Source organism: Sesamum indicum, linkage group LG8 (assembly GCF_026168435.1).
Source record: "Sesamum indicum cultivar Baizhima isolate 11 linkage group LG8, ASM2616843v1, whole genome shotgun sequence".
NCBI classification, from domain to species: domain Eukaryota; kingdom Viridiplantae; phylum Streptophyta; class Magnoliopsida; order Lamiales; family Pedaliaceae; genus Sesamum; species Sesamum indicum.
Window position 1 is genome coordinate 3,279,095 of NC_142664.1, and position 237,751 is coordinate 3,516,845.

A 237,751-nucleotide genomic window follows, 5' to 3' on the forward strand; every position below is an offset into this window, starting at 1 on the left:
TAGCTGCACTTTGTCTAAAACTAAATAAAAATCATAAATTATTTTTATTTTATTTTTAAAGTGTAAACATATAAAAAGTTGAAAAAAAAAAGAGAAAACAAAAATCAATAAATGAGAGCACCTAACGCCCGGGGGGGGGGGGGGAAGGGGGTAAAGAGAGAGACGCTTGTTTGTAAGACATCCTCGAAAAACTGCATGTCTCGACCACGTGGACGACCGCGGAGGCACCTCCTTCCACCACGTGTCCATTTTCTGACCATTTTACGTTACACTTCCCGATCCATTTTCGTAATTTCGCCCACCGCCCCCATGAATGAATTAATTAAAATCCACCTTCCATTTCAACTCTTCTACTGCAGTTTTCTTTAAGCAACTCTTTTTCCTCTCCCTCTCTCTCTCTCGACTTCTCATGGCTTTCTCTATTGCCGGCCGTTTCTCTCTTGCCGAGAAGCCCAGAGAAAACCCATAATTCAGTTTCATTTTCTTGAGAAAATTCACTGCATTGAGGGTTCAAGGAGTTTTTAAACTTTAAAATTGAGCAAAGTTGTGTCTTTTTTTCTTTTGTTTTCCCGGGAAAAAAAGAGGAACCTGTTTGAGTGTTGCCTCAAAGAGTTGTTACTGTTTTTTTGTTTGATTTCGAACCGGGCTTGTGTAAATTCGATCTTTTTCGGGGTTTTCAAATGGCTGGAGCTGAAGGAAACAGAGAGAAGCTCAATCTTTCTTGGCCCGTGAATGGGGTTTCAAGAGATCCGCGGCACAAATTCATGAACCAAAGCGGTTTCCCGAATGAGAATGAAGCAGAAGGTGATGAAGAAATAGAGTTGAATTTGGGGCTCTCAATGAACGGTAGATTTGGAGTCGACCCGGCAAAGAAGAAGCTCCGGCGTTCATCTTCCGTATCCAACTTGGTTCTCCCTGTTGGTTCCTTTGACAACGGGAGCAGCAGCCACCAAGCGCGTGGGGTGGCGGGTGAGAGTTACGCGCCGCTGACGAGAGCATGCTCCCTGCCGATCGAGACTGAGGAGTGGCGCCGCCGGAAGGAGTTGCAGTCGATTAGGTGTATGGAGGCCAGGAAGAAGAGAATGGAGAAGTTGAAGAATGTGAGGGTGAAAGATAAAGAGAACAACAGTTCTGAAGATCATGCTCATAATGGGAGTGGATCGCATGAAGGTGTTCTTAATGGATTTCAGAACTGGAATTTGATGCAATCATCACAAGGCTCAATTGGATCAACAAGTAGTGGCTCAGCTAGAGTTTCTCATCTCCAGAATCAACTCATTGATGGTATATATATACTCTCCTTCATCTCCTAATTCCATATCAATAGAAAATGGCACGTGTGTGTGTGTTGTACATGTGTATGTATGTGCATGTGTATCTATCACACACACACACACACACACACACACGGAAAAAGAATCTTCTTTTGCCTTGCTGGTGATTGATACATGATCTTGCATGTCCATGTTATGCAGCAATTTTAATGTTCTGATGACAATGGATTATTGATAATAGTTTAAAAATGTTGTTTACATTTATAAGTATGTCTTGTTCTTGCATTTGTACTGTCTGCCTAGGTTTTTTTAGGTTGTGGGATACAGGATTATTGCTTCTAGAAATTGCTATCTGAAGTGTGCAGGGTCATTCATGAGTTCTGATAAAATTACAGTATCTTGTTGCAGATAATCTTTTGTGTTGATATAGGCCATGTTCTTGCTACTTGTACAAGTCTAAGTATGCTTAGTGTGGCTGTGCTCTGAGTGTTGTCATGCTTCTGCCCTGCATTTTGTCGGCTGCCTGCCTTATATAGTTCCCCGGATTTGGTCGTTTTGTTAGTTGTCTGCTTTTAATTGAATGCTTCTCCTGGCTGCGCGGAGAATCTGTTGTCCCTCCGCATTTGGCTGTTTACTTAGTTGTCTGCTTTTAATTGAATGCTTCTCCGGGCTGCACGGAGAATTTGTCGCCACTCTTGCCAGGGCGGTGAGTAGTCAAGTATCTTGGCGGCGTTGGTTGTCGTCTTACAGCTTTATCTACATTACGTATGTTTTGGTTGTCGTATTAGATTGTGCTATCCGTTCCCGTGTTAGCAAACACATGTCATCCTGAACTTTGTTGGCCTTTTCCGTTTTAAATTAACTTCTTGCGTAGGTGTCGTCTTGAATTTATTTGCTTACTAAATTAAAGAGAGTATAAATGAGATTTCAAATTTGCCTTTTTGTTGTCCGTACATTGTGTACAAGACGGCACACGTGCAGTAGCACAAGAATAATCTATTATGCGGGAGCTACAGTAATAGTCCATAAAGGCCGTTCCTTTCCATGTTTTCATTTTTGCATACACATTGAGGCAATGATTGCCATGTCTACTTGATACTCTTTGGTGAACAGAAACTTAGAAGTGATTTAGGTCATGTCGTCCGAGTGTAGGTAAAGATGGTATGGGTAGCCTGGAAGATACATCGGATGATAAACATATTATCACTCATAGAAATGTGTTCTTAAAGGATTCGCCTGAAATGGATCATAGGTGTTGCATGTGTATTCAGACCAGTTGATCAATGCAGCACTCTACTCTGTTCCCTTTATGTGTGTAGGAAGTTATGGCATGACAGAACTTTCATTTCTTAAGGTCTCGGACTTGGAGAAAATCACGGATAGATAAAACAGCAAGTTCGTTTACATATTACCGATATTTAATCTGTTATTCTCTGTGCTCATCTCTTGGTTTCCAACAGGAGGAAATCGAATCTCCACTATCAGCAGCTCCGCCAGCCTTCCAATTCTGCCGGAGCAGACCATCCAGATACCTGCCGTCAAGGGTGCTGAAAGTGATCCAATTGGGGTCGATGAAGTGCAGAGGACCGCCTTACTGGATATGCCTTATGTCTCAACAAGGGGATCCGGACCTAACTTTAGAAAGACAGAGGGATTCTTGTACAGGTATAAGAGGGGAGACGATGTGAAGATCGTCTGTGTTTGCCATGGGTTGTTTCTTTCACCTGCGGAATTCGTCAAGCACGGCGGTGGTGGTGACGTAGCGCAGCCGTTGAAGCACATTGTCGTGAACCCGTTCCCCCTGTTTTAGTCGTAGTTTGTCCTTAGTTTCTTGGACAACCATGCACCCCTTAATGGCAGGATTTAGCTGCAGACTCTAGATTAGTTTCAGGATGCTACTTTCTTAGCTTTGAATGTATTAAACGAGAAAACGGGCGTTGCAGGAAATTTTACCTGAAAACTTGTATGGTATTGTGAATGTGTTTGCTCTTTTCATCTGTTTATGTGTCTAGGATGCTGCTTCTTGGTTATTTATTTCTGTGATCTTGTCCGAAAATCTTTGCTCAGGTCAGAGGATTATCATGTGGCCCAAGGAGTGAGTTTAACGTAGTAATCCTGTACTTGCTATGCGATTGTAGTAATTATGTATTTATCATGCCATTTACATGCTCACTGAATTACCAAAATATTTATTTTTATGGGTACTTGAATTTAATGTAAAAGTATTGAGTTTGAGTTTAGGTACAAGCTATTATAATTATAACATAAAACACATCCATTGATTTAAAAATGTTCGAAAATAAGGCTAATTAAATAATAAATTATTTACACTAGCTAAGATATATATTATCTTGATTCAATAAAATCAAATATTTTCGACTCAAAATTCAAGTATGTTTATATTTGTTCACATGCGGAAGTGAAAACATCGAAAAATATTTCATAAGCTGTGATAAGCGTACATAGTAGCTGAGCTGAATTTTTTATGATTATAAGGTTATGGGTTCAACAGATAAATTGTTATTCTACTTTAATATTAGAGTAAATACTTGTGTTTATTTTATTAATAATAATTGATATTTGATATTAATATTCGGAATATTAATTTTTGTAATTATAAGTTATTTCTGAAGATAAAATTAAAAATAAGCAAAGGACAATAATGGGAATTCCGGCAATGAGCAGCAATGCATGATGCATGCAGCTTGTTACAGACACAGACATTTACATATATTCTGATGCAATTGGCTAGAAATCGAAGCTGGACAGAATGCCCGAAATGGGCGCTCTGCCTTCCTTTCAGCACAAAAATTTCTTCCCACAATAAACCCTAACATCAACTCCTGGGATCCTCCCTTGCCCTAAAATTTTTATCACAATTTTAATTTGCAAAATTTGGGAATCTCTCGATTCACATATATCTTCCTGTGGGTTTTCTTGAAGGTTTTGCTTTGGCATGATCCCTTCATTTGGATCATAGACAAAAGGGGGGGGAGGAACCTTATAATTCTGGTGACAGGATTGTTGGTTCTTATGATTTAGGTATGTTTGTTAACTTTTCATGTTTTTACATAGATATTACATCAGGGTCTTAAACATTTATGTGCGAGGCATCAAGATTTGTTTGAGATCAGAAAATATCCCTGATTTTCTTGATGATTTTCAAGAACCCCACCCAATATGCATTTTGTTCGCTTATATGCAATGTTGTTTTGAGGGTTTTTAACTCTTCATTGTCTCAATGATCAATCATCTTTTCTGATCCTAGCTATTTTCTTTGAAGAAAGAAAGTGTTATCTGCAACTTCTTGCTGCAATTTGTTTAAATGCTTAGTTTTAGGGGCATTTGCCTTTTCCGCAATAGTTTGGATCTTCTGTTGTAAATTGGTATTGCATTCCAGGTGCGAAAACGTCATCTGTATATTTAAGAAAATCCGAAGTTTAACTTAGAATCGAGTTAAGACAGGCTTCGTGTGCATGACTTTTAATGACAAGATGGATCTACATGGGAAGTATGTATGTCTTCATTTTTTCCGCTGTTATTCTTTTGATATGTGTTTTTCTAGCATGTTTCAGAGCAGCTTTCTGCTGGTTCTTGAAATGATAGTTTTGAACAAATTGACATAAAATCTTGGAAGACCATAAGGAAATTTGTTAGCAAATGACAAATTCTCAACAAGTACTATTCTATTGATTGAACAACATCAGGTCGATGCTCGTTGTTGTAGTTAAATTAGTCTTGAACTTATTAATATGTACCCTCCTTATGCAGTGCTGCCATCAACCATCAGCTCATAATATAGATATCCTGAGGACTTGAAGAATCAGATGAGCAATGGAACCAGAACATGTGAAAACAAGCAGTGAGAATGTAAAGAAAAATCCTCAAGATGGAGCACCACCTCTTGAATCAAACAATGGGGACGCCTCTTCTTCATCCGGTTCCTCACTGGAATTCAGTATTGGTGAACAGGGCAACCTTCAAAGGTCCTCTGTCAATGAAAGTCCGTCATCTTCGCCAGAACAGTCGACTGGTTCTCCTGACCAAGCGCAAATGAAATCTCCCCCTACCCAAACGATGGGGCAGCCTCCGGGTTATGATCCAAATCGTATTCCTGCATCTGTTTTTTCAAGTAAATCTGGAAATCCCACAGAGTGGAGTGTTGCCTCAAATGAGTCCTTGTTTAGTATTCATATGGGAAATAATAGTTTCTCTCGGGATTATGCTATCTTGTATGGGAAGTCAGGAGAGTTTCCCAGACCTGAAGATTGGAACGGTGCAAATTCCAATCTGATGGATCTCCCCAGGCTTGAAGAATGGAACAATGCACCACCCAAGAGTGAGTTGAGCAGCCTTCCTCCGGTTATGGAAGTACCTACGCATGAAGAAATTAGTGTACCGTCAGGCGGGGATTCAAGAGCTGAGAAGAAAGATGACCCTAGAAGCACAAATGTTGCCCCTGCGGGGGAAATTGTGGAGAATCATGTAAAGGAAAGTCTGGTTCCTGCTCCTGCTAATATGCCGGATGTTAAAAAAGAACCGCCTGCTGAGACTGCTGCTACTTCATTAAGTAACCCTTCAACTTTCCCAAGCCCGCCTCGCCTTTCTAATGAGAGTGGAAACAGCAGCACCTCATTTGCATTCCCAGTGTAAGACATTTGGGTTTAGCATTTAATACAGTGAAACATGTATGGTAGTGTCTTAAGTATTCAAATTTCGAAAAATTATGCACATTAAAGAACTTGAAGGATATCTGATACTCACCATCTTGAACGAGGTTGTTGAACTGACCATATTTCACGTCTGAACGACTGTCATGATGTGCCTATTCAATGATCTTGGGAATCTGCTATGTTTTCTGGCCTGCAGTCTCTGAAGATAAAATTTATCCTGCAGCACAAATTCAGCTGTTAAGCTACATATAACTGACATCTATCCTTCTTGCCAATATGTCAAGACCAATTTTCTTAACTGAATTAGTTCTCTTGGCACCTTTACCCTATGCTCACAACGGTGCCACCCTTTTTCTTTAGCTATCTATCTTGATCCAACTTACCTCTTTTCTTCCGTTTCATATTTTTCAGTACAGTAATCTGTTGTCTACCGTAATAGCATCGCTCCTTAAACAACACATATACAAAACCCCATGATCCTTCATGAGTGTCTGAGCAAGTTGGCTTCATGTCTTCTGCTAGAAATACGAGTGTTTGAAATTTGACGCCCCCTTTTATTCTTTCTTTCCCTCTCAGATTGGTGAACGACGGTGGAAAGAGTGCCAGCTCATTGAAGGTCGTCCCGGAGAAGCCCGAGCAACCGGAGTCTCAACCACAAGCTCCCAAAGAAACTCCTCCTGCTGCAGCTGCCGAGACATCAATGTTTTCTTGCTTCCCCTGTTGGCCTAAATGCTGTTAACTTTGCATTATTTCACTGGCTGGCACGTTCGATGATGACGTCCTTAGCTTCATCGAAACTGCCTGTTTATCTTTTAGTTAGCCACAAAATCTGGTCTGGTTCTTTCTGAGGAAGCAGAGTTCAAACATATGTTAGAGTTTTGGTTCCATAAAAACAGTGATGCTTCAAGTCTCAGATATGGTCATTGTTTTTCACCCTCATAGTTTGTGATGCAGTAAAGATTTGAACGAACTTGTTTGAGAATTAAGCACTAATTTCAACAGTGGTAGATGTATCTACATAGATTTTCATAGGGGCCCCAAGAAGAAAATGCATCTGCTGACTTCATAATATAGTTCTGTGAACCATTGATTCATTGTATTTTGCTCAAGATACTATTAAGTAAATGACCAAAACATGCAACTCTAATTTCTCCTTTTTTTTCTTATTATGTAGATAAAAAAGAAAATTCTCGGGAAATTCTCATTTTCCAACTCATTCATAATCTTTCAAATAAATAGAATTACTGTCAAATATCGGGAGTATTTGTGTAAGTTTTGTCTACGAACAAAGGTTGTGTAGCTGTAATAACGGACTGAGTTCTTATGATTGATTTGTCTCCCAATAATATTATAAAATACAATTATAGAGTCAGTTTCGATAATCAGATTCTATATTCTAAACTTGTGGAGATAGAATAAAAGTAACATTTCAAGAGAGATTAGGAACCAACACACCCTAATAGGGGTGCAAGATGAATTGAGTCGGCGAGCTCGACTGAAGCTCGAGCTTAGTTCTTTCTGTTCATGAGCTTGCGAGCCTTTTTTTTTTTTTAAAAAAAGATTTTTATTTATAAATATTATTTAAGTACATATTCAATATTATATCAAGTTTATATTCAAAACTCACTATATATTAGAATTATTAGTCAATATATCTCATATTTTAATTTTATATAATAATAAAATACGAGTTATTGTTTATATTGTTTAACAAATGCTAAAAAGCAACAATTTAGTGAGTTTTGATACTTTTTTTTGTAAATAAAAATTTAAAATTCACCATAAATTAGAATTATTAGTTAATATCTCATATTTAATTTTACATGATATTAAAAATGGTATTTTAGTTTGTATTATCTAAAAATAAGTTTAATCAATAATTTAGTACAATTTGATAATTTTTTGTAAATAAGTATTTAACATAATGCATATGAATTTTATTGTTACAATTTCAATATCCATTAATCAAAATACAATTATTCACTATATATTAGAATTATTAGTCGATATCTTAGATTTTAGTTTTAGATGATATTAAACTATGTATTTTAGTTTATATTATCTGAAAACAAGCTTAATTAATAATTTAGTATATTTTGAAATTTATTTTTATGAATAAATATTTAATATAATTCATATGAATTTTATCATTATAATTTCTATATCCATTAGAACAAAATGCATTTATTTCAAAATTCACCATATATTAAAATTATTAGTCAATATATCATATTTTAATTTTAGATGATATTAAAATATTGTATTTTAATTTATATTATCTAAAAATAAGCTTAATCAATAATTTAATATATTTTAATATTTTTTATAAATAAATATTCAATATAATGTATATGAATTTGTTGACGTTAGTTTAAAAACTGAGTAGTGGTGTGGGACTTTAGTTATGTCTCATTAAATGATCGGAACGAATAATTTTTTATAACTGCCAATTTTATTTCATTATATTCTTTCTTGTTCGTTTTCTTGTGAAAATTTTCTTCTTGATTCTCATTTAAATTTTTGAATAATATATTTCAAATGATATAATAATTCATATTTTTTTTTAAACTCAAATATTTGAAAAATAAATTAATTGAGTTCGAGCTCCAGCTCGTGCTCGTTCAAATTTTTGGCCTAGTTGGCTTCGTTTGCATCCCTACACCCTAATAGACTAACATATCCCCTAGACCTCGCCACGTGTCAACACCAAAGTTGAGTAATTGAGGCCCATACAGTCAAAGTCCAGAACTTTGTGGGCCTAATTTTTGGGCCAACACTTCCGACCCCAATGATGGGCCGGTGCATTAATTGGCCTGGTAATGGGTCCTATCCCTCATATAAATATTCGAATATGGGCCCCACCACCACTCATCCAACCACAATATATATATATAAAAAAAAAGATAAAAATGATGCTAAATACTACCTGTCTGTCCTGTGGTTATGGTATGTCACTTCAAGGGATCTCCAATTGTAAATAGTCAACAAGAATTAAGATTTCATACAACTCATCTATTACACTAATTACTACTTTATTGCTAGGTATCTTATTTATTCTATTTTTAAAAACATATCTATACTAAAATATTATATTAAAATATATTATCGAATATTTCGTATGATGGGAGTTAATAAAATTTAAGGGCTAAAACGAATTCAAGAAGAGTCACGTAATATTGAAGACGTGTGATGTTATCATATTGTAATTATGTAGTTATGTGAATGGAGCTGGAAGATAGATAAAATAGTAAATTTATATTAAATAGAGGAATAAATGATTTTTTTTTAACTCATAAGTCATATATGATCTGTAAGTTATTTAAGGTTTTAAATACTGTAATATACTTTAATATGTTGAAAGTTAAAAGGAAATTATTAAAAAGAAAATAGGTGTTATCGACATAAAGTGATGATTTTGACACTGCTGCATTAAATTTTTGTGAATTTAAAAATATCTTTTTAATTAAGAAGGTAGTTAATTTATTTGACTCATAAATTTTATATTTATTTAATTGTCTAAATAATATATTTTATTTTTATTTATATAATATATTTTGAAGTATGATAATATATTTATTATATGCATGTAAAATTAGTAAAGAAGACCTATTTTGGTGATATAAAATTGTGTGGAATTAAATTGGTAAAAATAAAAGAGAATTGAATTGGAAAAGGAAAAAAGAGAGAAAGAAAGAGAGAAATGGAAAATGAAATGTGAAAGAGCAACGCGTTTTCTCAAATAAAAACAAAGAATTGGAGGAACAACTCTTGTGTATACTTCTCTCTCTTTCTCCTCTCTCTACTCTTTTGTAGACTCTTGTGTCACGAAGTATAATTGAAAAGCGAAAGCAAAGCTCAAGATTGGGGTTGGGTTTAGGGTTTTTACGCTCTTCCAAGAGAGAGAGAGAGAGAGAGAGAGGGAGATGAAAAGGGGTTTGAATTTCTGAGGACCCTTTCCCGGCGCCGGTAATGGGTCGTTGTTCTTTTCTCATGAGATGGCATCACCTTCACAAGCCGTTGAAGCTCTTGATTTTGCTGTGTATTCTGTTTCTAGCTCAAAATGAAGTGGTTTGGGGCTCCGATTCGGATAAATCTGCGCTCTTGGAGTTCAAGGTTTCGCTTTCGGACCCTCATGGAGTGCTGAGCAGCTGGAATTCGGATGGTGGGGATCACTGCTCGTGGACCGGGGTTTCTTGCGATGCGGGTTCTCGGGTAGTAGCCTTGAATATTACTGGTGGAGGTAATTCGTTGTCTTGTGCTAGAATTGGTCAATTTCCACTTTATGGGTTTGGGATTAGGAGGCCTTGCTTGGGTGGAAATAGTGGCGTTAAAGTCTTGGGTAAACTGTCCACAGCTGTTGCTAAGCTTAGTGAGCTTAAGATTTTATCACTGCCTTTCAATGAAATAAATGGTGAAATTCCTGTGGAGATTTGGGGAATGGAAAAGCTTGAGGTTCTTGACCTTGAAGGGAATTTGATTTCTGGATCTTTACCTTCTCAGTTCAGTGGGTCGAAGAATTTGCGAGTTCTTAACTTAGGATTCAATGAGATCTTTGGGGGAATACCAAGTTCATTGTCGAATTGCGTAGGTCTTCAAGTTCTGAATTTAGCTGGGAATCAATTTAATGGATCAATTCCAGGGTTTATTGGTGGCTTTAGAGGTTTGATTGGGCTTTACTTGTCGTTTAATCTACTCAGTGGATCGATTCCAGTTGAGATTGGGGACAATTGTGGGAAGCTCGAATATTTGGAGCTTGCAGGGAATTATTTGACTGAAGCTATTCCCGGAAACCTTGGGAACTGTAGAGGGTTGAAGACCCTTTTGCTGTACTCTAATATGTTGGAAGAGGTTATTCCGAGTGAACTTGGTCAGTTGAGTGAGCTTGAAGTGCTGGACATCTCAAGAAACAATTTTGGGGGTGCCATACCATCTGAAATTGGTAATTGTACGAAGTTATCGGTTCTCGTGTTGTCAAACTTATGGGATCCTCTTCCTAACATTTCGAGTTTGCGAGGTGGTTATTTAATGGAAAAGTTGGCAGTTACTGCTGATGAGTACAATTTTTATGAAGGGACAATACCAAGTGGAATTACTAGTCTCTCAACCTTGAGGATGGTGTGGGCTCCTAGAGCTACTCTGGAAGGAAGCTTCCCTGCTAGTTGGGGTTCTTGCACCAACTTGGAAGTGTTGAATTTGGCTCAGAACTATTACTCCGGGAGAATCTCAAAGGGATTCAGCAACTGCACGAGGCTGCAGTTTCTTGACTTGAGCTCAAACAGACTTACTGGAGAGATCACTGACAAAGTTCCTGTACCTTGTATGAAACTGTTTGATATCAGTGGGAATTATCTCTCAGGTTCAATACCAAAATTCAATTACAGATCTTGTGCCCCTATCCAGTCCCTGCATTCCGTATGGCCTTATGATCCTTCTTCTGCTTATATATCATATTTTGGATACAGATCTCAGATTGAATCCCCTTTTCAATTTTCCGGGGATGGTGATAGTTCCTTGGTATTACATAATTTTGGTTCTAACGACCTTACTGGCCCAGTGCAATCTATGCCTATTGCATCCGAAAGACTAGGAAAACAAACTATCTATGCATTTCTTGCTGGCAGAAACAGGCTTACTGGATATTTTCCTGGAGCTTTCTTCGAGAAGTGTGATTTAGTGAGAGGTATGATAGTAAATGTCAGTAACAATGGGTTATCTGGTCAGATTCCAATAGATATGGACTCAGTGTGCAAGTCCCTGATGCTCCTAGATGCTTCCAGTAATAAAATTTCTGGAACTCTTCCTCCCAGCATTGGCAACTTGGTTTCACTTTTTGTCCTTAATTTAAGCTGGAATTCTTTGCCAGGTTCCATTCCCAGCAACCTTGGTCGGATGAAGAATATCAAATCCCTCTCTTTGGCTGGAAATAACCTGAATGGTTCAATCCCTGCGAGTCTAGGGCAGTTATATTCCCTGGAAGTTCTTGACTTGTCTTCAAATTTGCTATCTGGTGAAATTCCAAAAGATCTTGCGAATTTGAGGAACTTGTCAGTCCTCCTCCTGGACAATAATAAACTATCTGGGCAGCTCCCACCTGAATTGGCAAATATATCCACTCTCTCAGCATTTAATGTGTCCTTCAATAATTTGTCTGGTCCTCTGCCTCCAAACAATAACATGATCAAATGCAATAGCTTTCTTGGAAATCCTTCGCTGCACTGCCCCATGTTCTCTTTATCTTCGCCTTCTGCTGATCAACAGGGAAGAGTAGGGGACTCACAGACTGATGCTTCTTCTCCATCATCAACTCCAAGAAAAAAAGGAGGGAATGGCAGTCTGAACGCAATTGAGATTGCTTCTATAACGTCAGCAGCAGCTGTTGTGTCGGTTCTTCTTGCCCTTATTGTTCTCTTCTTTTACACAAGAAAGTGGAAACCGAGGTCTAGAGTAAGTGGAACTGCTAGAAAGGAAGTGATTGTCTTCACTGATATTGGGTTTCCACTGACATTTGAGAATGTGGTGCATGCTACGGGGAGTTTCAATGCAAGCAACTGCATCGGGAATGGAGGTTTTGGGGCAACATACAAAGCAGAAATTGCACCTGGTGTCCTATTGGCCGTAAAACGGCTTGCAGTAGGACGATTCCAAGGGGTTCAACAATTTGACGCAGAAATCAAAACACTGGGTAGGCTTCGCCATCCAAACCTTGTGACTTTGATCGGGTATCATGCGAGTGAAACAGAGATGTTTCTTATATACAATTATTTGCCGGGCGGCAATCTGGAGAAGTTTGTACAGGAGAGATCCGCTAGAGCTGTTGACTGGAGGATACTGCACAAGATTGCGTTGGACATTGCACGTGCACTTGCCTACCTGCATGATCACTGTGTCCCTCGTGTTCTGCACCGCGATGTGAAGCCTAGCAATATATTGTTGGATGAGGACTATAATGCCTATCTTTCTGATTTTGGATTAGCTAGGCTTCTTGGAACTTCAGAAACTCATGCCACAACTGGTGTGGCTGGGACGTTTGGATATGTTGCTCCAGAATATGCAATGACTTGCCGTGTCTCTGACAAGGCTGATGTTTATAGCTATGGGGTCGTGTTGCTCGAGTTGATATCCGACAAGAAAGCACTGGATCCCTCCTTTTCTTCCTATGGGAATGGTTTCAACATCGTTGCTTGGGCATGTATGCTATTGCGACAAGGCCATGCCAAGGAGTTCTTTACCCCTGGGCTGTGGGATACAGGCCCACATGATGATTTGGTTGAAGTGCTACACTTGGCGGTGGTGTGCACCGTTGACTCTCTTTCTACACGGCCAACCATGAAACAGGTGGTGAGACGGCTAAAGCAACTCCAGCCTCCGTCTTGCTAGCTATAAACAAGAATTATTTGATTTGACATAGCAACCCATAGAAAGAAGGAAAGCCCAACTGTAATTTGTGACTCTGCGCTTCTATGAGCAGTGCTTTCGGTTTTCTTTATTGGGCTGTCATTGGTCTTGTACCAGTAGCTACTTGTAAATTGTAGTATAGCATTGGCCCCATTTTTCCCTGCCATGTCCTGGATTGTTAGGGGGTTCACTAATGTTTCTGCAGAAGAATGCAGATATTTGTTTCTGATGCTGTATACTTGTATCTCTTTCCTATTTGTTGTTGAAATAATAACAAAGAACAGGCTTCTTGCAAGAATTTTCTTCAAGACGTCTCCTCGACAGGGCAGGCAACACAGGTTTCTACTTGTACAAAAGCTCCATTGTAACCCACCTGAAACAGACGCTGCATTTCTTGATATGTTGGAGGTGAGTTCTATAAGCCTAAGTAAATTCTATGTGTGTGGCATTGTGAACTCTCTCGAGCTTTATCTTATAACTTGAGAATTAGAGTGAAAAATCATATGTAAAAACATCAAGATACTGGAGCTCGACTTGTTAAATAGTTAAGCGAATCGCAATACAAATATTTTAACAGTTGGTTCATTTGAACTCATATTTATCGGCAAAATGGAAACATTTTGTCTTGTCTTTTTTTATACCACTGATGCTAATTCTCCTCCTCTTTGCCTTTTGATGCACAGGTGCAAAGATGGGCTTTCTCGACAATTTGTTAACGAACAGAACTGCCTGCTAGTGCACAAGTATCTTCTTCTGATGCTTCGCTTTTTCAGGCAATGCTTGTCATCCTCGAAGCTCTTAGCTGGAGTTTTTGAGAAAATATCTTTCTTTTGTTTTTCTTATTTCTTTAGTTATATTCTTGTAGCTCTCTCGTGCAGCACCGGCGACTTGAGTTTGAACAAAGCTCTCTCTCTCTCTCTCAGTACGAAGACGACTGGAGTGGAGTTTGAGCGAAACTCACTCTCTCTCAGTACAGAGATGTGGTTGAAGGTATCATCTTTGCTAGCACAATTGATTCAGTATGAAAAGTCTCCCTGCATATTGTGATTGTTGGACTACTTTGAATAAGATAAAATTCTCATATAGTCTTGCACATTGTCAATCTTTTCAACTCCAGACCTTCAATGTCCATACTTCTTTCCGCTTTGCAGCTAGAGGTTGTCTTGGTCTGACCGTGACAACTGTGGATTTGGCTTGGTCACTTGCACATCGACTAAGGCTGCTTCTACTGCCATCAAGGCCTTTGATGGCCAGGTACTACTTATACTATCGTCGAAGTTACAGTAAGCCAAGCCAGTTGTAAATAAAATTAACCAGACGACGTGGCATCTTAAGTTTACATCTAAGACTTTGATCATTACAGAGCAACATATGAAACTTAGTAACAGCTAAGTTCTTCGATGCCCGGATGAAGCAATAAGCACTGCTACTGCAACAACAAACATGAGCAGCATGCTTATTAGCAAAACATAAGTCCTCCTCGACGATCTCCTGTACTCCCCAAAACATAGTATACCCCAAAATGTGCTCACAAGTGGCAGAGCCTGCACATATTACATATACATAACATATGTATCCCGATTATCGATCAAATTCAGAGAAATTACATGTGATTAAATAGAGTACTGGAGAAAGACCTAAGCAATTTATTTGAATTATTTTGACTTACCTGAACACAGTCGGCAGCTGCATAACCTGCTGCTTGCCCTCCCATGAACTGCAGGCCATTGCCTATGCCGCAGCATATGCCGGCCAAGACTGCCCAGTTCCTTCCCTTCCAATCCTTAAGGTATGATGTTATGGACGATTTTGGCAAGTTAAGAACAGGGTGGTACAAGAACCAGACATTTAGCACCAATGCAATGAAAAAAAATGACAGCGAAAAGTAGAAAAACGCCGTGTAGACAACCAAGTCGGGAACCCCCCGTTTCATCATGTGCCATTGATTGTTGGTAGCCAAGTTGAACGTCGGTGAGAAGAGAGAGTAACACACGCCAGCGAAGAAAGTTATGCTCAACCCTAACCAAATACTCTTACCGAAAACCTGTGTAACATAACAATGGTTTCATTAGGACATATGTACAAGATATGAAAGTTCAGCAGACGTCTTAGACGACCATCAAGACAGAGGAGCATCAACCTTAATTGCTCTGTTGTGCTCAAGCTCAACAAGGTAGTCCACTGATCCGACTCTTACTTTTTCCTCTTTTTTACTTCCATGTTCGAGGTCCGTCGCATCATCTATGGTAGACAAGTCTTAGAAAATTGTACGGTAGAAGTTTGACTTGTTTAATTTTAAAAAAATGTTGGGATACAGATCATATACCCTTATATGAAACTATTTCTCTATAATCAGATGAGCCATCAGCCCTGATAACCATAACAAAGCGTAAACTTGTATTAGAAACCAATCCTTGACAGACTGTACAAGAATTAAGCAACGACAGGTCTTATGATCGTAAGTACCCTGATATGTCTTTGCAAGAATCGGACAAGCTGCTGAGTTTTGCTGTAATATCAGCTGCGTTGGAAAAATGAACAGCAGATCCGAGAAAAACTGCAACGAGGAAACATCCAACTCCAGGAAAAAGTATCTCGGCTCTGTTGATGCGATCGTCGAGAAAATAGTTCAAGGTTGTCCCTGTCACATTAAAACCTTACTATTACTTCATCATTTGTAATGCAAACTCATTTCTAGATACAAAGAACACTTATGGCTCAACGAAATCGTGTTCTTATTTACCTAAAACCACTGCAATGCTGGAGGTGATGACCTCAGTGACAGAAAGCCCAACAAACGCCCAAGCATATTGTGTGGACAAATTCCCAAGACTGAGAAACACTCCTCCCACCATGGCCATCAAAACACAAGGCCAATTATCCTGCAATACCACCATTTCTCAATATCACAGTAGACATTGCTAAAGAAACAAAATGTAGCAAGTGAAAGTGCTAAATTGATACCTGAGAAAGTTGAGTGATGAAATTAGGCATATTGACCTTCCCATCACCAATCTGACCAACTGTTAAAGCTATAGCAACAGCAGTCAAGAAATTAGTTAAAGAATAATCAAGATAAGTGTGCTGAGGTAGCCTCCCACGCCGCTCGAGATGGGCCAAGATTGCCGGCCATGTCCCCAGAAACACAAGGGCCAGCAGCATGCAGATTATCGCTGCTCCCTTACTCTCAATCACATACATTTTTCAAGACTATTCCTCCTCACCCCCACCAAGACACCTGGAAAATGTTGCTAGAATTGAGAAAGCAAGTAACTAAAACCACTCACTCAGGGTTGCCACACACACCCAGGTGTGTTTGAACTGAATTCAGCAGCATATGTTTGTTTCTGAAATTCTTGAACCCAGTTCTTGAAACAAATCCCATGAGCAAGAAAAGAAAAAATCCCATGTTCATAGAGTCAAAAACTATAAACACAAAGGACAAGATACCTGTTATGATGATGATACTGCGATGGATTATCCTTGGGATTGATCCTGATTTGAGTGTTATAACTATGTCAGCAAGAAAAGAAAGAGTGGGATGAAGAGAAATCAAAGGGAGAAGAGACATAGTACTTAAATAAGTAGTAGGGTGGTGAAACTGGAAGGAACGGAAAATGGGGCCAGTGTCGGCTGGGAAATGGGAGGTGGTGGCGCTGAATTTTCAAAACAGATGGCAATCAGAGGGCTCACCGTTTGAAATTCTTCTGAGCTGTGGCTGTGTTGCCGGGTATAGTCCTTCCACGTAGTTTGTGGTGCAAAGAGTGGAGGTCATTGTTTTGGCATTTTCTTCGCTCCTTGAACAGAGGAATTGGGAGCTGTCAGTGTCAGCTGAACCCCCGGAAACGCAAAAGAGTGAAACGGAAAAGCCAGACAAAAAAATCAAAAACTAAAGGGGCATTCCGAGAATTGAACTCGGGACCTCTCGCACCCTAAGCGAGAATCATACCACTAGACCAAATGCCCTTGTTTGTTATACATTCGATTTATTATTTATTCTGCAAAATGACATTTTTGGTCTGATAATTTAGGGTCTTTCTATTTTTGATTCTATTGGTTATAAAATTCTCACTTTTAGTCCCCTAATCTTTAAACAATAGTATTTTTGAACCCATGACACATTTCTATTAGATTTTTACCAGAAATATCACGTAGTCGTTAAGTGCATGGAACCAAAATCTACTTTTTGAAAGTTATGTAATCAAATTAAGAATTTCGTAACCAATTAGACAAAAAACGTAAAGGCACTAACAACCACGTGCTAAGTATATAGCATTTTCTGTTAAAAAATCTAACAAAAAAGTGTAATGAGACCAAAAGTACTACTTTGTAAAAATTATGCGATGAAAAATGAGAATTTCATAATTAACGAGACTAAAAATGAAAAGAGCCTAAGTAACGAGACAAAAAAAAAATTGTTATTTTCCTCATTTATCATGCATGGAAGAAGTTGGTTTTTTTCTTGTTCGTAGTTTATAGACCACTCAATAGTATTGAACATGGGGTTGTTGCTTGCGTTATTCAAGCTCATACCCAGTAAAATAGATTCATAGTGTTTGGTTTTATTTTTGGCCCATCTCTGAGATGGACTAAAATATAGATAATATTTGTTTTGGAAGTTTTGATGATGTTTTAAAACAATGACTCATTTATTTTTTATTATTATAAATTTACATTAATTATAGACCCTACAATTAAAAAGATTATATACATATAAATATATATAAAAGAGACATGATTTGACAATGAACAGTAATTTTTATCTCCCACTAAACAACAATCCAAACATACACACTATCTCTAACACATACTTATTTATCTTTCTTTTTCTCTCCCTATCTCCACAAAACACACCAAAACAAATTAAAAATAAAACCAAACATAGTGATTGGTTTTCCAAGTATGCTATTTCCACCGAGAATTTATATTATAATGTGAGTATAATAAAATTTAAAATTAAAAAGTTAATTCAATTATAGATTACTTACTAACCCATTTTTTGTATCTAAAACAAAATTAAACTCACAATTTTCTAATATCAAGTGAACCTTTTTTAGCAGGCTAAATTCCATTTTGCAATCCAATTTATAGCGCTTTTTATTTATAGTGCACAAAATTTAATACTTATCCCACTCAATCACTTTTTGATGAAAAATTCCATTAAAAAATGGTCGCCTGCCATGCACATATTGTTTTATTAGTATTATTATTATTATTATTGACGCACATACATAAGATCACCAACTCACTATATGCAATCACCACAAAATCACGAAGTAGCTTATATCGCAATCACCCGTCAAATCCACAACACAATATATCCAAAATCGTTGATTATTTCTTAGGGCCCTACTTATCCTAATTGGAACACATCAATTAATGAATTTGTCGGTCATCGACATCTTAATCAAGGTCATAATATACAACACAAGGTACCCGTCGAGTGTGATATCTTCATACCATCCCAGTGTAGCAATATCACCACATGACATCACAACGAACATGACATCCCCGCTTCATTCCAATGTGTAACTATCAGCACGGGATATTTTCCGTTACCCGCAGTACCATGTACACCATGGTGCCCAACTATATAATCATATTTTTTCTTAATCAAAATATTACATAATCATTGTCATCATTCACAATATCATAAACCATTAGATATGTTGATGAGCATCTCTTCTATCTTAATTTACAATATTTCCATCAATAAATTATCATTCGGTTTTATTCAAAAACGTTAAAAGAAAGACTTGGTTGTGTAAAGCGTGAAGAGAAATATGAAATTGCCAAAACTAGGAAACTGGTTTTGTTACCCACCTTTTTTCAATAATAGAGCGGACATGCGTTTGACGCAATTCTGTGGTGTCAGAGAGTATAAACTCTTGTTGGGAAGTGTCTGCTTTTTGTTACACACACCTCATAGTCATAGGTGTACTGTGTAAAAATGGTGGTGGCACTGGGATTGGGATTTCCGCTCCATCAATGTGGTCCAAGAAAGTTGCTGGGGTTCAGAGTTTCCGGTGGTGCTCGCGGCGGCGGTTGTGGTGCTGATGATCTTGGTGGAGGGTTTCCATCTTTTCTTCCCAAGGAGGTTCACAATATCAGAGACCCTTCTGCAAGATCTTTGGCTCAGAGGATTCAAAGACTTCCTGTCCAGGTAAAATTGTACCAAAGATGTACATTTGCATGTACATATTACTCTAATTTATGTCCCAATTCACGACAGCATGTCCATGAGTAACACAGAACTGCAACAGGGGTTGTTCTCATCTTCATTTTTATTAAATCTTTTTCGTTTTCTTGGTTACAAATTTAAGTTTTGTTTATATCAACTTAATCGTAAGGAATTGAATTTTGTCAAATTGTAAATGTGTGGAGAATCCTGTATGTGATTGCTCAGCATCGGTTTCTACTAAAATAGATTCGTTTGAATTATAATAAAAGATCACGCGTCAATTACTCGGGCGCACACCAATAGAGCATTGTAAGGTTAGAATTTTATCCTTGACAAAAAATTACAACTATTTATAGTGTTAATCCGTAGTTGCTGGACATGGATGTAATGCTGGGGTGAGTTCCATACTCCAAAACAACTAGGAAATAATTTACCGAGTGATGTTTCCTATTTTCTGTTTGACTGTTTCCGTATCCTGAATCCAATGTTAATGCATTTCTGCAAATGAATAGAAGTTTGGAGGACAATCGTATAGTTTGTTGGTTCGAGAAGTGTTCTGTAGATTTTAGCTTTCGGTTTATAGACCTTCAGATAATAGGTTTAGTTACAGAAGTCTGTCAACAGCTCTGCAACTTTTTACCATTTTGATTTTGAGAATGCATTTTGAAATTTGTTGGACTCATTTTCTAGTTTAAAATAAAGATTTAAACTTAAGACATGCTAACGGGAATTAGTAATTTTGTAGGTTGGATTTTCTGAGAGTTGCATAATGAGTAGCTGTGTGACACCAAGAGTTTGTCGTGATGCCAATCCGGTGGTTCTTCTTCATTGCTTTGACAGGTTTCCAGCACGCAATCAAACACTTCTTATGCTGTTTTCTTACTTATTGCATTGTTGTTACTTCCCTTGTTGCTGAAATTCGACCACGTCCACTGCATCTGTTAGCTCTTGTTTAGAATGGAGAAGTGCATATCCATTGCTGGAGGATGCTGGCTTGGAGGCTTGGGCCATCGATATTCTTGGATGGGGTTTCTCTGATTTAGGTGCATTTCCGGCCTTAACTACACAGCTGACTCTTGTTTATACCTAACTTCCTGCTTATCATTCACATATTTTATGATTCTTAATTGCACTAGAAAGACGTCCACCCTGTAATGTAGCATCAAAGAGAAACCACCTTTACCAGGTATTATACTGATACGCTTAGTAGTTCAACGTGATGCTGCCGTATAACAGATGAGATTAGGCTCAGTTCTGAACTATTGAACTGTTTGTCATTTTGTGGGGTGATAGCTATGGAAGTCTCATATTGGAAGACCAATGACCTTGGTTGGACCGAGCCTTGGTGCTGCAGTTGCAATAGATTTCACAGTCAATTTTCCTGAAGCTGTAAGATTTTTCCCACATCGAATCTTGTAGACGTTGGTTGTTCTGGCAGGTTATTTCGTAGTCATGTCAACTTTGTTGTCCTTTTCCTGAATGCAAGAGCATTAATATTGTCACTGTCTGTATGATTGTACTATGTGGTGCTTTGCAGGTTGATAAGCTGGTTTTAATAAATGCAAACGTTTATGCAAAAGGAACTGGAGTTCTGTCAAACTTACCCAAGTCGATGGCATATCCAATGGTAATTTGCGTGTATTTTAGCTGTATGGGAACAACTGATGGATGGAAATCAATTATCTCGCACTAGAGTTTATGTAATTATTGCTTTTCCGTCTTGCTATGTGTTCATTTCCGGTTATCTTGGCATATTTGCTGGTCTGTTGCAAGAGGCATTAACATTTGTTGAGGAATTTATTGAGCTTGCCTCCTCAACCATTTCGTGTCGCAATTTGTTTCCACTGATTATTTTCCTTTCTCTGTGCCGGTAGTTTCCAGTTAATCAGAAAGCTTTTTACTTCAGTTTTCTACTGCTTACTCTGTTTTTAGGCCTCGCTGCTGAAGAGCATCCCAATGCGGTGGTACGCCAAGCTCCTCATTTTCAATGGCATATCATTATCTAGGATAGTAGATTATACCAACGTAAGTTGATCTTAAGCTAACTTTAAACTCTAGTTATCAATCCTGCTAGACCAAATGGCGGTATTTGAGTTATACTTTAAGTCCGATGCAACTTCTCTTTACCAATCAGGTGGGGCGCCTTCACTGCCTATTGCCGTGGTGGGAAGATGCCACTGTAAATTTTATGCTCAGTGGAGGGTATAACGTCGCTGGCCAAATCAAACACGTAGGTGAAACTCTCACCTTCCACCTCAAAATACTTCATATTACCCTTACCTTTCAATGGTTTCTTTCCGCCTCAAAATACTTTGTATTACCATTACCTTTCCATGGTTTCTTTCCGCTTCCCATTACCTTTCCATGGTTGCTAAAATGAGCAAATTGATCAGTGCCAAAAGTGCTTATGAAGGAAATAGTGCAACGTTCTCTCATTGCCCAGAATTTGTACACTCTGTATTTCTTCTCTTCCAACAGCATCCATGTTTCTGAAGAAAAATGAATAGTTTGATTGTGCTCGAGGTTGAAAGTATGCTTTTTGGAGACAGGTGAGGCAAAAAGCTCTTCTCATCTGCAGCGAGCGTGACAATATAGTCAGCAACAAGCTCGCCGAGGTCAGTTCAATTCTTTGAATTTCTCTCCTACATGATGAAGTGGCTCACGGGGATGTCTGCATTCGTCGTTTGCTTTTCTCTACGACTTTGTCTAGTTCTTGATGGTTTCTCTTCTTACATTGGTTCTTCCGTTTTGAAAACACAAATGCAGAGATTGCATAACGAACTGCCAAATGCGAGCATGAGAAAAGTCGCGGATTGTGGCCATATGCCTCACATTGAGAAGCCATATGTGATTGCTAAGCTGATTGCTGATTTCGCCCAAGGTGCTGCTGCTGCCCCGGAGGCCAGGCAACATTCACAGGGCGTCGATACCATTTCTTGCAAAAAGCAGTATATTGCATAGATGCTACTGTCTCTTTCACAAATTAAGCTTGGAACGTCGCACATTATGTTCATGTTAACGAATCGCCTATTCATGCCACATTTGCATTCATGGATTCGAAATATTTTATTTGGATTTTTTTTTGATAATTTTTTAATTCAATTGATCTCGAATCCTTAATCGATGAATTTCAAATTCTTTTAATATTGAGTCATCTAATTTTTTTTAATCAAAATTCTTCTTATAAATCTAAGGATGAATTATAACGAGTTCTTCTAAAATTTAATATAATTATAAATATTTTTTATTTTTTTAAAAAAATTATAAATACCCCCTAATGAAATTATATAATCATTAGATGGAGGTTTGTAATTATTAATTTTGCTCTTATTGTGATCTTTTTTAAAATAAAAAATATGTAAAATAATGGACAAAATGGATGAAATTTTTTGAAAAATTATAAAAAAAAATTATTCACTCAGTGCATAAAAAAATTTAAAACCTAAGTATATTATAATTTATAGTCCACAAATGACATTTTGATTAGTTACAACAAGAAATGGATAGAAGCCTAATGGAAACTAATGAATTAGGCTAGTTGTTAGATAACTATTAAAATCACGTGGATATTAATAATTTTTCAAATAATGAGGGATATTTATAATTATGTCAAACCTCAAGGAAGTTTGTTGCGATTTACCATGAATTTAAGTATTTCAATTCAGATATAGATTTATAAATATCCATCGTTGTTTGAGAAATTATAAATACCCATAGTTTACATGAGTCTAATAGCGAGCTCATTCCATTAATTTTTTTCATACTTTCATAAAAAAATCATAAAAAAATTGTGGTGTACAGGCCAATTTTTTTTTTTTTTGAATTATAAATTATAAAATTTTTTAAAATATTTTTATAAGATGTTGAATCTTATTGCTAAAATGACTAAAATAGACATGATACTGTTAGAATCAAATTTCTTGATATATTTTGTTTTAAAAAATTTTAAAACTCTTTTATAAATAGTACATATTAGTTTAATTCTAAATAAAAAATTAATAGATAATTTTTTTAAAATTAAAAAAATAACGAATTATTACCTATATATTTGAATAAAAATAATATATATGTATATTCGTGCTAGTCGAATATTACTATAAATATATAATTGATATTTTCTCTGTTAATGTAATGATTATTTCTAGTGGTATAATTTATAATGTTTTGATTTTATATTTTTCAGTAAATATAATATCAATATCAATCTTGTTTTATTTAACTATAATAATTTATTATTAAATAATGGAGTATTTTTTTCTTTTCTAATGTTCGAAAAATTAAATAGTGAAAAATATTTTTTAAATTCTAAATAGAGAAAGAGTGTGTGTGAGAGAAAGAGAGAGAGAGTGAGGAGAGTGTATGTGGGCGTGTGAGAGGTAGAGTGTGTGAGGGCATGATTATGAATATTTTTGTTTTATAATATATTATTTTTATATAGCTTATAAGATTTTATAAAAAAAAGTTAGAAAATTATTTTTTTTTAAAGAGCTTATAAGATTCAAAACATTGTATTTTGAGACCTTATAAGCTCGCTTAGAAAAAAAAAAAATAGCCAAACACTTTATTGAAATTTATAAGCTTTTAAACAACTTATAAGATTTTTTGAGGAGCTTATAAGCTTAGTCAAACACATTCTAGTCTCCCTCTGAAAATTTAATTATACTTTCCCCCAAAAAGATTTTAAAACTATGCTTAGACCCCCTAAAAAAATTCTCTATTTACATTTAATCCCTTTTTGTCATGAATTTTGACAAAAAAATGCTGACATTTGTGTTAATATTATTATTTGTATAAATTTTAATTTACTCCTCATTTAATATTTCTATGTAATACTTTATATTTAGTAAGGAGTAAATGTAATATATATATATATATAACGTTAAAAAGATAAAATTATAGTAAAATATTATTTTCGAATTATAACTATTTGGACAACAAGTAGCCGATTATAAGTGAAAAAGTAGTCATTTTCTTGTAGTTTTTTACTTTTTATACGGAGTAAAGTTAACATCATTATTGTATATATTTGCTGAAGTACTAGATGAAGTACTTGAACAAGATATTTTCAAGAAATAGATACAATCTTACTTCAAATATAGAAAGTAAAAAATATAAAAAAATTAACTAGTTTTTCCATTCATTTATGAGTACTTTTACATCCAATGGCCATTTGAAAGCAATATTTTATTATAATTATAACATTTTGATGTTATATACATTATATTTATCCATTTATAAATATAAAAATATTTAAGGAGATGTTGAATGATGAATAAAATTAAAAATTTATGTAATTTTTTTACATTAATATTTTTTATTTAAATTATGAAAAAAATAGGATTATGTATAAGTAAAGAATTTGTATAGGAGATGCAAGCGTAATTGTTCTAAACTTGAAGGACCTAGTTATAAATTATAAAGAAAAAGTAACGCACAACTGTGTTCTGTTGTCGTCCTAAAACCTTGCAAAAACCAATCAAACATTAGGGGCCTTTGCTATCTAAAACCCTAAGAGCTCTTCCTCCGGCAATCTCGCCGTTCCCTCTCTCTCTCTCTCTCTCTCTTTCACAGGGAACACCCGCAGTCGCAGTAAGGAAATGGATATCGACGGAGGCGCAGCAGCTGCGGAAGGGTCCACGAGGCAAGTGCAAGTCCGTTTCGTAACTAAGCTAAAACCTCCGTACAGAGCGCCGCCGGTTTCCATTTCCATACCCGCCAATCTTACTCGCTTTCGCCTTTCTGCTCTCGTCAACAATCTCCTCCAGTCCGGTACTTTGTTTGTCCTCATTTTTTCTGTTTCTCTCTCAAGCTCTCTCTTTAAATTTGGCACTGAAGTTGAAAGAAATTGAGTTAGTCTACGGAGTTTTGATTGTTGAGTTGACTTTCGACACTCGACGCTGATTTGCGTATGATTTTGATTCTGCTTTCATTTATCAGCAAATGCTGATTGGAAACAGGAGCCTTTTGATTTTCTCATTGATGACGAGCTGGTCCGGATGTCTCTTGAAGAGTTTCTTCTTGCCAAAGGCATATCCGCCGTAAGTAATTTTGCCTTTATTAAGGCAATGGTACTTTTAGATTTTCAAGTTAAGATGAAACGTCATTTATCTAGAAATAACTAGAGTTTGATGATGTTTTAATTTACCGGACGACCTAGTTATAGCACCAGAGTTGATGTACTCGCGTGCCTGGGAATATAATCTTCTTTGCTTCTTTTCTCAGTAAGTTGTTTTTTGAGTGGGCAGGGAAATAAATTTCTCAAAATGGAACCAGCACGATGAAATATTATTTGCTATGGTTTTTGTGTGTGGTTGACATATATATATTTACCGACAATCTGTGACCTTTTACAGGAAAAAGTACTTGAAATTGAATACATTAAAGCTGTAGCTCCTAGGAAACAAGAAGAGCCTTCTTTGCACGATGACTGGGTTAGCGCAGTTGATGGTTCTGATGATGGGTATGCATTAAGTCTTCAAGAGTATTCATGGCATGTGATAATTGCATTCTTTTTTGGCTCATGTGAATATTAGCTATCTCATTCCACCTTAATTGATGTAAATTTGTTTCAGTAGTTAACTAAGTCATGTCAGTGGCAAAGCTGACTTCTTGTTTATCTGACAGGTATATTTTGACAGGATGCTATGATGGTCTTGGAAGGTAACTCCATAGAGTTGTCACCTTCTTTCGCCGTTTCTCTTTATTTTTGCTGCAGAAATTCCCTGATAAAATGTTATTTGGTTAATGCCTCATAGGATATGGAGAGCTGCTGGAGTTTGTTCACATATATTAGATGGGCATTCTGGCCCAGTTACTTCTGTTTGTGTCTTAAAGCCAAAAGGTAGGGATGGGTTCTATGTTATATAAGATGAAAGCTTCTTTTGAATTATGGGTGATGTTACATAAAATATCTTTTTGGTGTGGTTTTTTTTCTTTTATAAATATGTAGTTGCTGTAAAGTGTTCTATTGGTACTTACTACAAAGATCTTTTCTAGTGCTATTATTTAAACATATTTGCAGGGGGTAAAAATAATGCACTTGACAAAAAATTGAAAAGCTGGCGTCCTAGAATCTAGTTAGGATTTTCTGTGCCTTAAATTTACTTACTCGAAATTCATCCTCATTGATAAAGTTATGAGCACTACATCTTTAGCTTAAATCTTAGGAGACAGATATCATATGGGATGAATCACTTATCAAAAAGATGTATGCACAAGTTATTTTTCAAGATAAAGTTTGGAATTTTTTTTTATTTATATGCATAAGGCCTAAAGCTTATTTGTCTAATTGCAATCTTCTTTTATGACTATTTAATATGTTATTTCCTCAGCATCTGAGAGTGTCGTTGATCGAATTGTTGCTACTGCTTCTAAGGACAGGACATTAAGGTTGTGGAAGGTACATGCTGAAAATTTCTTTGTTGATGTGATAGTTTTCTGTTTAGTACGAGTACCATTTGTACCGAAAAGTTTGTCCTGATATTTTTTTCCACTCTGAAAGTTTGGTGCACAGGAGTCACTAGATCAACCAAATAAGATTAGAGCATTTAAAATATTACGTGGTCATACTGCTGCTGTTCAGAGCATTGCAGCAGAGCCTTCGGGTGATATGGTAGTTACTTTTGCTCCTTAAATTCTCATGCACGACATTATAATTCTTGTAAAGGAATTTCAGTGCTTTCTCACACTTACCTATTTCTCATCAGGTGTGTTCTGGTTCTTGGGATTGTTCTATCAACTTGTGGAGCGGAAATGCTTCCGACACTGAGAGTGGTTTAGTTTCAGTAAAGAAGAGGAAAAAGGATGGTGAAGATGAGGAACCTCAATCTGAGGTACCCTTATTGCCTATTGACTTAAGAGTTTCAAAGGATTATCAACTCGAAAACAGTTTATGGTGGCAAAATTTGCCTCAAGTTGCAGATGTTGGTGATCTCTAACTGATTAGCCATCTTTGCCCGCTGCATTATCTAAAAGAAAGTTGGCCTTCGCCTGAATAATTATATAAATATGAAGAGCAGTCCGCGTATATAATGATGGGATTTTAGCGTGATCATGAAATTTTAATCTATATCTCAACTTGTTCTGTTTGGTATATTGGGTGGAGTACCTTAGTCCACAAATAGACTGATGAGATTTATAAATTGTTTATATTTGCAATTCGATGTCAGGAAAAGTATTTGATGTGCAGCAGTCAATTTAGTGCTATGGTGGATTGAGAACAATGAGACTAAAACTTGTTCCAATGTGTGAATTGGTTTGTCAAAATGAATTTTATGCCTACAGATCCAACTTAGCTTCTCTGTGAAGAGTAAAGAATGGTTTTGGTTTTCCATGAAATACTTTCTTTGCTTTTGTTGATTGCAAAATTGTTGTAACTAAAGGGGCATATTAACAAATGTTGAATAACATCACTATACATCGCTGTGGTTCCTTTCTGAAATCGAAAAATAAATTTGAACCTCGTATATCTTTTATGTGGAACAGTTATCCCCTCCCTCAGTATTATATATACATTACATAGTTGTCATATTTGTTTGCAGGGAGAGGCTTTATCAACACTTGTGGGTCACACACAGTGTGTTTCTTCTGTCACCTGGCCGCAACGCGGAACAATTTTCTCAGCATCATGGGATCACTCTATTAGAAGATGGGATGTTGAGACAGGCAAAGATTCTCTAAGCATTGTGAGTGAGATTTACTATCCTCCCACTCCTTTAAACACTTCTAAAGAAAATAAAGCTGTTTATCTCCATACAGCACTTCCATTCATATGTTAGCTTCCATTAAGGGCCTGTACTTTGTTTTGCGATCCTGTTTGACGATGGTTGATATATCTACTACTGGAATCCCCTATACTTCTCACGTCAGATAAAGATTCTTGTTAGTTTTCTGATAAATTTTTTTTTTAGGGATAATGACATTTACTTGTATATATTTTTGCGCTATACCTATTGCGGGCCTAATGGAGCAATTATTTTTTCTTAAAATCAATTATTCTGTCATCATGGCCTCTATTTCATCTCTAGAAATATGATGTGAAAACGGTCTCAAAATCCACCGTAATCGGTCCAAGTTTAAAAAAATGTTGTAAAACATACATGTACATAATTTTGTCCACATTTATTTTCCATAGAAATTGTTTGTTGCAATTAGAACCACATATCAGATGCAATGGCTTTTGATTATTTTGATTATTATTTGGCCCGCAAACAGTGTTATCATTGTTGGTCATTAACAGATTTTGTCTTTCTTCACTTAGTTCTGTGGCAAGGTTATCAACTGTCTTGATATTGGAGGGGAAAGTTCTGCCCTCATTGCAGCTGGTGGTTCTGACCCTGTTCTTCGAATATGGGATCCTCGCAAGCCAGGTCTCTCTCTCTCTCTCTCTCCAGTCTATTCCATGGTACCAACCATCACAATTTACCTGTATCTTCTGAATTCTTTGAGCAGGAACCTTGTCTCCTATCTTCCAATTCTCATCCCATAATTCTTGGATATCTTCTTGCAAATGGCACCATAAATCATGGTTTCACCTAGTCTCTGCTTCATATGATGGAAAAGTGATGCTATGGGATCTGAGAACTGCGGTATATAGTTACTTCAATTCCTAATTATGCATCTATATTCATACTCTGTTTCTCAATCGTTTCTCTTTCTGCAGTGGCCATTGGCTGTGCTTGACACACACAAGGACAAGGTATCCCTCCAAACCCAAGGTCTCCAGATTGAGTTTCCATTTTGAATGTAAATAGCTTTGTAAATAATATGATACACACAATCTAGGTATTATGTGCCGACTGGTGGAAGGATGATAGTGTGGTCAGTGGTGGTGCGGATTCGAAGCTTTGCATTTCTTCTGGAATATTGGTACAGTGATCAATAGGTAAGCTCTGGCTCATGTCTGATTTGCATATTCGGAAACTGTATTTGTATACATTTTATTGAGTTCCTAACTAATCAAAGATTTAATGTTGATCAGGATTGAAAGAGTTGTCTATGCTTTGTGGGTGGTTATTAATATCTACCACATACCCAAATACTTAACTGAATGGTCATCTGCACCTATATGAGAAGCAATGGCAATGTGATCTGCTGGCTTTTACTAGGTGTAATGCTTTGTGGAAAGTTTTGATCTCGGCAATTTTGTTGCTGGAGCAAATGAGGTTCAATTTGAGGAAATATTCGAGGGTGAAGGCATGTTTCGGCTAGTGAAATAGATGGGTTCTTCGGATCAGCATACTGGAGTCGTTATTGGTGGTGTTATTCTTGAGACAATGAATCATAGAAGTCAGACCGTTTTCTCTAAAATTGTCTATCTCGAATCTCCTGTTTTAAATGACATTTTGAAGCAGGCTAACTTACGACATACATCCGGAAGTTCCGGAGCAAAGTATTTTACTTATTGATATCTTTAGCATTTCTGATTTAGACAGGCAGCAGGTGTGTGTTGTTGAATTCAATCATAATCAAATAGTTCAAAGATAAATCAGTAACCTTTGTTGCATTGCGTGATTGGGTTTTTGTTCAGAACAAATAATTCAATTTGAAGTTGTGGGTTTAATTGTCTCTCGGAGGATAGTCGCATGATGTTCTGGCTACCACTTGAACAAAGGAAAACAACGCATCAAGATCAGACCAGCTGCCATAACACATACACATAGGATGCTGTGGATGGTTAAGAAAGGTGTGTAATTGGATGGCTGGAAAAAGCATGCAGAAAGATAAAAACTCAAAAGGCACAAAAAATGGAGATGCGGGGGATCGAACCCCGTGCCTCTCGCATGCAAAGCGAGCGCTCTACCATTTGAGCTACATCCCCGTGTTAGAACTTAGTCCATTTGTCTCAAATAATTTGAAAAAACCAAATTCTTGTTAAATAGATTGTAATGGTAATTTTTTTTCTGAAAAGAAATTCAATATGAAAATAAAGCTTGTTTGGCGATTTCTTGGAAAGGAAATTTAATGGTTAACTCTACTCACTTCCACCAGTCCAGTTTAACGTAGGGATAGTAACGGAATTGGGTTTGGGGCGAATTTGATTCAAGAATCTCTTGCACCTGATATGATATCTATCTCGCTCCGGAAATGGGATTCCACAGGTTGAACCCCTGTAACCCACTATTTATTGAAATAAATTCCTATGTGCCTATTTTAATCTTTAAAATTTTAAATCTTTCAGACTATATATTACTTACATATACAATGAAACTACAAAGTATTTTAATTTGTAAAATATATACATATTATTTCACATATATATATACATATACTTCATATAATATATAGATATATACACAAAAAATATTAAAATAACCGAATTCGCTTTGAATTTAGGGTCAAAACACCAAAAACTTAAAACCCACCTCAAGACCCGGTTATAATTTTCTGAGCCCCAACCCAAATGGAGCGGACCCAGGCCATTGCCATCCTTTTAATTTTAATGTCTATTCTCCATTCATACAGTTCTAATTCACATAGGATAAATGTTCTCATTTTATTTAAAAGATGATATGGGTTATACCTTCGGTTCAGGTACCATAAATCATGAATCCAATGAGTAGAGAAAACACGATAATCAAATTACAAAACTTACAGTTCATCAAATAATTTCAGTAGCCCCAATTTCGACTTTACAGGTGAATACAACAAGGCTACAACAATTTGTAGTTCTTATTCAACTGTAGAATGACAAGAAGTTCCAAATCATAAAACAGTTGTTAACATACACAGCTAATCCTACCACAGAGCGTTTGAATCCTCGGAATAACTAAATTGACAAGACGAAAACCACAAGAACTTGCATTCGCCACACCTCAATAACTATTACTTGGACAATTTGAAGTACAAGATCACAGCAATAGCAATAACCAGGACTGTGATTATAGCACCAATAATCCACTTGTTCCGGTCCATCCTTCTTGAAATGTTGCTTATAATTTTCTTGCTCCTGCTTATATTGTCGTCCACGCCATGCATCTGGAACAGAAAGGTGTACACTGAGGCATGCTAAGTAGAACTTGTCCTAGATCTTTTCTACAGTCTAATATGACATTGCATCTTCAGATTGAGGACACTGAAATATGGTAAGAAAACGATAAAGATGAAGTAATACCGTGTTATTAGCATGTAAGAGAGACTGTCTCTGTTGATGTAAATCGTGAAGAAGTGACACGCCAAGCTCTTCTGTCTCCAGCATGACCTTTCTACTTTCCATGATCCGGTTACTGGAGTTATTCAATCTTTCAGTTGACATTAACAATCTGTCCCTTTGGTTGGCAGATACCTGTGGCAATCACCATTAGCATGTCAGCAAATTGAAAATTAAATTATCAGTTATAGCTCACTCCCAAGGAACTTGAACAGAAGAAGGGGATTCTTTTTCTGTATTAAATATCTTTGGATCAGAATTACATCATAAGGCCTAAAGTCACTAAATCCACAGGAAAAGACATAAGATCATACTAACAGAGAGTTGATATAGGGCAAAATGTATGTATTGTGTCATGGGCAATGCAATGCTGTACTTGTTTCAAAGGTTATGCATCACTTGAAAATGCAGGTGCTGAGTTAGAAGCAAGCACTGCGAAGTTGAGACATAAAATACCAAGGCACACTACTTTGCTGAAATATTTTGCAAGTAATCATCAAGGTGGGCGGGGGTGGTTAAAACTGAAGTGGATAAATGAAAAGCATAATGGAGAGATGTCATTCTGAAAGGCACAAACATACTGCCAATGTATCAGCCATCCCCGCCTCCAGCAGATCATCTCGGGCAGCCTGGTCCAAGTTTGTCGATGCAATTTGCTTTACCTCACTTTTCAAATTATTCAAATCAGATTTATACTCTCTCAGCTTGGCAAGAAGCACTGCCTTAATGTTTGGTTGCAAACCTCGGGCCTCAAGATCCATCTTCCGAATCTGTGAGAGATCATCAGCCAATCTCAGAAAGAGAGAGAGAGAAAATGTGAAAAGAGGAAAGAGAAAAATTTTCCGCAAAATGTTGGTCTGTACCAAAGCCTCTGCCGTATCCAATCCAGATTTTATTTCAGAAATCTTTTGCTTCTTTTGCTCTGCAAAGAAATGGGTTTTGATATCTCATGCAATCAACTTTATAGGAAGCATAAGAAAAATAACATAAATAAATTCAGAACTACATGGTACATAGTGAAAGATGCTAAGCAATATTGATGAGCATGACAAAAGAATCAAAATCATCCATCCAGCAACCAATTAATGATGCATACAGTAGGAGCAAGCACCTTCTCCATGTCCGAATGAAGGACATAAAATATTCTATCAGACAAGCCATATGATACCAGTGCAAGGGTTTGAATCAGTCCTCCTCAAAGTCGCTAGATGTAATCTTAGACAGTATTCTAACAAAGTGAGCGATCCATAGATAATTAACCCACAAGCAGTCGTGTACAAGAAATGCGAACAAGAATAAGTTAAAATTCCCCCCACAAATAGGCAGCTCCGTGACCATCACATCCCATAAATTTAGCTTCATGAGTTGGTAGCACTATAAAATCTGCAAAGCAAATTTCGAATTCCACTGGCGTCCGAACAATTAGATAACAGCATTTCGTCTCAATTCTCTGTTCAACTAATACCCACATTTAACAAAAAGCAAAAAGATGCCTAAACGAATGCAAGAACAAGCAAACATTAAACAAAAAAGAAAAAGAAAAAAAGCAAAAAAACATAAATTAAAAAGAAAAAAAAACAAAAAACAAAAAATGTTGGATTTCCACATAAAATTAGGGCTTGAGGTATTGAAGTAACCTCCATCAAGTAGACCAGCAGACGAGCACTTCTTCGACAAATTCGCAGAGAGCTCGCAATATTGCTTTTCGTAACCTTCAAATACCGCGCTCATGGTGAACTTTCTGATTAAATCGGCAGAAAAAGTATAAATTGACCCCCGATCGACCTTTTAATTGTGAAAATGACAGCACTATATCCGAAAACTCAACGATCTCGCATCGCCGATTAGAGTTACAATAATGGAACTAGACAAATTCAACAGAATCAAAAGAGGAAAAAAAAATGATCGCAAGAACCTGGTGGAAAATCCGGTTTTGTAATTTGAACAAATTGGGACAACGTTGGTGAGATTTCCGGGAGTTCGCTGTCAAAAGAGGACGCTCTTTTCACCAAATTTGTGGTTTATAACGAGTCAATGATCATCTTTCCAAGGAATTACTTTTCTACTACCTTCAAAATAATGTTCATATTTCTTTTGGACCTAATATATTTTTTACTTTATGATAATATTATTTAGTGCAAATTACGGTCTGTTTTTTTTTAAATTTATTTTAATTATTATATTTATAATTATTTAAAAAATTAATGATAGATATCACACTTTATCATAATACCGACCACTACTCTGCATCAAATTACTTTTAAACGTGTCCACGCACTAATACATATAAGCAGATTCACTATTATTTTGATAAAAAAAATTCATTTAATCAGAAAATAATTAATAATAAATCAATTGAAATAAAAATAAATTTTTATATAATATTTTTTATTAATTATCGATAAATTTTAATTAATAAAAAATATTTATTAAATAAAAACTTACATTCAAAATATTAAATATAATTTTCAAAGTCATACAGAATTCACGTGTAATCAGATCAAATTTTGTGAACTAAACTGTATAATTATCTCTTAAGATTATTACTAGCAAAGGCCCAACTTCTCTTACGACGTCGTCCGTTCTGGGCTCTGTATTCGACACACTCAACTCAGTGTGGGCTAAGTATTTGGGCTTTAGCCCAAATCATCTTTCAGCCTCATCAAAGGCCCAATTGAGAGGACGTTTGTCTGAGTTTATAAGTTCTTTTTAAAACATCTTATTAGATGCTTACGAGCTTATAAGATGCTATAAAATATTTAATAATTTTTTTAAAAGAAAGTTTATAAGTTCTAAAACTAAGATGTTAGAACTTTATAATTTTATTTTTTTAAAAAAAATATAGTTGCGGACTTATTTATGAGATTTTAATAAATTCATTTAAATTAAATACAAATTTGATATAACTTACATTTTATAAAGTTCATAATTTTATTTTATTCAAACATTTCACGATGAATTTATTTTAAAAATAAAATTTAGCCTAAAAAATATATTACAAAATGTACGAGCTTATAATATTTTTTAAATAAACTTAGCCAGAGATACTCTATTTTCATTGTTATTTAAGTATTTTAGCGTGATTAAAAAGCGGGTTTTGTGTGTTGACAACATTTGGAGGATTTTTGATACCCTATAACTGGCTTATGCTTTTAAGTCTTAATTAATTAGCTTTTTTATATATATAAGTTTATGTTTGAGAGAATTATGACCGTTGATTTCTTCCTAAACCTCCACGTGGAGCAACAACAATAGCGCATTGACACCTTCTCTTGACACTACACTATACACTACTTCCACTTTTATATTAGACATCTCACAGCCGATAATTAAAGCACACTCGATACGTGTATATAATTTAAAATTTTATTATATTTATTTAAATAAATAAAATAGATATAAAATAAAAATAATTGATCGAAACTGATAAAATAAAATTATTCTAAATATGTATAAAGAAAAAGCTACTGACAGAATTAATTAATTAAAGGGAAAATTGTTTATAAAAGAAATAAATATAATTTCAATTGTTTTAATGAATGCAAATCTTATCGATCAAACTCAGTGACTCTAAAATCTTGAACCTTAATAAATCAGCATAACAGACTGAATTCCAGACACTGAAAATCTTACATGTCTCTTCTTTTGTCAATCTAACGGACCATTATTTTTTGTGTAATTTCAATAAAAATAAAATAAAATTGATGTAAAATAAGAGACAGCTACATATAGAGAATGGTTCAATCGACAGAAACCCGAAATAGAGTGCATGAATTGTGTAGTTTGACGGTAGAATTTCAAACGATCATAACTTTTGATCCGAAAGTCGATTTACTTACATACGTGATAGTCTTTTCAAAAAGAACCCAACACTTCATCACTATGTCATGAAGGTCTGAAAATGTCACTATATATGCTGTTTGGGTGACACACAAAATCTGACGAAATATAATATATATATATATTTATACTATTATAAAAATATCTTTTATCGTATTAATTTTTGAACATTCAATTTGTTTTTTCATTTAAAACAATTCTGGTCATAATAATGATTTCAATATTTTTTTATTAATTTTATAATTATATTTTTTTTCCTCTTAATTCACTTCTCCACATTTCTCTCCCACCTTATTTCTTCATATTTGTTTTACAATTAAAAATTGATTATTTTCACAATTTTATTTTTTCGTTTTGTACCATATTTTTTTTTATATGCTCGTGAAGATCACACATAACAATAACTAATATATATATATATATATATATATGTAATGCAATATATAATTGCTGTGCCGGTTACCATCTCCGTCACCTTTGGAAAAATCGCTTACTTAGCTTTCATCAACCAACGACAAAAATTGACTTTTTAATAGTGAAGTGCTCCATTTTTATATAATAGTACAATATAGGAATAATTACACCCTCCTTCTTTAGAATTTGATGTAATTATATGTAAATTTTTTTGTGGTTTGAGAAATTACATTTAGTACCCTTAAAATTTGTTTTTATCTAACAAATAAATCCCTTCGTTAGTCAACATTTACCGAATTTGCTGATATTAACAAAAAAATAGGAAAAAATATCTATATTTATCCTGACTGACTTATTACAGATTTATTATAGGTCAAATAAATATTTTATGATCAAATTACCCTTATATGTCTTCATGTATTAATGCATGTAAGGAGGTATATCTTCATTGTTATAAGGGTAGTTTAGTTATAAAAAAATTGTTTGACCTACAATAAGTCAATCGAAGATAAATATCAATTTTCATTCAATTATTTTGTTAATATTTAGCAAATTCAGTGAATTTGGCTAACAAAGTGAATTATTTGTTAGATGAAAGCAAACTTTAGAAGTGGTAGATGTATTTTTTCAAAGCATAAAAGATTTATGTGTAATTATACCAAACTCCAAGAAAGAAGAATATAATTATTCCTATAATATATTATAACTTAAGATATTTAAATTATTAATGTAATTAATGAAGTTTGGACATGTTTTTGAGAAATTATATGGTAATACAAACACTTTAGACTTGTCGCAAATTCGACTGTTTTAAGCCTCTAAATGAAGTGGGTCTTGGCTGGGGTTAAGTTAGCCAGACTCATGAAAATTCTTATCTAAATTAAATTTGATTGTACTAAATAAATTACAAATTAAATATAATATATTTATCATGTGATTGACTATATTCCTAAACTGTATATCAATCACACGTCAAGAGTATTATACAAACTATATAATTGATTAGATTCGACTTAATCAGGTTTGAGTTAGAATTTCCCCCGACTTGTTGTCAAGTCTAATAATATCTTAATTTTGTTAACAGGAGACATCATTGGAAGCAAGAAACTCACTGTTTGGCTAGGTCAAAGCATACACGGAATGGATTTATTATATTTGATTCGTCGTTTTTAATTATATCATCAATTTGATACACTTGTCATATAATTAAATTAAATTTGACTGAACGACTAAACATATTTCATGATTAATATAGTATACAATGGAAGACCATTTCAGCTCTAAATTCTTATCCTTTGACAGGATCTTCCTAATTTGCACATATAAAACCAACCATTCCCACATCAAACTAACATGATCAGCAAACAATCCACAAGCCCAAGAGACACTCTTTAAACTTTACTAACGCAACCCCCCCGACCCCGAGATCATCAACAACTAAAATGGCTAGGAAAAGAAAGGCAGTGGAGGAGTTGAAGATCAGCCCCGGTGAACAGACGGCCGATGAGATGGTGAAGGCTGCAGCATTAGGGGGAATTACACGAGCCCGGAAGCGGTTCGTGGGGGTTCGGCAGCGGCCGTCAGGGCGGTGGGTGGCGGAGATAAAGGACACCATACAAAAGATAAGAGTGTGGTTGGGGACATTTGACACGGCGGAGGAGGCGGCCAGGGCCTATGATGAGGCGGCGTGTTTGCTTCGTGGGGCGAATACAAGAACCAATTTCTGGCCCTCTTCTTCCAGTACAGTTCTCCCTTCCAAAATCACAAACCTTCTCCTCAGCAGGCTCAAGGCAAGAAACGATAACACTAATTCCAGTTCTAACTCATCCTCATCATCAGTTTCTTCTTCAATTCCTTGTACTGATGAGAAGCAGAGAATGGACTACGCAGATCGTGAAGAGCCTGAATTATTAGAATCCAACTTCCCTGATTTTCTCCACGACCCTGATGAGGATTTTTCCCTGGAGAATAACAGCAGGCTGATTAATGACTTCAGTAGTTTCGATCCTGGCATGCCACAAACTGAGAGTGATATGTCAAATGATTTCCCTGGAATCGTGGAACTGGAGAATGAAGCTGAGGAAGAAAACTGTGCAAGCTCGGAAGTGGTGGACTTGCAGTTTGTTGATGACATCATCGGGTCTTCAATTGAATATTCACCTTTTGAAATTGCTGAGGAGATCTCAGGAGGAATGGAGGACGAACCCCTGACGCTGACTGAGGCCATGAAGAGGATGAACTACGAGAGGAAGTTTTCAGCTTCGCTCTATGCCTTTAACGGGATCAGTGAGTGCCTGAAACTGAAGCTGAAATCGCCTGTCGACAGGTCTGATCAGGTCTCCAGGCTTCGGAACGCGATAAATGAGAAAGTTGAGCAAAAAGAGAAGATGGAGAATGAGGATGACAATTGCCTTAATCTTGATGGAGAATTGTCCCTCTGGAGCTCCATCGATCTTCCGCCTATATGCTTTGTTAGTTAATTTGCCGACACACGGATGATTCCTGTCATGATGACAATGTAATAGGCTTGCAACCATTCTTTAATTGTATTGCACCGCCAATATAAGTTTGGAAATTTTGATCATTTATGAAAATTAGAGACTAAGTTGGTGGACTTAAATTGGAGTCCTCGAGCCCTCCTGTGTTTGCCTTGTTGGTTAGAGAATACGTGACTTCAGACATGGCTGGATAAGGTGCTTTTTTTGTCCAAAAATAATCTGAGGGATAGACCGTTTAAAAATGATAACATCAAGATAAATTTAAAGGGATAAAGTGATTCTGAAGGCAAATTTTAAAAACCAACTATAATATTTATCCAAATTTATTATATATATCCAAACTTCATGGAGTGTCAGCGTAATTCTCTGACAATATTAAACATATTTTCGCCTAGCAAGACATAACCTTAATACTGAATCAGAAATTAACATGGAAACATCAATAGTATGCAAAATCATCTTCTTTCATTGGTGGGAAGTATGATAAGGACCCTCACCATCAGCAGAATATTGTGCGAACTTGGATATATCTAAGAACAGAAGAACAAAATTCTGATAACCATCGAAGCATAGATGGAGAGGAGAAAGACTAGCAGCAAACTGCACAAGATGATCTTTGATTTAATTATTTTGCATCTGGCAAACTGCAGCTGACTTAGCTTAACTATCAGAATTTAAGGGTTGGAAAGATTCCTTTCGGATGCATAAAACTATGATAAGCAAAGTTAAAACAGTTTATAAAAGGAGAACTTGTCGTTGCAGGAAACCAAGTCCAACAAAAACATCGGCTTGGCACGACGTTCATCTCAAAGCCAGGGGACTTGGCGCTTAGCTGGTGACAATTATATATACAGCATCAACTTCTAATCCCCCACCTGGATCGATACGAGCTCTGACACAGAAACTTAGAGGACGCGAAGCTGAGCAAGGAAGGCGGCACAAAGATCAAGAAAAAGGAACTGTGGCCCCTGAACTCTCTGCAGATCAAGCAAATATTTGTCTTCGCGGGTTTTGTAAAGCTGAAATAAGATTAGACAAGTTGGGCCAATGACCATTAGAAGGGAGCCATTTAAGTAAAGAGTAAAATGGATTGCGGAAACTGTTACCTGCACTTCAAATTTGACAACATTCTGTGGCCTAATACTGCCATCATTCTCAATGATACCAGATTCATCACCGTAATAGTTACTGTCGAGCATCGAATTGTTGAGTGTTCCTTTACTGTGACCAGGACTGCCACGATTCCATCTGCATTTCATGTTGTAGTGTCCAATCTTTTTCCAGTACACATTCAATTCTTGCAGAGCTTTGAGAACTTCTGTCATTATCTCACGAGGATGGGCTCGAGACTAGTTCATCAATCAGATGAATAGAAATAAATATCATGATCAGTGAAGGCTTAGACTATTGCGACAGGGAATGGTATAGTGAACAACAAATACACCAAGTCAATCTTGAATTCTCAATAGGGTTAACAGATGAAAGTGAACATTCTTGTGCGAGTTTTTATGAGATATTTTTCAATCCAAGAATCACACTATAAACCTTACCCCTCTCTGATTGATAGCTCGTGTTCTTCCAAGACAAGCTCAATTTGCATATACTCATACTCTTGAGAGTTAATTGCAAAAGGCAAGGCAACAAACCTGGAGTCCAAGCGCCCATTTTCTGTCGACTGGAAACTGCCTTCCTCCAAATTGCTGATAATCAATGGCTCCAGGAAGCCGTTGCCCAACAGGAGATGCTACAGTCTCACTTGGATTCATGCGATTATACCCAAATTCCTACAGAAGCAGAGAATTACTCAAACATGCCACATTTGGAAAAAAATTTTCATATGAATATTAGTGGGCCAAGATGATAAAAGAAGTTTGGAAGATAGAAATCACAATGACATGATCTATGGAACCCATAATAGTGAAAGAATGGACAGATGACAGAATAGAAAAGCTAGCTTTTCCTTTATGAATATAAGAAAGAAAACCACAGCCTTAGTCATCAGCAAAAGTTAAAAAGCGCACCATGGTCTCCTGAAATTCAGATCCAAGGTAGCCACTGGAAACACGAAAGCGATTGTCTAGCAGCAAATAGTATGTGACAGTACCCTGAAATAAGCCAGAAAATAAGAAAACTTGAAGATCAGGATGTATATGATACAATCACAGCATTCACCTCATTTTGAACCCTGTTTCGAAGAGAATCTGAAAGTACATTCCTGTCAAATCCCATCTTAACCACTTCCTGGAGAATCTCTTCATCAATCTGCGCATATGAAATATATATTTAAATTAAACCACGACTTAGTTACTTGTAACAATTGGTTACCGTAAACACATGCCACCAGAGAATCAGATCAAAGAAATAAGCAGAAGTTTGCCAAATTAAGCACAGTCAACACTAGGTACACATGCACAGATGAAGAATGGAGATAAGAGATTCAGAATTTTGTACATTTTTTTATGTTCCTGGAATTGACTACATGCAGAGAAGACTTCTATTACTTTTAAGGATCTAGATATGGGATTCAAAGTCCAACATACCTTTTTAGCTTGCTGCGCTGTATCAGGTGGTGGCACTGCCAAATAGCGTGGCAGATGAGCTTGGAACCATGGGTGTGCACGAATCTCAGGAATAGTCATTCGCTTCATAGGATCAACTATAAGCATCCTCGGAATCAAATCTCTAGCACCGGCAGATAAATGGCTTGGAAGAGTATATATTCCACCCTATAGATAAATTAAACAAGAAAAGATGGTGTAGTTCAGTAGTATCTGATGTTATACTTTTGACTAAACATAAACATAAACATAAATTAATAATAACTATTTTCTATGATGCGTAGATGAGATTGAGAACATGGGCAAGAATCTATAAATCGCCTGAGAGTACCTTAATTTTCTTGAAAAGGTTAGGAATGTTTTCATCATCAAATGGAAGGGTGCCACAGAGAAGTGCATAGAGAATAACACCACAGCTCCACACATCCACTTCAGGACCGGCATATAGTTTACCAGATATAACCTATTCACGAGATGCATAACAAAGCCTTTCAAAATGCTGTACTGATTATGTTCAAAGATTCTGCAATACACATTTCTTCTAATGCTCTAAGTACCTCTGGCGCAGCATAGTTGGGGCTTCCACAGCTCGTCTTCAGGAAATGACCGTCACGCATGATATTACTCAAACCAAAATCAGCAATCTTCACATTGCACTTAGAATCCAAAAGCAAGTTCTCAGGCTTCAGATCTCTATGAACCACCATATTCCTATGGCAGTACTCCACTCCAGAGATTATCTGCAATCCCAGCAAATAGTCAAAGTTTAAAGACAAAAGCATTGACATACAGGCTTAAATAAAAGAAACACAGCGATTTCTAAACAAAGGGCATCTAACCTGCTGAAAGAAGATGCGGGCTTCCTCCTCATGTAGTCGGCCCTTCTCGACAATATAATCAAACAACTCACCAGACTTTACATATTCCATCACAACGTATATATCTGTATTCGTCTCCACGACTTCATATAGACGTATGATATGGGGATGCATAAATAATCTCAAAATTTTGATTTCTCTTCTAACTGCAAGAAGACACCAACTCTTAAAAGAGCTCAGCATGGTTTAATATAACTTCATTCAGCTAACTTCTGCACTACTCTAAATAGAAAAGATTGCAAAATAAACCACTCGAACATTAAAACGATGTACATACGTGGACACCTAAGTTCTGCTATGCTACTCAAAGAAGTCTTCCGCGGTATAATGTTTGTCTCACATGTACATTAAAAGAGATTGAAAACCCATTTTTTAGGCAAAAACTAGAACCTAATATTTGGAGCCTCACAAACTGAAATACTACTACTGGATTGGGGCATCGAAAGTCATCAGCTATTCTCCAAAAGAATTGAGCAAATCTCCACACAGAGTGAAACCAGAGTAGATGTATACCAAATATAATCTAATACGATAAGAAGGAATCATAAAATATTTTCAGTTTTAGATTGCTGCAAAATGTTTGTGGGGAAGAATTCACCTTGAAAAGCGTGAAGCAACTGAAGATCCAGAAGATATAACAAATCATTTCTCAACAATAGGCTTCAAATGGAATTAGACAAGTCAAAGAAACATAGTTTGCTTGTTAGCTTGCTCACCTTTTTCTTCCATATCCATATTCTTTATTTTCTTGCGGTTAAGGATCTTGACAGCAACCTTGTGCCCTGTCAATGCATGTTCAGCAATTTTAACTTTACCAAATGAGCCGATTCCAAGAGTTTTCCCTAGCTTATAGTTCCGCATGAATGAATCCACACTACTACCATCTTGGGTTGATCCGTCCATCTTCCTGGATCCATATCACAAATGGAGTTAAAGAATAAAGAAAAAATCAAACCCCTCAAACCTAAAATCAATATGTAACATCTTGATAGCAGCAAGTCATAGGTTCCAATTTTCATTTTCCAAACTCAGTCATATGATAACAAATGAAACCACAAGTAAGCAAAAACCAAAGCATCCATCCTCATTGCTGATGGATGAATTTAGCAATGCCCATATCAACAAGTGCCTTCCAGCTGATTGAAGAGAATGCAATACAACCAACCATTTTGGGGCTAAAACTATTCTGATTCAAATGCTAGCACAAACCATCACCAGGTTCAAATTTTTGAAAGCAGACAAATTTCCCATTCGACACACTAAGTGAATTTGGGGCTAGATTGCGCTTCATTTTTACAGCGAAATCTAAAATTCCTTCTTCCCCGAATAAACGTACTCCAGAAAATAGCAATCAAATGCAAATTAAACAATAATCATCTATTTTAACTTAGAAAACCAGCAACCCAAAGTCCAAATTCACAAACTAAAACCCACAAGCGAACCAATTCATCACAATATCCTAATATTTATCAAAAAGCACTTCACTCCATACCCGAAAGCTCAAACCTTTAACACTGGAACACGAGATTTTTTCCCAAAATCGCAAACTCACAACTCCATAAACTCGCATGAACCCACTACAGATCTGGACAATTCATGTAAAATATTAAATGAGAAAGCTAAACAATCACATAGAGGAGAGACTAATACGTACACTCTTCAATTCCTTCACTTGAAAAATCACGAGCAAGTAAGCTTACACAGAAACAAACGACGACGAAGAGCAGCAGACAGAATCCCAAATGGAGAAGACTGAAGCTGGGGGGGCAGAAAAAGAAATTAGGAAAAATAAATGTATGTGAAAGGAATGATACAGTGCGGACGAGGGGTACGGGGATTGATTGCCTCCTCCAATGGAGGTATGAGGAAATGATGACGCAGAAAGCGAACGCCGGTACTTGGGTCTCTTGTTATTTGTGTTGGAATTTTATTATATATTTTTCTTTCTCCCTTGGAGTTGTAACTATTATTATTTTATTTATATTGCAATAACTTATGCTAATGAATATAATGACAATTGAGATATTTGTCAATGGAAGTTAGTATTTTTTATTTCATTTTTTTAAAGAAAATTAGATGTGTTTGATCCCAAGTTTGACATACAATACTAACAATATTTTTGTTTTTTTTTTAATTAATAAGGCATGTTATAGTTAACTTGGGCTCCACTGCTATTAGGTTATAAATTAAAATTCAACAACATATAAGTTTTTATTATACTCTAATATCATTATATTTTGACTTTGATAATTGTTAAATATTTCATATCAAAGATTTAAACGTTAGTAGTTATATTTATCTTCAATTGAAATCGTAATCTACTTGAAATAGATTGCTAAAAGGAATATTTGATTTTTCTTTTCTCTTTTGCATTTTGTACAATAAATTGACTACAATTTGTTAGTTTACACCTTTGCTTAAGTGATGAAGGTTTAAGCCCAAATTTTCAGAGTTGAGATTCCAAAGCTCCTAAAATTTTATATTTTGACAAAATTATTTTTAAAAAAAAATTCAAATGATCGCATATGATAAGAATTTTAAAATCTATAGTATTGTATAAAACAGTTCAAAATTAGAGTTGTGAAATGTAAAATCCCATGAAAAATTTCAAACTATTAAAAGATAAAAAAATTGTTACTGGAGATTTGAATTTGTAGCTTTAAATCCATCAATATATAGATAGATAGATAGATGTATAAGTTTATGTTTTGGTTTCTCTTTACAAATTATAAACAAAGTGGTGTTTGCGCACATGCAAGTCTTCCTGCAAATGATTCTTTGCTTTCTTTGATTTTCCCTCCAAAAGAAAGGAATCACTTACAACTGATTAGAGAGTATTATCAGCATTTCTACGTGCCACTTAGTTTGGACAATGATGGAACCCCACCCAAGCAGCAATCTGCTAGAAATACACATAATAATGCCTTGAGAGAGGGATAGAAAAAGAGGTGGGCTCTTTAGATAATAGTATCAGAAGACTATCCTTTTCAAGAATAAATGCATAGGTTTCCTCCTTAATACTACTCCATAATTCTCATGTCATTAGCACTTAAAACTTCAGAAATGTCCAAGTACAAATTCTTCCTATGCTTTCGGTTCAAAACCCGTTTCTACAAACGCATATATTCTACAACCAACAACAGGATGCAGATTTTGACAGCAATAAGCCAATCCCTCCTGAATTTCTAACATCTCCATTGTCGGGTTGCTGCTATTAAAAGGTTCGACCAGGATCACGTGTATTTTGCAGCATATGGAACCGGATTTCTGCTGAACTCAATGGAAAAATATACAAAGCACTCGTTTCTAGATATACAAACGGAGCATAACGATAATTGTTCTTCAGAAAGAATCTTTAAGCCATAAGGAAACAAAAAGGAAATAGAATAAGGTTGAAACTAAACTGATTAAACACCAACGAGCAGTTGAAACAACCAGACCTCAATAGTCAGGAATTGAGGCAAAGCGGTATCCTTGGGCACCTCTCCAGGAGTAGTAAGCAATCCGAGTCTCGTAGAAGCCTGTGACCAGTTCATAAGAGTTAATATAAAATATGGCCGTTGCTCAAGCAAACTACAGAAATAAATATATTAGTATTGATATATAAATGAAGCATTGGCAGATGCTAATGTGTCAGATCAACGGCCTATAGCTAAAATGACAATACAACTAATCAAAATGAAGAGCTTCAATTCAATATAATGCAGCATATAGATTAATCAGTGCAACATAAAAGAGGCCCATGTACACACTATATAGTAACTTTAATGGTACTAAATAATAATGAGGACATATTGGGATACCTGGCACAAAGGTAAGTAGCCCCAGTCCTAAGAGGCCGTATGCTTGTGAGAGCTCCCCACCCATGTGACCAGTGAAGATGAAAGTTGCAAGCAAAAGAAGCAGGCATCCAAGGAGGAGCAAAAAAAGTGCAAGACATATCGACTTCCAAGGAATCTTGTCATAGGTTCTGGGTGTATAATCGAATCTAGGATCATGTCGGCTTTGGCTGCTGTCATTATAATAATCATCTTCATCAACAGCAAGACGACTATAGCGGATATTTCGTTTAGATGCCATATTGTTCAACTCACTCCGAGTTATGCAAATCTCACTCAAAAACCTCGTGCTGGAATACAAATAACAGCTTCAAAACAAAAATAGGAAAGAGATTAGTCTAGAAAAAGCAAAACTTATCGACTAACAAAATGAAACCTCCAATAAAGAAAAGTCTGTCTGATAACTATTTCATTAGCTAGGCATCTCTAATGATCCCATGAAATCAAGACCTCCCACCCTCACCTCTCTATTTCCCTAGCAAAAAGTTCAAAAGGGAAGACCTTCAAAAGTAACTTTCCTCCATTAACTTACGAAAATGTATTCACTTCTATTGAGACTTGATGCAGACCATCATCCTTAACTCCATGGTATAAACTTTGTATTTGTATTCAACCTTTGCTATTTTTAACCAATTTGGGTGATGGAAACTTTATTTTGCATTATAGACCTATAGTGAGTGAATTTTGAACTCTGCAAATGGATCAACAGGATGCAGTCTCACATTCAGAAAGCTTCAGAAACTGCAGTAAACTAATGCATTACACCAAGACGTTAGGTAAGCAACAAATTAGAGCCCTCAAGGCTTAGTCACCAGTTGTCCAGAAGCCATAGACAAAGAAACAAAGCTGATAGACGGACAAGCAGACTAGCTGGCAATGGATATAAAACTTTATAGCTTCAAGTACGATCTCAGAATTTTGATTATTGAGTCATCTGTCAAGAGTGAAAACTGTTCTAATATTTAGTAAAGTAGTTCTTGCGTCAAAGGGTTATAATTGGAGCCAATAGTGAAGAAATCACCAGAGATGTTTGATATGTCCGAATTATGAAAGCTTTCCATTCAACCAACAGAGAAGTTCCTACATACTTGTGCTATAGGTTGCATTATCTACCTTCAAATGACACTCAATATCAGATTCCAAGCCGTCATTCTAGAACCTGAAATCCCCCAATTTTCCTTACATGGTATCCTCATTTACACATCAGAACACAGAGTATTAGTATTAAACTTCACAAAACCTCGTGAATCCATGAAGATAATCCTTTCCTTCCCGGACGCATACCAATGTCCAAACAAATAAGAAGCAGAGCTATTATCATTTATCATCAGAAGTAATAGTATTTCCCAGCAAGCACGAACATCAAAATTTTGTAAGATCTCTCAAATCCACAACAATAATCCTTCCACTAAGAAGCTAAGAGCCTAAAACTATCCAAAAAAAAAAAAAAAAAAATTAAGGATTTCAGAAATTAACCATAAGATGCAACACTATTCACCACAGAAACGGAGAAGTCCCTGCCGGCAAGGGGAACTGGGCGACCAACGGCGAAAGGTCAACCCGTAGAAAAGTAGCGGCACACACCAAGAAAGGCGGCGTATCGAGATAAATTGGATCAATTCTCTGAACTATCAAGTATTGGAAAAGAGAGTAGATGTCAAAGTTAAACCAACGGTCAGCGGCGGCGACACCGTGTGGGGGCGGATGTGGACAGGTGAGGATCACGACTAGCTTGGATTACAGTGAATAGATTTTCGACATAATCAAAAGATGTAATTGGGCCTACCGTGGGCCTTTCTACTAAGTAAGCATCTCTGGATCAGGTTTAACTTGCTCTTCTGGGCCTGGGGATTGGGGCAATCAACCCATGGATAAGCCCTCATACACTTCACCCAATGTAAATAAATCAAGTCCAGTCCAACAAATTAACATACATGTTTCTTTCTAATTATTATTATTATTATTATCAAATTTTATTTTTTTTTATTTCAACTTGATTTAATTATTCGAACTTTTAGTTTCTTATGTACGCCAGTATTTTATTATATTTTATTTATTAATCGAATCAAATTCCAGTCGAGTCTAAAATCTTATTGAGTGAATGTTTAAATTTAATCTGTTAAATTCAATCGATTTTGGAACGAATTATGATTAATTGACTTTAATAGAATATTTAATAATTTAAATTCATTTTAATCCCAAATGTAGCATCAAAATATTAAATATCACAAAAATAATAAAAATATATAAGAGGAATAACTCCTCCCCCTCCCCCAACCCAAGGGAAAAAAAAATTATTTTTTTAGTAATTTTGGTAATATTAAAAAGGATAAATTATAATAGATCCTCCTGAGATTTGTTATAATCACAAATACTCAATTATTATTTAAAAAATTATAAATACTCTTAAGGAATTACGAATACCTTAACAAATACCACATTGTGACAGCTCATTTTAAGAAATTATATGAAATTCAGATACAAAATGAAATACTATAAAAAGGGGGGGGGGGAGGGCAAACTAAAACAAACATAGCATTTATATTCAAATAAATATTTATATGTTGGATGGCAGTACGCTTTCAAGATGGACTCAGCTCGATTCGAATAGTGTAAAAATAATAAAAATATAATTAAAAATATTAAATTATTCAAACTCGACTCATGTGTTTGATCCAATTAAAACGTGTTTCAATTAGATTTGAACATTAATCACATCAAATTTGAACATAATTTTTTAAACTCGATATTAATTTAAATAAATATAAATAAAAATATTTTCGACTCGACTTAAATTATTTAGTGCAGGAGATCCTGAAGAAGAATATAACAACGTGGGAATGTGTCTGATTTACAATGACGAGGAGTTTGTCTTTCATGAAATTGATGAGAAGTTGTAAAAAGGTGCAACGAATGTCAACTTTGAACAGTGAAGAGAATCGGCTTCGCGACAACAAGAACGAAACAAACATATTGTGAGTGTTTCTTCTTTCAGTCACTTCACTTTAACGGGAAAAAGTTTGAAATAAAAGAAATTTAATTAAAATGAAATAAAAGTGTAATTGAGATCATTTATACTTTTTAATTTAAATAAACGATCATTATCAATATTTCTTCAGATTATACATTTAGGGGATAACTACGTAACCCTCTCTTAAAATTTGATGTAATTACACGTAAATTTCATGTGGTTTAAAAAATTTTATCTGATACTCCTGACATATATTTATGTCTGACAAGCAGACTTCCCAATTGATCAAAATTCACAAAATTTGTTGTTATTACCAACAAAGTTGAACGAGAATTTTTATTTGTCGTCAATTGACTTATTACTGACCCATTATAGGTCAAATAAGTAAATGGGTAAGTCAATTGGGGGTAAGTATGGATTTGATTCAACCTTTTCGATTTGGTGAATTTTGACTAATGAGTAGATCTACTTGTTGGATATAAACAAAATAATATAAGTACTAAATATGATTTTTCAAATCATATGAAATTTATATGTAATTACAACAAATATTAAGAGAGGGCAGTGTAATTATTCCTTCGTTTAATTCGATAGTTTTGGTGTTTAGTCTAAAAAAATAAAACAATTACAAAATAGCACAACATTTTGTATAAAAAAAACTATCACAAACTATTTTAATACAAACACATTATCGTTCTATTTTGTATTTTTGCAAAAAATAAAAATACAAAAGGCTATAATTCAAACACATTTCATTTTATCACCTCTTTTCATAGAAAAGATAAACTATTACAGAACATGCTAATCCAAACATATTCTTATTTTTATAGCAAAATCATTACAAAACCAAAAAAAAAAAAATGAAAATTAAAAAATAAAAACAAAACCAAAGAACCCCTTAAGTTTTCCTTAATTTTCTTTAAATTTTTCGAATTATATCATTTTTAACTATTTTGGGCTGTTTTTGAGTATTGTTTTTTCGTTCTAAATTTTACTGAATTTTTTATTTCATTTATCATATATGCGATATGGGTATAAGATATTTTTTCAAATAAAGCATACGACTTTATTTTTATACATAGGAAATCGAAGATACAACGTAGTCTTAAATTGAAAATCTAATCCAATTTTTGAGACAGTGGAAAAATGAAAACAAACAAACCTTTGTCTTATTGAAATTTTTTGCCCAAATTTAAATTGGCCGAACAAATAGTAATTTATTTGTGGTGATGAAAAATGAAGGGAGAGAGGAAGCAAATGACCACAAGACAAGATTTTGTGCTGATGAAACAATTCGGGGACGTTAATGATGGTGGAAGGATGAGTGATAAAACGACGAGATCTGATAAATCATCAATCAAGAACCCAAAAATGTAGGATTTTATGTTGTATGAACACGAATAAAGAAGAAACTAATCATTGCCTGTCGTGACCACGAGAAAGAAGGGGCGACACACCAATTAAACAGGGGAAAGAACGTTGTTTTGTCCATCTTCCCTTTTTCTTCTCTTGTCTTGTGCGACTATAGATAGATACACAAGATTTATGAAAAAAGAGGTAAAGGAGAAAGAGAGACAAGAAGAACAAGGTTTGGAATTGCAAATCGGATCCCACACTGTCGGACCCACTTCTCCCTTTGTGCTAAAAAGCCTTTTTTCGAGGTCCCTTTACCTTGTACATGCACACACACACACACACGTACACGTATGTGTTGTGTGTATATGTGTATTTTTATGTTTGTGCAGTGTATTTGTTTTGATGATTGTGCTTTTTATTGAGATGGGGTTGGTGATGGTGTAATCTTTAATTGAGGGGTAGAATTTACAGCTTTTGTATTGGAGACATTGCTTTCATTTGAGGTGATTGATATACTGCATGATAATTTGTTTATTCTGATCCTTGTCTGATATGAAATGAGGATTTATCTTTACCTTTTGTCTTATTGGTATGTCTTTCTGCGTTTCCCATGATACATGTTCTTGATAATGACAATTAGTTTTGTTGTGTTTGAATGTAATGGTTTGAAAATCTTTGTATTTGTTCTTACACATTTTGTCTGAAATTTATCATGTATTGTTCATGTGAGGGGAGATCATCATCTTCTTTTCCATCATACCGTATATTTTCCATTTAATTTGATCTTTCGTAGACGTTGCGAGTTCATGTTCTCCCCGCTCTCCCTTTTCCCTTATCGGCACTTCCATAAAATACATATATTATAGAAAGGCGTACTGAAACGCAGTATACATCACGGCCCGAGCATACATTGTCTCAAGTTTGACTTTCTCCAGTTTGGTTTTATGTAATTACATGGAGCTGTTTAATTCATATCGTATGGTTCACCATTGATTTATCTTTTTGGGACTTTTGGAATTGCTTTCTGTTACTTTGATAGGAAGAATTTTTCAGTAATTGAATTTTATGTGCTTCATACCTTCTGTACTCTTGATGTCTTTGCCGTTCCGCAGGGGAAGTGGAGGAAGCAGTTTACGAATCATTGAGTTGAAAATTTGTGAAGGGATTCTTGCTTTTCTGTAAATTAAGAGAGGGGACCTCAGTAGTTGCAATTGCACGGCATCATTCTTGAAAATCATGCTAAGGTATGCTCATTTTGTTCCAGATGTTAAGATGGCCTACTTTTACCGGACCTCCTTTTGCAATGAGATAGAGTTCCGGTCGTGTTCTTTTATCATGTTATAATGCATGCCAAGATAGGAGTAAGCTGTGATCACTGTTTGATTAGCTATTAATTGCATTTCTTATTTTGCTGTGGATTTGGATTTTGAGGATTTGTAAATGTTTGCTCTCCTTTGTATTTGTTAAACTACTTACGTGTTTGAAATATTGTGTTTCAGAAGACATCAGTAAAGCCAGCACCGTATGCTATAGGGATATAGAGACTGAGTTATTACAATGGGTGCTTGTGTATCATCACCGGCTATGGCGATCAAACCTCCAAAAACCATTAAAGTGAGGAGGAAGCGCGGACACTCCAGAAAGCGACATTTGAATTCGGCCGTGGAGGGAAACAGAAGAAAGAGCGGCGATATAGGAGGTCAAGTGACGGATTTTGCCGTCAGTGAGTTTGTTCACACGACTACTACCTGCAGAAGATCTGCCGTTTCCAATTCCACTTACCATCTAACTCAGTTGCAATGGCACCATAGTCAAATCGAAGCTAATGGTAAATCTTCTCTTAAAAATTGGAATCTTCTGTCGGGTTAACTGACTGGAAAGAATCATACAACAAAAGCCAGCAAAAAGAAGTGACCCTATAAAAGTATTGACAATATTTTGTGCAGACGTCTCTATTAAATGCTTAACCAATCGAAAATAATGCAAGATATTTGTGTGCTTACAGGAATTTACCAGGAAGAATCGTGGTTTGACACCCTCAGCATATTAGATTCCGACTCTGATGATGACTTTGATGATAGTGTACATGAAGGTAAACAATCTCCAAACTTTGTTCATGCTTTATAATTTTCTAGCTTTTCTTTTCTGTAGCAGTTAACTTTTTGGTCCACATATGTGACAACCTTTGAACGGACCAGCACCTTAATTTTTATTTTCGCTGTCTTCTTCTGTAGATTACATCCCAGTCGCAAATGGGCAAGTGCTTCAGTATGAAACTTCATCATGCTTTATGGATAGCAAGTGTAGTTTCCAGGAATACCACGAAAAATATCTGAAAATAGATAATAGCAAAGCAGAGTTGTTATTGAGCAAAAGTGGAGTCAAGGATTGTAGTGGAATTACGTTAGTCGATACCCAAAGAAAAGCACTTCCAGGTTTAGTGAAGGCTGACGACACTATCGCCAAGACGGAAAGGAAATTAGACCAGACCTATTTAAGTTTTAACGGTGTGAAAGTTGATACAAATGATTGCGAAGAAAAAACTTCAGAGAACTTATTGAAAACCATCTTACCCCAGTTGGTTCCTTCTGTAAGTTTCAACGACAAGATCCACTCTACGACAAGTTCCGGTGCACAAAATCAAAGGAAGACATCAACTGTTGTCAGGCTCTCCATCACAAGGAAATCTATTGATGAACCAGACTTCAATGATTTTCGTGAGTGCCCTTTAATTAGTGTGTACAATTAAAAGGGAATCCCTATTGCATTTGATTGTAATCATCCCCAATTTTGATGTAACATTGATCAATCCAGGTTCGTCAACAAAGTACCTTTATCGTCCTAGAGCCGGCCTACTGATCCCATGTTCAGTTGATGGGAAGCCAACATGTGGAACATGGTCCGAGATTAGTGCCGCTACCTTTAAGCTCCGTGGAGACAACTATTTTAAGTATGCTCTTTTCTCTATGAATAGACCATAGAAAATTTCAAGCTATTTTGGTATATACATTCTGCTCTAGTTTGTCGACTACCTGACTATCAAGTATTGCAGAGACAAGAAGAAGAGTCCTGCCCCAGATTTCTCTCCTTACACTCCAATTGGCGTTGATTTATTTGCATGTCCAAGAAAGATTCACCACATTGCACAACATCTTGACCTACCTTCTGTAAAAGCATCAGGAAACGTGCCTCCGCTGCTAATTGTTAACATTCAGGTGATTGTTAGCTCTACTCACAAGTAAGAAGTGCACTAAATTCTAACATGTCTCCGTCTGATGCTGGCTCGTTCCCTTTGTTTGTCTCGGTGCAGCTGCCCACTTATACACCTGCTATGTTTCTTGGTGATGGTGATGGTGAGGGCCTGAGCCTTGTACTGTATTTTAAACTCTCTGAGAATTTTGAGAAAGATATATCTCCCCACTTCCGGGAAACTATTGAGGTAAATACACCTGTTTCCTAGTCGCAGCATTAACATGTCGATTCTCTTACATGCATGAGTGAACTTGTGTAATGCAAACACTCACTCTGATGAAGTAAGTTGAACTACTCACTCATGTCTCTACTCTTTTTGCTCAATGATTTTAGTTGTTGAATGACATACCATAAATCCATATCTTCAAAGGAGAAAAGATGAAATGTTATTCTTTTGAGTTTGTTTTCGTTTTTGTGCTGCAGAGATTTATTGAGGACAATATGGAAACTGTTAAAGGGTTCACCAAAGATTCAACCATTTCTTTCAGAGAAAGATTAAAAATTATGGTTGGGGTCGTTAATCCAGAGGACCTCGTCTCGACTGCTACTGAGAGAAAACTCCTCGTAGCATACAATGAAAAGCCAGTTCTTTCCCGCCCGCAGCACGAGTTTTATAAGGTGAGGCATAACTTTCCGCTCCCGCGATATATAGTGAAATCTTGCATCCTAAAACAAGTTTCTCTTTTTCCGTTTTGTGCTCGAGTATTCTGTCTGCAACAACCTTCCAATTTTGTGTTGTAAAACGATGGTTGTTAATTCTTATAAACGGCATTCTCCTATATACATACAGGGTCCCAATTACTTTGAGATCGATCTTGACATTCATCGTTTTAGCTACATAGCGAGAAAGGGACTTGAAGCATTCCGAGAACGCTTGGCCAATGGAATACTCGATCTTGGATTGACAATTCAGGTTCACAATCTTTCTCTTTAGGAACACTTTCATCGCTATTCAGATACAAAAAGATGTATAACGTAATTATTCAAACAGCAAGGGTGGTATTTGTAAACTAACCATAACTGAGGGAACGTAAAAGTAGTCGTCTCGCAATTGTATTACAACATATTGACATGGAAACTCTTGCACTTTGCTAACAAACAGGCACAGAAGCAAGAAGAGCTACCAGAAAGAGTTCTCGGCTGTGTGAGACTGAACAAGATTGATTTTGTGAACCATGGGCAAATACCCAGAATTGTCAGGCTGGATGACGATTGATGCTAATACAGACAGCACCGTCTGGTATTTCCTCCAGGAAGTTCCGCCCGACTTTGTCGTCCCCTGTGCCGTGCTGCTCTTCGAGGTCGAGGCAATCCCACAACCGTCTTGCATCGAGCAGACAACGCGAAATTTAAGTAAAACACTGTACCATAATGCATTGCCATTGGGCAAATGTTAACATGAAAATGCTTAGGCACCGGATGTAACATGTTGTTGTAGCAACTCATGGCGTGCTGTGTAATTTCTTTTTTCTTTTTTTTTTTCAATTTTATAAACTACTGATGTCAGTAGTATTGTGGTAGGACAACTTGTATCTTATTCTTGCTACTTCAAATATATTTAGTTTTCTTTTCTCTTTTATGAATTTTTACGAGTCTCCTCATTTATGAGAACTCTTGGACCATATGTTCAATATTTATATTAAAAGCACTTAAAATCTGTAATGTTTTTCACTGAAATGTTACGAGTTTGAATTTTACTGATATTATTTATGAAGTGCGCGGACCTCAAAATAATTAATATTTATAGAGAAAATATGTGTTGATAAAAATACCCTTAAATAAATAAATAGACACACATATATATATATATATATATATATATTCACATGTTCATTGTTCACTTCCTTCTAATCAATTCTTTTCACAATAGTTTTGATAAGTTTTTTTATGTATCTTATTTCTCTTATAATGTTTATTTCAATAGTAACTGAACTTAATTTTTTAGTGTGTAGGTGAGATTACAGTATATAAAATTAACTAAGTCTCAATAAAATTAGATAAAGTGTTGTGATTAAATCTCATTATAAATCGAATTTACTCTGATATAACTCTTAATCATTCAAAAATAAAATGGGAGAATTACGCTGTCCTTAATTGACGTTTGGTGTAATTACACTTAAATCACGTGTGGTTTGAAAAATTATATGTAGTCCCTGTAACGCTTGTTTTCGTCTAAAGAAAAGATTCATTTGTTAGTCGAAATTCATTGAGTTTGTTGATATTAGTAAAATAAAAAATATAAAAAAATCATATTTACTCTTGATTGGCTTATTACTGACTTATTGCAGGTCAAATGAATCATTTTTATCCAACTCTTATAATGGTGATGACATACCTCCTTACATACATTAGTGTGCGAAAGTTATAGCGGTAGTTTGGTGAGGACAAATTATTTGACCCGCAATAAGTCAATAATTAGTCAATTTAGAGTAAATATAGATTTTTATTCAATAAAATCTAATTTTTTGTTAATATCAATAAATTCTATCAATTTCGACTAATTGAGGGATTTATTTATTAGACGAAAATAAATATTAAAATACTAAATCTAATTTTTCTAATCACGAACAATTTATATGTAATTACATAAAATTTTAGAAGAGAGCAACTGTAGTTATGTTGGGGGGGGGGGGGGGGCGGGCTAAAAGTGCAATAAGAAGAAGTACCGGGCTAAAATTAGTCGATATTCGAAATTAATTTCACTCAAACTCCAACAAATCAAATTTAAGCTTATTTTTTGTTTGATTAAAATTTCAGACTCGTCTCAATCTTGATTCAAGTAGCAACAAAATAATAAAATATATCTGAAAACACCAAATTGGTCGAGTTCGACTTATATTTAATTTAATTAAAGTTCTTTCATTATATTGATTATTAATCAAATCAAACTTAAACATCAATTAACAAGCTCGATAGCGGTGCAAACAACGATGTATTCCACTCGATTCGATTAATTTACAATCCTACTGAAAATAGTCGGAGGGATTAATCTTGTGCAAAAACTAAAATTTAGGTATACAGTTACTTCGAAGAGGAACTAAAGTGATACTAAACGTAAATTTAAGGGATCAATTTTAATAATTATTATTTTTTAAAAATGAAACAAATAAGATTATTTAAAAGATCTTAAAAATTCATACATTTGTTTATAAAAGATGTTTGGATAAAATAAAAGGGTGTTTAAGTGAGTTTATAAGTTTTTAAAAATAGCTTATGTGATAATTTTAAATTTATAAAATATTGTAAGGTGTTAATATTTATATATATATATATATATATATATATTTTGAAGAATAGCTTATAAGATTAAAAAAAGAAAACATGTTAGAAGATTATAAGTTTCTTTGGAAGAATGAGAACTAACACTGATAATATTTTTAGCTGATTTCAAACTAATTTAAGTGTCGAATGATTTTTGTTGGGCGCCGCTCAGCGAACCCTTACTATCTCTTCTTTTTTCAGTTTTTTCCGAACTTTCTATCCGTACCATTCTTGAAGCAAACTCGATTTCCAATTCGGATCATATTAAACGAAAATTACAAACATCATACTTAAAAGATCTTACATTAATCAATGACAAAAAAACTCCAAAATCAAAATATATTTTAGTCACGACTAGAACATGATGAAAAAGCACAGGCATTCATAACATACAAACGTAAGATAACTTCAAATCAAGAACAAATAAAGAAAGAATTGGTAGGTCTGGTCTTGGGACTAATTCTATACAACGAGTGAAGTTGGAAACTTGAAGACTTCAAATCAAACATGTATGTCTTGCTAGTAGCTTTAGCTGATATGCTGATGATCGATCCATGCAGTCAGTACTACTGTCTTTTAGCACTCTTTTTCACTCTAAATTCTTCGTACATCTGCCAGATATATTGTTAGACGACGCCAGAAAAAAACAAGAGCTCGTTGAAACCTCACGAACGTTGCTTCGTTACAAATGATCGGTCGCTCTTACAACCTTAGAGTCATGAATCTGCGCGGATGTAGCGTAAGTAGTCGTTCTGATGATTGGAGTATAGATTGGATTTTCTATTTCGAATTCTGTTGCATTCTTTTAAACGGACTAGAAGATGCAATAGGATTTGAAACAGAAAATCCATTCATGAAGAGAGAATATGTGTAGTTTGATCGATTATTCGTTATTACCTTTGGCGAAGCGGGATCTGTTAAGAGGTTGACGGTGTTCGTCGTGCTGTCCTGAAGTTGATTCCTGAGACTGATATATCAACGGCCCTGAGAAGACAACTCTGCCTTTCTTCTTCTTGTTTCCGTTATCCTGTTGGAATCCAGATGCAAAGTTCTAAATCAGTTAATGACAGTAGGGTGTGTTTGTTCCTTTTTTAATGATAATGAGGACACCTGGATTTGAATCCGGAACCCTATTCTTCATGGAGAAGAATGATGCCAACTCAACTAACAGATTGATGGCAATTACATTGGTTGTCAGTATGGTTTTTCACGAAATTGAGTAATTCTATATGCGTACCATGTATAAGTCGTGAGGCTCGTATACATCGGACAGATGAAAAGAGTCGTCGGGCTCATGCACCCGATCTGCTTCCCAACGTACAGTGCGCTTTGGAGCCTGGTTTCTTTGGACCCCTCCTGAGGGATCATCGACTTCGTGCTCGTCCGAGTCCGATGATTCGGTTGCATGCAACACATTGGGTGGTTCCAATGCATTGTATTTTTGACCTCTTGAAGTATGAGGACCGTGCAATCTTGTGTATGCTTCTCTCTGCATTTGCCTTTTAGCCCATGCAGAGCCGTTCGATTCTGAAGCCTCCACAGGGACCGAACGGGTGGTGGATACGAGGGATCCTTGAGATTCCTGTGTCAATTGAGAGGCCTCGGACACGGTATCATAGGATTGCTTCAACGATGTCCGAGAAGCGAGGCCACTCCTCCTCCTATATGCATTCGTACTCCCTCCGTGGCTCCTACGAGAGACTAACTGCTTGCCCTCAGCCTCCTTCAAGAAGCGAAACCGAAACATGGATAGTGTTAATATTTTCCCCATACTTTGATCAGAGAGACAGAGAGAGAGTGAGAGAGAGAACCTCCTTCGGGACAACTTTAAAGAAGTCCGTTGATTCTTGCAAAGTTTTCCGGACTCTCCTTGGATTTCTTGAACCTCCTTGTGTCTGTGCTGCGGAAGTCCTCTTCCTGTAAGAATTGGTAGTTCCCATTCAAGCTTTGAAATAGATAAAATAAAACACAAGTGATCCATAGAGAATCATATGTAGATAGAGGATTCATATAACTATGATGTTTATATGTAAGAAAAAAGAACAGAAATCTTGCCTTCTTGCTTCTTCACGGTACTTAGCATCGATCTCTTTGTTCGGTGGGTACTTAGGCAGGCTTGCTGGATCGCACGCAAATGGTTTTGTAGTGAAATACTGTAAAAATCACGACGAGGCTCAGAGATCATTAAACGTGCATATCATGACGCCAACAGCTGGCCGGCACATATTAGAACGACTGGACAAACTATATTCCAATGTTACCTTAGAGTCGAGAGCAGAAGCAGCAGTCCCGCGGTTGTAAGGTTCGATAGAGAGAAATGTTTCTATAAGGCTTACTGCACTTTTGGGAAACTCTTTACACCTTTCTCGCAGTGTACTTTCATAAGGATGCTGCGGCTTGAACATGTTAGCTAGAGGAAGTTTCGACCTTTTCCAGTAATCTTCCGGTGGAGAACCGCAAAGCTTGAAGATCTTATGCAACTGTTCGACCTGCAGAGACGAGAGACGGAATTTTCATACAGAAACATACAAGAAACATCATATTTAAGTCCAACTCCAGTTGTCCGAGACACACAAAATGTTAAGAATGTTCCAACCTCAGTTCTGCCCTTAAGTATAGGCCTTCCAATGAAGAGTTCAGCAAAAACGCAGCCTACGCTCCACAGGTCGACGGCCTCCCCATAACTTGTTGACCCCAGGAGGAGTTCAGGAGGACGGTACCACAGAGTCACCACACGGCTAGTCAAAGGTTGTTTGTTCTTGGTTTTGAGGAAATTCGCGAGCCCAAAATCCGCTATTTTCAATATCCCTTCGTTGTTTACCAAGATGTTGGACGTTTTAATATCCCTATGCAGTATACCTCGTGAGTGGCAATGTTCGACTCCGCTCAATAGCTGTCGCATATAGCATTTGATCTGTTTTCCGGGGAGAAAATGAAAAGAGATTCAACTTTGAGGACAACGTTGTTGATTTTGCTGCTGCTGTAAATTACAGAAGAGATGGAAACACACCTGTGAGTCTGTGAATTTGATGTCGGGACACGACAGCAGCCCGGCAAGATCATGTTCCATGTACTCGAAAACGAGGTATATGTGACATGACAATCGAGAAGTAATTATACCCTCCAGCTTCATGATGTTTGGATGATCGAGCCTGCGCAGAATCAGAATTTCGCGTGCCATGAATCTTACACTCTCTGGCTGAAAGTTGTCGAACCGTACCTTCTTCACAGCAAAGATTTTGCCGGTTTCCACCTGACGTGCACGGTAAACATCGCTGTACGTGCCTTGTCCGATCTAAACATGTAAGAACATGGTAAATAATCTTGATCAGAAACATTCTTTCGCGAAATTCTAATTTGTCAACATATATATGCTCTTTACAGTCATCACACAATCAACATGCATCAACCAGACCCCCTATTCTAAACCATCAAATTTTACCTTCTCTAATCTTTCGAATGAGTCTGATCTCAACGGCACCCATCCTTCGATGGCTTCCCCAGCCACGGCGGAGAGCCAGGCCGGCCAGCCGGCGGCAACGTGCTCACCCTCCGTCAACCTCCCGAATTTAAAGCTAAAAACAGACCTTTTATGAGAGGAGCCTCTCTTCAAGGCCCTCAAATTCCCGGAGTGGCTGGCGAAACGATTCTTTTTCTTGACGGACTCCTCATTCTCATCCTCCACCCCAGCCTCCTTCTCTGGCTCCTCCTTTATCTTCTCCAACGGGCCGACCTGCAACAGGGAACCGGAAGTCAAGCGGCCCTGCCCATTGCTGCTGCTGCTGCGGCGGCCTGAGGAGGAACGGGCAGCAAATGGAGGTGATTCGGAGCCTGCCTTCTTGGAGCTGATGCAACCCATGACCGGCCACTAAAACCACCCATGAAAAGAATTCAAACCCGCGGATATCCGGACCGACCCAGATGGGCGGATGGGCCGATGCTGGAGGGGTGAGACGGAAAACAACACCCCTACAACATCAGCTTCATCAAATGTAGGAAATGATCAAGAGATAATCCGTCAAGAAGTGAGCTGTGTTATCCTTTTGAGAGAGACAGAGAGAGAGGAAAGAGAGGTCAAGTGTGTTCTTGCCATTTCTTTGTTTCTTCCATCCGAAGTGCTTTTGTGTCGCGGGATGTTCGGAGGACAGAGGTGGGAAACATTCGTTTGCATTTTCGTGGCTGTCTTGCTCAGATCAGATCATGCTTTTCTTCTTAATTTGGTCAAAACTTATATCAAAACATGTAATGCCATCGTATATTATTAAAAAATTTAAAATATTTTTTTAAAATTTATTATAATTATAAAGATTTTTTATTATTTAAAATTATTATAAAAAGTATTTATCAAACGATCATTAATTTTATAAATTGTTCATAATTTTTAAATAATAACAATAACTTATAATTAAATCAAATTTTAAAAGATTTTGTGATAATTCACTCGCAATAATTATTATTATTGTTATCCGATTAAAATGTGACCGTTGATGAGTTGGGATTCGAATTTCAGTTAGTTGACGACTGCAGTTCATGAATTGAAGGGCAACTGTCAACTGCTGAAAAAAGGCGGGTATTATGATCTACCAAAGGGTAAGACATGTCATTCCATCCTAATTTAAATTGGTGAAGTTACAAATACTTCATGCTGGTAATTGAATTTCTTTTAATATAATTATAATTAATTCACGATGATGGTGGTTGTCATTAGAAGGGCTTTTCTTGATAATTAAATTGGCTTTTCTTTTTCTCAAAAAAATTATGTATGGCATTTTTGGTCACACAATTTACGAGTTTAATACATTTAATTTTATGGGCTAGAAAGTTGTACTTTGAGAAAAAAAATGCCACAATTGTTAATTTTTTATTTTATGGGATTAAAGAAAGATGCTACAAATTTTGATACTATGGGATAAAAAAAGTTACATTGAGATACATCTTTTGACTGGATAAATTATTCTAAAAAGGTAATTGTAAAATTTTTGAAATTTCAATTGAAAATAAAATCATTTTAAATGATTTACAAATTGAGTTTGGTTCTCTTAAAACCGCAAATTTGGAAAGCTGCTTCTAATTCGTTTCGTGGGACTTTTGTGGATAATTCCATTATTACATCCTTGTAAACTATGGAAACAGGAATTTAAACTTGTTGGGATATACAAAAACAGCGTACCCCTTCTATATTCTTACAGTATGACTGAAGATTTCAACCTGTTGAGATGATCATGACTCTTCTTCTGATTCAGAGATATCACGCTGCAATCTCTTCATCTTTGCGCTGCAGAGTCATTGGAATTTGGTCTTTGTTCCCATAATCGATCTCTTTACTTAGCGAAGGCTTTTGGGATGCCGTCTTGTATTGCTGAGCTGGGGCGTTGGCTATGCCATGGCTGTTATGTCACCTGGTCGGGATTTCATGATTATGCTTGCCCTCGTATGTAGTAATCACTGATCTGGGGTCTGCTGAAGATCGTTCAACGTGTTTGCGGACATTGCAGCCAGCATATGTACATCTGTAATAACTCCTGCAGAAAGGAATTGGATGCTTAATTCAAATTTGTATCCATGAAAACATTGGCGAGGGCGAATTTGAAAGATCAAGTAAAACCAGCATCATTCATTTCCAGATTATTTTTAAAAAAAAACACAACCTTGGATAAGGGTTCCCCTTAACCACTTTCTGCCCGTATTTTCTCCATCTGTATCCGTCATCCAAAAGGTCAACTTCGCTTCTTGTCTGCAACACAATCTTTGATTCTGAAACAGTTTGATGGGACGAAGCTGGAATGGGCGGTCCAGTTTCCATGCTCCTGCATTGCCAACGAAAACATGTTCCAATGAAATCATTAGACAAAAAAGGAGAACACAAGAGTAGATGAAGATGTTAATACCTTCTTTTGGCAATTGGTTCGTTGTCATTCTCCTTGTCTACTACTACTGCACTATCTTCCGTTTCACAATTATGACTGGAGGCAGTCAGATGGCGCTCAAATTGGGTGGTTGCCTGGAAATTCGCAGACTCAGAACAGAGAGGTGTAGCCTCATTTAACCTACTGTTTTCAGTTTGACCTTGTGAGGCGGAAACAGGGTTCACCTGGGAGTTTATTGTTCTATCCCTTTTACTTGGCTGAGGAGGATCATGGTTGTGCCGTCCTTTATATGTAATCTCTGTTATACGACCATCTAAAGATCGTTCAACCTTCTTCTTGACAGGACAATTGAGATGTGTGCATTTATAGTAGCTCCTAGGACATTCACTTGCCTTGACATGCTTCTGCCCATATTTTCTCCAGTTATAGCCGTCGCTAGCTGGCTTATCACCAGCAACATAGGTGGTCTTTTTCTCAGATTGAGAAACTTCAGAAGACTCCATATTCGAACTCTCTGGCTCAGGTGCCAATGGATTTGTCTGCTGCATTGACGTTTCAGTTGGCGCAGATGATGACTGCTTAGCCAATGGTTCGGCAGCATCGGCAGACGAGAGATGTTGGAATTCTGCTTGCTGCATTTGCATGAAAGATTGGGACAATGCCGCCTGAGCAGTGACGTGCGCTAAGGCCTGCTGGTGGGACATCCCGAAAGGGCTCTGCAAGAAATTCAAATATTCATAGCATACCAAATCCAAATTCTAAAGGTGCTAGCGAATTAAAACTGAAATCAACCCAGCAGTACTAATGATTGTATCACTCCCAAGCTTATTTCCATCGATCTTACAATAATTAGGGGGTGTTTGCAAAAGCTTAAAACACTTATGAGTTTATTGCTAAATATAAGTTGAAAAAAGTGCTTTCGATTTACGTTTTTTGTTTTTTAACTGATTCCTTGCCAACTTTTGCAATTTATTGATAAAATTGCAAAGTATTAAACTATTTTCCAAACAATCCGACCTCAACTTTTTTCCACTTTTCACTTCTGTTTTCAAACACCCAAATTTCCCCTTCCGCTTAATTTACAAGACCACCAAAACAAAAGCTATTGCAAACACCCTGTTAGAGTTGGGACCTCAATTCTCAAGCTTAGCTATGTCAAAACATAAACCCGCAAAATATCCAACATTCTTGTACAGTCTACACAAATAGGAGCATTCGGCAGATAAAAATGAGGAATGTAAATTCTGAGATTTCATGAAACCTACTAAAACAGGATTAAGAAACTAAATGAAAGATATGCCTCTTCAATAATTCAGCTTTCTCCATCCCTTAATCTGACAAGCAATATTAGCACTAATTAGTGTGAGTTCCATGTCAAGAAGTGGCTCAGATTTGCAACAGCCGCATATGCAAAGCAAAAATAGAGACCAAAGAACTGTAAAGTTCCATAATTGTGAAAATTCCAAATTCCAAATTCCAGACTTCATCAAATCATTTTTACCTATTTCAGTTTTCTAAAAAGACAATCTAATACATCGGCTCCACGAAACCTGTTCAAAATCAAATGGATTTTTACCATCCAATGCTTCAGTACCTTCACAACAAATACTTAGTTCAGACATAGTAATTTCCAATTCTAAACTGATGAATTATAAAAACAAGAATCACAAATACTTGACTCAAAACTCAAAGATTTTCATCAATTCCAATTCCCTGAACAACATATGAATCTAAGCACACTCTCAAGAAAATTCACAAGTTACGCAATTTAACTGAAAGCTTACGTGAAGTGGAGAACAAAAACCAGGTGAATTCAGCAATCCGGAGGGGCTCAGCCCCGGCGGAACCATGAACAGAGGGCTCAGACTCTCCAGCGGCGGCTGCGGCGAGGCCACCACTAGATTAGTCGGCCTAATCTTTCCATCACTAGAAAAATTCCCTTCTTTCCCAGAAGCATTAGTCGGCAAAGAACCGGGCTTCGCCGGGAGGGGGGAAGCCATGGCTCCTGCCAAAAGTTGAGAGAATGAAAACGGGCCCTGCTCCGGAAAGAAGCTGGAGACCAGCGTCATGGGGCCCGGGCTGAACCATGGGCCCGACCCGTTAGTAAAGAGGAACTCCATGGAGGCACGTGGAGGCACCAGGATTGTGGGCTTGGGTTTTGGGGCCGTGGAAGCATCTTCTTCAACAGTCCCACCCATTTCTTGATTCTTTCTTTCACCACGAAATCAGAGAAGAAAAATTGAATCTTTTTGGTGATAATTGCTCTGCAAAGATTGTGGGTTCTCCCCTCCTACTTCTTGTTCGTCTTCTCACATACTCTACTCATCAGTGTGCGTAAATGCGATTTGTATGTATGAGGTATGAGGGAGAGGAGGAGCCCCTATGGCGGTGGGCTCCAACGCAATTTTATTACAGTCCTCTAAAATCCAAAATCATGAATCATTACAGCAACTTGTTCTCTCTCTCTCTCTCCTCGTCGGTCGTCGATGGCGTGGAGCTGTTCGTATTATCTTCAATGAAAAAGAAATAAATAATGAGAGAAGGTGGCTACAGCCTACAGCAAATGATACATCTCGAGAATACATTTCTTTTTTGTTTATTTAAAGAACGTGTTGTAATAATCTTTCCAAATTAAGATTCCCTTACTTTGTGGTGGGTCATAACATTTATCACATGTTTTGGTTCATACTACAGAAATTGGGTTTGTGCTGAAATTTATGTTACCCATGGGCACAGTGCAGTGCACTCGGAGATTTCTAAAACATTTTTACTTCTTTTTTCTTTTTTCTAGAAAATTTATCACAGGTTGAATTGAGTTGTCTTGATATTGGGTGGAAACTTTTTAGTAATGTGGAATGCTAAAGATGATTGGTCCTCATCAAGGACCAAAAACAATGTTGAGATTTTGAAGTATAAGAAAAGATAAAATGGCACCAATGCTTGAAATTTGACTAATAAATGGTTTTTGAGAGCTCGAGTTTCAAACACGCTCACCGACCATTGTAATAGGGTCTAATAGAAAATTATGTAGAATATGATATAAAGCTTTGCAAGTGTTTATTTGAGATTCGTGAGCGCAATACCAATGTAGGATTGCGTATCATTTCAACACCTCGCCGTCCTGAGATGGTCTACGAATTGAGAACAATGAGTATTCTTGGAGAACCAAGATTGGAATTCCCTTATCCATCTCTCACGCCAAATGTATTCACAGCAAGAGGCGGAGGATCATTCTATAGTGAACCAGTCCAACAGCATCTTATTTTGCTGCAAACCACTCCGTACACTTCAAAGAGTAAAACTTTTTTACAGAAAGAAACTATAACTCATTGTTTGGTTTCGAGGAAGTATGTTGATGAGACGGCTAAGCCTTCCACATCATAAGTGCGAACCAATCTCTGCCTTTTGCCAGGTGACTCGAGCCAGCAGAATTCCAAATGGAACGACTTGGATTCTTGCACACTCTTAGCCACATCAGATAGGCATCCCATGTACATGCCTCCAGGCAACAACGTTAACTGGAAACCACCATCGAAGGTGACCAAGTTGTTAGAGATGGAACCCGACCAGTGTACAGAGGTGGTAACGTCACTGCCACCTGATGTAGATCTTATATCCTGTGTGCATTTAAGAAACAAGGAAAAATTAATATACGGATGAATGGTGAACAACTAAGTTGGAAAATCTGGAAGTCACTTTACAAGATGAAAGAAAGAACAAAACTAGTCAACAGGTCAAGATTGCGTGAACTAGTTGAAACTTGGTGCAATGTTGATTTGCAGAAAATAATGAATTGAACCCACACAGAAGATGAATTTCGAGTAAAATAACAAAGAAACACTATTTGATGATATCAACTTTGTAACTTTTGCCAAGGAACTGGTGAACCTGGATGAGCTGACCGTCCTCATTCATTTCAAGTATAGCAATTGTATCAGCTTTGGCTATTGTGGCTCCATAAACACCACTCCTTTTGGTTATAGAGTGACCCTTCCATGTCCCTAAATGTGGAGCCATCCTATTTGAATCCTAGAACCATAAGATTATATCAAGTAATTTATTATCTGTCAAGAAAGCGAACGTAATAATTGTCAGTAATTGAGCTAAGATACCATAGAATTGTCAAAAGAAGGATGAGCAGGCACTTCCTTTCCTCTTTCTTCCAGAAATACAAGTAGCATTTCTAGTATGCCCTGAGGATCCATGATATGGAAAGCTCTTACTCTTGCATCTTTTTCCAATGAATAGAGGCAGTTCTCACATACAATTGCAGGCCGTCTAGAAGGAAGTTTCAAGTTTCTGCAGAAGAAAATCAAGATAAACAAAGAAGAGATTACGTGAGACAGTGGAGCTACCCAGCATAATGAGTAGGCATGAAAGTAAAGAATATAAGCACAGTGAAGAATTCACAAAATTATTATACATCACAGTAAGTTTAATGCCTATATCTTTTTACATCATCCTTTTTTAATGCAAACGTTTAAATGTTACTAACTATTGTTCGGAGTCTTCAAAAGAAAATTCAGCGGGTATCAAATTTTATTCTATTCCTTGCAATCATACTGACATTTCAGGAACTTCTTGCAAATCAGTGACTTCAACCTATGGAATAAGAAAGCATATATATGCAGCAAATGATTCCACTATCAAACCTCAAATTTTGGGACTATCAAATCCAGGCCTGCAAAAGCAATAAATCCAAACATTACACTCACACTTTTCATAATTGGTATTCATGATTCATCAGCCAATGAAGTGGGACTAGATGCAAATAAAAACACAAATACCACATATAGACATATTTTCACAGTAGAGATGACAAACCAGAAAAAGGATGCTAATTCAACTTTCAGGAATTATCAACTCCTTCATCCTAAGTTGCTGTTTAATAAAACTAACACGCACCTGGGAGATTCTTCTCCAGTATCGTCTTCACCTAGGACCCCTTGTCTTATCACAGTTTCTAACATTCCAGCTGTCTGGTACCGCAATGCAAATGCCTTCTCTTCAGGGAAAAAGCCAATCTGCAAACTAAATTCAATAGATGATCAACTAAAACAATTAAAAAGTCGATTCATGAAAACCAATAAACTCAAAATTTTGCAGCTAGGATTTACCATTGACTAAGCAAAATGCTTCCAGGTAATAAGAAGTCTCACCTGCTGATACTTGTCCACTGTGAAAATGTTGGTTTCTTTAATCTTGTACTCAAACCATTCTGACTCATCTTCAGGGTCTGAAGTGCTTAATGGAGGCTGCTTGATGTATAACCTTATATTATCAAAAACAATAAAACAAAAAGTAACAGAATTTAGAAACAAAATGCAAGAATAGATTTCTATGATGCAACATAGCATATGATGAGGTGTTCTGTGGCACTTACAAGGCAGTTGTTTTCACACAACAGAGACATTTAATAAATCTCAAGATAGCCATCCTCATAAGTATGTTGCACTTTCAAAATTCTTACAAAGAATATTAGAATTCATTAAGTTCCAGAAAAGAACAACAAGTACGAGCAGTATTGGACATGACTTGTTTTCCACGAAAGGATTCATATGGATATCACCCTTTGTGGGCTCAGATCTTCTCGAACCAAAGGAGGATTTAACAGACTTCAAAAGTCTCCAATCTCAAATGGAGGTTATAATTTCTAAATTGGACAAATTCTAGACAACAACGCAAATTGCATAAGCGAAAAACAACCTATATTGAAAAGAACATATAAAAACTCCACTCAAGTAATTTTAGTGATAAAAACTTACGATTGAATCAAACTCGTGAGTTCAGCTTCCCCGTACGAGCTTGCAGAAAGCTTTGTACTAATCTTATGCAGCAAATTCCCATTACAATCAAATTGCTGCAAGAAATCAACCAAAAATCTTAGAGTCTCCTTTCTAGAAGCCCATGCTATGTAGATCATAATAATAAACTTCGCCGACTAAATCAAGCTTCTTTAGTCCATTAAATTTCTTAAACGAACTGTTTGAGATAACTTGTCTCGATACAAACTCAAACTGAATGCTACATGTAAAAAAATTATAGGACTTACGGGTACTTTATAAATCATCGCAAAAACCTAAGAAATCGTTACATGCAAACATGAAGTTGTGCACAAAGTTCAGAAATTGCTGCCGACAAACATAGGGAGTAGGATTACGGTTTCCCAACCACAATCTAGAAATCTCTAAACGTCAATCCTTTTTGCTCTGAAAATTTAAGAAAACAACATATAAAAATAGCTCCCCGCAAATATCGACTAGTACAAAATGCACCCACTGGAAGAACTAATCTTACATGAAAAGAGCCGGTCCAGATGCCCAAGTTGAGGTCGATGAAGCGGTTAAGAACGTCAATGCTAATCGGTAAGTCACCGCTCTGACGACTATCTTCAACCGCCGCCGCAGCGCCATTGGAGGAGCACGGCGCTGAAAATGGTGATTGAAATTGAATGGAAGGAGCTACGGGCCGTACAAATGGTTTGGTGGTCCAGAAAGATGGAGGAGGCTTGTGGGCTTTCCACAAGGCGAAAGTATTGTGGGCCGCCGGCGCCGGCGGTAATATGGAAGAGAAAGCCGTCGCCATTGGAGGGAACTGAAGGCCAATATTCTGGCCGCCCAGCAAAGGTGAAAAATCTTATCCCAAAGCATTGCCCATTGCACACGCTTTTGTCTTCAGTCCACTGGAAAACGCATTGGCTTCTAACGCGAGCTTGGGTTTATTCTCTATATTGTGGAAAATGATCGGAAAAATAACGGTATGATCAAGTTAAATTCCAAGAACCATAAGGTAAAAGTTGCAAGTCCAACCCCATTCTTGATATTATTTTGCTTCAATTTTACTTTATAAAGAATTATCCTTTCAAAAATGACATGTTTGCGAAATTAAATCTTCATAACCATAAATTGATGGGTTGGAATCACACCAAATTCAGGAGTATTGATCTAAGGTTGTCAGAGTACTATAATAATAAGCATTGATTTATAGTAATCATTAATTAATTATAGATATTTGATATTGACAATTACTATTTTTTATGATTGCAATTTTTGATATAATTATATATGATCACTAAAGAAAACAAAATTATGCGGATGCATCGAGCGTGTGTATCTCAAGAGTGAAAAGATCATTCCAACTCATGAGTAACTGCACAATTCTTGAATCCTGTGGTGACATGGATTTCTTCTTGCCCAAACCAAAGAATGCTACAAACAATCAAATTTTAGCCAAAATTTCCAACTGAAATAGCCATTACAATGATTCTAACATTGTACGGCACATTTAAGCTAAGTTTCTTCTGAGCAGATGAGAAAGTGAAAAAGGAAGAAGAAGAGAGAACTTCAAGAAGATCTTTATGTTCAATTCAATCAAGTCTTCTCAATAGATACTCAACCTGGACTTGCTTTGTTAATGGCATGATCCAGTCCCCATATAGCTCGGCAACAATGGTCGGGTCTATTTTGTACACTGGTTCGGTGTTACGTTCAACTTCATTCATGTTTACTTCTTGACCATACTTCCGAGTTTTCATCTCCACCCTCTTTGTAATTGCCTCCTCAACTGCCGGGTATGTGAGCAAATCCATGATTTGGGCTGCGTCCTGCAGAATTGCAAACAAGTTCAATGAAGAGAGTTGGACACATTGAGATCCTGCTTAAACAGTCATGCAATTCTGAAAACTACTGGTATCAACTTACTTGTGCTCTAATGGCAGCTTTATAAACATCAGGGGAGGCTCGGAATTTTGCTTCAGCTACAAATTTACCATAGTGGATTCTCTTTGACAGGGCCTACGAGTAGACAATGAGCAGTCAGCCAGTCTTACTAAAACTAAGTAAATACCAAAACAATTGGAAATTATATATTTGTTCAACGGTGAGGTTGAGTATGTATATTCTTGACAGTGGTAGAAGAGATCATAAAGTCTGGTTTTGAAGGAGAAGCAGCATTAAGAAGCGAAGTTATTGACTATTTAACACATGATGGATGGGAAAACTGACAAAACAGGCTGAAGCCGTTTATAGAGTCTAACTCATAAACTCTGCCTTTGTTGGGCTTTATTTATATGAAATGAAAATTCTGACACTTCCGAAGAAGGGTATTAGTTATCTCACAGCCACATTAGACTTTAGCCGCTTTCTATTTTATCCATACTTTATATTTGAATGCACAAACAAAGGTAATGCATTGCCCCAAATCATTCCTATTACTTATTCATTTGAGAATTTATTTTGATTCACAACAAAGTCGTAAAGCACATACCTGCAAGCAAATCGTGTCGCAACTTGCAGCTGATCCATAATTACCATCATCACCGTTTTTAACTAATCTTGGGAGGAGATTCCTGAAGTACATGTCCCATACTTTGACATTAATATTGATGAAATCAGCTGCTGGATGAAGAACCTGCAAGAGTTTTAATAACACCAAAAAAAACAAAAGAAAAGGAGTGTTAAAACACCCTCTTCTCATCTCAAAAAAAAAAAAAAAACCTCTTCTAAGTGTGTTTAGTAATCATGAAACAGTAAGACCAGCAAAACTAAAAATTATGTACATATTTAGACGCAAAGACAGTACTAAACATGAACTTCATGTCGTTGCACTTTTTAGCTATCAAAATCCTTGGTGCATTTACATGCAATGTATGTTAAGGTGGAAAGACAATAGTACCAAGGCTTATTTGATTTTAACTGGAGATTTGGATTTGCAAGAGCGATTGATCACAAGGCATCTGTTGTGTACCTGTGGGTACTCCATTGGGGGCAACAGCGGCTTAGGTAAGTCGTTTGGGAAGAAAGGATGCTCGTCGGGGCTTTTGTATCTTCCAACCTAGATCAAATAATACTTATAAAAGCATATTATTAATAGTCAAAATTCGAGGAAAAGTTCAAAGCTTCAACTTACCTTCGCATGAAGCTTTTCAGTTCCTTTAACCATGTACTCAACGAGAGAGCCATGGAAACCATCCATGGCAAAAGCATCAGGATCATATGTCTCGGCATTGTAACAAAATTGAGCTCTCTCCACTAGACTGAATATAATGCTATCCTCTTGCCGTATCAAGGAGTTCCTAATACCCTCAAGAGTGTAGCTCTGAGTTTCATCTACTCTTCTCTTCCGAGCCAATCTGCCAGGAAATAAGATTGGCCTAAGTACAAGTCTACCGACTTGAGCACAACATGAGAATTTTTTGTGGCATTTCCTACTATACGACATTAATAGACTCTTTAGAAATACGTACAACTAGTAGTCGTTTATTCAGCATTGTGTGGCCTTCATGCCAGAATAATGAGAATGTCCAATATATCTGTAACTGTGGCTCTCCTAATTTACTGCAACTCCTTGCCATTTCACTCTAAGCAACAGTAACTACATGTAAGGTGTCTTCCACAATAGCATTAGAAACCTTAATGTTTCGGCATATTGCCCGAGCATTCAGCTTATAAAACTGTCTCTCTAAGATCAAATTTCCAGGAAATGAAAACCCAAAAGAAAACTTCAAGAATCAAACCCCACCATCCAATTAAGGAGAAATATTTGAAGAAAAACTTATATCTAATACTCTACACATCATCAACACTGCACATCCAATCCAAGAATTTAAAAAGTCATAATTCTACTCAAAACCATAATGCTCATTCAATCAGCAATTCTTGGCAGTAACAGAAATCAAAACCGACCAACACTGCGCAGCGAGAGCAAGAAGCAAAATCCAAACAAGAAGCAAGAATGGCAAAACCCAACAAAACAAAAGATGATTAGCTTTATACCCAACGCTGGAAGCAGAAGCCCGAATTGCCGGAACGCCATTACTGGAAAATCTCCAAGTGGGATATCGAAGGGTAGAACAGGTTTGATGGGCAAAAGGGTTAGTGGGTCTTGAGATCATGGAGTTGGTAGGGCCGAACACGGAGGAAGAGGCGGCCCCCAACAGCTTCGCCTCCATTTTTCCAAGGCAAGTGAAATCAGAGAAGAGAGGGGCCCGTTTCGTAGACGGAGAGAATCAATTTGGGGGCTTTGTAGTTTGGGGTGTAGTTGAGATGAGATGTAGTTAGGTGGGCTACATGCAATATACATCATATTAATTTATGTTCAACATATAAATACTATGTTTTTGGAGACTTTTACTAAGCATTGGTTTGTTTCGTCCGCCAGTTCATAGTTTGATAAATCCATCGTGTTTGACTTTGAATATATATTTCATTTTTATTTATTTTTTATGTTTGATATTTAATTTTTAGAATTTTACTAAATGCTAAAATATTATTTTTATGTTTATTGTTTATGCTCCTATTTTTTATATATTAAATATTTAGGAAAAAAGAATAAATAAAAAGTGTAATTATTATTTTTAATATTTAACACCTCTATTTTAATTAATTCTTTTCCATCCATTATCCTCTCTATTTTATTTTACTCAACTGTATTTTGATAATAAATCATTAATTTAATAAAAATATTATTGTACTTGCACACATATTGAGTGTGTCATTTTTTCGTCTAATATATCTTAAAAGTATCTGGATTTACATATCAAGAATTTGGGTCATACCAATTTTACCTAAATCCGATTATACACGGATTCATTAAAATTCCATGAACACGATTAAAATTGCATCGATAATTCATATATAATCACATAATTTGATAATATCTATAAATAGATGGCCAAAATTTTAGGTATAACTTTTTCTTCGTTAGTTTTTTGTACAATCCAATTTTCGAATAATTTCATTAACTTAAATATTGAAGGGCTGTAGCCGAAAGTGTCAGCATTTTTCTCACCAACTCTATTTTGCAGGGTTATTTCAAAATTATTTAAAATTTTATTGGACCCTATCAATGATTATTGACAGGCCAAGATACTAAAAATGGATTGCTCAATTATATGTAGTATACATCACATGATTAGTGTCTAATTTCTTATTGTGAGTGTGTTTTTAAATGGTAATTACATATATAATTATATCAATATAATAATAAATCAAACAATAGATTAATTCAATCAATATAATACAGTAATTCATGTAAAATGAGATAAGTACTCATATTATGTAAAATAAATATAGACACGTTTTGTGGGATTAAAATTCATAATTTCAAATTTATTCGTAAGATATAGTTTTAATCACTGGACTAAAATATGATGTGTGATTTCTTATTGTGTGGATGATCATAAAATGATGATTTTCCCCAAAAACTTGTTGATCCAATGTTTACAAATAGATGAAACGTGTTGCACATGTCCAATTAAAACATTACACGTTAGTTGGTTATTTCAATTCAAGTACTAATAAATTGAATTCAACTATTCAACTACTTGGGAGTTTGGTAGAGCCCATCTTTTTGGAACATACAATATTTTTTTAAAAAATATAATGTGACATTATTAATATATTGTTACTATTTTTAAAAATAATCTACACTAATATATATATAAAAGAAAAAAAATACATTTTTTACTACAAAACGACGATTTGCGACCACTATATAAATTATTTTGTTGTGTCGACGATAATTTTGAATTAGATTTTTTTTTAAATGTAGCATGTTGGTTTGTATATTTATTTTTATTATAATATATTTCAAAATTTGAAAGATTATTTTGTTGTGTTGATAAAGTCCTTAAGTTGATTTTATTTTTTTTTATTAAAATGTGATACGTTGATTTATATATTTTACTTTAGTCTGTAATATATTTTAAGATGTAAAAAATTATTTATATTATATAACGGTAGTATTAGATATGAGGTGCGGCTGCATCATCCTGCCCAGGTGGTGTTGGGGCGGCACTTGCAATTGCAAATGAAGAAGTACCAAAAGGCAGGAAGGAAAAGGTCCCACCGGGAGTCGAACCCAGGTCGCTGGATTCAAAGTCCAGAGTGCTAACCACTACACCATGGAACCTCTTTTGCCTAGACTTTAAAAGCATTATAATATCAATGCGTTGTCATTGAATGAGTTATGAATGCGAGTAGATAGAAGGGCTGCTGTAGGTGTAGGGTAGTGTAATCTACACCTACATGCAAACTTCAACTGAAACCATAATCACGCTTTCCAACACATATTTCTTCTCTTAAATCAAAATTTCATTCAACTAAATTAATCACATAATATATTAATTAATTATCTTTCTTAAATTATACACTAGCTAATTACAGAATGATTATATTATATTTGTTATATGTTTTAAAATTTGGAGTGTAATATATGTGTATATATGGACGCACACATTCCTCCGGTAAGGTCTCTCCAGATCAACTCTTGTTTCTCTCAAAACCCTTTTCAAGAATGTCCCACAACAGCGTCAACCAAACCTCCAGCCCCGCTCCCAAATTCTACGACGCAATAATCCTCGGCGCCTCCGGGTTCACTGGAAAGTACGTTGTCCGCGAAGCTCTTAAGTTCCTCAACGCCCCCAACTCGCCTCTCAAGTCCCTCGCTTTAGCCGGGCGGAGCCCCGGGAGACTGGCCGAAGCCCTCAAATGGGCTGTCGGTGCGGATTCGCCACGCAACATCCCCCTCCTCACTGCAGATACTACAGACCCGGATTCCCTCTCCCGGCTCGCCGCCCAAACCAAGGTTATACTGAATTGCGTCGGTCCGTTTCGGCTCTACGGGCAGGCCGTGGTCTCGGCCTGCGTGGATGCGGGCTGCGATTATATTGACATTAGCGGGGAGCCCGAGTTCATGGAGAGGATGGAGGCCTTGTACCACGAGAAAGCAGTTGAGAAGGGGTCTCTGGTGATTTCTGCTTGTGGATTTGATTCCGTTCCGGCGGAGATGGGGCTGTTGTTTCATTCCAGGCAATGGGCCGGGCCGTCGGCTCCTAACCGGGTGGAGGCGTATTTGAGCTTGGAGTCGGATAAGAAGATTGTTGGGAACTTTGGTACGTATGAATCAGCAGTTCTTGGGGTGGCTAATGCTGATAAGTTGGTGGAGTTCAGAAGGTCCAGGCCCAAAAGAGCCCGGCCCGCGGTATGTATTATTCTCTCTTTTTCTCTGTTTTCTGTTTGCTTATTACATTTAATGTCAATTGTCATGTAATAATCCCAAGTATGCGAAATGGTTCGTATTTGCTGTACTAATAAGTTTATTTCAGATTCCGGGACCGGCACCTCCGAAAGGATCACTCATAGAACACCACCAGCAGCTCGGCCTGTGGGCTCTAAAGCTCCCATCAGCCGACTCCGTTGTTGTACGAAGAACGCTAGCTACTCTGACCGAAAATCCCCACGGCCTACCCGGTGTTAACGAAACTGCCGACGACCTTAAGAAGAGGGAGGCATTCTGGTCATCTGTGAAGCCGGCTCATTTTGGTGTGAAACTAGGTTCAAAGTCATTGCTCGGTCTATTTCCTTACATCATGCTCGGGATATTCATCGGTCTCTTATGCAGGATCGCCCTGGGTAGACGGCTTCTCCTGAAATACCCCTCCTTCTTCAGCCTTGGAGGGTTCAGAAAAGAAGGGCCTTCCGAGGAGGAAGTGGCGAGCGCTACGTTTAAAATGTGGTTTGTCGGGCATGGTTTTAGTGATGCTAGTCTAGCATCAAAAGGAAACAAGAAGCCCGATACTGAGGTAGTAACGAGGGTGGCAGGCCCGGAGATTGGTTATCTGGCCACTCCCATAATTCTAATTCAATGCGCGCTTGTTGTGCTGAGCAAGCGTGGTAGCCTGCCTAAGGGAGGTGTTTTCACGCCCGGGATTGTGTTCGGCCCAACCGACTTGCAAGAACGGCTCCAGGAGAACGGAATATCGTTCGATTTCATTTCAAAGAACGCCCTTTCTGCCTGAGTGCTGCAATGTCCTTAGACCGCGCTGTCGGTAAATGTCGAAGTGCAATTACCATCAAGGTTGCAATAATAATGATAGGTTGTTTTAATTGTTGGTCTACGTTAATAATAATTGTTTTGATCTTCACGATCATAGTTCGGATGTTGTTTAATCACTCTATGTGTGAGGTTGCTCATGTATTACAAGTTCATTTTATTACAAATTAACATACCCCGTATATTCTTGATTCATATATGATCAAGTTAAAATCAATTTAATTATTACACATTTTGTTTTTTTCTTTGAGAAGTTAATTATAACACATTTAAGTCTATAAAAATAATCGATCATGCTATAAGTATAACATATGTTGTTGTACCTATTTGTTTCCATTTTCATCAATTCAAAGCTATATGAAAAATGAATTTTTCATAAAATTATATCAAATAAGTCATAATCATGAAAAATAGAAAACAAAAGATCATTGCTCATTCCTACATCGACCATAAAGTCAAATTCATCTTTCCTCTTTTCTCCTCAATTAAAATTAAACCCCCCCAAAAAATAATTTATAAATATTAATGGGGTGTTTGCAATTGCATGCTTAAAACAAGTTTTAGGGCTAAACTCCATCTCTTGAGGTTTGGTATAATAACATGTAAACCTCTTGTAATTTAAGAAATTACATACAGCACTCCTAATATTTGCTTCCGTCTAACAAATAAATCGCTATGTTCGCCACAATTCATAGAATTTGCTAATATTAACAAAAAAAAATGAATGAAATTTGATATTTATCCTCGACTGATTACTGACTTATAGCAGGTCAAACAATTTTTTTATAACTAAACTATATTTATAATGATGAAGATATGCCTCCTCACATTCATTAATGTGTGAAGACATGTGAGGGTGATTTGGTCATAGAAATATTTATTTAACCTATAATAAATCACTATTAAGTCAATCGGGGTAAATATATATTTTTTTGTTTATATAAGCAAGTTCGATAAATTTTAACTGACGAAGGGACTTATTTATAGGCAGAAGCAAACCCTCAGAGGGTACTAGATGTAATTTCACAAATCCTAGGAGATTTACGTGTAATTACACCATAGGGAGAGGAGTGTGATTATACCTAAGTTTTATGAGATAAAGTTGAAAAGGTATTTTTCAATTTTCGATTTATGTTTTTGAAATGTTTAAATTAACTAAGTCAAAAATCATAAATAACTCCCTATAAATTCCCCAACTTATTAAAAATATTATCATATATAAATATTAAATTATTTTCAAACATTCGATCTTCCATTTTTTTTTTTTTGTCACTTCTTAGTTTTAGTTTCAAACATTGTCGACTTTCACTAATTTTTTATATTTAGTTTTCTTATTTCTAAAACAACATCACGTAAAATTAAGTGCGATATGATAAGAAAAAAAAGAAAATTAAGTGGTAACTGAATGTTTGGACTCTTATAATTAATAAATGAAAGTAAAGTAGACAATTTTTAGGACAAAACTTGAAAATACATATCTTTTTTTTTAATTTCTTTAATTTAAAGGGATTTTATTACACTTATTTCCATTTTCAACTATATATATGTATAATGCATATTGAATTTAATTATATTCAAATTAATCATAACATAATAATATATATAAGAGTAAATTATCATCAGCTTTTCTAAATTTTGTTATAATATAAATACCCTTTATTTTAATTATTATTTAATAAATATCTCTGCAGTGAGTTGTTATGATGGAATATTTGTTAAGTGACAGTTCATTTTAGAGAGTATTTATAAATTTTCAAATAATAAAAAGATAATTACAATCCCATAATGTTTGGTGTAATTATATATAAACCTCACGTGACTTGAGAGATTACATCTAGTACTCCTCAGGTAATTTGCGTCCCTCTAATAATAGGTTCCTCCATTTGTCAAAATTTACTAAATTTATTAATATTAATATAAAAAATAAATAAAAATCGATAGTTAATATCGATTTACTTATTACTGACTTATTGGAAGTCAAATGATTTTTTTTCTGACTAAACTACCCTTGTAGTGATATTATTATTTTTTAAATGAAGATAAAGATATACTTTCTCACATGCATTCAAGTGTGGAAATGTATAAGGATGATTTAGTGATGAAATGATTTTGTTTGACCTGCAATAAATCAATCAGTGATAAATTATGAATTTTTATTTATTTTTTTTTTCTATATCAACAAATTTAGTAAATTTTAACTAACGAATAAATGCATTTGCTAGATAAAAATAAATATAGAGATATTAAATATAATTTTTAAATCATAAAAAATTTAGTGATAATTACAACTTTAAAGATGGAGAGTATAATTACTTCAATAATAAAAAATAATTATAATTATGACACATACTATTGTAATTACAAAGTCGTTCACCTACTGTAATCCACGTGGCCTCACCCTCCCTCCCTCCCTCCCTCCCTCCAGTTTAATTTGCAGCATACGGCTCACTTCTCTTTAATGCATCTTTTCCACCTTGATTAATTACATCAATCTCAATCCTCTTCCCAATGCTGTTCAGTTCCCATGTCCAGACCGCCATGTCCAAGTTCTTCCTCATCAATCTCTTCAATATGATTTTGATTTTTCACTCCTTAATTTCATCCAATGTGAGTTTTAATTTTTATTTCCTTGATTGATTTTCCTGATCAGGTTAATAGGAAAGCTTTTCCGGAGCTCCGACGATGATTTTACTGAGTATCCGACCGATTGCTACGCATGCACACAGGTGGGCGTCCCCGTTTTCCACTCAACCACATGCGACCCAGTTCACAAGCCCGAGTGGGAGGCCTCCGCCGGTTCTTCCCTTGTCCCCATCACGAGCCGCTCCAGCAGAAACAGCTCCGCCGCGAAGAACCGGCGGCTGATTGTCGACCCCCGCAGCACAAATGTGCAGCGGTGGAACCGGTTAATTGTGTTGGCCCGAGGCGTGGCGCTGGCCACTGACCCTCTCTACTTTTTCTCTATATCCGTCAGCGGAGGCGGAGGTGGAGGTGGGAGGCCGTTCATTTACATGGACGGTGGCATGGCGACATTGGCTACAGTGGTCCGGACGTGCGTGGACCTGGTGCACATGTGCCACCTCCTGGTCAGGTTCCGGTTGGCGTACGTGTCGAGGGAGTCGCTGGTTGTCGGCTGCGGGAAACTCGTGCGGGACCCACGTGCGATCGCCTCTCACTATTTGCTCTCCGCCAATGGGTTTTGGTTCGATGTATTTGTTGTATTGCCCATTCCTCAGGTAAATATATACGCATTCCTTATTTTTTGTTAATATTGCAAGAAATCAGACATTGTAGAATTAATACTACAAGAAGACCCCTTTAGCATCTGCCCGTGTGATTTTCAAATACTTGTCCGAACTGTAACTCAGAGATTATACATGTATCATGAACTATTACATTACATGTCATTTCTGACATACTTCATGTATTTGGTGAAAGATAAAGTCTGGATGGGCTTCTTTTTGCATTTATTTTGGTAAAGATTGTTAAGTGGACGATTTTCGAGTACTCTGATTATGACTATGAAATATGACAGAGCATCGGACCTTTATCTACTTGTTTCTAGTTTGCTATAATTATTATCTTCCTTTATCTACTTGTTTCTAGTTTGCTATAATTATCTCCTTTCTTATCGCGGTGGAACTAATCACACGTGTTTCGAATAACTACTCTTCTATGAGAGAACAACACAAAACTACTAAGTGGCATTTCGATGTTGTTTTTACAATATGGAATAAACAACAAAGCGGAACGTGAAGTTTCGTGTTAACTTATCATTAGTGGTTCTTCTCAATTCCGACACTCTATAGCTTATCATAGTCCTATGGTAATGATTAATGAATTTACCATAATAGTTCATGGATGCTATTTTGGACAACTTTTCTCATGTTACGTTTGAAATTGTTGCATTCATGCCAGGCTACGTATTGGCTTCTAGTTCCGATGCTATTAAGGGAAAATAGAATTGAGGAGTTGACAATAATTCTTCAGCTAACGTTCCTAGTCCAGTTCCTTCCCAAGGTCTATCATTGCTATTGTCTAATGCGAGGAATGCGCAAAGTTACAGGATACATCTTCGGCAGCATTTGGTGGGGCTTTTGTCTTAATCTCATAGCATACTTCCTCGCATCTAATGTACGTGGAATTCACGCCACCTTAAATCTCCTAAGGTTATGTTTGCTCTGGATTATATGTTTGGTTATACTATTATATTTATGCTAACTAAATATTCTTTTATATCAATGAAGGCCCATGATGTTAAGATAGTCTCATACTGAACTGCGGAAGTATTAGATAAAGAATTCGACCCAAGAGTCATTTGATCTCTTGTAGATTTTTATTGAAAAGACCATCTTGTCCCCCAATTGCTTAAGTATTGACGAAAACATATCATTATGTGGCCAATTACATTAAGTAAGATGGTTTTAAGATATGTTAATTATAAAATGTACTCTTGTTATGTTTGGCAAACTTGATTACTTGAGATGTTCATATTAGTTTCCGTGAAATAGCCTTATAACCCAAAATGTTTGATAAGTTCAACTTGTTAAGAAGGTCGTATACGTTTTCCTAAAATAGCCTTAGGCAAAAAATTCTTTGAATAGCTAGCAATAGAGGGGCAAGATAATCGTTTTCAAACAAAATATGAAATACATGTACACCTACTCGTCTCAATTATTATATCACAATTTTTGGGTTTGATTCTTATTATATATATATATATATATATATCTTGGAATTTTTACATCGGGTCATCTCCAATGGGCGTTATCGGTCTATTAGCCTTAGACATAATAATATATCATAACATATCGGACAAATTGAACAAGTCCTAAGAATTCCTCATATTTCAAGTTCGACTATTTAATAATCTGTTCAAGATTCTTTTTGTCAACTTCTTGAGTGACAGGCATCAGGAGGATACTGGTATATCCTAGCTGTCCGACGGATAGCATCGTGCCTCACTCAAAACTGTGACACAAGAAGCTGTAATCTCCCACTATCTTGCTCGATGGAAGCTTGTCGTCCTACATCCACAAATCCTCATGGTAACAATTCACTTATAGTTGCTAAAACTCAAATGTGCTTGGATAGCCTTGGACCTTTTCCCTATGGGATTTATCAGTTCGCCCTTCCTCTCATGTCGACCGATTCTTTCACTGCTAAAATTCTCTATTCGAACCTTTGGGGCCTAATGGCTCTCAGGTAAGCATTATGATCAACCGAACGTTGAGGGTCAGACCTTACCTGCTCTTTTGTAATGAGAATGTTAGACGGGGTTAACGCTAACTTTTCTTGTGGGGTTTGCTTCAAGCACTATGGGGAACAATCTTGAACCGACAAGCCAATGTCTAGAAGTGTTGTTTTCCATATGCATGGTGCTAGCTGGTTTGCTGCTATTCACACTGTTGATTGGAAATATTCAGGTCTTTCGTGATTCCTTATTCGACGTTTTATTTACAATTTTTCGAGCTGTTAATGACTGCTGATATGCTCTTCTATGCCGGCGGGTCAAGGTTTTTCTGCATGCTGTCATGATGAGGAGGAGGAAAATGCAACTACGGTATCGCGACATGGAGTGGTGGATGAAGCACAGACAATTACCGTCTCAGCTCAGACGAAGAGTAAGGAAATATGAACACCAAATATGGGAGATGATGGGAGGACAAGATGAGATGGAATTGATCAAGGATTTGCCGTCAGGCCTCAGACGAGAGATTAAGCGCTATATTTGCTTAGATCTGATAAAAAAGGTTTGGACATTCTAGTCTTTCGTCTTCTTGTCATAATTATACAGAATTCGGTTTGTACATGTAAAGAATTCACTTCACAGGCACTCCAACATTTCAATCTTAATGTATGATATGATCCGTCACAGGTGCCACTGTTCCACAACTTAGACGATCTTGTCCTCGACAACATTTGTGATCGAGTCAAGCCTCTATTGTACTCAAAAGATGAAAAGGTTCAAAGGCCTTTCTATAGTTCTGCACTCTTGACTTTCTACCCCACTGTTCTTCAGACTAAATTTTTGCTTTGCTTAGAATGTCTCAAGAAAACAAGAATCTCGTAAGTCAAAAGAGTTGTTATAGAAGATCCTGACTAACATTGTCCTAGGAAAACACACTTATCAATCTCTTCTTCCATTGGCAGATCATCAGAGAAGGAGATCCAGTGCAGCGGATGGTTTTCATTGTCTGCGGACGAGTCAGCAGGAGTCAAGGTCTCATAAGAGGAAAAGTGGCCACAAGCATACTAGAAGCTGGAAGCTTTCTCGGAGATGAATTGATCTCATGGTGCCTTCGCCGGCCGTTTCTTGACCGCCTTCCGGCATCATCAGCAACATTCACCTGTACTCAACCAGCAGAAGCGTTTGCTCTTGAGGCAGATGATTTGCGATACATAACAGATAACTTCCGTTACCATTTTGCAAACGAGGGCCTGAAGTGGACGGCAAGGTACTACTCGTCCAATTGGAGGACGTGGGCTGCTGTCAATATACAATTGGCCTGGCGGCATTACGCGAGGAGGACAAGGAGTGGCGTGGTTGATCGTGTATCAGAGAATGGTGGTGGGGATAGTGATCGTCGGCTCAGGAAGTATGCTGCCATGTTCTTGTCTCTTAGGCCTCATGATCATCTTGAATGAAATCTAAGTTCTCAATTAGTTTTTCTTTTTTAGTGATTCAGTAAAGTCCCATCTTTCGTTGAAAAATATTATTGCGTCTTTTATTTCATTCAATATATACATGTCATGGTCAAGTGTAATCTCTCTAACACTTTATATGTAGCTGTAAGAATCTGGAGATTTGAGAAAGTAATCATTACATAATAAAGATCACATTGTTGTTTATGAATTTGAATCATCTTGGGCGAAGTTGAGAAATCGGCGTTGATCCTAATTTTTTAGAAAAAAGTCAGTTCTCACAAAATCAGAGAAGCCTCAACACGACAGGATTATCAAATATTACTTTCTTACATAAATGAAAGAAATTCTCAATATTTATACATCTGATGCCACTTGAATTGAATTACCCCTAAAAAGAAACGTAGAGGAACTCATTAAAATTCTTCACAACAATGAAAGAATTCATAAAAAAATACGTACTGAGAATAGTAATGCCCGGGAGGTAAAAGATATGCAGAAGAATACGTGTTGAGATCATAGTAATGCCCGGGAGGTAAAAGATATGCAGAAGTTGTTCTCATTCAAGATGATCATGGGGTCGAATCGACATAAAGAACGCAGCATATTGCCGGAGGCGCCGATCACTATCTCCATTATCTGAGTGAAAGCTCACTGCACGTCTCGTCCTCAGAATATATCGCCGCCAAGCCAATTGGATGTTAACAGCAGCCCAAGTCCTCCAGTTGGATGAATAGTACCTGGCAGTGCGTCTAAGCCTCTCGTTTGCAAATTTGTAGCGGAAATGCTCTGTTATGTACCTGAGATCGTTTGCTTTTAGGGCAAACGCTTCTGTCAACTCAATGCAGGTAAATGTGGCAGAAGAAGCTGGAAGTCTGTCTATAAAAGGGCGGCGAAGGCACCAAGAGAGGAGTTCATCCCCAAAGAAGCCACCAGGCTTCAGTATGTTCGTTGCTACTATCCCTCTGCTGAGGTTTTGGCTGCTCTTCACACTGCCACGCATGATGAATATAATCCGCGGCACAGGGTCACCTTCTCGTATTATCTGGTTTTAACAGGGAATTTGCAAAAGTAAACCACGAGGTCACCATTTACAGGGTCAATTGTTAAGACAATTGTTTTAGGAATCCTACCTTTTCGTCTTTGGAGAAAATGAGGGGCTTCACACGGTCGCATATGTTGTCGAGGATGAGGTCGTCCAAGCTGTGGAACAGAGCTACCTAAAGATAAATGTACATCCAAGTTAGTGCAAGAATTCAGTTGTTGATCTTTCACTACAGTTGAACAAGTAAAAGTTCATTCACACCTTTCTAATGAGGTCGAGGCAAAGAAAGCGTTTAATGTCCCGCCTAAGTCCTTCAGGCAAGTCTTGAATCAGTTCCATCTCGTCGTCACCGCCCATAACTGCCCATCTTTGGCGTTCATAACGGCGAACTCTTTGTCTCAGTTGAGACGGCAATTGCCTCCGCCTCATCCACCACTCCATGTCCCTGCACCGCAGTTGCATTTTCCTCTTCCTCGCCATGACCGAGTGCAGAAATACCTGTAGCAGTAGAATTTTAGTCACTAGGCGACTCAATGCACCATCTCTACTTCAATTTCAACACCAAAACATACAATAATCGTACCTGAATGTTACCAATTAACAGAGTGAATAACATTAGACCACTGAGCACAGTGCATATACTGAACATCACTTCCAACCAGTGACTCGTTGGCTCCAAGTCGTTGCCGAAAGTGCTGAAACCAAATACAAGAAACTTTTAAATGAAAATCCACGGCAAACTCCTAACCTAACGAGCTAACAACGCGTCTGTCGTATACAGAGGTAATTACCTCAGAGTCATCAGTCCCCAGAAAATGGGGTACAGAATCTTGACAGCAACAGAATTGCTGGACACAACAGGAAGAGCCCACTTATAGATTCCATAACGAAATGGTCCATTGACATCCAAACACAACGGCTTCCTAAGCACAACCGTCGAGTTACCACCACATGGATTGTTCAACGTCCCGGACGGCAGTAAAAACTGATAACAAACCTCCTCCGAGCATGATAATGACAGATTGCAAGTCCCGCTCCTCACACACTGCTGCTTCAGGCACGACGCGACACGGTTTATGGCAAGAACGTACCAGCAACCACCGGCAACCTAAACATCGATCACGAAGGAAAGTTATCATCACACCACTGATTTTGAATTTGATAAGGTACTGAATTTGATTATATACTTACATGAGAAGCAATGAAGTATGCTATGAGATTAAGGCCGAAACCCCACCAAATGGTGCCGAAGATATAGCCGGTCACCTTCTGCATTTTTCTCATTAAGCATATGCTGTGATAGACCTTAGGTAGGAACTGGAACAAGAAGATGAGCAGTAGAATCGTCATTATCAGCTTTATCTGCTCCTCTTTTATCAGTCGTGGCACCACCAACCAAAATACTGCCTGCAAATCGTTTTTAGGAAATATTTAGGATACTGTGTAGTAAACATCAAAAATTGCAAAATCTTTCTTCATAGTAGGTTTGTCAGAAACTATAAACTCCATAATATTTCAACTCTGCCATGAAATCATTTCCTTTTTTCCTAAATTTCTACCCAATATATAATCTATATTCCACGTAGGATATGTCTGGACATGAATATTAAAAAGTGAAACTTTAATACTATTATCACGTGTTAATTTTAAATTACAAAAAATAATTTTACAAGGAAAAAGATATCAACATCAGTCAAAATACATTTTTTGGTAATTAATTTACATTAAAATTTTAATTAGTAATTAATTAAGGTTGGGATTAAGACTCTGAGGACTGTCACCTGAGGTATGGGAAGTATCACGAAAGCATCAAACCAGAACCCCTTGACCGACCGCAAATAATGAGCAGCAATCGCACGCGTGTCCCACACGAGTTTCCCGCACCCCACGACCAGCGACTCCCTCGACACGTACGCCAGCCGGAACTGCAGCCACAGGTGGCATAGGTGCACGGCGTCCACGCAAGTCCGAAGCACCGTCACCACCGCCGCCAGCCCCCCGTCCATGTACAAGCACGGCGAGCCGCCGCGGCCAATTGACAGCGCGTAGAAGAAAAGTGGGTCGACGGCCAACGCCATCCCACGCGCGAGCAATAGCGCCCGATTCCACCTCTGGACGCGCTTGCTCCGAGGGTCCAACACGCGGGAGCGAAAGGAGGTTCGGTTCTTGGGTCCTGGGCGGTTTTTTATGGGGAGCAAGGAAGAACCGGCGGAGGCCTCCCACTCCGGCTGGTGTGCCTTGTCGCAGCTGGTGGAGTGGAAAGCCGGGACACCGACCTGAGTGCAGGCGTAGCACTCGCCGAAGGTGGAGAAGCGGGTGTCGTCGGCGTCGTCGGAGTCTCGGCGGAATAATCCAAACCACCTTGGGAGGGAGAAATGGAGGTCTGGACTCTGATGAGAAGACATCTTGGGGAGAGGGAAACCATGGGATTGGAGAGGAGTGTGTGTGTGGATGAGGAATTGGAGAAGGGAAATCGTGGAAGAATTGTAGTATGAAGGGGGTGGGGTGATGGGTTTTTGTCACTGGATGTCCATGATGTTGCTGTTATAGCATTTGGTGGTGATGATGATGATGATAAGTGGAGTGAAGATAGGAGCTGGATGTATATATAGATGGATTGTGCTGTTGTTCATATGTGCAGAGCTGTGCCACTGCCTGCTCATTGTTTCGGCCAAAATTTTTCGCTCCAATCAACTCTAAGCAATTACAAAATAAATATATTTATAATATAATTAATATATAATTTAAAAATAATGATCAATCACATTAATAAATATATTCTGTGATTGATTTCGCTCTATCAAATTTAATTTTTAAAAAACCCTTTTTTTAAAACGAGTATAGAGAAAAACTAACATGACAATTTTAAAAACATCAAATGTGAACAATATTTTATTTAAAATTTTCAATATACTAAAAGTTAATCACATTTTCCAAGTCCGATAGAATTTTTTTAGTTGAATTTTGTGTATTTCTTAAAATTTTGGGGATTCAATGCGATAGTGTTCTCCTGATTTGATGTTTAGCATGCAGTTCTATGAGGCTACTTTCTTCTTCAAAATCTAACTTAAAGTCGCGTTTTACTTTCTATCAAATGCGACGTTCAAGGGCAGGCCATTTCCCTCTAAGAAACAAGGACAATTTTGGTATTTAGCTTTTAAATCTGTAGTGTAAAAAATTCTAGCTTACATATATCAACACATATCTCGTCATTTTTCTTACATTACTAACAGAGTTAATTTTTTAATCGTTGACCACCAACAATCAAAGTGTCAGAGGTAAATTTTATATTTTAAGAGTGTTTTTGTAATATGAAAGTCGCATTTCTACTTTGATGCAGAAATAATATATTTAATTGATGTGATCCTTTTAACAGTTTAATTAATTATATTATTTTTGTTCTTTTGTTTCTTTTTCCTTATTTATTATGGAACAAGTAAACAAAACATAGGAAATGAAATCAAATTAATAATTATTTGTGTTTATTTTAAGACATATTTTGAGGAAAAAATAGAGTGGATAAGTCCAGTTATAGCATGTGAGTCTGACTACACATGTGCCTCCCATATCACTTGCTCATACAATTTGACCCTACACTATTGCAAAGGTGCAATTTTCTCTACCACAATATTTATATAGTATGAATATATTAAATATTAAATAATTATACCCTTCAAAATAATATCTTAGTGTGACTAGGATTGGTAACAGCGCGGATTTTGTCGTGCCCAAAACTCAACAGATCTTGTTTTGGATCCAATGGGTCTAACTCGTAAAACTCGATTATTTTTTTTATTGTGTTTACTAGTCGATATACGCTTTTTTCTTTAAAAAATGTGATTGTTGTTTATAGACATCTAACAAGTTATTATTATGTCAAAAAATATAATTTATTTTCTACCATTATATTAAATAAAAATCATATATACTTATAAATATTATTTTGAATTGCGGGTTTATAAATTTGTTCAAGACCTATTTCAAACCCACTCGGTTTCAGCAAATAAGAACCGTCCCAAACCCTAGCATGCCGCACTTATCAACCTTGAGCCGGACCAAATATGAGATACTGAATTTGAATACTGCGCCACATATTTCTAATAAAACAGTTTTGCCAGCTGAGTTTTACTTAAAAAGAAGAGGAGGATAATTACATTTACACTCTCTGATCAATGGCTTGTTTACAGAAATCACCCTATATTTTGTGAAATTATATGTACAATCACAAGAAAGTTTAATATTATTTACACAAAACCACCCTACTTTTCAAAAAAATTACTTATACACTCCCCAAAAACGTCAACATCATTACAAAAATTGTTCTTACTTTCTTTTATTGCTGGAGTGGTTTCTATAATTATACAACGGACATGAAAAGTTTGTACGAACAAATCATAGGTCAAGGAGTATAAATGTAATTATTACAAAAACAAAATAAAAATACCACCTATACATGAAAAACATAATATGTAGAAATATTAAATATTATGTAATTCTCTTCTCTAGTAATTTAAATTTTTTAATGAGATAGTTATTTAACACAGACACACACACATATATATTCATATATACGATACGTGTGAAAATTACACTTTTAATCGAATAGCTCAATACTTTTGGTCCGCTACTTTACAGAATTCTTAAAATAATCCCAACATTAAAAAAACTCAACACATTTAATCCAATAAAGTAAAAGAACTAAATTCTATCGATTTTGCTGAATTTTGAAAATCCCATAAAGCAGATAATGAAATGTATTGAGTTTTCAAATCTTTGGTTCAAAATTTTCGTAAAATATAACAGTAAAAAATGTTGAACACCCTATTCCATGAAACACACAATATAATTTTTGAGATATATAAGGGGAATAAACAAGGAAGAAGCAAAAACTTCCATTTGAAGGAGGACACACTAGTAGAGTACTATTAAATAAAATATGTAATATCCTGAATCCAACAAACACAATAATAAGAGTGGTAGGACCATTAAATAAATAGGGATTCCTATGCTGTCCATAAAATTTCATGTCCTGGCAGATGAGAGTGAGCTTAAAACCATTTAAGTCTCATCTTCAACTGTCCTAAACGACAAGGATCACTCTTCATTCATACCAACCATTCATTCATCTCCCAACTTGCATGATTGCATTCAATATACCCACCCACCCACCCCCCACCCCCCAACCCAAAAAAAATAAAGACAAGAATGTGTATGATTATAACCTAAATTCGCCCAAAAATAATAGTTCAAATTTGTAGTTTTTTTTCGTGTTTTTATTACCATACGCAAGCACGTTGGCCAATTTAGTGTTGTTTACTGAGTTTTCTGATCTCTCCTACTATATATGACAGTAATATCCTACTATGACAAATACTTGCAGTGCTTGAGTTTCGCACTCAATACGTTAAAATCCCTTAAACTCATGCAAGAAAGCTTCGTTGCCCTCCGCCTCTTCCATCTACATTCTTTTGGAACTCAAATCAACATCTGATTTGACCCAGTGTCTCGTAGCATGAAGTGTTAATGTATGTTTTAATTTTGTATGAATTTTTATATTTTGTTCTGAAAAGACACATCGCTAGAAAAATGAGAATTAATGGCTTATATACTGTCCAAACTTTTCATCTGTAATTAATATGGAACACTTACTTACATCAATAACTTCACGAACAAAGAATTTGAGACGGGTACATCCCCTCATTGCCACACATGGCACCAAAAAGTTGATGGAGAATAAATTGAGAGTTAGTAATCATTTTTACCCCCACCATTAATTATTTACATATGAAATATTACATTTTCTTGCCAGGGTTAATATAGTAAATATGTGGACTCTTTTCATTCTCTTCTTGCAGAGTACCTTTTTACCCTGCAGTAGATTTTTCCTCCATCAATATGCATTGTTACAAAATACCTATTATTAAAGTAGACAAATAATAATTATTAAAATAGACATAAATTCACACACTAACATAATTTGAACCCATAATTTCATAATTATGGGCCCTCAACTTTATACTTATAGCTTGTCTCATCGACTCATTTCCCGTTTTAACGATAATTTTTTTTAGATAATTAATTACATCGACACCCCCTCAAATAACATTATCTTTTGAAAAATAACATACATTCACACTAAAAATATCATCATCATTTATGCAAAAAATCATCCTTGCTTTTCAAATAAAATTACACATAACCACTCTTGCTCTTATGAATATTATACATATATTCACAAAAAACGTTAACATCATTACACAAATTATTTCCATTTTGAACTGTTACATGTGATTTTTATAATTACACAAAAAATATAGATAATTTATGTACACAGACCATACATCAGAAAGTATACATACAATCATTCCCCCCAATTTTTTTTCTTTTTAAGAAAAAACTCTAGAATATCCCATCGAAGACACGCTTTTGCTTGTGATGGCCCATGAAGTTTGTCCAGAACTCAAGAGTCGTATGAAGACTGGCGACTATGGGACAGCTTGGATTGTGATGTGCATGTGATCGTGGGTTGAGTGCTTAACCTCAATAATTCATTTGATATTTGTCAAGATTCTCGAAAATCCTATTTATTGGTATCTATCACGTCATATTTGGCACAATTTCATCACCCTTTCTCCATTTGGGAAGATATGAAAATGTTAATTACCAATTTATTAAAACACTCAATGAGTTTTAAATATTTAAAATTAATAATAGTAATGTTCATTGCTAGTATTGAAAAAAAAACTAATTTTTCCTCCAACAAAAAATACTTAACATCAAATGTGCTAGGCACGTAATCTACATTGTTAAATTGCCGATGAAAAAATACATGAGAACCAAAAGTGTTAAAGTTTTGTAAGTTATGGGATTAAAAGTGTTAATCCTACAATGAATGGAATCAAAAGTGACATGGGCCTAACTTATAGCACTAAAAATGTTATTTCTCCTGAATCATATTTACACCGATGATCTATGATCTATGATCTATTTACACAAATAACCCCCATTTTTTGTGTAATTACATAAAACACTCCAAATAAGTCAAAAAATACGAATAATTTGTGTGATGTGGTTGATGTTTTTAGGGGATGTATGTCTAATTTTTTTAAAAAAAAGTAAGAGTAATTTGTGTAAATGATATTCACGTTTCATATGGGTGTATGTGTAATTTTTTAAAATATAGAAGTGATTCGTGATTTTGTATAAATAGACCGTAGATCTAAAAGTATAAATATAATTATATCTAAAGATTAAACCATTTTTCCAAATACTACAATTTCAATAGTTTTTTCACTTTTCACTTTTTTTTTTTTTCAAATACATTCAACTTTGATCGCTGATCAACTTTCTGTTTTTTTTATAATTCATTTCTATCAAACAAATAAAAGCTACTACAAATGTTCCTTAGTACTAAATTTATCGGAGTTGAAAATATTGAGGATGATTGTGGTGTCAATTCAATGTGGATTTACGAGGTTTTTAAACATAAATATTACCTTTTAATTAGAAAATAATAAATAAATAACCATTAAAATTATGGATACTTCCAAATTCGAGAAATTATTGATATATATGTTTATCACGAATTTATTAAAAGAAATTGGGAATTTGAGGGAGGTGAATGATTGAGAAACGTTAATGACAGGTGGGGTCCATGTGACGTGGAATTTGCAGCTTCGAACAGAGTGGTCGGTTTCTCATTCCGTACCCCTCATAAATGTTTACGTACATCCATTTTTTCCATTTTTTCCTTAAATTCTAATTATATTCACTTTTAATGAGTGGACATGAAAAAAATAAAATAAAACAAACAACGGAAGCTGTTGCCTTCTAGAAGAAACTGGGGATGGGCCGTTTTCGAGTTGATTATACGTAATGTGAGAATGGAAGCTTCCAATCCAATTATTGAGAATGCTACAAATTAAATAATCTTCTTTTATTAATAATTTGAAGTTTTAAATTGAATGATTATTTAATATAGTATCATATTTAAAATAACTTACAAAATACCTTGAATTTAAACCTGTTAAACATGAATAAGAATTTCACGTATTATTTTTTTAATATAAACTTAAATTAGTATGAAAAGCAATTATTAAAGTTTCGATTAGCTTGAAGTCATGGTTTGACGCCAATTATTGAACTTTGATTGATTTGATGATACGTGTCCGTAGACAATGTTGACAGGACCAACTTAAAATAAAAAAAATTTAGAATTATTATCATCTAAAAAAAAAGTTTAGAATTACTAATATACAATAATAATTGATACCCCTTTAATTACTTTTTCAAAGTCCAACACAAAAAGTGGGTTTGGGTTTGTCAGCATGGCAGGCTCAAGCTCTGTTGGCCTAACAACAAAACGGATTAAGCTTTGATCCGGTTCGAAATATGCGATCTTTTTTGGACAATATAAATCAACTATTTAGTCTCCCCAGATTGTTAATGGGTTCTGATGATTGAAACATGTACGTTAGGCTAGTTGAGTTCATCTCCAACTAAGGTCCTCCGACGCTCAAGTTAGTTCAGGTCGAGATAGAAATATGCGATCTAAAGGCGTACGGTCGAAAGTAATAAATGCAAGTTACCTCAAATGATTTGTATCTGGGTATTTATAAGGCTCAAATGTACAGTATTAACTGGGCCACGTGTCACAATTTGGGTGACCTTAACTTTTATCGTGTGGTGGAGAGTCCATCCTGCTATTCGGGTTGGTTTGCGGATTCTGGCATGGGTTGGAGCTCCGAAAATCTGACCTGCTCGCTGGTCACGCGGATCCTGCTGGTTTTATCTATTTTACCCTTAAATGAGGGGTTTTTTTTGTCATTTCGGCATGAAATAAGGGTAATTCCCATCAATCTTATTATCTAAATTATGCTAATATGGTAAGATTCAAAAATAAAGTCCAATCAGTAAGTTCATGCACAAAATATTCTTGTCTCAATTAGGTTTAACCGAATTAGATCAATTACAGAGCAAGTGTATCACACTTGTTATGTGATCAATCACTTTTTATGAACCGTAGATCAATTAACAATAACTGTATTGTACTTGCCATATAAATAGCTCAAATTCGATTGAGTGCGGTCCAGGTTAGAATATCCCGTTCATGCACTATACATTTGAGATGACACATCATCTAGATTGAACACATCAACGACTACATCATCCTAAGAGATCTTTAACTAAATTCCTTTTATATTAGTGGGAACAGTTGGCCAAAGCAGCTAGTAACCACTTTTCCTACTTCTTGGGTCAACAGGCAAGCCTCGTTCAAACAGCTATAACACCTAGGAGATAAATCCAATTAGGTATGGATGATACTGTTTTGAAGCTAACATCTAAAGCTTTCTATTGATGTACAACTTGCCCTAACACATATGCAGATCTCGTCCCAATTCTCTCTATAAATAGAGAGTTTGTTGCAGGTAAAAGTTACTTTGATCCTTCACACTTTGTATTTTTTCTCATGTGAAACAGCGCCCTACTCATTTTCTACGTTCTACAATCTCAATTTAGCTTAGGAGTGTTCAAAATTCGACTAACCGGCTAAAAATCGATCGAGTCGAAGTTTTGATTCGTACTGAATATCGAATCGAATATTTATTTTTTTAAAAAAAATCAATATAAGTCAATTAGTACGATTTTTTCGATTCGATTAATCATACCGACCAAATTTTTAAATATATATTTATATTTATATTTAAAATTTATAAATATATAAATTATATTATAAATATATTATTATATTATATATTACTTTACTGTTGACTTTATTATATTATATATACATTATATTATAAAAATTCTATCATTTTATGATTTTAGAAAAAAAAAACCCATAAAATATCAGTTTTTTAAAAGTTTGCTTGTTCAATTTTTAGTCGGATCGAACAGAAAAAACGTTCAATTATAACCTAACCGATTAATTCGAATCGGAACGACGAATCAAATTTTTGGTTAATCAAAAAATCAAATCATGTTCGATTCTGTTTGGTTAACCGAACTAAACTGGCATACTTTAGCTTTCATTTCTATGCTCAAGTGCTCTACATCACTAATTTTGACATTATCTCGTGTTATTTTAAATTCTTCTTATTTCTTTTTCAATAATTCAAGTACTTGGCTTAAGAATCAGAGTACTAATATCTATTTTGCAGGTTAGCTCCAATTTGATTTTAAGACTTTTGAGAAGCTTATTCGATCGTTGTGGTGTTGTTAGACTCTGTACATATCAATGATATTTTATTTATTAATTTAATTATTTTTTAATTAATCAAATACAATAATCTGTATCTCTTGAATGTTTAAAGTATGAAAGTTTTAGCCAATTATGATTTTTTGAAATTAATTATATCAAAATTATCATTTTCATATTACCCATGGAATTTAATAAAATATTTTCCCTAATTAGTTATTTTAAGATTATACGATACTTAAAATTTATAAGATATTGAAAAATATTTGGACTCAATGTTTAAAGAATAATCTTATAAAATAAAATTAAAAAAATATTATGAACTTATAAACATTTTTTAAAAATATAAAAAAAAAACTCCTAAATAATACCAACATCTATATGCTATATAATTTTATATATCCAAATAAAACTTTAAACTAAAATATAATAATTTATAACTTTTACAAATATTTTATAAAATTTATGAATTTATAAGATATTTTAAATAAACTTTTACAAAAGATTCATAGTTTAGTGAGATGGACTTGGACGGTCCACACTTTCTTTGTTCTTGCTCCCGACATGTTCACACGATCTTATGCTAATGGTTGAGGGGAAAATAAACCTTGTTCATCTTAATTCTACATTCATGTCCCCTCATTTATTATTTATTTACATAAATTATTATTGTCTCTTGCATTATTATAAAATGAAAAATATATTATTTTGATCTGCTAAATATGTCTGATTTTAATTTTAATCTGATAATTATGTCTATTTTTGTTTAGATCCAATAACTTACGAAATTGCTTACTTTTATTCATTTGGCAGATTTTCGGACAATTTTACCCCTATGCAACTTTTGAAAGGCAGTTTTTTAGTGCACTCATAGGGATAAAATTATCCGAAAATCTGCCAGATGACTCAAAGTAAGCAATTTCGTAAGTTACTGGACCTAAATAAAAATAAACATAGTTATCGGACTAAAATTAAAATTAGGCATACTTAACGGACTAAAATAATACTTTTTTCTTATAAAAATCACTCTTGACAGTAAAAAAATATAGATAACGGTTTGAGGGTGTATGTATAATTTTTTTTTTTCAGAAAATAAGAATGATATATGTAAATAGTGTTATCATTTTTTATGGGTGTATATATAATTTTCAAAAATAGAGATAATTTGTGTAAATAAGACATAGTTCAAGAGTGTAGATGTAATTTGTGTGAGGATTTGTATACTGAATAGTAGGTGTATTGTTTCTATTGAAATAGTAGGTGAAATTATTTAAAAAATGTGAAAAAAAAAGAAAATTAGGAATTTGGTGTGTTTTAGAAAGTATTAAATTTAAAAAGCTGGGCAATTTTCTTTCTTTTTTTTTCATTTAATTAAATTTTAAATAATTAATTATATAATTTCATTTAATTATATATAATTAACATTTTAAAGTTATCGTTGTATTAATTAACATATTAAAGTTATATTTATATGTAATTATATATAATTAATTAAAATTATATTAATTTAAAAAATTATAATTAACTGTAGAAATGTAATAATGTATATTTTTTTGTAATTATAAAAAATATAATAAAATATATAATTATTTGTCAAACAACCCGATACCGACACATCTGATTGTATAAAAGAATTTTTGAAATATTTTTATGAATTTTTTTTATCAATTTATCGTTATTATATAGTTTAATTTAACAACAATACATAGAATTACGTATTTGGTTAAATATAACAAATCTAATAATTTAATTAACCAACTATATTATTTTTATATCAAATGTGATGTTTAATTGAACATTAATAGAATAGCCAAAATCATAAAATACTCCGGTTAAATAATACATCGCTCAATATAAACTATATTTACTCTGAGAAAAACCATTCCTGTGTTTAGGTCCCTACTAATATGCAAAGGCTATTTTCATACTTTTGAAAAAGTTTATAGCAATAAAAATAAAAGGACTAATTAAATAATATAATTTTATAAATTATTCACAACGAGATGGATTGGGCGCAAACGCGTGTAAGGCAACAATTTCAACAAAGAAATTCTTCTACACAATCAGATGTGCTGGTATTGGGTTATCAAAAATAATTGTATACTTCATTGTATTTTTTACAATTGTACAAAACATTATACATTATTACATTTCTACAGTTAATTATAATTTTTTAAATTAATATAATTTTAATTAATTATATATAATTAAATAAAAATATAACTTTAATATGTTAATTAATACAACGATAACTTTAAAATGTTAATTATATATAATTAAATGAAATTATATAATTAATTATTTAAAATTTAATTAAATGAAAAAAAAAGAAAGAAAATTGCCCAGCTTTTTTTTAAACAAAAAATTTGCCCAAATCTTGGGCTTGTTTTTTAAAACAAACAAATTATTAAATTATTATGCCACCGCGGTGGCTTATTTTAATATTTTTTTTTCTTTCATTTTGTCACTGCGGTCAAAATAATTTTTTTTTCTTTTTATATTTCAAATCGTGGCACCGCGCTTTGTGAGCGCGGTGCCACTTAGAAATTTAACATTTTCTAAAACACACCAAATTCCTAATTTTCTTTTTTTTTGTATTTTTTAAATAATTTCATCAAATAGTAGGTATTATTTATACTGTAATAGTAGTTGGTGATTAGATTTTATTTATTTAATATTATTGATATAATTGTTGTAATGATCCGACAGAAATTATTATAATCAATTTATTTCAACTAATAAATTCATCGCTTTTACTTCAAAAAAAAGGGTTAAATTGATATTTATTTCTTACAGAATTATTCATTTTGTTAAAAATGAAAATTATATATTATGTAGGCTTTTCTTTAAAATATTAGTAGTTGTTCTTGCAAGTAGTCCCTACATGCATATAATAAATATGTTTTATATAAAAAATATATTATAAATAAAAATAAAATATATTATCTGGACAATTGAGTTAATGTAAAATTAAAGATTTGTTTTGAATAAATTAATTATTTTCTGATACGGCGTCGCTTCCGCTCCTGTTTCCGGTCAACAAATTACTGATGAACGCCAAATTGCAATCTGGATAAAGATGAAGGACCAGTAGGAAAATAGAATTCTACCCGACCCGACAAAAGAAGCCCAAGTGAGCTCGAGTCAAGATTCAGTTGAGGTTGGTTGAAGCTCAGCCTCATAACTCACACTGGAGCCCCAAACACAGTGTCAACTTGGGGGAGAGAACGATTTTTCTGAGTATTTTTCGTCACTTTCCTCTCGATCTCGCCTCGATCAATCGGTAAATCGGTCCTTCTCGCTTTTTTTTTAATGCGGTTTTTGGGTCATGGATCTCATTATTTGATGCTTGGTGTTATGTATGTTATTTGATTTGGTTTTGTTTGTTGATTCTGTGCTTTTGTAATAATTAAAAGTCGCGATAATAATCTGTGGAAAAACGGTCGAATCGATTGTTTCTTTCTGGTCTTTTAGACGTAAATTGGTATTTTTGCCCCCTGCTGAACTCAGTTGTTAATTTTTTAGATTGAGATCAGTATGCAAGTGTTTTTTTTCTGAAGAATTGATCATCTGGTGTGGATTATGGCTTCTTGGAAAGTACTGAAAAGGCTGGTCCAGATAATGAGTTTTCTGAACTTGGAACTCATATTGCGATCTTTCGATCTAAGCTAGTAAAATGAGTGTACTTAGCTTTAGTAAATTTTGTTGGAAGTTTGGCTCACTTGGGTATAAAAGAGCAAGTGATAAAGAAAAGAAAAATCCGTGATAGCTAATTGTCATCAATTTTAACCTTCTCGCTCTCAGTGTATTCCATGCTAAGGCAAGCATGGATTATGTAATAATTTCCAGCTTGCATGTGGCTGATCCACGTTAGTTTTAGGTCATCTCATAAGCATGGAAGAGTTTACTTGCTTCGTCAAAATGGCCGATACTTTTTCTCTGCGAACAACTTTTAACAGTCTGTTTGGATCTAGAACTAAGCTGAGATAGTTGAAACGGAAAGGAAAAACTTCTAGAAATTAAATTCGTAGTGTTTCCTTATGGACAACAATTGTAATTAAAACTCTATGAATGTGGTTGAGTATCAGTCGGAAACTGAGAAGTTATTATTTCCATTGATAGACGGAAACTGAGAATACAAATTGTATTTTTGAGTTTTCAGTTCTCTTAGGCATTCCAAATGAATTTCAGTTATAACGCTAAGAAACTTATGTCGTATATGACAATTCGATTGTGGAGAAGTTGGATTGCACTCTGTTTTTGTTTCTTTCATGTTGAGCACCCATTTTCTGAAATTATGAATTTGAAGTTAAGAACTTAAGACAGGAGGACGTTTAACTACTTTCAGTTAGTGTATATGGCATCAGAAAATAAATAGCTCCACATTTTTCTTTTATGTTGCATTTGAATTTGAGAGAAGGATTTGGAGAAATAATTTCAAATTACTTTATATTAAAAACATTTGAAATCCATTAGTATTCAACAAAATATAGTTCAAAATTAGAGTTGAAGGATTTGAAACCCTTTGAATTTAGGATTATCTAAACAAATTGAAAATATTTGTTATTAGAGATTTCCAATTCACAACTCCAACCAAATGTGACCTTATGTAACTTGTGTATTTTCTGTCGCTTGCAAAGGAATATATTAAGTATTTTGATGACTGAAGTGGATTATATATGGTTCATACGTTTCTCAATGACTATGCCGTTCACTTTCTCTTTGCCTTGACCTCTTAGGAGCTGGAGCCCTGATGTGGAGGTGAAACGCTCATTTTTTAGTGGTCTTCTAGCTGCAAGATGTGGAATTGTGCATCCAGTTATATAGCTGGAAGTATTGGGTTAAAGAATGATGTTCTGAAGCCAAGAAAATATTCAATAGATTGCTCAGACGATGAAGGGTCTTCCGTCACGAGCAGAGACGAGGGCTTGGAATGCCCAATATGCTGGGAATCATTTAACCTGGTCGAAAACATACCTTATGTTTTGTGGTGTGGGCATACATTATGCAAACACTGTATCCTAGGACTTCAATGGGCTGTTGTCAAATTTCCTACTTTACCTCTTCAGCTCCCACTTCTCATATCCTGCCCATGGTGCAATGTTTTATCACTCCGTTTGGTTTATAGGGGGAACCTGAAATTTCCTCGTAAAAACTTCTTCCTTCTCTGGATGCTTGAGAGCATGAACGGCGACAGAGTGAAGTCTCATTCTGCCATCTGTGGGGATCATCAGGCAGGTTGTCAATCAAGCATGAAAGCAGCAGGAAACCATACAGGGAATAACCTATATTTTCCTCATTCTGAAGCATCAGGATCAAGTGATAATGGTAATCAATTTATTAACAGTTATGTTGCCACCATTGAGAGAATGCATCTCTCTCTTAGAAAGTCCCTCATTTTCTTTGTCCATTTGACAGCCAAGTTCCCACTCGTCATAATTCTACTCCTCATAATTTTGTATGCAATTCCTGCCAGTGCAGCCATCTTGGCCCTGTACATACTCATCACATTCGTCTTTGCGCTTCCGTCTTTCCTCATTCTATACTTTGCCTACCCGAGTTTGGATTGGCTCATGAGGGAGATCATCACATGATCTCATTTTCCCGGGTGAAAGTTACCTTGTCTGATAGCTCCTTCCATGCAAGAATCTTTATTTGTATTTTTCTGGTAAGTTGGGATATGCTAGTGATCTATCTATTCGTGTTGTGCCGAGTACAGCTCAGTTCTGCCAAGAAATGTCGTCTTCCTATGTATAAAACAAGGTAGCGTGGCATGTTAAATCTCAAGTAGGATAGTTTTGATTTTTTGGGTGGCAGAGGATGGTGTAGAATCCTCCTAGTAGTTGTAGTAGTTGTCTTGTCCCTCAACATTTGCCAAAGACAGGAAATTCTGTGCTAAATGAAATTGTCCTAACAATGTGGATCATAGAGTAATTATACAGAGTTGCATTTTTAGCAGGAGAACAATTAGATCTTTGGATTATCTGAAAATTACTTTACAGTACGCAAACTTCCCATTTGAAAAGAAACAATCATTCATTTTCCAACATCATTACTTTGCCTCCAATACATAAATATATTATACTCAATTATCAACTCATAATACATTCACACAATGTTTGGATTCATAATTTTATAATTCATTGTACCTAAATTTTTTAAAAATAATCTCATTCTGAATGTTAATGAATAAATAAAAAATTTATATTTAATTAGCATAATAAATAATTAGATGAAAAATAATTATATGCGGGTTAAAAGCACCAACTATATAGTTTTAATCAAATGTAATTTTAATATAATTTAATCTCAAAAATTACTATTAGAAACAGGAACTAAATGACACAAGAAATTGTATTTGTACTCGAAATAAAGATTTGATCTGCTAAATCGTAAGATCATTCAAAAGCTGAAGCAGTGTACCATTGTTGTGGTGATATTATCTGAAAAATCATTATTTCAAAGACATGGTTTTATTTTTGATAATGGGACAGACTTAAAATAGGAGGGGCAGGAGGCAGTTCATAATCACTACATATATAGTTCAAATTGTGATAGAGCTGCTGCTATTGATGTTGCTGTGGCAGCAGATTGGCATTGACATCTCAGCAAATCTATCAATAATTTTAAACAATCTCCAGTCTTTCTTGTGCCCTAATGCTCTGATATTTATAGATATAGCAATAACTGAACCAACTGTTGCTCAAATGTCTCAAACCAAATCCCAAGAAAATTGAACCATTTTCAAAGCTTACTCCACTGTCTTCTTCTTCTATTAGGTGCAACAATTTTAGACATTAAAAACATTTTCTAAAAGGTTCTTAGAGTGTATAAGATGTTAATATTTTCGACAAATTATAACGATTTTTTTTTAATATTTGGTATCACAAATAATTTTTCATTATTTAAAAAATTATTAATATATATTTTTTAATTTTCACGGTAATTTAATAACATGCTTGTTAGATTTCATTTATTTTTTTGTGGTGAACTGACAATATGCTCTTTTAAACTGTGAAGGATAACTTTACTCATTTTTAAATTTTTTTATGGACTAAATGAATAATATTTTTTTTTACATTATTCCATCCACCAATGGCATTTTTTTCTGTACTATTTTTTCAAAATCTTTTAAAAAGAGAAAAATATAACAAGACAAAAGTTGACAATTCTAAATCTTCATCCAAGAATTAGATAATTTAATACAAAATTAGGGGTATTGATAGTTTTTCAAACAATGAGTGTGTATTCGCAATCATGTTAAATCTCAGAAGAGCTCGTTGTAATTTATCCAAAAAAATTATTTTTTTTTTAAAAAAAACTTTCATAGTGTTTAAAATGGATAAACTTTTAAGATATTAATAACGATAATTTTATAATTAATATAATCAAAATTAAAATTCTTTATTAAAATTTTAAAAATAAACTTTATTAAAAAAAATTTTAAAAATGAACTTATAAATTTCTAACATCTTATTATTTGAACCTTTTAAGCTCTGAACCATACTGCAAACACTCTTCCACTAATTCCGTCTTGGAGAAATATTCCTTCTATTTTAAATTTAATTGTTTTCTTATTTATAATCCGAACAGTATAATTTTTTTTTTTAAAAAAAAAGTGAGAAACTTTTGGTTATAAGAATTTTACTTTTCACAGCAGTAAAAAAATAAGTAGTATTAGAATCATATTTTTTAATATTAAGAAAAAAAAAAAAACAAACCTAATATTTTGCATTTAAACTAAAATTGGAAACAAGAGATGAACAGTGAAAGCGCTTTATTATTCACCTACACATGTTCATGTAGTAGCGCTTTCTCTCTCTCTCTCTTTTTCTCTCTCACACACACACACGCACACAATAAACCTCCCTCTACGTGGCTGTGGCTGTCAGCCAAGCAAAATAACAACTTTCCCCTGAAACCATCGATCTTCCTCATGCATGTATATGAATTCTGAAAGGAACTGTTAAGAATGGAGATCATAGACAACTAACTGACAGAGGAAGGTGGCTGCTTCTTCTTCTTCTTCTTCTTTTATATATATACGTATGTAATAAATGTGTATGTATATGCCTATGTATGTATACATATAAATCTGGTTTTGAATATTCATTTCCTTGTGAACGCTTACGCTTTTCCTTCTTTCTACGGTGAAGCAGCAGATAGAATCGAGGCTTCAGAAAGAAGCGTAGGGGGGGAAAGGTGCGCCTAGTCTTTTAGTTTCTGTATGCCTTCATTTAAATGCAGAGTTACAGGCCGTTTTTTCTCGTGTAATATATAGGTTTGGATTATGTGTTTTGATTTGTTATGGTATGTGGGTTTGTAGATGTTGTCTTTAGGTGCAATCGTAAATTCGATTTTTATTTGTGGTGTTTTCTCTGTTTCGAAACAGGGGTTTTAATGATTGGTATTCTTATGATTATTCTGTCATCGTTGGGTGATTGAATTATATCCTTTTTACGACCCTTTGGTGGATTTTTGTGCTCAGATTTAAGTCGATTGTTTCCTCATTAATTTGCGATTGGTTTCTCTAAGGAAAAGTTCAGTCTCGATTTGTCTCTTGTTTGTTTCAACGTTTTCTTGCTTTGGTTTCGAGAAATTTTGGAATGCTTGTGTTGTGATCGCTGGATGAATGATGCAGGATGCCGGTGAGGTTAGACGTGCTGAATGCTTAAAGATTCTGTGGATGTAGAACGATTGTTTTTTTATCTGAACACATGATTTTGCCATATAATTGTTTCTTATGAAATCATGTTTCTTTCACTGTATTTGATTGAATCACTTTTTTTCTTCTCTGGAATAATTATGTGAAGGAAAAGAATTGGTAAACCATTTAAATCGCGTTTAGTTTACTTTCAGTTTGAAATGGAACCGAACCAAGATGCATTCTGGCACTTGTCTAATAGTTATGATTTTCATGTTTATCTATCTGCCTTTTGCCAATAAACTTCTTGTTCTCAGTTGTTGCTTCTTATGATTAAGTGTCAGTTTGTTCAATGATAATTGATGGTTGTCTTTCCACTGCAGGAGTTTGGGTTTTCCAATTTTCCTTTATGGTCCAGTTTCATGGCTGAAGAAAGTAGCGATCCACTAGTAACTTCAGAAGAAAAGGTCTTCAACAGCATGAACCTGGGCATAAACTCTGGTGGAAATCCACGTTCTCTCAACAATGTTTGTCGCAGAGCATCTGTTGGTTCCTACCGTGCAGGGAACAATGCAAGGAGAAGGCATTCTGCGTGCTCCAATTCTGAAAATGTAAGTCGTCGTGTGGTTCCCCGTTATCTCAGAGCTTCAACTGGTTCTTGCCATGATCTCTGTAAATTCGGAAGAAGACAATCATGTGAAGAGAAGGTGAAGAAACCTCTGAGAAGAAGAACTGCGAAAATTTCACCAAATGAGCTGCTTCCTGTAGTGATTGTAGCTGCGGGTAAGCAAAAGACCGAAAAAGTTATCAAGCATGAGCCTCCTGCTGACTTGAAAAAACGTTTGCGTGTGGTGAAGCCTTCTCCAGATGCCAAATCCTATTCATCAAAATTCAAGGCATCGATGGATGCAAAAGTTTGTTCCCCAACGCAAAATGCTTCATCTAGTAATGAGACTCGCCTTCCAAATTCACCTACTAAGAAATCCACTCCATCACATCCCACTGCAATTATCAAGAGGGGAATATTATCGCCATATGAGAAAGTTGAAGTTCCTTTAAAAGAAGCCAACTCTATTGAAAGAAAAATATCAAGAACAGGTAAAAAGACATATGATCAGTCCCTGAAGTGTACTTCTGTCAAGTCAGAATCAATTAATGTTAAACGATCACCAGCTTCTGACAATTTAGACGGTGTACTTGGAAAAGGGAGACGAAACAGTGTTGTCAAAAGTAGTCGAGGAATGACAGCATCCACAGCATCAGCAAGGAGAGCATCAGTAACTCCTGCTGCACCTTTGTTCCCTAAATCTTCTCCCAGTAAGACAGCATCCATTATAGCAAGAAAATCTGGAAGAGTAAAATTGTTGTCTCCTCTGAAAGTTCGGACTAGGATACAGAGGACTGCGACTGAGACATCCAATAATGAGAATTCTGAGAAGACCTTACTGGTCATCACCATGGGAACAGAGAAGTTGGAAGATATCCCAGATGACCATGCCATTGCATCACTGTCATCTTCATCATCACCCAAGTCTTTGTCTCATGCAAAGTCTGCATCTTCGTTGTCTTGTGAAGTAGAAGAGGAAGAGGTCAAGTACAGTGGTCATAAGGCAGATGAACTTGTGTCTGACAACACCGTATCTAATGAGAATGGCAGCGTACTAGCTGTGAAAGAGAATCAAGACAAGACTTCTAGAATGGGAACAGAGAACAATTCTTTGGAATCCATCCCAGATTACCATGTCATTCCAGCACTGTCATCTCCATCATCACCGAAGTCTTTGTCTCATGCAAAGTCTCCATCTTTGTTGTCTCATGAAGAAGATAATGAAGAGACCAAGAACAATGGTAATAAGGCAGTTGAATTCGTCTTGGAAAAGACCATATCTGTAGAGATAGGCAACACACAAACTATCAAAGAGAATCAAAACAAGATGCCTGGAATCAGAACAGAGAAAAGGGCATTGGAATCAATCCCGGAAGACCATGCGACTGCACTGCCATCTCCATCATCACCCAAGTCTTTGTCTCATGCAAACTCACCATCTCTAGAAGAGCATGACGTGATCAAGCACAATGGTAATGAAGCAGATGGATCTGTCTCTAACAACATCGTATCTGTAGAGATTGGCAATGTACAGCCTCTGATGGGAGATCAGAAGAAGACTATGAGAAAGAGTAGGTTGGTTCTTTCTGAAGATAAATATTGCTCACCGCTGAAGTTAAGGTTCAGGAGTGGGAAGGTAGTGGACCTTCCCTCAGAAAATAACACTCCCAGGAGACTCATATTTAGGAGGTCTCGATCCAGTGGTAATAAAGCAGCAGAAGGCTTTGTCTCTGACAACAAGAAGTCTGTGGAGATGGGCACTTTAGAACCTGTGAGAGAGAATCAAGACAAGATTTTAAGAAAGAGTCGGGTGGTTGTTTCTGAACATAAACCTCGCTCTCCAGTGAAGTCATTCAGGAATCAACAGGCAGTGGACGTTCACTGGGGCAATAACAGTACCAGGATACTCAGATTTAGAAGGCCAAAAGTCGTCTGGCCTGAAGATGGCAAGGTTGATTTGAAGAGGAGAATCTGTAAAAAGACTGGAGACAAGGACGATGCAGCCGGTGCGGAACTTTGCTCTGGCAAAGTTATCTTAAAGCACCAAGATGTGCAAGGGAAGACAGATGTTAAAATCTTGTTGAATAATGTCCTTGAAGAAACAGCAAGTAAACTTGTTGAAAGCAGGAAAGGCAAGGTTAAAGCCTTGGTGGGAGCATTTGAAACAGTGATCTCTCTGCATGAGCGTAAGCGTACTTTAAGCGTTGTCAGTTGAGTGGTGGAAACTTCTTATCCTATTTCTGAGAGTTCAGAGGAAAATAATGAGCTTGTGAATGAAGAAGTAAACATTAGCAAGCGCCTAATATTGCAAACAGATATGCAAGTAGATTTCTTCAGCAGAGGTTTTAATTAGAATTTTGACATTACAAGGTTTTTGCAGTTTCTCTTGTTTCTGGATGCTTTGTGTTGGTATGGATACAGTAACAATTTTGGTATTGGTTTTGCTAGACGCTAGTTGGTATGTTAGGTATTAATCTGTCCCAGATAACATATAACTCCTTGACACCTGAGCACTTAAGATGGATCTGATATCTTACATTAAACAGAGGATATACACTCCCTGCCTTGTGTTGCTTTCAACTATACATTCTTTCAATACGTCGGAGGATGTCCTAGTTATCATCGTAATCTTTCAATTTGAAATTCCCAAATCACTACAGAGTGCACTTGGGTTTACCAAAACCTTCCAGTTCAAGAATGCTTTAATTCCATTCTAACACTAACCTTTTGTACAGCTTGCTTCTCCGAGATTTCAATTTTACATGCTGCTTTCAAGACATGCCTGTCCTTGTTGAGTTCTCTTGCAAACTGACTTTGCTCTCATTCAGTGTTTAACTATGTCAACACTTTTTCAAAATTGAAACCAACTTAGATCGTTGTCCTTGTAATCTTTCAAAATGGAAATTTTCGTATCATCTCTGAAGCAAGAAGTTTCAAATTTAGAGGATGAAGTTAGGTCTGTTTTGACAAGAATATGCAGGGAGAGGTGTACAGGGAAATTTACTAAAACTATATAACTATACTACATATGAATGTGTAGCCCAACACATGTCCAATCAATTGACTAGGACGAGTCATATCTTGTCCTAAGGTTATGTAATCAATCCTCTTTCTTTCTTATAATGCTTGTACTATACACTAATCTGTAAATGCTCCAGAACAACATAGTGGTAATTGTTGGCATGTGAGAGAGTTAGTAAAGTTGAAGTTGTGAATGTGCAATGAGAGGTGTAAATTGATGAAGTTAAGACTCAACTAACCAATGGCCCACAAAAAAATCTTGTACAGTACTACTTCAAATGTCACAAAACCACATTCTTTAAAGACAAGTGTGAGTTTGATTATGATACGCCGCTGCTTAACAATTATTCATCATTATTTTCTTGTAATTAACAAACAATTGGTTTACATAATTACTTCTCTGTATTATTATCCTAATAAGAAATAAAATTACTTAGCAGTCTTTTTATTACAAACATGTGGTAATTAATGTAAATGACAACAGTATTTGCAATCGCTTAAAATAAATTTTCTTACCTAATTGTTAGAAAATAAAATGGAAAGGTTTTTTCTTGATTTTGAATTGTTTAAAATAAATTAATTTAAACAAAAGTTATAAATAGCTTCCTACTAACTTTTGATAAAATTTTAAGTATTTATTTATTTTTTCAAACGCTCCAACTTCAAATTATTTTGACCTTTCAATTTTATTTCAATCATTCACAATTTTCACTAGAGATAAACTTACATCTTTTTATGTAATTTTATTTTACCACAAAGAAATATTATATAAAATCAATATTACATCTTGTATTATATTATATTATGTATATATATGATGTCTACATGAATTTTTTTTTTCAATTCTGTGATGTGTATATATAAAATATAATATCAATTTATAATAAAAAATTAAATTTATATTATTAATGAATTACCAAACCATCAAATGAGACAAAAAATAGGAAGGCTGTTCCTTGGTTGATATTTGGACATAATTAAAGGTATTGTATTTGTGAGATGAATAATATTAAAAACAAGAATAATAGTTTTAATTTATTTTCAACAAATGAAGACAAGCCCTTATTGTTGTAGGGGGGCTGTTTGCTTGTCTAGCATGCATACTGTCCTCATAATAACACAGCTGTCACCAAAAAAATTGAACAACCAATGGCTGGACAACAACGCTCAACAGATGCCCACTATATATTCCAACTAGGCCAAAAAAATAAATCTATTACGTCCACAAAAAATAAGTGGTTTGTCTGTTTTCCAGTTTAGATGACAGCTGAGTGGTGTTATCATTCAACTGAAATATATATTTAGAGGCTTTTTCTTGTTCTAGATATGCAACTCCTAAGCCCAGTTCTTTACTCCAGAAATATATTTGCTTTGCGTAATCTCTGTGCTGGAGATCTCCAAGCTCAAGATTGATTCTTTCTTTTCTGGGACGAAACTGATTTTGGAAAGAGGTAAATTTGCAGCATTTTCTTGCATGTTGTCAGGTGTTTTTTTCTCAATTTTGTGCTCTTCAAGATTTGCCTCTGCGGATCCCTAAAATCTTTGTTTTTCTTGTTCATGCAGCTGAACTCGGGAGCATATGCTACAAGGGAACTGGAGTTGGGCTCAGCTTAGAATTTCCGGGTCTTGATTTCAAGTTTGTCATGATCTAGTGTGTTTATTTCTTGCTTTTCTTTGAAGTGAGGCTCTTTTCTTTCTATTTGTGTTTAGTTGAATTTTAGGAAAAAAAAAAAAAAGAAAAATCATGGAATTGTTGGAATTGTTTTGGATGATAACTTGTGTGTGAGTGGGTTTTGTTTCAAAGATATTTTAGGCTTTGTGCTTGTGGATTAGCGAGTCTGTTGCTATGAATGTAGATTGTGTCGACTATTGCATGTAAGTTAAATTTGATAAATTTGTTGTTTCTTTCGATGATTAGTATCTTACTTGAGGATAGGTTCTTCTTGGTTGATTATTTCCGTTTCTTGCTAGATTTCTCGACTTTTCCTTAATATTCTCTAATTAATTTGTGATTTCCATGTTGATGGGCGAAAGTAAAAAGGGGTTATCTAAATGTTGTGTTGAAGGTTCTCTTGCTGCTGATGTTGGAGTGAACCAAATAGATCTGCTCCCTACTGAAATTAGTGCAGATTTGATGTGTGGTAATATGGAAATGTGTATTCCTCCACCCCTTTACCTGCTAGTTTTTCTTTTTTGGTTTATATCATGCAATGGATTATAGATTTCTTCACCTGTGGTCCATCCACAATGGCACAATCTACAATCCTAGTTTTGTCCTTCTGCTAATGCATTGAAACTCTTTAAGGAGATCAGAAATTCCTAATACCAGATATAACCTCTTGTTGCTGATTTTAGAAGATATCTCTTGTTTTCTTTGTGTCTTGTGGGTGTCTCTTAGTGTGCATGTGCTTATGTGCTGGTTTTGCTTCTTCTTTATGAGATCTTCTGGGAGTGAGTAGGTTTGCAGCTACTAAGTTCTATAAATTAGTTAATTAAATCATTGCTGCAATGTGGTTAAGTTGTAAGTATCACCATATTTGCATCTTCCTCATGAGTTGCTAGGTGGATTGTGAACTTTCGTTCTTGTTATCCATATGTGTTGCCGAGGTGCCTTTTTATTCTATCCTCTTGGTCTAATTATTATCTGTTCCCTTAGCTTACAAGAATAAATGAACTACAAAATTTTATATAAGCTGTTGTACAGCCTTTCTTATCAAAGAAAGTCTTTTATCTCCTTCATGTACTCCTACAATGGATGTTCAGCATGCAACTAATACTTGCCTGGTTGACAGTATGGGTACTGCTGAAATCTACAAGCATGAGATACAGATGCTTAACATAAATCTGTTTCTGTTGCCAGGTAAAAGAATGATTCTCACAAAGCAATACCGGTGTATTCACTCGGCAAGTTGTGTTTGTACAAAAGGGCACCTCACTGAAGAAATCATTTTCTTAGTTTTCAACCATTTGAATTGGAACCCTAAATTGATCGCGGCACTTTCTTGTTCTTGCAAATGGTTTGATGATCTTGCCAAACGAGTTCTTTGGAAAGAATTCTGCAAGACACGAGCTCCTAAGATGATGCTTGATTTGCAGTCTAGTGGAAGTCATAGTGTAGATGGGAACTGGAGGGCCCTTGGTAAGCTACTCATATATTGCTCTGGATGTAAAAAGGATGGGTTGTTCAACAGTACTCACATCCCAGGTCACTTTGTCTACCGAACACGGTTCTCAAGGACATCAGGGAAGAGCTTTCTATTACCACAATGCAGAACAGATGTCTTATATGTGTCTGATCCTTGTGAGCATCTAGACCAAGGGGATGAAGGCGATATTGGATTTTTTCGTGGAATATTTAAATCCTTTGCGACATCAAAGGTCAGGAAAATGCTTATAAAGAGAAGCGCTCCGCTGCATCCAACAGAGGTGTGCCCGTATTGCAAGGCAAAGCTGTGGAACATGCTGGCAGCAAAGATGATACCATCAAGTGCCAGCTGCCGGCTGGGTGCTTATGAAGATTGCATTGAGTATTACGTGTGCCTTAACGGCCATGTACTTGGGATTTGTACCCTCTTGCCCTTGTCTGATACAGATGAAGCATCCGAAGATTGACAATTTGGTAAAAACCAGTAATCATCTAATTAGCCTCGGAATTGTTTTCTATTTTTTGTGTTCTCATTCTTAGAAGATAGCATTTGCATTTTGCGTCCGAAAGTATCAATACAAGATGTTCGATTACAGTCACTAAGAGAATACTTCTCGATGGACGTAACAGTACCTGGACGATACTGTTGTGTGTGTGTGTTGGCTTTTTTTTTTTTTTCGCATGTCACCTGATCATAACTACTCTTGTTCATCAGCCACTGCATTTTATCAAAGAATTTGATGCGCAATTGGGTTGTGGAATTGTGGTGGATGCTGCATGGAGAACAAAAGAGAGTGACTCAAGATGACAGGCAGTTTAGTAGGACTCACTCCGGCAGATGAGATTCTATTTACTCCAAGGTGCTGCTGTGGAAACTTTTCTTCCTATTAGCAGGATGGCAAAGTGTTATTGTCTTCACCATTGTTTTTGACAATGTCGTGCTGTAAACCCTGTACCTATTTTGTATGATGAATGAATTCCAGTAATGAACTAACCTGCAAGAAGGATATGTAATACAAGACATATTGATTTGTTCTCTATTAGTTGACATCATTTGACTTCAGACTTGGGAAGTCCTCTCTTCCCTGTGTCCGATGGATATTGTTTCATGTTGACTTCTACTAAGATTGATTCTCGTCTACCAAGATGTTTCCTTTGACAAAATTACCTGGAAGGCCATGTCCAAAATTTTTCTCCTCTCTTCCTAGAAATGCATCAAGATTTCTTCAGAAGCAATGTATTGACAATGAAGTATTCCAGAAACACGCAATGATACCAAAGGATACTCAATGAAATGAACGAATCAAAATTTATTATTTTAAACTTCTAATTGAAAGGCTGTGTACAGCCAATTTATGAACAAGTATATACTCAAATAGGGTGTTATATATTCCCTATCTTGCCTAAACCAGTTGGAATAGAGCAGACAAGAAATATCGCATAATCTTTACACTAGAAGCGCAGGTGTTCTCAAGTTGTCTGTGGAAATGGTTCTCGGGTTTCAGACGATATATCCGAGCCTGACCCCATCTTTCTGAAGACAAGTTTCTGCTGGGGTAGCTGACCATTGGCAAAAGCTGTGACTTCAGTGTCTATTAGAACACTGTCCTCATCCTTGAAGTCACCTCTCAAAATTCCCTTGGCAAGCTCGTTTTCGACATATTGTTGGATCACCCGCTTCACTGGCCTCGCTCCATAGTTTGGATCATAGCCGAGACTACCTAGGAGTTGAACTGCAGCATCGCTTACCTGAATCTTCATCTTTCGGTCTGCTATCCTCTTTTGCACCCGTTCCAACTGTTGAACCACGTTGAAAAGATTAGTGGGGCTAACACAATTCCACTAGACAAACTTCTTCAAGAAGTTAACAATTGGATTCAAAAGGAAATGAACCACAAGGAGGTATAGGCATGTTAAAGTTAAAAGGGACTAGAAAAATCCAGAGTATTTAACTTGTGATAACTTGAAACAATTCCTACAAGTTGAATCACTCTGAATCTCATTTTAAAACTTAAAGAAGGCAGAGAGTCCAAGGTTCATGGTTCAACATTGTTATTATAGCCGTCAACTAAGAGATTATTGTAATTTGCTAGTGGACATTGTGCAGCAGATTGTAAAGTTGATAATTGACAACTTCATGACTGAAGAGGAAAGACTAACCTGTAACCTAACGATACTGCTGATCTGATCACGATCAAGGGGTTGGAATACTATGTACTCATCAACACGATTCATGAACTCAGGTCGGAAAATTGATCTTGCAGCCTCCATTACCTTTCGCTTTATAGTTTCATAAGCCATCTCCTTAGATGCCTCATCATCCTCTGTGTTTAGTATGTATTGCGAACCAACATTTGACGTCATAATAATTACAGTATTGGTGAAGCTCACGGTGCGCCCCTGTGAGTCAGTTACTCTGCCATCATCCAGGATTTGAAGGAAAACATTGAATACGTCTGAATGAGCCTTCTCTATCTCATCAAATAAAATAACTGCATAGGGCCTCCTACGGACAGTCTCCGTTAATTGTCCTCCCTCTTCATATCCAACATAGCCAGGAGGTGCTCCTATCAATCGTGAAACTGCATGCTTCTCCATGTACTCACTCATATCAATTCTAACAAGAGCTTCTTCAGTGTTAAATAAATAAGAAGCGAGTGCCTTAGCTAGCTCCGTCTTTCCAACTCCTGTAGGACCCATGAACATAAAACTGGCAATTGGACGGTGAGGATCAGAAAGGCCAGCCCTTGATCTTTGTATAGCCTCCGCCACTGCTGTTACTGCAGGATCTTGGCCAACAACACGCTTATGTAGTTCTTGCTCCAAATGCAACAGCTTCTCTCTCTCTGATTGTTGTAGTTTGGAAACAGGAATTCCAGTCCATTTGCTAACTATCTCGGCAATGTCATTCCCGGTAACTTCCTCTCTAAGCATGGACTTTCCGGACCTCATATACTCATCTAGTTCCTTTTCTGCAGTTTCGAGCTGACGCTGTAAAGAATTCAGGCTCCCATACTTCAACTCAGCCGCACGATTGAGATCATATTCTCGCTCAGCCTGCTGGATCTCCACATTTACTCTGTCAATCTGTCAAAACTTGTGTTATAACTGCTAAAATAAATTCCACCAATTGCTTGAATCTACTTATAATGACAGGCATTAATTGATATTTGAAGTAAATACTAAAAAGAACCTCTTACGTAAAGGATACAAGATAATATGCACATACCTCTTCCTTAATAGATTGTATGCGTGTCATGACAGTTTTTTCATGTTCCCACTGCTCAGTCAGCTCAGCTTGTCTCTGCTTCAAGAGAGAAAGTTCAGCCTCAAGGCGATTCAACCTATCTTTTGATGCTTTGTCAGTGTCATTTGTCAGAGAGAGCCTTTCCATCTCAAGTTTCAGAACTGCACGGTTAATTTCGTCAAGAGCTGTTGGCTTTGAAGTTATCTCCATTTTCAGTTTGGCAGCTGCTTCATCAACCAAATCAATAGCTGCAATTGGAATAAATAAATTCAGGAGTCAGTAACTTCTGCAACTCTATGAGAAAAAAATAAAATAGTGAGATTCACCACATAAACACATTTATAAATATCTTTTCATTAAATGCACTACTTAGGTTATATAGTAATGCACCATCTGTGCATTCAGCAAGCATCAAAAGTTAATGTTACTGTTTCGATGACTACCATCTGTACCAAACTATATTAGGCCACGTGGACCTAACAGACTTGTTGTGTAGCCAGCAGAAGAAGATTGAAGACATGCAACTAATTGATATGAGAACTATACAACTAAACAACTGAACCTTCTCACTATGAAAACATTTGCAGCGATAGAAAAAAGAAAAAAAAAGGTCAGAATGTGAAATGATTGGAGCTTGTTTTGAACTACACAAGCTCAAAATGGGTAGAGAATAGACATGCACCATAAGTGTTTTTTCTTGAGGAAATTAACAATGGACACCTGGTTCAAGCTTTGTACCTTTGTCAGGAAGGAAACGCCCACTGATGTAACGATCTGATAGAATTGCAGCTTCAACAAGGGCACTGTCTGAAATGCGGACTCCATGGTGCAGCTCATATCTTTCACGCAGTCCGCGAAGAATAGAGACCGTGTCTTCTACTGTAGGTTGGTCGACGTAAACTTGCTGGAACCTGCGCTCTAGTGCTGGATCTTTCTCAATGTATTTACGGTACTCATCTAAGGTAGTTGCACCAATGCACCGGAGCTCACCACGACCAAGCATGGGCTTTAAGAGGTTTCCAGCATCCATTGCACCATTCGTCGCACCTGGTGTACATGAAATTTTTAGAGCTTGTTTGGTTGTGTTTTCAATGAGATTTTTTCTACTTTTCACTCTTGGGTAGGTGGGAATTTGTTTGGTCAAGTCATTTTTAGTGAGAATGCATTCCTATTTTAATTCTCAATTTCAAATTTATATAGGTCACATGGGCTTGTCATAGTTGTCATTCTATCACATCAAAAATACATATACCTATATTTAACATTCTCACACCTATATACCTATAGTTGGAAACAACTAATCCAAACATATTCTCAATTTTCGCACAAAAACCTAAAGCATTTCTACACATTTTCAATTGTTGGAAACTGAAAATGAAAATGAAAACACAACCAAACGGGCTTTTAAAGTCTCAGAGAGTACTGAATCAGGCAAGACAATTTAAAAGTAGAACGATGAACTGAATCAGGCACCTACAACTGTGACTAGGAGGTTAACAAACAAACCTTAGAAGTAGGAACGTGCTAGAAAATGGAGCAAGACAGTAACGGAAGAGCCGTACAACAAAAAGTTGAATGCAAATCGGTTAACTAACAAAATCTTTACCTGCACCAACTACTGTATGAATTTCATCAATAAAAAGGATTATCTGGCCATCCGAATCAGTGACTTCCTTAAGCACAGCCTTCAGTCTATCTTCAAATTCTCCACGGTATTTTGCACCAGCAATAAGAGCCCCCATGTCAAGAGATATCAACTGCATTAAGAAAGGGGATCAACTTTAGAAGTTGTACAAGAAGAAGATGAGGAAGGCACAGCTACAACACACACAGCGAGCGAGATGCCTGATCAATATGAGTAGTTCGACATTGAATAGTTAGGCATACACATTACTCACCCTGCGATTCATCAAAGCCTGAGGAACATCTCCTTGCACAATTCTCTGGGCAAGCCTGTCATTGAGCATAGTATTAGAGCTAAGAATTGAAATAATTCAATAAAAAATGGAAGAGTGCTGGAGGTAGGATTTGAATAAAAACAAAATCAGGTGAAAACTTATGAACTGCATTTCTCTGATATGTTTGAAATTCATTTAGTTCTCGAAAAAGACTGTTATCCGCGAATTTTGTTACTCTATGCTGATAGGCGCCCGTGCCTCATTTAAAGTGTTATGTCAATGCTATGTTTTATCAATTAGCAAGGACTGAAAGAATTTATGACATACAAACCAAATACTGCAAATTGGTGAACCGTCCCACTCTAAGTGACACTACATAGAAAAGACCATGCAGCTTACCCTTCAGAAATTGCAGTTTTCCCAACACCTGGCTCACCAATTAGAACAGGGTTATTCTTGGTTCTCCTTGAAAGAATCTGTATGCATCTGCGTATCTCATCGTCTCTTCCTATAACAGGGTCTAGCTTTCCTGCTCTTGCCATGGCTGTTAAATCCTTTCCATACTTTTCTAGTGCTTCATATTTTCCTTCAGGATCTGTGGAGAACCATAGAGATAAATTTGCTCAATGCCATACTCAATAGAAAAAAACACATATCTCCAAAATAACACCACAATCTGGGAAAAAAGAGTACTTCATAGTGCAGCACAATAAATGAGCTCTGTTTGGATGCAACTGCAGGAGTTATAAATTTTATTAAAGAAATAAAATCAGTTTCAAAAGAAACAAGCTTGGATGTAACATGATTATTTTCCACTTTCAAAAATCATCAAAAAACTTAAATAAGAAAATTTTGAATTCTAACAGAATAATAAGCTACGGTTGCAAATTACAAGTTTCCCAACCTTTTGGACACAGGCAAGAAAGCTGAATATCATCCCCAACCATAAGAAATTACTGATCAAAACCTCAAAATAGATGAACGTGGCCAAAGAAAGTTAGATGAAAGCACTAATGACTATTATAAAGTGGCAACTATCTTCTTCCCATGTGGATATAATGGTTGCACAAGCTATATGTTAGTTTGCTGCACCTCAACAATCTGCCTTTGTGCCAGCGTGACAAATTTACTATTGTAGTAAAGACTGTATTATCAATAGCAGCAAGGAGAAAAAACATGTTACAATCACAGTTCCCTTCTCAAAGGGATGCAAGAAGGAAAAATAAGCAAGGGAAAGTACAAACAAAGTATATAAGCTCAAAGAAAGGAAATCATTACCTTGGTCAATAACTGTTTGGTGTCCCCTTATTGCCTGAACGGCATCTTTCAGCATTTTGGGGGAAAGTTGAAAATCCTTAAATAATTGCTTCCCAAATCGGTTATCTTGCATAAAACCAAGAACTAAATGCTCCACTGAGATATATGAATCACCAAACTCTTTCTTGTACTCCCTGGCTCGTTGTATTAGCCCTTCCAGATCTCGTCCTAACATTGATCCAGCTGAGTCACCCATAACCTGGTTGTTTTACAAAGATCATATATTATCAAGTCACTTAATATCATAATCGGTAGAAACATAGATATTAACCCGAAATGTTTATAGTAGGTATACCACACATTCTTTGCAATTTTTCCACTCTTTAATAGTAACACCATTTCAACTGACAGCTGCTAGCCCGTATAACAAACCACTATTTCCATATGCAAATCTTAGAATAGTCCTGAACATGAGTGTCAACTGACAATGAATTTTTTTAGCAGGAAAGGCAGGCAACAATCACAGACACTTTTCGAACTGCATTGCTGAGCACACATGTTATGTTCAATAAGGCAAACATTTTTACCCAACGGTGATAGAAAAATAAAGAAATGGTGGAAGCATGTCAAACGAAGTAATTGTATAAAACGGATCAAATAATGAACACCTCCATTCCGTCGACCCAATTTAAGCATAAGCTAGATAAAAAGTAATAACAGTAGGAGCAAAATCAACAATACAATAAACTAAATGAACTACCTTCGGCTGGCGTTGAATGTACTTATCCGTAGCTTCAAGAAGTCGAGTATTATCCACGCCTGCCTTGGAAAATATTCGTCGAGCAAGCCCATTCTTCTGCTCCAAAAGAGCCTTCATCAAATGCTCAGTCTCCACTATCTGATGCTGCTTGTCCTTCGCCACTTCCGGCGAAGCAACGATCGCTTGCCATGCCATTTCAGTAAATTCCGTCTGCGTAATCTGCAGTAACTTGAATTCAAAGCACCCAATTACGGAAATCTGCTTAACAAACAAATCATAAACGACAAAAGAAAAAATTAAAAAGAAAATCAACAATCAACTCACTCTTCCACCGGCAGAGGCTTCGCAACGTATACGGAATGAGCGCGAACTCCTAGTAAATTTATCCGATCTCCTTGCAAAACCCACATCCCTACGCCTCAATTTCACCAAACTAAGGGGTTTTAAACCTCCTGTTTTGTTGGAGAAGTGGACACACACCGGCGGGCGAGAGAACAACGCGGTCCCAACCGCGCAATCCGCCGGCGGCACATTAACCTGAACCGCGGCGAACGACGACGCCAAGGCCATCAACAAACAGAACTCACTACACTACAGCAGGTTTTCGGGATCCTCGGACGCAGACTGAGATGGAGATTTTGGGGATAGCCGCAATGGGATTGGCGAGATACTACACTACACTAGAATAAAAGGAGGACAATAGCGTATTCTGGGAGGTTCCAGGGAAACTAACACCGTATATGAAGCTAAATTAGATTGTTCGGGATGTAGGAATTTTGGTTGGGTTACACAGGAGTGGACGGTGAAATTGGTACTGCTGTACCATGTTCATACACGTGGCGGCGTGTGAATGTCTCGGTTCTCCTAGATTTTGGTCTTGTGAACCGGTTTAAGTGAACGTAGTAGAGTATTGTCCGCTTCCATCTAACTGCAACCATATCTAACACTACTCAGGGCTTTATCAAAACTTATCCCTAAATTTTATCTCACTATAAATCATTAAAATTGAGATTTCGTAAATAAATTAAAAGTTACGAGACTTTAAATTTAAGTTAAAATTGAGATTTCGTAAATAAATTAAAGATTACGTGCTTTGAATTTTATTGAAATTAAATAAATTAAAAATTACGGGCTTTAAATTTTATCAGAGACATTTAATATAAATTTATTGTATAATGAGTTTATTGTGTTGTTTCTATAAAAAAATTATAATTTTAAGGTTGCTTATTAGAAATAGGGTTTTGAAGAAGTTAAATCTTATGAGGTTAATATGATAACTACAGTTGGGGTATTCGAATCGACTAAATACCTTTGCTTATAATTTTTATATGTTAATAGGTTTTGAATGAGTGCATAGAGAGAGCACTGGTGTTGTATTTATACAGACTACGGAATTAAAGTTGTATTAATGATTGAGGTGGAATCATAGAAAAATATGCCCTCCGTGCTTAGGAGGTTGATGTTTGAGTGAAGAAGATAGATAGAATAGAGGGTGTAAAGGAGGTAAATTTGCTGATGGAAGCAGTGCTTTAAGGTTGATTCCATGTCTCCACCCGAAAGCAACAATCTCTTGTTTGTTCCAACTGAGAAACATTCCATGTGGAATATATCACTGCTTACCACTTCATCAGTCTTTCTTCAACAAAGGAAAAAGCAGCAACTCAATGCTTCACTTCACAGCATTTTCTTGATACAGGGTAGAAATCTTTAATTGAAAAACACACCCATGGATTCAGCAATATAAGTTGTCAAATGGACAACGTGTGAACCTGGAATTTGTAATGTGCATTTCCACACTTTCTTTGCATAAACAAGAATCTACCGCTCACCCGCTGCATTTGCCAATCCCAGCACTTGATCAGGAAACAATAACCAAGTTCGTTTCCAATCAACATGTTCAAATAAATTGAATCAAGCAACCCCTTGTCATATTATCACGCATCGACACCTATCCTGCTCAGGACCACCTGCCTGTTTTTTCTCTGTTCATGTAAAAAGATCATCGCTGGTGAACAAGGGGCAACATATGTGACAGGATGAAACCAATTAGATACAAGGGTGGTCACAGGACTCATAATCATCACAGATACACAGTCAAGTTTGGTAATAAATCAGACCTTTTTCCATTGGTGGCTGTTGAACAACAACATGCATGGTCGTGACTCCTCCCGGAATATCACGTAACGAGTTCCTACATTCCCCTACTGTTCTGTTGTTCTCCAGTATTCTTCCTGCACTAATTAACTTGATGTCTTTTATAGTTCGTGGGACGTTTCCTTTCTCTGTTTAAAAGACGTATATTAGGATCTGTAGCATAATAACTAAAAGTAATCAGAATAGCACCACTATCTTGTATTTACTCCACTGCACGCCAGAGATAACACAGTAGAATGCAAGAAACATCAGATTCTGAGGAACCTAATCAGCTAATCTAGGAATTGACATTCAAAGTGTTTGCTCATGTTCATCATACATGAATCATGGCTACAAATTATGTTGCATCAACAACTACACAAGGAGGGAATCAGATTTAGGCCACTGAGCTATGATATACTCCTTCAAGCTTGCTATACTCGTGGCCACGGGAAAGCTTTTCGGGCCAATAACTGATCCATCAGTCAGCCTAAACTTGATCTCTACTCGATCTTGCGCTTCAGACATCTTCAAATTTGTCCAGAACTATCGTTCAACAGAGACCTCCTCGAAGAAAACAATCCTCAATCCCTCACTAGCTTCATGCAAAATCAAGAATCCAAGCAATCATGAAAAGCTGTTCTGTGTGGTTATTCAAAGTAGCCATCTACGATTCATTTTATTTTGTGTACCTGATATATGATTTTACATTGAACTCAACCACAATATGCCAACATAATGATAAATTATTTATCAAGAATACATTGATAAGTTGATAAAAAAAAAAAAAAAACCACTTTGATACAAAAAGACAATGATATTAAGGAAAAAGAGTGACTGTAAAGTCTTAGTATCTAACCTCACCCCCAACCCAAAAAGGGAGAAAACTCCAAGATGGTTTCTTATTTGTTTTTAGACAATTTAACAGAACTCATTCAAACATTTATTTCCACTAACAAATAAATCAGAGCCAAAACCCATCAAAACAATCAAGAAAGCCCATTAAAATTCCTCGTTGGTTTTCATATTTCAGTAAAATCCAAAGATGAAAAATCATGTAAGATTAGACTTACTTGAACTGGGATCCTCTTCCTTCTTCTCCTTTACAAGAATTTTCAAGAACCCAAAGACAAATGAAAAGGAGGAAGAAGAACAAGGAGGAGCGGCTAAGGCGTGCAATGCAGCACTACAAATGAAACTTTGATTCAACACATAAATTAAATGCTAATGAATTAATTAAGGAAAGTCGGATATCATCATCAGAATAAAGAATGCTTTTTGGAGGTTTCAAAGTCTTGGATGGTCATGGGAATTAATTTGATTTTGCCCTAACTCTAACTCTATGCACAATTTTATTTAATTTAAAAAAGAAAAAGAAGATGATTTTTAACCGGCAGTAGTTAGATTGGTTGAAATAGTTACTGGAACTCTCTCCCCTTTTTTATTTTACTTTTTTGTTGTTTATTTTCATCTTTAAAATTGGTAAAGTAATTTAGGCAAGATATAGGGTTTTTCTTTTTCTTTTTTTTTTTTTAAAAAAAGGCTGGAGATATTGGTTTAAAAATCTTCATCACTTTTGCAAATTGATTCATATTTGATAGAGTGAATGATTATAATGAATTTTAATAGTTAAAAATTTAAAACAATCGAGAAAAAATAGTTGGGGGAATTCATATAAAAACTAACATTGTATTATAATAATTGATTTGCGATTGATTGATTATGAATAAACTTAAAGTCATATTATTAGGAACGGCAATAGGTCGAATTTTATGTAATGATTTTGGGAGAAAACTGTAGAAAAACAAGAACTGGGGTGTGAGAAGAAGAGAGACAAAGATTGAGGAAGAAAATAAACTTTAAATTTCTTGATAATGAACCCAATTACACATCCTTGGCTTTTTTACACGAAATTGCCACAAAAATTAACAAACGACAAAAGCTGAAAATGACAATAAATTCAAAAAACAATATGCTCGTCCTTCGTTTTCAACTTGCAGTTTGGTTGGCTCTTTTGTTCTGCAAAAAGGTTCAAAAGGGCAACTCCACAGTCCCCCAGCTAGACACAAATCCTCGTTATCCACGTGTTTTGTTGTATGCCCAGCTGAGAAATGGGCATCAGAGCTAAATTTTCCAATAATCTGCTTCCGTCCTAATTTCCTCAAAACGATGTTGCTTTTGCTTCTAGTTTTGAATCCGCCTCCAAAATCAATCGCGCCCTTTTTTCCAACTGTTCAAACAAGCCTTCCCAATCGTGCAGTCTTCTAGTCGCCATTTGGCTGGAAAACACGACATTTAATCAAAACCCAAGATTCAACCCGTCCAACTATTATTGATCCAAGTCCGGGTATTACTACAATTGTAGGTTGAAATAAAACCTCATCTTCAACACAACTTCCCAGTCGCAACCATTTGAGGCAAGACAATCTTTGGCTGTTTTGCACAGCCAAGCCACGTTTTATAATTAAAATGTAATGCATTTGAAATCCACAAATGTAATTTTATGTTAGTTTGTTATTTTCTTTGTTTCGTTTCAATGAAATAATTAATTTGAAATTATAAATGTAATAGATTAATTTTTTATATTGACACAGGCGGAATAATGTAATAAATCGTATTCTTGGGAAAAAAAAAGAAAAGAAAAAAAGGAGGGAGGGGGGCAACGACACAAGCACTACAACAAGAAAACAACCATAAATAGACCATGTTAACTCGTTGAGAGAAGTGAAGAAATCAGAGAGCAATTTAAGCAACAAATATGTATACAAGATTGATATTGAATTTCAAAATTTCAAAAAAAGAATAATCTGCACATCTAAGAATGTGTAGCAACACAGAATCATACACAAGAGATATAACTGACATGTAAAAACTATCTTGTTCCCTAACTCAAATCAGGTTTCTGTATTAACCTCCACAACCTACCTGAGAGAGAATAGCCAGTAACATATAATATCAGCAGAACAACCATTGAAAAAAAAAGAAGAAGAAGAAAAATGGGGAATTGCAACAAAAATCTGAACAGGAAATGAAAACAAATAGAGGGAAAAGAATAATCTATATGGCCAATGGGGCCAGAGTGGGAACCTTACAGAGGACCTGAATCCTACGTCTCTGTTCGTCCTCTCGTGCAAAATACCATTATTCCCTTCTGAGCTCTAAGAAACAGGTGAGAGACCCCATGATGAAGGTCAAAAAATAACGTCAAAGATGAACAACTGCTACTTTACAGACTGAAAGAATGATTCTCATGCCCAGCCTAGCAATAAGTGACGTCTTCTTCAGGAAATGGCGACAAGGCAGCAAAATCCGGATTTCATATGTCACCGTTTGAACAGGTTTTTGAGTTTGCGGGAACCAAATATTGAGATATCGATACCTGCCTAAGAGACTTAAAGCATAGACCATAGTATTACATCCTTTGTCCCATAATTTCAATGGTGCACATTGGCATTGGTTGATAACTACTCCAAGACGTGGCAATTCCTAATAAAATCATTAGAGTAGTTAACGTACTTGGTCCAAAATGGGCGGAGATGCTCAAAGCCAATCTCCAACCATGGTTTTGACTGGCCGTTGAAGTGAATCACCGCCGCATTTTTCACATTTTCAACTTTGGTCTTATTCTGATAGCCCAACCCAAGCATGTGCCAAGACGGATCGATTGGGTGAACGTGACCCTTGAATGCAATCAAAGCAGGAGGAAGAGTTCCAAGTTTCCATAATGTCAGGTTTGATTTTAGATTCTGCGATAACAAAAAACTTCAGTAAGAAAATACAAGCATAAAAGGTAAAGGGGACAAGCAGACATATTTCAATTGGACTCATCAACAACGAAGGACTTGTTAAAGCAGCTTAGTAAGGTGAAATGGCACACATATGGACAAACACGCAACTTGAACCTCATTATTGATTGTAGGGTTCAACAGGAACCGGGAGTCTAAAACTTAAGAAAGCCATATATATCTTGTCCAGTGCCAGTACAGAAACCAAAACACAAACAAGGACGTGACCCTCCTTTAGCACATATTGATAATGTGATATACAAGAAGTTGTTGCACAATAGTGACTATAATGAATACGCAGGAAAAAGCTGCACAAGGGTCTGCAATACTATTGTACAGAAACCAAAACACAAACAAGTACGTACCCTCCTTTATCATATATTGATAATTTGATATACAAGAAGTTGTTGCACAATAGCGACTATAATGAATACACTGGTGAAAAGCTGCACAAGGGATCTGCTTTACTATTGTACAGAAACCAAAACACAAACAAGTACGTACCCTCCTTTAGCACTTATTGATAATTTGATGTACAAGAAGTTGTTGCACAATAGTGACCATAACGAATACACAGGTAAAAATCTGCACAAGGGATCCACATGCTTGCAGATAAAGATGGTGAATCTTTATTATAAAACCCTTTTTTGAACTAAACAATAGTTATATGTAAGTAAAAACCATACAAAGAGTAAGACAGATAACTGACTAAATATATTAGATGGGGAAACTTAATGTACCTCCTTTAGCCAGGAGTGATAAGTATCTCTGATATTTGTCTTTCGCCATGCACGCAGGTCAAAGATATTCATCCCATACGCCCATGCACATTCATCTGGATTCAGATTCTTTGATATAAGTGGATGGGAGAAGTTGAAATAATTCTTGAACCGCTTAGACATAACCCACTCATCTTCGCCTTTACAAGTTTCAACAGCTCCATTAACTTTTCCATTGAGGTCAATTTCCCAAAGAGGAGTCAGATCACGTTGAATTACAACATCATCATCTAAGAAAACCACCTTATCAAGGTTTGGAAAGAGCTGCATAACATAACAAATATTCTCAGATTTGAATAAGAATGACAAGTACTAGACACTAGACCAAGTCAGCAAGATAAATATGGAACCAATTCTCAATCCCAGCTATAACCTGACAAAATACACTAGTTTGGAATATGAAACCACACGCAGCATGTGCCAGGAAAATCCTAGTTATTTACACAAATATGAAAAGCATAATCTACTTAACCAACAAGGTTTTCTCCATAAATCATGGATCAATCAACCTCTTCTGATTAACAGGAAAAAAACTCTTAAATAAGAACTTGCAGTTCAAATAAATAAATAAGTTGAAGGGCAAATTTTTCATTAAAACTTCAGAACCGACTAAAATATCAAAGTCCCAGGTTCATCTGAAGGAGCTCATTATTCGGGGAACTAAATTATTTGTGTCAATTTACTCATATAATTGGAATACAATTTTACCCCCTGCTAGCTGTGGCTTTCCAGTGAATTATTTGTTTCTATACAGGCTGAAAATGCTAACAGATTGAAGTCTGTCAAATGGCATATCTGCATTTTACCGTTGATGGTTTCATAATGTAGACAGTAGACATGTTCAACTATCATAAGCCATTTCAAAATAAATCCAAGAACAAAATTATAAATAAAAAGAAAAGAATAAAAAAAGATACAACATTGATATATATACGCTCAATTCCAACTGATTACCTCTGGAAGGTATATGCGAAGATGGTTGAGCAATGAGATATACTTTGGACTTCTAGCCTGTAATTTTGAAGCAAACGTCCGCGGGGTTGTATCACTAAGATTGGCCCCTGCAATGTGATTTCCATGGTAGTAATTCCGTATCCCATTGTGGTTCTCAACGGCTTCAAGAACTGGGACATTCTCTCTTGTTAACCAATCAAATTGATGAATACCTTTAACTTCAACTATAGCAGGATACATAGGATTTAGGGCAAACCATGAGTGCATGCCTGCATAAGTTTTCTTGTCGGTTATCACATGGAAAATAATCTTTTCAGGGTTTAGAGATGACTGGACAGCAGATGTCACAACAACTGAAGCAGCAAGAATGTTGTCTGTTGACAACACAAAATGATGGTAGGAGTTGTCCGAAAGCAAAGGAAGCAACTCCGGGGAAGGTAACTGCCTGCGTGCATGAGCATTGGAAGAATATTCATCGGTCAACCTCAATGAGAGACAATGAATAGACTTAGGAATTGCACTTGCTGCAAAGTGTTTATTCATTAGCTCTGCGAACTTGGACTCCCGGATCTCCTTTTCAGATCTCTCCATCTGTTGGGCAAAAAGATGATTTTCAAACTAAGAGAATTACTTCTGGAACAAAACTTGCCTAGGAAAATCTAATAAGTAAGTAGACTTAATATTGGGGCACACAATGATTATGACCGTCTCTGTAAGGCAATAATCCTGTTATCGCAATAGCAGAAGATGTTGAAGACAAATTTGTGACTTCAACAAAACATGATGAAGGGGGAAACACATCTTTTTCTTAAGCCATAAAATTATTGCTTTTTAGAAGCATCTATATATCACAATTATGAGAGGATCACACTTTTCCACTGCACATTTCATTTCTGTCTCGTCATAGCATATCATCTGAGAACATAAACTATCTGGATCACCATAATGGTGCAGCTGCTTTAACTTCAAGTAAAGTTTTTTAGCCTTCAACTTCAGCTCTTTCCAACAGCCAATTCAAGTCACTGGAGAAAACACGTCTATGCCATAGCAAGACAGATTAGGCCATTAATGTGGAGTGTGCATTGATCTTTAACTACAGAACTATGAAGTACATGAGTTAAATGGTAAAACAAATTTTTGTTTCATATAAACAACTGGAATTGCTGAGTAGAGGATGTACATGATGTCGGATTTCCAACTGAATGACAAATGGCCTATTAAGACAAAAGTTTGATCCACCCCATGTTGTATTCCTACATTAACTTCTAGTATGCCTGAATGAAAGGGGCTGATTAACAATTAGTTCAAAACTGCGGATCCAGCCCTCGCTTTTTCATAAATTTATTCAATTAAATATATGGTTTATCATAAGAGGTCAACATGGAAAGTTAACATCAAACAAATGGAAAAGTTACTATACCAGATGGATCAGGGTTGAGTCTAGGAGATCAAAGAGAAAGCTCAGAAGTAAGAAGCATTTTCCCCCCACAATCCACATATGTGGAATGAGCTAAATAATGGACATAAGGGTAGTGAAATACAACAAAATATACGTGAATTTATCAACAGAGACAGAGGACAATGATCAAAGAACACATACCATTCCTTTCAAAAGTATTGCAAACTCCTTTGCACTGTACTTGTTGTTCTTCATTTCAGAAACAAGTTGACTAAAAGAGTCTGGGAGCTTTAAGTTATCAGGGACCTTCTCAGAGTTCACTTGATTCAGGACTTTAACAAAGTCCTTGACCAGCCTCTGTCATAGCAACAACAATAATAAAGTTTCAGGGTGTTGCCAGAACTGTATTGTTGGTAACTAATTTTGTCAGTAATGCAGTACAACATAATCAAATTGATACAAGTGTCAAAGAAGATAACAATAGAATTTTACCCCAGAATCATCCGTTCTACCAAGAAGCTTTGGCCCCAACCGTCGTCCTAAACAATCTGAAATAGATAGTAAAGCATATTTCAAACCATAAAATTCCAAATATGACAACTTTTTCAGTGCACATAAGAAAAGAAAGAGCTACGAATGTTGGTGGGCGACAAAACAAGACTAGTAAGTAGGTCCATACACAAAGCTAATGATTCTCTTATCAGTTTCTCTCAGACATTCATTCGCGTAGAAACTTGCAATGTAGCATAATATTGAAAACAAGATCGTAACAATATGCTCTAGAGATAGTAAACTATCATAAGTCATAAAAAATAATAAAGAATTCTTGTAGTGAACCAATGCAAATGACAGAGAAACAAACTGAAACAAGAAGCAAACAAAAGTATTTAATTCTTGTATGAGAAGAAATTTTGCCCAGGTATTTCAGTTTCAGAGCATGCACAAAGTAGCACTCAAGATGAGAGCTAAAGGAGAGATTAATATGGTCCAGCACCTCTAGCTCTCCCAGAAAGCCATTGCAGGCAATTGATTTTGAACATTAGACAATTCTCAAAGGCAAGAAGGTGATTCGGAGGAAACCAAAATCTTTATTGTGTTGGCAAAATAACAAAAGGACAGGTTGAACCAAAGAGTGGAGAAACATTAATTGCAAAAGACCGAAAAGTTACAAGCCCATAATTAAGAACCAACGGCAATTCCAAATGAAAAGAGGAAAGACTACACTAATAGGAAGAACTTGATGGAGCCTTGTAACAGTCTCATGTGGCGGCATAGATAAGGGATATTCATAAGTTTCTAACGCATGATTGAGAATTATACTGAAGTTCCACAGTTTGTTCCTTTTCTCTTGTATTTAGTTGCAACACAAACCATAATGTTCGTAAAGGATCAAGAGAAGTTTGCTTCTAAATGGGTCATACATCTGTGGTAGTGCTTTAAACATACCCGCACAGACAGAAGTTATAAGCCCAGATAGCACATGCAAGTTAGCAAAAGAATCAGCTCGTCTACTACTGTATGGTAGATCAGTACAGATATTCCAGCTTTAAGCCATTAGCAGAAATTCTCATTTGGTGTTCAATGATCTGGCGGCTTGCCCCATCGGAAACAAAATGCTATATCCTAAAAGTAAAACCTATTTCAAAATATTTTGGAAGAAGAAAATGAAAAAGGCTTGCTACTCCTGAATTGAGAAAAATTGCAGAAATGAGGCAGCAAATACGACCCAAAAGCACAACCTTTCCTGCTCGTTGGTTGATGTAGAAACTCTATTCACATCAATAAGTAGCTTCTTTAAAACGACTTCAGATTGCCTATTATAAATAGGCCCATAAGAATCTCAGCGTCTACAGCACAAATCATAAATCAAATCCCACATAACCACAAAACTTCAGAAGTTGCAACCAAATTATCAGTTTAAACCAATTGCCGGAAATAATCCCAATTTATGTAAAACTAAATCAGACGGTAAAATCATTTATAAACCCAATCATGTCAACAAGATATCAATAAAAACTGCTGGTGAAGGAAAATGAGGGAAAGTACCGAACGTGGAACACTTGTTGACACCTTCAAGTGTGACGAGGGCGGTGAGAATGAACACAAAAGGTAACAAAAACGCAAGTATCAGAATGGTGTGGAAGAGCGTGCGATAAGAAATGTGGCGAGCTGCAACCTTGATCTTCATCAAATCTCCGACTCCCCCATTGCCATTTCCTCCATTGCTGCTCGAAGATATTGTTATACTTCTCATGCTAGGTGAGAAGTGCAGCTGCATCTTCCTCCTCCGCCACTACCCTCCTCTTCCTCCTTCTACCCTCCTCCAATTCAACAAACGACCGCTCGCACCACCACCGCCACCCCTGCCCCCAATATTATCAATGCACACACTCCTTGAATAAAACGGGTCTAAAAATTTCCTACGAAATGTCAACGGACTCTTCACCATCAGATCCCCCACCAAGGCTATTCAACAATCCTGATTTTCCCCCGGAGCGATGCATTCCACCGCATTCAAATTCCTATTCCACAAAATCCCGAACAAATCCACTAACCTTAGGGTTTCCGGTTGCTTCCCCCATTCCTGTATCTATATACATGTACGATGACTTTCTGCAAATGAATCAATGAAAACCATTGAATGAGATTCACGCATCAGTTAAATCATCGTAACAAAGCAAGCTAATTCTGTCTCGCTCTCTCCCTCTCCCTCTCTCTGAAATTTTTGCCGCTTCGTGTTGATTAAAATGGCTGATGATTGAGTTTCTCTCTCTGGATCGGAAGTCGGAGAAGTGAACGTAGAGAGAGAAAGTATTTCGTGTTATTGCGAGCTCTTTAATTTTGATTGGCTGATCGGTTCCGATCTGTAATAATATTCCCTTTCTCTCCTTACACTATATTCCCAATTATGCATTCAATTTGACTAAAATGGTCGGGAAAGTATAAAATTTTCTCTAAATTTCATTTTGCCCCCTCAACTATATAGAATTACTATTTGGTCCTCCTAAATTATTCAAAATTAAATTATAGGGTGAATAGCAATTTATCCCAGTGATATTATAAATAGCACTTTAGCCCCTTATGGAAAAAATACAACAATATCCCTTGTACTCTTTAAGATGAAATAATTTACCCCCTTATACAGTGAGGTAAATTACTTCATTTTAAAAAATATATGGAGGTAAATTGTTATTTATTTTTTTATAAATAGATAATTTGCTCATTTACAATATCACAAAGGGATTACTTGCATTTTCCCTTTAAATTATATGCTTTCACAACTAAAAGATCTAATACCATATTATTTTTTTATTTTTTTAAATTTCAATTTTATTTAACTCAAAAATACAAAATAATCTAAATTCAGACCAGATATCAAATAACGTATTTCAATTTACACTAAAATAATAATTTTAAATAATAAATTAAGTCAATTAATTTTAAGGTAATTGATATTTTAGAAAAATCTCAAATGTTATCTCGAGATGAATTTTTTTTCTTTGGTTTGGTAAACGTTATCTATAACTTGGTATAATTATTGTAAATTATCAAAATAAAAACATACATATAAATATGTGAATCACATTAGTTTATAAACATTTAGAAAATATTAATTCAGGATCACATTTTTTTTATTAAAATTAGAAAAAAAATATAAAATATGAATTATGATAGAGAATATTTAATCTTTTATAACACTAGTTGATTAGATTGGAAGTTAATTAGAATTTCATAAAAATAGGTAGTTGAACTATTTTCATGTACTAAAGAAACTGTGGTGACTGTAATTGGACGATTTTGCATTTACGCCCCTAGGTATTCACCCATGACAAGAAAACCCCAAAAATATAACAAACTTTGACAAATGACCCCATTAATCAGTCATTATTTCATGTATCTTAAAGTTACTAGCCGTCACTATATGCAGTCCCTGTGAGCATATAAAAAAATTGTGATGTAAAATAGAGAGGAAAAAAATTATAAAATTGTGAGATTATTAAAAAGAATTTGAAATTACTATTATGACCAAATTTGTCTGGAAAGGAAATAAATGAATTTAAGGATAAATTCAAATATTTAAAAAATTGTACTACAAAAGGTTTACTTTTATAATAGCGTGGTATGCACGGACTAAGATATTAAATTAAATGCTAAATGAAAAATAAAAACTAAATTCAAATTCATGAATTTCAAATCTTGAATTCATTAGATTTGTTTGGATAAATTTTAAATTTAAAAAATTTCAATTACTTCAACTCTAATTTTGAATGTACTTTATCGAATATTTGTATATTTCAAAAAGCAATTATATGAATTCATGTGATTTTTTTTTCTAATTATTTTTTTTAAATTTAAATTCATCGATTCAAATATGCCATAAGGGATTGTTTGGCAAGTGGAAATGATGAGAAGTTGTAGATGCTGAAAGCATCATCTAAATTCTAATCAAATATGGTCTAAGCCACACACGATGTTAAAAAGTCTCTTCTGGTAACTGAATCGATATTGTGTTTGGGCTGATAGGTTTGAAGGTAGAAATTTCAAATCTCTAGTAATAATTACTTCATATCATTAAAGAGGACTTAATAGTTTGTAAAATATGGATGAATTTCAAATTTTTCCCGTCTTTTGTCTGGAGATATTTGAAATCTTTTATTAATCATTGTCTCGAATTCAAATCGTTTCATCCAAACGAAACCTAAGTTAAATCTAAAAGGCTTACAAGAATTATGACTCGACCTGCACAGAGAGCTCAAGAGTGAAATCCTGTAACCATTCTGCCTCAGCTACCAGCAAGACACAAACTCAAGGGAATCAGAAATGGAACACAACACTCATCTTAACATGTGCTTACTGTGCCTGCAATAGTTATCGCAACTCTTTGGGTGAAAACGGCAGCCACTGGTGTAGTATCGAAGGACCCTTTCGATGCTCTAAGTCTTGCTGAATATTGAGTATAGAGGATGACGATAAACTCAAATGTCATACAAAGAGCAGCCAGTACAAAAGATACAGACATTAAGCTCTAAACTTCAAGAAGCTAATATTATGTGCGCAGAGGAAAAGAACATGTTTATCACCCAACTTCATATTTTGAAATCAAATTCTTCCCACACTGTCTGATACAAAGTGCAAATTAATGAATTATTTCAACACTCCGAAACAACAACCTGGCATGGTTTCTTCAAGTCACAACATTACGCAAGACACTTTAATCAACTAAATGTTACTTAGCTATCTTCAAAATCACAAGCGTATGCAAGAAAGACACTGCTATGGACTAAATGTTATTCAGCAATTTTCTTCCTTTTGTCGACTGAGTCACCTCTTATTTCCATCTTCACAGGCAATGAAGCATGGAAAATGAAGTCATCAGTGCCATCCTGGTCATGCCGCTTCCTTTCAGAGTTACCTTTGCTCTTTGGGCAATTTCTTGGATTTTTCTCATCATCACTGCTGGGCAAAGAACCTTCATTTTCCGAGCGTACTTCCAGATCATCATCGTCATCCTCAGCCACCTTTGAAGATACCCCAATATATTCAATTTCTCGACAAAGATCATCCTCAAGCTCTTTCTCAGCATCAACCAAATTGTCCCTATCAATTGTGTCATCGCAGTACTCCTCCAAAAACGGCTCATGATTCCTCCTCATTACCCTGTAAACCTTCCCATTTTCTACAAAGCTCACATTTTTCTTCACTTTGGGCTGAAACCGACTATGCTCCTTCACCAAACCCCCACTTCTATGTCCTGGAACAGCATGTTTTCTTATCAAAGAGTCATTGTTAGGGACTTGGAGTACTTCACCTTGCTCCTCATCAAGCTCCTCAGCTAATTTATCAATTCTTTCAACTAGACCTCTCAGTTTCTCCACATTAACTCTCTTCAAATCCCCACATTTCACATTGCCCAGTTTTCTTTCAGAACTGGAAACCCTAGATTTCAAATCATTCCCTCTGTACCTCATATTTACTCCACTTGAAAGCACCCTCGTTTCCAAACAAAACCCCTGAATAGAATCCAAAAATCTATTCAATTCTCTGGTTATTGAGCTTTTTCCATCCCTAATCATTGGATCACCACCCTTCAAAGGACAAACACAAAGAAAAGAGAAACACATCAGATCCGACCTTGATTGACCTCATACGAAAACTAAAATGCGGATGTTATATATATATATATATATAAAATAAAAAAACTCTCTTTTTCACCTGAATGGTGTCGAGTTTGAGAAGCAAGTTCATAGCTTTACGATAGATGGCGTCATAATCGAACTGGGTTCTTTCAGAAACTGAGGATTTGAGAATGCCGAGAGTTGACTTAATGGAAGCAAGCTCCTTGAGCTGCCGGAGCGTTCTTGATCTGCGCACTAGGAAGGCTCTAAAGTGGGTTTGAATGGTGCGCGCAGCGGCGTCACGGAGGGATTGGGAGGAGGAGGTCTGAGAAGAACGGCGGCGCAGGGAGGACTCGAGAGCAGCGATCCGGTGGAGGAGGGAGGAAACTCTGGGGTGGGTCTGTCTTCCTTCTTGGAAATACTGTTCTTGAAAATGGTCATGGTACTGGTTTAAGTTTGGTAGGTGGGATATGCCTGAATAGAGATTGGGCTGATACGGCGGATGGTGGAGGTGGGAATCCGGCGGCGGTGGAGGATGGTGGAGGCACGGAGTGTAGGTGGCGTAGCAACAGTGGCAGTAACAGGAGGCGGGGCTGGCGGCGGCTGGGAGGTGGCACGGGTGGTGGTGAGAAGCCATTACTGTCTTTCCGGTGGAAATCTTTGCAGAGTTGAGCTGTTGTTCGAATTTGATGGTTTTAAGATTAAGGGTTTTGATTCTTTTCTATTGATGTTGCCGTTTATTCCCAAGGGACAATGACATTGAACTGATTAGAATTTATAAATGTTTTACACGTCACGTTTACCTTGTAAATTTATAAATATTGTTTTATTATTTAAAATATTATAAATACTCAAAATTCTTTAAATTTTAATTGATGTTAAATAATTTGTGCCATTCATTAGTCTTCATTAATTTTTTTTATCTTTAAAAAATTATAAATTAAGTGAGTATTTTACAATTACAGATAATCGTGTTTTTTATTATATTTAAAAAAAACAGAAATATCAATTTCAACCATAATTGAAAAATTACATTATTCTATAAAATATTAAAAAAATATTTCTAATTTTTAATAATTATGCCACGCCTCATAAAAATTCATTTTGATTTACTCTCAATATTAATACATACTTAATACTACTATAACGTCGAAATCCGTTATTATTTACTGGGCCTGGGCCTGGGCCAGGGATTCGTGGATCTGTATGAGCAATGCAACATTTATTTTCCCTTTGTTAACAAAACCAGACTAGAACACTTTCTCAGCCCATGAAGCTGCTCTGTTAGAATTGGATGGGGTGTTGTCAAAGAATTTTCCTAGTGTTTATTTCGCTTTTTTCTTTTTGAGTACAATGAGTGTGGGATCGGGGGCGACCTAAATTTGAGCTCAAAATCCTCTCCTTCGTTAAGGAAGGTAAATGTCAAATTTGATTTAGTTCAATTTCTAATTGATTTACAATACTCATTTTTATTAACACAAGTAATTTTTTTTCTATGGAAACGGTGAGCATATGTTATATTAATAAATTGACAAATACACTGATCCAATCAATAATTTCATTATACAATAAACTCACATAAAACAAACAACCGCATATTAAATAAGATAATTTATGTATTTATGTGGACTATTATGTGGTAAATTTGAGGGTTGAAGTGCAATTAATCTTATTTATACAATGGGTAGGTTTGGAATATTCTTGGGTAACGGACAGCATTAATATGAAAAGGTAGTTAGGTTCATGGGACGTGCTTTTGAGACGTGGAAAGGAATTGGCTTTTATATTATAAACGGACTGGAAAGAGTAAAAGAGGAAGGCCGAGGAAGAACACATGTTAACTAGTAAGATTCTTAAAAAAACGTGGTTAAGGGTCCTAAGTAGGCCACTTAATCGAAAGTTTAATGACACTAAAATCTCAAAAACAAATGAGTAATATAGATTCTAATATTTATAAACCTTACAGCACAAACAAAAGACCGAATCAGGTCCCTGAAGAAAGACAGGTAATAGACAAGAGTAATGTCGTCAATACAATATAAGAGGAAACATAAAAGCTTCTATGTTTAAGCCCAGATAGCAACACTCGGATGATCTCTACTACAGAGGGCAAATGAGAAAAATCAAACTAACCCCAATATTTAAAATGACAAATATATGTGTAGTAAAAGAATAGAGTGCAGTAGTTGCCTGCCTCACGGGTATATGCTGTTTGGTTCGCACACCAGGCGTTCTGATCAAATACAATGCATTTATGCAACGGCCGGCATGTCCTTGAGCCAGGCATCGAGTGGCTTGCCAATTGAGTAAACAATGAAACCAATTTCCCTTAGCTTATTCACATTGACGACGTTCCTACCATCGAAAACAAAGGCTGGTTTCTGCATGTTGTCATATATCTTCTGGTAATCGAGCTGCTTAAACTCATCCCACTCGGTGAGAATGCAAACAGCATGGGCATCCTTTGTCGCGTCATAGGCGTTCCACACAGTCTGCACTTTCTTCACTGTCGTGGGGCTCATTGGCTGCAGATGAAGAGGATGATCCCAGTCGAATTTGTTCATTGAAAGGTCCCTCTGGATCTGGTCGTCGGTGACCTGAGGATCGTAGATGCTCAACTGGGCCTTGTCACCCAAGAGTCCTTGGCAAACATCAATAGCAGGAGTCTCCCTAGTATCACCAGTATCCTTCTTGAAGGCAAAACCCAGGATAGCAATTTTCTTGTTGGCAACTGTGTTAAACATGGATGAGACAATTCGGTTGACAAAACGGTTCTTCTGATAGTCATTAATCTTAATGACCTGTTTCCAGTATTCCGCAACCTCAGGAAGGCCGTTGCACTCGCAAATGTAAACTAAGTTCAGAATGTCCTTCTGGAAGCAGGATCCACCAAAACCAACACTGGCATTAAGGAACTTGGGACCAATTCTTGAGTCCTTACCCACAGCGTAAGAGACTTGGGAGACATCTGCTCCAGTGGCCTCACAGAGAGCAGACATGGCATTGACAGATGAGATTCTTTGAGCCAAGAATGCATTAGCAGCAAGCTTTGAGAGCTCTGCAGACCATAAATTGGTGGTAAGGATGCGATCTTCAGGAACCCAGTGAGCATAAACGTCCTTCAGCTTTTGAACGGCCTTAAGGCCTTCTGGAGTTTCCCTGCCTCCAATAAGAACCCTGTCTGGGTTGAAAAGATCTTGAATTGCAGTCCCCTCAGCAAGGAATTCTGGGTTAGAAAGAATCTGATAATTAATTCCCTTGCTGTTGTGAGTCAAAATTTTTTCAATGGCCTCAGCTGTTTTGACAGGAACAGTTGACTTCTCAACCACAATCTTATCAGATTTTGAGACATCAGCGATCATGCGGGCAGCACTCTCCCAGTATGTCAAATCTGCAGCTTTCCCAGCTCCAAGACCCCGAGTCTTGGTGGGAGTATTGACTGAGACAAAGACTATGTCAGCCTCAGAGACATGTTTCTCCACATCTGTGCTGAAGAATAGATTCTTGCCACGGCACTGCTTCACCACATCATCAAGCCCTGGCTCATAGATGGGAAGTTGATCGCTGTTCCAGGCATTGATACGAGGAACAGAGATATCAACAACAGCCACTTCAATCTTAGGACACTTGAGTGCTATCACGGCCATGGTAGGGCCTCCCACATATCCTGCTCCAATACAGCAAATCTTCACCATACTTCTTGCCTTGTTTGAGTACCCTGAAAAATTTACACATACAGATCTTTCATATTACCTTCTGTGGCAACTTTAACACAAAGAACCACCTATAATCTAAGTTGTATGTGGATATCAGGATAGCAAATTTCATCCACATCAACACCTCAGTGAAGTTTGATAACATTCTCATAACACGAAATAGGATCCTTTCAGATCTATAGACAATTTCGTACATTGCCACTCATCAACATATTCATAATGAACCATGAAGATTCTGGGAGTCGTTATAAATTTCATTGGACAAGATTTAAATCCAGCAGCAAGAAGAGCAGCTAAAGTGACTATTCAATCCTTATGTCTACCATCCACAAGATTATTCAGTTTCTGCCATGATTTAATTAAGTCACCGTCCAATTAGAATCATACTATTCAGCCCAACATCAATGAGAACAAGCACACCATAAATTTATAGCATTTTTTGTAACTCAGATCTAACTTGTTGCACTCAGAACAAGAACTACCACAACCCCCGAAGATCAAAAGCTTATTATCAGACCAACAGAACACAAGTTCAAGAAAAGATAGTAAACTGCTGAGTAATCTTCAAGGTATCTTTTACAAGATCTAACGCACTAACACTGTCGGCTTGCATGTAATGAGCTCCCAAAACCACTAGCCGCAGTTTAAGTTAAATCATAATCATAAAGACGGAAAAATTCGAATCAAATGTCATGCTTCAGGAAACTGAGATAGATCTAACAAAACTCAAGTAATCAAACACTAACACCAAATTACGCTTCAAATGATAGATCAAATCAGTTAAGACCTAAATCACTGCGATTACCTAAATTGCCGACAATTCCGTTTCAGATCAGACACAACTGAAAAAGACTAAACCACAATTAATTCATTGAATGCAAGTCTAATCCATTCACCACCAACAAAACGCAAAAATTTCCACGTACACATAAATTCACACACAAATGCACATCTGCCGACACATAGCTTGCTCTCTAGATGATTCACAAAAAAAAAAGAGATTTAGCATCCAAAGAAACAATGAAGCTTCCAACGCGAAATCAAAGCATTTTACCTCTGGATCACGCGTTCTGATCTCTGAAAACCACAACGAAGAGAGAGAGATCTGTGAAGGAAATATGCGTGTATGCAAGCGAGCTTGTATGAAAGCTGAAAGAGCGGGCAGCTCCATTATATAGTCGTCCGCGATCCAAGATCTACCCCCATGGACTTGACTGAAAAGACGAAAATACCCCTGCCTTTAACAGGTCTTCACTTTCTTCCAATTATGATTTTTACTTGATGACAGCCGGTTACAAGTCGCATTTGTTTTAGTAGAAGCAATGATAATCTGATGCATTAATTAATAACTATTTAGTATATATTAAAAATAAATTAATTACAACGAGCTCTTTAAAATTTATCATAATTATAAATATTTTTTATTATTTAAAAAATTATAAATTTTAGCAGTCGTCTAACAATTATCCTAATATGTTAGTCTCTGTTAGGTTTTAACAAATTTTTTATGGTGAATTAATAAAAATATTTTTGTGAACTATAAATCCTAATTTTACTTATTTTTTAAGGTTTTCTGAAATTTTTTGGCACTAAGTGGACAAATTTTTATAAATTTTCTTACTCATTTCATCCATTTTTTACAATTTTATATTTTTTAAAAAATTATAGTAAAGACAAAATTGATAAATTTAGGCCTCCATTCAAAATTACATAATTTCATCAAATTATCGACCGAAATTTTAATTGTTAGGCTAACATAGATGGTAATTCTTCAAAAAGTTTGGTATATGGGATGTATTTACTAAAAAGAAACAAATATTATGAAAAATAAATGTTATTTTTTAAATTATAAAAAATATATGAATAATTATACTAAATTTTGGAAGAGATTGTATATTATGCAAAATATAGAGGGTAATTTATACTAATATAAAATAAAAATTTCTATTTTTACCCACAAAGTGTTGTTCCTTATAGCGTGATACCGATTTTTTGAATTACAAAAAAATCCTTTATATATTTTTTAACCATCCCCAATTCAAAATTCTGTTTTCATCTATTATATCCATGTTATTTAGCTATGCTAATATAAAAAATATATATATATCGCTCACAAACAAAGATTTGTAACATCGCGACACCAAATTTGTTATATCAATAATATTTCTAAGTTAAATTTTTTTATTTAGTTGTTTATTTATTTTTTTAATATAACATATCGATTTATATATTTTATTTTTATATTATTTATTATATACACGCAATAAAAATATATTATAACACTTAGTTGGGTAAAAAGTTGACTAAATTAGATGAGAGAGTATTGAAATGTCGAAAATGCCCATCCATACCAACTAAGGAAAGATGGTGAGTGTTTGGGAAGTGGAGAAGGAATGAGATTTTGATATTCCACGCGTCTTTTTGTCTGCGTGAGGGTGCATGCACCACTGACAAGCACGTACAAACAACCAGGTGTAACCTGCGCCTCCACGATGGTCACTTGACTCATGAAAACTTGAGATGGGAACAACGAGCGGTGGTGATTGGTGATGAAGCAAAGGAGCATGTGATTAGATCAGACGTACTCCCTTAAAATATGATTTCCATCTACTTTAAGTGCATTTTACTTCAAATTTGGTTGTTTTGCTCCAATGATGGTAGCTAAAAAATATATATGAAATAAATATATTTTTAAGTCAATTTATGCATATTAATATTTTTTTTTTATTTATTCGTATGCACAAACAACCAATAATACGAATAAAAGATGCTTAAAATCAGGAGGTCAGATGAAAGAAAATAAGTAGGATGCCCAAAAGTATGCCAAAGCGACAGCTTCCACTCATTGCCTTACTCCACGTCTTATTTATAGGAGTTGGTATATTTCTGAAATCACATGAATTTCTTTTTACTATTAGAAAATTGGGAACAAATTTTCTTATAATTATACCTCTGACCAATGATTTGTCTATTAGATAATTACACATACACTTATCAGAAACTTTAACTGCACATGTTTATTCAGAAAATTACATATACATCTCTAAAAAAATATATTAATATCATTAATACAAACTATCCATACTTTTTAACTATAAAAAATAATTTACGTAATTATAAAAGAAAAGCCATAAATAACATGTGTAAATAAATAATAGATGAGGGGTGAAAATATAATTATCTAAGATGAATGTTAGATGTTATGAGGTGATGCAGGTGGAATTAAGCATGATTTCCACGCATGAGATCTAACTTGGGAATTAAGAATGTGTCTCATTTCTGAAATTGACCATCCTCACAAATTGGTCCCTTTTGAGTGACCTTTAAGCCACTATCATATCATGTCTTCACCCCATACAAGAAACCCCAAAAGCCTCTCATTTTCGATGATGATTCACTTTTATTTTTTATTTTTTATTTTTATTGATTGAGAAAATAAAATTTTTATTATAAAATATAAATTTGCAGTACCTCGTTATTTGAAAATGTTCGATAAATGCAAGTTGAATCACAATCACTTTACGATTTTAAATTATGGATCTAATAATGAGGGCGAGTTAGTATTTAAATCAATTTACAGGATAATATGTCTGATGCGAAAATATTTGATGTAGTTTGTTAAGGTGATATATGAGAGAAATACTTATTTGGTTATAAATTAATTATTGACATATATTTTTTGATACTTTTAAATAATATTTTTTTAATTAAAAAGTACCGTTTTAGGTTAAAAGTATGAAGCACCACTGATAAATTTTAATTATTATTTTTATTTAAATTTCTCTGATCTTTTTTCCTCTCAATGTTATATATGAATATGTTTTAATAAATTAATATTTATATAAAAATTATCATTTAATTATTTTATCCATTCATAAGCATTTAATAAAAAATTACATATAAAAATCTTATTTTTTAAATAATTTTAAAAAATATTATACATGTACGTTGAGTGTGGTATAAATTATTGATCAGAATTACAGGCAAGTAGGTGTTGACTATTCCCTTTGGGTTGGGCTGATTGGTACCGAATTGGGCCTGGGCCTCACTTTGACTTTTGAACTTCTCTATCAAAGCGGCCCAATTCCAACCATGGGTATTTTCGTGATTAACACCTAATCCTTTGTTCTTTCGGGTAATTCAAATGAATCAAAATCATTGCTGATCATAACGGTAATCAATACGATTTAATCCGAATAGTCCAAATAACACATGAATATTCAAATGAATAAATAAGACGCTCCAAGACCCAGCGCAGGAAAACTAGCCGTTACGAGGCCGAGCGTCCTAAGCTCAACGTTCTTCTTTTTCTCCACCTTTCTCTTCAATCATCACTCTCCCTCAAATCATCAATGAGATTCAAGGAACTCTTACTGTAATTAGAAACGCTCTCTTGCTTTCTCTCTCTAAAAGAGCGAATTTCCCAACCAATTCTCCGGCGATCTTCCCCATGGAATCGAGTTCGAAGTTTGCCGGAGGAGTGGTTACTCCGACGAAAGAAAAACCCACTTCAGATCGATTGAAATTGAGCGAAAGGGGGAAGTGTTCCGAGAATGTCAATCCAAATGTGTCGAGTCCTGGACTGAAGTTCTGCCATTCACCATCGGTTGTCAAGTCCGGGAACAGCGCCAAAAAATCCGCTTCCAGAAAGCCAAACCCCAACCAAGTGGCTACTCCGTCGCCGAAAAAGAAGATTCGAGAGAGGAAGTTTGTGGTTGCGAAGAAGAAGTGGAGGAAGGAGGAAGTGGATTCTTCAGCCGCTGCTGTCGCTTGTGGGAAGTGTAGGAAGGCGAACGGGAAATCCAAGTGTTTATGTGTGGCCTATGAGAGTTTGAGGGCTTCTCAGGAAGAATTTTTCAAGAATCGCAGTGAAATAGACCATGAGGTTGATTTTGATAAGGTAAGGGAGTGCGACGATGGATCTGAGAAGGACGGGACATACGTAAACCGCATAGTTCAAAACCCTGGGATCGCGAATGAAGGGCAAAAGGACGACAATGATCCTTCGCCTGAAAGTAATGGGGAAAATGGTGAACTGGGCTTGAAAAGGAGCAGGGATCGGCTGTTGGAAGAAGCCAGACAGAGCGTGCCGGAGCCCGGATCTGGAAGAGTGATGCATTTGGTGAAGGCGTTTGAGAAACTCCGTATGATGCCAAAATTGGGTGATTCTGAAGAAAAAGAGGCGGAGGAAATGGAGGATGATAAGAAGGGGATGAAATGGGCATTGCCTGGGCTGCAACAAGCTCCTAAGGCTTCAGAAACGCGGGTTTCTTCTTCTTCTTTATGTCCGTCAGATTTTTTTCTTACATCAGAGAGCTTAGGTCTGGACTCCTGTCGTTCTTTTTCTTTAGACAGCAGCCAAGGAAGGTTAGTGAGGAACAGCTAACATATTATAATTATGATGTTACTGGATACCGCTTTTTCATAATTTCTTTTGTATTGGCTCTGAACCGTATGTGTGTGTCCCTGAAACTTCAGCACAAGAACTTCTGCTGGTGGTCGGAAAAGCAGGCGAAGCGTGAGGACTCTTCACTATACTTCTCTTTATCTGAGATGAACTGTTTCCATTGATATTATCTGTGTTTTCAAATCTGCAGAGCAGCGAATCATCTGTAACCGTCACTAGAAGACATGGGAAGAGGAAGCAGCAGAAAGCCACCTCTCAAAAACCTTTCATGCTCAGAACAGAGGTTTGTTATATGGAAACCCAGTTTCCTGTCTATGTTGTGCTGTGGGCTTTTCAAACCGCATTTTGTTGTCTGTAGGAAATTGATCACAGTATATCTGTAGGGAACATTTTCAATTGAAGGCATTCTATTTGTACAGTATAACTGTAGGGAACATTCTCACGAGAAGAAAACATTTGCAACAATGTTATGGCAGACTTGTTATGGTAGAGGGAAGGCCGAGATCATGCCAATGATTTTATTTATAAGAAACGCTATCTTGCTTGTCGGCATAGGCAAAATTAGCAGTAGACTATTAAGTTAAAACCTTGTATTTGCAATTCATCATATATTCGTCAGCCAATTAGTCTTAAAAGTTAATTGATATAGATGATCTTCATTGTTTGGTGCCTTTAACTAATCAATATTTTCAACTGGTTAATATTGGACTGCACGTGATTGAGCAATTGCTAATTGGATTCTTTTGGACTGATAACTCACTAATGTTATGTCACTAGAGGTATGATACTGATGAACCAGTCACTTTAATGCTGGGTTGCTTGTATCTTTCTTAAATTTGGCAATTGGTCCTACTGCAGCAAAGAGGAAGATACAAGGAGGAAGAGTTCACGAAGAAGTTGCAACAAATGATGGAGGAACAGGAGAAACTGCGTGTACCAATTGCTCAAGGCCTTCCTTGGACAACTGATCAACCAGAGGTATGTTGTAGTGTCCTAGAGAAAGCTTTTGCTATTAAATTTATGCTTTCCATCATATAACTCTTCATAGTATCCAGGTTCATTTTCCCCAGTGTTATTTGTTTTCATTACTTTTACATGTATTATTTTGCTTTATTGTGGCATTGGATTGAAGCTTTTGCTGTGTTGATGTGCTATGCTGGTTAGATTCTGGTTTTTCATGTTAACTACCTTTAAAATTTATTGGAATTTAAGTTATTGATAAATGTACTTATATTCTAGCTTTTCATGTAACTGATGTACCATTACTTACATCAATATTTAACATTCTTTTGTTGTGTGTAATTGTGTGTATCTTGCATTATTAAAATCCCATGCTTGGCACAACACTATTCTGAACTTTTGATCGTGTTAAGTGATTACATTTAAAAGTTACTTTCTTTGTTAATTGGACATGGCAATTGATTGCAAATAAGCATGCATAATTTCATCAATTGCAGCTGGAACGATTGAGTCACAATTCTTGCAGTTCCTATAAGGATGTTATGCTCCATTGCAAATTTGCTAAAGCTAAGTAGATATCCAACAAATCCTATTTTAGCAGTTATAGTCACAAGGGTTTGGGGCTTGTAAATCAAGAAGCGTTCACGTCTTGTTTAAGACGGAGATCATAAATTTATTGCCTTGACATATTCAATGTTCTCTTAAGCAAAGAGTTTGAATAACTTGTCATTCACTAGATTCTAGGGTGATGCTGTTGAAGGAGATGGCCACCAGGAATTATAGGCACTCGTAGACATGTCATAAAGTTGTTGAGAACCACGGGTTCTTAGTGGAGAGTGTGCATAAGCTGGTGTTAAAATGTTGCTTGTCACCATTTTATAAGTTGTATGTGTTCAGCCAGAAATTTCTGTGATCTCATTAAAGGTGTTCCATTTTTGTTAAACAAGTCTTCCTTTCTGCTTCTTCAAATATCTTGGTTATGTATACACAATTTTAGCTCAGGAAAGAATCCTTTGAATAATTTGGTTTGTGGTATACCAGTGTTTGGTGAAGCCTCCAGTTAAAGAAAACACAAGGCCTGTAGACCTGGTCTTGCACAGTGATTCAAGGGCTTTGGAGCGTGCAGAGTTTGATGATCAGGTACAGCCTTTCCTTGTCGAATAACCCTGTTAAAATTTCATTTCATGAGAAATGTAGGTATCTTTGCTAATATTACTGACTACATTACAAGTCTCAAAAACAAAATTGTGTTCTACCAGCACGTTCTGGGGGATTCCATGAAAAAACCCAGAAATCCCCCAAACGCCCAATCATTACTATCAATGCACACTTAAACCAACTTTCCTTGGAAAAAATCATAAATCAAAGAAAAACTATCCAACATTGCCATGATGAATCCAAGCTGCAAAGTGCCCAAAATGGGTTTTGGTCTTTTTCATTGATTCTTTTTGAAAATATTTCAGCAAATATATTTTTCCGGGTTGAATATCTAGTATTCTTCTACTCAATTTACTCAAATATAAATTTTTTTGTTTAAGTTTTTTAGTCTATTGTTGTATGTTTGTTGTTCAATTTGATTTATGTTGTTTAATTTGCTTTTTTCATATATTTATAGGATAATTACACTCCCTTCCCTTGAGGCTTGGTGTTTACACGTAGATCCCCTATGGCTTGGGAAATTTACATCTAGCACCCTTGATGTTTGCTTCTGTCTAACAAATAAGTCCCTCTGTTAGTCAAAATTTACCGAATTTGCTGATATTAACTGCAATATCAACTATCTTGCGAGATTATCAAAACTTATACTCCAAGGTTGCCCTTAGGCCCAAGCCTTGAATCCCAATGGAAGAGATGGCTACTTGGGAGTTAAGGATGGGTATATTGCAGTTAAGGATGGAGGGAGGAAGATCGAGAAGAGGTAACAAGGTGGATTGGAGGAAAAGATGGAACAAAGGCGATGTTAGGAAGATGAGATGGTTGTAGGGTGGCAATAGAGAGGACAGATATCAACTGTCTTGCGAGATTATAAAGACTTATACTCTAAGGTTGCTCTTATTCAATGAACTTGACCAAAAAATGCCCAAGCCTTGAATCCCAACAGAAGAGATGGCTAGTTGGGAGAGGATGAGAGAGACAAAGGGGTATATGAGGAAGGGAGGAAGATCGAGAAGAGGTAACAATAAAAGGTGGATTGGAGGAAAAGATGGGCCAAAGGCGATGTTATGAAGAGAGTAGGATATGTTCACTAGTGGGGAAGATGAGATGGTTGTAGGGTGGCAATGGAGAGGACAGATATCATCTAGCTTGCGAGATTATCAAAACTTATACTCTAAGGTTGCTCTTGAATCCCAACGGAAGAGATGGCTACTTGGGAGTTAAGGATGAGAGAGACAAAGGGGTATATGGAGGGAGGAAGATCGAGAAGAGGTAACAACAAAAGGTGGATTGGAGGAAAAGATGATACAAAGGCGATGTTAGGAAGAGATCCATATTCACTGGTGGGGAAGACGAGATGGGTAGGGTGGCAATGGAGAGGACAGTTCAGAGAAGGTAAGGTTCTAAGGTAGCAATCAAGAAAGTACTAATAAATTATAAGAGACTTGACGCCCTACTTAAATCAGTCCAAAGATTAAAAAAAAGAATTGGATGGTGGATAAAGAGTTTTGGAATGCTTTTTCTTTGTGTTTCCCAATGAATGAATCTTAATTGGAAGACTTCTGATAACCAAAAGGCTCCTCCCTGAATCAAGCAGTATGTGGTGCAGAGTTGTGAAATTCTATGTTTTCTTTCCCTGGTTATTCATCATTTCTTTCTGTTTCTGTTAAGGTGGCCAAGAAAATGAATCTAATTGAACAGTACCGGATGGAAAGGGAGAGAGAACAGAAGGTAACCGCTCTCTGTGAACTTCAACTCAAACACTATGTTACCGGTCTTGGATTCTACAAACATATGTTTGCTTTTTGCAGCTGGCGAAAGAAGAGGAAATCAGGAGACTGAGGAAGGAGCTGGTTCCAAAAGCTCAACCCATGCCATATTTTGACAGGCCCTTCATTCCCAGAAGGTAATCAATCCCACTTGCTATTCCACAATATGAAATGAAGTGGCACACTAAAATCAAAGTACAAAAAAAAGTTATGACATAGTGATGATTGATATGTGCCTTGGTTCGTATCAGGTCTACGAAACAACCCACTATGCCTAAACAACCGAACTTCAGTGTACCTCAACACAAGAAAGTCAAATGTTTCGTGTCCTTGGATGACTTGTATACACAACTGGAGTGAACCACAACACATAAAAGAGTAGATCTCGGTTTTGTTTTCAACATTGTATTTATATTCTTTACCTTTTGTATATGTTGCAATATTTTTTTCCGGAGATTTGCAATTTCTGGATACACAAACATGGTCTTATGCCGGCACAACGACGTGCCATGCCAATGTGAATGGATTCCCCTCTTTATTGGTTACAACTTCCTCCAGTTCCGATTTGCTATCTTTTCCACAGTGTGTTAGTATCTTATTGCGTCTCAGTGCTCACTCAGATTCAACATTTGCTTTTTGCGTGGTCACTGCTAGTGTTAATCAAAAAATTTTAAAATTGTCCAAATCAAATCGAATTCAATCATTTTCAATTTTATATTTAGTGTAAAATTGTACCGCACTATTTATTTGGTTTTAATTTACAACTTAAAGAAACAGTAAAAAATTGAATTGTACCACTGAATATATAATTAAAATTTTAAATTATATATACAATAATTTGATAAAATAATATTTTTTTAAAAGAATTTCATATTCGAATTATATAATTTCAAAATTTATATGTTATCAATCAAAGATGCATTACAAAGTTCATTTTTGTAAAATTTATATTTGGATTTAATGTTTAATTCTTTAAACCCTTTTAAGTTTTAAGCGCATTTAATGATTGTTGCTATTTTTCGTTCATTTTTCCCCCTTTTCCTCTTTTCTTTTTTCTCTTTTACTGCTTTCTTTGTTCTGTCTTTCTGTTTTTTTTTTTTTTATTTCTGTTTTCTCTAAAATGGACCATTGGTCTTTGTTGAATTAAGTGTTTCCTTGTTGGATTAATATATATGATTTTATATTTTAATCCACTTAAAGTTGTGGAGAGTATTGTTGGTCTACGGTGCATAATATTGATTCTTTTTTCTTACACTTGTTTCATTTATTGATTATTGTTAGTGTCAATGTCTTATTTTTGTTATAAGTATTAAAACCATCAAATCACCCGCAACTGTCCGAAAATCACACAAAATTTTAGTAATGACAAATTTTATAAAATTGTCAATAATAATTTAATTTAAGAAAAAATTTAAAAAAAATCAAAATCACACCATAAACACCCCTAATCAATGCAATTCAGATCCTGGGGACATGGACTTTGGTGAAATGTAACAGGACTTCTTCCATGGAACGACTTGCGGTTTTAGTGAAAAGTAAGAGTGAGATGTTGAAGGCAGAGGAAAATAAGAAAATTAAAAAGAAAATAGAACGATTCAGAAGAGACAGAATTTTCATTTCTATTTTAATATATATATATATATATATAATATCCGTGGCACTCACTCACTCTTCTTCAGTATGCGGATCAATGTTAATGTAAATTTATAGTGTATTTTAATAGTAAACTGACTATAAACTATAGATTATAATTTGATTTATCTTTTAACAAGTTTTTGAATTTTTTCATGAACTATAATACTCTTATAAACTATAGATTATGATTTGATTTATCTTTTACAAGTTTTTGAATTTTTTTATGAACTAAATAGACAATCCTCTCAACAAATTTTCAAAATTTTCCATCTGCTGCGTCCATTTCTTAATTTTTCTTAGAAAAATATAGCAAAACACAAATTAACAATTTCAGAACTTTATTTAAGAATTAAATAATTTCACATGAGGAAGATATTCCCCAATATCGTTTAAGTATTTGTAATTATGACAAAAAGACTCGATATACCCACAAAATAGTATACGAACACGTCTCATCAAGCAAAAAAGAGAAAAGCAGATGTACCATAGCCAGTGGAACCACATCCCCAAGTAGCAACCATGTCAAAATATGACTCAGTAATCCAAAGTACATCTTGAAATTTCAGGAGCCAAAACTAAAATGTCAAAACATACTAACATGTTCAACCAAAATCTCTTACAGATATATCCTTAAAAAATTCTCAACAAGCTAAGAGAAGTGCCAACAAAATTGATCTATGGTGCAACCACAACAATTCTTCCAGCAACTTGATCGAGGTCCCTTTGGCCACTAGATGTAATTTTTCTTCCACTGCAAAAGAATCAGGAGGCATTGTAAAATAACAGCATGTACCATCTCAACAAATATACAAATACAGGTAGTTGAAAACTCACCCCGTTGTATCCATCTCAACAATGTTCATATTCTGCAACTGTTGAAGAATGTGTCGAGCAACAGAACCACTGCTTTTGCCAAAATGGGGTGGACGACTCCCATTTCTCTTGCTCCCACCATAAATTCTCCGGAAGGCACCAACACCAAGACCTCCCCTCAAATAGATCTTCCTAGCCATGGAAGCTGCACCATCCGGTGGAATATAAGATACAACACTTAAGTCTATAAATAACATTGTACTGCCATTACAAGTATGTGACTTAATACTATATGCCACGCAATCTTATGAAGATGCAGACAGAAGATAATGACTAGAATACCGGGGCCAAAAGAATGAAACTATTAAAAATTAATCTTTAGATGTTCTAGTAACAGTAAAATAGAAAGGAAAGTGGATTACCAGCTCTAATGTAGTACCAATCAGGATCATATGGAGCAAGTTCTTTAAGCACACCGGTTTTCACAATATCAGTCCACTCAGGAAGCTCCATCTATTGTTTCAACAAAGTAAAATATAGTAAATAAGGAGCCCGAAAAGGCAAACAAATAGTTCCCCAGTCTTGCACACCGGTTTTCACAATATCAGTAAAATATAGTAAATAAGGAGCGCAAAAAGGCAAACAAATAGTTCCCCAGTCTTATCAAGAGTTCTGATTGGTGCTCTATAGCAAAGTAAATGGCGCACAAATCATTTATATCAATACACATATCGATACAATTCAGCTATGATGACAACTTTTTACCATTATAATTGCTCGGCCATTAAAGACAATGCTAAAATTCATCACTCATCAAAGAACACACAAGTTCATTACCATAATCCTCAACGAGAAAGTAATGTACAACCATCTCCTTCCAATTCTGAACAATCAACGTGTACATTCAAAAACAATTACCAAATAACACAAAAATAATCATAAATCAAACGCTAGACGCGGAATAGTTCAAACAAGGTCACCTATTTCAAAGGGTTTTACACACCACTAAGATAAATATAAACCACCGCAGAAACAATCATAAAATACCTCCCACTCTAAAGAAATAAACTTTCCCAGCATATATAATTGCACTAACACGAAAGCCAGAGAATTCCACAAGCCAGAAAATTAAAATCTACGAATATGACAAGCCCTACGACTTTACCTTGCCGGAGCGCTTGAGGTGAGCGGCGTAGGCTTTCACGAACTCGTGAGGAGAAACATCCTTAACAGTTCTCGCAGATGCCGCCATTGGTGAAGAGATCTCAAGTCACGTGCAGCTCACCAGACCGCCCTCTCTCAGGTGATTGTGAGTTGCGAAGCAGCGGTCGCAGAAGTAGAGGAAGACGAGCTATATGTATTAGGGTTTTAGTGAAATTAGGGTTATTGCGAGATTATATATTCAGTAATATGGACTCTGACGGGCCTGTTTTGTAATTTTAACTTGTTGGGCCAGAGTGGCCCAATACTTCCATGAAAATGGGCTCTTTTTTGTGTTCTGGTCTTGGACCCATTATCAGCGAAGACGAAGTGAATTGGTAAAACCAACTACGACGCCGTTTTCGGCCACTACAAACTGTCAAAGCTCGCTCGTCTCTTCGTTCCACTCGCCTCATTTCTCCGACCAAACCCTAGTCATAACAGAAAATCCACCCCCCGGAACTTCGATCGCTTCAGCGACCGGCAGAGCCGCCGCAGCCATGACGATCCGCCAGCTGATAAACCTCGGTCGACGCACTCGAAAACCAATCCGTCCTTTCACCTCGGTCCAGCCACTCTCCACCGCCGTGGCCACCGCTTCCGAGGCCTCCCTCCCTTCTCCTCCTCCACCAACCGCAATGATCTACGACCGATTGGCCGAATCCGTCAAGGAAAAGCTCAAAAAACTTGAAGACCCCGATCCTCGATTCCTCAAGTACAACTCACCTCATCCGGCAGTACATTCTCACACTGAAATCCTCTCCGCTCCACTTACCCGAGTCACCACTCTCCCCAATGGCCTCCGAATCGCCACCGAGTCGACTCTCGCCTCGACAACCGCCACCGTTGGTGTTTTCATTGACGCTGGATCGAGGTTTGAGAGTGATGAATCCAATGGCACAGCACATTTTTTGGAGCATATGATATTTAAGGGGACGGAGAGGAGGAACGCGAGGGAATTGGAGGAGGAGATTGAGAATATGGGTGGCCATTTGAATGCTTATACTTCAAGGGAGCAGACGACATACTACGCCAAGGTGATGGATAAGGATGTGCCCCGTGCACTGGATATTTTATCTGATATTCTGCAGAATTCCAGGTTTGATGAGCAAAGGATTATCCGGGAGAGGGATGTTATTCTCCGGGAGATGGAGGAGGTATTCAACCGAGTTCTATATTTTCTTGCTTGATTGATTAATTATATATTGTTTTTGTGGATGTTGATTTGTTTGATCTTGTTGTTTGATCATTGTATTGTGTGTTTGATGGGTAAAGCTTGTGGCGCTTAGGTTTATTTTTGTGTTTGTTAGAAATGTTGTGTCCCTGTTGATAGTGCTTATCGGGAACAAAGATACTGGTTTTATGGTTAAATCAATTAGTTTTGGTGGCAACGTTGCCTCTTCTCTTCTTCTGTCCTTTCTTTTTTTCTTGGGGGCGGGGTGCCCCTTGTACGTCGGAGATCATGCTATTCTACTGTAGTTTTTAAGTTTCGGTCAATGATTATGATATCTTTCTCTGGTTGGTTTTAATTTGTAGAATATGTCTATTTAAGCTGAATGCATTTGGTGGATAATAGTTACTCCTTCAAGCAATTAAGTTTTCATATCAGGCTTGTGTATGTAATGGGTTTGTCTGGACTTAAGAAGGCAGGGTAAATAGGTTACAATTTATGCTGGGAGGTGACTAGCAGACATCGCAGGACCATTCTTGTCCTTTATGCTTTACATGCCAAATTCAGAGGCATCTTATATTGGGCAAATATTTTAGATTTTCTTTCATGCCACGTTTTTTTAGTAGTATTTGTAGGTAGAACGAGATGGTGGAATGTCATGAGCATAGTTATAAATGGCACCCCTTGGTGTATGGCGCAAAAGGCACAAGTCTGGTCCATTTTTTGAAAATCGCTGGCTTTCACCTGGCACAGCAATGGGGCGCGCTAGGTGCTTTCTATAAGCCAATTCCTAAAAGGTGGGGCTTTCTATAAAATAAGGAAAAATTGGCTGAACATTAACAAATTTTGCTTTTTTCTTGAATCTTTTGGCTAAAAAATTAAACCTAATCTTGAACACAACGAGTTTGGTAAAAATAGCAATGGTATAAAAATTTAAATTATTTATGCAAATATGTGCTGTGCGCCATGGGCCAGAGCACCTTTGCACCATGCGCCTTTAACAACTATGGCCCTGGGTCGATCTTTTAGTATAAGTCTCGTTCCTGATTCCGTTGTGTTTGTGATCCTTCTCATTGCTAAATGTTACACACTTAGAGAGTATGATCTTGATCAAATGCTGACTAAATAAAGTTTCTATGCAGAACACTGGTGATTTAATGTGATACATCCTCTTCTAAAAAAGTGCTGTATGTACTAATACAAGTGGCTCTTTGCTATTCAATTTTTGAAACCATATTACATATATTCTGCTAGACACAATCTTTATTAGAAGTTAGAACTTACCCTACTCTTGGTAAGAACCATCAAACTCTTGATATATTGGAAAATGAACTTCTGTTCTATTCACTGCCATAATTCTGTTTTTTCTTCCAATGTTTCTGAGAACTATCTGATAATTTATAATTACCGTGCTCACTGTGTTGCATTTCTGGACTGGTTGTAGGTTGAAGGACAAACAGAAGAAGTTATATTTGATCACCTACATGCTACTGCCTTCCAGTATACACCACTGGGTAGGACAATACTTGGACCTGCTGAAAATGTCAAGACTATTGGCAAAGAACATCTAAGAAACTACATATCAACTCATTACACTGCTCCCAGAACGGTATATGGATAATAATTAGGCTTTTCTTCATTGAAAGCCAGTTAGTTTGTTGGCTTGGTTGCTTATGATTTAACTATATGTTGTTAGTAAGTTATTATTTTTCCATTTTTGCTTCTATTTTAGGTAGTCGTCGCCTCTGGTGCTGTTAAGCATGAAGATGTTGTTGAGGAGGTGAAGAAATTATTTACAAAGTTGTCATCAAACCCAACAACAGCTTCTGAGTTAGTTGCTAAAGAACCTGCAATCTTTACGGGCTCAGAGGTAAAATTATCTTGTTCGGGTGCTTGGTGATAACTGTGGGCTGTAATTTTATTGTTTTTGACCTATATTCTGGAAATATAGGTTAGGATGCTTGATGACGACATTCCTCTTGCCCAATTTGCTGTTGCTTTTGAAGGGGCATCTTGGACAGATCCGGATTCCATTGCTTTAATGGTTATGCAGTCAATGTTGGGTTCCTGGAACAAAAATGCAGGTGGTGGGAAGCACATGGGGTAATTATTTACCATGTTACATCCTGATGGTTTGTCTGATTCTACTGAAGACTTCACTTTTCACCGTATGCATTTATTGGATTGGAATTTGTTATGCAGTTCTGAGCTTGCGCAGAGGGTTGGTATCAATGAGATAGCAGAGAGCATGATGGCGTTCAATACCAACTATAAAGACACTGGCTTGTTTGGTGTTTATGCTGTTGCTAAGGTTGGTTTCATACTTAAGCTGAATAAGAGGAGAGGGGATTTATTGGTTTGAATTACTACCTAAAGAAAAAGCTACAGATATATTGATCTCTGTGTGTGCGTATGTGTGTTGGTCTTTGTGAGAACTCAACCTTTTACATCTTGCTGGCTCTAATTGTGTCAACCTTTTGTTTTTGAGTTCTGTTTTACAAAAGTGAAAAATATCTTCACGAAGCCATCTACTGTGTGAATTGTCTGAGAGCATCTGAATATTTTCTTATTTCCTGACTTATCATGCTAGGGGATAAGGTTTTCAGATAGTGAAATGTGTCACTCGTTATTTTTCCCTAGATGCCTATTTTATCAATTTGATTAGTAATTTTTTGGTTTGCTTGTGCAATAATTTTTATTATGTGATTTAAGGATATTTAGTTCTGCAAGTTCTTCCACCTTCCTTTCAGTTATTTGCCTATACGGTGCTGGTCCTTCCTTTTAACGCCCACTGTTAGAAGAAGTTAAATTGATTTCTCAACTTTCTTCTTCTGCTGTTAATTTTTCTTTCTCTTTTTTTTGTGTGTTTGTGTTGGGGGATGGGGGGGGGGGGGCTTATTGGAATTCATTTTTAACTTTTTAGTCTAATTACTGCTGTTTATTTATGGACTCTTTATGTAGCCTGACTGCTTGGATGATTTGGCCTATGCAATTATGTATGAAATAACCAAGCTATGTTATCGCGTGTCAGAGGCCGATGTGGTCCGTGCTCGTAACCAGGTATTTATTCAAGTTATGCTGTCAAGTTGGCTTGCATTTCCTCAGGTGTCCTATTCAGTAACTACTAACTACCAACCGGTTTTGCTTGGAACATATTTCTTTTTTTTTTTTTTTTAACATAAGCTTGGAACATATTTTAATACTGTGTATGAGCTGCCAAAATGGCATATGTGGGATATATAAACTTCATATCTCTGAAAACAATCTTTTTAATTCGTTCATACTTTAACTCACCAATGTGTTGCCTCCAGTTGAAATCTTCTCTGCTGCTGCACATTGATGGAACCAGCCCTGTTGCTGAGGATATTGGACGTCAGGTATGTTTTGGTTTCTAAGAGTGAAACAGCATACCCGGATAAAACATGCACAATCTTATAATATATATTTCTCGAGGGATAGGTGAATAAATTATATGCATGGCAGTTGGCACAGAGATTTGTTGTTAATACCTGGCTTAGATTTTTTTGCCAACTTTTTTAACTGAAATGAATTTGGTCTTGTTTGCTTGTATTTACTAATGCCTGGCTTTCCTTTCGAAGTTCAAATTTTTTTCCTTTGTGCTTGCAGCTGCTTACATATGGTAGAAGGATCCCATATGCTGAACTATTTGCCAGGATAGATGCTGTAGATGCCAGCACTGTCAAACGTGTTGCAAACCGTTTTATCTTTGATAGAGTAAGATAGATTTCCAAATTCTTCAGAAGATATAAGACCTTGTCAAAATATTAACTGGTACTGAATTGTTTCTAAAAACCTTCACTGCTATGCAGGATGTTGCCATTAGCGCCGTGGGTCCCATCCAGGGCTTGCCAGACTACAACTGGTTCAGGCGCAGGACCTACTGGCTCCGTTACTAGGTTACTCCATGCTTCAAACAGGCATTTTTACTCTCTCTTTCCCTGCACTTAATCCAGTGCCAAGAAAGCACCTTGGGCGGACTCTGTTTATTTTGATTTTGTCCATTTGCTTTTGTTGTGTCCTGTAAAATTTTCTGGCTAGTCAAAATAATTAAAGCTGTAATGACATGCGCCACATGGCTATTATTTTGAGACACAGAATTGAATGCTGCTGCTCTTCCAACACTAAAGGCATAATAGGCGGGCACAATAAAGATATAAACATACAGTTACCTTTCCTCTGCTCATCCAAATTTTTGGTTGCCTTGATATCTTAAGTTGAATGAAGTGTAAGTTGTCTTTACTCCCCGAGAAGGAAATTTGTTGTCTACACTCTCCTGCAGTTATCAGGGCTGCTCCACTGCAAGTTTAAGCTCATACTTTTTCTTATATATGTAAATGATGATATTGGTAACAAACAGAGTAATTGCGACCAGGAAGCTAATAGTTGCGGCTAAGTACTCGTGTTCGCAACTGTATTATTTTTTGATCCATGTTTTAAAATTTTCAGCAATACAGGTCCTTGATGACAAATGGTTATTATTACTATTACCAAAATTTTACAGTCTGTTGTTCTTCAGAGAGTCGTGTTAAACCAAACAAGTTTCATTGACAACTTCAATTTGATCTCTTAATATTCTGTGTGATTCTGAAAAGAAGCATGGGCCTTACCAGAAAACAAGAAAGCAACAGCACTAGTTAGTGTCCCATGTTGGACAAAACAAGTGGGTCATGCTCATTCATACATATATATCAGTAGTCCATTTCATTCATACTCTCTGAGCTCAAAAATTGCAGACACTTTAACGTATGGTATTGGGGCTAAAAGTTGTTATATTTGATGGCATCAAATTGAATAAGTACAACTAATAACATCGTACTCTTTATTCTACTTGTTATGCAATCTGTTTGTCTTTTAAGTTTATGAATTAATTCTGTAAGATTGAATTTTTTGATTTGTTGTTTATGCGCAAGTATTACATCTTTTGCTGCTTGTCGGTAGAATTTGAGTTTTATCCAATATTACACATGCAGCATATCAACTGTGGATTCAACTCCGTGCTAGATTGGTAAGGGTTGTAGAAGGCGACGCCCCTTGCTCCAGGGTTGGTCTTCTAGGGAACTCCTCCTGAAAAAAGAATTTCCAACATTTTTCTTTTTTTTTTTTTTTGGTTGTGTAACAAAATGTCTTACACGTATAAATAGTTGATGAATAATTTTCTTTTGTAATTTTAAAAAATATATTTAAAATGAAAATTAATTTTGTACTTGAGTTTAACCTTTTCTTTTTCCTACACATATTTAACAATCTGCCAATAACCCAACACTCGTGAGATTGATTGGAATAGTATGACATCAGTGTACTATTGCTCTATATCGCCTTTAAATTATTAAAAAATATAATTAAATGAAACTATAATTTGAAGTGGAGTTGTACATCATTCATGCATGGATGCAATACTAATACATAATATGAAAATGTGATAGAATATTCTTAGGTGATGATGTGTTTTGCGATTTGATTGATGACTCATTGTGTGGTACCTCCTACTCGCTGCATCTAATTATTGCTATTTCATCATTTTTTTAATTAGTTTTCATACTATAAGTAATTCCATTTCAACCCGTAAAATAATTTCTATTTTATCAATATAATATATATATCACAAAAGATAATGGATACCACCAAAAGTTTATATTTACCCTCACTAGATATCCTCATGTACATAACCTCAAAGGAAGTACTACCACAATTTAAAACACAAACCCCTATAAAATACTAGAATATTTAACAACCAAACAGTCAAAAACTCCGGCTTCAGGTGTCCCAGCTGACCTACCTAATAAAGACGACGGCACAGCTCAAAGTTCAATGTGGCTAGTCAATTTGATCTATTTTCTGAAAAGTACGTGGCAAGGATTGAACTGCCTATTCAATAAGTATAGCTAATCAGTTTATATATAAACACAGGCGACGATTCACGTACATGCAGTCACATAGACCAACAGTCATTCGTCATATAACAACATCAGATATAAGCAGTAATACATACTCACAACTGTAAATCAATCCACGACATAATATTTGACGTTATCATTTATTAGCTAAGAGCCCTACTTACTCTTGTTGAGTACATCAGTCAATGGTCTCGCCGGCCATCATCATCTCATCGTCATATCATATACAGCACAGGATACCCGTTGTATGTGATATCCCCACACTCTTTTACTCCAACTGTGTAGCAATATCAACACAGAACATCACAACAAGCAATGGTATCCCCACATCATTCCAATGTGTAGCTAACAATACAGGATATTCCCCGCTGCCCGGAATACCCCGGTACCCTACGCACCATGGTACCTAGCTTAATTCATATATTTTTCATATCACATCATCAATCACGTTATCATCAATCATATTAACATAAACCATTGACTGTGTTCCCAACTAGGTAAACATCATCTTTTATTTCAATTCACAATCATCATTCTATTCTTTATTATAATTACTTCCTTAATAATAACTCCCAATTTGATTTCACACGACAATCAATTATATGATCATCACATAATCATATCCCGCATGTCCCTACATTACAATCACATAGCACATAGTAACAATTTCACCAATATTTATGGTAATCTAACAAATAATGCACAACTAATTATATAAACAATCAATATACGAAATCCACGTATAAATATAAAGCCAAGTTCACGATCATATCCAAGAAACCATATATACAATACTACACATATAGCTATGTATATAAATCCAATTAGCTATACTTATCTTAAATTCCAAAATGCTTCGATTTTTTACGGGGGACTGCTCAACCCTCTACTTTGTTGTCACGTCCTCGCTGTGCGTCAACTGAAGAAGAGAAAGGAAATTGCACGAGTTGTTTTAGATTGATAGTTAGTGTATATAAATACATATAAGTATGTTTATCATGGGGGAATGGGCCTGTGGGTAATGGCCCACTCCTCCCCCAATTCATTACTCCTTTCTTTTTCTTTTCTTGTCTCTTTCTTTCTTATATATATGTATGTAGATATATTATTTACTAATATATATAAATCATTTATATATATATAAATTATTTAGTAATATTATATATATATGATATTATTATTATATTATTTATTTAATTAGATTTTTTTCAAAATACCCATCACGTCCCTCTTAAATTTCCTTAATTATATAAATTGTCCCCAAATATTATAACAAACTCCAATTTAATCCGTTCAAATTTTATTATATACCAATTTTAATCTATAATTTATTTACTAATTAAATTTAAATTTTTAATAATTATCAATTAAGCTCCCAATTACGTGAAAAATTCTACGAATGTCACACATTACGCGAGGTATTATCCGTTTTAACTTCATATAAACCTCATAATTTTGCCTTAAAAGATGCCTCGTCAGAAAGGGGAGACCTTAAGAATTATACACCACTTGACTTCTCATCTGGAACTAATGACTATGTCAAGTGAGGAGGGAATGGTGCAAGTTGCGACCGAAAAACAAAAGGGATAAAGCAAAGGATGAAATATGCATGATGATAGATGCAACTCACAAGAATAGGATAGCGTTTGGATGTGCAGAAAAAATAAAGATTGTCATTTCACATCGTTTGCCATATGCATAATACCGGAAATTATAATTCTCATCGAATTTGATTGAATTATAATAAATAAAATATATTTATGTTGTGATTTATTTATAATTCAAAAACGTTACTAATTATATAATAAATATATTATATTTACTTTATAATTAATTTAATTTTATATAAAAAATCTGCACACCATTCACCATGCCCCTTCATCTCTTTGCACCTCACAACTTATTCCACTCATCCTTTTTAGTTCTTTAGTTTCACTTTTTTTCATCTCCCTAATTAATCATTACATTTATGTTTAAATGTAACATACTTATGATTATCTCCACATATTTTTGTAATCAAATTTGAATAGATTTAGTACCTACCTACAATTGAGTAAATGTAATTTTCTTAGAATTATTTCTGGGATTAAATTCTATCGAGACTATGTTTCGATAAAAGCTACCATTTATGGGTTTTAATCACACCATAATTGTTTTTCGTCTAATTTACCTATTACAACTATTAAAAATTACTTGATGTGAGGCTAGTTTTGGAATCTCAGTTATATGATTAATTATTGAAATGGTGAATCCAAAATCCATAATCACATTTTTTAAAATCATTCTCCCATAATCAATCATCTAATAATCAGCTATGCGATCGCTCGGCCAAAGTGGGCCATTACATGCGTAGTGAATTAATTGATGTGAAGTTGAGTCGCAGGACCATAGTCATGAGCTCAAATTCCATCAATATATTAATTTTTTTTATTTTAATGATATATCTGTTTATTTTAATAATAATTAATTAGTTATTGGTAAATTATTAAATATTTAGTATTCATAATTAAAAAATGGTTGGATATTCCTTAGCTATTTCAGTATTAATAATAATTTTTATTCTTTTTTCTTTTTTTGAAGATCTTGATTACTACATAGTTAAGGAGTAGTGGTAATGGCCCAACTCATTCCAAAATCAACCTAAGATATAGTGCACATGTTCTTATTACATCCTCTGATGTACTTCACTTTCTCCCTACTAACATGCTATGGTATGGTATGTGATGGGGAATTTTAAAATACACTCCATGACAAAAATGAGATTACAATCTATGAGCTTATTGCATGACAACCATTTATTGACTTGAGTTTTCGAGGGTTTATCGTTGACAAATTCTTTTGTCCGTCTAACTTTTTTTTTTGTGAAATGTAAGTTTTCATTCATCCAGTAATATTTACAGTGTACTCCAGGTATATCCAAAAAGATACAAAAAAACAAAGCTAAAGTTTAAAGAGCAATTAAATTATATGAGAAAAGTGTCAAAATGAGCCTATACACTGTGATCTTGACTGAAATAGTAAGCCCCTCGGGACTGGGTTTTGCGCCCTCAAATATGACTTCATTGCGATGCAAACAACATTTTCGTGTTTTAGATTATTTGAGACTCCATCAGCACATTAAACTCATGGTTTTATTATCATAAGATTTCAACTTTATCAATTAAAATGAAATTTATTGATGCCGAACTCCGAACAAGTACAAAGCTAGACCTACAAAAAGGGGCAATGTACTTATGACTGGTTTTAATTTTTTTTAATTAATTAACTTAGTGTATATATAATGTGGAATGGATTAGAAATGAATTATGATTAAATAAATAATGGTGACAAAGGGCAAAATGAGTTGGAAAGACAACTTTTTGTGCAAATATTGACTCTCAGATTACATTTCTCATTATTTTAATTGTCTTCATGCAGTCACGTGCTTTACACGCACGTGATCCACATGCACACATGTGACTTATTAGAGTTACAACACACTAATGTGTGTTATTTTCACTATATTTCTTTTTTATCCGTACCATTTATTATATATTTCAAAATATCAAATATAATAATTTTAAAATTTTGATGAAGCTCTCAACTCGTTTTAAAATTTTTAAATGAGTTAGTTCGATTTTCTTCAAATTAATTATATATTTTGATATTAATAATATATTATAATTAATTTTATAATTTTATTTTATCCAATCATTTCAATAGTATTTTCGATTGTAAAATTAACTTAAATGATAAGTTTTTATATTCTTCGATTTTCTTTTAATATAATATCGAACCACTTAAATTACTTTTTTAATTTATAATAAATAAAAAATAGAATTTATGAGTATATATATATAAAGGAGGAGGGTAGGTGACGGGATGATTAGGATGCAGGGAATGTGCAGAACATGGTGTACAAGTGATGCTGCTTCACTGTCCCAGCTTTGTCACATGCACTCTCTCTCTCTCTCCATCTCTCTCTCACTCAAAGGTACAACCCTCTTTCCCTGGTGCATGTGCTCCCCATGTGCACTCAATCTTCTCTCTCTTCCATCTCCCCCATACCACTTTCACATGTGCCCTTTTGGGAGGCCACAGCCCCTCAGTTACTGAAATGACAACATTGCCCTTTGTTTCTATTCCCAAAAACCTTGATGGTCCACGTCCTGCTCCAGAGACCCAAGTCTGTTTGTTTTAATTTTAATTTTGTATAATTTTTTTTGAATTGGGAATATATTTGAATAAATTTAATAAAATTGTATTTCATATTAGATATATTTTAAAATGAGAATATATATAAATAAATATATTTTTATTTTAATTACTATTTTGCATTTTCGTTCTTTTCTTGTTGATATTATAAATGTTTGATTCTATGAGTGACAAGGATTAAAATTAGATCGGAGTAGATAAGAGATCTCGCTTCCTCAAGTGTGAATGAAAATCGTTGAATGTCATTGGTATGACATTGTCAGTTCAATACTGAAATGATGAATGACAATCACGTAATAATAATTAAATAAAAAATTAAATTATAAATTTAAAATTTTTATTATAAATAGAAAGGGGGGAAGAAGATAATCTTCTTATTACGCTCCATTGTGTTATAGGTTGATCATCTTGGGGAAAAAAAAGGGAAAAGAAAAAAGACATCTTCGAGGAATAGGGGTAATTTTGTAAAAATGAACTCCAAAGGGTTCGGGGACCTCGCATGTGGCATTGCAGTATTGGCAGGCTTTCGCTGCGGGATTTCCGCGTTGCTCGCAATTGTGCGCCATCTTCCCGCTATCAGGCTTTCAAGTGAGATACCAAAAAGTGGGAGAATTACCAAAACACCCCTAGACGCACAGAAAATCTCTCCCTTCAGTTTCATCGTTCGTGCAACAAGTCGATAGCTACTCCGGATTAAATGATCCGGACCATCCAATTTATTTCACAATAACTGGGAAAGGTTTTGTTAGTTCTATCTCTCTTTCAAATTTAACAGATATTTTCGTTTGAGGCCTGAGTTTGATCTTTCCATGGATATTATAGTAAATACTACATCTATTTTTTAACACATCATATAGTTAGATGATTGTCACATATCTCATGCGATGCGCTACTTTTCGTCATATTTTTTGTTGAGTTTGCTAAACTAGACACGACTAGAGTGGAACACTTATTAGCAAAAATTATATTTTTCGTCTCATAATTTCAAGTTTAGTATATTTTTAATTTCATTGTTCACGAAATTTTTGAAAATAGTCCCATAACTTGCAAAAAATTTCATTTTCAATTCTCCTACCGACTTTTGTTAGAAAAATGACGGGAAAAAAAATCAGATATAAGTCATATAATCGTTATCGTTTTAAAATGGAGGGTAACGATTTCCTTTAGGAAATTGGTATAAGGACTGTAAGTGATTTTTTTTTTAAGTTATCAGACTATTTTTAATAATTATGTAATCAATGGTGTCAAAAGTGTAAATAACGTATTATGAGACAAAAAATATAATATTCCCACACTTATTGGCTACAAATGCATTTGTTAGAACTGACGAGCGTAATTGTGTCTTTATTTTAATAGCAATTGTTGTCTAATTATAAATTATTATTAAATATTGATAATTAATATGCTGAAGGGATTTTATGATGCAATTATGTATTGTTAAGTTTATATAAAGACAATAATAAATGGAAAAAATAAAATCTTTAAGATTTATACATAATTTAAAAATTTCTCAAAATTCTTGAACTTATTATTCCATCCACAAAAAAATTTATATTGTGTTTGGTTTGATGGATTTAAAAATAAAATCCTTAATCACAAATCATTCGAGTTCGTTTGGGTAGTTTGATATTATAAAAAAATTCAAAAATTTTATATTTTATTTTAAATTGTATTTTTCATAAAATATTGAAGGGTTTTAATTATTTTTATATGAAGTTATTTGAAATTCACTTTCTTTCTTAAAAGCAGCTTTAAAGGGCAAAAAAATCAGATAAATTATATTTAATTTTTATAATATAATAAATGATGTTTGGTCACATGTTAAAGAATTTTAGAATTAATTTCCCCACATTGAGATATTTCAAAACAAAAAAATATTCAAAGCCACAAGTATTCAAAATGGCATTCTCGTAATTCCTCCACAAACTAGTGGCACTAATGCACTTCCTCCTTACTTATACCCCATTTCACTTCATCCGTTACACCGTCACAACGTACCCCCTCCTCCCAACGCCACCGTCGCGACAGCCACCGCCACCAGCACCACCGCTAGCTGCTTTCATCGACAATGGGTTCAAAACCGAGAATCTCGACGGCTACAGCCTCCGTCAGACGGCTGAGAAGAAAATCATCTTACTCAAGCAGAAGGCTCAGCAAATTACATGAATCCCGCCACCGTGTGGGCGGCGGCCCGTCGGTTTCCGACAAGCTGGAGGCTCTCAAGAGCCTGATTCCTTCGGAGAAGGCAGAGTTAAAGCCAGACCAGCTCTTCCAAGAGACTGCCGACTACATTGTGCTTCTGAAAACTCAGGTGTTTGTTTTGCAGAAATTGATTGATTTTTACGGCTCTCAACCTCAAGAAAACCCTAATGCTGTATAGTTACTAGCCGTTTTTTCATGAGCCAAAGCAAAGAGAAAAAAAAAATGAGGAAAGAAGAAAAGGAAGAAGAAGGTTTTTCCTTTTTTTTTTTTTAAATTTATTATTTTTCCCTATTTTCTTGATTAATTAGTACTTATATGAATGGATTAATTAGCTTCCACGGCAACAAACTTGCGGTGCAAATCATAAACTAAGTATATTTAGTATCATAGATTTTATCTCCATTTTCTCCTCCTTGCATGGATCTTCAAAACTCCACTTTTCCTTACATGGATCTTGTTGTTGCTTAGATGAGTTTCTTGATTCCATTTGGTATTTTTGTTCTTGATGGGAAAATGGGAACAAATCCAATGAACTATTGTAGTTTCATGTTTGTTGAATTTACTGATCTTTTCCCCCCTCTTGCATTGACAGTCATTCAGCTTGATTTGATAAAAAAATTTAGTGTACCAGTAACTAAACAAATGCACATTTTCTTTGTTCTTAAAATTTCTAATAAGAAGATTACGAATGATTTCAACTATGATGGATGTGGCTTACATGAAACAGTCTCAATAACTACAGCCCACCACACCACTACATGAAGGTCGGTAAGTTTTACTGGTGGGCACAGTGAATTCTGAGAGTGGAGAATGAATTTGTGATGGGAGGTGGTAATTATTGAGCAGACAGCAGTGGCAGAGGGGTGTACCTGAAAATTGGTAATGGCTTCCACATGCCATGTTATGGGAACGGGACAAACACAAGTACTGTTCTGGTCCTTTGTACTGAAAATGTGCAACAACTGGAACTGGTAAATTATTTTTTGTCTCTTCTTTCCTCATTTCATTTGTAGGATATTTTGTTTGTATTGATAAGAACAAGTGGAGAATACTGAACACTCCTGTGATGTCCTCTCTTCACTCAAATTTCACTTTTTATCAAAGATACATACTTTTCATGAATTATGATAAAAGCTTGCCACTCTCCTATTTTTACCCAACTAATCTGTTAAATATTGTAATAAAAAGTTATGAATTTACCGTGTGATAAAAGATCAATCAAAAAAAGAGAGAGAGGTAGGTGTCAAAAAGAATTCTAACTTAAATTAGCCGAGGAAATAACATTCTTCTTTTCATAATTTTGATATGTATACTTTTGATCATATTAATTACGGATTATGGTATTTACATATTGTCCCACAAGTTTAAAATTTTTGTACTTTTGATTTTTCAACAATTAGTTATTCAACGAAAATTGTATTGTTGCCCTTTAGCTTGAAAAGTTAATGTCCACATGCATATCACGTGGCCCTATCCTCGAATAGCTAGTGGAAAACTATCAGAGGACCAAAATTAGTTTTTTCCAAAGTTATGTGATTGAAAGTGCAAAATTCATAATTAATACAATTAAAATTGTATAAATCTTAAATTGCAGACCAAAAAAAAATGTAATTTTCTCAGTTAAATAGGACCACAATTGGTTACTTATATTATAAATATTATTATATTTGTCATATTATTAATTGATTATTGTTGGTAATCTCTAGGATAAATTATATTTTACCATTCGAATTATGTACGTTTTTATATTTGGGCATTTGAACTTTTTCTTATATCCACTTATCATCTCAACTATACAAATTTTGCACTTTGTCGTATATACGGGTTTTTTTATTGATTTTTTTGTCAAAAAAAATCACATTATGTGTATATGTAAAGAATACCACATTACATAACGTTTAAATATCACATGTGCACTGCATGTAATTTTTTTTGATAAAAAATTTGTTGAAAAATAATTATAAATGACAAAGTACAAAATTTTATAAAATTGAGATAGAAAATTAAAATAAAAAAAATTAGATGTCAAAATATAAAAATAATTACAATTAGAATGAAAAGATGTAATTACCATAAACTCTATATCAGTCATTTGCTTCTGGATATATGCAAAGAAGGGCAATAAATGGAGTGAGAGGAAGGTAGGAGTTAACAGTTAAGGACAAGGGTGGGGGGTGTGACCACTGACCACCGCAACGTGCCCACCTCATTTCCCAGCTATAATTGAACATTCTGATATTTGGCATATGCAAATTTTAAATATGAGATTGACTAATTTACCCGTGAAGCAATTGATGTAGCCTACATGTTGCGGATTGAATTTTGTATTTCATAGCATGTTGCATCTTTTATTATATTTAATATTTGCCTGCAACTTTTTGGGTGTTTAAGTTTAGTTTTGTGTTAATAATGTTTTAATTTAATGGTTAAGATTAAAGTTGATATCCTATAAATAAGTTTAAAATTATGGATTCGAGTCTCATCAGACATATGTGTATATATATATGTTTCATTTTACGTGAATGTTTGTCTCACTTCATGTGAGTTCTTGTAATTTATTATTATTATTAGTCATATTGATATATCAATGTAATTTGTTATCATTTTTAGTTATATTGATGTATTGATTAAATCGACGTATTATACCAAAAAAAAAAAAAAAAGTCTTCGAATATATATAATTAACAGCTCATTATATTTGATTTTTTCTAAATAATTTTAATTGATACATAAAGTTCTTAATATTTATTATAGATTTTAGTATTAATAGTTAACTAAGTCTTAATTGTATTATTTAATTTTTAATGTAATAAGTGAAATACTTGGCCAAGTGTTCTTGCTTTCGCGTTCATCTCCAGATCTCATCCAAGCGGAGCAAATATTTTGTCAAAAATTCAGAAAGTTTAATTACAATTCACAAACAGACTCATCACATACATTAATCCATGAATTGTTCTCGTACAATACCATTGGCTTCACGCTAACATATTTGAGATCACACCACATACGCATTGTCTTTTTCCGAATAAAATATATGACGTAATTTTTATACACATATTGTATGTATGTGTATTAGATAAATTAGAGGATACAATATACTTCACAATATAAAATCAAATCCCGCTTGAAGTTTCATTTCTTTATCCAATTGATAAACTTGCTTAGATTTTCATGAGAATGTCCCCCTTCTCTTGCACTGCTCCACACCTTTCCCTTCAAATGCAAAGCTCTCCCCCTGAACGCACCGTCCCCAAGCAACCGATCGATCTTTCTGTTAATTTCTTCCGATGCCACGATCCCGTTAGCACCGTCCTCTTCAAGTCGCAATCCCACCTTCCAAATATCACAAACATAGCTCTGATTAATAAACTGATCCGCAAAATAAGGCCAACACAGCATTGGAACTCCGCTGCTCACACTTTCCAGAGTCGAGTTCCAGCCACAGTGACTTATAAAACAAGCGGTTGAAGGATGCTCCAAAACTCTCTGCTGAGGCGCCCAACCGATGATCCGCCCTCGACCCGCCACTCTCTCCAAGAACTCTTCCCAATCGTCAGCCCCATCAATGGCTTCGGGACGAACCACCCACAGGAACGGCCTGTTGGCGAGCTCCAGCCCTAATGCTAACTCTTTGACATGAGCTTTTTTGAGCATTACAGAGCTCCCAAACGCAACGTATATCACTGAGCAGGGTGGCTGCCTGTCGAGCCATTCTAGGCACTCGTACTCTTGCTGCCAGAAATGCCCGCCGGCTGAATGTGCCGGCCGGTTATTGGTGGCTAGCAGAGGGCCGATGGGGAGTATCTGTGGAGCCATGGTGAATGCTCCTGGCTCGAGATCGAGGACGGAGTTGCAAATGAGCCAGTCTGCTGATTCTGTTGGTGTGTTGTTTTCAGTCATGATGTGGAAGAGTAGTTTCTGCAGTGAGGCGATTTTGAGACGGTGCCAGACGAAGTCGGACGGGCTCATGATGGGCATTGTTGCTGCAAACTGAACCGCCTTGTCCGTTAATGGATTTCCTGCGCTTGCCATTGTCTTTACTATTTACTTTGGTTTCATTCTTAAAACTAGCATGTAATGCAATTTTCTTCCATCCCACTTTTACGTTACACATTGATATCATAATTATACGTGTATATATATGTGACTCTTATTTTAAATTATATTTTAATCTAAATATAAGAATTTTTATTAAAGCAAACATGATACACTTGCCATGTGATTAATCATTTTCTTTAAACTATACATTAATCACATGACAAGTGTATATATTGCACTTATCATATAATTAATTTAGGTCTGACCAAAATCGATTTTAAGTTAGAATTCCTCTTTAAATATATATGTCTTTTGTTTGAAAAGAGAACACATGTTGATATAATATATGACACCAATTCATAACATAAAAGTGTGATAAAAAATTCACAACCAATTTCCAACGGCATCTTCCTATGCCATTTTCTAACTTGCTTGATATAGTGAGAAAATCTACATACCTTAAGCTTTCTATTTCAAATATCTTCAATTTTATTTAATAGACATGTTTTGTATAATTGTTTTAAAAATAAGATAATTGATGAACACAAAAATACGTATATATTGAATTGAATAAAAGATGCAATAGCATTTAAAATAAAATCAAATCCATAAATGGGGCCTTCACAGTGTGTAATTGGTATGTGGATTTGGATCTTCTATTATAAATACTTTTATAAGCAAACGGTAGAAGTAAATATTTCATACATACAGTATAATTACCGAAAAAACACAAGAAATTCTATAATTACCTCGGACTTTAGGGGTATATATGTAATATTCTCACCCTATCTCTAGATTGAAACAAGAGGGCAAATTTTAGTGTGTATTACTTATGCCCAAATTTAAACTAATTACACGACGAAAATTACATAAATTGCACTTATCATATAATTGATTCAATCATAACATACTCAATTTTCAAATAAAAATTACGAGTAATATAAAAACGTTACCTTGGTCGTCAATAATTCCATCCTGAATCAACTTGGGAATGTTGAACCCCAACACCAACAAAGCGGCCGCTGCGGGCAGAAAGGCCACAGATCCAATTCCCATCCTCTCCGCAACCTGCTGAATTCTGCCGAGGCTCTGATCATAAACAATGCAACTCACCTTATCCTCCGCCGAGCATCCACCAATCTCTCGTATCAACTCCTCGATTTTCACAGGCATCACTCTGCACACCGCCTCCATCAGCTTCCCCGGAATCTGTCTCTCGCCTGATTCTAGTCCATCCGGAACTGAAACCAAACGGATACTATCGTCCAACGCGGAGGTGGAATTGAGGAGACGGTGGTGGACGATCTCTGTGTTCACGATTGTGGTTCTTATCCTGTGTTTGGCTAAGCAGTACGCGAGTTCAAACATGGGGATCACATGCCCTTGAACTGGGAATGGCACCATTAGTACGTGAGGTTTCCCCATTGCTGTTCTTCCCTTACACGCTAATAGCCTCTTACCCTGTATGCTGTATATGTCTATATCTTACATATCTTAAATATTTAACAAATGAGTTGGTCGTTCAATAATATCAAGAATTCTAGGCTACGTCCGATTTCATCAAACCAAAGTTAATTTAAATAATAAGTGTATTATACTGATCGTACGGTCAAGATGAATAACCGATTATGAGCCAAATGCAATTATACTTGTAATCTGATTAATTTAATTCGATCAAACTCAATTCAAATAATAATTTTATGTGTATCTGTCTGTCTGTGAAGGGGAGAGATTTGAAAGCAGCAAGGGTGGCTGCTAATTGGGTTGTTAATTAATTTTGAAGAAAGAGAAAGGTGAAATGTCGGATAGTGTTGAGAGGTTGATTCCTTGGGCAAGAAATACAAAAATGGTGGAGTTGGATGAGTAGCATCTCATATTTTTATTGAATTAAAATAATAATCGGGTGGATGAGATTATTTGTATTCACTTTATTTATTTTAATGTTGTTGGTATCCGACGGAAGACTTTAATTGACCAGCCTAATATTATATAATCCAAATCATTGTCAAGACAGACATTTTAATTATTTAATTTGATTTTGAATTGAAGAAGGGTGAATTTTGTGTCACGGCCTAATAGGTCTGTCATTATCAAGTAGAATGAATTAAAATATGGTACAAGTAAAATATTGTGTCAATTTACAGCTCCAAACACAATTTATATTTTTTTAAATTAAGTCTGGATCTAATATTTTTTATGAGTTTGGGTTCCATTTGTGGTATTTTTTAAGTACTTTTTTTAATTTCAAAAAATTGAATAATAATAATTATAAATATTCATTATTAATAATGATAACAATTAAAAAATCTGTCATTAATTTGATTATGATTTTCCCCTTTGCGAAAATAGAGTCTGAACTTACAATATTGGAGGTCGTATAATAATATAAATTATTCAAATAAATCAAAGTGAAGCTTGAGTTCGAAAATTAGAACTTGCAGGCCCATTAAAAATCCAGTCCAATTAAGGGATGGGCTAACTTACTGGGCCGATGAAAAAATAATTTTAGGCATAGCACTTGAGAACATAAGCCCAATAATTGTCAACTTTTGATGGAAAATTATAGCCCAAATCGGATTTAGTTGAACCTAAATCAATTATATAACAAGTACAATATATTTTTTGTGTAATTAATGTACAATTCAAAAAAATTAATCAATCACATGATAAGTGTATTATCAGTTAGATTGGAATGATCCAAAAATAGTCTGGCATTGTAACAAATAGCATTTCTATGTGGTCAGAATCTAAAGAAAGGTTCCTCCACCCCCAATTATTAGTATGGACTATTCTCTAAATCTAATAATATAATTTTCCATCAGAATCTTGTTTTTGAGTTCTCAAGTATAATAATCTGCTTGATTTAGACAAGAATAGAAACGACCTAAATTCGAATCTCATAACAAATTAACGTGTGTGTATATATATATATAAGTATATTCATGACCTCGTAAAATATTACATATACATATGGCTTGTCCAAGGAAACATTACGTTACCTTGAGTAAGGATTTGAAATGATTTTCGTCGTTTGATTAAAGAGTTTGAGTAACAAAGAAGGATGGATGATATACTCAATCCATCCAAGAATTATGCAATTCATTGAAATCTTTGAAGTATATAACATGGTGTCAACTTTTTAAGCGCATGTTAATTATTGCATGTCAACAAAAAATAAAAATAAATATCAAGAATACTGGTCGCGGCTGGGTTTGAATGAAACAAAATTGAGAGGACCACCATGAGTCCAATAAAACCCAAACCTATACACTAATTAATCCACCAAATGAAAATGAACTTGAACAAGAATGCATCACCCTCGTCAGATGGCTCTTTGGGTCCCACCTCAAGAAGAACAAAACACAATTTGTGGTGAGAGAAAAACACAAAAAGCACTTTTGAGAATTGAATGTTGGGGGCGTTGGATAAATCAAGATCAGACAACATGGTATTTTGCATGCTGTCAGCACCCAACAAATATTATTTTTCCCTGTCTTTGAGAAAGTTCGCGTGCGCGCCCACCAATCCCACAGCTAGCTAGCATACCCATTGGTAGTTATCATGCACAGGTTGACCAAGAATTTGTTTTTCTACCTTTATTCTGCAGCTTCCATTGGATAAAAACAATACAATATAGTATAATTTAGTATGATTGAGTAAATGCCAAAAAGTTACAACTATCCCTTTCCTTTTTCTCTCACATCACTTTCTCTCACATATGATTGAATCAGATACTGGTATTCTACTGGCGCTGTGTGAAGACACATCAGCGGGGACAAAATGCTTGTCTGGTCGTTATTTGTAGTAAGCAGGATCTTGGGATTGCTGAGGTGGCAGTGAGTGAGCGAGTGAAAATGAGAGAGGCAGCCAAAAGTTATGTTGTACTTACTACAGAGAAATCCCAACTCTTTTTGTTGTGATATTTTAAGTACAACAAAGTCAGTCATTTCTTCTTTTTTGTGGATAACGATACTGTTTTTATAAGCTGAGGCTTTTGGGGGCCACAAAATCTATGTCGGGGAACAACCTGGTACATCTCAGAATAAATTATGTAACCTGAAAAGGGCTTAGAAGCTTCTAAAGTGTACATACATATATATATATACACGTATACATGTATATCAGATGCTATTTTATAGGTGCAGTAGAATACCTGATACTCTGATTGCTAATTTCTTGATAGCTACACTGCCATTTCACCTGCAAGGAGTTTTGACAGAGGAGAAGGGTACAGTGGTATTATGTAAGATTAGACTAATACGCAAACGTGCATTCATACAAATCGCTAATAAATCCGTACAGAGTAAGTGGCCTGCTCCTACATCGTCCTAAATCTTTCGTGCACATATACAGAGACCAATATATTATATATATATATGTTCCTCAAAAAATGTAAAAGTATCCACCTTTACTTCGAGAAGATCAGTTGATCAAACTTGCATGGTTTCATGGAGCATTTTCTCCCCCGTCCACTTTCATCAGTCAAGCAAAGCACAGATCTGCAGATGCGGATTGTACTTTGGATAATGGAGAGGGACTGGAGGAATGGTTTTAATTTATCCATGATCACAACGAAACACAATCTGTCCCTTCTGGTACTATCTTAGGCATTGGAAATGCCGAGACATATTTTTGGGGGATGGCCTTGTGCAAAATTGATGTGTTAGATGAGGATGCAGGATCAACTGCGCTAGGTTGGGCCCTGATGTGGTACTTTGCGAAACGGTTGATTATAGAGAACTTCTCCAAGTCTTGTGCTTCCACTTTGACGTCTACAACTGATAAACTTTTGTCCAGTCTGCATTATCAAAATCACACCCCTTAGTTTCCCCACAAAAACTTATGTTTTAGAGAAAGGAAGAAAGCTTAGCTAAAAGCAAAGTGGATCAGACCTAAACGGCAAAACTACTATCATGCAGCATTCGGTATATATCTGATGCATATTCTGGCATTCTTTTGTTATGCATCATCACACTAGGCTAAAGAAAATCTTGCCCACAAGAATCCATATTCATGTTAACCTTAAAGACAGAACTGCTTCCAAGAGTAGAAAATGTTTGTACCTTGATAAATCACCTTCAAGCTTCTTCACTCGATTAATAAAGCATTCCACAACTTTTGTGAACTCGCAGGTATGCATTCTCTTTGACGTCTTTAGCTCATCAGGTGAACTGAGCATCATTAACAAGAAAAATAAACAGGTATTTTTAAAACATAAGCTCATGATTTACTTGCACCAGAAAATTGGCGGTAATTTGCAATTAGGAAAGGATTAGAAATAAAATTCTTAGAGGAACTCTTACATGTCATTGGTATGAGATGGCAATTGACTAGTCAGGCTGCACGTATCTCCTAATGCTGATCTGGCAGCAGAATATGCCACATAATCACAATTTGAACTGGCATCTGACCATAGAATAACTGGTGGTCCAGGTTGGAAGACCTGCTGCATAAGCTGTGTGGTGCAAATAAGCCGTCTTTTTGCTCGAACCGCTGGAAAGAATTCTTCAAAAATTTCCGCCTCATCTTTTACCTGGAAAAGTTGCATCACAAATAGGCGTCAATTTACAGAAGCATACAAAACATTCACAATATTTTATGCCATTAGAACCCGCATCACCTCTTCTGGTCTTCTATTTGAAGCTTGTGCCCATACTAACTCTGAGGTGCTGCAAAAAGAAGGAAAGCATGGTGAATGTTGACTCTTAAGTATTTGCCGGAAAATAAAAAGCCATGTTCGGTCATTTATCCATTTGATTGTGCTTTCTTTCTTTGTTTTTTTTTTTTTTTTTTTTTTTTTTGGGGGGGGGGGGGTGCTTAGTGAAGGTGCCAAACTTAATTATGGCAGGTAGAAGAAAAACGAAATTATCAATTAGAAGAAATGTCATCTCATTTAAATTGCAGTAGGTGTACAGACCTGATATCTTGGAGCCTCGGTGGTCCATGATTTAATTCTTTGTGCCAGGGTACCATATCAAATGCAAGAAGTTTACGTTTCTTTGGTATTGAAACAGCCAAGTTCTGAGGAGTGACATCTGAAGGCAACAAACAATTGCTTTTCAATTGTTTACAGGTTACAGAGGTGGCAGCTGTAGGACATAAGCCGCTTCCTTGACTAGCACTAGCCAAATTTACTTGCATAATCAGACTATTTTCCTGCAAGTTTCGAGTCATTTCAGGGAATGACTTAGCAGCACTAACCGCAAGTTTTGGATCATACATTGATAACATCTGTCCATTCTTCGATGTCCCATAATGCTTAAACCAGGATGGAGCCATTTGCAAACTGACCTGCGACTGATATGTCATGTTGGAAGATATATTACTGCCAGCGGGACTTTGCATATCATTTTGGCAAAACATATCAATCTGTTGGCGATTCTGATGGTAAGCTGTAGACAACGTTTTGCCTGATTGATCTCCTTGGGCCTCTTGTGAGCCGTTCCATCGGGTATTGCCCCCAGACTGAAATGCACCAAGCTGTGATATTGCATTCAGGTCGCCTTTTGCTCTATCTTTGACTCCTGCCTTCCCACTCATGAGAAGCTCCCTTGCATTGGCAATTAACGGCTGATAATTATCATATTTAGGTGGGAAACTCTTAGCACCATCAGTTTCAGCATTCCTTGCAGAATGCAATTGATGAAGAAGAGAGTAATTGTGACTCCAAGAATTCCGAAAGGCTCCAATGTCCCTAGAAGGAAAAGTAGATATTTCCTTGTCTCTCCCCTCTGCTTGATTAGAAGGTTGCAGCTGTGTATTATTCATCAATGAACCAGATCCAACAGGATCTGCTTCCATGTGGTGCTTTCTCATATATTCTTGCTTGTGAGTACTTCTGCTTGCTAGTATTGAGTCGTGCATGTCAGTTGAGCCCCTATCCAGTTGTTGTCCGCTACACTCTGATTTCCCGGAATGTGTACCCAATTCTTGTACATTAAATTCATGTTGGAAACAGTTCTCATTGGACTGCTCATTTGCAGCCCCTGGGCCAGCACCTAGACTGCTAGACGCTGAATCAGGAGATCGAAACAAATTGGAGGAGAATTTGAAAGATTTCATGGAAGCTGCATGCTGCTGAGTGGCCATATCTGGCCATGGGGTAGGTAGCCCGACGGGAAATCCTGCATGCTGCAGCATATCTGATGTCAAAGAGGGTTGAGTTACCGGCTCATGCTCCAGAAGTGGGAATTCTGGACCGTTTGAGTGGGTTATTTTCTGTTCAGGATTCTCTTGAGAGGACGCAGCGCCGTATGCCGGGAATTCAGTAGCCATGTGAGTTGGAGCTGGTGGAGGTGGCTGTTGATTTTTAATGTAATCATTCAGATTGTGACTAGAAACAGCTGTTGCTCTTGAGTTTCCCTGCATAAGAAGTAAAAGTTCCTACTCAGGATAAACGGAATTTACATTCATTACTGAGAAGCATCCTAGAAATATGATATCTCCATCTTGGAGGACCTTATAAACTCATTTTTGCATGACAAAATAGTTGTTTTACCCACCGTCGACAAGGGCGGGAAAAATGAGTACGACTTTGGAGTCCCAGGATCCACAGGCCCCAGTCTAAAGCCAAAATCCGGTGACATGGAAGTGTTGCATGGTTTAGCAAAAGATGCAACAGTAGTCTCAGTTAATTGCAAGTCTCCGGGAATAGAGACTCTCGAGTTCAACTGCATTGCATGTGTTTGATCATCATCCTTGTTAAGTAGCTCAAGCATACTCTCACTGCAAGTAATCATCAAATTCCCAACAGAAGGATTATTCAAATGTATATTGGAGGAAAAGAAGCAGAAAAACGGGTAAAAGCAGAAATAACATAAAGAAATAAAATGTTACCAACCCAAAAGAAGATGTTAATATAATCGATTTTTTTCACATGATCCGATGTTTTTCTGCCGTTACACTTACAAGTAGCATATAAATTTCAACATCTTGCAGATAATGACTACCTCGGAGCAATTGTGCTTTCACCATGACAATCTGAAGAAGCACCTAATAGAGTTGACACAGCTTCCACATTTTTTCCAGGAGCCATATTCTCTGGTTCTACTGAAAACCTGCGAACATTCAGCTGGTTCACCTGTAAGCAGGGAATAATAGGATTGCCAATTACTGACCTTTCAGCGAAGAAAAGAATTCTCCAATAAAGAGAACTTAATCTACGATTATGTATTATGGTTTCATCGAGAGTTTATTTTAGTTTCAGAAACATCTTAACCTAGAACCCTATTAGACATTTTTTTACCATTCCCACTAAACCATTTAGATGCACTTTTCAAGAAAACATAGCATTCAGTTCATATAGGAACCTTTCAGAATTAATGAATAAGAAAAAGAGAAATGTATCAGGGAGAAAGTATTTTTCAATTAACCTGATCATATGGCTTCTGACTACCACCAGGCACATGATGTGATGTATTTCCCTGAAGCCAAAAAGTGCCCCCAAATTCATGACCTGCGTAAGTGTTAAACCCTCCTGTGGAACTCCTCTGTTGAGAGTTATAATCAGTCAACTGGCTAGTATTTCCTGGGGACTGCTGGGTGGTGGCACGAGAAGACTCAGAGAGATATTCCTCTTTCTGTTTAAGATATTGGTGGCCTGATTGCTGAAAATTAGGGAAGCTACAGTTCATATTGTTATTCTGGATGAAATGATCAGGCTTTGAACTTGGGGAGGTGGCATTTTGCAGGTTTCTATCAACCCAATTATTTTGCAGCTTTTCACTATCAATGAAATTCGGGGGCTGATTGTCATTTAGTGGTTCTGGATTCTGGAAGCTCAGTCCACTCCACTCTTCTTGTATCCCTGTGTCACTGCTAGAAGTTTCTGCCACGGCAGACTGCATTAGAGCACTCCAGCTACCACTTTGTATAGAAGGCAATGCATCCATGTGAGATGTGTGTTCCACTGTAATTTCAAATCCTCCTGTGCTCATTTTGCTATTTCTGCTGAATGATGATTCCCAGCTGTTGTCGTCGGTATTGTACAAGATTTTCTGTTCCAATGGATCAAGAGAAGCAGTATTCTGTGAAAGGCTAAGATTCGACGTTTTCCCTGGGGAAAGTCCATTCCAACCAGCATCTTCATGCCTCCCCTCAGAATCCAAAAGTGATTCATCTCTCTGCATCTTAATTCCTTGAGGGGTGTAGCTCCCAGATGAAACTGCACTATTGAAACCGCCTATTGGAACTTGACCAAACAAATTCTTCTCTTGATTGGATTGTAATGAATTACCAGGCATGCCAATCTGATCGGAAGAGAAATTGCATTGTTGACTCGTGAATGGCTGCATGGCAGCCATTCCTAAAGGGCTATTATTGTTCTTCGTAAGCAGATCAACAGAAAGACTAGATGGCCCTTGGAACTGAGAATATTGATTTAAATTCTTTTCATTGTTTAGAGCATGAGTTCCATACAAAGATATGTCAAACTGTGGCTGCACAGGATTATGACTTTGTGAAAGAACTAATCCATTGGGTGCATCATGTTGCATCATTTGCATATTACCAACCATAAACATCTGGGAGGAGTCCTGTACAGGTGTTCCATTAATTGCAGGTGGAAACTGACCCCCTGAAGCTTGTCTTAATGATGACAGTTGATTTACATAATTCTGGTTTCTGGTATCACCTAAATCCTGGAGCTGCTGTCGCCGCTGCAGTTCCTGCAGCTGCTTAAACATAATCTGGCGCTGCAACATTTGTATGTTGATGAACTTTGACTGCTTTGATTGAGTTTGGTGCACCTACAGCACCAAAAGAGCATATGTCAAGACAAACAGAGGCTGCACCAATGGACGACATTTGCCCAAAAGAAACGATTATAACCTAGATCCAAACCGAAACAGTATTCTGAAGCTAAATTGCAATACATGCAGAGACAGAGTAAGAAGATTTGCATTAGAAATTACAGAAAGAATGAACCTCACATACAGATGAGCAAAGTCGAAAAGTACCACATGCTAAAAACAAAAACCCAATTACTCATATAGATTAAACAAATTATAAGATCTTAGTACCTTCCCGTACCCAAAGTTTCACACATTAAGGCACAACTACGAGAAAACCAGAAGCATAATTATTTCTGTCACATCCACATTGACATGCAACATAACTTCAGCCAACAGATCAAATTTTCAGACATGCTAAGCCACACTACATCAATCGTGTATGCCCTCGTGAGCTTTAAATCCCAAAGCAGCATAAGTAAAGCTTTTAGTAACTGACGAAACAGAATTGTGATCTTCAAAATCTTAATTTCCTCACTAGAAATGTGTCACTAACCAAGACAGCAAGACAACTAATATATGAAAACCAGTGAAACTACATGGTAACAGACTGGGAATCTGGTAATTCCCTGAAACTAACCCAAAAAGTTAAGAGTTAGAGGACACTTGATTCCCAAAAGAAGGCCCTAGTTAACCACTACAAAGCTAAAACCACTAAGAAAAAATAAAAAAACTATTTACCATTGCCACCATAAAAGTTTTAACTAAACCAGTTCTAATTTTTTTCTCAAAAGCAATTTACAAGCACATAAATCGTCCATAGCAAGAATTTGAGGGGAAATCCAAAACCCCACGAATCAAAAAACCCTAAAAAGACTTGTGCATGTTACCAAACTCTACACAAATTCCTCAAAACCACAAACAAAACCCTCAGAAGAATTCACTAAAACCCCCATTTCGACCAAATTAAGACCAAAGCACATACAATCACAGCTCAAATTACAGATACTACAACTCCAACACTCAAGCAAGCTAAAGGAGCTTCAATCTTGAGCAACGTACAAGCAAGAACAGCTGCAAAAACTCCAACTTTCAGTGTTTAGAGCGTGATCTGAGTTAAATAATTGAGAGCGGTTAAGTGTGCTTGTGTGTAACTAAAAAAAAAAAAAACACTTTCTTTGGACTTACTTCCGGTAATTCATGAAATGGAGATCAATTACAGCAATTTTCCTCCAGCTCTCATCACATTTGCTTCAGCTTTCTCTCTCTACACCCAAACACACACACATAAGTACGTGTATTGTATGTATCTATAGGTCGTCCACTGTTCACTGCTTACTTTCTCTCTCTAAACAGTGAGAGGGATGGTTTTTTGTCTTTCAGACAACTTACTCACTTATTAAAATCCCTTTTCTTTAAAAAATAAATAAATAAATAAAAACTCTTTTAAGTAAAAATTACACTCCATCTAGGTTCGGGTCCGAGCCTCAGGTTACGACTGAGCCCCGTCTTCCCGAACCGAGGAAACTCCCTCGTGTGATGATGTGTACGGTGGAGAAGAAATAACAACCGTCGGTCGAGATATTTAAAATAATCTGACGGTGTAGATTGATGGGGAGACGCCTAGGGGCATGCGGGTATGGACAATTGGATAGGTGTGAAAAGGAGAAAAATAGGGCTGCGCTGTGGGTGACGCTCTCAAGTTCAGCGCGTGTTCCACGCTCTCGCTTTTTTCAGATGGCTTTTTGGATAATTTTTCTTTAGAAAAAAAGTAATTAGCAGGTGGAGAGTTTTTTTTTTTTTTTTTAAATGTTATTTGCAGCCTTTTTCATCTGTTTTTTTTTCCCGCCGCCGTTTTTAGCTGTTAACGTTGGTGTAATTATTATAGGATATTTTTTATTTAGGTGTAATAAATATAAATTTAAATTCATAATTTCAAATTTATTCATCAATTTTAATTTTAATTATTAGGTTAAAATATTGATTTTTTTCAATATTATGTATATTAAAGTATATATTAATTATATTATGTGTAATATATCTGACCATCTAATCATATTATCAAAATTACATAAATAATTCAGTGAAAATGTGGATAATTTTAATTATGTAGTTTGATTTGTTCAAACTTCATTTAAATTTTAAAAAAAAATAATTATTCTATCAAACCTATTTTATTAAATAAATAAAACTATGTTTTTAAAATTTTTAAAGATTAATTACACTTAAACCCCTTAAAAATATAAAATTTTATTTTTTTAAAAAAGTTTTGAAATTACACTTAAAATTTTATTGTTTACACATGATCCTTTTTGTTAGAATTTGGACAAAAAATATTGACGATAAAAAAATTGTATAAATTTTTTATTTTATTCCTCTTTTAAATTTTTTTTATATAATAATTTTGTATTTATAAAAGAAAATTATAACGATGTATACTTCACTCCATATATATATTATATTTATCTATTTATAAGTATAAAAATATATATAGAAATATTAAATAAGGGGCAAAAGCTTTTTATATCAGCATTTTCCGTCCAAACCCTAACGGAAGGGAGTTACTCATGTTTCAATCAAGATTTTCTAAAAGGGTATAAGTATAATTTCAAAAAAAATTATAATTTAACAATTTCAAATGGGGGCTAAGTGTAATTAACTCAAATTCGACAATTTCAATCAGAGCAATTATAGTAATCGTCATTATTTTCTTGAAAATTATAAGAAGCACTAAATTCGAACATACATGTTCAATTTTATAACTTGTAAATTATAATCTATTTGTTTTTGCGCCTCATCGTTTTTTTAAATAATTCAATCACATAATAAATGTGAAAGTATTATTATTATTTTTTTACATAATTGAGAAGTTAAGATCATCAAGGTCATGGCTTCCTGTCAATTATTGATCTATCAAAATGGAAATTTGTTACGTCTTAAATAGCATCATCACAATTATTTCCAGGGAGAGAGTTACAACCTATTTGTTTATATTTTCCATTTTAATTTTTAATTTTTGAAACAGTATTTTAACTGAAATTTGTTTATTTTATTTATATTTTTGTTAAAAATATATCGATTTGACACCATAATATAATATAAAACATAATGTTAAACATATTTTTATTTTCATACGAAAATTTATATTAATTGAAAACACATATTTTTGACTGAAAGTATGTGTTTTTTAATATCATAAATATGTGAAAACAAGTATCATAAATCTCAATCGTTCACAACTATAATAATTAATATGCCAATATTCAATATCAAGTATTTATAATTAACTAAAAATTAATATTAAAATAAATAACATTCACGTATTAGTGAAATACGAACACAAGACCATATGGTCACGGAATATGTTTCAAGACACAAAAAGATTAATGAAATGGGCATAAGCAAGAAAGAATTTTAATATAATTATTGTGCTAATAATTGGATTGGATTGAAGCCCAAATTCAGTGCTGGGCTGGACTTCTATCTAAGACTGGTTTTATTCATAAATTCTCCACAAGACTATTAAAGTTGAACCAATTTAATTACACAGCATCAACTCATAATTGATTGTTAGCATTTTAAATATTTGAATCAGTATGAAAGTTTACTTGTATTTATTTTCTATAATAAAAGTTTCAATAGTTTTCGTCCCAATCAATACTCCTGAAATCATAAATTACTTATACAGGTACTTATAGATTACCCACTAATGTAATTCCTCACATCAGTAGACGAAATCAAACACACAAATTTATGATAGAAAGTAACATATTCTCACCAATTGAGCTAACATGCATTCAATTAGGGTTGGAAAAAAAAAACATTAAACTACTCGATACCTCATGAAAATATATCGATAAAAACTCGTTTAGACTCAATTCATTAAACGTAGCAATAAGTTCAAGCTCGGTTTAACTTCAAATCGATTAGTGAAAAAAATATCAAATAAGCTTGTATTCGATTTGTGTAAGTTTGTCTGAATTATAAACGAATCGGTATTATTTTTAAATTCGATAATAATTTAAATAAATTCGTATAATGATGCATTGAATTGGAGTAGAAATAAGGTGGTGCACATTTTGATTGTGATGTATAGATTTGTTTCCAAGAATATGTTGAAGAATGGAAGTGATAGGGTTTTTGTCACTTTTTCCACACCCCTACTTAACAAAGGGGTTACTAAAATTACCTATCTTTTTTGTTCCTTTTTTTCTCTAACCTTTAGAAGGGGAAAAGTTTGTTGGGTTATGACAAAATTGGAAGGGGTCACATGGCATCCCACTCAATATTTAGAAGGTTGCAATTAAGTGGGCACAGAATTTGAGGGCTTCACTAAAAATTAAAATGAAAAACATGAGACAATATTATTACATGATTTTTTCAAGTAAATATGAAGTTTTTCTTTTTAAATTTATAACATGTTGTAAAGATGTTGCTTATGTGTTGTAGTAGAAATGTAGAAAATTGAGAAAGATTGAGGTAAGAATGATTCTTTTGTTTTTGAGAGAGAATTGTTGTACATCGAACGGACATGAACAGCAAATGGGGATGTAGCTCAAATGGTAGAGCGCTCGCTTTGCATGCGAGAGGCACGGGGTTCGATCCCCCGCATCTCCAATTTTTCCCCCAATTAAACAGATTTTTTGGGCCTGCAGATTTTGGGCTTCTTGGGTCTACTCTTGCGCTTGAAATTATTCAAAAGAATAGAAATGAGAAGATATTCTTTTTCTTCTATTTTTTTCTTTTTAAATATAGTTATAATTTTTTCTCATTCTTGCACCAAAAACGAGATTATGTTGTCTTAAGAATATTTGTATCGATATAGAAATGGGAGAGGGAAGGATAGGATAGGAATCATAGGATGAAAATTTCAATGAATTTATTACCTCATATTTGCTGTCCAAATAGAGAAAAAGGAAAATCAGATCAAAGTCTTGAGCAACACACTCAAATGTGACAATTATGACTGAAGTGTGTGTAATGTGTTGTTAAAGAAATTTGTCACATAATTTAATAGTACCCTGAAAAGGCAATGAATACATACATTCCTAACATGGAAACCACATGTTCAGTAAAACAAAGAGTATTCAACATAAGATGCTCAATCAACCTTATTTCTTTCTGCACCTATTACAACACATCACATATGCTTCTTCTCGTTTTTGTCAAACTATGGATGACAACCCACCTTACTTCTTTCTACATAGCTGAATATGGTATCTTTACAGCCATCATCGGGGCTAGCCATGGCCGTTGTGGATCTGGGTCGATGAAACTATGACCGAGAAACTGCTCAGCTTCTTCATCTATCAGCTCTCTGGCCCATGTCACTCGTTTTGACGGGCAACTACCTGGTCCATAGCACCTGCAATCAATTCAAGCTTCTTAGAAAACCACAAAAACAGACTACCAAAAGAGGAGGGAGGGAGAGAGAGGTTCAAATTGCAAAAATTATGTGGCACAACATCAGGGTATAATCTGCATCTTTACCTATCTTCCAATGCCTGAAATTATGTGAACAAGTTGATAGAGGTGGATTGTCGAACTAGAACGTTACTCCACTATAACCTGTGGCGTTCAAGTTGTTCGAAGTGTATATTTCTTTGTTTACACTAGATATTCTTGAGAAGAATAAGTTTGTATCTTCTTATGATTTCATTTGTCGTGTCTCTTTGAATTTGATATTGAAAGCTCTTAGGTGGACTAGGTTCCAGGAAACTTACTGGTACTCATAAAAGCAAGCGGTTCGTTCATTCTCGGTCTTTTCCCAGTTATTCCAACCAACTTTTCTAATACAAGCATCCATGTATGTATAGGCAAAGACCACCCTCCCAAAGGGTCCCCATGGTCGTCCAAGATACATGTATTCTGTTCCTCCGTTGCCAGTAATCACACATCTGCATACACAGCAAAAAGGCCATTACTGAACAAGTTAAGAGGATATTTACAGCATGAAGTGGCTGCTTTTGCTGCAAGAGTTTGGCAGTAACTACGACGCAAACAAGAATCACAAGGAAACCCAGATTATATCTTTCTGCCATCATGAGCTCCATGACTCATTTCAAAAGCACCATATAAATTACGTTTTTTAGTATTGTGGGGACAGTCAGGTATGCTAAGTTCTCTAATCAATGAGCACATTCATTTCATAGCTCAAGGGGCAAGCAATCACAGACCTCAAGAACACGTATCCAGTTGACTCTTGAGAAGATTTTCTGCTTTGCGCAGTTACAAATCCAGTGGATTTGCAGTGGATATGACAATGCTCCAAAAGGGCAGTGCTATTACCAAAAATGAAGTCTACACTTCCTTCAACGTAGCAATCTCGTAGATATTGCTTCCCATAGTGCAAATATAGTGTATCCTGCATAAGAATCAATTTTGATGAAGAAAAGAACGTGTCATAGGTAAACTAGCAGAACTCCCGTCACCTACATACTTCTACTTTTATTTCCCCTCAATTAAAATTTAACACCAATTTTAGTCTCCCCGACAAAGGACCCCAAAGAACTATAGCAGTCTCACAATGATACAAGTTGCAATTCAAAGATCAAGTACACTGTTTAAAGCTACTCAAGCCAATAAACTTGCTTCATACAATGAGCAAGAGCACCTCTATAATTCATAATCCTCATAATCCACTCTCCACATTTCCGTCATGCCAAAGATTCATTCGTCTCAAGGTCTCAATCGTTAAAAGTCTATGGGTCGGTCTTACAAGTATAACAATCAAAACAATTGCAAGAACTACAAATTCTGCTCCCACATAACATAATAACTTTCCCTTTTCACATTCTCCTCTAACAATCAGCACAATTCACCCAAAACAACTAAGAATGGCAGAATTCAATCTGCAGACCTGCCATCCAAGAAACCTGCAATTGTAAAACGCGCAACGATCAGCCGTCACCCTAAGCGCCACAGCCTGGCCCGACCCCTATACACAATGTAAAAATTTCTTACATTAGCAAACTTATCACTGCCAATTTTAGCTTGAGAGCTCAAAGCTAAAACTCATCAACAAAGATCCAAATTTCATAATACTGGAAATGCGCACCTATTGATATAAAAAACTGACATTTTTATACTAACAGAGACCCCCCATTTCAAGTTGGGAAAGCTAACTATTAAGGTAGAAAAAATGATTAAAAAAAAAAGGCAAAGAGGAAATTTGACCTGTGGGGCAAAGTTTTCAAAAGTAATGTTCTCAGCGATGAAATCCTCCCCCTCAACAATAACAGTCCCGCAACCAAACGTCCCAGTCCCAATGACACGCGCCGACTGGTGGTGCTCGATTTTGGCGGAGGTGTTGTTCCACGATAAAACCGTATCCTCGGGGCTTAGTCCGGCGAGTGTGATGAGGTTTTTGGTCTTAGGAACGTACACCGGCTGCCTGTAAACTCCGGGAGCCACACGAATGACAACGCGGCACTTGTTGCCCAGCGGCACCACATCAATGGCTTCTTGCACCGTGGTGTAGTCGGCGGTGCCGTCCTGCGCCACCGTAATTATATTGGAGGCCATGTGCAGTGGGCGGGGCGGGATTGATATTGCGCGTGATACCGTGGGAGAAAGAGAGAGAACGGGAGTGAAGTAAAGAATCTGGGGAAACACGAACTCGCTTTCTTCTATGTTGGTGTTGGATGATTGATTGTGGATGCTTAGAGCATCAGACTCAGACTCAGTCTCAGACTCATACAGTTGATCGAAAAATAACTCATAATAATAATGTTCCATGTTTTATTATTACTGTCAGAAAATTGGTTTTCTTTTCCTTTTTTGACAGGATTGGAACAAAAGGATAAAATCAGGTGGGATTTTAATTTAATATTTTTAAATTTGTTTTACATTCACAAAATAAAAAAATAACAATTGAATTATTTATACTAATATGTACTGTATAAAAAAGAAAGGCATTCCATCCTCACAAATTACGGTTAATGACATCACGACACTAATTTTTTATAAAGTAAAAAATGCCCTTCAATTAATATTATAACTAACTTATTTAATTTTTTAATTTTTATTTTAATTTATAAATTAGTTTTCTTTTTTTAAAATTTAATAGATTTATATATTTTACTTTTATATAATATATTTTGGAGTAAATTACAACAACCTCCTCTTAGGTTTCGCATAATTACGAGTACCCCCTCATTGTTTGAAGAATTACCAAATATCTCCCTAATTTTAACAGTTGTCTAACAATTAGCTCAATCCATTAGATTACCATCCATTTTTTATGATAAACTGACCAAAATGCCTTGCGTATTAAAAATTTTAATTTTATTTATTTTTTTATGGATTAAGTGGATAATTTTTTTTATAATTTTTAAAAAATTTTCATCCATTCTGTTCGATTTTTTATAAGTTTTTAATTTTTTTAAAAAATAAAAAATACAATAAGCGCAAAATTGACAATTTCATACTTCCATTCAAGGATTACATAATTTCATCAACCATCAGTGAGGTATTTATAGTTTTTTCAAATAACAAGGAATATACGTAATTATATCAAACCTCAGGAAAGATCATTGTAATTTAAAATATATTTTAAATTATTTGCAAGCAAAAAAGGCGTACCACAATAACTAGTATTAAAAAAAAAAAATCAACTCGCACTCACAATCGGTCATTTATGACATTGCAAAACCAAATTTTAAAAATATAAATTATACCCTTGAATATTTATGACTTATACTTATTTCAAACGATTCATGTGATATTTTAATTGCTATTATACTATCATATTTATCCACTAATTTTAGTGACTTGCTCCACCTTTTCTTATTTTTGTTTGAAAATGAACGTCATATCTATCAGGTTATGTGCGTGCAAGTATTAGGGATGATGCGCTTAGCTACTATTTTATACATCGCTAAAGCACCCTTTATAAGTGAGGTGTTCAATGGACGAGTACATTAGATATAGAGAGTAGGGTCTCCATCTAAATCAGCAGCTTTCGGATCCGATTAATCCAAGGGTGATGTGAGCCCCAAACAGAAGACATCTTGAGGCTGACTCAAATCCACCTCCTTTTCTTATCAATCAATATTAGGCTTATTTACAACTTATTAAAAAAACAAAAATCTTGAAAAATAATAATAAAAGAAAAGGTTGGAGGTTGAGAAGATTTTGGCAATAGGGGGGGTGGCAAGTACAATGATGAAAGCATTAAATTCCGTCATGTCCAGAGGCCAAGTTGAATTGTGATTTAAATGAAATTAATTTTTTTGCTATTATAATGTTTGATTTTTTCAAGAACACTATAGTTATGGATATATATATATATATATGCAATTTACAATGAATTATTGAAACGAGATAAAATTGGAAAACCATTAGGTTGTATGCTGCATGTGCGTGTGACAAGTTAGCAAGAGACAGTGGGTGCTGATTCTCAACGTAGAGCTGCGTGCACCAAGTGGGAGTTGGGGTAACTAACTACAAAGCAAGTAAATACAAGAGAAAGAGAGAACTGTGGGGACTCGGGGGCATAATGGCACTCAGACAGTGACGCTTCTAGGCAGCCAACTTTGATTCAAAACGACTACAATTCTGATTGACAGAATGTAGACCAAGTCCTCTTGCACAATTTAGTTTACTTCTTCTTGCTCTTGTTCGAACCATTATATAAGAGAATGTTCGGAAAATATGACTACACAATAAACCACCAAGACTCTCCAGAAACAAGATTTCAGACAGTACCCTAGGAAAGCAGCTTCTCTCTTTTCTATTAAGTTTCAGGCCAGTAAGAATAGTTAGAACTCGAATAGGAGAGAGATTTTCTTGTTTCATAGCTAAGCAAGTATGAAGTTTGGTAAGGAATTAACTTCTCAAATGGTGCAAGAATGGCAGGGAGCATACATGGACTACAGCCATCTCAAGAAGCTGCTGAAAGAGATCATGAGATTTCGACTGCAGAATGCACCTCAGTTTTCGAGCCGAAAGGGCTTCCTGACAAGGAGGCTAACCATGTACAGGGCGTTTAGTGGGCTAACAGGCCGAGACAACCATGTTAGGAGCTCATCAAAAGAGAATGAGGATGAAGTGATATTAGTGGGTCCAGTACAGCAAGAGGGCTCTGAAAATTATTATCAGACTACGTTTCTGAGGTCGTCCGAGGAAGGAGGAGGGGATGAGGTTGTGTTCTTTGAGAAACTTGATCATGAGCTCAACAAAGTGCTGAGGTTTTATAAGGCTAAGGTTGAAGAAGTGAAAGTTGAGGCCGAGGAACTGAGCAAACAGATGGATGCACTAATTGCGTTGAGGATAAAAGTGCATAAGCCTTATGTGGAACAGAAATTTGCTCCAGCAGTTAAGGTCGGGAGTTCAGCTCCTGCAACAGACATTGCATCGGCAAGTGGAGAAAGCCGTGGTACGTTTTTGGCGTTGAGATTTTCATATATTGTAAGCCAAGATAGCTGATGAACTAAGACAAATGTCTTTGCAACTTCGGGTGTGCTGTTGTTAATTCTGTTTTCTGCTTACACAGAAATGGATGTAATTGAAGAAGTTGAAACGGGCAGCGATGGATCTTCTGGAGATGAACAGATCAGAGCTTCGAAGGACAAGAAGGATATTAAAGGTTTTAGGCCTGCTCCTGTTGAAGTTTTGGATCATGTAAAGATCAATGTTGCTCCTGACACTCCCATCTCGACTTTAAGAAATGTTATCATTTCTTCAAAATCTGATCTATCGTTCAGCAAGGAGGAGCTAAGAAAAGCGGAAGAGAAATTGGGACGGGCTTTCGTTGAATTTTACCAAAAACTTCGACTTCTTAAAAGCTACTGGTAACAACTCTTACCCCATTGCAGAAGCATACATCTACATGTGATTTTAGTATGACTAACATAGATCTGCACTGCATAAATTTGCCAGTTTCTTGAATATGCTTGCTTTCTCCAAGATTATGAAGAAATACGACAAGGTATTGCAGTCTCCCCTTCAATCAAGAAGTAGTTTTGCTATCATCTTCTTTCTCCCTCTGGTCTCTCAAATTCTTGACTTATTGTGCAGATCACTTCAAGAAATGCTTCTAAATCTTACTTAGAGATGATTGACACATCTTATCTTGGCAGCTGCGACGAGGTTTCAACTGTAAAACAAGCTATTCAATGTTTGGGTTTTCACATAGAACCGGCCATAATTTTTTCTTTTCTGTTTTGCCAGGTTAACAAACTCATCGAAAGACTTGAGGCCACATTCATTAAACACTTCACAAACGGCAACCGTGGGAGAGGAATGAAATCTTTGAGACCAAGAGATAAAAAGGAGAGGCACCTGACAACATTTTTCCTTGGTAAGCTTGTTCAGAACGAATTAGTTCCTGTTTCATTTCCATATACTCGGTATTGATCTTTAGCTCTCCTTGAATAATTTCTGAGAAAAGAATATAAGCATTTTCTCTGTTCTGATATTAGTATAGTAAGTCATTAGCTCAGTGAATTCCTTCCTTTCACCTGCAGGACTATTCACTGGTTGCTCAACAGCACTGGTCGCGGGTATCATTGTCTCAATACATGCACGGAATCTTCTTAATCATGAGGGACGACAGCAGTATATGGACAATATATTTCCACTCTATAGGTATCCTTTTTGCGTCAATAACTCTCAACTGATCCAAAAAAATTTTGCTTTCATTCTGCTGAAGTATGTGATCATGACTTGATAACAATCCTTTCTGCAGCTTGTTCGCATACATTTTCCTACACATGCTCATGTATGGGGCAAACACATACTTCTGGAGGCGATTCCAGGTGAACTACCCGTTTATTTTTGGATTTAAACCAGGAACAGAAATGGGCTTCAGAGAAATCTTCCTTCTTGCATCCGGGCTCTCGGTACTTGCATTGGCTGCCGTACTCTCTAACTTGGACATGGAAATGGACCCTGAAACAAAAAGTTTTCAGACCTTAACTGAACTTGTTCCACTAGGACTAGTTACCGTAAGTCTAAATTCGTTCTCCTCTTATATTTTGCAGTATCTTTTACCATATCTGATGAATGCTAACTCTCGAATGTTTGATTTCAAGGTTTTGCTTCTTATAAGCATCTGTCCTTTCAACATCCTATATCGTTCAAGTCGTTTCTTTCTTGTTCGTTGCGCATGGCGCTGTATTTGTGCCCCTCTTTACAAGGTAAGCAAATCTTACAACAGCAGAAACACATAAAAGACGAATCTAAAAGGGAACTATTACCTAATCAGAATCTGTCTTTGGCTGCCTTTGTAGGTTACGTTCTCCGATTTCTTCTTGGCAGATCAGCTAACAAGCCAGGTGTGAAGCTGTCCTATTTATAATTGAATATAATTACAATGAATCAAGTGAAAAAAAATGCACTAACATTCTTGTTTGCATGTGTTTCAGGTTCAGGCTTTCAGAAGTTTGCTGTTTTACATCTGCTACTATGGATGGGGTGACTTCAGAAGGAGATCAAACAAGTGCCTTCAAAGCAATACTTACGAAATTCTCTATATAGTTGTTGTGATCATTCCATTCTGGTCGCGCGTCCTTCAGGTAACCTTAATTAATCTTGTGTGAAATCTTCTCTCTGTCCCGATGGGAACCTAACCTTTGTTGCTCGAACAAATCCAGTGCCTTCGCCGCCTGTTAGAGGAGAAAAAGCCCATGCAAGGGCTTAACGGCCTAAAATATTTCTCAACAGTAGTGGCACTTGTCCTTAGGACAATATATGATCTCAGGAGACAAACGTTTTGGAGAATCATGGCAGCAACAAGCTCAGGAGTTACCACAGTATACAACACGTACTGGGATATAGTTATAGATTGGGGTCTTCTGCAAAAGAATGCCAAAAACCGTTGGCTGAGGGATAAGCTTCTGATATCAAACAAAGCTGTGTACTTTGTGGCTATAGTGAGTATTGACTCTTAATGTTTTTTTTTTCCATCAAATATGCAGATTCTTGTGGCTCTACGAGCATTAACAATGAAAACTCGACTTCTAATTGCAGGTATTGAACGTACTTCTCAGACTAGTTTGGATGCAGTTGATTCTTGGTTTTGAAGCACCATTTCTCCACAGGAAAGCAATGGTTGCCCTTGTTGCCTGTTTGGAGATACTTCGCCGTGGAATTTGGAACTTCTTCAGGTAAGATCCTTGTTCTCAACGGGACTGCAAATCGTAGGAAAATTAATGTCAGAACCTGAGTGAATTATCTATCAAGTTGTTTCTGGAACCAGGCTTGAATTTTTCTCGTAACAACATTTACATTGAACTTGTGCAGGTTGGAAAATGAGCACTTCAACAACGTTGAAAGTTATCGAGCGTTCAAGACAGTACCGCTGCCATTTTACTATGAAGATGAAAAGATCATGTGAGCACACACAAAGGTGCACATTTTACAATACAGATATCAACACAAGAGACCCTAGATTATCTGGCTTCTTCTTCTTTTCTTTGTCTTTCTTTTTTTTTTTTTTTTTTTTTTTTTGCATTTTTTCAAATTTCCTGTTGGTAAGAATGATCAATGTACAACTCTCCAAAAAAAGAAAAAAAAAAAGAGTTATCAATGTACAGGTAAATGCTACTTGACGTGAATTGAAAAAGAGCATTTCCGAAAATGAGACTGATTCAAGAACTGCAACCACTTTCCCCAGTTCTTTTTGGCATCAGACATTAGTATACTAAGGAACCAAGCAAGCACAACAAGAAAGAAAGTAAAAGACAATATAAAGTTAACAGGCGAGACGATAGCAAATACCACAGTTTACCATCCACAAAATTACCAAATCAGAAACTCTCATTCATCAAAGTTATTGTGTATATCCATGTGGGTTATATTAGATCAATTATACATCGAAGGAAAAAGAAAATTTATGATTTGTGTTACATCTGTTGGTAGCTTATTACACACCATATCGTACAACATTCTTATTTTTAGCTGCCACATAAGCAAACAGTAGATATGCGAGAGGAAGGACCAATAGCTAAACAAAAGTGTAGTTAGTTCACTTGGGGGAATGAACATCTTCATTTGCATCATCTCCTTTATGCAAGGTTGTGAAAGAGTCAGAAGGTGAGTTTTCTGCTGTTACTGCACCTGTACTTTCAGTATCTTGGTTTCCGAAGATATAAGACAACGACATAGGATTATAGGTAGAGCTTGCCTTCTTAAGGCCCTGTATAGCTCTAATTGCAGCAAGGGTGCTCCTGTATATATCTATAGTTTCGTCCCCAAGTGACAATGTTGTCTTGGGGGGAGCATTTGATATGTCAGCATGAGTTGTTCCTGCCTGGTTCTGTTCAACAGAGGTAGACTCGACAACCTCTGCTTCCGATGGAAACAGGTCCTCAAGATTTGCCTCACACTCACGAACCAATCTCGTGAGAGGTTCAGTTGTAAAGAAGGGCTGGTGAACAGCAAGCTGAGTAAAAGGTAGACTCAACAATTCCCCTGTTCTTTTGTCATATTTCTTCAAAATCTTAATAAGACCTAATTAAAACGCAGAAAAAAATTACGGTAAACATTTCCCAGAATAAGTACGTATATAAGAAACCAAACAGAACTTAGGTGAGGTATAAAGGCAGCCTTCAACAACTAAATTCATTAAGTACGGATAGAAACAAGTGACAAGCTTCTTTACCTGCAAAGTTTAGGGAGCTGTAGTGTTTGAGAAGGATCATCTCCCCATGAATTGCAACAAAGTCCTTGCGTATTTCCATCATCTCTTCACTAAATTCGGTCTCTGAGGTAAACATCACATCATTATTTCCCCTCAGCTTTACACGCTCAATTCTTTCCTTTAGTGCCTGAGACAACGATAGCCGACACTCAAAGGCCAATTGGTAAACTTTGCTAGTCTCAAAGGATGATGCTTTCATGTAAATAACTTTAAGAAGAAAAATGCTACAGTGACATTCTTCTGTGCCTGATCTACACCTCCATACAAAAGGGAACAAAGGGAACAGAGCTCAAAACAATGCCAATTTTTCAGAGAAGCATCTAAATGCACTGGTGCTCCCTTAACATGACGCAGGTTTTTCAACTTGGGGCTATTACTAGTCCATTTCACCATGCGGCTGCTGCAAGTTTATGCTGAAGATTTCTGGTTGCCATGAAAATTTTATTAAGTCTATTAGTTGCGATATGTTCCGTATACATATAGCTCAGGTAAGACATTAACTCCTTGAAGGACAAGTCTAAATTAGACTCCACACTCTGATCATTTCATGACATTGAATCTTAAGCTGACATCTTACACACCTCCACTAGTATATTATCATTTATACTTCTAAATAAGTTTTTTCTCTTGGTGAGAGGGGAAGGGGGTGCGGAGAAGTATTGCCTTTGCAATGACTCCAGACAGTAATTATACCTAGTTCTTTTAAAAGTCCTCCATATGAAGTGCAAATATTAACTTCCAGAATTGTGGTCCAACCGGACATATGTGGTACACTAGTTCCAAAGGACTTAACACCATCTCTGGAACCAATCAGATATATACGGAAAACTAGGTTCAAAGGGCTTAGCACTGGGGAGCCCCAATGCCTCAAGAGCAAATGTTCAAAATTGACCCTTTCGGACGACTAAGGCTCTTGTGAAAAACAAAGCCCTATCAGCAATTACCTTGGGCAAATTCAAGACACTATAAATGTTCGTCAGTGTTAGCTAGTCTTATGCAAGACCATTTTCCAGTTAGAAGCATGCAGATTCCCTTAAAGCAAGTGTTTTTTGGCCATATATTCCTGAAGTGCCTCTAATTTCCAAGATAATAATCCAAACTATTATCAGTCGAACTGAATCAAAACTTCTGACAGGTTCAATCTTTAAGTTACTAATTGAATAGTTACAAATGTCGATAGTAATTTATATATTCCAAATTGGAGGGAGCTGAATATAGCCAATAGTTCATCTCTTGCACACCCTCTCTCCATCTCTACCTGAATGCAGTTCCTCTTGCTTTTGCCATTTGAGTATCATATTTCTATCTCAATAAAGTAATCAGCACGATGAAAAACAAAACAGCATAGCTCTCTCAAATAGAGGGCCTCTTTATATTGCATTTGGAAAAAGTCAGAGCTACGCGACAACCCTGGTAAGCCTTTCCAGTCAACAAAACATAACCTAGCCTTCCTACTTACATTGATATTAGTATTACTCAAAAGCAACCTTCAGCCAATATTATATAGAGACATCTGAAGCCCATCTAAAGACATGTGCCAAGTTCCAGTCAGATCAAATAAACAAATCCATGAAAATTGGAATATACCTTAGAGATTCTTTTGAACCATCCAATTTCACAAAAATTATCCTTACATATTGAGTATTATAGTTCATGTTTTTCTCACTGCTAGTCAGTCAAAGAGCTGCCACAGAGAAACTTTCTTCAGTCTCATATCATCTCAATCAATATCATCTCTAGTTATCTCCCGTCGCTTTCTCTGTGTTCCAAGTTTCAAGAGCCAAAATCAAACTTCCTCCAATTATTGTAATAAACATGTCACATCTGTAAATTGTCGATTTTACTTTTGAGTGAGGATTCATTTTGCAGGTGCAATCACTTGGTTCAGAAAAGTTCGACGGTTTCTACGTCGGTAAGAAGAGAGTGATAGTTCCATCTTGCGGAAGCAGTAATTCCAGAATCTCCCCTTCCTTGACCCCCTGATCCATCCCCAAAACAAATACATACATACAGAGATATATGCATATATATGCGTGTTTAGGTACACGTCTGCCTCTATCTCTCTCGATCTCTCTATATATATTAACATGTGTATATATATGTAAACCTCCATCATTTATGTGTGAAATAGACATTTGAATCCTGTTGATAAATAAGAAATAAAAGAAAGATAGGAGTTCTTTTTATCCATAGATTCCGTACTATGCAAAGTTTCCTACTTTGACTTACATCCAGCAAAAAATTCACATACCAAAAGGAATTAAAAACTAGGTAAATCATCAGGTCGCTCAATTTTCAACTGAATGAAGAGATCAAATCCTTCATAAATCAACCTGTAAATAAGATACCTTCCACCATAATTTCTAACCACCCTCAGTGCTTACGAGGCCTATGCATCAAATCCCATACCCCAGACAATTACCACAATCAAGAAAACTCACGGAAACAGATAGACGAGAAGTAAAAGACTGAAAAAAACCTGGAAGCGGATGACAAATTCTTCCTCCTTGTCGACGTAGAAATCGTTGAACTTTTCAAGCTCCTCGTTGAGAATCCCCACAAACCACTCATGAAGCTCAGGCAAGGAGCCCTCCGGCGGCAGGTTATGAGCAGCGGGCGCGGGAATATTCTTGAGGAGCTTCTTCAAGGGCTTGTAGGACAAATACTTGTCCCTCCATTCCGGTAGGGTTTCTTCCAAATGTATCCTGAATTCTTTCCCGAATTTCATACTACGCGTTGAAATGATGTTTGATCAGTCAGAATTGAAGGAGAAAACAACCAGAATAGAATTATAGAATAGAATAGAAAGGCAAAAAAATTCCTCAAGAAAGGCAAATGGGGTTTGAGAGTAGAATTTTGCTTTGGAATCTAAGTTGTGACAGAAATGAAAGAGGGTCATGGCCAATTCATCAGTTGCAGGATGTATGTATATATTTGTTTGTATGTATGTGTGTGTGTGTGTGTGTGTGATGTTGTCACTTGTTTGGGGTTTGGGGGAATAATTGGGGATATTCTCTCCGTCGTGTTGTCTGTTTATCACTGGCCAATGGGAATGGGAGGAAATGACAAAGAATGAAAGATATAATTACAAAGAATATCCTTTCCATGCTGCAATTTTTAGGATAACTTGGAATATAAATGATAATGAAACCGACTTCTATTATTAAATATTAATAAAGGATAATTATACCGCTACCCCATTTATGTAATTATACATAAATTTTTTATAATTTAATGAATCGCATTTAATATTATTGACGATTGTACTTTCATTTGTTGGTTAAAATTCATATTTATTTCTAATTGACATATTACAGACCTACAAGCCAATTAAATCTTTTCTTACTAAAATCTTCTTATAACAATAAAAATATGACTCCCAACATGTATTAACATATGTGAAAATGTATAAAACAATATGATAAAAAAAATTATTTCACTTGCAATCAATCATTTTTTTTCTTGTTAATATCGATAAATTTGTAAAATCTTAACTAATGAAAGAATTATTTTTTATTTTTATTAAATAAAAATAAGCATTAAAAATATTAAATATAATATTTAAAATCACATAAAAATATAGGTGGACCTATACAAAATTTGAAGAAAGAGTGGTGTGACTATCCCTATTAATAACTGTCTTTTTGTCTTCATTTTTTTGTTTTCAAGTGTCTTTGGATGACGCACTATAATTACTATTATGGGTTTGATTCCAGGAATGTGGATTTAGTCTTTTTTTTTGCAATGTTTTATAATTTAATTAATATTTGTTTTTAATTCACAATAATTGGTATGGTCGGCCCATGTTTCATTTTGGTGTATTTAATTTCAGTTGATTCTCTTGTGATGCTCAAGTCAAGTCAACTAAAAGACTTGGTGCTAACCTTTTCTGACATGCAATTTAACAGTAGTGTAAATTGTGCTTTTTCTTTTATCTTTTATAGTAAAATGCGATATAGTTCTGTAAATTTGGTCAGGCAAACTGAATGAGCGTAGGCTTGTTGAATGTGGACATTTTAGTTATTGTTGGTGTCGGTGTTCTCACCGTCTGCCAACATTTGCCGACCTAAAACAATTTAAACATTCAAGCATAAGCACAGAAAGTCGTTCTGGGATACAAAGGCAACAGATGAAAATATATCAAGGTATTATTGATGTGAGAGACAAAAGGGGGCACCATCCATTAAAAACACAAGAAAACAACACATTGATCTTAGACTATCCAATTTGTGCTCCTCCCCTCAAATACACGTTAATTTTTATCATTAAAACGGCAATAAAAGACCCATAACGACAACAAACAAAAAGACAAAAACAAAGTAACCAGCAGGTGAGGCGGCCTATATCGTCTCCAGAGCCTGAAGAATGTCAGCTTTCAAGTCTTCAAAGTCCTCAACTCCAAAGCTGAAACGAACCAAGTTGTCCATGATTCCATACTTGGCCCGCTCCGACTGGGAAAGATCCCTGTTTCAGAGCCATAGCAAGTAAACACCACCCACCATGAAAATCTCATAGAACACTATATCAACACATGGTCACACGCAAACTCATGGAAAGTTTTTATCATGTGACTGTTCATGGATTCAACTACTGGTGAGCTGTTCGAGATAGTTAAAAGTTCTTAAGCGACAAGGAATTCTCAAGATGGTTTTACACTGGTTGGCTTCTCAGTAAAACTTTCGTCTTCTTATTCATAGTAGGAAATCTTACGAGTGGACTAAAGACTAATTTACTCTCTCAGTTTCATTAGTTTTAACTAATACATGCAAGATGAATGTTATAATTCCATCAAAAGGATGGAACATGATATTTATATATATCATATTTATCGACTCCATTGAATTTTTCTCAAGCTCATTATCTTTGATCATTCATGTTTTTCTTCTTTACATAATCCCACGGTGCTTGCTACTGACAAGATTCTAGAACAAAAAAAGATGATTATGCAAATCGGCCGGTGATATAATTCCTACTCATGGAACAGGCTAGGTTAGTGCAATAGGCAAAAGACGCACCAGTAAGACATTATAGCCGGTTGATCAACAATGCTCTCACAGCCTCCAAAGGAAGGGGCTATGTATGGAATTCTCAGAGCATCAACAAATTTTGCGGTGGTCAGCAGGTCTCCATCAACCTAATCACATTCCAGTGTAATGAACTTTCATAAGAATTGACTCAAGTAGAAATATTCAACAGAAAAGCTGCTATATAACTTTATGATAACTGACCTCAAAACTAACCACACCACCAAAACCATTCATTTGCCTCTTAGCAAGCTCATGTTCTGGATGACTTGCCAGGCCTGGGTAATAGACACGCCTAACCTGCAAGTCATGGTTGTGTTATGGTACAAAATGAAGTAGCAGAAAAGCGGGAAAAGAAAAAAGAGGACATAGTTTTGCTAAGTTGCTCGACTAAACACACGAGAATTGGCGACCAAGGACAAAACCTTTAGTTGCATATGCACTGTGCTGCTAGTCAACCAATCTCCACAGTCCACATACAAGGGATCGATTAGTTCATGCACATGTTACAGTAGATAAAGCATAAAAATTGTTTCTTTGACATATATAAAAGAAATGAAAACAAATGGTTACAAACATAAAAAACTACTTAAATTATCATAATTTCAAAGAAGAGAAGGTGACCATATAAGGAGAATCATAGCGTACAAGCAGCGCCAGAGAGATGCAGCTGTTGCCACAAAATATAAGAACTATATAGAAACACATCACCAGCAATGAGAATAATGCAAGTTTTTGGTTTTTATAAAGGGTGTTCAGGAAAGTGCCTAGGTAAATATGAACACCAGGAAATACTCACTAAGTCAAAGTCTGGAACAAGAAAATGAAAAGAAAGTCGTGAAATAATCCATAGTGCAGAAATTTTATATAAGCTTCTGCAAGTCTGGTATAATTCTCTTATTCCATCAGTACCTTGGGATGTGCCTCTAAAATCTCGGCCATCCTCTGTGCTGTTGTGTTTTGTTGCTGTACACGAAGATGCAGCGTCTTCATGCCCCTGATGATCAGATATGCAGCATTCTGATGAAAAAGGGCAAAGTTAAGATTAAGTTGAAAATTTTCAAAAATCATTGACAGTACAATAACTGTGCTTAGTGCGCAAACCATTGAACATAGGGTGCTCTGAGGTTAGTCACTGCCACAAGATAACATAATCAAGCAAAGAGCTTCAATCAGATAACTCACAGGATTAAGAGCACCGCCGAGAATATGGTGCAAGTTACGAACAACTGAAATCAACTTCTCAGGGCCACTGATCGATCCTGCAAGAACCTGTGGAGACATTGGATAAGTACTAAGATAGCTATGCTAACGAACTTAATGTTATTGACACATTTGAAGTTTATTATATACATATATAATATTATACAGACATCGATATTTAGATATATATGTATCAAATCCAACATACATCATTGTGGCCCCCAATGAATTTTGTTGCAGAGTGCAGAACGATATCTGCACCAAGTGCCAGGGCCTTCTGGTTAAGAGGAGTTGCAAACGTCCCATCTATGCACACTAAGGCTCCTTTGTCATGACAAAGCTTTGATACATGCTCAATGTCAACACATCTCAGAAAGGGATTGGTAGGGGACTCCGTAAAGAAAAGTGTCACCTACATGCAAAGATGCTTTGTTCAATAATCATTTTAACAAGAAAGCATATAAAGCAAACTACAATATAGAGAGACTATTTTCATCAATACCGACATTGTTATTCTCTAAGGCAGACTCCAGACCTCCAATATCTGCAGGATCAATGACTGTTGCCTGCATTTAGTAATAATGTAAAAGAAAATCAGGTCTTAGGTCCCAACTTGGGCCGAAATGTTCAAAGTATTGTTGACTTTGAAACACATCGCAAACTCATCCACTTTACCGAGTTCTCTTAATTATGTATTTGTTTCAAGGAAAGATGTAAGAATAAAAACCACTAATGACAACTTTTTCATTATTCCCAAAATGCAGAGAAAACTTTTCTCAAAGTAGATAATTTGGATGCTCAAAGAGAAAAGATATCAGAATCAAATGATTGGGTCATAGAGCTCATACAGTGATCCCCATTTTAGGAAGAACAGTCTCAATGAATATCCGAGTCTTCCTATAGCAGTCAGTGGTAGTCACTAAATGCCCCCCAGCAGGGACCAATGCCATCAACATGACAGTGCTAGCACACATTCCAGATGCCATCAAAATAGTTGATTCAGCCCCTTCCAGTGCACTGGTGCAATATTCAAGACAGGATGTGTTCTCATTACATATTCATACATTCTTATCAAAACAAACGTACACATAATATGGGGGAAATGATCGTATCAAACTCACCTTATCTTCTGTTCTGCAACAATAGTAGTGTAATTCCCATAGCGCCCATATTCAAAACTTGCACGTCTTTTTTCCTGCAAACAAAATAAAGCATCCCGATTTATGATATCCATCTGAGTTATGATAAAGAGAGATACTGCATGTTTCGTACACTTTGGGTAAACAATAGGACTTGTTCAGCAAATCATGCTATGGTTTGAAGTTTGGATTACGGCTAAACAACATCCACTGTATATATATTTGGTCAGCCAATCAGGATTTTACTTACTCAGACCAAAGTTATGGCAAATAAACCAGTTGCAGAATCATAATCGATGATGAACACATCTCTATCAACAAGGTGATGCACTAGGGATTACGACCATCCTCATACCTCCAGATGCAGTAATCACAAAGCAACAAACGGAAGTACCTTAAAATCAATGAGATCAGCAGTTTTCTTGAAGAAATAAGCCGATGTATTGACAACAGGGGTAGTTATTGCGTCAGTAACAATGCCGCGACCCAATCTTTCACCTGGTCAAGTTAATGAAACTCCATAAATATCAAATAAGAAAAACGTCACATTTTTTAAACTGGCATTCAACATTTTGCAATCAGTTAGACAAAAACGACCAACATCAGGAAGGAAAAATTACAAATGATATGATTCTCAAGAGTTTGAACTTGATAGTACATGAAGTAACGGCCAGAAACCGTTCGTACGAACGTTTCGACAAGCAGTCTTTCTATGTGGTACAAAGCTAAGCTATTTAAAGAGTTCCACAGAATCCAAAAAAAGAAAAAACCCAGAGGCATATCTGATATTAGCATAGACAACTTAATCATTAAACATATATCCCTTTCATATGATCATTGCAGAAGTAGATATCTCCCCTCAGCCTCTCAAAAAACTCTCTGCGATTAAACAATCGTGAAATATAAAATAACTTATTCTCTCTAAAAAGAAACACTACAAATGATACAACGAATAGACAAGCCACTCGATCCACAAACTCAGAAATTCATACAGAAAGGAACATGCAAAAACAAACAACATACCAGCATGAATCGCAACGCTGCCATCGGAACTCAAAAAAGAAGCGTATTCTAAAGAAGGCGAACCCTCAAGCTTTACATTTTCGGCATTACAAGACGCATCCTCAGCCACCTCCACCAAGCCAGTCTCAACCTCAACCGGCGCGACGGCGGCTGCGGCTGCCGCATCGACAGCACTAGCCGCCGGAGTGAATCCCGAGGCGGCTTGGTTGTTCGACCACGAAGCGGCCACCACCTGAGCCACGCCGATGTTGCTGCAATTCCTCCGCGCCTTAGTGCTCAGCTGACGAACGAAATTGGGGGGAAACTTAAAAATCAGGGAAGACAAGCCGTGCGCAGTCCGAAGAACGGGAGAGTTGGCCTTTCTGCCGCATCCGGTAGAAGGAATCTCCGGTCGGGAGAAATCGGGATCTGAACGGGCCTCGAAGGAGGGAAATGCCCTTGCGCAGCTAGACGCGGCCATTAGGGTTAGGGATTGAATAGTTAAAATATGCGAGGTAGAAAGAAGAGAGCTGAAACCCAGGTACCCTTCCTTCTCTCTCTCCACCCACCAGATCAACAATGTGAAATCACGCCCTCCACCCTACACTGCTTTTATACTCCTCCTCGGAAAGATCTGCGCGACTTCATTTCTTTTCCAATTCCCATTTTTCTTTTATTCTAATCGTATTTCATTTACAATTTATACCTACACACAATGTGTATAAAGTATGTCTTAAATCCTCACGGTTTTCTTTTTTTTTGTTCCAAAATTTTAGGGAAAGGCATTGTTAGGTGAAATTAGGGTAATTGCTGTTCCTGTTGTAAAGGCAACGGCTCTATTATGAAATGATAAAACTTATAAACATACAATTGTAAAAAGTATATTAGAAATGTTTCGATTATATCCCTCCGATTTCTAAATTAGTAGATTGTATGATATAATATTAAATGTCTTAAGAATTGTAAAGTAATAAAAATTATACATATTATATGAAAAGCGATTACTTATAAATTTTTAATTTAATTATACTTTTTCACGTGAACCATAATCATTAAAATAATTTATTGATCACAATGAGGTCATAGTTAAAGAAAAAATTACACCTACGAACCCAAATTATAAACATTTTGAATTAATAATATGGATATAAAGTTTATCCCTATTCCGAAGATAGATTGTGTTAGAAGTCCAAAAAAAAAAAATCATAAATCCAAATATTTGTAAAAAGAGAAATTTCTTTAAATTTCTCATTTATTATATAAGTATTATTCTGAAAATAAATATTTTACTAAAAATAAGATAGAATTTAGACTACAGTAATAATGATAATTTTTAATTTTATAAAAATAAATTATAGTCCATATATAGTTATTTGGGCTTTAAATCTTTACCCGGTCACATGGTCCAATTCTAAAGAAAATCCAGTCAACATTGGACTTCCAAATTTCGTGTGGTCTTGTAAATATTAACCCAATAACTTATTTTTCTTGAAGCCCAAATTTGATGGGCCTCTTTCTGAGTACTCATAGGTGATTGGTCCACCCAATCATCTGAATTTACCTTCCTCTTAATTTTTCTATTTTCAATTTATTTTTTCCACATATATGAAGAAAAGAGGTTTCTATACAAATATGTCTGCTATTATACTGACGTGAATTCAATTGGTAACAACAGTCTGCTTTCGGTTATAGAAGTAGAGGTTCGATCATTTTTAATAGTATGAGGGTTGTGTTGATAGGTATATTGCAAGTCTTGACATGAAAATTTTAAAATAAAATTATCAATTTGGAGATTAAAAAATCAATCCACTAATGATTGTATTTCAAATTAAAATCCATAATAAATTCGGACTTATCGTATGTTCAAGATTATAAATTACATAAGTGTTTGTACCAAATTTGTGGCTTATCTATTTTTATGGATTAGTCGAAGATCAAATATAAAGTTATTATTATTTTTTTTTATTTGGGTAAATTGGGCTGAAGCATGTCTAATATTGCTTACAAGAAGACTGATCCAGATTAATGTCCATGGTGTTCAAGCAACAAAAATGAGTCTAAGCTACAAATCAAAACTTGTTCATGCTTACAAATGACAGTCTCTAGCCTCTCTACCATACTGCGGGATATGCAATATTATGTATGACATTGAATCCACAATAAGAACTCAAGTCAAAAGTTCTCTATGACGATAAAACTTTACAATCGCAAAGGTTCGACATCTTTTCGGACGTCAAATCCTTCAAACTTTGATATCAAGTTTCAATGTGATATGCAGTTTACTTCATAACTTGGAGGGCATTACATCCACCTTTCAAGCCCTTGAATTAAAATTCACAGAGAATGATCAGGGGATTATATATTTACAGAGTTGTATCCACTTTTCATTTAAATCAATAAAATTCAATTGTCCATATATGTTTTGTCTTGTATTTATTTTTGTAGACACAAATTTTTATGTGAATAATAAGTACCCTTGTAAGTAATATGATGCTAGGACGGGTTCTGGTTCATAATAGTTAGTGCAGTGGTAGTCAACTAATATTCCTGTAGAAAAAAATCAAGGATAAAATATACTTTGCCCCCTAAATTATTTTTAATGTAACATTTACCGTCATAAACTAACAAATATAACACTAACCCCCTATTAATTTTTTTGACAATATTCCCCTTATATTATATATATAGTTCAAACAATTTCGTATTTTAAGTTTAATTAATTTTTTCTTAAATGGAAAAAATATGTTTTAATTATAATAAAGTAATATAATTAGTGAATTAAATGGTTTGAATTTTACTATATTTACAGACCCAAAGTTAAGTAATGAATGAGTACAAAAAATGCACAAAATAATTTCATGAAAAGATTCTACTAATTTGGTAATAAAATTATGTTATTAATTATTTATTCTTTTAGATAAAAATGAGTAATTTAAATAATTTCATTAATATATTTTTTAAAAGAAATGATAAAATATTTATATTTATTCATTTTTTCTAAATTAACTTTTGGTTAAGTATATATATATATATTTGTCAATTTTTTGTAAAAAGCATATATTAATTATTTGTTATATTATATTTATTGTGTATCCACTATATCTAATAATTTATACTCCATCTTCAATTTAAATTATTTCCACATTAAAATAATTAATTAAAAAAATTAATGATGATTTAATGTGCAAAATACTATAATATATAAAGAATAATGTCATTATTCAAAGTATGAGGGATTTTTTTGTCTATTCAAGAGGTAAGTGTTACATTTGTTAATTTAATAAAGTAAATATTACATCGGGAATAATTTAGGAGGACAAAGTGTATTTTATCAAAAAAACAATTATTGCACTGGCTAAGAAAAATTTTCATGGAAAATAATAGAATATTAAGTGAAGGAATGTTGAATGACAAGATTGCCCTCCAAAATCCTTAGAACAATGAGAAAAAAGGCCAAGGGCCTCTATGATGTATGAAGAATTGACAGCCATGTGATCCAATTATTCATCAAAGTAAATGCCCATTGTACCCCTGAACTTTAAGGTTATTGCAATCCAATATTTTGAAAATAAAATGTGGTGGATATTTCACTCTATACCGCCAGCTGGCTTCATAAATGTTATATTTATTGCAAAAGAAAATAATTGTTGCAGGACTTCCTTTATTGGGTTTCTTTATAATTTTGATTTTTTTTATTAAGTATTTATAGATTTAATTCATTACATGACTATTGTATAAGTCTCTCAGATACTGCCATGTGTTGTCATATTAATGGTCCTTAATTCAGGTCAAGATCTAAATAAAATAGAATAAAATCGAATCGAATACGACCCATATAAAATAAAAAAATAAAAAAAATTCACCAATAATAATCTTCTTGAGTTTAAGGGGCGCATTGGTCCTTCCACCACTCAACCCATATCAACAAGATTGCATGGGGTGATCTTGGCCATGAAATTTATTATTTGATAATACTAGTTATTGTCGCACGTGATTCTCACAAATATGTAAAAAGAACGTTGATATGAGATGATAAAAAAAATAGCTAAAAGAGTAAATTATAATAGATATGGAGAAGTAAGGTGGGAGAGAAATGTGGGGTAGTTAAGAGAAAAAAATAATAATTAAAAAAATTAAAATCACTAATCTGACCCAATATTTTTAAAGAGAATAAATGAAATGAAAGGTAAATTGGGGCAATCTAAAACTGGTACGATCAAAAGATTTTCCTTTATAATAGTATAGATTTGTGATTGGTAATTATTAATTAAGTATATTAATAATTAATTTTTTTATAAGATATGATTCGTTACATAATTTAATATGTACAAGTTCGAAAATTGATCAAATACATCAATAAATTAAATTATAAATAAAAAATAAAATAAAATATACTATAAAATAAATAAATACACACGTTGATGAGACCCGAACCTATAATTTTCTTTATTGTGATGTTTCAATCTTACCATTTGAACGTTACCTCAATGAACAACTAATTAAGTACGCACGTATTAAAAAAATATACTATAAATTTGAATTGGAGGGCAAGACTTAAAATTTGTAAACTCGAACTTATGACTTGAGTTAGTTTTCATTTAAAATTATGTGGTAGAATATAGTAGTGGAATTTTAATCCGAAAAAGACAGCGAAACATGCCCAGAATTTAATGAGAAAAATAAATAGTCCACCACACATTTATTGCAAATTTGTACATGGAAAAAGATCCCATATTCAATGCCTCATCATCTTATGCTAATGCTACTCCTTTCTACCTACAAAAATATGAAGATGAGATGTAAATTCAATTGAATTCATCAGCTATAGATGGAGACTGCTCATGATTTCCTTCCTTGTCTTGTTATTTTCTACCACATGCACACTCTTATTCCCTTGCAGGAATTGGTCAAGAATCAATTTCACTTACTTTCACCTCTACCATTAATGGGGTTGAATCATATAAGAAAATGAGTATAAATACGATACGCAGTTTAAGTGAAATGAACTGTATTTTTCAATATGGTATGTTATGAATTCTAATCAATTTAAACACGAATCTGTTTATGATAGTAGATCAGTAATTTGATCACGGTAAGTAATTTCAGTCCATTTTGCATTTCAATGGGATTGTGGAGACAGACTCGCATTTTTCACAGAAAGGCATTCTATTGAGGTGGAGAACTTCTATGATCACGCCCGGTGGACTGTTCATTCAGATTGTATTAGTTATCGAAAACAATCATATCTTGGGAGAAAAAAAGAGAGGAAAAAGTAAAACAAATTTAATTGAAGTCATAAATAATTTGGTCTGCATAGATAAAATTGAAGAAAGATATAATTGGGCCAAGTCTTTTTTTGTTTTTTGTTTATCCATAAAAGTCAAGAGGGGGTGGGGGGGGGGGACCATATTGGCAACACATACCATTTGCTTCTCTTGCAGGCAAATGTAAAAGCCACCTTTTCTTTGTTGGTCCTAATTCCATATGAAATTTTAGTAGTTAAAAAGTTTAGAATTAATTCCACTTGGACTTTCTTTTAAAATCATAAAATTGTATTTTTTTCTGAAAAAAAAAATTATATTTACACCCTTTTTAAAATTTTTCGATTATACATGATCCTGTATTGTTAGAGTTAGGACGAAAAATACTGATATTAGCAAAAAAAATACACACTTTTTTAATTTTATCCCACATTTAATATTCCCAAGTATATCTTTTGTACTTATAAAGTGTTGAATGTAATATATATCTATATGCTTGTGTGTGTATGTGGAGTGAGGTTAATATCATTAAAATTTTTGTCTTATAAGTATAAAATTACTATATGAAAATATTAAATGAGGGGTAAAATTAATAATTTATGTACATTTTTCTTAACTAATATCAGAATTTTTATCCAAATCCTAACGAAATGGGATCAGGTGTAAACAGTAAATTCTTGGAGGGAGTGTTATTTTAGAACTTTTTGGTGAAAAAGTATAACTTCTCATTTTTATAGCAGACCTAAGCATAATTAACCCTAAAATTTATATTAAAATTTGTGTTAAGAAATTGTTGCTACTGAGCAAATGAAATCTTGCTCGATCGTTAAAAATTGAGGTTTTACAATTAAACAAATAGGAGAAATTGTAGATATGAGTTTTATGAACATGAATATATATATCTACTGGATATTTTTTTTTTATTTACTTTGAGTAATTATTATTTGTCATTAGTAGTAATCAAGTTAAAAAATGGTGGACCCTTATATTGACCATTGTGCTAATTAATGATCACAATTAATTGAACGGAAATTTTTTTATTCAAATTAAATAATTACTGTTTCTTTCTTTATTTAGACAACTCTCTGAACGAAAAATTATTATTCAAATTAGGTTTGTTTTAATCAAACAAATCTCATAGCAAATGTAATACATTTGTTATTTAATTGATTTTTTTTTTAAACAGTACCCCGATAACATGCCAAGTATATTATACTTAATACATACTATATAATTTATTCAAATTCAATCAATCCCGCTTTAAATTAAAATTTTCCTTCTTTGTAACATACACATTGGGGTTTTGATTGATTACTGGATTATGACAATGAACAAAAGGTGGTCATTTTTTATTTATCACAAGAAATGTTCTCATCCTAAATTAAAAATAAAAATATATAAATAAAATGTGAGATGCGACATTCATTTATAGTAAAAAATCATACTGTTTTGATTTAGTTGTTGATCGTTACATGACTTTTTTTTAATTATAATATGGGAAATATTTTTATAGAATGATTATAATCGTTTTTTATTAATTAATAGGTTTGGGTGAGTTAGATATTCTAAAGTGTTTTATAAGAAATTATAATATTTAATTTAAAAAATAAGACGTTAGAAATTTATAAGAATAGTACGGAAATTGTGATAAATATGTAATGACTCAAATTCTTCTTATACTCTTTTTTTTTCCCAGTCATTAGTCCACCGTTAACGTCAAATATTCAAAATATGGGTGAACCAGAAGGCGAAGAATTCACCAAATTAAGGATGCTATTCCAATAATTCTTGTTATCTTCATTGTAATCACTGCCGCCACCACTTCCGCTGCCGTTGTCATCGGACTCTCCGCCGTCGTCCGAGAGATGCCGGTCGGTGCTCAGCAAAAGGTCCGTAAACTTTTCGACGAAATTCCCACAAGGAACATGCTCGGAAGTACTACTCCTGATTGATTCCGTTGCCAATACTGATGTGAACGGGAACGAACTCCTAATCCCGTTTCTTTGTTCCGGCAAATACTTCCAGTACTCTTCTTCCCTTTCTTCTTTCGTGACTCCGCCGTCGACGTCACATGAGTTTCCGGCGAACGCGGCGGAGGAGTTCTCTCGCACTCCTACTCCCGCGGCGGAGCTGAGTGTCGAAGTCGATGATTCCAGCTCGCCGGCGACTCCCCTCATTGAGAGACCAGAATTCACAGCCCCCGCTTCGCTTGTCTGCCCCCAAACGCCAGTACTGGTCCATGCCTTGAGCACGTCGAGGCACCGCCCCGGGCCAACGGGCTTGTGAATCGGGCTCGAAGTGGAGGCGAATTCCGGGCTCTGAGCCTGTTCAGCGTAAAATATTAAGCTTGTTGCGTTTCTGCAGAAATCAATCAGGTCAGGACAAAGTGTATCAACACACAGGTACCTGAAAGGAATTGACAGAGCCAGCACCGGAGCTTAGCTTGGACTGTCTGGCCAATCTGGCTTCGGCCTCGAGGCGGGCGCTCTCCCACTGAGCTATGTGGCTGAGATTGGCGGCGTTCTTGGACTGGCCATCGCCGGATAATAGGGTATCGTTCTTGGGCCTGTGAGTTACGGGGTCGATGCCCATTTTAGCTAATCTCTTCTTGAGATGGGTGTTCCAGTAATTCTTGATTTCGTTGTCTGTTCTTTTAGGCAAATGAGTGGCTATAGCCGACCACCTGAGAAGAAGACAATCAACGAGAAAATATCGATCACTGCAAGAAGAGAAGAAACACCCTTGTTTCCATCTACCCAATACTGCTAAAAACAAGATCAAGGAACAAGAATCCACCACTTTTTTCTGTGTAAAAGTTAAATATTGGCAGGCCAAATTGTTTTTGAAATTCAGGTCAGATTCGGCAATTTGTGAGAGTAACTGCTGCTACTAATCAGCCTGACAGGACCGGGATATATAGCAGAAAAAGCTGTGGATGGATGAAAGTAAAAAAGATAACATTGCAACTAGCTACTACTGCATCTAAATCTTGAATATTCGATGTACAGAATTTAGTTCATCCCTGCAACTCTCATTATCAGAAGCTGGAAACATTTGTCACATTACTGTAGAGTTTCTTGCTCATATATATCATACCCTCAAATCTCCAGAAAAGAAGATAGACACAGATTTTACTCGATCTCCAAGATCAGTGAGGGGGGAAATATGGCCTATCAGACACTGAGAAAACATGACTCAGTTGGAGTTGAAAAATCTCTGAAGATTTACCTGTTTCCAAGAAGGGCATGGAGCTGAATGATGGTTTGTTCTTCTTGAAAACTGAACTTGCCTCTTTTGATATCAGGTCTCAAATAGTTAGTCCATCTCAACCTGCAACTCTTCCCACATCTCTGGAGCCCTACATATATACATAAACCCCAAAAACAAGCTATAAACTTTACTCTACTGAAAAAGTCGACGGATTGGACTGGATTGGATTACATCAATGTGCATGGTGCAAAAGCCAGGGTGAAAAAGGCGGCTCACCAGCTTTGGGAGGCAAAGCTCTCCAGCTTCCATGGCCGTATTGTTGTATATAAGCTAAGAGCTTCTCATCTTCTTCAGGTGTCCATGGCCCTTTCTTCACCCCGATTTTATCGCAGCATGGAGATCGACCCATTGCTCAAATGAGTTCGGACAGAAAAATTGGATGAATATGAATTCTTGGAGTTGTGGGAAAGAAGAAATCGTGAATGTGAAAACGGAGTGAGTGAGGGGAATATATCGTACATAAGTAGAGAGATGGGAGAAAGAATTCTTTAAGGTGTGTTTGGCTGTGCTCTTTGAAAATGATTTTTTTCTTAAATGGAGCTCGAAATATTTTAATAATAAAACTTTTATAATTTATGTTCAAAATTAGAAATTGTTGAAATTTTAAAGAATTTTAGTAATCAGTTTATAACATACTATAAATATTTTGAAAATTTTATAATTCACTCAAGAGTCTCTTAATACATTTTAGGATAAATTAGGCAACCTCTTTCAGGTTCGGTATAATTACGAATATTCCCTTGTCATTTGAAAAATTATAAATAATTTTTTAATTTTAATGATCGTCTAATAACTAGTCAATCCATTAATTTCTGTCAGTTTTTTATGGTAAATTGCAAAATATCCTTGTGGACTATAAATTTAATTTAATTTATTTTTTTGAATATTAAAAAAAAATTATGAACTAATTGGATAATTTTTAATTATTTTTCATCCACCTTGTCTTATTTTTCTTATAAATTTTCAATTTAAAAAAAAAGAAAAAAATACATTAAGAATAAAGTTGACAATTTCAAGCTCCGTATCAGAATTACATAATTTTATCAAGTAGCGGAGTGTATTAGTAATTTTTTAAATAATGATAAAATATTTGTAATTATATTAAACTTTAGAGGAACTCGTTATAACTTACCCCAAATTTTTTAATGATAAGAGAGATGTATTTAACTCAATAAAACTTATTTCACGAAAAAAGAAAAGCAAAGAGAAAAAAGGGGATAAATATATTTTTGGTTCTCAAATATAGCCACTAATGCGACTCCTCAAATAATTTAAGGTTGTAATTTTGATTCTCAAACTTCTACTTTTTGGCACTTTTGGCCCTTCTGTTAACTTTTTTGTTAAACTTAACGAAAATTTCATTGAAGTGAAAAAAAAAAAATTGTTATTTTTTTCTCTTATTTTGTGGTGTTTTTCAAGTTGTAATCCAATACATTCAATTTTTCTATTTTTTTTAAACTTTGAGAGAGAATAAACAAAAAACAAATTTAAACAATGATTTTTTAAAATTTTTCTTGATAAATTTTTATTACTGACAATTTTTTGTTAAGATTATTTAAAAAATTTATTCATTTTCTGTATTACAACTTAAAGAACACCATAAAATGGGAGGAAAATAGCAATTTTTTCCATTTTGAGTGAAATTTCAGTTAAATTTAACAGAAAGACAAAAAATGCCAAAACATATCCAATGTTTGCCATCATTCAAAAACACCTTATTTAGGTGTTTTAAATTGTTTTAGCATAAAAATATTTATATATATACACACATATATACATAAATATATATAAAAAAGAATGATTTGACAATGAATAGTAATTTTTGTCTCCCAAAATACAACATTAAACATATAATACTTATTTTAAATTATCTCCAAAGACATGATTTGACAATGAATATTAATTTTTGTCTCCCAAAACACAACATTAAATATATAATACTTATTTTAAATTATCTCCAAAAATAAATCCAAACATACATACTATCTCTAACACACACTTATTTATCTTTGTTTTTCTCTCTCTATTTCCACAAAACACAACAAAACACTCAGAAAACGAATCCAAACATTATGCAGAAGTTTGAGGACCAAAATTACAACTTTAAATTATTTAAGAATAAAAAATGCATTATCCCAGAAAAAAGCATGTGCATAAAAATTTGTGTTGAGACAAGGGAGAATTCTAAGTTAGACCGGGTTTGGTTAAGTTTGACTTAATTATACGGCAAGCGTAATGCGTATTTTTATGCGGGCAGTGTATAATTTAGATAGAATAGCTAATCACATTATAAGTATATTATACATATTTTAAATAATTGATTTGATTTCGATTTGACAGATAACATTTAAGCTAGCTAGCAATTTAAGGCAACTGGCATCATAAACTTTAAATAGCTCGTAACCAACAAACAATAAAGTTTTAAATACCCAAAGGGAGATCATTTATTGGACATGCTATACATAATTTTATTGATTTTTTTTTTTTTACTTAGCTATGAAAAATAATGATATATTCGAACTTCAATATATATATATATAAATAAAAGGAGAAATATGATATATAATCGATTTTATCTATGAAAAAAATATTATCACAAGTTAGTAATATTTATTATTTGATGAACATCAATTGTCCAAAACACTATCATTCTGTTTGGATTTGTGTTTTAATTATTTTGTCTTGTGTTTTGAAAATAAAGAGAGAAAAATAGAGATAAGGTGTAAAAACACGAAAATAAAAATTGAGTGTGTTTTATCTTGTTTGGGAAAATGGGAAGCCAGAAATCCAAACATATCCTATTTAGTTATATAAAAACATTAATCTTTCAGATTAAAGTATTACATATACTAGTTTCAATTGATATACATTATAACAATTTGATTTAATTACACTTATATTTTTTTTTAAATGAGAAACTATACTTTTTTCTAAACAAATTTTGAAATTATACTTACATCCCATTTAAAAAAAATTCGTTTACACCTGACTCCATTTCGTTAGAATTTAGACGAAAAATGTTCAAGTTAGTAGAAAAAATTATATAAAATTTTAATTTTGCTCATATAATATTCTCAAAGTATATTTTTATACTTATAAAGGATCAAATATAATATGTATATATAGAGTGAGATTAACATCACTGCATTTTTCTCTTATATATACAAAATTATTATATTAAAAATATTAAATAAGGGGTAAATTAAAAAATTATATAATTTTTTGCTAACATTGGCACTTTTTCTCAAACTTTAATGAAAGGGTCAAGTGTAAACAGTGAATTTTCTGTAGGGGTTTAAGTATAATTTTAAAACTTTTCTTGATGAAAAGTGTAATTTCATATTTTTAGAGAGGTCTAAATGTAATTAACTCTAATAAATTTCATACATTAATAATATTTTATATGTTGACATAATATTCATTTTTAATGAGTTTATGTTTAAATTTCAAATATAATAAATGATATACATCGACATGACATCCCCTAAAAACAATAGTAAAGTAAACCCCCCCGGATGGAGGAAACTCCTTCGTCTACGCCCCTTGCTTCGATCGATGGTGGACTATCATATTGGTGATGAAGATTCATTTTATTTGTGGCATGATCCATGGCATCACCTTGATCCCCTTATTGGGAGATTCCCACAGGGTCCACGTATGCTTGGGCTTCGGAAGGCGGACAAGCTCAGCAGTATTATTATAGAGGGGCAATGACATTGGCTTCTCATTATGGACATTAAGTGCTTGGAGATTTTGCATGCATTGCCAATAATTCATGGCGAGACAGATTGTATTATTTGGCAATTTGAAACGGGGCGACCTACAGTTGCATCTCTTTACAGACTATTGGACCCATCGGGACCCAAGGTAGGTTGGTCTTCACTAGTCTCGGGTTCCCTGAAGATCCCCAAGTATAATTTCATTCTATGGCTTGCGATTTTGGGGAAACTATCCACAGCTGATAAACCATGGCTATCATACCTAGGCGTCTATATATTATGTGATGATGGCGCAATGGAGACTCATACTCATCTATTCTTTCGATGCCGTTATGCCAGAAGATGTCTGATAGCAATTCGACGGATTGTTCGGTTTGAATGGCCTAATAGAGAGTAGTCACGGGACGTTGAGTGGGCTGCAAGGAAATGGAGAGGAAAACATATCATTAACTTGGCTTATCGTGCACTCCTGGCTGCTTGCATTTACCACATTTGGAGGGAACGAAATTTGAGACGCTTTGAACATACGGAGCGGCCACCGAATATCATAACCACCATTATTGTGGAAGATATTAGACAAAGGATTATCAGTGTTAATTTATCTCGTTCTGTTAGTTCACGTGCGTTATATAGATTATGGCGTATCCCTTGGCCTGTCGAGGGAAAAACCACCAGTTGAGCACTGTTGTACTGAACGATCTTATTTTATTAATGAAACTTACATTTATCCAAAAAAAAAAAAAAAAAAGTAAAAGCCCCCAAAAAAAAGAAAAAAAGAAAACTATATTTTCCTAGTGGAAAATTGAAAGAGAATGAAGCAAAATTCCAGCGGAATAAATGGGGTGCATTAATGGGTTAGGACTACTTGAAATCCATATAATTAAATGAATTAATATTTATGAATCTATAATACTAATACTAATATTAATACTTGCACGGGCACAATAATTGAGCCGAGTACTTAAATACATACGCATTAATTATAGTATTTAGTTCATCAATTAATCAATCATCCATAATTGATCACACGGACCACTACCATTTTTACTTACCATCAAACCCTTTTGCTTTATTGGTCGGATCCCAAGCTTTATGTTCATCATCTTTTAATATTCCTTTCATGTGTAATAAATTCCAATCCGACCACTGTTATATATATACATATATATATATATATATATTTAATTTTTTATTTTAATAATTATTGTTGGTCGTTGGAAATGGCAATGGGATGGGGATGAGGTGGATCAGAATTGGGTACTCGTTCTATCAAGAAAATTTTGAATTTGGACCCAGTTAATATTTTTAAAGTACTAAAACTATATATTTTTTAAAAATAATACCATTATAATTTTATGAATATGAGACGGTAATATTATTAAAAGATTTTTTTTATAAGCTTATGCTGGCATATATTCGGCATTGAAATGTATAAATTTTAGAATACGTGTTGCTTAAATAAACATTAAAATCTGTATAAACTATTTATGTTATTATTTTAATTTATTAAAAATATTAAGTTTATGTATTATAATATAAGCATAAATAAATTCTACATATTTTTTTATATATATGTATAAATATATATAAAATAATAATAATCGAAGTGAATTCAAATTCAAATTATTATGATTTGAGCTCGTCTCTGACCCGTTTAGAGCTTCAAAATCTGTTTTAATCAGGCTAAATTCAGGTCCAATTTTAATCCATTGTCATTCCTATTAGGTACTTGTACTTAAGGAATTTGGCATGTTTATTGACTATAAAATCAAGAATGTATTTGGACGAGTTTAATCATACCGTAAGAAATAAAAAGAGCAAAAAGTTAAGGAGTATTATTCCCTTTAAGGGGTGTTTGTATAATTTTTATTTTCATAATGTGATAAGTTGTAAAGAAAGTTGTAAGTTAAAAGCAGTAGTAGATATTGAGAGAATTTGAAAATAAAAGTTAAAAAAAAAGTGTTTAAAAAAATAATTTAATATTTATAATTTTACCAATAAGTTATAGAAGTTAGTAGGGATCTGTTCATAAATTTTTGCTTAAATTAGCTAAATTTAATCAATTTAAAAATAAAATCTGTAAAATAAAAATACTCTTTTTAATTTATTTTAATAATAAAATAATAAACGCTTATTTTAAATCTTTGCAAACACCCACTTATTGTTAAACGATCTAAAGCTAGAAAATCCAATTTTATCTGCAGGGCAACCATCACAATTTAATTGGAAAAAATACAAGCAACACCTTTGTGATATCGCAAATGAACAAATTAACCCCTTATGAAAAAATAAATAGAGATTTAACTCCATATATTTTTTAAAATACAACAATTTACCCCCCTATGATTTTTAAAATGAAGCAATTTACCTCCCTGTATAAGGAGGTAAATTGCTTCATTTTAAAAAGTACAAGGGGTAAATTGTTATATTTTTTTTATAGGGGGGGTAATGTGCTCATTTTCGACATCACAGGGGGACAAATTGCTATTCACCCCAATTTAATTTATCCCAATTAAATTTTTTTTATGTACTAATATATATTGAACCAAATATTTTTCTTTCACCATAGCATTGTATTTATGGAGGGGTGTTTGCAAACGCTTAATCTATTATCAGCTTATTGCAGAAAATAAGTTGAAATAATATTATTATTTTGTAACTTTTATTTTTAAACTGCTTGAATTAAGTGGATTTTAAGTCAAAAGGTATAAACAACTTCCAACAACGTTTGTAGTTTATAAATAAAATTGTAAGTATTAAACTGCTTTTTTCAAACACTCGAACTTTTTTTTTTTTCACTTTTAACTTTCATTTTCAAACACTCATAATATTTACTATTGATTAACTTACAATTTTTTCTATAATTTATTTCTACCACAAAAATAAAATTTATTGCAAACACCCCTGAAATCGCACAAACCACTAGCTTGTCAACTTCGTCAGATACTCCACTTTTATAGGTCATTAAGACACTTTGCTTAATCGGCCAGATGAGATCTCATCCATGCTATAAGGACATTGGAATATTATCGATGTATTAATGTTGTTATATTTTAATAATAGTTGTTGATCTATTTACATAATAATTATTGGCTATAATTATTCAATGTTAATAATTAATGTGTTTATTACTGTAGTTGTTAATATTTAAAATTCATAATGTAATCACAAAGAATTCACTAGAAGAAAAAAAAATGGAAATAATTATATTTATACTCCTTAATATATAGTCTATTTATATAAACTACCTCTATCTTTTGCATGATTATATAAACTATCCATATCGATTGAAAAGTTGTTGGAAGATGTAAAAGGACTTAAATGCCCTCCGGTGAAAATCTAAAAATATAAAAATCACTTAAAAACAAACTAAGTGTATATATCATTTGTTTAAATTCAAATTAAAATAATTGCAGAGTCCAAGGACGGAGCCGGCGTCGAGGGTGCGAGGGAGGAGGGCTAGGCGGAGTGTCAATCCCGAGTTAAGGCCATGGCGGATAGGGCGGGGTTGGGGCAGGGCGCGGACGTGGACGGCCATGGTGGTGGGGTTGGGCGACCATCGGGGCGGCGCACGAAAATTTGAAAAGTTAGAAATTTCAATATATGTTTTTCTTTTTAATAATTTGTTATAATAAATAAATATAAATATTAAAAAATCTTTTAACGTTAAAAGTTAATGTTAATTTGTACAAGTTGAGAAATGAGATAATTATTGAAATTGAAATTTATAACCTAAGAATTAATTTTATGAACACATAAAAATAAATTTAATATTTAATTATTAGAAGGTGTATTTTGTATGAAGATTCCATAAAGAAAAGTTAGCAAAAAGAATTAGATATTCTCATTTAAACAATGTATTAATTTATACAAAAATTTTAATTTTAAAAGTTTTTAATATTACAATGTTATGAAATTTAGACTTAAATTAAAAATTGGTATCAAAAATAAAAATTACATAGGTCATATTCCCTACTCCTACAAACATTAATCTGGCATCCCTCTATTTTTTGATAATTACAGAAACATCCTCTGAAGATCTTTCTGTTCATAAAAAATAAAATTTATGTTTGACAATTTCAAAAAGGGTATATTTGGATTTTTATTAATATTTTTGGCTGACAACATCAACTTTTCGGGCAAAAAATTGAAAGAATTGGTGTCGCTGTAATGATATTAATATTTATATAAATAAATCATAAATTAAAGTGTGTTAATATAATTATCTGAAACAGCTATTATATTTATATGTATGGATTAAATATATATATATATATATTATATATATTTAATGTATATATATTATGGGCGGCTGCGGCGAATAATGGTACAATTCAATATGTATTGTTCCCTTTCCCACAAGAGTCGCTAAGTGTGGGGTCCCAAATGCCAAATTCATTTATTTCTGTTGCAATGATATAATAATGAATTCAAATACACTTTTGTTGCTACTAATTATTATTTTTCCAAGAATAAAAATAAAAATATGTATATTGAAATATTAATTATTAATTTTATACAATTAATATTTGTTTGTATTTTAGTTTCATTAAAATGATTTTGAAGAAATTTATGAAAAAGATTTCGTAGACATTTCAAAATAAATTAATATTAAAAATTGTATATTTGAAAAAGGGTGGGGGTATAATTGGAATTTCGAGTAGGAAAAAGTGGGGGCTATCCGTATCAGCCTATCATTTACTGTTGTGGTGTACTGGGCTCGTGGAAGAGGATAACAAAACCTGTTAGATTTGGTAGTGGGATAAGACAAATTTGGGCCCACAGAAAAAGGGCTTAAAGCCTACAGAGTTGAATAGGGAGGACAAATGGGCCCCACCAACTTAAATTCTCTGCCAATGCTATGCTCCAACACTGTCTTTAACTCTTATTTGTTCCTTTAAATTTTCATTTAAAATCACTATATTTGATTTCTTAAATTTTTATTTAGAATTATTTTAGTTTTTTAAATTTATTTTTTAATTTTAACATTTTATAATTTCACTTTTTATTTTAATTTGGTTCCTCTAACCAATTTATGACGAAAATATGGTTGAATTTTGACTCTTCGAAGGGTAAAAAGGTTAATAAAAATTTGATTTTATCACTTTAGTCCCTTAAATTTAAAAATTTTAAAATAATCATTTTTTACACTAAAAAATAATTTTTTTATATTTTTTTATTGTTGATATGTTGTAATTATCTTACGTGAATAATGAAAATTTTGAATTTTCGTGAACATAATAATAATAATATATTGCTAAATTTATAATAAACTGTCTCTTTTTTAAGTAGTTAAAAAAATAAAAATTATGAATAAAATTTATAAAACTTATCTAATATAAAAATATAATAAAAAAATCTATGTTAGTAATTTTTTATTTCAAGAGTTAGAAATAAGTTTAAAAAAGTTAAACCTTAACAATATTTATCAAAAGTTTGGGTGTTCGAACAAAAAGTTGATAAATTATGCTTTTTAACTAGATTTTTTGGTGGATTTCATATATATATATAATTCATTTTAAGAGGTTTTCTTAATATATAGTCACATTTTATAAAAAAAGATCTATTAAATATAGTCACATTTTATAAAAAAAATCTATTAAAACCTCTTAAAATGAATTTTATATATATATTTCCACCAAATAATCTAATTAAAATTACATTCGACCAACATTTTTTTTAAAAGTGTCACTTTTGAAAATGAAAAAGAAAAAGAGAAAAAGAGATTATTTTATTTTAAGTTAAGCAATATGTTAACATTATGTTAGGCAAGAGTTTAGAGTTTTCATTTTCCATACATGGTAGTTACATTATATTCACCATATAGAAATATAAAAAAAGATTTTCTTTCTAAAAAAGATGAATTTGATATTTTTATAAATTTAAGGGACTAAAGTGATAAAATCAAAATATTTTCATCGAAAAATTGTCAGAGGGGCCAAACTGAGATAAAAATTAAAATTTATGGATGTTAAAGTCAAGAAATAAACTTCAAGAATTAAAGTGATGTTAAATAAAAACTTAAAAACCAAAATATAACATTTACCCTAAATGTAACTCTTATTTTGGACATTGTTAATTTTAACACAAATCAAATTTAGTCGAATCAAACGAATGATGTAATAAGGTCTCATGTACTTACAAGGATTGGGGTTGGATTTCCTTAACAATTGGGTGTTTCTTTTTTAGGCTTGAGACACTTTCTCGCAGTCGATACTGTTGGTGATAAAATTTCAAGAAGCGATTACAACAGCGTCTAATACGTATCAAAGTCCAATAGCATCATAATAATCGAATGAAAGAGTAAGTGAATAAATAAACAGATTCTGCTTCGAAAACTAGATACATTTATTTTTTTATATATATAAACCGGCTAATTGTTGGCAAGTAAATGAATTCTGAGGACGTGATTGATATGTATGAATAGATGTATGCGAATAAAATGAATTTAACAGTGGAATAATTTTAATATAGCATTCATATGTTGGTACCGTACAATGAAGGAATAAGAAAAGGAATTGAATAATTTTTTTTTAATCAATTGTTTATATATTTGGTGGATAGTGATAAGATTTGGGGGGGGGGATATATACACACACAAATTTTATTACATAAGAAATATTATTTTAAAATATTAAATTAAATATAAATTTACGATATATATATGTTTGAATGTTTTAAAGTATTAGATATCCAATAAATACTTATTATTTATAAAAAAATAAATCATACTTATTACAGAAAAACAAATATCGATAATATTATATACATATAGTAAATATTGGTTAAAATACATATATATGTAACTATATTTATATTATATTTAATAAAATATTTAAAAATTCAAAGTATTCATGTTATATACTATTTAAATATTTTATTATATTAAAATAATAGATAATTTTTTATAATTAAAAAATCTTGAAAATATAAATTTTTTTATTAAATGTTATTTAGTAATATAAAAAAAATGTATTCTCAATCTAATAGAAATAGCTAAAAGCATAGGAGAGATAAGGAATGGGTATTCTCGTACTTGTAGGAATAGGTATTTTATAAGTACTGGTACTTGGGGGAGTGTCTCCTGCCAGCCCAATTAAGGCCCAAGTTTGCGCTAGTTGTTTGTGATTAGGCCCAAAACCCAAATTCTGTTTGGCATAGATAAAGATAGCACTTTGTTTTCAATTATTTAGAATTGGGTTTTTTTTTTTTTTTAATTTTTAACAACAATTATTTAGAACTAATGTTGTTGGCAAACTAAAAACGTGTGCTTCAAACTTTGAATGGGTGAATTACAATACATTCTAAAAAGGTTTGATATAATTATAAATATTTTTTATTATTTAAAAATATTATAAATATTTTATTTGAAATTAATAAATATATAATAAATACTTTCTACAATGGGTTATCACGAGGGGTATTTGCTAGACAATCATTAATTCTAGAAATGTATTTCTAATTTTTTAAATAATAAAAGAGTATTTGTAATCATAACTTATATCAGGAAAGTTTATTGGAAGAGTTTGCAAAAACTTTTACTTTTATAGAAGTAATTTTTGTAGAAAATATTAAAACACAGGACAACCAAAATTGGATAGTATTTGCAAAAATAAAAAAATAAAAAGTAGATAAAAAAAAGCTAACTTGAGTAGTGTTTGGACAAAACATACTTTTAAAACGAACAAAATTAACTAAAGACTGTTTGGTCCTTATATGTTAAAAAAATACTATTTTTCCTTAATTTTAGCACTTGTCTTTTGATAATTATAATCATTTTTTTGTCAAAAAATCATGGATTTTATTTCATTTACTACATCTCATATTTAAATATTTGTATTATGAAAATACTGAATACTAATAAGAAATTGAATGTTTAATTCAATAATGCCCCCAACTATGAAATATAATTATTTATGCACACATAATAAATAAAATTTCATGGTTACATAAAAAATATATTTTTCTAATTAATCAGAAGTAATTTAATTTATATTATTCCATGATATGGATATAGTATTAGACAATACAAAAGATTAAAAAATATTCCAAAGTTTTGAAGATGTGAAATTATAAATTTTGATAGTGAAAAATTATTCAAATTATTTGAAAATTTTAACTTCAAATTTAGATGAACAATTTTTAAAATAAAATAAAAAGGATATAATTAAATTAAAATTATTATAATGACGATAAAGTAATGTAAAAGAAAATTAAATTTTGTAATAAAATCAGCCAAGAACGAAAAAGTTGCAGGGAGAAAAATTAAATTTTGTAACAAAATCAGGCAGGAGCATAAAAGTTGCAGGAAGAGATCATCGTATGAGCGGAATGAGTTTTTGTTTTTTTATTACTTGGGCGCTCAACAATGTCTGGGCCTTTTTAAATTCCAGAGATGAAGAGAAAACTAACTAACTGTCTTAATTGTGTTTAACTGTTGCTAACTAACAATTCTAATTAATCTATCTAACAAACGTGTTTACACTTAAAGATGTGCAAAATACTAAATAACAAATTTACTACAATGTACAAAGGATAAGTTGTCATTTCACTAATAGAAAACGTAAAATGCTGAATGTGCACGTCTTCTTCCTACATATGGATTCAACAATAGGATGCATAGGAAGAGAGGGGCAAAGTACTGAACATTTGTTCAGCCCCCTCAAGTTGGCGCATGGGAGAGCATGCTTAACTTGGAGAAGAGGCGGGCAAAGGAAGGAGGAGGTAGGGCCTTGGTGAACAAATCAGCAGGTTAAAGTTGGCTGGAAATGTGACGAGGGAGAATGAAGCCACGCTTGAAGTGGTTACGCACCAAGTGATAGTTAATGTCGAGGTGTTTGGTACGCTCGTGGAAGACAGGATTCTCAGTGATGTGAATGGCAACCTTGTTTTCACAGTGAAAGGGGATATGAGTGGGGATTGAAATGGAGAAATCTTTCAGAATGTAGCTAATCCAAAACAATTCACAAACAACAGAACCCATGGCGCGATATTCAGCCTCAGTCGAAGAGTGGGAAATAATAGCCTGTTTTTTTGCTTTTCCAAGAAATCAGAGAGGTGCCTAAGTAGACATAGTAACCAGTGACTAAACGGCGAGTGTCGATGCAGTAGGCCCAATCAGGCTTTGAGAAGGCTTAAAGAGAAAGGGAAGAACCAACAGGAAAGAAGAGATCCAAGGAAGGGGTCCCTTTCAGATAGCGAACCAAGTGAAGGGCAGTGGACCAATGTGGCTGGCGAGGATGTTGAAGGAACTAGCTGAGTTGCTAGACAACAAAGAAAATTTCAGGGCGTGAGAAGGCCAGGTAGAGGAAGCGTCCAACCAGGCGTTTGAAATGAGCTGGGGCCGCAAAGAGTGAGCCAGAGACAACATCAAGCTTGATACTGGTAGGCAGAGGTGTCGCAGCAAGCTTAGCATCAGTTAAGTGGCAATCACGAACAATGTTAAGAAGATACTTGCATTGGGAGACATAGGTGCCATGCGAAAAACGGGCTAGTTTAAGCTCCAAGAAGTATTTAGCAAAGCCCAAGTCCTTGATGGTGAAGAGGTTGTCCAAATAAAGCTTGACAGCATCTATGGCCTCCATAGAGTTCCCTGTCAGAAGCACGTTGTCGACATAGACAACCAAAGCTATAAAAACAGAGTCAGATTTGAGAATGAAAAGACAATGGTCATGTGGGGATTGAACAAAACCATAGCTTTCTAGTTTAGAAGAAAATTCAATGTTCCATTGTCTGGAAGCTTGCTTTAAACTATAGAGAGACTTCTGAAGTTTGCAAACAAAGTCCATCAGCAGCTTTGGAGTAGCCTTCAGGTGGAAAGATGTAGACCTCCACATCAAAGTGTCCTTGGAGGAAAGTGTTGTTAACATCCAGTTGCAACAGAGGCCAAGAATAAGCTGCAGCAATGGCAATGAAAATGCAAACTGTAACCACCTTAGCAACAGGAGAGAGACTATCAAAGTAATCAATGCCCTCGATGTGGTTATAGCCTTTAGCAATAAGGCGAGAGTTGTAACGATCAATGGATCCATCAAGCAAAATTGTATGCCCCCATGCTAATGAAGGCAGTTTTGACCTCATCAATAAGGGTCTTGCTATTAATTATAACTGCTTAATTAATGATTCTGCCAGGCCATTTTGAGTATGTACATGAGCAACTAGATGTTCCATCACTATCCCAATCGATGATAATAATCATTGAAGGATTTAGAAGTAAATTCTCCCGCATTATCTAACCTTATCATTTTAATAGGATAATCAGAAAAATGAGTTCTCAATTTAATAATTTGGGCTAAAAGTCTTGCAAAAGCAACATTCGTGTTGACAACAACCTTACACGTAACTAACATGTTGATGTATCAATCAACACCATAAAGTATTTGAATGGCCCACATGATGGTGTTATTGGCCCTCATATGTCTCCTTGAATTCGTTCAAGAAACATAGGAGATTCTATATTCACTTTGTTATTGATGACTTTGTAATTAATTTTCTAAGAGAACAAGCCCAATATATAAAATCACCTTTAACAAGGAACTTCAGGTGCTTTAGTGGATGTCTATGTGAATTTTCAATCCTATACATCATTATTTTACCTGGGTGGCCAAGTCTATCATGCCACAAAGTAAAAATACTTTGATCTAACTTTGGGTTAGTGATACTATGTATTTCAATGGAGCTTATCTATGTGCCATATAAACCAGAAGTATATGTTCTCATTCTTTCTAAAACTTGCTTTTGGCTAGTTTTATATATTGTAAGGTATAGATATTCGATATCATTTTCATTCATGGTTTCAATATGAAAACCATTTTGTTGAATATCCTTAAATCTCAATAAGTTCCTTTGTGATTTACTAGAATATAAGGCATCATTGATATGTCATCTTGCCCCTTTAGGTAACAAGATAATAACTCTTCCGGAACCTTTAATAAGATGACTAGCTCCTGAAATTTGTTCTTGTTATTAACATGTTTGAGAAAAAATTCTTGTTTCTTAGAATTGTATGCATAGTGGCACTATCAACAAGACAATGCTCCTTGTCATTGAGATTTGTAATGTCTTAATTCATTTTATATAAATGAAATAGGTATATAATAAGTAAAGAAAAAACTTCATTTATAAAATATAAAAGCCTTACAATATTAAAAGAATTACCTTACAAATGAGAGTAAAATAACTTAGTAATAGAAACACGCTAATTATATATGAGATAAATCTAATGAACAAGCTTGTTGAAGTCCTCAGTAATATCACCAAACTGTAAAGGCATCTCAGGGAGATCTTTATCATCATTTTCAATAGACTGGAAAAAATTCGATGCATCCATGTGGGTATTTTCTAGATTCCAGCCTCAACAAAATTAGTCTCAACTTCTTTACCCTTCGCTTTCACAGAAGCCTGGTATGATTTAACTAGATGTTGTGCAGTATGACAGGTACGAGACCAATGTCCAGATATCTCACATTTATAGCAAAGATCTCCATTTGTAGTTTTCTCTTGTTGATTCTTTGCTATACTCCTATTGTTCTTCTAAATATTGGGATTAATCTATGTATTATGAAGATTTCCACGACCATTACCATGACCACAAGCCCGGCCACGACCGCCACAACCACGTCTATAAGAATGGCCTCGTGGTGAGCCATGGTATCGACCATGCCCCTTTTGTGCCTCAATCCCACTCCTACTTTCAGGTTTGTAGTAATTAATTGATATATTGATATAGTGATATAACGTGGAAAATTCAAATGTTGTATTTCAAAGATTGTGAAATTGTAAATCACAAAATTTTCCATTGTGGATATATAAATTATCGTGCTTAGTTTTTACGATACTTTGATATATAAGCCAACCCACAAAGATGCAACACTCAAACGACGTTGGTTCCTCCCAGTCATCTCGATACGATAAAGTGGTATGGAACACAAAAATGGAATGCGTGTTAATCAAGTTAATGCACGAGGAGTTCATCACACATCGACTCTAATCCTCCACATTTCCACCGTTGGTGTGGGCTCGTATAACCCAAAGAATGAACTCAATTACGAGTCAGAGTTGTCTTTTTACGACGGTACAACTAAAAGACAAATTTAACAAACTGCGTCGTGCTTGGCGTCTGTTGAACGATATTCTCAACAGGGGGACCAGATGGTGGTGGGACCCAGAAAGGAGTACCATAATCGACGAGGCATGACGTTTAGAAGAGTTATACCGAGTAAACATCTGATCGTGCTCTAATTAAGTGGTGCATAGATGAGTTGACAAAATTTAAGGATCTGCTGGACATCATATTCACCATCGCGTTAGAGCGCTTTCTCAGTCACAACACGGACACGATCTTCTTACGTCTTAATGACGAGAATAAACTTCGCTGGTTGTGTTCATTGGGCAAGTGAATGTAATGCTCGGTGGTTAAAATATTATAAAAAACTGATTAATTTATGTAAAATTGTGTATGTGTGGTTTACTTAGATTGCACCCATACCAAGTACCCATGCTCGTTAAGTATTTGCATGACCTTAACTGTCAGACGTCTACTGTATGTAACTTACCTACTATTTTTGCGTGTTTCTATTTAGCAATACAACTACGACCGGATATATGGCAAGCTCGGATGTTGGTGGAGATTTACAGTCTTAACTCCACAAGCGACAGCCCAGGGACGCCAAGGACTCCAGGAAGTAACGAATCTGATGTTCTAGAGGAATTTTACTCATTCAGAGGTTTAATATGCCCAAAATTATTTAGAAAAAATGTGCCACGTAACACATCTGCACTATAGAGAGCAAGATGGGTTGCTGAGATAATGACAACCCCACACGAAGGACAATTTTTTTATATCATTCACATGACCAAGCCATGCTTCTATGCTTTGATTGATGCATTAACTTTTAGAGGGTTACTGCCACATGGTCAGACATCCAAGGTTACCTCAATCGAGGAGGTTGCACTTTTCATGCAGACGGTAGGCATGCATAAAAAACACCGAGATAATATGGAGTGATTTCAATACACATTGGATACTATTCATCATAGATTCCACCGCGAGTGCTTTCTGCCTTGTGCACAATCGTGCCAGAACTAATAACTCATCCGAATTTTACAAACACACATCCGATAGTGGCACGCAACCACGAATCTACCCATACTTTAAGGTACATACCGCATTTTTTACATCATTTTTCATAGCATAATTAATACAAGCTGGTCAGATGCATACTATTTCATACATGTAATACTTAGTTGTGCGTTCGATGTACGCTTGTATCAGAGCGATAGATGGGACTTGTACCTGCTTGGGTCCCTCGAGTTGACCAAAACCGATATCGATTGCGTAAAGGCCACCTAGCATAGAACGTACTAGCAATATGTGATTTCAATATGAATTTCACCTATGGCTATGCTGGGTGGGAAGGAAGTGCAGCTGATGCCCGGGTCCTGAACCATGTAATATCACAAAATCAAAATTTTCCGTTTTCGCTGATCGGTGAGCACTATAATATATTAGCTACATTCCATCGAACATCTCGCTTAAAAAGAAAATACGTGATATTAGCGGTTCTTTTTATGACAATGTCTTCTGAAAATGCAAGTAAGTATTATTTGGTAAACGTGGATTTTGCCAACTATTAAAATCTTTTTGATTTTCATTTTGCCTCAGCTTCTAACATTATAGGATCATTTAGTAGTAATCAAGAGTAGGATGATGTGTGTTTTTTTGTTGACAGTTATAAAAATTCGTGATGCATTAATTCAAGCAAAATTAATATTTTATACATTTGTGAGGAATACCACATGATACGATGTTGCACATTACTATTTTTTAACCATAATTATGTGCGGACATGGCATATTGCAAATATCTAGAGAGTGCTAGATTTCTACAGGAGGATCACTGGACTTTAAATATTGAGCAGCGCTTCATGTGGATGATACTGGACGACGACACCTGAACACCCATGAGAGACGATGCACGTGCAGAGGCACAAATGAGTCATCGAGCACGTACATTACGAAGATATTTTGGATATTCCTACACACGAGATCAGGTCCGTGATAAATTTTACGAGTTTAAAAGACGATTTCGCCAGTTCCACATCATCACTCAGATACTAGGGATTTATTATGATATTGAAACATTTATTATGGTGTTTTCCTCTGAGCTACAACCACGCGCGTCACGGGTACGTTATGTTATTTCCAATATGATGACATCCATTTAACAATTGGCATTTCAAATTACATATATTAATTTACAACGCAATTGAATCTTCCGTTGGACCCTTTTGCAGCATGCTAGAGGTTTGGGGTCCAATCATGTGGCCGGGTGTTCCTGATGAGGCCCAAGGTGATGTACCGAACAATGAGAGTAGTAACACCGTGCGTATTCCGGTGAGAAGAGGCGAGGATGCACCCATTGTCATATCGAATTCTATTGCTCCATCGGCGCAGATGCGTACACACATTGCCAGTTGGGATGCAGTAGAATATGTAGCGCGTGGCGATGGTGGCCCACCGCTGGCACGCAGTACCTCATTGGCCGCACGACGCAGTCTCGATATGGGATCAGAAGTGGGGGAGATTGGATCATGAACTGATTACATTCGTCGATTTGACATGCAGTCTGATCGGGGTGCCCAAACATACAGTGATGGAGACAACACAACGCACTCACACTGACCACAGGGACTCCCACCACGACGGTGTGATGGTCCTTAGAAATACAATGGCCGAATATGAAAATTCTAAGTCAAATGTCTATTTAATTAGTAAAAATGGAAAACTACTCGAGCGTTTTCTCATTGTCAAACACATTCGTTTCTTATATGTCGTGCAGATGTGCAATTAGATTTGAACAATTCTCTAGAAATTGACAGCTTTATATGGTACGAGTAAAAATATTCCCTATGTTTTGTTTTTAACTAATCAATACGAATTCACTCAACTTTAACTGTTTAAATATTTTGGTCTTAACACATCATTCTCTACTTGAACGAAACATTTGAGAAATTTTAAAAGATTTGGACAATATATCATTACTGTATGCGAATGCAAAGTGTTTATTGTTCGATTTATCAAGTAAATATTTTCACCACGAATATAAACGCCACTGAAATCATTTTCAATATACCGATGTAGTGTATGTACTTATCTATTAAATTTATAATCTATTTATTTAATATAAACAAATCCATTCCACACCAAAGCAAATGAGATTTATTTATTTTTCAAAAAATTATTTGTATTATATATATTATATATTATTTAATATATAATATATGTCAAATCTAATCAATAATTACTACTAAAAAAATAATTATTAACTTATGAAATCATTGACATTTAAGATATTTACTATCGATGCTACTTAGTAAAAGTATTTAAAACTTTTCTACCTAACGAAAATACTGTAGCAGTTTGTTATTACTGAGGATAATATATGATTCTATATACCTAATTCGTATTTTCTATTACTTCAATTATCTATTAAAATTTATCAGTTTGAATATAAAAGTCTAAAGAACGTATTTTTAACACGTTACTATAGTGCATTTAACTCTTAATTACAAAATTTTTCAACTTAGACTATTTAAATCTTTTGTACTCAAAATTTTTCCTATTTCAATGAAATATTTGAGAAATTTGAAAATTGAGGACAATATACAAATAATACATACGTAATTCTAAAATTATTATTTAAATTTTATATATTATTTTTTTTCAAACCAAAGATAAACTCTAACAAAAATATTTTGGAAACAATACTACAATGATGTAATTATGTATTAAATTTATAATTATTATTTAAAATATAAAAAAAATTCCTCAACAAAGAAAATTAATTAACATAAATATATATACTATATTTCACTAACAAACAAAATACTATATACATACACACTTATACTAATAAATATTTATATTTAAAGACATGATTTGATAATAAACAGTAACTCTTATTTTTCAAATCTCAAAATCAAACCTACACCACTTATTTTAAATTATTTTATATTATATTAAAATACAAATCCAAACATATAATTTATTTCAAACACATACTTACTTATATATTTTCTTTCTCCATCTTTAAACACCAAAACAAAATATACAAAATATTAATCCAAAGATAATGAGAGTGTCTTTGTCATAGGGGTGGGCTGGGCATTGTTGTATCAAATGTCGATCGAAAATTTAAATTACTACAAAGAGTTTCTGACATGGGAAGAGTGGCGGCTACCGCTGGGGTCAACATCAGAAAGGTTATGTGCAAGAGGGAAAGTGGGGCGGGAGATTTGTTGTTTAGTGAGAAGGAGAGAGATGCCCAACATGACACGTTTCGACAGTTAACCAAACGAACAAGAGGCCCGGGGGTGAGATTGGGGGTGGGGGTGGCTCCCTATTTTGCCAGGCCACACTCGTCATCCCAGGTTGTTACACTTCTGGACATGACACTTTTCTTCTAATTTGCATCTTCTTACTTCTATACATTTCTTTCTCTTTCCTGGATTTTTTGTGTTCTTATTTAATTTAACATATATACATCAATTACTTTCTATAATATTAAAAATCTTCAGAAAAATAATTTTTATATTTGAAAAGTCTATTTACTTATTTCTAAATGATAGGGTTAAAATAGTCTTTTCAAATTTAATCATTAAAGTCAGGAATGATAATTGTAACAATTAAAAAATAATTTTGAGCTTAATGATATTCAGATGTGTAGTCGAAGAGTTGAGTTTTCTTTTTAATTTCTTTCTTGTCGTATGTAGAGTTTTTCATTTAGTCTGTCTCTTTTAGTATGATTATCAAGTACCATAAAATGGAGCAACGATGTTGTCTTGAATTTTTACTATTTTCGGCATCTATATCTTCATTTTTGTAGGTATTAGTTAGTTAACTACTTCTTCTATTACGTCTGGTACTTGAAACAAATGTACGAGGATTGATTTTCTACTTTTTTTTTTTATTTTAAATGCAAGAGCGTAAGTAGTAGTTATTGCTGATAGTATTGTATTTAACTATCAATAAGATCGAATTTATTGATATTAAAATTCAAAATTATTCAGACGTTTATATAGGTTTGTGGTATATGGTCCGTGAATTGTTAAATCAATACATAATGATGTCCCCCAACTGGAAAAAATCTTACTTAGATCAGATTCAGTCGTACTAAATCAATTACAGAGTGTAATACACCTGCTATGCGATTTGTCATTTTTCTTAAACTGTTCATCAATCACACGATAAGTATATTGCACTTGCCATATAATTAACTCAAATATGACCGTGTCGAGTCCAGACTAAAGTTTTTTCCAACCAAATGATACCCCATGAGTAGTGGTGTCGTCAACCCCAATATATATATATATAAAATAAAAAGTATTCTGTATTTTTCTTTTATATTCTTAAATCAGAAGTCATTTAAAAAAAAAAGAAAAAAAAAAGATGGTTGAATAATTAAAGAAAAGGGACTTCAACTGTATCGGATTTTCTTCTTTATAAGTGTCAATTTCACTTGCATTGTTGGAGCCATGGGAACTAGGTTGGTTGCCTAACAAATAGATATAAATTTATATTGTAGGAGATATACCTAACTTTAATAAAATATATTATCCAAATTAATCTACCCACATAAATGCACAAATAGAAAGATTTTTCTTTTATAAAACCAACGCCCAAATGCAAAATACTGAAAATTATTAAATAATCACCTCATTTAAAAGTTTATGCGTAAATAAAAGAATTTTTCTTTATGCAACAGACGCTGAAAAGCAAATTAGTGAAAATTATTATACAATCACTTTGAATCATTTAATATTTAATATCTTGCATGTGAAAATTTCTTTTATTAATGAATGACAGTGAAATTTGAACTAAGAACCTCTTATTTGGACTGACTCCGATACCATATTACACAACAATGTTATTAAAAGTTTCAATTGTTAGGAAAAAAAAAATTTAAATATCTAACGTCTTAACAAGAATTAAGTCGTCAAATTTATATTATGCTGAATATTTAGGATCCATACCATTTGATACTGACGCTGAACTCATGTAAGAAAATCGCTAACAGAATAAGTAAAACATAGAAGGGGTGAAAAGAAAATGTTTCAAGAAAAGAAATGACATGTGAAAAAGAATTGACTCTGATTCAGCAAGAATTTGAAGTACACCATTTTGAGAATCTTGTCTTGTTTCTTACAAATGTGAGTTCAGAAACCTATACACAAATAACAATCTTTCTATTACTCTAACAACATCCTATTCATCTAAGTTTTTATTAGTAATTCCAGAAGCAATCAAGGTCTAGAGGACCAGTGGAAATGATTGGAAATTCTTGATCATCATAAGGCTTAAATCCCAGATCAGCAGTATTGATGCCAATATCCTCTGAGAATTCTGCCTTAACATTTTGCTTCATGAAGGGTCCATTTTTCTCGAGCAAAAGCCGTAGTATCGACTCGTCTTGCATGGTCACAGAGTCCGGCCAGTGCGCATTCCCTGAACACGAAACGGTCTGAGACGAGAGATTTGAGCTCGGATTTGAAACTTTAGGGAAAGTGAACGGAAAGTGCGGAAAATGAGTCGGCTTTGAAGAAGAGGTCAATTCATCAACTGATTTGTCTAGATGTTCCTCTATTGGATTGGAGAAACATGTTAGATTGGATCCCTCAGCAGCTGATGTTATTCTTGTCTGATTTTCTTCAGAAGATAAGTCCGTGAGCTGAGGCAAATCGGTCGGCTGCGCATCAGCAGTACCACAATCTATACTCCTCATAAGCCCTGATATATGCACTTTCTTCCCTCCTGAAATCTTCTTGAAGACTCTACAGATCACCCATTCATTCTGCAGGTTGAAGGTGAAACAGTCATAAACAAACAAACAAAAACAGAGGAAAACAGGGGAAATTCTTTACTTTAGCAGTTTTTGGGAGGTTTCTCATGGAATGTTTTCCTTCTAATCTGTACTCATGCATCACCCAATTCGTCTTCTCCCCTCTAGGTGCCCGCCCTCTATAGAAAACCAAAGTTTTCTTCATTCCCACCAACGTTTTCGCACGATAAATCTCCTTATCCTTCCCCGTCGCCTTCCAGTATCCAGCATCGGTAGCTCTATTCGTCCTCAATCCAGTCGGATACTTCCTATCCCTCAAACAGAAAAAATACCACTCTTTCTCTCCCATTTTCGCCTTCCCTTCAATTCAAAACATATTCAATATTAGAACATCAAGAAAATCAGCTGACCACAACGTTACGTTAGTAAAACTTACACGGCAAATCCCACGGTTCGACCTTGTTCAAGTCTACATCGGCTATAGCTTCCGCGCTGAACCCGCTGTCGAGCACTTTAGGAGATAAGTAATGAGTTATGAGCTCTTCGTCGGTCGGGTGGAAACGAAAACCTGGTGGTAGTTCCATAGGCTCATCAGGTGTATTGAAACAGGACAATCTTTCCATTGTTGTGACTATGTCCTGATTCTTTGTATCAGAAACTGGACATAAAATCTTGTACAATTCTCCTAACTGTATTTAAAGGCAAAACAGAGGAAAAGGCTGAGAAAATTTCAAAGCTAGTACATGAGGATAGGTGGAAAGCTAAGACAGCATTTATACAAAGGTCTGAATGGTTTTTGCAGTCTTTGTGTGTGAAAGAGAGAGAGATTGTCCTAACAGAAAGATTGAGAGGTTTTGGTTTTGCTAAGAAAAGAAAAGTGATCTGAAGGAACACAACTCCATAAATAGTTGCTTTTCGAGGAGGAAATAAACGTGGTTCTGCTGTAATAAAATTGGATCATCTTTATTAGCTTTCTTGAACTTTGACCTCAACCCTTATCTTATCTCTTTATTCTTTTTTAAACATATAACCTTAACTGCATTATTTTAACATCATAAATTAGATCATTTGGTGTTTTCGTCTTTCAACTTTTTAAATTAGTATTTTGTCCAGCGTCTTTTTAATATTCGTGATTTCAGTCATATTTTTGGCTGGAGTTTATGATTCTCACCTATGCATCTCGCGTGATTCTTATAATTAGGGTTACTACTTATATTAGCTCAGCTTTGATAGTATGTTGCTCCTTTAACTTTTCTTGTAATTTTTTAATTTTTAAAATTTCAGTTATTTTTTTACTGGAGTGCACCATTCTTGCTGGTGGAAGTAAACTCTGAAAAAAAAAAAAAAGATTGGAATCACAAAAAATAAAAAGAGGTAGGACCAAAATGATCTTAGAAAATTAAATATACAAAAACGTTAAATAACTTAAGCTACAGAACCAAAAATACATTTAACCTTATCAGACGGAGCACGTGGGATGCATATGCAAGGACAACACATGAATTTAGAACATACGTAAGTTTTAGTTATATTTGTCATATGACAATTATCTTTTAAAATTGAATAAACGAATATAATTGTTACATGCAATGTATTTGGAGTCATCCTGATGAAATTTGAGAGTGAGAGATTTTATTATTTTAACAAATTTGATTTCATGTAATTTTTCAGAAAGATAAGGGCATTTTAGGAAGTGTATATTTATGAACTAAATTTGAAGTTTAAGGTATTGAGTCTTGATAAAAACAGTATGTAGATATGGTCACATTGTGTGTGTATATATATATATATACTTCTTACTTGAGTTTGATTTAATTATATCCAATCAATTATTAGCATTTGCAGTATGATTAATTACTTTATATATATAAATATATTATATAATAATAAATATAATGCCCTCGTCATGTTATTAGCTTGATTTAACTGAGTTTAGGTTGAAATTTCTAGTGTCTATAAATACTTATTTATACTATTTATTAAAGTTTCAGGTTTTAGTGTAATCAACTTTCAGCAAAATTAATATTAATTAGCTAAAATATCCTTATGTGTATTTATTTTGCTTATAAATAAAAATCTCTTAGATTAATTAGTTATGTACTTAAATAATTTTAATTTCATATATATATATATTTAAAGTTAATTTGTTTTTATCAATTCTTTGTATTATATTTTTATTTAACTTTATAAAAAAGATACGCACATGCATTGGGTGTTCTTCAACTACTATTACAGTAAATATAATGCCGTCACCATGTTATTAGCTTGAATACGGCCGAACTGTCCAATTGTGTCTTAGTTTAGTGGTTAAAACTGATGTTTCATGAATAAGTTCGAGTTTATGGATTCGAACACCCCCAGACGTGTGAGTATATATTTATCTCATTTAATGTGAATTTATTATAGTGCGTATTTATATATTTAATGTAAGTTTATTAATCGAATTAGTATATTTTTTAATTTATTGATATCAATGTAATTATATATTTTTTTTTTTATAAAATAAAAAAGTGGCGGAAGTGAAATTTATGGCATGGTATGCATAAGTAGTAGAAAGACGTAAAGTCGTGTTAGTTGAAATTTGTTTAACCAAAGTTTATCTACTGGAAGAGTCGCTATGTATTTGTACTCACTTCCTTCACAAAAATCCAACTTGTCCTCAATCGAAGGTGGAAGGACCCAAGACAATCCTCAAAATAAGACAAAGTTGTTTCAGTATTTAGATTTCTTTTCCAACTCATGAGGACCAGAAACCGCGATTTCACTTATGGTTTTGTTCTCGTGTTTTGGTCTCTTGTAATAATTTTTTATTTTTTTTTATAAGAAAAAAGAAGTATTTTTTTAAACCCAAATCCTTGGGTTGTCATTTAGAAGACACAAGGTAACTCTTATTATTTCCTTTTTTAGGTTTTCTTGAGTTTTGATGTTACTGATGGAGATTTCACGTGTGTGAATTAAAATTATGATATGTTTGCTATACGATTGACGTATGATCGATCTATTACGGGATAAATTATAAATGTCACAATCTACTGCACGCAACGCACAAGAATCAAACTGTATTAAAAAATTATGTACGAAATCGTAAAATGTCGTAATTACAGGGTGTATGTGTAATTTTTTAAAAATAGGAATAGTTTGTTGAAATGATACTGACATTTCTATAGGTGTATGCGTAATGTTACGTAAATAGACTATAGATTAGGGAATGTAGATGCCAATGTGATGCCAAATTTATATATTTTATTTTATTTATAATATATTTTAAAATATAAAATTTATTTATTATATGCACAGAGGAACAACTTACAACCACAATTAATTTATTAAAAAAAAAGAAAAAGAAAATACCCCTCTTGCATTCCATCACGTGAATTAAAGAAACAGCATCCCTTTTACCTCCTCGACGTTTTAAATATATTTTTAAATATCTTAATTTATTGATAAAACAATTATTAATTGACATAATTGATCCACGTATTCTTATTTGTGTCCGGCACCTATCCGCTGGCTGGTTGTGGTTATCCACCGTCTAACTACTAATATTATTATGTCTTATTGTATATGGCACATTCGATATATGTGTACAAAAAAAATATAATAATTAAATATTATTTTAATAAAAAAATAATAATATGAAGATAGTTATCTAGAAAATAAATAATTTTAAAAGAAAATATTTGAAGTAAGAAAAAGAGAAAGAAATGTTAAATAAAAATAAATAATTATATAAAAAAATAGTTTTTACCACTTATAGATAGTGGAGATATACGAAAATTAGTGAATAGAAAACAAAACATATAAAAAATAAGGGAGACACTAAAGATGTGCTCTCCCTTAATATATAGTATATATTATTAAAAGGTAAATTGCATCCACATTCTCCGTCTTAGGTCAAATTACATAATTATTTTTATATTTTATAAAATTATAAATACATTCCTAATGGTAGTGTTAATGTAATTTACCTTAATTAGGTGTTTATACTTGTAAACACTTGTCTCTAAACATTGATTGTTTTTATAATTACGACTACAACCTTATTAATTAAAAATTAATTTTAAGAAAGATGGATGTAATTTGTCGTTAATAGAAAAGATATAGATTAAGCTCACCCCAATTCTTTGTCAAGGACGACAGGTAATTCTAAAAAATGAAAGCTAAAGTAGACCTGGCAGGGAGTAGAAAAACTAGATTATTATGGCAACAAATGGTTAAAGTTCTTTTTGCCTAAAGTTGAGTTCTGAATTTCCAGCTTAGGAAAGCCGAATAAAACCTCATTTAGCAAAGATCGTTTGTCTTCAAATATATGTTTCTTGTTTGACTTTTCAAAACTTAAAGTTTGAAGATCTAGATTGACATGTTCTATGAGGATATCTTGGTAATTTAGTGTCGAGATTCCCACAGTTTTGGCTAGCATTGATGGAAAATTTTTGTTATGAAATAAATCAATTATAGAGCAACCGTATCATATTTGCTATATAATTGGTCACTTTTTTTAAATTGTACACTAATTATATGACACGTGCGTATTGTTTTGTGAAAATTGTGTGATTTGTGTTTATAATCATATATCAGAATTACTTTATATATAAAATATTATTATATAAATTATGACCATTATATATAGTAATGACATGAACGAAATAAACTTAAAAATTAGAAAAGCTGCACTGATGGAGAGTTACGATACTTATTGTTGATCTAAAGCCATGGTTGCCTTCCTACGTGCAGGTTTTAACAGTTGACCGTGACTCCAGGATAAAATCTCATTAGCTCTCAACAGTGTCTCATCCCATGTGCACGACCACGAGAAGATCAGGAACCAGTCCACAGTCATGTTGCAAAAACTCTAACAAATACTTGTGGGAGTATAAAATATTTCTCAACTCATAAGCTATATAAAATCTAATGACCCTTTAAATAGTTGTAAAAATATGACCATTATAAAATATTAAGTGGCCTAATTAAAACTCATAATATTATAATAAATCCAATTATAAAAAGGCCACATAAATATATAAAATGTAATGGTCAAATACTTATTAAACTTTATAAAATCAGGATTAAATCATTATAATAATGGGGCCATAAACTTCAAACAAGTATCAAATTAAACTATCTCATTAAGATCAAATAAAGTGTTGGAAATAATTTGATAATGTAGAAAATTTTAAAGCTTATTTCCAACAATTTTCCACAAGGTTTAAAATTTTTAAAATTAGAATATGAAATAAAATAGTTGGCAACTTATACCGTGCAATCGGTGCATGTGCCTTTCGGGTTTGAACATACACTTAGTGTTGAAAAATTCATTTGAAGGAGCAATAATAGACTTCGCCTTGAATTATGCCCATTGAGCCAAATTTCAATTACCACACATATGATATTGACTTTAGGACATGGTTATAGCAGGTGAGCGCGTCAATAACCCTACGCTCTGATCCTGATTCTCGTGAGGTCTCTAGGGTTAGCCCAAACTCATAGGCGCAACCCATGGAAACTCTCACTTAGGTGAGCCCTCCAAAGGTATGTGTGACCCATAGCTCGTGGAAATTCTGCTTTTGGTCTCATTCTGGGTCAAAGCCCCACCTAACATCACATTTTTATAGCACTTAACCTTAGGGAAAGGAAGGAGATCATCGTATTTTTTTTTTTTTTTTAAATACTCTCTTCTCAAAATAATGTGCTATATATAAATCACGCAGTGCAGGTTTCTACACATTGAACCTTCTTCATGGGGTCTCAAATCACAAAGATTGGGTTACTTCCGAATGTGACTTCCTTACGGGCTTAGCACATCCCCCTCGATGATAAAGAATCTTGCCTCTTCATTAGTCCCTCGAGGTCCTTTTCTGTCACATGGAGTATAATATCATCTACCTCTTATTTTCATTTTTATAATTTTACATCTGTCTTGTTTTCCTTCTCATGTTATGCGTATGACCTGCATATCAAAAGAAAACTCCACAAAATAATATCTTTAGTTCATACTCTATGTATTTGTAACTCAATAATAATTTCTCAATTGTAACTTTTTCCATGATAAAAGCTATTTAACTCTCATCTTTATTTTATGCATAACTGCTGCACTGTTGTAACACTTCAAAATAATAGAAATTCAATTTCACCAAACACTTGTATATGTTCATTCATATATGAAGCATCCCAATTCAGTAAATTTGTGACTGAAAGAAAAGTACTCTTCACCCATATAACTGATCACTTAGACATGAGTATTTAAACATTCAATTTCAGTGGAATAATCTCATAAAATTATTCTTTATGTAAATACTTGTAAAGCGTAGAGATTTGCACTCTACCATTTGAGACTCAATATATGAATCCAACAATTTGATACGTGAACTCATATAAAGAAAATAATATATAAGACTGTACAGGCTCATACCGTTGGGTATCTCATGCATTTTCTAGCCATTCAATTTTTATAAAAAATTACACAAACTTATAAAATGCTAATCTCATTTTCTAAATTCCTTGTGGATGGATGAGAAATGCATATTCCTATATGTATGATAGTTACAAAATCATAAATATAATGTTTCCAAAGGCACATTCATACTCATTAATATTTTTAATAATGATAATTTTAAATTACTCGACAATAAAAAATGATATAATTAATAAATTAAATTATGTTTAGTAATTTTCTCTAATTAATGGATGACAATGAGCCATTTTAAAGAATTTAATCATATATCATCATTAACGATAAATTTAAAACAATTAATATTCCTATATTAACTTATCACATGAAAAAGTTAGCCACAAAATTAAACCTCATATTGCAAAATATTTTTAGTATCACGTCATTACACTTATAATCTACAAATTTCCTTTGTTTTGTTTGATTCCGTCATGCTCGATAGATCATGAATGTAAAAATAGAGTTAAATAATAAATATATATATAAATGTGAATAATCACAAGCTCTTGAGATATAATTCTCAAGCATGATTACTTAAATATGAAATCAAATTACTTGTGCGTTTTTCAATGTTGAAGATATAAAAAGTATCTCAATTTAATAAATAACTTTATTCCCATTCATGTTTAGCTTTTAAACTTGATTATTGTCCTTATAATTAAATTAATTAGCCATTGTTCTCAATGGCCATTACAAGTCTGGCTAATTACTAATAGTTATGGAAGTTAATTACTGCTAATAAATCAAAGAAATTGTAACACTCAACTAATTTGCATATTTCTCTTTTTTGATTCATGGTTTGCTTACTAATAATTTTATTTATGATGATTAGCTATTGGAACATAACACCACTAATAAATAATGGAAACTCAATTTTCATTTGAAAATCAAATGCCTTGCATAAGAACAAAACTCCGAATTAGAACTGTAATATGCATTTTTTTGACACAAATCATAATCATGGCTTTAAATTATTGTGAAAATTGTGTGATTTTTGTTTATAATCATATCTCAAAATAATTTTATTTATGAAATATCATTATATAAATTATCACAATTACATATGATAAGGAAATGAACGAAATAAACTTAGAAATTAGAAAAGCTGCATCGGTGGAGAGTCACGACACTTATCGCTGACCTAAAGCCATAATTGCCTTTCTATGTGCAGGTTTTAACGGTTGACCATGACTGTAGGATAAAACCCCATTAACTCTCAGCAGTGTCTCATCCCATGTGCACAACCACGAGGAGACTAGGAACCAATCTACAGTCACATTGCAAAAACTCTACAAATACTAGTGAGTATAAAATATTTCTCAAGTCATAAGCTATATAAAATCTATATCTCTCTCAATGTGTCAAATGAAGAAAGCTAATGGCCCTTTAGTTGTAAAGATTTGACCGTTATAAAATATTAAATAGCCTT

General features: G+C 35.0%; 35 protein-coding genes, 2 long non-coding RNA genes, 4 other non-coding genes and 1 pseudogene across 64 annotated transcripts; 17 read left to right on the forward strand and 25 right to left on the reverse strand.

Annotated features, from left to right (window-relative positions):
- Positions 1 to 358: 358 nt before the first annotated feature.
- Positions 359 to 3,271, forward strand: LOC105167612 (ninja-family protein AFP3). Its single transcript, XM_011087384.3, has 2 exons — positions 359 to 1,284; positions 2,735 to 3,271. The coding sequence occupies exons 1-2, from the start codon at positions 681 to 683 to the stop codon at positions 3,082 to 3,084; spliced, it is 954 nt and encodes a 317-aa protein (XP_011085686.1). The 5' UTR covers positions 359 to 680; the 3' UTR covers positions 3,085 to 3,271.
- A 746-nt stretch (positions 3,272 to 4,017) lies between these two features.
- Positions 4,018 to 6,888, forward strand: LOC105167611 (uncharacterized). Its single transcript, XM_088883782.1, has 3 exons — positions 4,018 to 4,316; positions 5,046 to 5,923; positions 6,524 to 6,888. Exons 2-3 carry the CDS (start codon positions 5,109 to 5,111, stop codon positions 6,684 to 6,686), a joined length of 978 nt encoding a protein of 325 aa, XP_088739908.1. The 5' UTR covers positions 4,018 to 4,316; positions 5,046 to 5,108; the 3' UTR covers positions 6,687 to 6,888.
- Positions 6,889 to 9,708: 2,820 nt separating this feature from the next.
- LOC105167614 (LRR receptor-like serine/threonine-protein kinase RPK2 pseudogene) lies at positions 9,709 to 13,578 on the forward strand (annotated as a pseudogene).
- Positions 13,579 to 14,626: 1,048 nt separating this feature from the next.
- LOC105167610 (ureide permease 1) lies at positions 14,627 to 16,943 on the reverse strand. Its single transcript, XM_011087382.3, has 8 exons — positions 16,793 to 16,943; positions 16,307 to 16,580; positions 16,086 to 16,224; positions 15,809 to 15,983; positions 15,669 to 15,712; positions 15,483 to 15,583; positions 15,012 to 15,386; positions 14,627 to 14,886 (listed from the first exon to the last, which is right to left on the reverse strand). The coding sequence occupies exons 2-8, from the start codon at positions 16,541 to 16,543 to the stop codon at positions 14,731 to 14,733; spliced, it is 1,227 nt and encodes a 408-aa protein (XP_011085684.1). The 5' UTR covers positions 16,544 to 16,580; positions 16,793 to 16,943; the 3' UTR covers positions 14,627 to 14,730.
- A 293-nt stretch (positions 16,944 to 17,236) lies between these two features.
- On the reverse strand, positions 17,237 to 17,308 carry TRNAP-AGG (transfer RNA proline (anticodon AGG)). Its single transcript has one exon. It is a non-coding gene; the product is annotated as a tRNA-Pro (tRNA).
- A 1,848-nt stretch (positions 17,309 to 19,156) lies between these two features.
- Positions 19,157 to 22,643, forward strand: LOC105167616 (alpha/beta hydrolase domain-containing protein VTE7). 2 transcript variants are annotated; one of them, XM_088883159.1, is made up of 10 exons: positions 19,157 to 19,505; positions 20,269 to 20,363; positions 20,469 to 20,566; positions 20,660 to 20,709; positions 20,817 to 20,912; positions 21,061 to 21,150; positions 21,456 to 21,548; positions 21,658 to 21,757; positions 22,073 to 22,138; positions 22,290 to 22,429. In XM_088883159.1, exons 1-9 carry the CDS (start codon positions 19,293 to 19,295, stop codon positions 22,108 to 22,110), a joined length of 873 nt encoding a protein of 290 aa, XP_088739285.1. In that variant the 5' UTR covers positions 19,157 to 19,292; the 3' UTR covers positions 22,111 to 22,138; positions 22,290 to 22,429. The 2 variants fall into 2 exon arrangements, with proteins under 2 accessions (XP_088739285.1, XP_011085690.1); XM_011087388.3 differs by having other exon boundaries at positions 19,158 to 19,505; positions 21,658 to 21,753; positions 22,290 to 22,643.
- A 2,338-nt stretch (positions 22,644 to 24,981) lies between these two features.
- Positions 24,982 to 29,931, forward strand: LOC105167617 (Transducin/WD40 repeat-like superfamily protein). The gene is made up of 14 exons (XM_011087390.3): positions 24,982 to 25,292; positions 25,461 to 25,561; positions 25,877 to 25,983; positions 26,148 to 26,183; positions 26,279 to 26,364; positions 26,855 to 26,922; positions 27,025 to 27,135; positions 27,230 to 27,355; positions 28,064 to 28,207; positions 28,783 to 28,891; positions 28,974 to 29,110; positions 29,185 to 29,220; positions 29,307 to 29,406; positions 29,503 to 29,931. The coding sequence occupies exons 1-13, from the start codon at positions 25,121 to 25,123 to the stop codon at positions 29,397 to 29,399; spliced, it is 1,326 nt and encodes a 441-aa protein (XP_011085692.1). The 5' UTR covers positions 24,982 to 25,120; the 3' UTR covers positions 29,400 to 29,406; positions 29,503 to 29,931.
- A 338-nt stretch (positions 29,932 to 30,269) lies between these two features.
- On the reverse strand, positions 30,270 to 30,342 carry TRNAA-UGC (transfer RNA alanine (anticodon UGC)). The gene has a single exon. It is a non-coding gene; the product is annotated as a tRNA-Ala (tRNA).
- A 739-nt stretch (positions 30,343 to 31,081) lies between these two features.
- Positions 31,082 to 33,745, reverse strand: LOC105167618 (vesicle transport v-SNARE 11). Of its 2 annotated transcripts, XM_011087391.3 has the most exons (6): positions 33,587 to 33,745; positions 33,309 to 33,412; positions 32,535 to 32,593; positions 32,253 to 32,441; positions 31,636 to 31,806; positions 31,082 to 31,499 (listed from the first exon to the last, which is right to left on the reverse strand). In XM_011087391.3, exons 2-6 carry the CDS (start codon positions 33,400 to 33,402, stop codon positions 31,347 to 31,349), a joined length of 666 nt encoding a protein of 221 aa, XP_011085693.1. In that variant the 5' UTR covers positions 33,403 to 33,412; positions 33,587 to 33,745; the 3' UTR covers positions 31,082 to 31,346. The 2 variants fall into 2 exon arrangements, with proteins under 2 accessions (XP_011085693.1, XP_020552095.1); XM_020696436.2 differs by lacking the exon at positions 33,587 to 33,745 and having other exon boundaries at positions 33,309 to 33,572.
- A 3,446-nt stretch (positions 33,746 to 37,191) lies between these two features.
- On the forward strand, positions 37,192 to 38,545 carry LOC105167730 (ethylene-responsive transcription factor ERN1-like). The gene has a single exon (XM_011087550.3). It carries the CDS (start codon positions 37,368 to 37,370, stop codon positions 38,403 to 38,405), a length of 1,038 nt encoding a protein of 345 aa, XP_011085852.1. The 5' UTR covers positions 37,192 to 37,367; the 3' UTR covers positions 38,406 to 38,545.
- A 468-nt stretch (positions 38,546 to 39,013) lies between these two features.
- On the reverse strand, positions 39,014 to 43,752 carry LOC105167619 (SNF1-related protein kinase catalytic subunit alpha KIN10). Of its 3 annotated transcripts, XM_011087395.3 has the most exons (12): positions 43,560 to 43,752; positions 43,352 to 43,444; positions 42,576 to 42,766; positions 41,821 to 42,005; positions 41,539 to 41,721; positions 41,313 to 41,444; positions 40,964 to 41,149; positions 40,596 to 40,685; positions 40,445 to 40,528; positions 40,070 to 40,207; positions 39,530 to 39,772; positions 39,014 to 39,442 (listed from the first exon to the last, which is right to left on the reverse strand). In XM_011087395.3, the coding sequence occupies exons 3-12, from the start codon at positions 42,760 to 42,762 to the stop codon at positions 39,329 to 39,331; spliced, it is 1,542 nt and encodes a 513-aa protein (XP_011085697.1). In that variant the 5' UTR covers positions 42,763 to 42,766; positions 43,352 to 43,444; positions 43,560 to 43,752; the 3' UTR covers positions 39,014 to 39,328. The 3 variants fall into 3 exon arrangements, with proteins under 3 accessions (XP_011085697.1, XP_011085695.1, XP_011085696.1); XM_011087393.3 differs by lacking the exon at positions 43,352 to 43,444 and having other exon boundaries at positions 43,514 to 43,751; XM_011087394.3 differs by lacking the exon at positions 43,352 to 43,444 and having other exon boundaries at positions 43,560 to 43,750.
- Positions 43,753 to 44,796: 1,044 nt separating this feature from the next.
- On the reverse strand, positions 44,797 to 47,438 carry LOC105167621 (transmembrane protein (DUF872)). 2 transcript variants are annotated; one of them, XM_011087397.3, is made up of 3 exons: positions 47,197 to 47,438; positions 45,663 to 46,006; positions 44,797 to 45,380 (listed from the first exon to the last, which is right to left on the reverse strand). In XM_011087397.3, exons 2-3 carry the CDS (start codon positions 45,937 to 45,939, stop codon positions 45,301 to 45,303), a joined length of 357 nt encoding a protein of 118 aa, XP_011085699.1. In that variant the 5' UTR covers positions 45,940 to 46,006; positions 47,197 to 47,438; the 3' UTR covers positions 44,797 to 45,300. The 2 variants fall into 2 exon arrangements, with proteins under 2 accessions (XP_011085699.1, XP_011085698.1); XM_011087396.2 differs by having other exon boundaries at positions 47,175 to 47,436.
- Positions 47,439 to 49,932: 2,494 nt separating this feature from the next.
- On the forward strand, positions 49,933 to 54,860 carry LOC105167622 (uncharacterized). 6 transcript variants are annotated; one of them, XM_011087402.3, is made up of 11 exons: positions 49,933 to 50,330; positions 51,138 to 51,269; positions 51,528 to 51,853; positions 52,031 to 52,117; positions 52,260 to 52,742; positions 52,840 to 52,975; positions 53,078 to 53,240; positions 53,336 to 53,464; positions 53,701 to 53,895; positions 54,068 to 54,190; positions 54,380 to 54,860. In XM_011087402.3, exons 3-11 carry the CDS (start codon positions 51,583 to 51,585, stop codon positions 54,491 to 54,493), a joined length of 1,701 nt encoding a protein of 566 aa, XP_011085704.1. In that variant the 5' UTR covers positions 49,933 to 50,330; positions 51,138 to 51,269; positions 51,528 to 51,582; the 3' UTR covers positions 54,494 to 54,860. The 6 variants fall into 6 exon arrangements, with proteins under 6 accessions (XP_011085704.1, XP_011085700.1, XP_088739257.1 ...); XM_011087398.3 differs by having other exon boundaries at positions 49,935 to 50,330; positions 51,525 to 51,853; XM_088883131.1 differs by having other exon boundaries at positions 50,239 to 50,257; positions 51,525 to 51,853.
- A 1,991-nt stretch (positions 54,861 to 56,851) lies between these two features.
- LOC105167623 (putative serine/threonine-protein kinase At1g54610) lies at positions 56,852 to 60,626 on the reverse strand. The gene is made up of 9 exons (XM_011087403.3): positions 59,981 to 60,626; positions 59,549 to 59,833; positions 59,135 to 59,452; positions 58,800 to 59,027; positions 58,594 to 58,691; positions 58,350 to 58,455; positions 57,776 to 58,261; positions 57,436 to 57,565; positions 56,852 to 57,262 (listed from the first exon to the last, which is right to left on the reverse strand). The coding sequence occupies exons 1-9, from the start codon at positions 60,395 to 60,397 to the stop codon at positions 57,255 to 57,257; spliced, it is 2,076 nt and encodes a 691-aa protein (XP_011085705.1). The 5' UTR covers positions 60,398 to 60,626; the 3' UTR covers positions 56,852 to 57,254.
- Positions 60,627 to 61,506: 880 nt separating this feature from the next.
- On the reverse strand, positions 61,507 to 64,964 carry LOC105167624 (putative WRKY transcription factor 4). Its single transcript, XM_011087404.3, has 4 exons — positions 64,190 to 64,964; positions 62,427 to 63,121; positions 62,187 to 62,345; positions 61,507 to 62,060 (listed from the first exon to the last, which is right to left on the reverse strand). Exons 1-4 carry the CDS (start codon positions 64,601 to 64,603, stop codon positions 61,934 to 61,936), a joined length of 1,395 nt encoding a protein of 464 aa, XP_011085706.2. The 5' UTR covers positions 64,604 to 64,964; the 3' UTR covers positions 61,507 to 61,933.
- A 476-nt stretch (positions 64,965 to 65,440) lies between these two features.
- On the reverse strand, positions 65,441 to 69,146 carry LOC105167625 (glutamate NMDA receptor subunit epsilon-1, putative (DUF3598)). Its single transcript, XM_088883302.1, has 7 exons — positions 68,703 to 69,146; positions 68,171 to 68,265; positions 67,565 to 67,676; positions 67,311 to 67,429; positions 66,518 to 66,704; positions 66,294 to 66,434; positions 65,441 to 66,022 (listed from the first exon to the last, which is right to left on the reverse strand). Exons 1-7 carry the CDS (start codon positions 68,988 to 68,990, stop codon positions 65,732 to 65,734), a joined length of 1,233 nt encoding a protein of 410 aa, XP_088739428.1. The 5' UTR covers positions 68,991 to 69,146; the 3' UTR covers positions 65,441 to 65,731.
- Positions 69,147 to 69,511: 365 nt separating this feature from the next.
- On the reverse strand, positions 69,512 to 72,476 carry LOC148787108 (chorismate mutase 1, chloroplastic-like). Its single transcript, XM_088883303.1, has 6 exons — positions 72,179 to 72,476; positions 71,313 to 71,535; positions 71,151 to 71,237; positions 70,671 to 70,814; positions 70,106 to 70,198; positions 69,512 to 70,008 (listed from the first exon to the last, which is right to left on the reverse strand). Exons 1-6 carry the CDS (start codon positions 72,352 to 72,354, stop codon positions 69,772 to 69,774), a joined length of 960 nt encoding a protein of 319 aa, XP_088739429.1. The 5' UTR covers positions 72,355 to 72,476; the 3' UTR covers positions 69,512 to 69,771.
- Positions 72,477 to 74,243: 1,767 nt separating this feature from the next.
- Positions 74,244 to 74,315, reverse strand: TRNAQ-UUG (transfer RNA glutamine (anticodon UUG)). Its single transcript has one exon. It is a non-coding gene; the product is annotated as a tRNA-Gln (tRNA).
- Positions 74,316 to 74,619: 304 nt separating this feature from the next.
- Positions 74,620 to 76,420, forward strand: LOC105167628 (putative mitochondrial saccharopine dehydrogenase-like oxidoreductase At5g39410). Its single transcript, XM_011087410.3, has 2 exons — positions 74,620 to 75,386; positions 75,511 to 76,420. Exons 1-2 carry the CDS (start codon positions 74,700 to 74,702, stop codon positions 76,201 to 76,203), a joined length of 1,380 nt encoding a protein of 459 aa, XP_011085712.2. The 5' UTR covers positions 74,620 to 74,699; the 3' UTR covers positions 76,204 to 76,420.
- A 2,234-nt stretch (positions 76,421 to 78,654) lies between these two features.
- Positions 78,655 to 83,094, forward strand: LOC105167630 (cyclic nucleotide-gated ion channel 2). 2 transcript variants are annotated; one of them, XM_011087415.3, is made up of 8 exons: positions 78,655 to 78,778; positions 78,889 to 79,474; positions 80,157 to 80,372; positions 81,148 to 81,443; positions 81,553 to 81,664; positions 81,755 to 81,991; positions 82,117 to 82,203; positions 82,392 to 83,094. In XM_011087415.3, exons 1-8 carry the CDS (start codon positions 78,747 to 78,749, stop codon positions 82,884 to 82,886), a joined length of 2,061 nt encoding a protein of 686 aa, XP_011085717.1. In that variant the 5' UTR covers positions 78,655 to 78,746; the 3' UTR covers positions 82,887 to 83,094. The 2 variants fall into 2 exon arrangements, with proteins under 2 accessions (XP_011085717.1, XP_011085714.1); XM_011087412.3 differs by having other exon boundaries at positions 78,683 to 78,784.
- Positions 83,095 to 83,194: 100 nt separating this feature from the next.
- LOC105167629 (cyclic nucleotide-gated ion channel 2) lies at positions 83,195 to 86,517 on the reverse strand. Its single transcript, XM_011087411.3, has 7 exons — positions 85,710 to 86,517; positions 85,120 to 85,335; positions 84,720 to 85,036; positions 84,512 to 84,623; positions 84,190 to 84,426; positions 84,017 to 84,103; positions 83,195 to 83,928 (listed from the first exon to the last, which is right to left on the reverse strand). The coding sequence occupies exons 1-7, from the start codon at positions 86,331 to 86,333 to the stop codon at positions 83,443 to 83,445; spliced, it is 2,079 nt and encodes a 692-aa protein (XP_011085713.2). The 5' UTR covers positions 86,334 to 86,517; the 3' UTR covers positions 83,195 to 83,442.
- A 10,724-nt stretch (positions 86,518 to 97,241) lies between these two features.
- Positions 97,242 to 100,093, forward strand: LOC105167631 (uncharacterized). Its single transcript, XM_011087417.3, has 2 exons — positions 97,242 to 97,409; positions 98,866 to 100,093. Exon 2 carries the CDS (start codon positions 98,926 to 98,928, stop codon positions 99,718 to 99,720), a length of 795 nt encoding a protein of 264 aa, XP_011085719.1. The 5' UTR covers positions 97,242 to 97,409; positions 98,866 to 98,925; the 3' UTR covers positions 99,721 to 100,093.
- Positions 100,094 to 101,925: 1,832 nt separating this feature from the next.
- Positions 101,926 to 105,760, forward strand: LOC105167632 (uncharacterized). 3 transcript variants are annotated; one of them, XM_020695761.2, is made up of 3 exons: positions 101,926 to 102,132; positions 102,283 to 102,328; positions 103,154 to 105,760. In XM_020695761.2, exon 3 carries the CDS (start codon positions 103,193 to 103,195, stop codon positions 105,590 to 105,592), a length of 2,400 nt encoding a protein of 799 aa, XP_020551420.1. In that variant the 5' UTR covers positions 101,926 to 102,132; positions 102,283 to 102,328; positions 103,154 to 103,192; the 3' UTR covers positions 105,593 to 105,760. The 3 variants fall into 3 exon arrangements, with proteins under 3 accessions (XP_020551420.1, XP_020551419.1, XP_011085721.1); XM_020695760.2 differs by having other exon boundaries at positions 102,286 to 102,328; XM_011087419.3 differs by having other exon boundaries at positions 102,289 to 102,328.
- A 1,932-nt stretch (positions 105,761 to 107,692) lies between these two features.
- Positions 107,693 to 110,606, forward strand: LOC105167633 (EID1-like F-box protein 2). Of its 5 annotated transcripts, none has more exons than XM_011087422.3 (4): positions 107,693 to 107,849; positions 107,962 to 108,077; positions 109,259 to 110,017; positions 110,259 to 110,606. In XM_011087422.3, exon 3 carries the CDS (start codon positions 109,267 to 109,269, stop codon positions 110,008 to 110,010), a length of 744 nt encoding a protein of 247 aa, XP_011085724.1. In that variant the 5' UTR covers positions 107,693 to 107,849; positions 107,962 to 108,077; positions 109,259 to 109,266; the 3' UTR covers positions 110,011 to 110,017; positions 110,259 to 110,606. The 5 variants fall into 5 exon arrangements, with proteins under 5 accessions (XP_011085724.1, XP_011085725.1, XP_011085723.1 ...); XM_011087423.3 differs by having other exon boundaries at positions 107,962 to 108,049; XM_011087421.3 differs by having other exon boundaries at positions 107,962 to 108,034.
- Positions 110,607 to 110,838: 232 nt separating this feature from the next.
- CLPB3 (casein lytic proteinase B3) lies at positions 110,839 to 117,470 on the reverse strand. 2 transcript variants are annotated; one of them, XM_011087425.3, is made up of 10 exons: positions 117,030 to 117,470; positions 116,706 to 116,933; positions 115,967 to 116,204; positions 115,088 to 115,283; positions 114,689 to 114,743; positions 114,397 to 114,547; positions 113,529 to 113,837; positions 112,773 to 113,038; positions 111,704 to 112,630; positions 110,839 to 111,340 (listed from the first exon to the last, which is right to left on the reverse strand). In XM_011087425.3, exons 1-10 carry the CDS (start codon positions 117,273 to 117,275, stop codon positions 111,014 to 111,016), a joined length of 2,943 nt encoding a protein of 980 aa, XP_011085727.1. In that variant the 5' UTR covers positions 117,276 to 117,470; the 3' UTR covers positions 110,839 to 111,013. The 2 variants fall into 2 exon arrangements, with proteins under 2 accessions (XP_011085727.1, XP_011085728.1); XM_011087426.3 differs by having other exon boundaries at positions 116,706 to 116,924; positions 117,030 to 117,469.
- Positions 117,471 to 119,033: 1,563 nt separating this feature from the next.
- Positions 119,034 to 120,280, reverse strand: LOC110012407 (uncharacterized). The gene is made up of 2 exons (XR_002287580.2): positions 119,912 to 120,280; positions 119,034 to 119,433 (listed from the first exon to the last, which is right to left on the reverse strand). It is a non-coding gene; the product is annotated as an uncharacterized LOC110012407 (long non-coding RNA).
- Positions 120,281 to 120,723: 443 nt separating this feature from the next.
- Positions 120,724 to 128,631, reverse strand: LOC105167636 (putative galacturonosyltransferase 14). 2 transcript variants are annotated; one of them, XM_088884074.1, is made up of 7 exons: positions 127,802 to 128,631; positions 126,248 to 126,303; positions 125,957 to 126,112; positions 124,357 to 124,947; positions 123,364 to 123,666; positions 122,355 to 122,584; positions 120,724 to 121,117 (listed from the first exon to the last, which is right to left on the reverse strand). In XM_088884074.1, the coding sequence occupies exons 1-7, from the start codon at positions 128,031 to 128,033 to the stop codon at positions 121,000 to 121,002; spliced, it is 1,686 nt and encodes a 561-aa protein (XP_088740200.1). In that variant the 5' UTR covers positions 128,034 to 128,631; the 3' UTR covers positions 120,724 to 120,999. The 2 variants fall into 2 exon arrangements, with proteins under 2 accessions (XP_088740200.1, XP_011085730.2); XM_011087428.3 differs by lacking the exon at positions 120,724 to 121,117 and having other exon boundaries at positions 121,583 to 122,584; positions 127,802 to 128,629.
- Positions 128,632 to 130,828: 2,197 nt separating this feature from the next.
- Positions 130,829 to 132,626, reverse strand: LOC105167637 (BAG family molecular chaperone regulator 8, chloroplastic). Its single transcript, XM_011087429.3, has 2 exons — positions 131,969 to 132,626; positions 130,829 to 131,841 (listed from the first exon to the last, which is right to left on the reverse strand). The coding sequence occupies exons 1-2, from the start codon at positions 132,506 to 132,508 to the stop codon at positions 131,044 to 131,046; spliced, it is 1,338 nt and encodes a 445-aa protein (XP_011085731.2). The 5' UTR covers positions 132,509 to 132,626; the 3' UTR covers positions 130,829 to 131,043.
- A 1,163-nt stretch (positions 132,627 to 133,789) lies between these two features.
- LOC105167638 (UDP-glucose 6-dehydrogenase 4) lies at positions 133,790 to 136,800 on the reverse strand. The gene is made up of 2 exons (XM_011087430.3): positions 136,642 to 136,800; positions 133,790 to 135,589 (listed from the first exon to the last, which is right to left on the reverse strand). Exon 2 carries the CDS (start codon positions 135,564 to 135,566, stop codon positions 134,124 to 134,126), a length of 1,443 nt encoding a protein of 480 aa, XP_011085732.1. The 5' UTR covers positions 135,567 to 135,589; positions 136,642 to 136,800; the 3' UTR covers positions 133,790 to 134,123.
- A 3,035-nt stretch (positions 136,801 to 139,835) lies between these two features.
- On the forward strand, positions 139,836 to 145,426 carry LOC105167639 (microtubule-destabilizing protein 60). Of its 2 annotated transcripts, XM_011087431.3 has the most exons (8): positions 139,838 to 140,954; positions 141,066 to 141,105; positions 141,185 to 141,277; positions 141,853 to 141,972; positions 142,996 to 143,094; positions 144,781 to 144,840; positions 144,921 to 145,015; positions 145,130 to 145,426. In XM_011087431.3, exons 1-8 carry the CDS (start codon positions 140,038 to 140,040, stop codon positions 145,236 to 145,238), a joined length of 1,533 nt encoding a protein of 510 aa, XP_011085733.1. In that variant the 5' UTR covers positions 139,838 to 140,037; the 3' UTR covers positions 145,239 to 145,426. The 2 variants fall into 2 exon arrangements, with proteins under 2 accessions (XP_020551864.1, XP_011085733.1); XM_020696205.2 differs by lacking the exon at positions 145,130 to 145,426 and having other exon boundaries at positions 139,836 to 140,954; positions 144,921 to 145,019.
- Positions 145,427 to 146,968: 1,542 nt separating this feature from the next.
- Positions 146,969 to 148,707, reverse strand: LOC105167640 (small ribosomal subunit protein eS19x). The gene is made up of 4 exons (XM_011087432.3): positions 148,492 to 148,707; positions 147,749 to 147,839; positions 147,348 to 147,531; positions 146,969 to 147,264 (listed from the first exon to the last, which is right to left on the reverse strand). The coding sequence occupies exons 1-4, from the start codon at positions 148,576 to 148,578 to the stop codon at positions 147,189 to 147,191; spliced, it is 438 nt and encodes a 145-aa protein (XP_011085734.1). The 5' UTR covers positions 148,579 to 148,707; the 3' UTR covers positions 146,969 to 147,188.
- A 197-nt stretch (positions 148,708 to 148,904) lies between these two features.
- LOC105167641 (putative mitochondrial-processing peptidase subunit beta, mitochondrial) lies at positions 148,905 to 153,824 on the forward strand. Its single transcript, XM_011087433.3, has 9 exons — positions 148,905 to 149,683; positions 151,142 to 151,306; positions 151,430 to 151,567; positions 151,649 to 151,800; positions 151,900 to 152,008; positions 152,659 to 152,757; positions 153,009 to 153,074; positions 153,325 to 153,432; positions 153,528 to 153,824. Exons 1-9 carry the CDS (start codon positions 149,027 to 149,029, stop codon positions 153,612 to 153,614), a joined length of 1,581 nt encoding a protein of 526 aa, XP_011085735.1. The 5' UTR covers positions 148,905 to 149,026; the 3' UTR covers positions 153,615 to 153,824.
- An 8,152-nt stretch (positions 153,825 to 161,976) lies between these two features.
- Positions 161,977 to 163,111, forward strand: LOC148787109 (uncharacterized). Its single transcript, XR_016066893.1, has 2 exons — positions 161,977 to 162,117; positions 162,736 to 163,111. It is a non-coding gene; the product is annotated as an uncharacterized LOC148787109 (long non-coding RNA).
- A 1,810-nt stretch (positions 163,112 to 164,921) lies between these two features.
- LOC105167732 (UDP-glycosyltransferase 83A1) lies at positions 164,922 to 167,579 on the reverse strand. 2 transcript variants are annotated; one of them, XM_020695676.2, is made up of 3 exons: positions 167,000 to 167,579; positions 165,426 to 166,027; positions 164,922 to 165,341 (listed from the first exon to the last, which is right to left on the reverse strand). In XM_020695676.2, the coding sequence occupies exons 1-3, from the start codon at positions 167,469 to 167,471 to the stop codon at positions 165,141 to 165,143; spliced, it is 1,275 nt and encodes a 424-aa protein (XP_020551335.1). In that variant the 5' UTR covers positions 167,472 to 167,579; the 3' UTR covers positions 164,922 to 165,140. The 2 variants fall into 2 exon arrangements, with proteins under 2 accessions (XP_020551335.1, XP_011085854.1); XM_011087552.3 differs by having other exon boundaries at positions 164,922 to 166,027; positions 167,000 to 167,575.
- Positions 167,580 to 170,301: 2,722 nt separating this feature from the next.
- LOC105167642 (uncharacterized) lies at positions 170,302 to 177,160 on the reverse strand. Of its 2 annotated transcripts, none has more exons than XM_011087434.3 (9): positions 176,963 to 177,160; positions 174,419 to 175,792; positions 173,996 to 174,126; positions 173,549 to 173,771; positions 171,964 to 173,408; positions 171,667 to 171,715; positions 171,350 to 171,579; positions 171,110 to 171,217; positions 170,302 to 170,844 (listed from the first exon to the last, which is right to left on the reverse strand). In XM_011087434.3, exons 2-9 carry the CDS (start codon positions 175,745 to 175,747, stop codon positions 170,613 to 170,615), a joined length of 3,747 nt encoding a protein of 1,248 aa, XP_011085736.1. In that variant the 5' UTR covers positions 175,748 to 175,792; positions 176,963 to 177,160; the 3' UTR covers positions 170,302 to 170,612. The 2 variants fall into 2 exon arrangements, with proteins under 2 accessions (XP_011085736.1, XP_088740064.1); XM_088883938.1 differs by lacking the exon at positions 176,963 to 177,160 and adding an exon at positions 176,837 to 176,929.
- Positions 177,161 to 180,318: 3,158 nt separating this feature from the next.
- Positions 180,319 to 180,391, forward strand: TRNAA-UGC (transfer RNA alanine (anticodon UGC)). The gene has a single exon. It is a non-coding gene; the product is annotated as a tRNA-Ala (tRNA).
- Positions 180,392 to 180,757: 366 nt separating this feature from the next.
- PME31 (pectin methylesterase 31) lies at positions 180,758 to 183,489 on the reverse strand. Its single transcript, XM_011087436.3, has 5 exons — positions 182,951 to 183,489; positions 182,634 to 182,711; positions 181,951 to 182,138; positions 181,498 to 181,671; positions 180,758 to 181,139 (listed from the first exon to the last, which is right to left on the reverse strand). The coding sequence occupies exons 1-5, from the start codon at positions 183,296 to 183,298 to the stop codon at positions 180,974 to 180,976; spliced, it is 954 nt and encodes a 317-aa protein (XP_011085738.2). The 5' UTR covers positions 183,299 to 183,489; the 3' UTR covers positions 180,758 to 180,973.
- Positions 183,490 to 185,343: 1,854 nt separating this feature from the next.
- LOC105167646 (phosphate transporter PHO1 homolog 9) lies at positions 185,344 to 189,171 on the forward strand. 2 transcript variants are annotated; one of them, XM_011087438.3, is made up of 13 exons: positions 185,351 to 186,152; positions 186,270 to 186,567; positions 186,656 to 186,704; positions 186,794 to 186,865; positions 186,947 to 187,076; positions 187,243 to 187,363; positions 187,464 to 187,722; positions 187,810 to 187,914; positions 188,008 to 188,052; positions 188,143 to 188,292; positions 188,371 to 188,649; positions 188,747 to 188,883; positions 189,020 to 189,171. In XM_011087438.3, exons 1-13 carry the CDS (start codon positions 185,585 to 185,587, stop codon positions 189,111 to 189,113), a joined length of 2,307 nt encoding a protein of 768 aa, XP_011085740.1. In that variant the 5' UTR covers positions 185,351 to 185,584; the 3' UTR covers positions 189,114 to 189,171. The 2 variants fall into 2 exon arrangements, with proteins under 2 accessions (XP_088739883.1, XP_011085740.1); XM_088883757.1 differs by having other exon boundaries at positions 185,344 to 186,152; positions 186,794 to 187,076.
- Positions 189,172 to 189,177: 6 nt separating this feature from the next.
- Positions 189,178 to 193,412, reverse strand: SPX4 (SPX domain-containing protein 4). The gene is made up of 3 exons (XM_011087437.3): positions 192,898 to 193,412; positions 190,380 to 190,545; positions 189,178 to 190,228 (listed from the first exon to the last, which is right to left on the reverse strand). The coding sequence occupies exons 1-3, from the start codon at positions 193,144 to 193,146 to the stop codon at positions 189,744 to 189,746; spliced, it is 900 nt and encodes a 299-aa protein (XP_011085739.1). The 5' UTR covers positions 193,147 to 193,412; the 3' UTR covers positions 189,178 to 189,743.
- A 1,134-nt stretch (positions 193,413 to 194,546) lies between these two features.
- Positions 194,547 to 199,436, reverse strand: LOC105167647 (cystathionine gamma-synthase 1, chloroplastic-like). Its single transcript, XM_011087440.3, has 11 exons — positions 198,808 to 199,436; positions 198,179 to 198,282; positions 197,767 to 197,840; positions 197,494 to 197,662; positions 197,152 to 197,211; positions 196,854 to 197,057; positions 196,628 to 196,714; positions 196,355 to 196,462; positions 195,647 to 195,742; positions 195,434 to 195,552; positions 194,547 to 194,882 (listed from the first exon to the last, which is right to left on the reverse strand). The coding sequence occupies exons 1-11, from the start codon at positions 199,265 to 199,267 to the stop codon at positions 194,759 to 194,761; spliced, it is 1,605 nt and encodes a 534-aa protein (XP_011085742.2). The 5' UTR covers positions 199,268 to 199,436; the 3' UTR covers positions 194,547 to 194,758.
- A 6,259-nt stretch (positions 199,437 to 205,695) lies between these two features.
- LOC105167648 (transcription factor MYB16) lies at positions 205,696 to 207,678 on the reverse strand. Its single transcript, XM_011087441.3, has 4 exons — positions 207,534 to 207,678; positions 207,276 to 207,405; positions 206,454 to 206,730; positions 205,696 to 206,371 (listed from the first exon to the last, which is right to left on the reverse strand). Exons 1-4 carry the CDS (start codon positions 207,664 to 207,666, stop codon positions 205,772 to 205,774), a joined length of 1,140 nt encoding a protein of 379 aa, XP_011085743.1. The 5' UTR covers positions 207,667 to 207,678; the 3' UTR covers positions 205,696 to 205,771.
- A 21,484-nt stretch (positions 207,679 to 229,162) lies between these two features.
- Positions 229,163 to 230,782, reverse strand: LOC105167649 (NAC domain-containing protein 100). The gene is made up of 3 exons (XM_011087442.3): positions 230,311 to 230,782; positions 229,957 to 230,234; positions 229,163 to 229,886 (listed from the first exon to the last, which is right to left on the reverse strand). The coding sequence occupies exons 1-3, from the start codon at positions 230,495 to 230,497 to the stop codon at positions 229,320 to 229,322; spliced, it is 1,032 nt and encodes a 343-aa protein (XP_011085744.1). The 5' UTR covers positions 230,498 to 230,782; the 3' UTR covers positions 229,163 to 229,319.
- Positions 230,783 to 237,751: the final 6,969 nt, after the last annotated feature.

What these genes read in the sequence shown, in the direction of transcription:
- LOC105167611 (XM_088883782.1), top strand. Translation starts at nt 5,109, where the DNA reads ATGGAACCAGAACATGTGAAAACAAGCAGTGAGAATGTAAAGAAAAAT. An exon ending in ACCTCATTTGCATTCCCAGT is followed by an intron (nt 5,924 to 6,523) that starts GTAAGACATTTG and finishes TTTCCCTCTCAG; the next exon opens with ATTGGTGAACGACGGTGGAA.
- LOC105167646 (XM_088883757.1), top strand. Translation starts at nt 185,585, where the DNA reads ATGAAGTTTGGTAAGGAATTAACTTCTCAAATGGTGCAAGAATGGCAG. An exon ending in GGCAAGTGGAGAAAGCCGTG is followed by an intron (nt 186,153 to 186,269) that starts GTACGTTTTTGG and finishes CTGCTTACACAG; the next exon opens with AAATGGATGTAATTGAAGAA. An exon ending in GGAATTTGGAACTTCTTCAG is followed by an intron (nt 188,884 to 189,019) that starts GTAAGATCCTTG and finishes GAACTTGTGCAG; the next exon opens with GTTGGAAAATGAGCACTTCA.
- LOC105167642 (XM_011087434.3), bottom strand. Translation starts at nt 175,747, where the DNA reads ATGTTGCAGCGCCAGATTATGTTTAAGCAGCTGCAGGAACTGCAGCGG. An exon ending in GTCAGAAGCCATATGATCAG is followed by an intron (nt 174,127 to 174,418) that starts GTTAATTGAAAA and finishes CCCTGCTTACAG; the next exon opens with GTGAACCAGCTGAATGTTCG. An exon ending in CAAATAGAAGACCAGAAGAG is followed by an intron (nt 171,580 to 171,666) that starts GTGATGCGGGTT and finishes CAACTTTTCCAG; the next exon opens with GTAAAAGATGAGGCGGAAAT.
- LOC105167616 (XM_011087388.3), top strand. Translation starts at nt 19,293, where the DNA reads ATGGTGGTGGCACTGGGATTGGGATTTCCGCTCCATCAATGTGGTCCA. An exon ending in TTCAAAGACTTCCTGTCCAG is followed by an intron (nt 19,506 to 20,268) that starts GTAAAATTGTAC and finishes GTAATTTTGTAG; the next exon opens with GTTGGATTTTCTGAGAGTTG. An exon ending in CTTCTTCATTGCTTTGACAG is followed by an intron (nt 20,364 to 20,468) that starts GTTTCCAGCACG and finishes TGCATCTGTTAG; the next exon opens with CTCTTGTTTAGAATGGAGAA.
- SPX4 (XM_011087437.3), bottom strand. Translation starts at nt 193,146, where the DNA reads ATGAAATTCGGGAAAGAATTCAGGATACATTTGGAAGAAACCCTACCG. An exon ending in AATTTGTCATCCGCTTCCAG is followed by an intron (nt 190,546 to 192,897) that starts GTTTTTTTCAGT and finishes TCGTTGTCTCAG; the next exon opens with GCACTAAAGGAAAGAATTGA. An exon ending in CAGCTCCCTAAACTTTGCAG is followed by an intron (nt 190,229 to 190,379) that starts GTAAAGAAGCTT and finishes CGTTTTAATTAG; the next exon opens with GTCTTATTAAGATTTTGAAG.
- LOC105167636 (XM_088884074.1), bottom strand. Translation starts at nt 128,033, where the DNA reads ATGCAGCTGCACTTCTCACCTAGCATGAGAAGTATAACAATATCTTCG. An exon ending in CAACAAGTGTTCCACGTTCG is followed by an intron (nt 126,304 to 127,801) that starts GTACTTTCCCTC and finishes TATCTATTTCAG; the next exon opens with ATTGTTTAGGACGACGGTTG. An exon ending in CTCCGCCCATTTTGGACCAA is followed by an intron (nt 121,118 to 122,354) that starts GTACGTTAACTA and finishes CGTGTTTTCCAG; the next exon opens with CCAAATGGCGACTAGAAGAC.
- LOC105167625 (XM_088883302.1), bottom strand. Translation starts at nt 68,990, where the DNA reads ATGGCGACGGCTTTCTCTTCCATATTACCGCCGGCGCCGGCGGCCCAC. An exon ending in TCTGGACCGGCTCTTTTCAT is followed by an intron (nt 68,266 to 68,702) that starts GTAAGATTAGTT and finishes GATTTCTTGCAG; the next exon opens with CAATTTGATTGTAATGGGAA. An exon ending in AGGACGGTCAGCTCATCCAG is followed by an intron (nt 66,023 to 66,293) that starts GTTCACCAGTTC and finishes AAATGCACACAG; the next exon opens with GATATAAGATCTACATCAGG.
- LOC105167621 (XM_011087397.3), bottom strand. Translation starts at nt 45,939, where the DNA reads ATGGCATCTAAACGAAATATCCGCTATAGTCGTCTTGCTGTTGATGAA. An exon ending in GCTACTTACCTTTGTGCCAG is followed by an intron (nt 45,381 to 45,662) that starts GTATCCCAATAT and finishes AACTGGTCACAG; the next exon opens with GCTTCTACGAGACTCGGATT.
- LOC105167641 (XM_011087433.3), top strand. Translation starts at nt 149,027, where the DNA reads ATGACGATCCGCCAGCTGATAAACCTCGGTCGACGCACTCGAAAACCA. An exon ending in ATTACACTGCTCCCAGAACG is followed by an intron (nt 151,307 to 151,429) that starts GTATATGGATAA and finishes CTTCTATTTTAG; the next exon opens with GTAGTCGTCGCCTCTGGTGC. An exon ending in CTGAGGATATTGGACGTCAG is followed by an intron (nt 153,075 to 153,324) that starts GTATGTTTTGGT and finishes TTGTGCTTGCAG; the next exon opens with CTGCTTACATATGGTAGAAG.
- LOC105167639 (XM_011087431.3), top strand. Translation starts at nt 140,038, where the DNA reads ATGGAATCGAGTTCGAAGTTTGCCGGAGGAGTGGTTACTCCGACGAAA. An exon ending in TTAGACAGCAGCCAAGGAAG is followed by an intron (nt 140,955 to 141,065) that starts GTTAGTGAGGAA and finishes CTGAAACTTCAG; the next exon opens with CACAAGAACTTCTGCTGGTG. An exon ending in AGGCCCTTCATTCCCAGAAG is followed by an intron (nt 145,016 to 145,129) that starts GTAATCAATCCC and finishes GGTTCGTATCAG; the next exon opens with GTCTACGAAACAACCCACTA.
- LOC105167628 (XM_011087410.3), top strand. Translation starts at nt 74,700, where the DNA reads ATGTCCCACAACAGCGTCAACCAAACCTCCAGCCCCGCTCCCAAATTC. An exon ending in CCAAAAGAGCCCGGCCCGCG is followed by an intron (nt 75,387 to 75,510) that starts GTATGTATTATT and finishes AGTTTATTTCAG; the next exon opens with ATTCCGGGACCGGCACCTCC.
- LOC105167619 (XM_011087395.3), bottom strand. Translation starts at nt 42,762, where the DNA reads ATGGACGGATCAACCCAAGATGGTAGTAGTGTGGATTCATTCATGCGG. An exon ending in CAGCGCAGCAAGCTAAAAAG is followed by an intron (nt 40,686 to 40,963) that starts GTATGTTGGACT and finishes TCATATGCGCAG; the next exon opens with ATTGATGAAGAGATTCTCCA. An exon ending in TTGTCAAATTTGAAGTGCAG is followed by an intron (nt 39,443 to 39,529) that starts GTAACAGTTTCC and finishes ATCTTATTTCAG; the next exon opens with CTTTACAAAACCCGCGAAGA.
- LOC105167618 (XM_011087391.3), bottom strand. Translation starts at nt 33,402, where the DNA reads ATGAGCGCGGTATTTGAAGGTTACGAAAAGCAATATTGCGAGCTCTCT. An exon ending in TGGATACGGCAGAGGCTTTG is followed by an intron (nt 32,442 to 32,534) that starts GTACAGACCAAC and finishes GATCTCTCACAG; the next exon opens with ATTCGGAAGATGGATCTTGA. An exon ending in TCTTACATGCTAATAACACG is followed by an intron (nt 31,500 to 31,635) that starts GTATTACTTCAT and finishes TTTCTGTTCCAG; the next exon opens with ATGCATGGCGTGGACGACAA.
- LOC105167610 (XM_011087382.3), bottom strand. Translation starts at nt 16,543, where the DNA reads ATGTATGTGATTGAGAGTAAGGGAGCAGCGATAATCTGCATGCTGCTG. An exon ending in TCATCACTCAACTTTCTCAG is followed by an intron (nt 16,225 to 16,306) that starts GTATCAATTTAG and finishes GTGGTATTGCAG; the next exon opens with GATAATTGGCCTTGTGTTTT. An exon ending in CAGCTGCCGACTGTGTTCAG is followed by an intron (nt 14,887 to 15,011) that starts GTAAGTCAAAAT and finishes TAATATGTGCAG; the next exon opens with GCTCTGCCACTTGTGAGCAC.
- PME31 (XM_011087436.3), bottom strand. Translation starts at nt 183,298, where the DNA reads ATGGCCTCCAATATAATTACGGTGGCGCAGGACGGCACCGCCGACTAC. An exon ending in GCAGGTTTCTTGGATGGCAG is followed by an intron (nt 182,139 to 182,633) that starts GTCTGCAGATTG and finishes ATTCTTATGCAG; the next exon opens with GATACACTATATTTGCACTA. An exon ending in GCTTGCTTTTATGAGTACCA is followed by an intron (nt 181,140 to 181,497) that starts GTAAGTTTCCTG and finishes AATTGATTGCAG; the next exon opens with GTGCTATGGACCAGGTAGTT.
- LOC105167647 (XM_011087440.3), bottom strand. Translation starts at nt 199,267, where the DNA reads ATGGCCGCGTCTAGCTGCGCAAGGGCATTTCCCTCCTTCGAGGCCCGT. An exon ending in CTGATCTCATTGATTTTAAG is followed by an intron (nt 197,841 to 198,178) that starts GTACTTCCGTTT and finishes TTTTGTTTGCAG; the next exon opens with GAAAAAAGACGTGCAAGTTT. An exon ending in TCGGCGGTGCTCTTAATCCT is followed by an intron (nt 196,463 to 196,627) that starts GTGAGTTATCTG and finishes CTTTTTCATCAG; the next exon opens with AATGCTGCATATCTGATCAT.
- LOC105167617 (XM_011087390.3), top strand. Translation starts at nt 25,121, where the DNA reads ATGGATATCGACGGAGGCGCAGCAGCTGCGGAAGGGTCCACGAGGCAA. An exon ending in GTTGATGGTTCTGATGATGG is followed by an intron (nt 25,984 to 26,147) that starts GTATGCATTAAG and finishes TTTATCTGACAG; the next exon opens with GTATATTTTGACAGGATGCT. An exon ending in TATGGGATCTGAGAACTGCG is followed by an intron (nt 29,111 to 29,184) that starts GTATATAGTTAC and finishes CTCTTTCTGCAG; the next exon opens with TGGCCATTGGCTGTGCTTGA.
- LOC105167633 (XM_011087420.3), top strand. Translation starts at nt 108,416, where the DNA reads ATGTTGATGGGCGAAAGTAAAAAGGGGTTATCTAAATGTTGTGTTGAA. An exon ending in TAGTGCAGATTTGATGTGTG is followed by an intron (nt 108,540 to 109,258) that starts GTAATATGGAAA and finishes TTCTGTTGCCAG; the next exon opens with GTAAAAGAATGATTCTCACA.
- LOC105167638 (XM_011087430.3), bottom strand. Translation starts at nt 135,566, where the DNA reads ATGGTGAAGATTTGCTGTATTGGAGCAGGATATGTGGGAGGCCCTACC.
- LOC105167623 (XM_011087403.3), bottom strand. Translation starts at nt 60,397, where the DNA reads ATGGGTTGCATCAGCTCCAAGAAGGCAGGCTCCGAATCACCTCCATTT. An exon ending in TTAAAGTTGTCCCGAAGGAG is followed by an intron (nt 58,262 to 58,349) that starts GTTCTCTCTCTC and finishes CGCTTCTTGAAG; the next exon opens with GAGGCTGAGGGCAAGCAGTT. An exon ending in AGCCTCACGACTTATACATG is followed by an intron (nt 57,566 to 57,775) that starts GTACGCATATAG and finishes GGATTCCAACAG; the next exon opens with GATAACGGAAACAAGAAGAA.
- LOC105167622 (XM_011087402.3), top strand. Translation starts at nt 51,583, where the DNA reads ATGGGTGCTTGTGTATCATCACCGGCTATGGCGATCAAACCTCCAAAA. An exon ending in CGTGGAGACAACTATTTTAA is followed by an intron (nt 52,976 to 53,077) that starts GTATGCTCTTTT and finishes CAAGTATTGCAG; the next exon opens with AGACAAGAAGAAGAGTCCTG. An exon ending in CGCAGCACGAGTTTTATAAG is followed by an intron (nt 53,896 to 54,067) that starts GTGAGGCATAAC and finishes ATATACATACAG; the next exon opens with GGTCCCAATTACTTTGAGAT.
- LOC105167648 (XM_011087441.3), bottom strand. Translation starts at nt 207,666, where the DNA reads ATGGGTCGATCTCCATGCTGCGATAAAATCGGGGTGAAGAAAGGGCCA. An exon ending in CATGCCCTTCTTGGAAACAG is followed by an intron (nt 206,731 to 207,275) that starts GTAAATCTTCAG and finishes TCTTCTTCTCAG; the next exon opens with GTGGTCGGCTATAGCCACTC. An exon ending in GCTCTGTCAATTCCTTTCAG is followed by an intron (nt 206,372 to 206,453) that starts GTACCTGTGTGT and finishes TACGCTGAACAG; the next exon opens with GCTCAGAGCCCGGAATTCGC.
- LOC105167730 (XM_011087550.3), top strand. Translation starts at nt 37,368, where the DNA reads ATGGCTAGGAAAAGAAAGGCAGTGGAGGAGTTGAAGATCAGCCCCGGT.
- CLPB3 (XM_011087425.3), bottom strand. Translation starts at nt 117,275, where the DNA reads ATGGCCTTGGCGTCGTCGTTCGCCGCGGTTCAGGTTAATGTGCCGCCG. An exon ending in ACATTCAACGCCAGCCGAAG is followed by an intron (nt 116,205 to 116,705) that starts GTAGTTCATTTA and finishes TAAAACAACCAG; the next exon opens with GTTATGGGTGACTCAGCTGG. An exon ending in CCAAACAGTTATTGACCAAG is followed by an intron (nt 115,284 to 115,966) that starts GTAATGATTTCC and finishes GGTTCTCCACAG; the next exon opens with ATCCTGAAGGAAAATATGAA.
- LOC105167630 (XM_011087412.3), top strand. Translation starts at nt 78,747, where the DNA reads ATGCTGTTCAGTTCCCATGTCCAGACCGCCATGTCCAA. An exon ending in GTCCAGACCGCCATGTCCAA is followed by an intron (nt 78,785 to 78,888) that starts GTTCTTCCTCAT and finishes TTTCCTGATCAG; the next exon opens with GTTAATAGGAAAGCTTTTCC. An exon ending in TGTACTCAAAAGATGAAAAG is followed by an intron (nt 82,204 to 82,391) that starts GTTCAAAGGCCT and finishes TTCCATTGGCAG; the next exon opens with ATCATCAGAGAAGGAGATCC.
- LOC148787108 (XM_088883303.1), bottom strand. Translation starts at nt 72,354, where the DNA reads ATGGAGGCGAAGCTGTTGGGGGCCGCCTCTTCCTCCGTGTTCGGCCCT. An exon ending in GCGACACGATTTGCTTGCAG is followed by an intron (nt 70,199 to 70,670) that starts GTATGTGCTTTA and finishes GTCTACTCGTAG; the next exon opens with GCCCTGTCAAAGAGAATCCA. An exon ending in AAGCTGCCATTAGAGCACAA is followed by an intron (nt 70,009 to 70,105) that starts GTAAGTTGATAC and finishes GCAATTCTGCAG; the next exon opens with GACGCAGCCCAAATCATGGA.
- LOC105167732 (XM_011087552.3), bottom strand. Translation starts at nt 167,471, where the DNA reads ATGGGGAAACCTCACGTACTAATGGTGCCATTCCCAGTTCAAGGGCAT. An exon ending in TGGAATTATTGACGACCAAG is followed by an intron (nt 166,028 to 166,999) that starts GTAACGTTTTTA and finishes TGGCAAGCGCAG; the next exon opens with GAAATCCATTAACGGACAAG.
- LOC105167637 (XM_011087429.3), bottom strand. Translation starts at nt 132,508, where the DNA reads ATGGCTTCTCACCACCACCCGTGCCACCTCCCAGCCGCCGCCAGCCCC. An exon ending in TCAAACTCGACACCATTCAG is followed by an intron (nt 131,842 to 131,968) that starts GTGAAAAAGAGA and finishes TGTCCTTTGAAG; the next exon opens with GGTGGTGATCCAATGATTAG.
- LOC105167629 (XM_011087411.3), bottom strand. Translation starts at nt 86,333, where the DNA reads ATGTCTTCTCATCAGAGTCCAGACCTCCATTTCTCCCTCCCAAGGTGG. An exon ending in CATACTTCATTGCTTCTCAT is followed by an intron (nt 85,037 to 85,119) that starts GTAAGTATATAA and finishes ATCGATGTTTAG; the next exon opens with GTTGCCGGTGGTTGCTGGTA. An exon ending in GCCTCGACCTCATTAGAAAG is followed by an intron (nt 84,104 to 84,189) that starts GTGTGAATGAAC and finishes ATTTATCTTTAG; the next exon opens with GTAGCTCTGTTCCACAGCTT.
- LOC105167631 (XM_011087417.3), top strand. Translation starts at nt 98,926, where the DNA reads ATGTGGAATTGTGCATCCAGTTATATAGCTGGAAGTATTGGGTTAAAG.
- LOC105167640 (XM_011087432.3), bottom strand. Translation starts at nt 148,578, where the DNA reads ATGGCGGCATCTGCGAGAACTGTTAAGGATGTTTCTCCTCACGAGTTC. An exon ending in ACCTCAAGCGCTCCGGCAAG is followed by an intron (nt 147,840 to 148,491) that starts GTAAAGTCGTAG and finishes TTGAAACAATAG; the next exon opens with ATGGAGCTTCCTGAGTGGAC. An exon ending in TTGGTACTACATTAGAGCTG is followed by an intron (nt 147,532 to 147,748) that starts GTAATCCACTTT and finishes CGGATGGTGCAG; the next exon opens with CTTCCATGGCTAGGAAGATC.
- LOC105167624 (XM_011087404.3), bottom strand. Translation starts at nt 64,603, where the DNA reads ATGGGTGGGACTGTTGAAGAAGATGCTTCCACGGCCCCAAAACCCAAG. An exon ending in GAACCAATTGCCAAAAGAAG is followed by an intron (nt 62,346 to 62,426) that starts GTATTAACATCT and finishes TTGGCAATGCAG; the next exon opens with GAGCATGGAAACTGGACCGC. An exon ending in AAGGGGAACCCTTATCCAAG is followed by an intron (nt 62,061 to 62,186) that starts GTTGTGTTTTTT and finishes TCCTTTCTGCAG; the next exon opens with GAGTTATTACAGATGTACAT.
- LOC105167632 (XM_020695761.2), top strand. Translation starts at nt 103,193, where the DNA reads ATGGCTGAAGAAAGTAGCGATCCACTAGTAACTTCAGAAGAAAAGGTC.
- LOC105167612 (XM_011087384.3), top strand. Translation starts at nt 681, where the DNA reads ATGGCTGGAGCTGAAGGAAACAGAGAGAAGCTCAATCTTTCTTGGCCC. An exon ending in CCAGAATCAACTCATTGATG is followed by an intron (nt 1,285 to 2,734) that starts GTATATATATAC and finishes GGTTTCCAACAG; the next exon opens with GAGGAAATCGAATCTCCACT.
- LOC105167649 (XM_011087442.3), bottom strand. Translation starts at nt 230,497, where the DNA reads ATGGAAAGATTGTCCTGTTTCAATACACCTGATGAGCCTATGGAACTA. An exon ending in CGAACCGTGGGATTTGCCGT is followed by an intron (nt 230,235 to 230,310) that starts GTAAGTTTTACT and finishes TTTGAATTGAAG; the next exon opens with GGAAGGCGAAAATGGGAGAG. An exon ending in ACCTCCCAAAAACTGCTAAA is followed by an intron (nt 229,887 to 229,956) that starts GTAAAGAATTTC and finishes TTCAACCTGCAG; the next exon opens with AATGAATGGGTGATCTGTAG.